General features: G+C 39.7%; 4 protein-coding genes across 11 annotated transcripts; 3 read left to right on the top strand and 1 right to left on the bottom strand.

The window, feature by feature from the left end:
• Positions 1-6,733: 6,733 nt before the first annotated feature.
• Positions 6,734-9,359, bottom strand: LOC108713623 (RAC family serine/threonine-protein kinase homolog). The gene is made up of 3 exons (XM_018257161.2): positions 8,575-9,359; positions 7,893-8,016; positions 6,734-7,227 (listed from the first exon to the last, which is right to left on the bottom strand). The coding sequence occupies exons 1-3, from the start codon at positions 8,646-8,648 to the stop codon at positions 7,057-7,059; spliced, it is 369 nt and encodes a 122-aa protein (XP_018112650.1). The 5' UTR covers positions 8,649-9,359; the 3' UTR covers positions 6,734-7,056.
• Positions 9,360-14,075: 4,716 nt separating this feature from the next.
• On the top strand, positions 14,076-55,978 carry LOC108713934 (uncharacterized protein C11orf24). 5 transcript variants are annotated; one of them, XM_018257673.2, is made up of 4 exons: positions 14,076-14,426; positions 39,984-40,219; positions 50,390-50,506; positions 53,755-55,978. In XM_018257673.2, exons 2-4 carry the CDS (start codon positions 40,063-40,065, stop codon positions 55,116-55,118), a joined length of 1,638 nt encoding a protein of 545 aa, XP_018113162.1. In that variant the 5' UTR covers positions 14,076-14,426; positions 39,984-40,062; the 3' UTR covers positions 55,119-55,978. The 5 variants fall into 5 exon arrangements, with proteins under 5 accessions (XP_018113162.1, XP_018113163.1, XP_018113166.1 ...); XM_018257674.2 differs by having other exon boundaries at positions 14,076-14,467; XM_018257677.2 differs by lacking the exon at positions 14,076-14,426 and adding an exon at positions 14,707-15,040.
• A 55,873-nt stretch (positions 55,979-111,851) lies between these two features.
• Positions 111,852-229,103, top strand: lrp5.L (LDL receptor related protein 5 L homeolog). Of its 3 annotated transcripts, NM_001085694.1 has the most exon segments (28): positions 111,888-112,062; positions 144,942-145,335; positions 146,690-146,844; positions 146,846-146,850; positions 146,853-146,887; positions 150,569-150,765; positions 152,403-152,414; position 152,417; positions 152,420-152,421; positions 152,424-152,534; positions 164,229-164,625; positions 168,613-168,784; positions 182,094-182,310; positions 183,940-184,229; positions 187,168-187,394; positions 190,178-190,362; positions 193,338-193,661; positions 195,175-195,377; positions 202,811-203,022; positions 209,096-209,286; positions 212,697-212,906; positions 216,668-216,793; positions 217,922-218,158; positions 219,191-219,301; positions 219,797-220,027; positions 221,631-221,770; positions 223,588-223,685; positions 227,718-229,103. In NM_001085694.1, coding segments are annotated over 28 exon segments (4,803 nt in total). In that variant the 5' UTR covers positions 111,888-112,004; the 3' UTR covers positions 227,980-229,103.
• Positions 229,104-265,141: 36,038 nt separating this feature from the next.
• gal.1.L (galanin/GMAP prepropeptide L homeolog) lies at positions 265,142-279,909 on the top strand. Of its 2 annotated transcripts, XM_018257160.2 has the most exons (7): positions 265,142-265,424; positions 269,670-269,750; positions 271,654-271,708; positions 273,284-273,349; positions 275,602-275,685; positions 277,687-277,764; positions 279,730-279,909. In XM_018257160.2, exons 1-7 carry the CDS (start codon positions 265,341-265,343, stop codon positions 279,786-279,788), a joined length of 507 nt encoding a protein of 168 aa, XP_018112649.2. In that variant the 5' UTR covers positions 265,142-265,340; the 3' UTR covers positions 279,789-279,909. The 2 variants fall into 2 exon arrangements, with proteins under 2 accessions (XP_018112649.2, XP_041445951.1); XM_041590017.1 differs by lacking the exon at positions 273,284-273,349 and having other exon boundaries at positions 265,238-265,424.
• Positions 279,910-288,358: the final 8,449 nt, after the last annotated feature.

The raw sequence follows: 288,358 nt of genomic DNA, 5'->3' as shown, positions 1-288,358 counted from the left end.
TGACTGGTGGAATGATTGGTTCCTGTCTCTCAGGGTCACGGTCCACCGGAGTGAAGCTACGAGACAAGGCGTCGGCCTTCAGATTTTTGGAACCTGGGCGATAAGTCAAAACAAAGTTAAATCGGGAAAAGAAAAGGGCCCACCTGGCTTGTCTGGGATTTAGCCTCTTGAGGGACTGTATGAACTCCAGATTTTTGTGATCAGTGAAAATCTGGACAGGAATTTCAGAACCCTCCAGGAGGTGACGCCATTCTTCAAGGGCAAGCTTGACTGCCAGGAGTTCTCGATTTCCGACATCATAGTTCTGCTCTGCGGATGAGAACTTCTTGGAGAAAAACGCACAGGGGTGCAATTTTCCATCAGAGGAGTGTCTCTGAGACAGGATAGCTCCGGCTCCGACTTCAGAAGCATCAACTTCGATGCAGAAGGGTAGTGCAGGATTGGGATGTCGAAGAACAGGAGCAGACGTGAAGGCCTCTTTCAAGGACTGAAAGGCTTCTATGGCAGATGGAGGCCACAGGCTGGGTTTACCCCCTTTTCGGATGAGGGCCAGGATAGGTGCAATGCGGGAAGAGAACCCCCGGATGAACTGTCGATAATAATTAGCAAATCCGATGAATCTCTGGATTGCTTTGGTACTCAGTGGGAGAGGCCACTCCTGGATGGCCGACACTTTCACGGGGTCCATCTCAAATCCCTCTGGAGAGATAATGTATCCTAGGAAGGGGATCTTGGATACCTCGAAAACACACTTCTCCAACTTGGCGAAGAGAGAGTTCTTCCTCAGACGAGAGAGTACCTCCTTCACCTGGGAGCGATGACTTTCAAGGTCCTTGGAAAAGATCAGGATGTCGTCCAAGTATACGACTACGAACCTTCCTAGGAGATCTCGGAACACATCATTCACAAACTCCTGGAAGACGGCAGGGGCATTGCATAGGCCGAAGGGCATAACGAGATATTCATAGTGCCCATCCCGAGTGTTGAATGCCGTCTTCCATTCGTCACCCTCCCGGATGCGAATGAGGTTGTAGGCCCCCCGGAGATCCAACTTGGAGAAAATCTTTGCCCCTTTCAGCTGGTCAAAGAGCTCGGAAATCAGGGGCAGAGGGTATCTGTTTTTCACGGTGATCTTATTCAGACCCCGATAGTCTATACAAGGCCGAAGGCCTCCGTCCTTCTTCTCCACGAAGAAGAACCCAGCCCCTGCAGGAGAGGTAGAAGGGCGGATAAACCCCCGCTGGAGATTTTCTTGGATGTACTCCTTCATAGCGGTAGTCTCTGCAGGAGAGAGAGGGTAGGTGCGCCCTCTGGGGGGCATAGCTCCAGGCAGGAGTTCAACCGGACAGTCGTAGGAGCGATGTGGGGGAAGGAACTCTGCAGACTTTTTACAAAATACATCGGAAAATCCCTTGTAAGTGGAGGGCAAAGTCTTTAATTCCGCAGAGGAGACATTCACCTTCTCGAGGGGTTTTGGCGGAAGGCAATGTTGCAGGCAAAATGAACTCCAACGAGAGATCTGCCCAGTGGACCAGTCTATGGTGGGGTTATGCAGACGTAACCATGGAAGACCCAATATCACTGGAGTAGAAGGACAGGGGATGATGAAGAATGAAAGTTTTTCTTGATGCAGCGCCCCAACTTGTACAGATAGTTCCGCCGTGAACTTTGTGACGAATTCAAACTCCAGGGGTTTGTCATCTATGGCAGTAATTCGCAGGGGAGAAGACAATGGAAGCAGAGGAATCTTCATGCGTTCGGCAAAAAAGGCATCCATGAAATTGCCATCCGCTCCGGAGTCGAGGAAGGCCCTTTCGAAGATAGACTTACTTGCCAGGTGAATCTGCAAAGGAAGAAGAAGCCTGCGTGAATTTTCTTGATACTTCTCCAGAGAACCTCGAGTGATGCCCCCTACATGAGAAACCTGAGACATACCTCGGGGTACAAAACTCTTGGCTTTGGCAGGACAGGCGTTGGCAAAATGGGAATGCCCACCACAGTATAAACAGAGACCTGCCATACGTCTTCGGAGTCTTTCCTGCTCGGAGAGGCGAGTCTTTCCTACTTGCATGGGTTCCTCCAAGGGAGACGTCGACACATGGGTCACAGGAACAGCGGGTGTTTGCAGAATCGGCCTTTGAAAGCGAGGGGCCAACATGGGAGAAAATCGTCTACTGCGCTCTCTCTCCACCTGGTGCTCTCTGAGACGAGTGTCCGCCTTAATGGATAGAGCGATCAACCCTTCCAGGGTGTCAGGAGTCTCTCTGGAGACGAGATCATCTTTGATGCGGATGGATAGGCCTTGGTAGTATACGGCCTTGTAAGCGTCATCACACCAGGAAGTCTCCGCCATCAGTGTTCGGAAGTCTATAGCATACTCATTGACACTGCGGCTTCCTTGCCGGAGCTGCAAGAGACGGGCAGGGGCGTTCGTAACCCGACCTGGAGCATCAAAAACTATACGAAAAGCCTGGAGAAAGTCTTTAACATCAAAAGTCAGCGGGGAATTCTTCTCCCAAAGAGACGTGGCCCACTCTAGTGGCTTGCCTTCCAATCGAGACATCACATACCCCACCTTGGAACGCTCGCTAGGAAACTGTGTGGGTTGGAACTCAAATTGAATTTGGCATTGCGTGGCAAATCCCCTGCAGGCTTGTGGGTCCCCACTGAAACGAGGGGGAGGTGGAATGCGAGGCTCACCTGTCGGGTAGCTTGTGTTCGTGGGGGCTGCCGCCATGGGGGGGTCCCCAGTAGGTGGAGCAGTGGAGGACGCAGAAGGCACTTGAGCCAGCAGGACATCGAGTGCTTGCCCAATGCGAACCTGCTGGTTTTCGTAGTCCTCCATGCGGGATGCCAGTCCGCGGAGCGCTCGTCCGACATGAGGTGTGGCTTCCTCAGAAGGATCCATGGCCCAAGTATAATGTCAAGGAGCCGGGAGCTCCCTCCAGGGAGGTTGTCAGGATCAAGGAGGAAGCCCTCTTGAGGGAACAAGGTCACGGTGTCCAAAGGGTTAAACGAAGAATAGTCAGGATCAGGCAAGAGTTCACAGGCAGGCAGAATACAACAAGGTCCAAAGTCCAGGCAAAGGGGTCAGGAAACAGATCAGGAACAAGGTTTGGCAATAAGGTACACAGGAAACCCAGGATACACTTTAGGGAAGGTAATCCTATACTTGGGCGCCATTCTGGCGTCTAAACAGGCTTTTTATTTGAATTTGGCGCCTTAGTGACGTCATTGACGTCCTTGCGCCGACGTCGGCGCACTGACGTCATCGCGCCGGCGCCGCTTACCCACGTGGCGGCCATGGGCGCCGCCATCTTGGGAGCGACGCCGGCAGGAGAGGACGCGCCGCCCGGAGCTCTTGGACCTGCTCCGGGCGGCGCTCGTGACAAGTATGACTGCCCTATTGATCTGCTTCCTGGATCATCTCCCCCTCGAGGCAGAACCTTTCCCCTTTCATTGCCTGAGGCCCAGGCAATGAGAGAGTATATTCAAGAGAACCTTGCTAGAGGGTTTATTAGGCCTTCCAGTTCCCCTGCGGGGGCGGGGTTTTTCTTTGTAGGCAAGAAAGACGGTGGTTTACGCCCCTGTATTGATTATAGGGGCTTGAACAAGATCACTGTGAAAAACCGCTATCCCTTACCCCTTATCTCTGAATTGTTTGACCAGGTCAAGGATGCTAAAATTTTCTCCAAATTAGACCTGAGGGGAGCTTACAATCTCATACGGATCAGGGAGGGGGATGAGTGGAAAACTGCTTTCAATACCAGGGATGGCCACTATGAGTACCTCGTAATGCCCTTTGGTCTATGTAACGCCCCAGCAGTGTTTCAGGAATTTGTCAATGACATCTTCCGGGACCTGTTGGGGGTATATGTTGTGGTTTACCTTGACGACATACTTATTTTTTCTGCAAACCTTTGCGAACATCGCATTCATGTCTGTGAGGTATTACGTAGGTTAAGGGTGAATTGTCTGTATGCTAAGTTAGAGAAATGCACATTCGAGGTAACCTCTGTCCAATTTCTGGGGTTCAACATTTCTTTTAAGGGTCTTGAGATGGATCCGGGCAAGGTGAGAGCTGTCCTGGATTGGACTCAACCCCTTTTACTGCGTGCAACCCAGAGATTCTTGGGGTTTGCAAATTATTACAGGCAATTCATCAAAAACTTTTCTGTCATAGTGGCGCCCATCACTAATTTAACCAAAAAAGGTGCTGATCCCAGCATGTGGCCCCCTGAAGCTATTCAAGCTTTTGAAACCCTCAAGAGGGAATTCAGTTCCGCCCCAATTCTACGCCATCCTGATACTGCTTTACCTTTCATTGTGGAGGTAGATGCTTCTGAGGTAGGAGCAGGGGCGGTTCTTTCCCAAAGGCACCCGACTACTGCATCCCTGTGCGTTCTTCTCTAGAAAAGTTCCTGCCCGCTGAGATAAACTATGATATAGGGAATCGTGAATTGTTGGCAGTCAAGTGGGCCTTTGAGGAATGGCGGCACCTACTGGAAGGGGCTAAACACCAGATTACGGTCTATACTGACCATAAGAATTTGCTCTATATTGAGTCAGCTAAGAGACTAAACCCTAGACAGGCTAGGTGGGCTCTGTTCTTCACCAGGTTTAATTTTTTCTTGACCTTTAGACCTGGTACAAAGAACATCAAGGCAGATGCTCTCTCTAGGAGCTTCGACTCAATCTGTTCTGACTCAGATGTTAATCCTTCTATAATCCCAGGTGAATGTATTGTAGCCACATTGGAATCTGACCTCTCTTCCTTATTGTCCTCTGTTCAAACTGATGCTCCTTCCAACACTCCTGAGGGGAGGCTTTTTGTTCCTGAAAATCTCAGAGAACAGGTGTTAAGAGAGGTTCATGATTCCAAAATGGCAGGACACCCCGGTGTAAGTAAAACTACATCTTTGTTGTCCAGAAGTGTGTGGTGGCCAACTTTCAAGCAAGATGTAAAATCGTTTGTAGACTCTTGCCCTGTTTGCCAACGCTCTAAATCTTCTAAAAAATTGTCCCAGGGATTACTCATTCCCCTGCCTATTCCTGAGAGACCGTGGACCCATCTTTCGATGGATTTTATAGTGGACTTACCATCGTCCCAGGGGAAAACAGTAATTTGGGTGGTCGTGGACAGATTTAGCAAAATGGGTCATTTTGTCGCACTTCCACATCTTCCTTCCGCTAAAACTTTATCTGAGCTTTTTATTCAGCACATATTCAAGTTACATGGTTTTCCTGTTAATATCGTTTCTGACAGAGGGGTTCAGTTTGTCTCCAAGTTTTGGCGAGCATTTTGTTCTTTAGTGGGGATTAATCTTTCTTTTTCTACTGCTTATCACCCACAAACCAACGGGCAAACTGAAAGGGTAAATCAGACTCTAGAACAATTCCTAAGGTGTTATGCGTCTGAGAATCAGTCTTCTTGGGCAGAATTGTTACCCTGGGCAGAATTTGCCTACAATAATGCTTCTCACTCCTCCACTGGGGAGTCTCCGTTTTTTGTTGTTAATGGGTTGCACCCCAAGGCATTTTCTTTTTCAGGGTCTGGTTCCTCTGTTCCATCTGCCAACTCCTCTGTCGAACAGTTTTCTAAAGTTTGGTTACAAGTTCACAACTCTCTTAAGACGGCTACATCCTCTGAGAAGAGGGCTGCCGATAGGAAACGCAGGGAGGCACCCCAATATAAGGTGGGAGACTTGGTGTGGCTCTCCACCAAGAACATTAAATTGAAAGTTCCTTCCCTAAAATTGGGTCCCCGTTTCATTGGTCCATATCCCATCACTTCTGTTATCAACCCTTCTTCTGTTCGTCTTAAGTTACCTGTTAATTTCAAAATTTCTGATTCCTTTCATGTTTCGCTACTAAACCTGCTTCTAACACCCGCCTTGGTTCTGTTCCCCCTCCAGTGCAAGTTTACGGTCAGCCTGAATTTGAGATCCAGGAGTTCCTTGTTTCCCGTTTGGTACGTAACAAACTCCAGTACCTCACTAGATGGAAGGGATTCGGTCCTGAGGAGAACTCCTGGGTCTCAGTTGATGACATCAAGGCTGACCGCCTCAGGAAGCAATTTCACATTAAGTTTCCTGGGAAGCCTGGGGGTCCAGTGGCCCCCCCTAGAGAGGGGGGTAATGTAATAGTACCTGGGTTGCGGCGGCGTGGACGGCCGCCACGCCGCCGCGCTCCTTCTCCGTCGGCTTCCGGGTCCTAGTGCGCGCGCGGCGCGCATGCGCATTATTTAAAGGCGCGAAATTCAAACAGTATTTAAACCCTTTCATTGTTACTGCTGGTTGCCCGTGATAGGATTTATCCTGTGGTTTTGCCTGAAGCCTTGTGCTGTTTGTCCGTGTATATTCTGCTTGTTATCCGGTTTTGACCCCAGCTTGTTTCCTGACTACGCTCCCATCTGAATCCTGACCTGTGCCTGTTACCCGACTACTCTATTGCCTGTACCCCTTCTGCTTGATACCCGATTTTGACCCTTGCCTGCCTGACGATCCTTGCTATCTGCCTGCCTCGACCCAGCCTGTCTGACGATCCTCTCTGCCTCATCCTTGCCTGTAACCGTGATCCTCGGCCCAAAAGACTCTAGATCCTTGCCGTGCCCCATTGCCTGCCAGAACTCTAGCCTTGCCCACTCATAAGTCCAGGTGGCACCCGAGTAGGCGGAGGGCCTTCCCGAAGCCCAAAAGTGGTCACACATACTGGTGAAGAGAGCTCTGACCACGGTGCTTGGCTCTAGTTCTGGTATTGGGTGCCGGCCGTGACATGGGGTGGGGAGTTAATGATTCAAATAATTTAAATCTAGGTGGCTTTTATACAGTAAAGAATAGGAAAACTGTTGCTTTGTATGTCAGCAATGAGAACTTCTGTATGTGGAGGATAGTATAGCTCAGATTATGGGCCTGAACCCCATTGCCTGTTGGCAAACAAGGCTCATTCATTTTTTATATGTTAGATTCTGTCCTCTTTTTAGAGACTGTGCTTTTTGTGTTACTGTATCTGTTAATTTCCTGTACATGCTGATACTCATCTCCTGTAGCAGATTTTTCAGATCGCGCTGATATCCTCAGGAATGGAAGGCTGCTGAAAGATCACTGATCGGAAGTATGTCAGTGGCAAGTCTTCATTGAATGGAGCTCTTCCGGTGGCCATTTCGAATAGAATAATGGCAAAAGCCCACCAATCCACTTCTGCACCATATCCTCTCATCAGATGAATCTAGAAAATTAAAAACATCTTTTGTTAGATAATTAAATTTCTTAAAGAAGCATTCCTGGAATAAGTTTGTACACCATTCTTTCATAATTCTTAATAACAGAGGCTTGCAACATTAGAACTTGTGTTAGACTAGGCTAACTATATATAAATAGACTAAGGGGCCGATTCATGAAGCTCGAGTGAAGGATTCGAAGTAAAAAAACTTCGAATTTCGAAGTGTTTTTTGGGCTACTTTGACCATCGAATGGGCTACTTCGACCTTCGACTACGACTACGAATCGAAGGATTCGAACTAAAAATCGTTCGACTATTCGACCATTCGATAGTCGAAGTACTGCCTCTTTAAAAAAAACTTCGACCCCCTACTTCGGCAGCTAAAAGCTACCGAAGTCAATGTTAGCCTTTGGGGAAGGTCCCCATAGGCTTGCCTACGTTTTTTTGATCGAAGGATATTCCTTCGATCGTTGTATTAAAATCCTTCGAATCGTTCGATCGCAGCATTTGCGCTAAATCCTTCGACTTCGATTTCGAAGTCGAAGGATTTTAGTTCCTAGTCGAATATCGAGGGTTAATTAACCCTCGATATTCGACTCTTGATGAATCGGCCCCTATATGTACATGAAACAATAAAAAAATCCTTATTTAGAAATGTAAATGTTTCTCACCTCTGAGGTCCGTGCTATTTCATAGATCTTATTGTTGCTGAACATCCCTTCTGCAACTAGGACAAAATCTGCAATTTTTATATGTCCTTCGAAGTTAAGCAAGATATTAGGTGGTTTTAGATCACTGTAATAAAAGGAAGAGTAAGAAAAGTCAAGACATGGGTCAAAGCTATAATAATTATAATAATAAAAGTAATGGAAAAATAGTGAGGGATTAGGGCTGAAAATGAAACTATTGTAATTACCAGTGAACAATACCACATGAATGCAGATACTGTAGACCGATGATCATTTTTGCAGAATAGAATCTTTTGAAAAAAAGAATAATAATACTAATCTCCTTAGCTAGGAACCTCCCGTTATATTGTCTTTAGATTTTAAAACCTAGGGAAAGGTATGATAAAACCACTAACAGAAAATCCCGTCACAAAAGACCACCCTTGGTTTTATAAACGCCCCATTGTACATGCATTTGTTATCTTACTATCATGGATTCTAGAACAATGTATGAATAAATAGTTAACATTCATGTCACGTCACCAAGATCAACTTATTTGCGTGTATATATATATATATATATATATATATATATAATATATATATATATATATATATATATATATATACAGTATATAAAAAGGAATAAAATGAAATTCCATATAGCTCTTGAGATGTTACTTACTTTATGCGATCCATGTCCAAGCAACCTTTCTCATCCATAAGCTGTTCCAAGGTTCCTCCTCTTATGAATTCCATTATAAGCAGGGGCGATCCGTGGGCTGCTGCCACCTGAGGCAGCAACCCCGATGCCGCCCCCTCTCCTGCTCCACGCTTAAAAGTTTATCGTTGTAGCAGGTCAAAAGGGGCTGCATTGCTAGCGCAAGAGCGCGTACTGCGCTTTCTGCACTAGCAGAGCCAAATTTCCGGTTTAAAAAACGGAAATTCGGCTCTTAAAGTTATGGCTTTTTGCTGCCCCTTGTAACTGGCCGTTCACTGCTGCCTGTAGTCTTGAAGTTGTGCCTTCTTTTCCTACCCTTTGCATATGCACACAAGGAATGAGTCATCTGAGCAACTCCCATTATGTATTTCCCAAGGATCTCCTACACCCCTGAGGGTTGGTGTGAAAGACATAGGGGTTTATGTGTGTGTGTGTGTGTGGGGGGTTAATTACAACCTTCAGTTAGCAAATGGGATAAAGGGCCAGATAAGACACTATCATGTGGCACTTAAAAAGTTTTAGGGCAATGGCACACAGTACATTTTTCACCCAAGCTTAATCTGCTCCAATGCAGGCAATAAAACTTAACTTAGAAAATACCTTTGGAGTAGTGTCAGTGTGACTCATCAGTAGTAAAACATTTTAATTGGGTATATGCTAAAAATGCAGAAGATCTGCTTTCTACTACAGCTGGAATTAATGACACTTGTGGAGTTCCAAAATGGTGACACAGTGTTCAGCAGACACTACCCTAGGCTGCGTTTTTAAAGAAGAGGAGCAGATTGTACCTCGGGTGAGTTTTTATGGTAGAGGAGAACCAGACCTGGCTAAGGTGTAAGAGACTTCAATCATCGGGGTGCCCAACAACCAGGCACATCAGTGATTTAAACTATTCTTCTCCCTATGTGGAGCACAGCAGTGGGAAAAGATTCCCTCCTTAGAATCACTAAAATTCACAAATGCAAAATCTATAATCAGTCAACACTATTTTGTCGCCTTCCACTGTGAGTTCCTAGCCATATATAGGTGATTTCAATTTCGCATATACTTTTAAGAAAAAAGAATAATATTCTTTCTTATGTAAAGTAAGTAGCAGCTTCTAAAGTAAAGCCAACAGTAAAAGATACTATATAGCATTATTGGCTCTTTATTGTACCTGGGTTTGGAAAGCTCCATATCCATGGCAGAGAAAGGGACAATCTTCGGTGATCCTGAGAGTGTGTGCCTCTGCCATGTTGTTGTCTCTATTCCTCGCCTTCTGAATCACTTTGATTGCCACTTGATCGCTGCATTTGTTAAGTGATGCCAGCATCACCCATAAAATAAACAACAGCAGCATTTTCGTTAAATATACACTGACCAAATATTCTAATACAACTACACATTAATTACACATTACATTGAATTTAAAGTTATAAGTAATTGCTGTTAAAGAGGTTGTTCACCTTTGCGTTAACTTTTAATATGATATATTTTCGGAGAAAACTTGCAATTGGTTTTCCTTTTATATTATTTGTGGTATGCAGTGAAATTCTGACAGCTGCAGATAGGAAACTTTAGACGGTCCCTAACTGCTCTGCAGGGAAATGATCATACTTTCAAACAGCAGAGGGAGGCCCCACCACCATACTTCCCTAACCTCAAGCACCTTTGTTTGTTTCCCTATAAAGCAGCCAGCGACTTTGTAGAGATTTGTATCCGCAGACCCAGTGCAGTCTGCATATTCTGATTATTAATCCGTCTTGCTGTATTTGCTTCTATGGCTGATATTATTTGACTTGTGCTGTTTTGATAATTTATGACGATCCCTAAGCTTAACCTCCCAACTGAAGCCCAGACCACACTAAGCATGTGCGTGGTCCTGCAAAGATGTTTAACAAAATTACAAGATGACAGCCCCATGCGGCCAACTTTAAAAACACAAATCATTTTTTAATTAGGCTTCTGGTTCAGTAAGTATGTTTAGTATACAAAATACAGCAGTTTTAGCATTATTCTATTTTAGACTTTAGTTCCCCTTTAAAGTAAAAAGGAGATTTTATTTTATTTGAACACAAATTTCTGGGCCAGCTCCAAATCCTTCTTGAAAGTGTTATTAATGAAGATTTCACTCATTCATTCCTCTTGACTACTTTGCTTCTCAAGCAGTGAATAGCAAGCCTGTAAATCCTGGAATTAATTTGAATTTTACTCGTCCTTTGCTATTAAAGGTAGTCTCTAAACTACAGTGGCTTCATAATACTGTTTCTCCGGCCACTTCTTGAAGTCACTTCTGTCTTCACAATTGTATAGAGCAGCATAGTGCCTCCGTAGGTAGCACTTCTGCCTTGCGGCATGGTGTCCTGAGTTTGAATGCCGCTTGGGCACTGTCTGCAAGGAGTTTGTATGTTCTTTCCATGTGTTTGTGGGTCTCCTCACACCACAACCGATAAACAGAAACATATCCCTTTTTGCATGGCTGAAATGATTGACAGATTATGCCCCCTCCCAAACATTTCATGACAGTCACAGTGGTGCCCCCCAAGGAATAATTTCATAACAGACACAGCTGCACCCCTATATCACTTCTTGGCCTTTCTTCTAGTTATGTGTGGGTCGACAAAAATTCAACCTGCACCTAACCGAAAGTCAGCCAGCAGGGCAGGTGTCTGGCCTGGGCCCCCCATTACTACTTTCTTCTCCTGTTGGGCACCCCTAGGCCCACCGCTGCTCGACGCTCCCCCCCCCCTTCATTTGTGCAATTGTGCAAATTTTCATCATCAGGTCCAGAGCACTGGGAATTGGTGTGTGGGAAATTTAAAAAGTAATCATGTCTCCTGCCCCTCCCCAGTGCTTCAGAACCAATGTGGATGAAGCTGGGTGGCACGTTGCTGCTAAAATCCTGATGCTCTAGGCCCGGGCCTTTGTGGCCTTCCCACAAATCCAGGTCTGACTGTGACAGGTCTTTACTAGTTTACCCCATTTTCAACATGAGTTGTGCCCAACAAACATTTTGCCTGTTACAGTTAAAAAATATCTTTAGCAGAGCTGTCAACTTTTAAAATCTGGTCATAGGGGAACCTACGGCTCACAACCTCTCTTGAAGCCAGATATCGCTCTGCTGACATCACTGAAATGTTCTGAGCATGCAGGCCCGGATTTGTGGCGAGGCCACAAAGGCCCGGGCCTAGGGCGGCACATTTGTAGGGGCAGCATGCCGCCCAGCTGCATTGATGCACCTCACTGGGAGAAGCAGAGCTGGGAGCGGAAGAGATGGAAGGGGTGCAAGACGCAGCTGGCCTCGGGGCGCAGAGTTTAGAAATCCGGCGATGTGAGCATGCGCACCTCAGATTTTTGCCGCAAATTTTCCAAAATCATGAAAAACTGGCAGAAATCTGCTAATGCCTAAGAGACGGGAGATCAGGGGACTGAAACCTGGGGGATGAAGTACAAAATCTGGTAACTCAGAAAAAATAGGGGCGCTGACAGCTCTGCTATGGTTTTTGTTATTTCTTGATCTTAGCAGGGCAAACAGGGAAACTGAAGCTTCTCCATGTTTGGTTCTTGTGAAGTAGATAAGTAAACTTTATAATGGACTCCAGCTAACTAACTATTCACAACAAAGCGGGAAGAGAGAGGGTTACATACTGGTAGTCTGCTTATCTACCTAAAGGACCCAAAATGGGGGCAGATTTACTAAATCGCTGTCGAAAATTTGCCAGAAATCCAATCTGCAGGGACCTAGCCAATTTACTAACAGGCGTATTGGACAATTTGCTAGAGAAAGACACCGTCACTAGCTCAGTTTCGCAACCTTTCGCCAGGCGCATTTTTCTCAGACAAGCAATCACAAATTCACTAAAATGCGAATTTTACAGAACATTACCTCTTTCGCCAGAGTTCCTTCACCACCTTAGATCTGGTGAACTGATAAGATGAAGCTACATCCTCCTCAATCTTATGTTAGTGACATTATATTCTGTATGCCAAAGTGTAATAAACATTATAAAAAACGCTGGCGTTTTTTCATATTTTAAAGCGGGATTGTCCTTTTAACCCTTGGAGGGGCATGCCACATTTGTTTTAGGATGGGCTCGTGTCTAAGGCATTAGAGGATCTCTTTTGTCTTTATTTTGCTTCCTTGTACCCACCCTATTCAAATTGACCTGTGTACTAAATTGTGCAAGTGTAATAACGAAATTTGCTTGGCAGAAAAGAATATTATTGAAAGTTCGCTATGAAATGCTTGCACAAATTAACGCTAGCGAAACTGCCGAGATGCAACTTTGCATTTAATGAATTAGAGTAGTGGTAGCAAATTTGCGTGTGGCGCGAAGACGGGCGAAGCCTTTGCTGGCAAAAATTTAGTGATTTTGATCCATGGAGCAGTTTCAGTTTTCCCTACTGTCCCGTTTATATCAAAATATAACAAAAACCATATATTGTTCTTGATTAGAACATAAAGCAAAAGATATGTTTAGCACAAGCCCTATTTATTAAACTCATGTTGACTAAAGCTGGCCATAGACGCAAAGATCTGATCGTACGAATCGAGGATTCGTTCGATTTTTGGGCCGTGTGGAGAGTCCCGACATTTTTCGTCCGGCGGAGATCGGTCATTTGGTCGATCGGACAGGTTAAAAGATTTCTGTCGGCTGCGGTGATATCTCTGCGTGTATTGCCGATCGTACGATTTTCAGAGGGAGACTGTTACTAGCTTTGGTCGGACATAACTTTTGTACGATTGCTGTCAGGGGCAGAACATCGGCTGATCTGTTCTTTTGTACTTTATTTGATCTGAATGGTTAGTGGCAGGTCGGGAGATGGGAAAGTCCGATCGTACGATGATTCATACGATCGGATCTTTTCGTCTATGGCCAGCTTAAGGCAGGTATACTGCCCCTTTAATAAAGACTCTGGACAGAGACCGTCTGCTGACTGAGGAACATTGATTTACAGGTTATCTCAGCATGCACACCAAAAGAGCTGCTTATAAATCTAAGGGCAGGGACACACAGGCAGATTCTGGGAGATTTAGTCGCCTGGCGACTAATCGTTTCTTCTGCGGGGCGACAATCTGCCCGAACTGCCTTCCCCCTGCTATAATGAGAAAACGCCAGCACCAATGCACTCACATCGATTTGATTTCCGAAGTCGCCCGAAGTTGCCTCACCAGGAAACTTCATGCGACTTTGGAAATCGAAGTGCCGCGAGTGCATTGGCGCTGGCGTTTTCTCATGTATTTTCGGTAAATCCTCGTTTACATTTTCATCACCGGCCCTACGCAATTATAATAAAAAAATCCCTTTTAATCTGTACACCCCAGAGCTAAAGAGGATAAACTCTATTCTATTTACAATTGCCCCCCTTCGTACAACGTCACGTCCTTTGAACCGCCCCCGTAACATCATGTAACTTCACTGAAGGAATGGGGAAGTAGGCGTGGCTTTCAGAGCGTAGGCGGCCTTTGGAATCACAGCCTTTCTCCCACTGTTGAAGCATGTGCCAATGGAATAGTACACATCAGTGAATGTTTGTGCTGAGGTTTGGCTTTGCCACACAGCATTGCTTAGACTCTGAGGAGGGAGGGAGGGAGGACTGAGACATGAGGGGGGAGTTCTGAACATGATATGTGGCCAGAGCTGGTGTGTGAGTGAAATAACAGGCACGTCTGCATTCCCCTTCCTTAGGGAGAGCACATACAGGAGAGAGATTTCTCCTGAGGATGTCCTAAAATGCTTCCCGTAGATCCTTGCTTCTTACCATGTGACTTGTAGACTCTTTATGCACCTGGCTGGTCAGGGTTTCCAGCTCTCTCCTGATCGTGGCAGCGCAGGGTGAGTCTGCCTTTCATTGCAATACATTATGTTGCTGTCAGGTAAGCTGTAACTGTGTGTGGCTTTACTTCCTGTCAGTTTTGCTTGTAACTTGTCATTAATGTAGTGTGTTTTATTCATTGTCATTCTGCTATGGATACACATTGCTGAGTTTATAGTCTAACTGCTGGCTGCATAGGAATAATCATGAGTACGTCTGGGATGTAGTAGTATAAATCCCTTTCGGGTAGGTGCCCTCATGTAGTTTCCTTAAATTCTCTTGTCTTATCCAAAAGAGCTGCTTATAAAGCCAACACTCAAATAATGTATTTTCCTTAAAATCCTCGTTTACATTTGCATCACCTACGCAATTATAATAAAGAATCCTTTTCAACCCGTACGCCCCCGAGCCAACGAGGAAAACCTCTATTCTATTTACAAATTGCCGCCGCAGACTCTGTCCGAGCCCTTCGTACAACATCACATCCTTCGCACCGCCCCTCTCGTAACATCATGTAACTTGACTGAAGGAATGGGGAAGTAGGCGTGGCTTTCAGAGAGTAGGCGTCCATTGGAATCACAGCCCTTCTCCCACCGTGGAAGCGTGTGGTGACGTTGCATGTGCCAATGGAAAGGTACACAGTATCAGTAAGTGAGCGTTTGTGCTGAGGTTTGGCTTTGCCACACAGCATTGCTTAGACTCTGATCCTTGCTTCTTACCATGTGACTAGTTGACACTTTATGTACTGTGCTGTTCAGGGTTTCCTGCTTTCTCCTAAACGTGGCGGCACAGGGTGAGTCTGCCTTTCATTGCAATGCATTATGTTACTGTCACTTAGGTGGGATGTAACTGTGTGTGGTTTTACTTCCTGAAGCAGATTCTGATTGTAAATTGTCCTATCATAATCTAGTATGTTTTATTCATTGTCGTTCTGCTATACATTGGTGAGTTTATATTCAAATTGCTGGCTAGATAGGAATAATCATGTGTACTTCTGGGATGTAGTTCAGCCAGTATAAATCCTTGTCAGGTAGGTGCCCTCATGTAGTTTCCTGGAACCCTCTTATGTGTTTATATTGTAGGGTGCAGTTCATTTTCAGACAGCATATGTGGCTCCAGGAACACTTACCTCCCTCTGGCTCAGTTGGTACTATGTTCCATTTTATAGCCAGACCTTTATTGCCCTAGAGACATGGCAGTGTGTGAAAGTATTCAGCTGCCTTATTTTGTCTTCTTAGTCAGCATTCAGCCATCCATCATGTGAATTTCAGTTGCTTTCCATTTTCTTTGGGATTATTGTAATCTGATCAATTGCTGTGCGGCTTTCTTTGTAAAGTGGGATACAAAATGAAAAACAAACTAGCAAAAATAAAACCACTATTACATTTTGAGTTTTACATGCGCTGATAATATTTCTAGTCTTTTTTTTTTTTTTCCACTGGCAGATGGGGAGTCATTAAATACTTTGTGAGTTACGAGTTATATGCAATTTGAGCAAAGCAATACGTTTTGTGTATTTTTCTGTTACTTGCATTTATTACCTGACCTATGCAATCTTGGGCCCTAGTCACAGCCCTACTCGTTTCTCTTTTCCCCATGTCCAACAATTGAATCCCACATGTTCCAGGGAATATTTTAGGCTAGGGCCAGACGACTGCAGATCATGTCCTGCTTTTCTCCACAGGCCCCCAACTTCTCGTCCACTCTTGCTCTACCTGCACCCAGAAGCATTGTTTATGCTCAGGTGCAGGCTGACACAATGGATTTCGGCACCGATAAGCAACATTTTGCATTTTGTGCCGTAATTCGCCCACAGTTAGAAAGACAAGGGGATCAGCAGAGCAGTGAATTCTCCACCTGTGGAAAATCTGCAATGTTATCTTCCCATACAAGGTGCAAGTGTGCCCCTAGGTGCAGGTCTGGACTGCGATTGAAAATAAGCCTGGACATTTCACACTGTGCCTCCACAAGCCCATTAAGTATGACTGTCTATGACATCATGCAGTAAAAATCCTTCCAAGTGTGCAGAACAGGCAAGTGAGGGACATGCAGGGTCAGACTGCACTGGTGGGACATTGGGGAAAAAACCTGGTGAGCCACAGCGGCCCAGACCTTCTTCCTGCATAAAGCCATTGGCACAAAATTCCTCCCTCCCTCCCTGGCCCCCTGTGTGGCCACAAGAGGAAGAAGGTATGTGCTGGGGGCCAGAGGGGGTTGCGGCTTAGGCAGGGGGTCCCAGGCCCCCCAGTCCAACACTGGGAACATGTGAGTTTAGAAAAGGCACCATCGCCAACATAGACATTTTCATTAAACTATTTATTTTCTATTAATGTGCCCAATGCTTCTGCCTAGCCCTAGTTGTTGCGCATGATTACATTCCCCCTAATTACTTATTTCTTAAGAAATATTCCCTTGATATAGAAATCAGTGCAAATAATATATTGACTTGAAACTTGAATATTCAATATTTATTAAGCACACAAAAAATCTGAATTGAAAACTTCCAAAACATCTAAAAGTTTGTGAGTTAATTTACAAGTTAATAGGAGTTGACCTAGCCAAAATTGAAGCAGTTTTTAAATGAGGTTTTGAAATTTTGAAAATAATGAGCAGAATATGAATTTGATGTACAGGTATGGGATCTGTTATCCGGAAACCCATTATCCAGAAAACTCAGAATTACGGAAAGGCTCTCTCCCATAGACTCCATTTTATTCAAATAATCAAATTTCTAAAAACAATTTCCTTTTTCTGTGTAATAATAAAACAGTAGCTTGTACTTGGTCCCAACTAAGATATAATTAATCCTTAATAGAAGCTAAACCAGCCTATTGGGTTTATTTAATGTTTACATGATTTTCTAGCAGACTTAAGGTATGAAGATCCAAATTACATAAAGATCCATTATCCGGAAAGCCCCAGGTCCCGAGCATTCTGGGTAACAGGTCCCATACCTGTATTTGATTATTTTTTTATTCAATCATGTTTTTTAGATTTTTTTTTTATATATAAGCCAGTATTTGAGTTTAGCCATATTATGTGTTTCTTCAAATGAATAAAAACCCTCAAATCGACAAATTTATATTTTTAATGAATAGTTCTCTATTTGTGGGCTTCTAGCTGCTAGCATTTCAGAGGTTGAAAATTCAATTCACATGAGTTTTTAAGGTTAAGGGCAGAGACAGACGAGAAGATTCGGGGAGATTAGTTGCCCGTCTTCTTCTGGGAAACTAATCTCCCAGAATTGCCTCCCCACTGGCTAAAATCTAAATCGCCGGTGGGATGGCACTCAAAGCGATTCGTTTTCCGAAGTTGCCTCACGAGGAAACTTCGGGTGACTTCGGTAAAAGAAACGCTCCGAGTGCCATATGGTTGACGATTTTAGCGGTTGGGGAGGCAGTTCGGGGAGATTAGTTGCCGAAGAAGAGGTGATTTGTTGCCGGGCAATTAAATCTCCCCAAATCTTCTCGTCTGTCTCTGCCCATAAACAGAAAACCTTGTTGAAAACTCCCATCAGAGAGTTTATAGAAACATTGAATTGGCCTCAAGACTTAATTGTTGTTGGCTTTTTTAAAGTCCCATGTCCTGTGTGAAGTCCTGTTAATATACAGTAGCTTATTGAGAACTTCCCCCCATATGTTAAAGCTAGTTTGTTACTGGCTTTTTACCACCGGTTATTTACATTATCGGTGATGAGAAAGCATTTGGAGGAGATTAGTCACTTGCAGAATTTTTATTGTGGCCGACTAATCTCCTCATGGGCCATTGCACTTTGTGACTCTCATTTGTCACTATTATTCACTTGCGCAATGCCTTTGCTTGTTATAATCAAGGAATTAAGAGCAAGACATGTTTTAAAGTAATGATAACAAGAAGTGCATACAAACCTAAAGGTTTAGATCTGCAAATTAATTGTTCAAGTCAACAGAGGGTCAGCCAAACATGGAGATATCTGTGAAAGGAATGCTGTAGAGGTGGCAAAACTATGCAGCATACCAACAGGGCTGTGGTCGATGGGAAAGGCAGGGGCCAGTGCAATAAAAGAATTGACAGTAAGAACAGGCACATCAGGTATGAGAAAGTGCCATGGAGAGTGATAAGCAAACAACAAAGTCAATACTGTATAGTTAAAATCAAAACTGCAGTGAGTTTCTCATGTATGACGAGAGTTCCCTAATAGTTATGTCAAGTGTATTCATTGGCCTTTGGATCCTTGCCATTTTTAGTTGTGGAGAGCTTCATTATTATATCCTTTGAGGTCATTATCGGGGATGTAGGTATGTAGAAGATGATTCAGCAACCTTAAAGGGATACTGTCATGGGAAAAACATTTTTTTTCAAAATGAATCAGTTAATAGTGCTGCTCCAGCAGAATTCTGCACTGAAATCCATTTCTCAAAAGAACAAACAGATTTTTTTATATTCAATTTTGAAATCTGACATGGGGCTAGACATTTTGTCAATTTCCCAGCTGTCCCAAGTCATGTGACTTGTGCTCTGATAAACTTCAATCACTCTTTACTGCTGTACTGCAAGTTGGAGTGATATCACCCCCCTCCCTTTTTCCCCCCAGCAGCCAAACAAAAGAACAATGGGAAGGGAACCAGATAGCAGCTCCCTAACACAAGATAACAGCTGCCTAGTAGATATAAGAACAACACTCAATAGTAAAAACCCATGTCCCACTGAGACACATTCAGTTACATTGAGAATAAAAAACGTCAGCCTGCCAGAAAGCATTTCTCTCCTAAAGTGCAGGCACAAGTCACATGACCAGGGGTAGCTGGGAAATTGACAAAATGTCTAGCCCCATGTCAGATTTCAAAATTGAATATAAAAAAATCTGTTTGCTATTTTGAGAAATGGATTTCAGTGCAGAATTCTGCTGGAGTAACACTATTAACTGATGCGTTTTGAAAAAAACATGTTTTCCGATGACAGGATCCCTTTAACATTCACACAAACAGCAATAGCTAAGTCTGCATGGGGCCCAGGTCAAAGTAGGCAGCACAGAGCAAAGTCCAGATAATAAGGAGAAGGACAGGAGTCATGCCACAGTTGCCAGCCTCTGTTTATAGGTCAAAAAATAAACAAACTGCGAAGAGACTTATGGCAATCCCTGCTGTTTTATGCCAGGAATGCCCTCCGCATCAAATGGATGTCCAATACAAATTTTCCGGCCAGCCTGACTGACAAGCCGACCAATATCCAGATCTTTTGCCGATATCAGCTTGTCTCCACCATACATGCGCTGAATATTGTATGAAAATTTACTCCGTTTGATATTATCGGTGAGTCTATGGCCACCTTTAGTCAGCAAAAGCCTGTCTGTTAATACAGCTGACATACCTGTCCCTATAAATATGACAACATTTGTTAGGAATGGACATAGGCCATTTCGTTATAGGCTGTGAAAGTACCATGGGTTCAATTATACCTCTGTCCTCAGGCTTTTATTTCTAATGGTATTATGTAGACTTGGTCTGTAACTGCAATTGCCTTGCGATAACAGTTGACTGCACTTACATTGTGTAGATGCTGTTCTCCCTCCCTCCCCCTTTTTTCTTTTGTACCCCCTCCAACCTAAGTTGAAAGTAAAATAAATACTGTTAAAAAAACAGCAAGTGTCTGGCAAACATTTTGGACCACGAAGATTGCATAAGTACACAGTGTGCACCAATCTGGCTGAAGTGTAGGGTATCCTCGTCCGAGAATTATCCAAAAGTACCGTAAACATAACACCCTCACCCTCATTTGCATCAAATAACCATTAAAGGAGAAGGAAAGGGTAAATCACTGGGGGTGCCAAATGTTATTACATCCCTCCCCACCCCTCCATGAGTATAATCACTTCCCTGAAACTCCAGGCTGCCTCCTGTTAGCAGTAAACTGTACTGGTATTTCTGATTGAGCACCATGGAGCAATTGTCTTCATCTGCTTCTTTCTGCACATGTGTAGGCCCTGGCTGATGGTGACTTCACCTTTTTTCTCCTTTAATGCAGGGCAACAACACTGCACAAGTGCCAGCGTGCTCTCAAACTTTTTTAATAACCACTTAATAGCTAGTAAGATTACATGCATTTTTTGTGACACTCATTGATGATAAAGAGTACAGACATAACCATGGAGACTGACCAATTACAATGATAAAGTGACGATCATAGTGACATGCTACGTTACGTGATCACACTGCAATTAGTTTTCATAGCACTCCCCATTCCCCAAAACATCATGATCTCTTGTAGTAGCATATTTGCATTGCTAATGGCACACTCAGTGATTCTGCTAGGGCTGCCACTTCACCCCTTTTAAACCGAACTCATATGGAATACACAGCCTGCATGGCTAATTAGCAATTCATTTAGATGCAAGGCTGCACATAAATCGGTTCAGTCTGCATCATGCATCTAAATGAATTGCTAATTAGCAATGCAGACTGAGTATTCCGTATTTGTTCGGTTTTAAAGGGGTGAGGTGGCAACCCTAGATTCTCCACTAGTGTTTTTTTGCTAGTGGGGAAACAGATCGGCAACCTAGCATAACGTATCCATCCCATGAGTGTAGTGACCCCAATTAAACCTGTCACTGCACTCACGATGTGGATTTCATTCTGGGGTGTTCTTGGGCCAGCACAAATACTTTTCTAGCAGGTCTTTGTCTGGTGGCAGACATGACTCTCCATACAGTGCTTCCTTAATGCAAGGCCAGTGCTCCTCAGTCCTCTGAATGTCTACTCTCTTCCCATTTATATACTTCTAACCAGGTCTGGACTGGGAGTTAAAATAGGCCCTGGCATTTCATTTACACAGAGGCCCAATCAGCTCCCCAGCAGCCCACTAAATAGTGAGTGTCTATGGCATCTTACAGCAGTCTGGGCCTGTTCTACCTGCCCCCCACTTTCTTGATGTCTGCAATGGGTTGTGTAAATTTATATAAGGAGGTTCTGAGAGGGATGGTTAGGGTCAGTCGACCTGCACCCACTACACTGGACCCCTCAGCAAACATGGGATCTGCTTCCTCTGTGGTTCTGCCCCTGTTAGTGGGGACAAAGGAAGTCTCACATACCTCCCTACTGTCCCATTTTTAGAGGGACAGTCCCTCTTTTGACAGCTCAACCTGCAGTCCCTCATTTGTACTGGAAAGTCGCGTTTTTCTCTGCACTGAACAGCCAGAAAAAGAAACAAAGTTTCCAACTTAGTTGGCTTTTGGCAGAGAGCCCAGAACAGCCACAACAGAAGATAAGATACATTTGTAACAATTCAAATGTATCTAGATAAGCAAATAAGTAATTGTAACAATATAAGATAACAGGTCCCTTGGAAAAAGTTAGACTCACAGCTTAAAGGGCAATTCACGTTCATTAGCAAACCTGTAATAACTGAAAAAAACACAAAATATGTTCAAACTTTTAATTTCTTGCGAAATTTTGTAAAATGAACATGGTAATTAGGGGGTGTGACCACAAAATGGGCGGGGTCAAAAATGTGCAACACTACACGCGGCAACTTTTTTGTCCCTCTTTTTATTTCCAAAATGTTGGGAGGTGTGGGCTCATGTTACACCAGGCATTTTCTCCTATGGCGGACATGATCAGTGCTCATTCCATTGACCCACCTTTTAGTAGTGATTTATAAATGTCCCATAGACTCCATTTTATACAAATTATCCAAATTTTTTTTAAATGATTCCCTTTTTCTCTGTAATAATTAAACATGAAATGAATTGAACTTCCACTTCCCCCACTGTCTCCCTCCCCTGCCATTCCTACCATCTACCATCATCTGCCCATCCTTCCCACATATTCTCTCCCCCCTTCGTCCTCTGTTACTCCCTCTAGCTACCCCCTTTCTCACACATTGTGATACTTTGTTGATATTACATAATAAATGCCTATGTTTTTCTTTATTACTGACTTTCTGCTGATATTTTGACTAGGGATGCACCGAATTCAGGATTTTTTTCAGGATTTCTGCAGAATTTGGCTGAATATCCAAATGCCTGACCGAACTGAATCCGAATCCAAAAAATCACATTACTTTTCGTCACACAAACATGAAAGGGAAATATGTTTTACCCACACGCTATTCACGTGGTTCTGTAACCCCCGCTCGTTTCCCTTATTTACATATGCAAATTAGGGTTTCGATTTGGTTTGGTATTCTGCCAAATCTTTCACGAAGGATTCGGCCGAATTTTAAAATAGTGTATTTGGTGCATCTCTAATTGTGACTCTTGAGGTTTGTTTTGTTTTTTTGTTTTTTTTTTTAATCAAAGTTATGATTAATAGCTGTTTTACCATTTACCTTTTTAATAAAAATATATTAAAAATATGGAATGTCAAGTAAACCACATTTGGTGGTCTTCTCTGTTGTTCTTTGTTTTCCAGAGCTAGCACCCATGGTTTAAAATGCACTAGTTTTAAAGGCTGACGTTATTTTATGGCATCTCTGAACAGATTGTGTAAATATTGTAAATTGTCCTTCCCCATTCCTGGCTTTTTTATTTTGTGCAGCTATTGACTTAGCAAGCCTCCAGCTGCCCTAAAGGATGTAAGTACATGTCTTACCCAGTGTACTGTGGATTAAACCTTTTATTCTGGTTATCAACAAGAACATTGCCTTTTGCTATTGTCATGTCAGTCATAGCCATGCATGATAATGTTTTTAAAGGGGATCCGTCACTATTATAGAAAAAGAGTAAACTGCATTGGCCATTTCTTAAAAAGTAGGTGTTATTTTTCCTTATCATTTTTAAATATTTAAATTTATTAGTGTGCCTCCTCAACCTAACATTCTTATCCTACTGCAAACAACAGTCGTGGAACTTGTCAGTAGTGCATAGCAAATTGGTGATTCATGCTGGAATTAGCCAGTTAGACCGCACAGACACTTTCAGTGATTCATAGCATAAGTGTGATGGTGGCAGCAAGGAAAAACGTAGGATTGAATTGCTCAATGAATGAATAAATGTAAGAAAAAATAAAAACTTTAGTGAAACTGATTTAGCATCCACTATAGATTAGTGAATTTTTATAATAATGATGGTTGACTTTAAGCTATTAGACTGAGGGACGAAGCCTAGGGCATTTGATTTTATGCCTTGGGGGATGTGGGTTAGGATTGCTATGTATTTTACCTGCCTGAACATTAAAAATTGTTTGGTGCCAATTTTATTACTAAGGAACAAAGCTAAAAATATACAAAGGCTGGTATTTTTATTCAGGAAAGGTTGCAACTCTATTGGTCTACAAATTGGCCCTGCAAATTTCATGTTACTTTAGAACATTAGACAAATAAAGACAGAAATTTGTTTAGAGCAACAGCTTTACCTTTAAATTTGCAACTTTGCAAATACATTTTTGTAATTTTTGAAGAAAGGTTTATCTGAATCTAAGATTTATGGATTTCTGATTATTGTTTAGCAGCATATTAAGTTATGGGGGATTTCTAAACTATGACTTGGTGCCTTTTTGATTTTTTAGAGTGTACAGCCTAGAACTGCATAATCTGTTATCCACATTAATCCCCCTAGTCATCCTTAATTAAGGCGCACAACTCATTTCCAGTATAGTTGATTATTAGCTTGTTAATTTTTCCCAGTTGCCCAACTTTGCTTTTATAGAGATGTTGAACCACATTTGCTTCTATGATGACCATTTATCCAATGTTATCAAATTAATCTGCAAAATGGAATCTTCCTGCATGGAACGTTTGCACAAATTATTGTCTTCAGCAAAAATTTAGACAGTCCTTACAATGCAAGCTTTGTGATCCTTTATGAACATATTAGAAAGCGAAGGAACAAACTCTTCTAGTATTACTGGTACCACTAAAAAAGGTTCCATTTATTATCATTCTTTGTAATCTATCTTTCAACCAGTTCTATCCATGTACAAATAATTTGTTGAAGGCCAACATTCCTTAAGTTAAAGATCAGTGGTGGTGATGAACTTCAATAAAGCTCAATGAATTGCTGCAAAATTTGTGCTGTTTAAGAAACAGCACAAATTTTGCAGCAACTCATTGCGCTTTATTGAAGTTCATCACCACCACTGATCTTTAATACTTGGCTTCATTGGACGGAAGCATTCGTGATTGAACTGACTGAATCCTTCTTCCTCTTGTATTGGAATTCCTTAAGTTAACATCCACTGCTACCCAACGTCCAGGTCTGTTAATAAATGTTAAATGAAAGCCTTTGATTAGGTCTTTGGGCCACTTACAAATCCTGCTTCAGGGGCAGCAATGAATTGTTTGTCAGAAATCTGTGACCCTCACCATAAGTCTTTTGCACCTTGGAGGGTGTGTGTGGTCATATCCGTTGCCCTCACTTGTTTCTTCTGGAGTGAAGGTGCAAAATCAATTCAAAAACAATCCTTGAATCACAAAGTGACTTCTATGCATAATCTGAACTTCCAGGTTTAAAGCTTAAGAACCTCCTACCCAATGTTATCACAGCCATATTAAATATCAAATTCCTTTTTCCCAATTTCACTCCTACATGAAAGGGCAGTAATATCTCATTTTAACTCTTTGGTGTAGCCTAACTACTTTGTCCAACAGAGCATTAAGTGACTGATCGAAAACAAATATGCTTCCACGAAGTAGTGATGTAAATATTAACTTTTCCCACAAAGGCCTTGTTTTTCAAATGAACATAGTTGGAATCCATGGTTATCACTTTTTCTAAGACTAGTGCCACACAGGGGCTGAAATACGCAGGACAAAAATCAACCCTAAGCAGGCATTACCCTCCTCTTCTGCCTGCACCAGGAACCGTTGTGTCTGCTAGGGGTTTGGCTTGAGAATGCAAAATCAGCTGCATGTGCTCATACCCGAGCCGACACAAGGGTTCCTGATGCATGCAGGAGAGGAGGGTAATATCCACGTAGGGGCTGATTGTTGCCATGCGTATTTCAGCAGGCCTATTTCAGTTCCCGTGTGGCACTAGCTTAAAGGTAAAGAGAGGATATTTAAGGATATTCATTTCATTTCAGAAATAAACAGACAAATACCGATTTCCATTCCTGTTAAATTTTAAAAAGTACATTCTAGAAAGTTGCTTATGAATTATTTTTTTTTTCATTCCATTATATTTTCGGGGTTAAAATGATCAAGCGTTTTTTAGCTGGAGTGCCAAAATGTACAGACAAAACTTATTTCCAATATGCAGCATGTCACAATTCTAGGGCATCTACACTTTGAGATTGGGGACAGCTGTTTTTACAAGAAGCTTATACAGAACAGGTTAGACCAGAGCAGATAATGTCAAGCTCAGGGCCACTCCTGCCATGAGTCAAGTTGAGAGCTTTGCCTTAGGCGGCAGTGTGTAGCAAGTTACCAGCGGTGGCAAAATAACAAAATTTTATGAGAATGCAACTGTACTAATGCTGGCAGTGAGTTTTGGCTCTATGTACTAGTGATGCAGCCTGCCTCTCCCCATCAGAAAGTGGCAAAAAAAGCAAGAGACATGCAGATGCTATTAGTAGAAATTAAATTTACTAATAACATTAAAGGAGAACTCAACCCTATACATGAATATGGCTAAAATGCCATATTCTACATACTGAATTTATGGCACCAGCTTTAAGTTTCAGCTTCTCAATAGTAGCAATGATCCAGGACTTGACACTCACATGCTCAGTGGCCTTTGAGCAGCTGTTGAGAAGCTAAGCTTAGGGGTCATTGCAAAATATAAAGCAGAAAGTGAGGTTGGCCTGTAATGTAAGCTTAAGCTACAAGGCTGATTATTAAATTTTGATGCTAGTTGCACTGGTTTCTGTGCTGCAATGTATTAATTACTAATATAGTAATTGCTAATTGCCTTATATTGTGACATTTGTATTCTATATGTACTGTATATTGTGAGTGGGTCCCTAAGCTTACTAAGTTACAGCAGCACAGAGCATGTGAGTGAATCAGCAGAAAAGAAGATGGGGAGCTACTTGGATATATTCAAAGGCACATATTGTTACTTCTAAAGGGATGTGGTTGCCTTGGGCTGGTACAGAAGCTCAGAACATAATGTACAACATTTCTTCTCTACTTCTTTAATTAAGCTTAAGTTCTCCTTTAAACCTTTCGCTGATATCCACAAAAGCTTTTTACAAATACATTCAATTTAGGGTCTTACAAAGATGTACATATAAATTATATTAAGGATCTTCTGAATAATTTCATTCCCAATATGCATAAGACTATGCAGCATTTGGAGACCCCAAAATGTAAATAATGTATACAAGTGTTTATGAATGATACTTTGGTGCCTGCAAACACAACTACACTGCTCTTATTTATAGCTTTGCCTTAACAGTAAGGTGCCCCACAGGTATCAATGACCGATATCCTACAGAATTATAAATTATGCTTTTGTAGACAGTGCTAGGAAGCACTCTCAGAATTACCCGCAGTGCTAGGAAGCAGCAAGCTTTGAAGAAACCAGGTAGATTTTGGTATTTTTTGTCCCATATTATACACTGTTCTGTGGCATAGAATACTTGGGGCCATATTTATGTATAGACACCCATGGGTCTGTGTCAAGGACAGTAGCTTTAGATAGCTTCGGGTGCCTATATATTAGATTGTGGTTTTTTTATGTATAAGAAAAAGAAAAACTCTCCCCAGCCACTGCTGGCGTCTTCCATTGTAAATCTGGTGGCGGAACTAGGGAAGTGACAGCATTTCCACAATTTGGGGGCACACCTAGGGTAGCACCAGACCTAAATACAGAGCTGAGAATACTATACCTGATTCACTAAACAAGCTGTGCAATAAACTGCAAAGATGGCATTGTACATATTTGACATCTCCATGCAGATTGTTTTTAATAATAACCGTTCTCACTGTTCTGTTTTGAATGTACTTTTATTAAATTGGCTGGCACAAAAAATGTAACAACAAAACATATAGGCGATTTACAGAGAACTGATTTATATTTTCTGGTGTCAGCGGCATCATAACTTGGCTGGTATGTTACATTTCTGCCTCAAGCCACTCCTTGTCCTCATCCCTTGCTACAGTTTTTTGTGTTGTTTAAAGGGATAATTCTCCTTCCAAACACAATATATTTTTCATTTCATATGTTTTCAAAGAGCATGCCAGAAATAATGAGTTTTTTTCTAACATTTAAGTTTACAGTTTTCTTTTCCATCATCGTGTATTTTCCAGTAGCAGTTCAGTAAGCCAAGCGTTTAGTTTACATCCGTTGATACATTTCTCAGCAGCACGAAAGGGGTGGTTCACCTTTAAATTAACTTTTAACATATTATAGAATGGCTAATTCTAAGCATCTTTTTATTTGGTCTTCATTATTTATTTTGTGTAGTTTTTTTTTAATTATTTGTCTTCATCTTCTGACTCTTTCCAGCTTTCAAATGGTGGTCACTGACCCAATCTAAAAAAACAAATGCTCTGTAAGGCTACACATTTATTTTTATTGCTACTTTCTATTACTCTTCTTTCTATTCAGGCCATCTCCTTTAAATATCACAGTCTCTTATTCATATCACTGCATGGTTGCTAGGGTAATTTGTACCCCAGCAACCAGATTTCTGAAATTGCAACCTGGAGAGCTGCTGAATAAAAATTTAAATAACTCAAAACCCACAAATAATAAAAAATAAAAACAAATTGTTAATATCACTCTCTACATTATACTAAAAGTTAACTGAAAGGCAAACAACTCCTTTAAAGAATGTCAGCAACTATTGTATCAATTGTAGCAGTTGATTCTAACAGTTTTATTAGAGCAAAGTACATGGAGAATTCTCAGTAGAGCCTGAAGCATCTGTATTGTCTTAAAGGACAAGTAAAGGGATAATTCTCCTTCCAAACACAATATATTTTTCATTTCATATGTTTTCAAAGAGCATGCCAGAAATAATGAGTGTTTTTCCAACATTTAAGTATACAGTTTTCTTTTCCATCATCATGTATTTTCCAGTAGCAGTTCAGTAAGCCAAGCGTTTAGTTTACATCCGTTGATACATTTGTCAGCAGCACAAAAGGGGTGGTTCACCTTTAAATTAACTTTTAGCATATTATAGAATGGCTTATTCTAAGCATCTTTTCATTTGGTCTTCATTATTTATTTTGTGTAGTTTTTTTTTAATTACTTCTTCATCTTCATCTTCTGACTCTTTCCAGCTTTCAAATGGGGGTTTGGACCCAATCTAAAAAACAAATGCTCTGTAAGGCTACACATTTATTTTTATTGCTACTTTCTATTACTCTTCTTTCTACAGTATTGAGGCCATTAAATATCACAGTCTCTTATTCATATCACTGCATGGTTGCTAGGGTAATTTGTACCCCAGCAACCGGATTGCTGAAATTGCAACCTGGAGAGCTGCTGAATAAAAATTTAAATAACTCAAAACCCACAAATATTAAAAAATAAAAACAAATTGTTAATATCACTCTCTACATTATACTAAAAGTTAACTGAAAGGCAAAAAACTCCTTTAAAGAATGTCAGCAACTATTGTATCAATTGTAGCAGTTGATTCTAACAGTTTTATTAGTAAAGTACATGGAGAATTCTCAGTAGAGCCTGAAGCATATGTATTGTCTTAAAGGACAAGTACAGTTAAATTACAATCACCCTATACATAACGGGTTTCTATGCATGCTCCAATAATAACACTGCAAAGTACAACTTCATCTTTATTTCTCTGTTCGGCATTCTCCTTGATTGATTGTGTATGGAGTAAGGTGACGGTACTCTACTTCCTTCCACCAACCTTGGGCAATGAATGTGTGCAATTCTTCCAGCCCAGCAGTTACATGTACAGTGTCCTTTGCTGAGAATTCCATATCTACTAGGAAACAATTAGGGGTCTATTTACCATGCAAATCAATGTAAAAAGTGGAGTGAAACATTATCGGTGTGTTACTCACAGCAATCAAATCTTTGCTTTTGTTTTCTAACTGTTGAAATCTAATTGCTGATTGGTTGCTCTTGGCAACATCATCAGTTCACCAGAGTCCTGCAGCTGGTCGGGTACCCGCGGGTTACCCACAAAAACCTGTGCTACCCTGCGGGTTGCGGGTAGAAGTTCCGGGTGTGGGTATAGACACGGGTTGGCGGTTCTGCGGGTCGCAGGTCGGGCAGCGGATCTTCTCAATAGTGATTTTTACTCTTTTTTTTTTTTTCTGATCACGCCTACTTCTGATGATATCACTTCCAGTTTACAATGACAGCACTTCCTGATTCTTGATGGTCAGCGGGTCACGGATGCGGATAAGGTACTTGCGGGTCGGGTAGCGGGTCCAAGTGGGTAAGAATGCGGGTCCGGGCTGCAGGTTGCGGGTACGGGTCGGGTACGGATTTTGCCTCAGATGGGGAAAAATTCCTTCCTGACTCCAAAATGGCAATCGGACTAGTCCCTGGATCAACTTGTACTATGAGCTATCTCCCATAACCCTGTATTCCCTCACTTGCTAACAAGCAATCCAACCCCTTCTTAAAGCTATCTAATGTATCAGCCTGTACAACTGATTCAGGGAGAGAATTCCACATCTTCACAGCTCTCACTGTAAAAAACCCCTTCCGAATATTTAGGCGGAACCTCTTTTCTTCTAATCGGAATGGGTGCCCTTGTGTCAGCTGGAAAGAGCTACTGATAAATAAAGCATTAGATCCCCTTATATATTTATACATAGTTATCATATCACCCCTTAAGCGCCTCTTCTCCAGCATGAACATCCCCAATTGGGCCAGTCTTTCCTCATAGCTAAGATTTTTACAATCTTAGTTGCCCTTCTCTGTACCCTCTCTAATACAATAATATCCTGTTTGAGTGATGAAGACCAAAACTGTACGGCATATTCTAGATGGGGCCTTTAAAGTGGAAGAATGACCCCCTCCTCCCGTGACTCTATGCCCCTTTTAATATAGCTCAGGACTTTATTTGCCCTTGATGCTGCTGACTGGCATTGCTTGCTATAGCCAAGTTTATCATCTACAAGGACTCCAAGGTCCTTTTCCATAATGGATTTGCCTAGTGCAGTCCCATTAAGGGTATAAGTGGCTTGGATATTCTTACATCCCAGGTGCATGACTTTACATTTATCAACATTGAATCTCATTTGCCACTTAGCTGCCCAGATTGACAGTTTGTCAATATCGTGTTGCAAGGATGCCACATCCTGGATGGAATTAATTGGGCTGGATAGTTTTGTGTCATCTGCAAACACTGATACATTACTTACAATACCCTCCCCTAAGTCATTAATGAACAAGTTAAATAAAAGCCCTGAGGGACCCCACTAAGAACCTTACTCCAAATAGAGAATGTACCATTAACAACCACCCTCTGTACCCAATCCTGTAGCCAGTTTCCTATCCATGTGCAAATGACTTCATTAAGCCCAACAGACCTTAGTTTAGAAAACAGTCGTTTGTGGGGCACAGTATCAAACGCTTTGGCAAAATCCAAATAGTTCACATCTACTCCCCCCCCACTGTCCAGCATCTTACTTACCTCATCATAAAAAGCAATCAGATTTGCCTGACATGATCTATCCTTCATAAAGCCATGCTGATTGCTGCTCATAATGCCATTGACAAGGATAACATTTTGAATGGGATCCCTTAACAAGCCTTCAAATAATTTGCCCACCATAGATGTCAAATTTACTGGCCTATAATTGCCAGGCTGAGATCGTAATCCCTTTTTAAATATTGGAATAACATCATCTTTTCTCCCATCCATAGGCACCATACCAGATGAAAGTGAATCTGAGAAAATCAGAAATAGGGGCTGGTCTAAAACTGTTACTCTATTTAAAAGGAGTGTTCTCTCCTAGCAACTGGTAATTTTCCTATAAACTTTTATTCTTCTAATACTACAGGCATTGGTATACTTATAAAACCATAATGCTTGTATAGTGACATGGTTCTCCACGGTTAGACATTTTTCTCTTTGTGACAAGACAAACACACGGATAATTCCATGTCCCAACTACACGTTGCATTTTTCCATTCCCTGCCACCCCATTTCTTTAGTTTCTGTGCAAAAGGCAGGTAATCCATTTTAACACTAAAGTTTAACAGTTTCTTGAGAATGTTTGGTGCCACAGCAGTCATGCATTTCTCTACAAATGGACGTTACTTTTCTAGCAATATATCATATATGGGATCATTGCGAGAATCAACTCATAATTGGGCAAGTTGCTTCAAAAAAGAAACATGGTAGGACTTCTCAGACCCTTGTATTATTATATAACTTGCAGTGGCATAACTAATAGGCTTTAATTCCTCTGCAAAAAATATCTATGGAGGTACCCAACACCGCGATTCCTACGTGAACATTTTTTATATTGCACAGCCTATCTATTTACCCAGTTTATATTTTTTCCAATGAACAATTCCTTTAACAAATAGAGGAAGCAGACCCCCGCGGTCCGGGCCCCTATATGATCAATCCTCACATCAGTGGTACAGTAATAGGTGTCATTTTATGACCCACATACCTACACCCAATGCATTGAGTGATGAAATTGGAAACAATTATAGGACTAGACTAATGGGCAGATTTACTAAAGGGCGAAGTGACACTGGCGAAGATTCATCAGCGTTACCGTTTTCATGGACTTCGCCGATTTACTAACGGGCGCTAGCGTCCCTTCGCTAGCGAAGGAGATAGATAATAGCGGGGATTCGAACTCTATCGAATTTTCACTCTGGCAAATGGACGTTACTCCGCTAATTCACTAAGATGTGGATTTTACTGAACGTTTCCTCTTTCGCCAGACTTGCCTTCGCTAGCTCAGACCAGTCGAAGTGCACTGGAGTGCATAGATCTTCCTCATTCTTCTGTTACTTACATCATATTTCTGTGGAAAAAGTTTGTAAGTCCAAAAAACTCTGGCGTCTATTCTTTTTTTCAGGGTGATAGGCTGCAAAAGTCCTTAATTTTTTTTTGGGGTAACTGGGTTCCCCCATAACATATGGAATATTAACTATACAGTGGGCTCATGTGTAGGGCATTATAACAACTTTATTTTCTTTATTAAGGTTCCCTGGACTTGTGTAATGTAATGTATTTGCTGCAACATATACGTCCATTCAACTTTAAATTTCCTGCCATATGCAAATTCGCCAGAGCGGAGACCACTAACGAAGTTGCGATAGGCAGAATTGAACGCTAGCGCATCTTCGCTTTGATATACTCGCATTGCCAAAGTAACGCTAGCGAAAATTTGCCAGCGTTCATCGCCCTGGACGCAACTTAGCATTTTAGTAAATTAGCGTTGTCTGATCGAATTTTCGCCTGGCGAAGTGTTGCGATGGGTGCGAAGCCGTCGCTGGCGAATTTTCGATCATTAGTAAATTTACCCCCATGTGCAGTTGAATAAAAACTGTCAATATTCAGCTCCACAATTAATGGTATTTTAGCCCTGTCCATTATAACAGGTTAATTGTGTATCTCAATTATTTCAGTTAGAGTTACAGGCCCTTGTGCAAAATGCGTTGGAGCCTCCTAACGTGTGCAGGTTTAAAAACTTCTGTTCTTTCAAGGTAAGTGACAACAAAGGCATATTACATGCATCCTCCCCAGTTTCTGATTTGGATCACCATACCATGGGGTATATTTATCAAATTCAAAATTCAAATTCAAATTTATTTGTCACATACACAACATACAAAGTACGACATGTAGTGAAATGCTTGTTGCTGTGCAAAGTCAAATGGCGTGAAGTTAGAGGTTGCCACAGTCCTCTAGAGTGAAATTCCGCCACTCTCCATTCATTTCTGTCGGATTTTTAAGAAGGTATTTATTAATGGGTAAAACTGAAAGTGAAAGTTCATCCTTTGATAAATACGCCTTTCTAAAGCCCATAGAAATGAATGGAGAATGGCGGAATTTCACTCTAGAGGACTGTGGCAACCTCTAACTTCACTCTTTGATAAATATACCCCCTTAAATCTGCCAAATCATTTAAACATTAAAACAATCCAATAGGATTGATTTGCGACCAGTATGGATTCATGCAGCTTAGTTAAGATTAGGTAGGCACAAGGTACAACATTTTTTTTTAAATTTATATTGTTTGCTTAACAGGGCCCATGGGCATGGCCTTGCCATAATTCGGAACTTTTTGGGTAACAGGTTTCTATAAAATTATCCCATACCTGCCATACATACGGTCATGGCTGTTTATGTCCTCATGCAATGTTAAAGACTGAACAAAGCTACAGGTTGAAAGCAAACTAAGCAGACATTTCATGCTTTTGATCTGTTACACGAGTCTGTCATTTCAGTTTAGTTTCATTTACAGGTGTTTGTGTGATACATAATGACAACAGGTATGGGATCTGTTATCTGGAAACCTGTTATTCCTAAAGCTCCGAATTATGGAAAGGCCATCTCCCATAGACTCCATGTTATCCAAATAACCCAAATTTTAAAAAATTATTTCCTTCTTCTCTGTAATAATAAAACAGTAGCTTGTACTTGATCCAAACTAAGATAAAATTAATCCTTATTGGAAGCAAAACCAGCCTATTGGGTTTATTTAATGTTTACACGATTTTCTATTAGACTTGAGGTATGAAGATCCAAATTATAGGAAAACTATTATCTGGAAAACCCCAGGTCCCGGGCATTCTGGATAACCGGTTCCATACCTGTATTACATTTGCTGGGTTTTATTAAAGATATTATTCTACCATACTCCTGAATTAAACTGTTGTGTAGCAGTAATATTCCCTGTGTATACCCTTCTCTTCTAAAATCGAATCTGTCCTATTCCAATAAGAACTCATAAAAAAGATCACTAGAGATTTTGCTCAAGACAAAATTGAAAGTGTACCATGAAGCTTGAAAAATATATAAAGGGGAAGTTTACCTTTTAGTTTTTAAGTGTAAAATCTACAAAATATGGTTAATGAAGTGTTGGACAGGATTTTTTTTTTTTTTAAATGGATAATTTCAATAAAATGGAGTTTATGGGAGACAGACTTTGCATAATTCTGAGCTTTCTGAATAAGGGGATTCCGAGTAACAGATCCCATACATGTATGAACATTTTATACGTAAAAAGCATAAGGGAGAATTGCTGTGGGAATTACAGCGGGGAATTGAAAGAGCATTTTAGTAGTTAGTTGTTACTTTTTAGTGGAAGACCCAAAACAACTTTTGCATTACCTTCAGTAAATTACAGCTACAAGCAGTGACTATTTGGCAGCAGTCATCCATACAGTATATATGTGCATCCAAAGTAGAAAAGACATTTTTGCTTTGGCTGTTTTAAGTAAAATAATCCACAAGGTGTCACTGTGTAAAAAAAAAAAACTGAGTGTGGGCTAAGTAAAAGGTGCAAGCAAGATTTGCAATGTGCCACAGTGGTGGGCAGTGCCCAAAAAGTGCAGCTTACCACACAAGTGTGATTATCTTCTCAACAAAGCTACTGTTAAGCATGATGGGTAAATGGTCTGCTGCAGTCTGGACAATAAATGGAGATTGTACTAGTTTTAATGAATACAGGCCTTTGCACTTTGTTTTCAAGTGTCATATTTACAAGAAAAATATTTTAATATACTGTGGCAATGGGGTTCCAGGACAGGTGTCCTGTGGCTTGATGTGACTACCTGGAGTTTAGTGTCAGGGTCAGCTTAGAGTAGACACAATTGGATTGGCACTAAAATGAGAAGAAAAGGAGGATGTGCATGAGGGTCTGGGTCAAGGTAGGAAAAGCCAAAAGTTGTTCCACTGGTTGGTTAAAAGGGTAGTTCACCTTGTAAGTTATGTATACTACATTATACATATTACATGTATATATTACATATATTCGTATGGCATAGAATGTCCTGTTCTTATCTTACCTTTTCATTTTGTCTCAATTTTTGAATTATTTGCCTTCCTCTTCTAGGTCACTGACCCCAGCAGCCAAAATAACAGCTCTGTAAGGTTACATTTTTTTGTTATTGCCACATTTTATAACTGATCTTACGGTTCAGGCCCTCTCCCATACATTTTCCAATCAAACCACTGCCACTGAAATTCCAAACTGGAAAGCTGCTGATCAAAAAGTTGAATAATTCAAATTGCATTACATCAGTGACCCCCAACCTGTGGCTTTTGAGCAGCATGTTGCTTGACTGTTGCTCCCAGTGGCTTTAAAGCTTATTTTTGAATTCCTGGTTTGGAGGCAAGTTTTGGTTGTATAAAACCAGATTTACTGCCATACAGAACCTCCTGTTGGCTTCCACTCCACATAGGGGCTACCTTGGGTCCAAGATTCTCATCACCTACCAGTGATCCCCAAACAGTAGCTTGTAAGCAACATGTTGCTCTACGACCCCTTGGAAGTTGCTCCCTCAAAGCAGGTGCTTCCCTTTTTGAATGCAGGCTTGGAAGCAAGTTTTAGGCAGCGCCAATTCTGGGGCTGCTGCCGCCCCCTCTCCCGGTCGGCAGCATCGCTAGTGCAATTGGAGCCGAATTTGGCTCTTAAAGTTACAAGAGGAGGCTTTGCCGCCCCTTCCAACTGGGCGCTCGCTGCCGCCTGAGGCAAGAATCTCACCTTGCCTCATGACAGGAGCCTGTAGGCTACCAGTCCACATAGGATCTACCATCAGCCCTCATTTGGCACACCAGGACTTGTGCAATACTTGTGTTGCTATCTAACTCTTTTTACAATTGAATGTAGCTCATGGGTAAAAAAGGTTGGGGAGCCCTGCTCTACATCATACTACAAGTTCATTTAAAGGTAAATTACCCTGTATGGGCAGACAGCTAGAAAATGTTAGGAATCTTAAATTAGGTATAAAACTACCTAAAGACTTAGATTAGCAGAGGCCATTGAGTTAGACAAAGGGGTTGCAAAGGGCCATCTTTCTTTCTCCGCAAAACACTTTGCACCCCTGGGATTTGCATATACAGTAGTATAGTTAGGCACAACTATTTCCTCCTCCAGTATGGAGTGCCAAGTTGTACCTGGCGAAGATTTTTGTACTCACTGGTGCTACTTGGGCCTGCAGGTGCTACTGCATTGTAGGCACACGTGTTTAGTGCCTTCAGTGCCTAGTCATGTACCCATTGCTAGCACCTAGCCTTAAATGAATGGCTAGGGATACAAATTTAATGTTTTATCTGCATTCTTCATATATGCCAGAGGAGGGCAGCATATGCAATAAATAATTCAGTCAAGACCTGGCATAAGATTCAAGAATCTACAGGAATCCTGCTGCAGAATGCTGGGTTTGCCGTTAAAAACTTAGATACATGGGTTAATATCTCCAGAAAGAAAGGATGCCGTAATAGTTACCTAGTCACCTTGATTTCTTCATATCAGTAACTACTGCCTATCTTTCCTGCTATGCATCGTTAAAGGGGTACGGCACCCCTCTAACTGTGTACATTACTCAATTAACATCTACTTTAATGTAGACAGTAGTCTTCGTTATTTATTTTATGTGCATTTTGAATTGTTTTTTGCTCTCCACCATTCTTGCATCAATATCAGACTGCTGTCTAGTTGCTATTGATTGCCTGAAAACAGTCTATTGGAACCAATTTGGGGTGGAGCAGGGCAGATCTCTGGATGCCACCTGACCAGTATTTTGCTGCCCTTGGCTGTAAAAATGATGATTGATGCCAATGGTAATAATAGGGCAGAAGAAAGATCTAATTAGAGAAAGGTCTATATTTTTTATCAAGAAAAGGTGGCAGCCCTAATAGATCGGAGGACAGGTTTTTTTTTTTAACATCTATTGAAAATCTACAAATATAATTTAATTTGGAAACAAATTTATACAAGAGAGACATAAATAGCTATGAATGACACGTTTATTTTTCTGTGTAAGAACTAAAGTCCATTGTATTCTAAAGAGCTAATATGTTACCTGCTATGTAACCTGCACTTTTTTTGTCCTGTTTAGCTGGAATAGCTGCCAAAATGACTGCCAAAATGGCTACATAGTAGTTGGTTTATATATGATTTATTGGTGTTTCCAAAGCAAATTTCAATGTTTACCAGTGCAGGCTAGCAGCACATTATATTATATATTACATTATATTTTTGATGTTACTTGTCCTCTAAATATATATCTTTCTATTCACCCAGGGTAGATTACTTTTCTGGTCATTATGGAGCACATTAATATCACTAAATTCTAAGGTTATTATTTTTCTGATCAAGGTTTTTTTGGGCAAAAAAGCTTGAATTTTTAGACTGAAAAATAACTCTAATTGTTTGAGATTTATTATACCCGTGGCTGCTATAAAAAGTACAAATCCGCCATTTAAAACCTGTCGAGGTCATGTAGAAGTCAATTACGAATGTCCCTTTTATAATTTGAAGATATCCTGATCTGCGCTGGCTTTCGTCCTATAATCCTAAAAAATTAGCTTTTCGGGCGATAACCCGTGTTTTGAGTGTTTTGACTTGATTTTCGAGTTATTTTATTGATAGATACAATAAAATCGTGGATGGGAATTTGGTTGAGCTTGGTTTAATAAAAAAAAAAAAAAATGAGAAAAATTTGAGTTTTCATAAATAACCCCCTAAGAGTGATCTGGTAGTGTTCTGAACCATGTTACCTCACAAAAATCAAACTTTAATTAAAATGTGCTCTTAAATCCTATTTCTCAGTTCTAAGAGCTGAATCTTTGTTATTGTTCAACGCTGACAGCAATGGTAATTCAAAGGTTCAATGTGCATGTATTCAGTAATATATTATTAAATGTAATCACTGGAACTAGTTATTTACTAGTGCAGATTTTTCACTTATATAATGTAATTGCTAGCCTGCTCTGTGATTATATATTTACCTTTGCAGTCTTAGAGGGAACAACAAAAGTCAAACTGTTAATGACTCGCATTTGTGCATAAAGACTATTTAAGGAAAATAAGCTTGAAAAGAATCTTTTACCATTTGCCCTACTTTACGTTTTGGCAGCTCTTGAGCGAATCACTCTAGGGGCTATTAAACTTTGGATGACTGGCAGCTTTGACTCTGTGTTCAATTATATATTATTTTGTAATAATATAATAATATATTAGCCCCCTCATGTTTTCCAGTAGCAGCAAAACATTCTCTTTTTAATACTTTATACACTGACCAGCAGCTTTAGCCGATACATCTTCTCTTCTACTGATTTATAGCACATGCTCTGGGCTGCTGTCAGTGACCTGAGCTTAGGGACTGACTAACATAAATGCCATTATACAATGCTGATTAGTTATTAATTCAGATTCTCATTACATGGCAGATTGGGAACCAGTGCTCCAGAATATAATAATAATTTCTAGCCACATTAGGATTTTTTTCTCTTCTAATTACTTTGTGGGACGACGACAAAATGCTCCCTACGGGTTTTACTAAACTACTCACTGCTCAGGGACAATCTGGATTTTTTTTGTATTATTTTATTGGCTGAATTTGATACTTTTACAGGTATTTAATCTAGGGTCAGACGGGCCAGAAATCAGCTTGCTGAAAACCGCAGGCTGAATCTTTTTGTCTGCTTCCATCTGGAAGCCTTGTGTGAACCTGGGGTTTTCTGGTTAAGGGGTCTTTTCATAATTTGGATCTTCATACTTTATGGGGCAGATTTATCAAGGGTCAAATAGTCAATTCGAATTTTCAAGTTTAAAAATTCACACATTCTAATTTTAATCCCCCTATTCAAATGTAAATTGAATGTGAGATTTATCACACCTCAACTATGTACACAGTCCTAATTAGAATATCCGCCACCTAAAACCTGCCGAGTTCTTGTACAAGTCAATGGCAGAGGTCAGTTGATCTGTTGGGAGATGTTAATAGCCTTCCTAACATTAAATTTTTTTGGGGGAGAAAAATTTGATTCAAAATGAATCGAATATGATTCTGATTTTTCGGGCCGGAACCATTCAAACAAATTAGTCATTCTAATTTTTTCTTAAATAACCTCCATGAATTAGAAATTTGACAAATTTGATAAATGGGCCTCTGTCTGCTAAAAAAATCATTTAAGCATTAAATAAACCAAATAGAATTGTTTTGCCTCCAGTAATTAATAAGTACAGTATAGCTTAGCTGGGATCAAGTACAAGGTACTGTTTTATTATTTCAGAGAAAAAGGAAATTGTAAAAATTTGAATTATTTGAATAAAATGGAGTCAAAGGTAGAAGTTCTTCCCATAATTCCGAGCTTTCTAGATAACTAGTTACTGGATAATGGATCCCATACCTGTAGTTGCCACAAAAAAAAAAACCTTAAGGGCATAGACACACGTGGAGATTCGAGGAGATTAGTCACCTGGCCGCAACAAATCTCCCTGAACTGACTTCCCACCGGCTACATGAGAAACTTCGGGCAGCTTCGGAAAACTAAGCGCTCCGAGTGCCCTCCTGCCGGCGATTTCGATTCTAGCCAGCAGGAAGGCAGTTTGGGGAGATTAGTCGCCCGAAAAAGAGCTAATTTGTCGTTGGGTGATTAAATCTCCCCGAATCTCCACGTGTGTCTCTGCCCTAACAGTAATGCCAAAGTGTGTGTTGTGTCAGCAGTAACTAGTATGTTCTAGTAAAATAGTACCAACTGCTGGTTTCTCTGCTATTAAAATACAACCTTCTTCTGTTTTTATAGGAACAACATGCTTTAGTTGGGTTGATCACAAAAGAGAAGAAATTGTCTTGAACCACACAAAGCCAAAATCTGCCCCAAAATGGGGAGGACTGGTTTATTGATATGGTCAGTAATACTATGCATATCTGTGGAAAAAATAGAGGCTTCAACAGAAAATGGCTTCTCGTTTTTAAAGGTTGGTGCAATCAGTAACGAGTCACAATGCAGGAGGGAGTGCAAACTTGCCAAGCTCTCAGGTAAGCATGCAACGTACCAGATCTGATGCGTGGAGTTTTCACTTGATGGCTCTCAAAGGGGTTATACAATTTCCAACAACTTTTTTTTCCAATTCAGTTGTTTTAGGGATAAACCGAATCCAGGATTAGGTTTGGGATTCGGCCGAATCCTTCTGCCCGGCAAATGCAAATTAGGGGCGGGGAGGGAGATCGCCTTACTTTTTGTCATAAAACAAAGAAGTAAAAAATTATTTCCCCTTCCCACCCATACTTTGCATATGCAAATTAGGATTTGGTTCGGTATTCGGCCAAACCTTTTTGGGTTCGGCCAAATCCAAAATAGTGGATTCAGTGCATCCCTAGTTGTTTTCATACTGTTCACCAGAAATAAAGACTTTTTCCAATTACTTTCTATTATCTACTGTATTTGTGACAGTGTTTCCAATATTGAAGATTAAAGTTTAATTTTTCATCTTCATATGTTTCTGATGCAGCTCAGGAAGGGGGGTCACCAACTCTATAAAGGAACAGTTCAGTGTGAAAATAAAAACTGGGTAAATAGGCTGTGCAATATAAAAAAAAATTCTAATATAGTTAGTTAGCCAAAAATGTAATGTATAAAGGCTGGAGTGACTGGATGTGTAACATAATAGCCAGAACACTACTTCCTGCTTTTCAGCTCTATAACTCTGAGTTAGTCAGTGACTTGAAGGGGGGCCACATGGTACATTTCTGTTCAGTGAGTTTGCAATTGATCCTCAGCATTCAGCTCCGATTCAAAAGCAACAGATATGACCCATGTGCCCCCCCCCCACCTCAAATCTCTGATTGGTTACTGCCTGGAAACCAGGGTAACCTTTTAGTGTAAACCAAGGGAGCTGAAAAGCAGGAAGTAGTGTTCTGGCTATTATGTTACACATCTAGTCACTCCAGCCTTTATACATTACATTTTTGCTTAACTAACTATATTACAATTTTTTTTATTTTGCACAGCCTATCTAATTATCCAGTTTTTATTTTTACACTGAACAATTCCTTTAAATGATATATTAGTTGATACATTTCTTATCTTTGTTCCTGCTGAGCAGAATCCCTGAGTTTCATTACGGACTTGAAGTTATAATTGATATTAGTGATGTGCGGGACTCGTGGGTCGGGTGGTTCGGGCCGGCTCCTGCACAAAATCTTCTTACACTGCCGGGTTCCGGACCCTAAATTTGTAGACTTGCCCATTCCGTGACGTTGGGGTGGGCGCAGGTCTTTAAATAGAGGGGGAGCTGCAGGGCGGTTTAGGGTCCGGTGCGGGTCGAGAATTTTTCTACCCGCACACCACTAATAGATTATAGTTGTTAATATTCCAGAGATGCTCCTAAGAAATGTATCAACTAAAATAGCAAATTGTAACAGTTCAGAATCTGCACCTGAATTACTGAGCTGCCAGACTGAAACACCAGAGACAGGAACTTTAAACATTAAAAAAATGTGAAGCAATTGAGTCTTTATTCCTGGTGTTTGGATGGTGAACAACCCCTTTAATAGCGTTATATGTATACAGAGTTAGATAACAATGTGTCAGCCATGTAGATATGACACAAAAGTACTTTTATTATAGGGATGAGCAAAGCTTTTACGAATCTGAATCCTTTTTGCATATTCACATTTTTTATTATCTTTGAACAGGAGCTAAACACATTTTCCAGAGCTATAAAGTCACATGACTTTAAGGATTCAAATTCTGCTAATTGCCTTGCACTCAGACCCAGGTTTTTGCAAAGGCCACAAAAGCCTGGGCCTAGGGCGGCAGAATTTTAGGGGGCTGCATGCAGGGCCGCCATCAGGGGGGGACAGGGGGGACAAGCGTACCGGGCCCGGGCATGAAGGGGGGCCCGGCAGCGCTGCATTTTTTTGAAGATCCGGGCCCCCCTTACGAGCGCCCGAGCCGTACGTCTTGCCTCTTCAGTGCCGAATGCGGAAGTGCCGAAAAGCCGAAGCCAATGCGACGAAAAGACCCGAAGTCACGGAAAAAGCCGAAGTCCCGAAGTCACGAAAACAGCCGAAGCCGAAGTCCTGAAGCAGCGCAAAGACCCGAAGTCACGAAAACAGCCGAAGTCCTGAAGCGGTGAAAAGACCCGAAGTCACGAAAGGAGGCGAAGTTGAAGTACTGAAGCCATGAGTTCAATTCTACTGAACACCAATTTGTGTTTTTTTTTTTTTTTAATCCCCTGGCCACCAATGTATTATTTTAATATTCTATAGGCCCCTGCCACCAATCTTTTTTTTAAAACTTTTGTTTTGGGGCCCCAATTTTTTTTTAACTCGTAAGGGGCCCCTTGCCACCATTGTTTTTTTTTTGGGTTTTTTTTTTTTTAAAAAAAATTAATTTTCTTTTTGGTGGCCCCAAATTTTTTTAACTTGTAAGGGGGCCCCTGCCACCAGTTTTTTTTTTTTTTTTTCAAAAAAAAATTATTTTTTTTTTAAAAAATTTTTTGGGGCCCCAATTTGTTTTTAACTTGTAAGGGGGCCCCTGCCACCATTTTTTTTTTTTTCTCCAAATTTTTTTTTTGGGGCCCCAATTTGTTTTTAACTTATAAGGGGGCCCCTGCCGCCAATGTTTTTTTTTTTTTTCAAAAAAAAATTAATTTTTTTTCAAATTTTTTTTTTGGGGCCCCAATTTGTTTTTAACTTAGAAGGGGGCCCCTGCCACCAATGTTTGTTTATTTTTTAGTTTTTTTTACATTTTTTTTTGTTGGGGCCCCAAGTTTTTTTTAACAGGGGGCCCCTGCCACCAATGTTTTTAAAAAAAAAAAATTTTAATTTTTTTTTTTTGGGGCCCCAATTTTTTTATAAGGGGGCCCTGACCATCAATAGCTTTTTACAACTTGTGTGGGGGGGGGGTTACTTTTTTAGCGCTGATGTCTGTGTGGTCTTTTAACTGCGATGTGGGCGGGATATGGGGCGGAGCTTGGTCGTCAGTGTGGGCGGGGCCCAGGGGGCCCCAAAAATTTTGTTGTACGGGGCCCCGTGATTTCTAATGGCGGCCCTGGCTGCATGGTTCCGCATTGGTTCATAAGCACTGGGGATTTGCCGGAGATACAGTAGTTTTTAAAATTTCCTGTTCACCAATCCCCAGTACTCCAGACCCAATGCTGAAAATTTGCGCATGTACACAAAGGAAGAGGAGGGGAAGGGGGCAATGAACGGCAGAGGGCCTAGGGGCGCCTGCTATGTAAATTGACTCCCAGGTCAAGTGACCATTGCTCAAAAACAGTGGCTGATACATTTTTCAGCTACATTTGAAAGTAAAAGTTTGGGCACGCTTTGCCATGTTTGGTTCATTTTGTAGGTGAAAAGTAGGAAACAACTACTGCACAGATCATTGTGTTGAAATCAACATATTTGCAAATGCTTTTTATTTTGCAAACAAAGAAAATAGTAATTGTGATGTGCAAAAAGTATGTAATTTGGTTAGGGTGCCCAAACTGTATAGTTGCCTAACCCATGAGAGCATCTGGGGTGCAAGCAGGTCCCATAAGTATGTATAGTGAGTGTTTTCTCTTTAGAAAAACTCTTAGGCTCCCAGTGTGCCCTTTCCCTAAGGATCTACCTGAATCCTGCAAAACTGCCATGATCCTAAGCCAAATTCTGAATTTCATGAAACCCTATAATTTACCCACATATTAATATTAGTATTATATTAATATTACTGTCTTCATGCTACTGCCCCTATATACTAATAAATGATTACAGTCTTTATGCTACTGCCCCTTTTAAGGAATGTGTACAGCACACATCATGTTTGTTTATTTTTAATTATTTTATCTCACTACTGTATGTACATTTGCCCAGTGTCTTGTTCCCACGCTCCTAAGTCCTCAGAACTGTTTTTTTTTCTCTTGAGGATCTGTGTGTTTTATGTAAATTTGTTGGCAACTGGTGTTTTAAACTTTACTGATTTAAGATGGCCATAGACATGCGGATTTTAGCCTTATATCCAGCGAACGATCATATGGCAAAGCTTCTGATCTGCAACTAAACATTCAGATTAAATAAAGTAGTAAAACAACAAGTCAGGCGATGTTCTGGCCATGAATTGCCAGACAGTAATGATATGAAAGTTATGTCCAACAAATACTAGTGACAGTCACCTACTGATATCATGCAGAGATATTATCGTTAGACGTCAGAAATCTTCTAAACTGTCCAATCGATTAAATGACCAATGTGGGTACAATCAACACATGGTCTGAAATCGCACAAAACAAATTTCCCAAGTCACCCATGGCAGACAATTCACCAACATGGGTTAATCCCGCCTATCAGGTCACTGGACAGGAAAGTGTTAACGATCGGTTTAAATACCTTGCTCCTCCCAGCAATACTCGTCTTTTTTTCCTGTCCAGGTCACGACAGGCTGCTACAAGCTGTTACAGGCTGCTACAGATTGCTAAAGGCTGCTAAAAGCTTACCATACCAGGGTGGGTCTCTCTCTCTCTCCCCTCTGATGCCTCCAAGTGCACCCTATATGGGTTGTGGTGAGAAGAACCCGTTGGGCAGGGTTGGGTGCTGGAGCTGCTGTAGGAATTCCCTCCTAGGGTAGAGAGGAGGATGAAGCAGTCCAGAGGATCAGCCGTTTCATGTGGATTCGAGGCTGTGTAAATTGTTTGTTCCATGTGGAGAGCACACGCGCCAATACTGACGCGGACGCGCGTCGAGTGCGGACGCGGAAGCGCGTGGAAGACGCGCGCCTGAGTTGACGAACGGAGTGACGTGCGCCGGAAGTGACGCACGCGGAAGACGCGCGCCCGGAAGTGGACGCGCGCCGGGATTGGCGCACACGAAGGACGCGCGACCGGTCTGACGCGCGGGAAAACGGCGTCAGGAAGTGACGCAATAAGAAGACGCTGGCAGTATGTGCAAGGCTGGCGTTTTGGCTGGATGTGATAGTACACTTCGCTGGAAGTTGGGGAGCGTTTGTTCACTCGGCTACAGATTGTTACTATGGATCAGCCTGGCTCTGGAAAAGGATCTCAGCCCAAAGGTCCTAGGTAAGCTGGCTGTGGTTATATGGATGTAATGAGAGAGAACGATAACTAGTGGCTGATGGTTGTCTTTTCCATTTTCAGCCTACATGTGTCAACTGAATTGCAGAAAGGGGAGCCTACTCTTTCAAGGAAAGCGGCTTCAGCTACGGACCCAGTAGCGTCTGCAGACCCTCAGCCTTCAGGAGCCCCACAATTGGATGCTCTGGTCTCCATCATCAAGCAAGCTGTGGTACAAGGCATGCAAGAGGCTACTGCTTCTACCTCTGGGGTACAGAGGAAAGCTAAGAGGGTCAGAGATTTGCCATATGGGTCTCTATCGGATGTGTCAGATGAAGAATTGTATTCTCCTGGGGAGGCACATTCTGAACTCTCAGAGGAAGGAGAAGTGTTTTCTGAGGAAGAGATTGCATTTGATCCTACAGCGATAGAGAATCTGGTAAAGGCAGTAAGGAAGACGCTATGTCTTTCGGAAGAGCTACCTAAGTCTAGTTCAGCAGATAAGTTCTTCCCATCGGTCAGGAAAAGACAGGTGACTTTCCCGGTGCATGATTCAATTAAGGAAATCATCAGCTCTGAATGGAAGAGAACAGAGAAAAAGTTTGTTATCCAGGGGAAGTTTGCAAAAAAGTATCCGGTGGAGGAGTTTTTCCTCTAAGTTGTGGGACAATCCGCCTAAAGTCGATGCTGCAGTGGTAAGGTTGGCAAGAAAGACGACGCTGCCAGTGGATGATGCAGCAGCTTTCCGTGATCCAATGGAGAAACGGATCGAAACTAATCTCAAGAAGACGTTTATAGCGGCAGGAGCAACTTGTAGACCGGCAGTAGCTATGACCTCCACATCAAGAGCTATGAAGGTGTGGTTAAATAACCTGGAAGATGCTATTTCTTCTAATGTCAAAAGATCAGGGTTACGTGAAATGTTGTCTGAATTGAAGCTAGCGGTGGATTTCATGACAGATACCTCTCTAGATCTGGTACATCTAGCTTCAAGAACTATGGCACTTTCGGTGTCCTCAAGAAGAGCTTTGTGGCTGAAGCCGTGGCTGGCGGATTCAGCCTCTAAGGTGAACTTATGTCAGTTGCCATTTGAGGGGGAGATGCTCTTCGGTGAGAAACTCGATTCCATCATTAAGAAGGCTTCCGGGGGCAAGAGTGTATTTTTGCCGCAGGAAAAGAGATTCAGCTCAAGCCATACAGAGAAGAAGCAATGAGATCAGGCCGGCTCAGACCAGCAGAGTGGGGGCACGTCTAACATCCTTTTATGCGGTCTGGGCCTCAAAAATCAGAGACCAATGGGTCCTGAGGGTGATTCAGGAAGGATATCGGTTGGAATTCCACAGGGTGCCGTCTTGCAATGTGTTCAAGATGTCTTCAGTCCCGCAGGTACCAGGTTCGGACCAAGTGTTACAGGATCAACTCCTGAACTCAGGGGCAGTGGAATGGGTTCCGAAGTCCCAACAGGGCTTAGGTTTCTATTCGAAGCTCTTTCTAGTCCGGAAGGCCTCGGGGGCATTCAGACCGGTACTGGATTTACGCCCTCTGAATCAGTTTGTCAACTGCAGGCGCTTCAAAATGGAATCACTGACGTCCATCCTACAAGCAGTTCCGCCACAGTCATGGCTAATAAATCTGGACTTGAAGGACGCATATTTCCATGTACCAGTGCACAAGACACACTGGAAGTATCTTCGGTTTGCCTTCAAAGGTCAACATGTCCAGTTTACCTGCCTTCCCTTTGGCCTCTCAACGTCCCCAAGAACATTCACGAAGGTCCTGGTCACGGTCGTGGCTTTTCTGAGAGTAGAAGGTGTGCCTATATTTCATTACCTGGACGACATTCTGTTGGTGGCTTCATCAAGAGAAGAAGCTCTGAAATTCAGGGACAGAACAATCCTGGTACTCCAACAGTTCGGTTGGGTAATAAATTGGGAGAAGAGCAACCTACTCCCGTCACAAAGGATGGTCTTCTTGGGTGCACACCTGGATACGCAGGAAGGAATAGTTTCACTTCCTCAAGAAAAGATACAGCATATATTGAGACAAATAAGACAGTTCAAAGAACAACAAAGAGTCTCAGTAAGGTCATGCATGTCGGTCCTAGGTCTCATGGCATCTACGATCCAGATGGTGAAGTGGGCCAGGTGGCACATGAGGCCTCTCCAACGATTCTTCCTGAGGGAAAATGCTTCAAGACAGTTGAAACTAAATTCACGGATTGTAGTTTCAGAGGACGCCAAAGACAGTTTAAATTGGTGGCTGGTTGTAGGAAACTTGACTCAGGGGATGGTTCTTGCAAAACCCCCGTATGTGGTAATCACGACAGACGCTTCAGAGAGAGGCTGGGGTGCAGTACTGGAAGGCTGCAGTGTTCAAGGTCATTGGAACATGCAGGGTGTCTCCTCAAACATTCTGGAACTACGGGCCGTGAAAGAGGCGTTGCTGGCCTTTTCAGGAAAAATTCTACATGCCTGGGTAAAGATTCAGTCGGACAATGTTACAACGGTATCTTATGTGCAGAAGCAAGGTGGCACCAGAAGCGCCCGACTGCTAAAAGAACTGGCCCCAATAATGACGTGGGCAGAGGAAAATCTAGAAGGGCTGACAGCCTTACATATTCCAGGCAGTCAGAATACGGAGGCAGACTTTCTCAGTCGCAACACCTTGCAACCAGGAGAATGGAGTTTATGTCTGCTAACCTTTCAAGGCGTAGTACAAAGGTTCGGAAGGCCAGAATTCGATCTTATGGCCACAGACAAAAACCACAAGTGCAGCAGGTTCTTCTCCAGGGCACCATGTCCTCTGGCAGAAGCAGTGGATGCACTTCTCCAGGATTGGAGCAGGATATTTGATTGTCTTTCCGCCCTTTCCAATGATTTGGAGGGTGTTGAAAAAGGTGGATGTCGAAAAAGCCTTAGTCATAGCCATAATTCCGTATTGGCCGAGACGCCCTTGGTTTCCGCTCCTGCAGAGTTTGGCAGTAGAGCCACCTCTGAGACTGCCTCTTCAGCCGGATTTGTTATCCCAGGGCCCAGTGGTCTACGAGGGAGTGGATTCCCTGTCACTGACGGCATGGAAATTGAAAGGCAGAGGCTAGCAGAATATGGTTTCCAGGACGATCTGGTGAATTTCTTATTGAAGGCTCGGAGGGCTTCTACCTCGGCTCAGTATTACAGGGTCTGGAAGTGCTTCGCAGAATTTGCAGTACAACACAAGTTTGACCCAAAAGATCCTACTGTCCAACAGGTGGTTCAGTTCCTGTTTGTGGGTTTCCAGAGAAAACTTAGCACAAGCACTCTGCAAGGTCAAGTCTCCGCATTATCTGCGTTGTGTGGCCATTCCTGGGCAGAGGAGCCTCTGGTTAACCGGTTCTTCAACGCAATGAGAAGAGTGTGCCCTTACAAGAAATCCAGAGTTCCACCTTGGGACCTTACGATTGTCTTACGAGCCTTAATGTCTTCGCCTTTTGAGCCTTTGAGGGAGGCCTCGGACTGGCATGCGACGTTGAAAGTCCTGTTCCTGGTCGCTATTACCTCAGCTTGCAGGGTTGGAGAGATTTCTGCTTTGTCAGCAAAAGAGCCAGACACAGTTGTCTATCCGGACAAAGTGATTATGAGACCATCTTTCGAGTTTCTTCCAAAAGTAATCTCCCAATTTCATGCCGATTTGGAAGTTACACTACCTTCCTTCTGCCCTTCTCCAAAGTCTGACAAGGAGCGAGAATGGCATACTTTGGACCTGGTGAGGACCGTTTCGCATTATCTGACGCGAACGAAGGATTGGCGAAAATCTGACAGGTTATTCCTGATTCCGAGGGGCCCTAGAAAGGGTTTGGCGCCAGCTAAGTCTACGATTGGCCGCTGGATTGTCTCCTGCATTGCTCTAGCTTATCGGTTGACAGGCAATGAGATTCCTAAGGACCTGAGGGCTCATTCTACAAGAGCCATGGCTACTTCCTGGGCGGCGGAAGCCAGGGCCCCGCCAGACCTCATCTGTAAGGCTGCTAGGTGGACGTCTTCCTGTACCTTCATTCGTCATTATAGACTGAATGTGATGTTGTCTCAAGATGCAAAGTTTGGAAGAAAGATTTTGCAATCTGTTGTTCATGCTAAATAAAAGTTTTTTTTTTTGTTGATCAATAGTGGTCCCTCCCTTCTTAAAGCTTGGGGAAATCCCATGTTGGTGAATTGTCTGCCATGGGTGACTTGGGAAATATAGAAATTTTTTCATACTCACCGTAATTTCTATTTCCAAGTCACTTCCATGGCAGCATTCACCAACTTCCCTCCCTTCTTCTGGAGCTTGTTACTAGACGAGTATTGCTGGGAGGAGCAAGGTATTTAAACCGATCGTTAACACTTTCCTGTCCAGTGACCTGATAGGCGGGATTAACCCATGTTGGTGAATGCTGCCATGGAAGTGACTTGGAAATAGAAATTACGGTGAGTATGAAAAAATTTCTATATTTTCATGCAACTTTATCTTTGCGGATATGGCCAGCCCTATTGTTTTAACCCACTTGTATTTTAATATAATATCTGCTTTTCTTATAGGGCACCTATCAGACCTAAGTAGGGGCTAATAGGACCTCCACTCCAGTTTCTGAAATCAATAGTATTTTGTCAAGAACCCCCCCCCCCTCACAAGCACTATGCGACTCCTGCCAAGTTTGGGCACATACAGACCAAATATGAATAATTTAATCAGAATATTTATTGACTCATCTATGAAACATAGTGGTACTTCTTGAGTGTATTCCCTAGCAATAGACAAAGCTAGATTTTTCAAAAAAAATGGTTATAATGAGAACTGAGGCTCTTACTCGTTATGCGTATGCCCCTACAAGGTGCGGGCGGGCATGATTGGGCACACATGTCATAATGGGTGAGTGCCCCTGCTCACTCATGTGCATGCATGTTTTGTAGATCAGTCGGCATACCCCAATTGATATACATAACTGATCTAGAGTAGTGTTGTGTGATCTGCAAGTCACTTCTCTACACCATCATCTGTCTCCTGATGTTTTTATCATCTATGTTTTTCAGTGTTCTGTGTATAATATGTGCCCTTTAAATTCTCTGTTTTAAAGTTCATGTTTCTTTGTGTGTTTATTTATAATAATAGCTAACTTTTTTTTTTCTTTTTATTTAAGGAGAACTTCCCTGTAACTGGTCTGTACTGGTACACAACCAATGTGTCTTTCTGCATTGCTATAATCTGAAGCTTTGTCGTAAGGCTGGATCAAGCCAAATATTACAGAGGTTGTTCGGTAAGCATCACATTATAATTAAAGGTGGCTATTACCCAGAATTAAAAAAAAAACAACAACTCTTGTTGTTACTTGTTTTGTTTATATTGTCCAGGACACTTGATCTACCTTATTATGTGGCTTTTCCGGTACTTGCAATCTATGGACTATACTCTGTTTCCTTTATATTAAAAGTAGAAGTATAAATACAATTTAAAAAACACTGAGAAACATTAGGTAACCTTTGTTATCATAAAACTTGATATACTTTTGCTGTGCCCTAAACAACTAAACGTGCTTAGCCCACACGATGTGCTGTGTCCCTGCCTATATCATTACAGAGGAGAAATTGCTGAGGAGTTACCTGCTGGTTGCAGTGGAGGCTGTTAGTCTCGTCTCTGCTCCTCTAAATGAATAGATGTGGCGCGTGGCAACTAATTATTCTTTCAGTACTTCAAGTTGAAGCCAACTAGTAATTTTTTTTTTTTTCGTTTTGGAAATGTAATTGCACCATCCAATTCTTGTTTATGAAAACCAGTTGTGTATAGCCTATCTGTTTAATTAGAGGGATTGTATGTATATATTTATTTATATAGCACTACTTATGTACGCAGTGCTGTATAGCAGAACCCTAATGAGTAGAACAACTAGTGGTTATTACAATAATAATAATAATAATAATAACAAATACAAAGTACACTTACATTAAAGATTGAGCTAAGTGTCAGACAAGAAGAAGGATATCCCTGTTCCATAGGGCTTACAATCTAAGTGAGTTGGTAGCTCACAGACACAAATAGGAGGATATTAAGTCCTACAGGTTTCAGTAGTTGACACTTCAATGTAAGTGCCAGTTCAGATGTTATGTGAGTGATATAAGAGGTAGTGTTTAAGCTTATATCTGAAGAGAATGAGACCGGATTCTCTCTGGGGAAATTCAGGGATGGAATTTTTAATGTAAATCACAGCAAGACCAAAAACTTAGGGTGGGAAACAGAAGTAATGGTGGAGGGGTGTGACCAATTGGTTTTTGTGAGAGGCATGAAGTAGTCGGCCAGGAAAGTATGGAGACCTGAGAAGAGATCAGTGGCATAACTACTACTGACCAAGCCGGGTGCAGAATGTGTACTCAGGCCCCCTCCAGAAGGGTGGGCAATCTTCTTTTGACGCACAGTCCTCACACATTACCCCTTGATGAGATGCCATTGTGTCTCCTGTGGGCTCCAAGAGGGTGTGGGCTAGGGTGCAGTCACACCACCCCACACCGCTGGTTTTTGTGCCACTGGATGAAGTGAGGTGCAGATGAATGAATGGCTTTAGAGGCTATGAGGAGAAATTTGTAAATTATTCTGTTATATGGGAAGCCATGATAAGGACTTCAGCAGTGAAGGGGCCTGTACTCTTATGGATGAGAGAAGGAGAATTCAACAGCTGTCCCTCTCTCTCACACAAGAAACAGCTAAGATGCTCATGCATGCTCTCATTCTAACCAGTCTGGACTGCTGTAACCTTCTACTATCAGCCTCCCCCCCCCCAACTCACAACTATCCACACTACAGTTTGTATCAAATACTGGTGGCAGAATTCACCAGTATTTGAAAATGTAAATAATTTGCATATATCGTAGGAGACTGGTGTCAGTACTCGCATAACATCCAATGAAAAAATCCCAGCTTGCAGGCAAGGGTCTTCCGGTCTAGCACCTGTACCTGCACAGGTGAATACAAGAGGGTAGAGCACTCCTAACTATTTGCTATTAAGTACTCGCATAACAGGCTTCACACATTCTTTGCTTGATAAGAGGGTTTAAAATTGATTATAAAATAAATTATAACAGCCTATCTGGGAAACCAGGGACTAGGCAGAATCACTTTGCATAACCCACCAATTATCTTTTGTTAAAGGGATTATATTCACGGTTCACCCAACTCACCATGTGTCCATGGCAAAACTATAAAATACAATAAAAAAAACACTCTCCAACTGTATGACATTGTATGTGTCAACGGATCTTGGGTTATTCCGGTGCTGTACCTACAGGAATGATAAATACAATAGAAATAAATCTTGCTCAAGTCTTGCATTCTTCAGCATTTATTTCTATACTTTGGAGTAGAGACAGTGTTGTAATCGGGGCCCAGCAGAGAACCTCGCCCAAACACATAAGCGCACTTGTTGTGTGACCACCACCCACCCCCTGCTTTCTACAGATCTGCAAGGCTGTCTCAAAAAATGCAATGCTCTTTCTGCAACTGGTTTAGATCCTTTGACACATCCTTTAACCATAACTAACCAGACATACTAGTAATATCACGGCAGAAGATGAATATATTAGCGCTAGACATGCCACACATATTACTGCTTGGGATCTTGAGTTACTCCAGTGCTGTACCTACAGGAATGATAAATACAATAGAAATGAATCTTGCTCAAGTCTTGCATTCTTCAGCATTTATTTCTATACTTTAGAGTACAGACTTGCACCATAAATACTCCCCTATAATTTATGTTTATGAATATTTCTCTTTGGGAGGAACCTGGAGGAAAGGAAGCGCTCTTAACAAAGTGTGGACAAAATGTTGGACCATAAAGGGAGCTTAAACCCAAGATGTCTGAATACCAGACTTCTAATCTGTACAGAGTAAGAAAGTAGATAATGTGCAAAATGGACCATAGCAAAAAAAACAAACTTTTCTTTAATAAGTAGGTGTATGGGTGGCAATTGCACATTTAAAGGGGCAATATACCTCCTTGTTCAACATGAGTTCAATATGTGGTGCTTGTGCTGAACTTGCTTTTTTGGTAATTACAAAGAATCTATGGTGTTATTTTTTGAGCCATACATGGTAAACAGTTAAATTGGAAACTACCTTGTGTTGGATCCTTGTGAGGTAGATAATTTGATCACTAGTGTTCAACATTTTCCATTCTCCCTATCTGTGACTGTTTTATAAGAAGGAAGAATAATTTTGCGTACCAGTGATGTGTACAAAAAAACATGGATTTTTATGATTAAAACGGTATTCAGAAACTGTTATTTTTATCTTAGTTGGGCTCAAGTACAAGGTAATGTTTTATTATCACAGAGAAAAAGGAAATCATTTTTAAATATCTGAATTATTTTGTTAAAGTGGAGTCTATAGTTGATAGCCAGCTTTCTGGACAATGGGTTTCCATACCTGTGCATTCATTTACTTTTCATGTAATTAAATACATGACCATAACCATTCAGTCAAAGTTGATTGTATTTTCTGTTGACCTTTTGTTAGACAAAAAACCCCATATGGAAAGAAGAAAAAGAAATGATCGAAAATCTGTTGCCTATAGGAACACTGCATATAAATTAAAACGATCCCTAGCAAGGAGATTTGTTAAACAGAGTCGGGCTGTCAAAAGGCAATCAGTTTCAGATGAAACCGTTGACACACACAATACAACTTCTACCAGCACAGAGGGTTCTCTGACCGCTACAGCAACTGGCCTTACAACAACTGCAAAGCCATCAACTACCACATCCATTTTAATAACAACTGCTATAAAGCCATCAACTTCCACATCCATTTTGACAACTGCTACAAAGCCATCAACTTCCACATCCATTTTGACAACTACTACAAAGCCATCAGCCACCACAACTACAAAGGCTTCGACCACCAAATCGGCTGAGACAACAACAACGTTGTCAACCAGCACTTCTGCTATTACAGCAACCACCAGCGAACCAGCCACTCCAACAACAATACTTAACCCTACATTCAACACAAAACGTCATGTAGACATAGTAACAAACACAACAGCTGTTTCAAAAACCCAAGTTGCAACTGAAATGGCAGAACAATTACATCCATTATCCACCATAAAGCAAATAGGAACAGTAAGCACTATGTCAAAAACATTTCCAACAAATGTAATAAGCTTAACTACCAAAACGTTATCATTTGAACAGGAAACTTCTAAGCAAACAATCAATTTTACCTTAACCACCAAATCTACAACCACAAAAGCCACAACCTTGCAGCCAACCTTAGAAATAGACTTGTTGACTACCACAATGTCCGAGGTTGCACCAACTACCTCCTTTCAAGCTACAACCATGATAACCACTGCAATAACCACATTATCAACCACCGCAGTGCCAACTTCATTGTCTGCCACAGTGCCAACACCATCCACTGAAGTGCCAACAGCAGCATTGACCACCGCTGTGCCAACAACCGCATCAACCACCACAGTGCCAACAACATCATTGACCACCATAATGTCAACAAATGTAGTTCCTGATATTTTGTCATTAATGACAAGTGCCACACAGTCCCCAGACAAGATAACTATGCCAACACCCAAGCAAACTGCATTTCCCTCTACTGTTTCCAACATTGGTTCAACTGTTGGATTATCAGCAGAAGTTACAAGCCAAAATAAAGATGATGGGGGTGTATATGATGTCTCGGAGGAGGTAACAAAGCAAGTCCAGAATACTAGTTTTTTGTTAGCAGTGCTTTTGTTGGGGAACTTATTGTTCGTAGCTATTATAGTTGTGTTTTCTCTTCAGGCTTATGAGAGCTATAAAAAGAAAGACTATACTCAAGTAGATTACTTAATTAACGGAATGTATGCAGATTCAGAAATATGAAGCCAATATGCGAACTTATTTTCATCATTTCATGGGCATAAGCAATTTATTTACTGTTTACTTTATTTACTACTAGCAAAGCTACATCAAGTCTTAACATCCAAAGTGAACAAACTACAACTCTAATTGAATTCTTGGCTGCTAAATGGTAAGAACTAAATGGTTTCATAGGGTGGATAGAAGTAGTGTGTACCTGAGCTGCCTAAATGTGCTAAATTCTGAAAGTAAACAGTAACTTTCTGAGGTTTTCATTGCAGAATTTATATTAAAACACATTCCATGGCAATGAAAAGTGTGACTCTTCTAACAAAAACTTACAGTTTGTACAGATCTAAGCAGACCTTAACTGACTTGTGGTGCTCCTCAACAGAGTTCATCCTGGGCTTGCATTTCATGGACCTCTATACATTGAATAACATTCAATAAACTTGCACATCAAAGCCTTCTAGTTTCACAGATCATATGGTACATGTGTGCAATCACGAGCCTGATCTATTGTTATAGTCTCCACCCTTTGTTTTTCCAGTGTATTTCAAAATGGTTGTAAAACTTATAAGCTTCCATCTTGGATGGGAACCTTTTGTTTGATTTTGCAATCAGTCATTATAAGGAAGAGCATACTTAACCCATATATGCTTTGCTTATGGGGAAACCCCAGCACATAATTTTGGGAAGAGGTTTTACATTTTGTGTAATGTTCTTTTGATGAATTACAGGTTTTATACATATGAAGTGCTTCCAAATTGCGTGTTGTGCAGCCGAGATAGTTGTGCACACTGCGATTTTCCCTTCAGCAAGATGAGTGAATAACATGTTATCCTAATTATACGTAAATATAAATATATTTTGTTACACATCAAGTTTACGTTTGTTCTTTTTTATGTGTATGTACTTAATAATGCTAAAATCTGTTCTCCTTGTTCCCCTGTTTCAGCTGCTAGCGACAATCATTAGCTAAAGCTTGTTTAAATAGACTGGAGTCTGGAGGAATAAGGGTGATGACAGCCTCAATGGATAGACACCACAAATGGAGTCTGACTTGAAGGTTTCACTTATTTACAGTGGAAATATAAAGCAAACACAAAACTAGAATTGGACACTTTACCCCTGTTCTCCATTTTTTATGGTCAGGTCAACTGCTGAAATGGAGATTTTTTTTTAAAGAGGAAGTTGAAAGAAAATTATATATTGATTTAATTTAAAAAGAAATTTCCTGGTGTGCATCAGCATTTTGCTATATAGTGTATTTCTCCTGCTTTGCACCCAGGTGTATGTCTACATAAGTTTCTGCCTAAGCCATTTGATACAGATAGATAGATAGAGACAGAGAGACAGATATAGGTACAGGACAGGTTATTTTCTGGCATTTTTAAGCCATGACAAGTAGCTGCTACTAGTAGCCCTGTGTGTCTTCACCCTCAAGGTGGCCATACAGTGGCAGATTTGGTCACTTTATACCAAGTAGGTAGCACATCTGCAAGTGTGTTGGGCACTCCCGACGGGCCTACCTGACTAATATCTGCCCAAAAATCTGCCAAATATGGTATGATAATCAGCCTGATATTGTACACCTTAAGGTGGGCTTATCAGTGAAAGATTTGATCATTTGGCAACATCACCAATTGAGTGGATCTTTACATGTATGACCAGTTTAACCATTTAGGTGTTTTACCAGCAGCCTGCTACAATAAAGCCTTTTCCAGAAGTGACATCCAATATTCCAAGTTTGTTGCCAGTTTAACCATATACTGACATATTTAAGCTGAAGAAGATCAGTTTTGAAGAATACCATTGTATACTTCAGAGATTATCTGTTATCTGTGGTGTATCATGTGCCTTTTTACCTTTTCACCAGCTTTGAATTTTTATTCAATCAAAAAAAACTTAGAAAAGTGCTGGGGAAGGTCCCCATAGGCTAACATTGCAGCTCGGTAGGTTTAAAGTGGCGAAGTATGAAGTCGAAGTATTTCGATTATCGAATGGTCGAATAGTCAAAGATTTTTACTTCGAATAGTTCAAATCATTAGATTCGATCGAATTCGACCAATTCGATGGTCGAAGTACCCAAAAAAAATACTTCGAAATTCTAATTTTTTTCATTCGAATTTTTCACTCGAACATAGTAAATCTGCCCCTAAGTGTTAATTGTGGTATATATACTCGATACAGAGTTTTGTGTGAGCAGGGAGAGTAAAGGGGAAGATAAAAGAAAAGAGGATATCCGAATGTTGATGAGGGGAACAACATTAAAAAAAGTGTAGGTAAGTGTTGTAAGAGAGCTTAGTTCAGTTTTAGACTGGCCTCTATTTCTGACTTTTTTTTTCAGACTCGCTTTTATCTGGTATGGTACCTCTGGATTGGAGGAAAGCTGATGTAATTCCTATATTTAAAAATCGATTATGATCTCAGCCTGGCAATTATAGGCCAGTAAGTTTGATATCACTGGTGGGCAAATATTTGAAGACTTGTTGAGGGATCACATTCACTTGTCCTAGTGAATGACATTATGAGCAGCAATCAGCATGGCTTAATGAAGGATAGGTCATGTCAGGCAAATTTGATCTATCCTTGCAGCAGTATCTTGACAAACTGGCAATCTGGGCAGCTAAGTGGCAGATGAGATTCAATGCTGATAAATGTAAAGTCATGCACCTGGGATGTAAAAATATCCAAGCCACTTATACCCTTAATGGGACTGCACTAGGCAAATTTATAATGGAAAAGGACCTTGGAGTCTTGTAGATAATAAACTTGGCTGTAGCAAACAATGCCAGGCAGCAAACAAGGCATTGAGCTGGATTAAAAGGGGGTATATTTTTCCACTGTACAGAGAGCTGGTAAGGCCTCATCTAGAATATATAATACAGTTTTGGTCTCCAGTGCTCAAACAGGACATTATTGAGAGGATCCAGAGAAAGGCAACTAAGCTGGTAAAAGGTACGTAAATTTTCAGTTATAAGGAAAGACTGGCCAAGCTGGGGTTGTTCATGCTGGAGAAGAGGTGCTTAAAGGTGTTGTTCACCTTTGAGAGAAATGTATTTATAATGTAGAGAGTAATATTCTGAGCCAATTTGCAGTTGGTTTCATTTATTCATTCATTATTATTATTATTGGTTTTTGAGTTAATTCACTTTTTATTCAGCAGCTCTCCAGTTTGCAATTTTAGCAATCTGGTTGCTAGGGTCCAAATTACACTAGCAAGCATGCATTAATTGGATTATGAATGGTAGAGGATTTGAATAGAAAGAGGAGTAATACAAAGTAGCAATAACAGTAAATGTGTAGCCTTACAGAGCATTTGTTTTTTAGATGGGGTCAGTGAACCCCATTTGAAAGCTGGAAAGAGTAAAAAAAAAAGGCAAATAATTAAAAACCTATAAAACCTATAAAAAAAGAAATAATGAAGACCAATTGTAAAAATTTCTTAGTCTTGCCCATTCTATAACATACTAAAAGTTAACTCAAAGGTGAACCACCCCTTTAAGGGGAACTATGTATAAATATATAAGGGGATTGTACAATATTGTAATTGTAATGCTTTATTTACCAGTAGGTCCTTCCAGCTGACAAGATGGCACCCATTCCGACTAGAAGAAAGGAGGTTCTGGCTAAATATTTGGAAGGGTTTTTTTTTTTTTATAATGAGAGCTGTGAAGATGTGGAATGCTCTCCCTGAATCAGTTGTACTGGCTGATACATTAAATAGCTTTAAAAAAGGGATGGATGCCTTTTTAGCTAATGAGGGAATACAGGGTTATAGAAGATAACTCATAGTACTAGTTAATCCAGGGACTAGTCCAATTGAAATTTTGAAGTCAGGAAGGATTTTTTTTCCCCCTATGAGGCAAATTGGAGAGGCTTCATGGGGTTTTTGCCTTTTTCTGGATCAATTAGCAGTTAGGCAGGTTTTATATAGACTTAAAAGGTTGAACTTGACGGACATGTGTCTTTTTTCAACTTAACTTACTATGTATGTTGCAATGTATGAGTTAAGGTTAATATAGGGCTGTCACTAACCTCTGCTTTATTCATGTAATAAACTGTACATACCATTTTATTTTCATCTTAAAAACAGGATGCAGGATTATCTTTGTGTATGAATAAACACAACTTCCTTTCAGATAATTCTCATAAAACAAATGTAATTACATAGTTCACACGGCAGTGAATGGGGGCTCTCCTGGAGGAACGGGCATTGCTTTCAAGATCTAAATTGCTTGTATGGTCTGGGTGTGCCTCGGATATATAAAACATAGATCTATCAGTAAGAGTGAGTTAAGCAAATCCAGTTTATGTTACACTAAAAAAATAGAGCTCAAGGCCTTAAAAAAAAGTACCTTTTAACCCTTTCCTTGTCAAAGCCAAAAAAAATTAATGGGACAAAATAAACTTTCAACTTTTTTCACTTGTAACATATTCTTGACTGATTTATGCCAAGTGACATTTGGGACCATCATTTTGGCCCCATACACAGACCAAGATGCCAACATGTATTATACAGCCTAACAATGAATACTTCTTTGTACAAAGGCTGGCATCTTGAAGGAAGAGAGTTACAAGGGGCCTTCAATGTGTATTGCATTATGTATGCATTGAAAGCCTGTAATTAAATGTTCACAGCTTTTCCCTAATGCCTGGCTAAAATTGTTAAAATGTCTTGGGTCACTGCAGCGTAGCCAGAGCAGGACATTTCAGATGCATTTGTATCACCATGTGCCATACACACATTTTGAGGTCAGTAATAACACAACTTAATAAAGCAGAACAAATTTCTGCAGTAATGTTTGCAACCATCTTTAAATATACAGATACGTTTTCTGGAATTCCGTTATTGCTAAAAATGATTTACTTTTTCTTTGTAATAATAAAACAGTACTTGTACTTGATCCAAACTAAGATATAATTAATCCTTATTGGAAGCAAAACCAGCCTATTGGGTTTATTTAGGAGCATATTTATCAAGGGTCGAATTTTGAATTTGAAAAACTTCGAAATTCGAATTCAAAAAGACCAATCGAAATAAAATAAATACATTTTTTTATAGGGCGAATAGGTCCATATTTGGCCGAATTAGAATCATACGAATCAAAGTAATATCGCATTTGATCGAATTTGAATCAAAGTTTTTCCCAAAAAAAACTTTGAAGTCCACCAATTGACTCCAAATATGTTTTATAAGGTCCCCCCCATAGGCTAAAACAGCAATTCTGCAGATTTTAGATAGCGAATGGTCAAAGTCAAATTTTTAAAGAGACAATACATGATAAATTTCGATACTCAAATTCTGGATAACAGATTGGGGCTGGGGTCCGTTCTACATTTTCAGCCCAGGTAGGTTTAGTTTTGTGTAGTGATGGGCGAATTCTCGCGATTCGTGAAACTGCTGCGAAAATTCGCAGTCCTAAAAAAAACAATGGACGCTGGCGTCCATTTTTGGACGCGGGCATCCGTTTTTTGGACGCCGTCGCATTTTTCCCGGCGAATGTGCGCCGACATCCAAAAACGGACGCTGTAAAAAACGACATGCCAGCCCCATTTTGTGAATTTTTCACCATTTCGCGAATTTCGCTGCAAATTTGCCCATCACTTGTTTTGTGTGATGAATTCAAATACAAACTAAAAGCCATTTCAGTTTATTCTCTTGCACTTTTATAGTCTTTCTACTATGCATAGCTCTTTTGCATGGGGTAACATATCCTCCTGGGGCTAATATGCACAAAGCCCATTGTATTGTATTGGTGGTTCAAATAAGGTAATCTACACAAAGTTTATCGCACTGCATTGGTGGTCTGTGTCGGGCTAATATACATTGTATTGCTTTGTTTGGAGTTAAATTACTTACCTGTTTCTTGTGCTGCATTGTATAGGAGTATACTGTAATTAGTTCAAATCACAACTAATGCCCTCAGTCAACGCTGTCCAACTTCTGTGGTACCTAGGGCGAAATTTTTCTGGCCTACAAGGTGGATGGCCGATAATGAAAGCCAGTGTTAGCCACTCCCTGTTTTTAAACCACACCCATGTTACTATAATTACTTTTAAGACCATATCCACATTAATGGTAGTAGCACACCATCAAATCAAATGGTTGGTGCTAACTGCAGGGATATCACTCTTCACTCATATGTGAAACAATATTGTCATATTAAGACATACCCTTAAATCCATATGCCTCCTCCTCCCATGTGGATAAGACAGTACCCCCCCCCCCCCCCCGCACATGATTAAACACATCGGGGACCCTAACAATTATTTCCAAATGCTAACAACCAAGTTCACCTTTCCCATGCATTGGATGGCACACACAGGGAGCATAGGGCAGGTAGAGTATGGCACACACAAGGAGCATAGGGCAGGTAGAGTATGGTACACACACGGAGCATAGGGCAGGCAGTGTATGGCACACACAGGGAGCATAGGGCAGGCAGAGTATGGCAAACACACGGAGCATAGGGCAGGCAGAGTACGGCACACACAGGGAGCATAGGACAGGCATAATATGGAACGCCCAAAGAGCATAGGGCAGGCAGAGTATGGCACAGAAAGGCAGAGTAGGACAGAGTAAGACACACACAGGGAGCATAGGGCAGGCAGAGTATGGCACACACAGGGAGCATAGGGCAGGCAGAGTATGGCACACACAAGGAACATAGGGCAGGCAGAATAGAGCTCGATGAATCGTTAATACTGTGCTACATACAGTAGTCTGTATGAGGTGTGAACACGTAAACAATGTGTGCAGTTTCAGTCTGGCTTTGAGGTGTTTACACTCCAGGGCTTTAGGGGTGTGAACAATAGAGGTGTTACAAGTGTGAACAATGCAGGGGGGATTACAAGTGTGAACAATGCAAGATCTTATTCTCTGAATTTGAGGGGCTAGTTAATCTTAGTAGTGATACATTTTATTTCTTACACAAGGTAAGCAGGCAGGCTTTCATGTGGGGGCCACACAAGTGAGGGACATGGCCAGATGTGGCCTAGTTGGACAGCACTGCCCCCAGTAACTCCTCCTCCAGCCCCTAAACAGTATATTTAAATAGCTGGTACCACAACAAGCAGAGCCACAGCAGAGGGTCCTGGTATCTGTCTGCATGCTGCTTAAATAATTTGGGTTTATAATACCAAAATAACCCAAATTATAAGATGCCTGCTCTAACACTGCTACCATGGAAGATCTATTACATTGGAGATTAAAATGTGCCTTTTTCAAAACAGCAAACTATGCCCAAATTACTCATGCAAAAGCTTCCTAAGGTTGTCTCTTCCTTTTACTGTCCCTCATATGTTCATTCCTGTGCCTAACTACATATTCTACTTATACATTGTGCAACTTCATTCAACACTTTTCTTCTCTAGTTTCAATACATGGAAGCACAGCCATGTGAAATTCTCTCTTCACATTCTCTCTCCCTCTTTAACTGGTCCCTGCCCCATACATACTTGCTTTATGTACTTGCTTTCACTCTCATTATTCTAACTGTTTCTTCAGACCCTTTCTCTCCTTAGCCCTTCTATATTTATTCCGATTCTCACTCTTCCCTCTCCCTATCTTCCCATCCTTTGCCCTTATTAGCATCTGCTTTCTGACTTTATTCGCTTTCTGAAGTTCACACAATCCCATGTGTACTCCTCTGATCTTGGTCAGTGACTTCAACTTTAAAATTCCACTAATACCACTAACAAAATGCACCCTTACAATTTCAATGTGCTGGCAATCAAAACTCCCTGCGCTGGCTGGACTCACAAATAAATCCCATACAACTAAGTTCATCCACTATTAATTTCTGCTTATGTCTTCCCACTCAAAGGTCAAGGAAGATTACTGCAGTGTTCTCATAAACACTAATAAGCAATAATGGTCTGATCCATGATGCCTGTTCTCTGTTCATTCAACTTTCTACATTCTCTATAGATCTTTGTACACTTCTATAAGCAAATGAATCCTCACCCTACAAATAGAAACAATGTGATCCTTCCTTTCTGCCTTGATTCTTTTGATCCTGTGTGGCTGCTCTTGTCACCTCCAAAGACAATCTGATACCCCTACGCCTTTACCCTCTTTTTTAATTGAACACTGTGCTGCTAAACTTACTTCAGCACTTACCAAAATATTTACTCCTTCCTGGTCTAGGGAATGCCCCCCTTTCATTCCAAAAAGGCCTTTTCAATCTTATTTTTCAAAATACTGTCTCTCCAAGAACAGTCCCATCTCCCTTCTACCATTAGCCTCTAAAATTGTAAATTGTGTGCGCTCTCATATCCCGTATCTTCTTCACATTGATATTCTATTGGACCATATGCAATCTGGCTTATGACCTGCAAATTCTAGTGACACAACCTTGTTTGTTACACATGATCTTCAGTTCAAGTTCATGTTATTTTTTCTAATCCTCCTAGACCTATTATCTGTTTAATACCATTGGCCACTCACTTGTCATTACCTTGGTCACCATATTCAAGTCAAATCCTGTTTTTGTCTGTACTTGGTCACCTGTTTATCTCGCCAATACAGAGCTCATTTACCAAACCAGGGCAAGAGCACATCAATTTGTTGTTATTTCTGACAGTACTACTTGTCCCAGCATGGAGTGGTTTTTCTTTTGCTGCTGCTGCTCCCTGCCATACAAGGAAGGCAATGTGCAGAAAGGGTGCACATTTTAATTTATTTTCAATGGTGTATCTACTTGGGAAGCAGTGTCTATGACTGCACCCGGGTCTGCCCCCTCAGTAGGTCACGTCAACTGCACCCACCCATCAGAGTAATCGCTTGTGCAGGAAGGCCTGAAGGTAAGTGTAAGTGAGTGACACATCTTCTGGCGGGGAGTCAGACTGTGGGGGACCCAGATCCAGTTCTTGAATCAGGCCCCATGGTCCCCTAGTTACGCCACTGGTTATACTGAACCCCAGCCTCCACCTAATAGTACCAGTATTCTTTCTCTTTCCCCTAGATTTTATTTCCTCCCCACTCATCACGTCTCTCCCTCATCTGTGCTCTTCTTTTGTTTGGGAGGTGTTTTATTGCAGAATGGCTAGAGGTGTATAATTAAGTGCATGTAGCATAGAGGAGCCAGGGTTTTTGATAATGAGCAGTCTCACGTTTATGAGCATGTTTGGTGCACTCAGTGATTTATATCAATTTTTTTGCATTCCATAATTAATCCCAAACAAGGTGGCCATGTGCCATGATAAAAGGAAATGTTGGCACCACAAAATAGTCCCCGGAGGAAATGACTAATTGAATAACTACACGATTAATAGTCAGTGTTTTTATTAAAATTAGTGTGTAGATGGCCACCCAGTTGTATCAAAAGATTTTCATACTTGTTCCCATCCCTATGTTATATCCACAGGTTTCGAATGTCTGTGATTGGATTTGAGGTTACAATGATTTCTTTCAAAAATTCTGTTTTTCCCAGTCACAGTCTTTATGTGTCACACTTATAAAAATTCACCTCGTGTTTGCAGATCCCCACATGTCCCCCTGAACTTAATCTTTTGCATTTTCAATACTCATTCCAACAAGCAGATCTCAGCCACATGAGCGTGCGTAGCCCTAATGGTGATATCTTCATCCACTGTCTGCAAGAAAGCGATCTGTCAATTTATTAGAGCTCGTTTGTGATATGCAGCACCCTGCGCTACAATGAGAATGATATGGACCATGCTTCCACTTTAAGCCATTAACAATACATATCTTGGGGTTCAATGGGCCTCCTAACTCTTCTGTTCCAGTACCACTTCACTGACCAAGTCATGATGGGTTCCACCACAGGTGGTATGACTTAGTGTTGCATAGACAAACAGACAGATAGATGGATTGTTTTGTTACTTTTTACAGTTCTTACAAGCAGGCATCAAACACAGACTGGCTGTAGATTCTGGCAAATACCAGAGGGGCTGCTGTAAGATGCCATAGACAGTCTCTATTTAGTGGTCTGATGGGGGGCTTTTTGGGTTACTTGTACTTGAATTCCAGTCTGGACCTGGCAGGCAGTAGCATATGCTATTTACCCAGGTTTACATGTGTGCAGTGGTTCAGCGTTGGCACATGCATGCGGGGGTGGGGCGCAGAGGTGTTGAAATCGGGAGGGTGCCCCCGGGGACTGCTAGGAAGGTCTGTAGTGTTGCACCCCCAAATGCTCCAGTCCGACCCTGTGTGTCTGTCCTATCTCCGATGACTTCATACATGGGGGGTTCAGGCTATGCTATATAAGAGATCACAGCATGACAATTTGGGGCAGCTCTGAGTTGTGAGAGGGTGAGTTAGGGTTGGGGTGTGCATGTGTGCACATAGGTGGTCTGTCTATCGGCCATTGGCTGCAGTCCCAGAGTGACCCATAATACTGAACAATTCCCAGAGATGCAATTGCCCATTCATCAGTTCTGGATACTATAGGTCAGTGATCCCCAACCAGTAGCTCACAAGCAACATGTTGCTCTCCAACCCCTTGGATGTTACTCCCAGTGGCCTCAAAGCAGGTGATTATTTTTGAATTCCTGGCTTGGAGGCAAGTTTTCAGTGTCGGACTGGCCCACAGGAATACCAGGAAAACTGTCAGTGGGCCCTCCTGCTTCAAAACATTTGGCCTATTTCATGGCCATTCCTTATTTCTATGAGAAAGAGACTAAATAGATTGAATAATAGATTATAATATGTAATGAAAAGAGACTAACAGAATAGAGGTTGAGTGAGATATTAGTACTGAGAGTGGGCACCTGATCTAAGATTTTTGGGTGGGCCCCTGGTGTCCCAGTCCGACACTGCAAGTTTTATTGCATTAAAACTAGGTGTACTGCCAAACAGAGTCTCAATGTAGGTTGACAATCCACATAGGGGCTACTAAATGGCCAATCACAGCCCTTATTTAGCACTCCAGGAACATTTGTCATGCTTGTGTTACTCCCCAAATCATTTTACTTCTGAATGCTGCTCACGGGTTGTAAAGGTTGGGGATCCCTGCTATAGGTAATGCAGTGGTACCTATTTGACCAGTGTTCTACCCTGTCTTTATTTACCAAAATTATTAGATATAAACAAATAAAAATAATGTTTCCTTCTGTTTAAAAAGTTACTAATTTTTAGATATCAAAAATTCCCTGGCCTCCCCCCTTGCCATCCTAAGTATAACCTGTTACACCAAATTAGTCTGCCTCCCTTTTCTACCCTGCACCTAATCCTATATATCAAATGTAAAGATAGGCCAAGGCCAGTCTCTGATAAATGGCCCAATGGCACGAAACATGTTAGGAGGGAGGAATCATAAACCATTAATTTTATGGTTTACTTTTTATTAAATGACTGTTTACATTGCAAGTAATTAACTCTCCCATTTAAAATTTTATTCTTGAACCAACAAATGTATTTTTTTAGATGTAATATTGGTGTGGAGGCAGCCATTTCAGTGCATATTCACAGCCCCCTCCCACCGCATGGTCCTAGCGATAAGTGATTACTGTGCACAATACCTCCTCCTCGCGAATGCGCTCTCGAGCTCCAAAGCACTGGGGAGCTTTGAGTCCCCAGTGCTCCTCAGGATGTGGCTGGATGGCATGCTGTCCCTAAAATTTTGCTGTCCTAAGCCCAGGCCTCTGTGGCCTCGCCACAAATTCGGGCCTGGAGATAGGGGGTGATATCAATCCAACTTGCAGTGTAGCAGTAAAGAGTGACTGAAGTTTAATAGAACTAAAGTCACATGGTTTGGGAGCACTTGGGAAATGGATATCATGTCTATCCCCGTGCCAAATGTAAAAATTAAATACAAAAAATCAGTTTTCTCTTTTAAAAAATGGATTTCAGTGCAAAATTCTGCTGGAGCAGCACTATTAAAAGGGCTGTTCACCTTCCAAACACTTTTTTCAGTTCAGTTATTTTCAGATTGTTCCCCAGAAATAAAGACTCAATTACTTTCCATAACTAATTTTTAACTGTTTTTCCAAAATCTAAGTTTAAAGTTGAATGTCCCTGTCTGTGGTGTTTCAGTCTGGCAGCTCAGTAATTCAGGTGCAGATTCTAAACTGTTACAATTTTGCAACATTTAGTTGATCCATTTCTCAGCAGCGTCTCTGGTGTATTGGCAACTTTGTTGTATCAATTCTATCAAATCAATTGTTGTATCAATTCTATCAAATCAATGATATCAAGTCTATCAGCTGCCTGTAATGAAACCCAGAGATTCTGCTCAGCAGGGACAAAGATAAGAAATGCATCAACTAAATTTATCAATTTAGAACCGTTTACAGGGTCGGCGACCCCCCTCCCAGAGCTGCTGTAGAAGGTGATAAATGACACTCTATACTTTACTATTTGGAAAAACGGTGACACATAGAATATAGAAAGTCATTGGAAAAAGTCATTATTTCTGGTGATCTATCTGAAAACAACTAGTTGTTTGAAGGTGAACAACCTCTTTAACTGATGCATTTTGAAAAAAATATGTTTTCCCATGACAGGATCCCTTTAAGTATTTTTAAGTATTTCTTATTAAAGAATTAGTAACCTCATAAAATTAAAGTATTTTGAAGTAGTGAAAATAAAATGTACTGTTTTCCGATCTGTACTGGTAAAACTGATCTGTTTGCTTCAGTAACACTACTATAGTATATATAAATATTATATTTTAATTACTTTAAACACAAAATTTTTTGTGTTACTGTTCCATAAAGCATTGTGTATTTTCATATTTCCACCTTACAAATAAACACGAGATTTATTAACCAGGGTCAGAACTAGGGGTCTGCTATAGAGGGACGTGCCTAGGGCACAATAGTGTTGGGGCACTTGGCATGTACCACTTCTGCCTGCGCTCCCCTAGTTCAGGATCACAAATGGCGCCAGTTTTAATAGCTCCCCGGGCCCTCTGAGTCTTCCAACTGGCTCTCCTCGCACACGGGAGGGCGAGCGCACCTGCTGCCTGGGGCACCAAGTTAACTTTGCCTGGCACTGTTATTACCAGACCAGGAGGACTAGGAGATAATGAACAGAAAAGGTACTTACTCCAGTCCCAGTGTCAGACTGGGAGCTGCCACCTCATAGGTCCACCACCCCAGTCAGGTCAGGGCCAGGGATGATATTACAAATTTATCAGCAATGTAGCTTCTGTTAAATTTGTAATGTCCGATTGTTCAGACACTGAAGCCAAGAAGAAAGGTTGACCACCATCGTGTGGAGCCCCACCCATTTCATATGACATACCCATCATGGTCTTGACCCTACTTTCCTATGTCATTGGACTTTGAGGCGTGACTCCTGCTGCACCCTCCTACCCTATGTGTATCTCCTCCCACCACTCTACCTTTACCCTGCAACTGCCTACCTGAGGCCGCCGCAGCCTAATCACCAGGCAGGGCAGGCAGTGGGTCTGGAGCAGAGGAACCCACGAGGGATGGGGCACACAGGGTCTTTAAAGATAAAGGTTAGAGTAAAATTTACTAACTTTATACGTAAATACTGTATGTATATCAGCGGGGGGGTAATTTAAAACTGTACTTTAAAAATGCATACCAGAACTGTTCCAGACCCAATTGGGGCTACATTTGCAGCACACACAAATAACAGAGGAATTCATAATAGTTTTTTTTCAGTTGCTTACTGGTGTTAAGCCAAGTTATAGTGGCACTCAAGGCATCGTGTACAACCATCCTGCCTCCGTACCCTGTATTTTATTATTAACATGTATTTATAGAGCCAGGGGCATAACTACAGAGGAAGCCGACCCTAATTGATATACAATTTCAATATGTCTTGGTAAAATAGGTCAACTTACCAATGGTTTGGGGCCCTAAATTAAATTTGCTGTGGGGCCTGGTAACATCTCATTACGCCACTGTATAGAGCGCCAACATATTGAGCAGCACTTACTTGTACACCCACTGGTCGCTCAATGGCACACACCTTGACTCTCTTGCCTAGTACCCTTCCGGATTCTACCTCACTGTCCCCAACCCATTCTGGCTGACGTAAAGCCTGCAGGACAGGCAGGTTCAGACCAACTTCCGCACAATGTTTGTGGGCCGCAGAAGGGTACAGTGCCCCGTATCCGATTCCATACTATTAAACGAACACAGTGTGCCATGCCCCTTCTGTGACATCAGAACAGGCCGGGGCAGGTCTATATCTATAGGGAAATGCACTGGGTAAGGGTCAGGTACGGGTGCTCCAGAGTAGAGTTAGGGTCAGGTGTGGGTCTTGCACAACATTCTATTCACATACGCTGATTGGTTTAGAGAGGGGTACCACCACCCACCCAGTAGGACAGAGGGTTTCTTTAAGTCCTTTGTAGGAAGGCCTAATAAAGCTAAGCTGTTACCTTTCTGTATGGGTTTATCAAATATCCTATGCATCATCTTAAAAACATATTCCCAATATGCAATTGCCACTGGACATGTCCACGAGGTGAGTAGGAAGTCTCCAACCTCTACACAGCCCCAGAAGCAAGGGATGGAAGGGTATATTTTATGCTTCCTTTCTGGAGTGATATACCATCTTGTTATCAGTGGCATGGGGTGCAATCACACCCGGGGCCCGCTCCCTGCCTGTTATCACTTTTTATAAGTTGAATTTTTGATAGCCATGTTAGGTGATATCCTTAATATAGGCCATTTAACAAAGGTCGAGTTTGTGAGGATTTTTCTACCTCGAATAAACTCATAACTCGAATGTTTACTTATTTATGAAAAACCTGAATGTAAAAATCACTGTAAAAAAAACCGAAAATCATGAAGGCAAAAAACATCTTCAAATGGATAAAGGGACCTCTGCCATTAACTTCTACATGACCTTGACAGGTTTTAGCTGGAGTATTTTCGGATTCTGGCTTTTAGCATCTTCGGGGCATAATAAAGCTCTAAAAATTCAAGTTTTTTTTAGTGAAACCACCCTAAAAAAACGTAAGATTTCCTCGTCTGGCATATTCCAAGCAAATTCCATGATTTGCCTTCTTTTTCTTATGCTTTTCAGCAATGATCATCACTGACCCCAACAAAAAACAAATTTATTGTCATTCTTACTTTTTATTAATCATCTTTCCATTCAGGCCCTCTCCTATTCATATTCCTGTCTTTTATTCAAATCAGTGTATAGTTGCTAGGGCAACTTGGACCCAAACAACTAGCTTGCTAAAACTGCAAACCAGAGAGCTGCTGCATAAAAAACGAAATAGTTAAAAAACCACAAATAATTTGGCCCACCCTAGGCCACAGGGACCTGGCGCCTGCCCATCCACCGTCGCAAGTGCGCCACAGCTCCCCTTTCCCCCACCCCTGCACACAAGAGCATGTGCCAGGACCTGCCGAAGCATTGGGGATGGTGCATGCCCCTAAAGTCTTGTCGCCCTAGGCCTAGGCTTTTGAGGCCGGCAAATATTAAAAAAATATCAGTCTCTACATCATACTTAAAATCAACTCAAAGGTGAACTTTAATGTTTAAATTAATTTTAAGTAGACTTAGGGGTTGATTTACTAAAACCCAAATGTATCTTTATTTATATTATTTATATTTTTTTCTGAAAACAAAGTGAACCTAACTCCCTTCCACGAATTTAACTAATTTTTCAATAATTTTACTCAAAAAAATTGAAGCAACAAAAGTCACTACTAAATCAAATGTCACTTTATATCGTACAATTGACGCTCCCAGGCCTGGATTTGTATAAAAGCCTCATCACAATTGCTTCAGAAGCACTGGGGACATGCGGGAGATTTGCATGCTCTTGAAATATCCTGGGCACCGATCCCCATGCTCCAGACACAATGAGATAAGACTTGCGCATGTGCGTGCACAAATGAAATGGGCAGACGGGATGGGGAAAATTGGGTAGTGAGTGGTCCTGGCCTAGGGGTGCCCTATGTATAAATCCAGCCCTGGTCTTTCTGAAAATTAGATTTTATCGAATTCTGAAAATAACTCAACTTTTCCAGATTATCGGACGAAACCCCAGAGTTTTTAGGATTATTCAGAGCACATCACGTTGTCAGGAAACAACTTCAGGTACATCTGCCATTGACTTCTACATAACCTCAACATGTTTGAGATGGAGTATGTTAGATTTGGATTTTTAGCAGCTTTGGGTTATGATAAATTTGAGTTAATACATTTACAGAAAGCTGCTGTGTAGCCATGGGGGCAGCCATTCAAAGGAGAAAGGTTCAGGTTACATAGCAGATAGCATATTAGCTATCGGGGAGCAGAGAGAAGCAGGCAAGACTGGACTAGCTTGAGGGCCAGGACTCCGGGTATGCAGGTGAGAGGGTAAGTGCCCATCGTCTCCCCCCCCAGCTTTGCCCCTAGGTATGTGTCTCTTCTGCTTACCCCTAGTTCTGGCCCTGATTTTAATTACTTTAAAATACTTAATTTTTTTGGATTTGCTGTTACTTTAAACCTATTGTGTTGCTAGCAGTCTGTGAATAGACTTGACAACCCTTGATTATCTCCTTAATTAGAAATATGTGTTTTCCAGAAAATGCATTATCACCGCACTGGACAATTCCCATTTCTTTTGCATGGCTTCTCGAAGTAATCAAAGCAGATCAAAAGAAATCACGTGTTAGCTCTGCTTAGTTCTTGCTGTAATAATTGCCACCTAAAGAATAGTGATCCTAAACGGACTGAATGGGTATACTGTATTCTAGTTATTAGAAATATTCAGCTTTAATTCATAAACAAAGCAGTCGTCTTTGAAACAAAGGGAAACTATGCGACTTGTACCCTGCAGTTCTGATAGAAAGCCATGTAACATTGTCAGGAGTGTCTCACAGCCCCTGGCTTCTAGTGCTAACAGAACGTACCATTCTACAAATGTATCTCAAGCTCATTTTATCTGTATGAAGCTTTGCATCCATTCCAGACTCCCTCTGGCTTGTGACTTTCTTAGAATTACCTTTTCTACAAAGAATGCATGCCAGGAAACTTTAGGTGACCATACCTGGGCCATTAAAAGCTGCTGCATCAGTAGCTTATTGACCTGTGTATGGGGCCCACACTTGGGCCTATCCGTCTGATATCTGGCCAGAAATTGGACAAGTACAGTATCTCTCTGACAGATTTTATTTAACCATCTGACAAGGGCCGCAATGTCATTTTGGTCTGTAGGCCCCTCCATATCATATGATCGTTGAGCGCCGAGATCAATGATTTGATCAGCCAGATTTGGTCCAGTGTGTGGGTGGCCAAACTGGATCCAGGTCTGCTTGGAAAACTTGCCAAACAAACAGACCTTCCAGTGTATGGCCAGCTTTATAGCTTTATGCATCAGGGGTTAATGGGGTAACTATATAAATATATATGTTATAATTGGATCTATCATCCATAAGGTGGCAAGAATCCTATTAAAATAAACACATTGAGGCTTGTTTACTTCTGCAAGCGCAGTTGCATTTGCGCAAATTTCCCTGCAATCAGTTGAATGTAAAAAAACATTACAGGTACTTGCTCAAAATGTACTCCTTGCACTTCCATAATGCTGCACTTGCAGCTGCCTTCCTTCCGAATCAAGCATTGCTTTGCCTACTGACGCAGAGAAATCTTGGAGTTACTCCAGGGCAGGCCGGTCAGGTGCCCTAGGCAAGAACGCGCGCATGAGAAGCAGAAGCGCAATTACGCTAAAAATCGCAACAGCAGTCGGGGAGAGAGGGGATCTGACATGGGGTAGGACAGAGAAGGTACGTGCCTGGCACCCCCCCAGCTCTGCACCTAGGGACGTGCCTACTCTGCCTACCCCTTGTTCCGGCCTTGCTCCAGGGTATACTGTATATACAAACACACACACCCTTGCATGTACTAAACTGGATATTAATATCACAATAGCCTTGGATATTATACCTGTCCAAAAAGTCATCCAAGCCACAAATACAGGCATTAGTACAATCTGCTGTCACAACATCACCCAACAGGGTATTCCACACCCCCACTACCCTCATTGTTATGAACCATTTTTACAGCTTGAAGTGAAAGTTTTGCTCCTCAGGTATAAAGGGGTGTTCTCTGGTTCTTTGATCTTTTTATATGTGAAAAAAGATCTGTCTACAATGTTCTTTAATATACTTGAAAAGAGTAATCATGCCCACATTTATGGAAAGTACACCAAGACCCAGGTCTAGGGGGGGCAGGATTTTAGGGGGTGGCATGCTGCCCAACCACACCCACATTGGTTCAAAAACACTGGAGATGAGCCAGAGATACAATAGTTTTTTTAGTGTCTGTTTTAATTTCCAGTGCTCCGGTCCAGCTATGTTAATCCGGCCCGGATCATGTCCCATTGCAAGTGTTTTTTTTCCAGAGAAAAAAACCCCTACATGGACCGTCTACCCTCATAGCCTAATTGTTCCATCCCCCTTACCAGTTTAGAAGCATGTCTCTGCATTGTTTAAGGTTCATTAAAGGGGACCCATCACCCAAAAAAAATATTCAAAATCCAATGTTATCACATTAGTCAAGTAAAATGAACTTTAATTACACTATATAAATTATTTTAATCTTGTTTCCTTCAGTCCTGGAATTCATAATTACAGCAAGTAGGTAGGAGACATTTTGTGGAGACTGTTATTAAGTCAAGTCTTGTATCATCTCAGAATCTTGTTTGTGCACCAGAATGGGGGACCTGATGTCCATTTCCATGCCCTGGCTACACAATTAAAGGGTTAACAGAACAGGGGAATGTGGGGAGTGCTGAATGGAAAGTGAAAGTAATTGTCTGCCCCACCTCTATGGCTAAGGCATACAGGGACAGACAATATTTGATTGACAGCTGAGATTTTTTAACGAGCTTACAACAGCTATGAATGCTTTAATAAAAAATAGAAATTGGATTTCATGTTTAATTTGAAAAGGACTTTTATTATACAGATTTTTGTGTCTGGGTGTCAGGTCCACTTTAATATCCTTCTTAAAGACTGGTGCCCATAACAGCACGGCAAACTCAAGGGGAGGCCTTACCAGGGACCTATAAAGAGGTATAATTAAGTTTCATCCCTCAAGGTAATGTCCTTTTTCATGCAAGATAGCACTTTATTTGCTTTAGACACAGTTTGTTATCCACAAAAATCCCCAAATCCTTCTCAATTACTTAACTTTGTTAACATGCCAAGCCATCCAAAGCTGTATAATAAATACAGAGTAATAAGCATTCAATGCTTTTCACAGAATCAGTCAAGTGAAACTACATATTTCAGTACCTTCATGGTTGCATCACGATACATCCAATGATGTGGCACTAGTAATTAGTACTAGTTGTTAAGTGTTAAATGAACAAATTTAATGAAGACTCGGGAAGAAAAAAAATGCATTCCTTACACTAGTGCTACTTTAAAGAGCATTGAATACACAACATTATGTGTTCTCTTTCTGGGTTAGTCATATGAGCACCTGAAATAACACACAGGACTGTAAAGATCAAGGGACGTGTATGCAATGGTACTGCCAGGCGCCACCGGATATGAACAGTTTTAAAATGCACTACTCCAAGTTTCTGTAGAGCCCACAGAGACTAATAAGTCTATTTTTATTATATCTTTGCATTTCAGTTGCTATGATTAGCATTAGCTATAGAACCCAGCAGTAGTAGAACCCAATTGTGCTAAACATCTAAGTATCCAACTGGCTGTGATGTGGGGGCTCATATGTAATCCAAATACTGGTCCTGTGGAGTAATATGTCTCAAATGGAACAGTGAACTGTATAATGGTCCTTAAAGTGCCAATATTAGGGTTGATTCTTTGGTGTGAACTGATGATTAGTGCTACTATATAAGATAATCAGGCTTCCCATGAGATAAGGCATTGAGCCAGGAGCAACCTTTACAACTGTAATATTTCTGGGGCCAGGGTTGGACTGGACCAGTGGGACAGCGGTGGGCCCCCGGTCTGGGGCTTTAGAAAAGACTAGAGTGCTGTCCTCTTTATAGTTTTCTCTCTTGCTAAAATAACGTTTCAGCAACTGCAGTCCCAATGGCAGCCATCACTTTTCTTTGATGTAGCAATATTGTAAGCAGGAAAGAACCATACAGCCAAAACAGAATAAGATGACATACACTAGCATACACTGAATGGACCCAATTTTAAAAAGTAAACATGTCATTGACTTGTTTCAAGTGTCCAGCAATTTGTATGGAGGGGTAACAAATGGGAAATAAAATGGCAAAAGATGAAAAGAATCATCTTATCAGAGGGATCATATAATAAACTCTAATGTTTTGTTTAGCAGTAGGTCCTTCCAGCTGACACATGGGCACCCATTCTGATTAGAAGAAGTAAGGTTCCGTTGAAATATTTGCAAAGGATGTTTTACAGCGAGAACTGTGAAGTTGTGAAATATTCTGTTCTGTCTTGCATAAAAAAGGGCATTAACTCAAGGGATGAAAACATAATTATGCCTCTTTATAGGTCCCTGGTAAGGCCTCATCTGGAGTATGCAGTGCAGTTTTGGACTCCAGTCCTTAAGAGGGATATAAATGAGCTGGAGAGAGTGCAGAGACTATGTGCAACTAAACTGGTTAGAGGGATGGAAGACTTAAATTATGAGGGTAGACTGTCAAGGTTGAGGTTGTTTTCTCTGGAAAAAAGGCACTTGCGAGGGGACATGATTACACTTTACAAGTACATTAGAGAACATTATAGACAAATATCAGGGGACCTTTTTACCCATAAAGAGGATCACCGTACCAGAGGCCACCCCTTTAGACTAGAAGAAAAGAACTTTCATTTGAAGCAACGTAGGGGGTTCTTCACAGTCAGGACAGTGAGGTTGTGGAATGCACTGCCAGGTGATGTTGTGATGGCTGATTCAGTTAATGCCTTTAAGAGTGGCTTGGATGATTTTTTGGACAGACATAATATCAAAGGCTATTGTGATACTAAACTCTATAGTTAGTATAGGTATGGGTATATAGAATTTATGTGAAAGTATGGAGGGGTGTGTATGGATGCTGGGTTTTTATTTGGAGGGGTTGAACTTGATGGACTTTGTCTTTTTTCAACCCGATTTAACTATGTAACTCTCCCTGAATCAGTCATATGGGCTGATACACGAGATAGCTTTAAGAGGTGTTGGACTGGTTTTTAGCAAGTGAGGGAATACAGGGTTATGGAAGATAGCTCATAATACAAGTTGATCCAGGGACTAGTCCAATTGCCATCTTGGAGTCAGGAAGGATTTTTTTCCCCCTCTGAGGCAAATTGGAGAGGCTTCAAATGTTTTTTGTTTTTGCCTTCCTCTGGATGAACTAGCAGTAAAGCTTCCCATAGACGCAACGATTCTTCTTGCCGAACAACTGATTTTAGCGAAGTCCGACCAATCCTTGAAATTATCGTGCGGTTAGTGGGATTCGAACGATCGAACATCTTACGATTTTTCGGCCGACATCTGTCAGGACATTGATCGGCCAGGTCAAAAAATCTTTGTCAGTCCCAGTGCAATCTATTTATGTTAGCAGGGCCAAGCAGGCAGCTCCCCTTTGTTTTCGTGGCAAATTGGTCTTTTTAGTTGATGGACAATTCATACGATCGTTCCGAGAAAATCGTGGTCTCACGATGAGGATCGGATCTTTTAAAAATCTCAACATCTATGGCAAGCTTTAGGCAGGAGATAAAAGGTTGAACTTAATGGACATGTGTCTTTATTTTACCTAACTTACTATGTTACTTACTATGTTACTATGGTATCTCTATTTGCCTTTTAAATGCTACTCCGGTTGTTGCACCTATAGGGCAATGGGACATTGGAAAGTTTGTTGCCTAAGGAGGCATTTTCGCATGATAATGGTAGTCAACAGTTTTACAGGTGGCAATTTTGGTTAACAGTTGACACCAATACAAAGGTATTTTTAGATGTTTTGTTACCCATGCTGGAGACACTTTTGCAACATTATAAAATGAGTGCCTCTCTGCTGATTTTTCATCAGTGGCACTAAATAAAAAAATATCCTATACATTCAAATTTTCTGGGTTTTTTAATGTTTTTATCTGATCCTTAGCTCTATTTAAAAGTATTTTTCAATGAATGCATTATACTGTATATATAATGAAACACACACGTTTAGGTTAAGTGTTTGTTAAATTAACATTTGCAGAGTATGATCATTAAACTCTCCAAATACCTGCCTTTGTATTTCTCCCCAGGAGCAATTATTTTATTATTAACCTAGCTGTCGGCATCAACTATGATCCTCTGCAAATGTTTGCTAAAGGAGTTAATGCAAAGTCTCTTCATGATTTGTGAAGATAATACACAAAACTCGTGATATATCTGACAGTTACCTAAGTGACTTAACCATGTGATGCCTTCTGAGGGTGAAGATTATTTTTAATTACTAGATCTGCCTGTACAGTGCAACATGGTTTAAATGGGACAGTGCCTTCAGGAGGTTCCTATTTACAAAATTTCACAGTAATGTATCTTAAAATCCATTGGGATTCTCCTCCATATGTTAGGGCCTTGGTCAAACATTTTGAAGGACTAACATTTAAATGTGTCTTATGTGGAAGGTCATTAGTTGACAGGACACACAAAACACATTCTATACCATTTTTTCCATTACTCATACATCAGTCCCGGCCATGCCTCAGAGATGTCAAATCCTCACTCCCAATGTCATGATGCACCCCTCCAAGAGTCTCCTGCATCTGGCCAGAGGAACAGACAACTTTAGAAAAGAAGATTTTGACTGAAATTCATGGTTGAGTAGAGATAGGACATGGTATGTATATTATATAGTTAATAAAGCACAACCTATTGTATAAGGATATTATAAGTCACCATGAGTTCCATGACCATATAAAAGCATGAAGCTAAAGGCCAAGTGATTTTATAAAGGTCATGGAACTCCAAGTTGACATCTGTTTTATAACAGGGGGTACTTTATTTATTTTTATATACAAGTAACAGAAAGGACATCACTAAGCGCTTATTACAACTGATGATATCACTAAGCACAATTTATAAGGATATTATTTAAAGGATATTCATGGCTCTTGAGTATTATATTGATTCTAATCTCTTATGTGATACCCAGTGCACTTTTTCACTGAAAACTGCATCGATCTGCTTCTTTGATCTTCCCTTTGTCCCTGGACCAATGCACATGTGCAGTAGAATGAAATGCAGGGTTTTTGCTTCTATGTTTGGCTTTTTACTCTACTGCTTATGTTCACCTGGGCAGTGTCAAAATGGGGTGCCTGGGGCCCACCAGGAAACCTCATCTCAAGGGGCCCCTGGTACAAAATAGCACCCACAAATAAATATCCAAACAAAAACAAATTCCAAACTGGAGAGTTGAAAAAGCTAAATAATAGAAAAAAAAATTGAAGACCAATTGCAAAATGTTTCAGAATATAATTTCTACATCATTGTAGTTAATCTTAAAATGAACAATCTTTAATGTGTATCAGCCATCACAACATTACCTGGCAGGGAATTCCACAGCTTCAACTTTTTGTTATTGAAGTGAAATGGGTCAGATTCAATTATCACAACAGTGAAACTTAATTTTAAGAGGTAAAAAAATCTTTCAGCAAATGTTGAGTGATATGTTAGAAAAGCCTGCTGTAATAATTTATTGTCTATGTATCTCCACACTAGTAACATATTGGACACTGTATTTTTTTTTTTTAATATAAAAATACATATAAAAAAATAAGACAAGGTCCATTTTCTTTTTAGAATAAAACAAAAACTTGACGGATTCAATTAGTGTCAGTACCTGATGCTGCAGCAGTGGAGGATTCAGCACAGCCAGTAATTGCCAACACAAGCTTCTATGCTCTGTAGTAACTACTAGCAGTAGCAGGCCCAGACTGGCAATCTCTAGCAAATGCCAGAAGGACTGCTATAAGGTGCCATAGAAACTTAGTATTAAGTGGGCTGGTGGGGCTGTTTGGGCCTCTGTGTGGGCTGAAATGCCAGGGCCTATTTTCATTCTCAGTCCAGACCTGAGCAGTAGTTAAATTGGTTTCTTCTCACAGTCCCTTGTTACCACTTTCCAAAGCCGCTGAGTTACTGCTGCCTGCACATTCACATTAATTGTTCTTTGGTAGGCTGAGAGGACATCGCGTCACGCAGGGAGGGGTTACGTGTAGACAGCTGACGCAGTACACGCTGGCACCGCACACCATAGGGTTGCCACTTGGCCGGTATTTTACCGGCCTAGCCTGTAAAAATGATAGTTGATCCCAACGTTATAAATAGGAAAAAAAGATAAATATATAGGAAGGCCGTAGTGATGTGCGGGTCATCGTTTTCCTGACCCGCACCCGACCATAACCCGCCTGCTCCAACCCACACCCACGCCTCCGGGGTCCTTTTATAGACCCGTGCCGTCCCGCCCCACTGATGACATCACAATAACGTCACAAAAGGGGCAGGGTGAGCAGACGCAAGACTATAAAACTGGAACCCCCAACATTTGCCGACATTTGAAGGTGGCGCTTGCACCCGCCCACCACCCGCGAGGAGCAGTGCGAGGTCGACCCGAACCCGCCCGACTTGCTGGTTTGTGCCCAAAAGAATATAATTATATTACAAACATGCTATCAACAAAATGAAAACTCAGTTTCACAAAACTGACAAAATATCAATTCTCTGAATGAATACTGTTAGTCCCATTACTGAACCAATAAGAACAAAGCTTATTAACCTATAAGAAACAAAATGAAAAGTTGCCTAAGGCATTAGATACTATGTGACCTGCTATACTATGTAACTTTACACATAACTTGCTTTTGTTACATGGATGTTATACATTTGTGAGACAGATCTGCTTGTTAAGATTTAAAGAATGAAATTTGTAATGTAATGACATCCTTTTGTGCACAAACCAGATTTTGTTCTCATTCTTTAATAGAAACATGTATATATTTTTTATCAGTGTATATGGTCACAATACTTATGTACCTTAAATGACATTCATTCTGTTTATGATGCTCTATAGACTAGCTAGTTCCTCATGTGAGTAAGCTACATAAGATATAGCCACAGCATCATCAAGCAAAAAGTATAGCACTTACATATTTTTTACATATTTAGACCTATCAATATTTGATCTTCATTTAAAAAGTATATCAAAATAAAGGTATTTAAACAAAAATACAAGGAAAAACATAATTGTAATCATTTATTCCATTATTCATTCTTTATGTGGAAAAGGTAAGTGCACACTTGAATTGAATCCCTAGTATTATCCCTTTAACAGAAACAACCTCAAAAAAGGCAATTTTTAATGAATCACTTATCAGTCTCTGAAATTGACTGGGAGACATTTTTTCCCCACTCCTTTGTGCAGAGTTTCATCAGCTGTATAATGAGGGGTATTTTACATGCGAAGCTCTTTCAAATCCCCTTACATCGTCCTCAATGAGATTTAGATCTGGGCCTTCCAGAATCCTCCATAGATTTTTCCAATCATTCCTTAGTGGATTTACTGAAATGTTTAGAATTCATGTTGCAGGGTCCATTTTTGATTGCACTTGAGTCTTCTGACAGATGGTCTCACATTTAACTCAATGAAGAGTTTATAGTGGATTCATTGTTAACTGTCGGGCCCTGATTCGGCACAGCCAAACCATACAATTTCCACCACAATGCTTTACAGTTGGCATTATGTTCATCTGGTAAAAATTTGTTTTTGGTTTTTACCAATCATGTCTGGTTCTGTCACAATATAAATCTTTGCCTTGTCTGTCCAGAGCACCTTTTTACAGACGTCCTGATTTTTGCCTAGGTGTTCATAGGTTTTGCCCTCATGCTCTTTGTAGACAGGAAAAGGTTTCCTCCTGGCACACCTGTAGATCTATATTGTGCTGCCTTTTTCTAATGGAAGCTCTTTGACATCAATAGTGGACTTACCTGTAGGTCTCATGATGGAATTCTGGTACTTCTTTTAGCACTTTGAGATCTGCTCTTGGGTTGAATGTACTAGGAGGGTCTGTCTGGGCACTTGCAGGTGATTTTTGAACATTTTCATGCTGTAGAATCTTTTGAAATTCGTTCCCAAACTCAAAACATCTACAGCCTTCTTTCAAAATGCCTAGACCTAGGCTATCTAGGTATGGTGATACCCCATACTTCATCAACAAAGAGCAAACTACATGCCACAATGTCACAATCGGTGAGCCAAAACCTAGAACAATTGCCAATATCCCGGTCGCAGCTCATACTCAGGGCCGCCATTAGAAATCACGGGGCCCCGTACAACAAAATTTTTGGGGCCCCCTGGGCCCCGCCCACACTGACGACCAAGCTCCGCCCCATATCCCGCCCACATCGCAGTTAAAAGACCACACAGACATCAGCGCTAAACAAGTTACCCCCCCCCCACACAAGTTGTAAAAAGCTATTGATGGTCAGGGCCCCCTTATAAAAAAAATTGGGGCCCCAAAAAAAAAAATTTAAATTTTTTTTTTTTAAAAACATTGGTGGCAGGGGCCCCCTGTTAAAAAAAACTTGGGGCCCCAACAAAAAAATGTAAAAAAAACTAAAAAATAAACAAACATTGGTGGCAGGGGCCCCCTTCTAAGTTAAAAACAAATTGGGGCCCCAAAAAAAAATTTGAAAAAAAATTAAATTTTTTTGAAAAAAAAAAAAACATTGGCGGCAGGGGCCCCCTTATAAGTTAAAAACAAATTGGGGCCCCAAAAAAAAATTTGGAGAAAAAAAATTTTTTTGAAAAAAAAAAAATGGTGGCAGGGGCCCCCTTACAAGTTAAAAACAAATTGGGGCCCCAAAAAAAATAAAAAAAAAAAAAAAATTTTTTTTGAAAAAAAAAAAAAACTGGTGGCAGGGGCCCCCTTACAAGTTAAAAAAATTTGGGGCCACCAAAAAGAAAATTAATTTTTTTTTAAAAAAAAAAAACCCAAAAAAAAACAATGGTGGCAAGGGGCCCCTTACGAGTTAAAAAAAAAATTGGGGCCCCAAAAACAAAAGTTTTAAAAAAAAGATTGGTGGCAGGGGCCTATAGAATATTAAAATAATACATTGGTGGCCAGGGGATTAAAAAAAAACAAAACACAAACTGGTGTTCAGTAGAATTGAACTCATGGCTTCAGTACTTCAACTTCGCCTCCTTTCGTGACTTCGGGTCTTTTCACCGCTTCAGGACTTCGGCTTCGGCTGTTTTCGTGACTTCGGGTCTTTGCGCTGCTTCAGGACTTCGGCTGTTTTCGTGACTTCGGGTCTTTTCGGCGCTTCGTGACTTCGGGACTTCGGCTTTTTCCGTGACTTCGGGTCTTTTCGTCGCATCGGCTTCGGCTTTTCGGCACTTCCGCATTCGGCACTGAAGAGGCAAGACGTACGGCTCGGGCGCTCGTAAGGGGGGCCCGGATCTTCAAAAAAATGCAGCGCTGCCGGGCCCCCCTTCATGCCCGGGCCCGGTACGCTTGTCCCCCCTGTCCCCCCCTGATGGCGGCCCTGCTCATACTTCTACCTATAAAAGCCACCTTTGGGTTTAGGTAGAGCCCTCTGCTACTCGGGTGCTTAAAGTGAGAGGATCAAGGCAAAGGTTCTGAGTAAGCAAGCAAGGGAACCAGATCCTATAATGAGGACTGAGGTAGCTTATAAGAGTCAGAGTCAGGCAGGCCAGGTCGAAACCAATCAGTAACACGGTACACAGATGAAAAGTCAAGCAGGAAAAGAAAGTCGGTCCAGGAGTTTAAAGGATACAGGCAGGGGTCAGAATCAGTTTAGCAGAATAGAAGCACTCCCAGGAACTATACTAGATAGACCTATAAAAGGCGTAGAAGGAACTGAGAGGAAGGAATTTATAGGCTGCAATATTAGAAATATAGAACAGGTGTGGGTTAATAGAAACCACCTATAGCCATGATTCCTGCCTGAAAAACTAAGGATATTACTGAAGTGAACCAGAAGCCTAACAGACTGCTCAAGTAGGTGACTGCACAGAAAGCATTGAGTTCTCAGTTCTAATCCAGACAGGATGTTACGTTACAATTCTGAGATTTGTATAAAACAGGTTGCATTAAGATTCTAGTGTGCTTTCTATTATTAGGTATTTGAACTAGTTATAATGTAGGGGAGTACTGACTTTTTCCCACATGGAAAAGTTGCATTAATGTTTATTTAAATTAAATAATGCAGTACAAAATGTAAATGGCTCATGATTTTTGTTATATTGCATTATTACTTTATCAATATTGCCATGGGGTTCACTAATATTTTTACACTACTGTAACTACTAAATAATGGATACTTACTCCATAATGGAGTTAAGAGTGAGTATTAAGCACTTCCCATGCTGTGTTCCCTGTTCATGTTGTGCTACTTATAAATATTATGCTATAAATGCTGCTGCCAATCCAAATAACATAAAAGATCAAAGCAAAATAAAATTAATTTATAAGGTTTTCAAAGTCACCAAAGATTTGCCACACAAAAAAGCCATTCTATAAGTACACAAACATCAATACCTATTTAATCTGGCAGCACATGTTGCTTTGTTGGCTTTACTGCCAGAGGTAATTAAGTCACTCTTTGGAAGTGGCCCGAAAGGCTAATGCTCTCAGTATACTGGTATTTTGCTTTCCTGATGGGAATCAGTGAAGGGCATGTGAATAAATAAATGATTACTTAAAGAAGAGCATGCCTATTTATAAGAACTTTTGGTTTTAACTATATAAATATATTGTAGTTTTCAATTTTGGGGTTATTGTTTCATTGCATAAAGTGCAAATATTTGTTTATTCGTCGTGGATACAAATAATTTTCTTAGTTAGTGATTTGGGTTGTTGAAAGAAGGAGAGGCATCATCACTGCGGTGCACCAGTTTGTTAGGTACCCACCATTGATGATTAAGCTCAGACCCCAGGCTGGTGCTCCTGTTTGCAGAAAACTGGACTAGACTTGGGGTACTACTGTACAGCTCCACAATGCTCTCTATGGACCTGGGCCATGTGCACTTGTGTAGCTGCTTTTAAATTCTATGTTTTTCACTCTTCTGCACATGGACATAGCTTACATACAGTAGACCAATGGATAAAACCCCAGGCCAGTGCACTTTTCAGCAAGCAGGAGCACTGGCCTGGGGTCTCAGGTTCAGGGCTTCCATCAGGGGGGCACACGGAGTACAGCTGTACCAGGCTCGGTGGTTTTTAAGCATAAAGGGGGGCCCGGCCATGGAAGCAGCACCAAAATCCTCTGAATGCATTTGGAAGTCGATGAATGTTGCCGAAAGTCGACCAAAGAAGCTGAACACCAATGTTGTTTTTAAACCTCAGGCCACCAATATTTTTTTAAACTTTTATGGGGTGACATTGGCCACCAATGTTTTTAAAGAACTTTTATAGGGGACCCTGGCCACCAATGTTTTTCTTTAACATTTGGAGGGGCCCTGGGGCCCTGGCCACAAATAATTTTTTATAACTTGTGGGGGTTATTTTTACTTTTTTAGTGCTAATGTCTGCGTTGCCTTTTTACTGTTATGTGCAGTGGTGTAACTAGATGATAATGGGCCCCACAGCCCCCAACATATCCAGAGGTTGACCTGTTCTATGAATATATATTGAAATTGCTCATTAACTATGGCCTCACGGGACCCCTGTGCCTTCTGGCCCCCCTTGAAACTGCAGGGTCTGCTTCCTCTGTAGTTACACCCTGGTGGTGTGGGCAGGACCTGGGATGAGGCTTGTGGCTGGGGCAAGTGGGGACCAGGGGGTCCTGAAAATTTTGACGTAAGGGGCCTCGTTATTTCTGATGGTGGCCCTGCTCAGGTTAGTGATTATAAGCATTAGGGAGTGTCTAACAAATATGCACCCCTAATGATTATGACTTTAACCCTGCACACAAAAATGAAATGTATTGTGGAGTGTGCTTTGTGTATCCAGTTACAGTGATACGTGTAAGAGTAAGATAATGGCTAAAAGCTTTGTTGTGACAACTATGCAGTCTCATTCCATTCTCAAGAAGACGCACTTTTATCATTTTTTACATAACTGGCCCCTAAGAACTTGCCCTGAAGAATCCTGTACAAATGAATAAACAATTGTGAAATTTCCCTCTGGGGAATAGCATTGTATTTCTATTTAGGCCCCTCCGACCTGTGCCTAAGACAGCAACTTCAGGGGTTTTGGCCCTCGGGTGCCTATATAGGAAAAAAATGCTGAGTGGGGTAAAATTCTCTTTTCCAGTTGACTTTCTGCTCATGCGTTGATCAGAATATGCCCCTGCTGGGAAACATTGGCAAACCTTATATTCACTAGTTTGATAAATATAACTCAGAGTGGGAATGAGCGAACTTGTGCCGTTTCACTTTGTGAAAAATATGCGCAACTGCAAAAATTCACAAAATGCATTAATCAATGGACATTTTTTCGCTGTGACCACATTGGAGTCTATAAGCATTTTTTCGAGGCGACAGCCGGAGAAACATTTCACTCCTCATACAGGCAATAAATTGCTGACAATATGTTCTCAAAAACTGAAAGTATCACAAATGTTTTGTACTGTGTTCAAGGCTACAGTATATTCTGCCTAATAAAGTTCATTTTCAAGCAATGACTTAAAGGATACGCAGCAGACAGGTAGGTGTGAGCCAGGAAAGGAGACATAGGAAGTTAGTGATTTCAGTTGCATTACAAACTGTGCATTGGCCCAGAAGTTATCTGCCAAGTTAATACTTATAGCATCATGTCATGTAATGTGTATGACCAGCGGTGTTTTCAAGTGCTTCATTGTTATGGCTATTTCTGCACCATACAGACTGCTGGTTCCTGGGGCTTCCTGACAAAAAAGTTAAGCAATAACAATAAATAATTAAATAATATGTATGTGCTCTTTCTTTATATATTTGTATTGCCAGGTTATTTGGGAAATACGATGGTGTGCACTAGCTTAACCTATTCAGTCATACAAATATAATTAAAAGTTAACATAACAGGAAAAAAATCAAGTAAAAAAAGTTAGAACTGCACTAATATTTTGAACTTTTATTTAATAAAGGACATCCTGACAGCCTCCCTACAAGTTGCTATCAGAATGTTCTAGTCATATAAATTCCTCCTGCCCTTAAACTTGAGCATCATTTAGACACGCAAGTTAGGGAGCCATCCACATCCAGGCCCCTTTACTTACTGCCTGCCCTAAATCAGGGTTGACTTGGGCAAAAAGCTAGACTACCCCTGCTGCAAGGGCAAAGTGAATGAGCATGAAGTGCTGCACTTTTGCGCCTCTTAGTGTTCCTACACTTATGTCAACAGCAGTAATAAGTGATCCCCCAGTGACTTCATAGAATCTGGACTAATCAATTATAAATGCACAAGAGCTCAACCAGTAATAGATCACAGAAGTAGAACACCTGCACATATATGTATTTGTGGCGTTGTATGCTGGTGATGTAACGTAACCCTCTTCCAGGCATGGGTGCAGGATGTGTACTGTGCACCCCTCTCCAGACACGAGGTTTCCTTATCGCGTTTGCTGTGGAGCGGTCTCCGGTGGATTTACACCACTGGTAATTCCATTGTGTATTGACGATCAGTCCAGCTACATTTTAAATTGCTTTTCTGATTGGCCTTTTTTCCACAAAAGTTTACTAAAAAAACGAGAAAAAACAAAAATGCAAAAACAGCACATGTACAGACCTACGCAAGGGATCCATGGGAACTAAAATGTAAGGTGGCAACACAGTGTTCCTGGCAAAGAACCCCAAGCCCAGGGGGGAAAAAAATTGGGGATTTGGGAACCCCATCAATAAATTAGCCTTTCCTTGTCCTTTGAAATATAATCCATTTAATACTTTCTATGTACCTTAATTTCCATTTGATACCTTGAATACTAGGAACTCAAGTTATCCAAATATGAAAATCTCCTGTGTGCCCAGTCTGCAGTGTTTGGGTGTCTGTAGGAATGAATGTAAGAGATAGTACAGATGTGGCTGGGCAGCATGCCACCCCCTGGGCCACCATCAGTGGTAGTTGTGCCAGGCCCAGGCCAAAAGGGGGGGCTGGTGGTGCTGCCCTATTTGAATTAGCTGCCCCCCCTTGACAGTGCTGAAGTGAAGTGCCGAAGTCCCAAACTGCCCAAGAGCCGAAGTGCTGAAGTCCAGAAGCGCTGACGTTTGGGCTGGCCACCAGTGAAGTTTTTTTTAACCTTTGTGGGGGGGCCCCTGACCACCAATTGTTTTTTTACTTGTATGTGGGGCTTTTCTGTGTGTGGGGTCTCTAGGGTGGGGGCCTGTGGTGGTGGTCGGGCCCAGAAATATTTTTTTCGTACAGGGCCCGTGATTTCTGGCCACCCATCGATGTGCCATGGACCTTTGTGGACTTTCCACAAATCTGGGTCTGTTTAGAAGTATGCCTTACTCTAGAAACATGATAACAGTTGTGCAGAGGCAGAAATAAACAAAAAATAAAGATAAACTGCAATGGTGTCCTTACTGCACTGAATTTAATCAAGACAGCTTTCCACGTGTTGGCAAGGCAAGCATTTGATTTTATTTAAACATTTAACATGCTATCTATGGAATTATTCTTTCAGTTGGTCTCTTTTATTTTCTAAGGTTTTCCAATTATTAGCTTTCCTCTTCTTTTCATATTGTTGCCTATTTGCTGGGGTAATTAAGCCTGTGGACAAAACTGTAAATTGGGTAGCAGGTCACAGTTTGACAGACCTGGGATAGGTGTTGGTCTACCCAGGACATGCCTGTCTCTATTTTGGAGTTCCAGTTTACATCCAAAGTTGACTATATTTGCATGGCATGGAGGGAATCTGGTAAAAGCATTCCCTTGCTGCAAGTTCTAAATGCTGAAACAGGGCACCAAAAGCAGCAAACTGCTTCAGGTAAATTTAAGAGCTGAATTTGCATTTTTCAACCTGGAAATTTTTCTCTGCACTAGCGACGGGACCCCTCATATCTGCACTTGCTTTCGGTATCTTCATCATTTACTTTATTGTTTCCTTTATTTTGGTAGATACCAGCATCATAATAACTTTAGATGCACTGTGGGAATATATGTTGCTTTGGAACTGTCGGCTGAGTTACTTTCTTAGGAAATCGCTTTAGATTGTAAAAAATAATTAAGGCTGCCCGAAGCTGTAATATTTGCATCAACTTTCACTGATCTCGAAAAAACAGGTCTGTGAGAATTATAACTACACAGAAATGTACTTGCTTAAATGTTCTCTTTCTCTATGCACAATGCTTGGCAAGAAGAAGCTTTCCTGAGGCATTCAGTTAAACCTGGCACAAGGAAATGCATTCAGTTTATTTAGAAATGCATGTCTGGGATATCAAACTGGTAGAACCGGTGTCTGTACTATGTAGGCAATAGATCTCATATATGAAAAGATGCCTTTGAGTCTTAAAAACCTGTAATTTCACTGAAATGCAGCATTAGCAAAGTAGAAAAAGGTTGCCTTAAAGAAAAGTGTTTTGTTACATTACAGGTAAATTACCTGCTTATTATTTCTGCATGGATGAGCTTCTTGGCTGTCATTCATGAGAATTATAACTTTAAGTCTATCTTGGCCTTCTGATAGTATATTATTGTAAGGCTCAGGAGCTTCGGCATGCGCTAGGGGGGTGATAACGGATCACTAGTACATAGAGCACAATTGCACTCTCTGCATTAGAAGAGCTGAAATTCCAATGTAAAAATCGGAATTTGGGCTCTTCATTTAACCACTATCACCCTATGCAGTGGCATAACTATAGAGAAAGCAGACCCGCGTTCACGGGAGCCTGGGGAGCAGAGGGGCTCTTCCTCTAGAGCAGTGATCCCCCAACCAGTAGCTTGCTCACAAACCCCTTGGATGTTATATTTCTGGATTGAATACAAGCTTTAATTGCATAAAAACCACATGAACTGCCAAACAGAGCCTCCTGTAGGTTGTCAGTCCACATAGGGGCTGCCAAATAGCCAATTACAGCACTTATTTTGCACCACCCAGGAACATTTTTCATGCTTTTGTTGCTTCCCAAATCTTTTTACATCTCAAAAAAAAGGTTGGGGCCCCCTGCATTATATATTAAAATCCCCCCCTACTTTTTCTTTAAATTGTACACTGGCCCGGTGCAAGAATGCGGTGGGTTGTGGCAAGGGAGGGAGGATTGTAGCAAGAGAGGGGTTGCAGACAGGAGCATTTATGCACTCTGGCCCATCCAAAGATTACTTTTTGGCGGGCGGGCCCGGTGCGCTCTTGTTACGCCACTGACCCTATTTTGCCTAATTCGAATGAAGAAGAAAGCATTTAAAAACTATAATTCAGACTAAGTGGAAACATTCTCATAATGCCCTGTCTGGTATGATACCAGTAATTAGAGGAAAGCTGATATAATTCCAATTCTTTAGTTCAGTTTTAACTAATCTGCTTATTCTAATTTTCAAAGACTTGCTTTTATTTGGTTTGTTCCAATATAAAGGAGGCAAACTGATTCCATTGCTTTAAAGTCATTACAATCTGAAACTGGCTGTAATAAACTGTCAATTTAACAATACTGTTTTCATATTAAAATGCTCTTATGCATTATTCTGTCCACACCTGAGGGATAAATCCTCCAGTTTATACTTCTGGGTGATCAAAGGGCATTCCTTGATATTAGAAGAAAGAAACTTTCATTTCAAGGTGCAAACGGTGTGTATTTTACAGTGAATGATATGGAATTCCTTTCATACACAGCATTTTTCTATAAGGCTAAATAGGTCTTAATCATACTTACTGCATTCAATTTTGTCAAACTGATGAAGTGCCTTACCCCAGAGCAGGACCGGACTGGGATTCAAAATAGGCCTTGGCATTCCTAGTACAAAGAGGCCCAAACATCCCCCACCAGCCCACTTAATAGTCACTTTCTATGGCATCTTACAGCAGCCCCTCTGGCATTTGCCAGAACCCACAGATTGCCAGTCTGGGCCTGCCCCAGAGACAGAATATAACTGGAGACACGAAGAGGCCATTGATTAAGCTTAAAGGTGGGATGCTCAAGAATTATGTTAAAAAGTGCTGCCTTCCTGAAGCTGACTGGATAATTCTGTCTGCCTCTTGAGAATCACTCAGTATCTCTCTTGGTATAGGCAGGGCCGCCACTGGTATATGGTCTCTCTTGGTATAGGCAGGGCCACCATGGCCCGGATATGAAGGGGGGCCCAGCAGTGATGCAGTTTTGAGAGAGCTAGGTCCCCCTTGAGAGCGCCCGAGCAGTGGGGCCATTTTTCAAGTCCCGAACAGCGAAATGCATAAGTGCCGAAAAGCCGAACAGCCGAAGGACCCAAAGTCACAAAAACAGCCGAAGCCGAAGTCTCAAAGCGGTGAGAAGACCCGAAGTCAAGAAAACAGCCGAAATGTAAGTCCTGAAGCGGCGAAAAGACCCGAAGTCACGAAAGGAGGCGAAGCTGAAGTTGAGTTGAGTTCAATTCTACTGAACACCGAATTGTGTTTTTTGTTTTTTAATCCCCTGGCCACCAATGTATTATTTTAATATTCTATAGGCCCCTGCCACCAATGTATTATTTTAATATTCTATAGGCCCCTGCCACCAATGTTTTTTTAAAAATTATTTTTTGGGGCCCCAATTTTTTTTAACTTGTAAGGGGGCCCCTGCCACCAATGTTTTTTTTGAAAAAAACTTTTTTGGGGCCCCAATTTTTTTAACTTGTAAGGGGGACCCTGGCGCCAATGTTTTTTTTTAAAAAAAAATTTTTTTGTTGTACGAGGCCCCGTGTTTTCTAATGGCGTCCCTGGGTATAGGTATGGGGTTAAAGCTTAGGGACAAATATATGCCTCGGAAGTCTTTTTCACACTTCACGCAACTTCATCAGAAGTTAATTCGCAGCAAATACGCATATTTATCAAAATGTGAAATTTTGTCTCAGCAGATGGAATTGCTGTAAGTGGCCACTTAATATTAAAAATGTCCAAGGAAGCAAAATCATCATCATCATCATTTATTTATATAGCGCCGACAAGATACAGTGCTTTGATAAAGACAAAAGAGAATGTCATAGACATGAGCATACCCTAAAACAAATGTGGCATGAGCTTCAAATGGTAAAAAAAAGTTTAAAAAACATATATGTAACAACATAAAAACTTTTAAAACATAATCCCACATTAAAATGTGAAAAAATCCAGTGGTTTGCATTTTTTAATGACTTTGTGGCATACAGTGATATCATACAGGATATGATGTCACTGACATAAACATAATATTGTTGTTGTAGCTTCATCTTAACAGCCAGGCAAAAAGGCTAACATCTTGGAAAGTTTGCACTTTGATAACGATCGTTCGTCTGAGTGAAAATTTGCCTGGCAAAATGGCGCAAAACTCCTCTATCCCTGAGCATTTTTTTTTTTCATTAGAAAAGCCCACCTCTCCCTTTGTAAATTTGCCCTTTAGTCTATGTTGGACCCAAACAGTGGGATAATATTTTAAAAAATAGCTGGGTGTACTTGGTTTTCTATCAAAAGCTTTAAGGAATTGTTCAGTATAAAAAAAAAATATTTTGCACAGCCTATCTATTCATCCAGTTTTTATTTTTACACTGAATCGTTCCTTAAATTAAATAATAATGAGTTTGCCGAACAACAGGACAACAGATCTACAATTAACAGTATTGCCCCTGTACACATAATGCATAATATATAAAAAGTGTATCTTACCACTGTGATTTAGACAGACTGTCCCTTATTTACCATGCACGGACAAGACTTATTGCTTCAAATTCATTAAAGGGATACTGTCATGGGAAAACGTTTTTTTTTACAAAATGCATCTGTTAATAGTGCTGCTCCAAAAGAACTTTACATTGAAATACATTTTTCAAAAGAGCAAACAGATTTTTTGTTTATTTAATTTTGAAATCTGACATGGGGCTAGATATTTTGTTAGCATCCTAGGTGCCCCCAGTCATGTGACTTGTGCTCTAATAAACTTCAGTCACTCCTTACTGCTGTACTGCAAGTTAGAGTGACATCATCCCCTCTCTCCCCCTCCCAGCAGTCCGGCTAATCTGAGTCGCAACTCCTTCAGTTACACTGAGTAGGAGAAACAATAGCCTACCTGAATGTAGTTCCAGAGTGAAGTGTTGGCTCTTTCTGAAAGCATATGAGCAGACAAAATGACCTGAGATGGCTGCCTACACACCTGCAACTAAAAAAATACAATTATTGGTTCAAGAACAATAATTTTAAATAGCAAATGAATTCCATGCAAATTCATAGTGTAATTTAGTAATAAAAACGATACCATAAAAATCCCTTTAATATTGCACAGTAAAGCAGGAGGGAGGGGCAACCTCTGTAACACATCACTCTGTGTGTATTGAAAGTTTTACTTTTAATAAATATACTTAACTTGTCTTTCATGTGATAACAATGCTTGATTATGTCATTATTCCTTATCATGTGTTTCCCATTCTATTCAGTTCAGTTTCTTGACTGTCACTGAGATTGTTTGAACAAACAACATAATAAAATTAAGTTGATAATTATATTATACAATTAAAGGAGATGGAAATGTTTAAACCAAGTAAGCTTTATCAGAAAGGTCTATATGAATACACCAGTAAACCCTCAAAGTAATGCTACTCAGATTCCTCTGTCAAAAGAAACACAGCATTTCTTTCCTTCTATTGTGTACACATGGGCTTCTGTATCAGACTTCCTTCATTCAGCTTAAACCTCCAGGGCACGGGCTTGAGCATGCTCAGTTTACTCCTCTCTCCCTTCCTCCTCCCCTCCCTGCTGTTATCTGAGCCCAGAGCTATGAATGAGCAGGGAGAGACTCAAGCAGGAAGTGATATCACACCAAGCTAATATGGCAGCTGCTGTCCATACCATAGAATGGTATGGTAAAGCATTCTACAGAATAAACATACTGTTCTAGCTTGCACTATTGTAGCTAATCTTCCGGCAATAATCTGCCTCTGTAGTTTTCCTTCTTCTTTAAAGACACACAAAAACAGAGCTGGCACTTTATCCATACCGTCAAGTATTACACACTATTTCAGACAAATTATATTGTGATTCTATAATGACATTAAAAAGAGCACAGTTGTATGTCTTTAGGTATTTTATATTTCTCTCTGATGACTCTATAGGGCAGGAGACAATGTATGCTTATTGCTACCTGTACAGAGACATATATATATATATATATATATATATATATATATATATATATATATATATATATATATATATATATATATATATATATATATATATATATATATATATATATATATATATTCTCAGCCTGCAGAAAAGCATCTGGAACCACTACATTGGCCAAGGTAGAAGGGCGATGAGAATCAGCCTCATTCAGTGTCGGACTGGGACACCAGGGGCCCACCCAAAAACCTCAGACCAGTGGCCCACCAAAAAACCTTAGACCAGGGGCCACTTTTAGTACTATTATTCTTCATCTCCTCAATCAACCTCTATTCTCCTAGTCTGTTTTCTTTACATACTATAATCAATTATTCCATCTATTTAGCCTCTTTGTTCTCATAGAAATAGGGAATGGCCATGAAATAGGCCAAAAATTTAACAGCATGAGGGCCCACTGACACCTGGGCCCACCGTGAGTTTTCCTGGTATCCCGGTGGGCCACTCCGACACTGGCCTCATTTATTGTTAGCCTTAAATATGAGAGATAGAAACTCATTATCCAGAAGAACCCATCTATGAAAAACATATCTTAAAAGGGTTGTAAGGAAAGTAAAATTGCAATTTACTTGAATTTCTATTCCTAACTGTCTAGATAAAATGTAATATAATTTTTATCTTTATTTTTCAGCCATACTGACAGCAGGAGGGAAGGTGCAGCTTCCTAAGACTCCCTCTTACTTGCAGTTGGGTCCTGGCAATGTGAGAGAAGAGCACTCTTAGCCCTTAAACTTCAGTTGTGCTGACAACCCTTTTCATTTATATACCCTCCCAAACAGGTGTATAAAGTTCACAAAAATATCATGTACTGTTGCTCTGCACTGGTAAAACGAGCCTATAGTATCCTCCTTCATAGATGCATTTGATTATTTTCAGTGCTTGTATTTTTAGGAGTCGGTACATTTTTTGCGATTCCAAAATTGCCTTTGACTCAGACTCCACAGCTCTGATTTGAACAGTGTATCCAAAACATTTTGGTGCACGTTGATACTGCAAATAAAATACAGCTTCACCCTACTTCGTTCTGACAGTTTCAATTAAATGCTGACGAGAAAAGGTAAAGAACAAGCTGTTTTGTGATGATGACAAAGGAACACTTGGGGACATTTGGAATGGCAAGTGACTGTGCTCAGCAGGCAAACATTTATCACATGTATTAAAATTGATATCTTGGAACTGCTACTACTGAGAACAGAGAACATTGTCCGAGGAACAAGGGGAGGGTGTCACTTGGCACCACTGTTGCAAATGAAAGCTTGTTGATTTTAGCCTTTATTTGTAAAATATTATGTTGTTTTTTTGTTTTCACTTTCTTAGTAAACACAATTGGATAAATGCTTTTAATCCAGCATTACAAAAGGTAATAGACTGAGGTACAGGTATGGAACCTGTTATCCAGAATGCTCAATTCCTGGGGTTCTCTGGATAAGGGAGTCGTTCCATAATTTGTATCTCCATTCCTTAAGTATATTAAAAAGTAAACTACACATTAAATAAAACCAATGAGATGGTTTTACCTCCAGTAAGAATTAATTATATCTTATTTGGGATCAAGCTCATTTATTATTACAGAGAAAAAGGAAATCATTTTGAAAAATACAAATTGTTTGTTTAAAATTGAGTCTATTGGAGCTGACCTTCCCGTAATTCAGATCTTTGTGCATAATGGGTTTCCAGATAACAGATCCCATATATGTTTTACATATAAGAGATATTTATTAGATCATGTTTGACCACTTGTTTGTTGTATAATGAATATTGATATAATGAGATTTCTATATTTTACAATGGGTTCTTATATCATTTAGCCTAGCCTGTTCTATAGATATAAAGCATAATAAATAAATAGGTTAAAAGTGATGGGGAGAGTTTGTTAATGACAAACCGTGTGGCTGTATATGTTTAATTCTACACTTCAGATTTGGAGGTGATTGGGAGCATGCCTTTTTCTATCGCCAATGATGCCAAAGGACATCAGCAAATGCAAATTGCATATGCATGTAGAGTAGTAACAAAGAAGAAACTGTCTAACCGCTACTTTAAAAAAAATAATAAAAAAGATTTTAACTTGTTTAAAATGGATTACACTGAAATAATCAGAAAGTGCTGGACTTCTGTAAACTGTGTAAATAAATATTATTGGTCCTGTGTTTATAGGGGAAAGGGATTACGTATTGGGTAAGTGAAACACAATTAATGGATTTTGGTACAAGTCAGGAGAAACTTTAATTTTAACTTTAACTTTAAATAGGTAGGCTTAATTAATCCAAACGTCACACACACACATATATATATATATATATATATAAATATATATATATATATATATATATATATATATATATATATATATATATATATATATATATAGTCAACTACAAGAGGTCCTCTGCACTCAACCCATTATCAATATATTTAAGACAGAGACATTTTGTGCATACTGCTACTAAAAAATGCCTTACCCTTTAAACAACACAGGGATTGTTTGTCCATATATTGCAATATATTTAAGCTGGCCAACTACGTCAAAGTCATCCCATATCTGGCCAGTCCTACGCTTAATTTTCATCTGATTCATTAAGAATTCAATTGCTTATACATTTTACAAAGGGACTAAGTTTTACCTGCAACTTACTAGCTGCTTTCAAAGTAAAACTCCCAAACTTGGCTGCCCTTTTATTAGACACCAGTGGGATCACCTGACTATAGCTGGGAGGGGTGGGAGCTACAACATAGAGCTGGTCACTGCTCCTGTATAACTATAACAAACAAGGGAAAGTTGTGCTCACCACTATTTTTTAAAACCATTAGGCGGGGGTGCAATGAGGGTGTGACCACAAAATACATATAGTCAACTACAAGAGGTCCTCTGCACTCAACCCATTATCAATATATTTAAGACAGAGACATTTTGTGCATACTGCTACTAAAAAATGCCTTACCCTTTAAACAACACAGGGATTGTTTGTCCATATATTGCAATATATTTAAGCTGGCCAACTACGTCAAAGTCATCCCATATCTGGCCAGTCCTACGCTTAATTTTCATCTGATTCATTAAGAATTCAATTGCTTATACATTTTACAAAGGGACTAAGTTTTACCTGCAACTTACTAGCTGCTTTCAAAGTAAAACTCCCAAACTTGGCTGCCCTTTTATTAGACACCAGTGGGATCACCTGACTATAGCTGGGAGGGGTGGGAGCTACAACATAGAGCTGGTCACTGCTCCTGTATAACTATAACAAACAAGGGAAAGTTGTGCTCACCACTATTTTTTAAAACCATTAGGCGGGGGTGCAATGAGGGTGTGACCACAAAATACATATAGTCAACTACAAGAGGTCCTCTGCACTCAACCCATTATCAATATATTTAAGACAGAGACATATGGACAAACAATCCCTGTGTTGTTTAAAGGGTAAGGCATTTTTTAGTAGCAGTATGCACAAAATGTCTCTGTCTTAAATATATTGATAATGGGTTGAGTGCAGAGGACCTCTTGTAGTTGACTATATGTATTTTGTGGTCACACCCTCATTGCACCCCCGCCTAATGGTTTTAAAAAATAGTGGTGAGCACAACTTTCCCTTGTTTGTTATAGTTATACAGGAGCAGTGACCAGCTCTATGTTGTAGCTCCCACCCCTCCCAGCTATAGTCAGGTGATCCCACTGGTGTCTAATAAAAGGGCAGCCAAGTTTGGGAGTTTTACTTTGAAAGCAGCTAGTAAGTTGCAGGTAAAACTTAGTCCCTTTGTAAAATGTATAAGCAATTGAATTCTTAATGAATCAGATGAAAATTAAGCGTAGGACTGGCCAGATATGGGATGACTTTGACGTAGTTGGCCAGCTTAAATATATTGCAATATATGGACAAACAATCCCTGTGTTGTTTAAAGGGTAAGGCATTTTTTAGTAGCAGTATGCACAAAATGTCTCTGTCTTAAATATATTGATAATGGGTTGAGTGCAGAGGACCTATTGTAGTTGACTATATGTATTTTGTGGTCACACCCTCATTGCACCCCCGCCTAATGGTTTTAAAAAATAGTGGTGAGCACAACTTTCCCTTGTTTGTTATAGTTATACAGGAGCAGTGACCAGCTCTATGTTGTAGCTCCCACCCCTCCCAGCTATAGTCAGGTGATCCCACTGGTGTCTAATAAAAGGGCAGCCAAGTTTGGGAGTTTTACTTTGAAAGCAGCTAGTAAGTTGCAGGTAAAACTTAGTCCCTTTGTAAAATGTATAAGCAATTGAATTCTTAATGAATCAGATGAAAATTAAGCGTAGGACTGGCCAGATATGGGATGACTTTGACGTAGTTGGCCATCTTAAATATATTGCAATATATGGACAAACAATCCCTGTGTTGTTTAAAGGGTAAGGCATTTTTTAGTAGCAGTATGCACAAAATGTCTCTGTCTTAAATATATTGATAATGGGTTGAGTGCAGAGGACCTCTTGTAGTTGACTATATGTATTTTGTGGTCACACCCTCATTGCACCCCCGCCTAATGGTTTTAAAAAATAGTGGTGAGCACAACTTTCCCTTGTTTGTTATAGTTATACAGGAGCAGTGACCAGCTCTATGTTGTAGCTCCCACCCCTCCCAGCTATAGTCAGGTGATCCCACTGGTGTCTAATAAAAGGGCAGCCAAGTTTGGGAGTTTTACTTTGAAAGCAGCTAGTAAGTTGCAGGTAAAACTTAGTCCCTTTGTAAAATGTATAAGCAATTGAATTCTTAATGAATCAGATGAAAATTAAGCGTAGGACTGGCCAGATATGGGATGACTTTGACGTAGTTGGCCAGCTTAAATATATTGCAATATATGGACAAACAATCCCTGTGTTGTTTAAAGGGTAAGGCATTTTTTAGTAGCAGTATGCACAAAATGTCTCTGTCTTAAATATATTGATAATGGGTTGAGTGCAGAGGACCTCTTGTAGTTGACTATATGTATTTTGTGGTCACACCCTCATTGCACCCCCGCCTAATGGTTTTAAAAAATAGTGGTGAGCACAACTTTCCCTTGTTTGTTATAGTTATACAGGAGCAGTGACCAGCTCTATGTTGTAGCTCCCACCCCTCCCAGCTATAGTCAGGTGATCCCACTGGTGTCTAATAAAAGGGCAGCCAAGTTTGGGAGTTTTACTTTGAAAGCAGCTAGTAAGTTGCAGGTAAAACTTAGTCCCTTTGTAAAATGTATAAGCAATTGAATTCTTAATGAATCAGATGAAAATTAAGCGTAGGACTGGCCAGATATGGGATGACTTTGACGTAGTTGGCCAGCTTAAATATATTGCAATATATGGACAAACAATCCCTGTGTTGTTTAAAGGGTAAGGCATTTTTTAGTAGCAGTATGCACAAAATGTCTCTGTCTTAAATATATTGATAATGGGTTGAGTGCAGAGGACCTCTTGTAGTTGACTATATGTATTTTGTGGTCACACCCTCATTGCACCCCCGCCTAATGGTTTTAAAAAATAGTGGTGAGCACAACTTTCCCTTGTTTGTTATATATATATATATATATATATATATATATATATATATATATATACACACACAGTATATATAGTTGTCTGAAGAAGCCACACTCAGGTCTTAGCATGAATAAAGAGAAATGTTATTGTGGACATATTGATTATATGTTTTAAAAGGGCAATAAAGGGAATTTGATATTATATATATATATATATATATATATATATATATATATATATATATATATATATATATATATATATATATATATATATATATATATATAAAGCAAAAAATATATACACAATTCAAGCAAAAATGTGTTTATTGAGTCATCACTCGTGAAACCAACGTTTCGGCATGCATTGGAGTGCTGGTCCATATTTGAATTGTGTATATATATATATAGATAGATAGATAGATAGATATAGATATATATATATATTTGCAAGAAGAGCGACACTCACAGGATTTTCTTTGCAGGCAAAAATGTTTTTATTCCACTCAACGTTTCGATCCCCCACAGGGATCTTCATCAGGAGATTACAAACAAACAACCAGAGACCCATTCCCATCCCAGAATTTAAACCCACTGGCCGTTTTTTGGCGCCCAAATTTGTTGCTAAGCAACCATCGTATACAGTGACAAAGTGTAGGGATCAGTGTTATAAAGTGTTGGAAGAGGGAAAGTGTCAGGACTCACCAGTATAATCCAGTCGTAGAAGGAGCTGGAGCAGAAGATAATGAACCCACAAGCGCCTCACACAACCGCTACCCACCTGGAGTGGAACAGGGAGCAGGGTTGTGGAGAGTAGCCAGTGAGACGATAAGCGAAGTACAAGGGATTAGGCAAAGTCGTAGTCAGGAGGTCCGAGGTCAAAAGGCAGGCAGCAAGATTCGTAAACGATGAGACAGGCAAGAAGGTCGAGACAGGCGGCAGTAAGTCGATAATCAGGAATCCAAAAGTTCAAGACGCTAGGGTTTCAGTTCGAACAACCTAATAACCAGGCAATGCATCTTAGTCTGGTTTGGGTTTAAATACAGATACTTTGGCGCCAAACTGGCGTCCCTACGCTGAAGTCGCGGAACTGACGCCAGCACGTCCATCACAGGCGTTTCCGCCTAAGTCCTTGCGCCCGCGACCGTCGCCGGCGCCTCCGCGACCGTCGCCGGCGCCTCCGCGACCGTCGCCGGCGCCTCCGCGCCCGCGACAGTCGCCAGCGTCCCGCGTCAGGCGCCGACGCGCATTAACGCGCCTGCGCCGAACAGGACGCATTCGTACGTTCTCACATTGCCCCCCCATCAAGGAGCGGCCTCAGGACGCGACCACCAGAAGGCTTACCAGGGTAAGTTCCATGGAATTTCTCCAGCAACTCCGGAGCGTGGATGTTAGACGCTGGTTCCCAGGAATTCTCTTCCGGACCGTAACCCTTCCATCTTACCAGGTACAGGAGCCGTTTGCCTCTTAACCTGGAATCCAGGATCTCTTCAACCTCAAATTCCTCTTGACCGTCGACCACCACAGGTAGCGGAGGAGGAGCCGAACGCCCAGGAAATCGGAACGTTGAGGCCGGTTTCAGAAGAGCAGCATGAAACACTGGATGGATGTGCCAGGACGCTGGAAGTTTAAGCTGGAAAGCCACAGGATTGACTTGACGAATAATAGGAAAGGGACCCAAAAAACGTTGACCCAACTTCCTACTGGGACAAGAAAGCTTAAGGTTAACAGTTGACAACCAAACACAGTCACCCACCTTAAACTCTGGGTCACCTCTCCGTCTCCGATCGGCATAAATCTTGAAATTTTGTTGGGCCCTCTTCATGTTTTCCTGAAGTTTTTGAAAATTATTGGATAAGAAAGTTAATCGGTCCTTGACAGCAGGAACTAAAATGTCAGAAACAATGGCAGAGGGAAAAGTTACTGGATGAAGACCATAGTTTGCAAAGAAAGGGGACTGATTGATTAAGGAATGGTGGGAATTATTATAAGCAAACTCTGCTAGAGGAAGAAGATTCACCCAGTCATCTTGGAGGTATGAAGAATAACATCTCAGATATTGCTCGAGAGTCTGGTTAGTTCATTCGGTCTGGCCATTGGACTGAGGGTGAAAGGCAGAAGAAAGGGACACCGAAATCTTGAGTGCTCGACACAACGATCTCCAAAACTGTGATGTGAATTGCGGCCCCCGATCCGACACCACCTCATCCGGAAGACCATGAAGTCTTACTACTTCCTTAATGAAGGTATCAGCAGTCTCAGAGGCAGAAGGGAGTCTAGGTAAAGACTTAAAATGAGCCATCTTGGTTAAACGGTCCACAAAAACAACAATGGTGGAACAATCACAGGACAATGGCAAATCGGAAATAAAGTCCATAGAAACTGATCCCCAAGGACGGGAAGGCACAGGCAGAGGTTGCAAAAGACCAATAGGCCGAGAATGAGAGTCCTTGGATCTAGAGCAAATTTCACAAGATGCAACAAATTTAAAACAATCTTTAGTCATCCCAGGCCACCAAAATAATCTCTTAGCCAAGATAATGGTTTTCTTGATACCTGGATGACCCGCCAATTTGGAATCATGTACACTCTTAAGGACCTCTAAACGCATTTGTTCAGGAACAAAAATTTTACCTTGATGAAGAAGAAGACCCTCCTTGAAGACTAATGATGGTTCAGAGATATTTATGGAAGCGTCTTTAATTCCATCTACCAGGGTAGACTGTAGCAGGAGGAAATTATTAGAGTTTAAAATCGTCTCAGGAGCCAAAGGAATCTCGTCTTCAGAAGAAATCATTCGGGATAAAGCATCTGCTTTAACATTCTTAGACCCAGGTCGATATGTGAGATGAAAATTGAATCTCATGAAAAATAAAGCCCACCTTGCTTGTCTAGGTCTCAACCTCTTGGCCGAACGTAAATACTCCAGATTCCTATGATCCGTGAAGATGAGAATAGTATGTTTAGACCCTTCAAGGAGATACCTCCACTCTTCAAGTGCTAACTTAATAGCAAGTAATTCGCGGTCGGCAACATCATAATTACATTCGCTCTTGGCCAACTTACAAGAAAAAAAAGCAACAGGATGAAGATCCTCCTGAATTCCATTTCTTTGCGACAACACAGCACCCACCGCAAGTTCTGAAGCGTCAACCTCCAAGATGAAAGGAAGGGAAACGTCTGGATGGTGAAGAATTGGGCCTGAAGTGAAGAGTGCCTTCAGTTTCTCAAAATCCACCTGAGCCTGTGGTGACCAGCAAAACTTTTGATTATTGCGAGTCAACTCAGTAATCGGAAGAATGACTTGGGAAAAATTCTTTATAAATTTTCTATAAAAATTTGCAAAACCAATAAAACGTTGAACCGCTTTTTTGGAAGATGGAATTGGCCAATCAAGAATTGCAGAGATCTTCTTGGAGTCCATCTGAAATCCCTGAGGAGAAATGGAAAAACCTAAAAAGTCCACAGATGTTTGTTCAAAGACACATTTCTCGACCTTAGTATAAAGCTGATGAATGCGCAGACGAGCCAAAACCCTCTTTAAATGTGATCTGTGTTCTTCCAAAGAATTAGAAAAAACAAGGATATCATCCAAATAAATGATGACGAATATATCAAGAAAGTCTCTGAATACATCATTAACGAAATGTTGAAACGTTGCAGGGGCGTTGCAGAGACCAAAGGGCATGACCAGGTATTCAAAATGCCCGTAACGAGTACGAAAAGCCGTCTTCCATTCATCGCCTTCTCTTATTCTGACGAGATTGTATGCGCCGCGGAGATCCAGTTTAGAAAAGATCTTAGCTTCCGCCAAGCGTTGAAAAAGTTCAGGAATAAGAGGAAGTGGGTAACGATTTTTGACAGTAATCTTGTTCAGGTCCCGGTAGTCAATGCACGGCCTTAATGAATGATCCTTCTTTTCGACAAAGAAGATCCCGGCTCCTGCTGGAGAAGAAGACTGTCTAATGAACCCTTTGGCCAGATTCTCATCTAAATAAGAACGAAGTTCCGACAGTTCAGACTCGGATAAAGGATAAACTCGTCCAAAAGGAATCTGAGCCCCTGGAAGAAGGTTAATAGGGCAGTCGTAAATACGATGAGGAGGTAACTTGTCCGCCCCTTTTTTATTGAAAACGTCCGTAAATTCCCAGTAAGCTTGAGGAAGAAGATTATGAATTTCAGAGGCAGGAGATAACGAACAAACTCTATTTGAAGAAGAAATACATTGAGAGGAACAAAAATTTGAAAGAAAGTTCACTTCACCGGTAGCCCAGTTGATGGATGGGTTGTGTTTCTGCAACCATGGTAACCCCAGGATGACGGGAAATAAAGGAGAGGAAACCACATCGAAGTTCATGACTTCAGCATGCCCTTTATTTAATACAACAAAAAGTGAGACAGTCTCTTGCACCACAGGGCCTGAGGTAATCAGAGAACCATCTGCCACACGGAGGGCTATGGGGTTCTTCTTAGACTGGAGTGGAATCTGGAACTGCAGTGCCACTTTATTATCCAAGAAACACCCGCTGGCCCCAGAATCAAGAATTGCTTGAAGCTCTACCCGCTTGTCTCCCCACTGCAAAGATAAAGAGACAGTCAGAAGAGGCACGGGAACATGGCAACCGGAAAAGTCTCTTTCTAACAACCTCTTACCCGTTGGACGGATCGGACAACCCCGAAGCAAATGGCCACAATAAAGGCAGAGGTTGAGTCTGCGACGTCTGATCCGTTCCTCTGGAGTTAATGCAGATCTAATGGCTCCAATCTGCATAGGCTCTGGAGCTGCGCTGAAGACGGGCGGAGGGACAGCTGGAGGAAAAGTGGAAGGCATTCGAATAGGAGGTGGAGCGGTTGGTAACATCCACGACTGAGGTGGAAGGCCTGCTCTCTCTGCCTGTTCTTCCTCTCTGCGTTCTCTGAGTCTCCGATCCAGCTGGATGGAAAGAGAGATGAGATCCTCCAAACTGTCAGGAATGCCAGTACGGGCTAATTCATTCTTTAATTCAGAAGAAAGTCCGAAACGATATTGATTTTTAAGTGCTGCCGGGTTCCATTCCGTGTCATCTGCCCATTGCCGGAATTCCAGGGTGTAGTCTTCCGCTGGGCGGCTACCTTGCTTCAGGGCACGCAGGGAGGCTTCAGCAGTAGTGGCTCTGTGAGGATCGTCAAAAAGAACTGCCATAGCATCGAAGAAGGAGTCCACTGTGGCCAATACAGGACTGTGACGATCCATAAGACGAAAGGCCCACGTCTGTGGCTCTCCTGTAAGAAACGAGATGATCACCCCGACCCGGGTCTGCTCATTAGGATAGGTGTGCGGTTTGAGCGAAAACAGCAGTTTGCAATTGCTCCTGAAGTTCCAAAACATCTTTCGGTCGCCAGCAAATTTTTCCGGAAAGGCCACCTTAGGTTCCGAAATTTCAGAAGTGATCACCTGAACTTCCGTTGGAGCAGGAGGAGTTGCAGCGGCCGTGGAAGGGAGAACAGCTGGTGGATGGGTCCTAATGTGCTCCTGTAGCTGAGTATAACCACTTTGCAGCTCCCGGACAGCTTGCGTTAGGGATGACAGCTGTTGAGTCAGGACAGCAAACGGGGACGCCCCTTCAGCTGGATCCATCTGGCCTGGTTATACTGTCAGGACTCACCAGTATAATCCAGTCGTAGAAGGAGCTGGAGCAGAAGATAATGAACCCACAAGCGCCTCACACAACCGCTACCCACCTGGAGTGGAACAGGGAGCAGGGTTGTGGAGAGTAGCCAGTGAGACGATAAGCGAAGTACAAGGGATTAGGCAAAGTCGTAGTCAGGAGGTCCGAGGTCAAAAGGCAGGCAGCAAGATTCGTAAACGATGAGACAGGCAAGAAGGTCGAGACAGGCGGCAGTAATCAAATCCGGGTACAGGCAAGGGTCGATAATCAGGAATCCAAAAGTTCAAGACGCTGGGGTTTCAGTTCAAACAACCTAATAACCAGGCAATGCATCTTAGTCTGGTTTGGGTTTAAATACAGATACTTTGGCGCCAAACTGGCGTCCCTACGCTGACGTCGCGGAACTGACGCCAGCACGTCCATCACAGGCGTTTCCGCCTACGTCCTTGCGCCCACGACCGTCGCCGGCGCCTCCGCGCCTGCGACCGCCGCCTCCGCGCCCGCGACCGCCGCCGGCGTCTGGCGCTGACGCGCATTAACGCGCCCGCGCCTGCGCCGAACAGGACGCATGCGTACGTTCTCACAGGAAAGTAGTGTGGAGCATCGAGTGTGCTGATGTAGTACAGCAGTGCAGATGGAGAAAGTAGGAAACGGCTTAAGAAAGTAGCGAAAAAGAAAGTTGCCTCCGTGTCAGAATAAAGCTATTATCCTGGATCTAAGCCGCAAGCCAATCGGAGTCACCGCAGAAGCTGCAATGTCGAATCGGAGGACAGTCTAGAGGTACGCCAATCGAATAGCAAGTAAGGGTTACCGGGGCAACCAAGTAACGTTGTCGCAGGCTGACTTGACAAGTAAATCCATGTCGGCTGAGAGCATTTGATCAGCGCATAGTCAGAGTGTGGCGCTAAGATCTCCCAGCTTCTGGGGTTGCCGCAGCAGCATCGACGGGGGCCTTAAGACTGCCATATTTATGGCTAGTCGGTAACCCCTGCGCACTCAAAGGCATTTCATGTAATACTTATAGGCGGGCAAAGTCAGCCTGTCCGACCTTAAATGAACAAAGGGTACTTCCGCCACTACCCACATAGCACTGTATTATGGACATACGAACCGCAACAGGCATCTATCCAATAGCTCATGACATGTGCGGGGCAGAGTGTGAAAAGAGAAAAAAGAGGAGGAGAGGAGGTTAAAAACAATAAGAATCTCACAGAAGCAGCATGAAAGATATGGGGATCAAGGACACTAATATTATAATTATATATAATATGGCAAAATCTACTAAGTGGCCATAGGTCCCCTAAACGCCACCATCCACGGTTTTAAAAGTAAAATCATGACATTAGATATTTGTAGCCAAAACACAAAAAAGCAAAAACAAACACAAACAAGCATCAAGAATCTAGGGGTCTTGGTGCAATTAATAATTATATTGAAAAAGAAAAAGACATAGTCCATGTGGTGCTTAAATGAAGCACCCAGAGGTAGTGTTTCATTAAGTCCTCGAGGGGTGACAGTATCCAGTCGGTGTATCCATCTTGCTTCCCTCCTAAGGAGAACCTGGTCTCTGTTGCCACCACGTGACAAAGGTGGCTGAAAGTCTATTGCCATACAGCGGAAGGTAGGCAAACTATGTCCCATTTGGAGAAAATGTCTTGCCACCGGTTGTTTGGCAGAATTTTCTTTAATGGCTTTACTAATAGCCTTACAGAGCATTTGTGCTTAGATGGGGTCAGTGACCCTCATTTGAAAATTGGAAAGAGTCAGAAAAAAAGGCAATGAAAAATATACTATAAATAATGAAGACCAATTGTAAAGTTGCCTAGAACTGGCCACTCTATAAAATACTAAAAGTTAACTTAAGGGTGAACCACCCCTTCAATGCTCCATAAATAGCTAAAGAAGAACAAAATAACAAAATACTGATTGACATATGAATACCAACACTAATATGACTTTCAGGCAGCAGCACTCGAGTCGGGGTTAAACGCTTAACACTACGGTTTCCTTTTAAAATCCACAGGCGACTTTTACGGAAAGGGATGAAACGAGATGCTTAATTTTAACCGCCAAATTGTGAGTGCGATATTTTACTGAGTTTTTTAAAATTATTAAAAGGTTTTACACTATATTGTGTTCCACATTAATCTGCAGCAAGGATTCCGGAGGTGGAGTCAAATTGGATTTATATTTCATTGTTACATGCTGATTACCATTTGAAATGTTTGTAAGTACCCACCTACCACCAGCACGGGGTGTATGATTATAAGTTAGAAACACGGCATTGTGCAGTATATAAGTGGGTGAAGGTGTTGGACTACAACTCTAAGAATTACTACAGTATAAGTTTTTCCTCTGCTACATTACAAATTCTCCCTAGCTTTTTAGCGCTGACCTCTACAGTATGTTGATATTTGGTTGAACATTATGCTCGAGGAGAAGGAGTATTCTGGTAGGATTAACCCTTTCCCTGCCGTTTTGTCCTAGATGTGAACATCTACTGCCAAGCAGTTTTTAGACATTTTGTACTCTTTCACTTTAAGGGCCTTTCCTGGGGCGGTCTTTTAGATTACCCAGGAAAACAATATATTGTTTTTTTCAGGACAACCTGAACTTTCAAAATATGCAAGAATTTTGGTGTAATTTTACTTCTGTAGAAAAAAATATAGGCTTCTAAATGTCTAATAAAATGAAAAAAATCATGTTTCACAAAGAACAATCACATATATCAGAAACATCATTTATTTTATGTACGAAAACACAGCTTATTTGGAAAGGTCTATGGGGTAAATTTATCAAAGAGTGAAGTTCCGCCACTAGAGTGAAATTCCGCAGCTCTCAATTAATTTCTATGGGATTTTGAAAGGCGTATTTATCAATGGGTGAAAGTCAAAGTCCACCCTTTGATAAATATGCCTATAAAAATCCCATAGAAATGAATGGAGAGTGGCGGAATTTCACTCTAGTGGCGGAACTTCACTCTAGTGGCGGAACTTCACTATTAACGTCACTCTTTGATAAATATACCCCTATGTCTCCTTAATGCGGCAATACCAAATATATATAGTTTTATGGAGATTTCTCACTTGTATAGATCAAAATCTACAAGCAGTACACTAACAAATTTCCAAAGTACCGCTCGCCAACAGCATACTTCACATTTCAAGGCCAAAAATTCCACTAACAGTAGGTTTACCCTAGAAAACTACCCATTATTAGAAAGAACAGATTCTGGTGAATCAAAAATGGGTAAATATATCTATGTACTCCAAACTACCAAGTTTCAATTGTTTCCTAAAGTTATAATGTTTTAAAGAAATTGGTGAATTTTTTGAAAAATGACCTCAAAGCTTCCACTCTACAGCATCATATCTCCCATACATCATTGGGTATCAATATAAATCACCCCAAATATTAAAAGCCTTGGGTCCCCTGAACAGTTTGATGCCCAATATGTATAGGTTTACCCAAGCACATGGCATATAGGGGGCCCCAAATGGAAGACCCCATATGGTCTGTCATTTCAGGTGCTGCAAAATCAACACATTTACATCTTTTGAGGGGGGGCGGGGGCAAAGGTAGAAAAAGTATGTTTACCCCAGAAAACATATTTTCGAAAAGTACACATTCCCCTGAATCCAAATTGGGTATGCATGTCTTTCTACTCCAAAGCACCAAGCCACAAACCTTTCCTAAATTTGGCAATTTTGGCGACATTTCCAAAAATCACCTCAAAACTTCCAACCTGCAGCATCGTATGTCCCACATACATTTAGGTATCAAGATAAATCACCCCAAATATGAAAGCCTGGGATCCTCTGAACAGGTTGATGCCCAATATGTATAGGTGTACCTAATCACGTGGCATATAGGGGCCCCAAAATAAAGACCCCCATATGGTCTGTCATTTCAGGTGCTGCAAAATCAACACATTTACATCATTTTGGGGGACGGCAAAGATAGAAAAAAGTATGTTCACCCCAGGAAACCATATATTTTCAGAAAGTACACATTCCCTCGAATCCAAATTCGTTATGCATGTCTTTCTACTCCAAAGCACCAAGCTACAAAACTTTCTAAGTTTCGCAATTTTAGGGACATTTTCAAAAATCACCTCAAAACTTCCACCCTGCTGCATCGTATGTCCCACGTACCATTGAGAATAAAAATAAATCACCCCAAATATGAAAGCCTTGCGTCCTCTGAACAGTTATGTATAGGTGTACCTAAGCACGTGGCATATAAGGACCCTAAAATGAAGACCCCCCCCATATGGTCTGTCATTTCAACCTGCAGCATCGTATTTCCCACATACTTTTAGGTATCAAGAGAAATCACCCCAAATATGAAATCCAAGGGTCCTCTGAACAGTTTGATGCCAATTATGTATCGGTGTACCCAAGCACGTGGTATATAGGGGCCCCAAAAGGAAGACCCCCATATGGTCTGTCATTTCAGATACTGCAGATACTATTTTCAGAAAGTACACATTCCTGTGAATCTAAATTGGGTATGCATGTCTTTCTACTCCAAAGTACCAAGCATCAAACCATTCCTAAATTTGGCAATAAAAGCAACCATTTTTACATTTCTGAAAATCGCCTAAAAATTGGCAATTGGCCGCATTTATCTCACCCAATTTCTTACATACAATTGTAAAACACCATAAATACTGATGCCAAGGGTCTACTGAACAGTTTGATGCCCAATATGCATTGATATACGAAGGCAGCTGGCATGTGCGGACCCCAAATGTAAATAGTGCATATGAGTTTTCTCTGCTGCCAATTCGCCTTCTGTGAACATAGACCCTTGACTTCATATTATGTGCCAAAGACCCCCCAGAACCATATATTTTTGGAAAGTACACATTCTGACGAATCCAACAAAGATAAAGACGTCTTTCTACACCAAACTACCAAACTGCAAAGCTTTTCTTTTTTACAACATTTCTGAAAATCGCCTAAAAATGTTGCAGTTTGCCGCATTTATCTCACACAATGTTTTACATACGTAAGAAAAATCACCCTAAATATGGACGTCAGAGGTCTACTAAATAGTTTGATGCCCAATATGCATAGATTTACCAAAGTATGTGGTATGTACGGACCCCAAATGAAAAACGTGCATATGAATTTTCATGCCGACCAACTCAGCTGCTGAAAAGAGAGCCCTGACTGTGCGCTATGTGTGGTAAGACCCCCAAACTGTAAAAAAATCTATATTTTTGGAAAGTACATATTCTGACGGATCAAACAAAGTAAAATATATCTTTCTATACCAAAGCACCAAACAGCAAAACTATACTAAAGATACATAAGCAGAACAGAATATTCAATAAAAAAATCACAGAAAATGCGACAGCAGCAAATAAATATAATTACGCAGGTGTATAAACTTGCAAAGGTGTGTGTATATATGTTAATATTGGTGTGGGTATATTGGTGTACAAATATACAAATATAGTGGGGGAAAGAAGTGAGAAATTGAAAAAAGTAAAAAAAGACAAGTTTGATAAAAACAAAGTGCCTTAAAGTAAATTTTGTACCTGGGGATAGGAATAGGAGCAAATTCACTAAGATTCGTAGTTGCGCCAGCGTCCGCTTCGATTTTCCGCACTTCGCCAGGCGTATTTTCACCAGCGCTACGCAAATTCACTAAAATCCGAAGTTGCACTCAGGGGAAGCGTAAGGTTTGCACTAGCGTTAATTCGCCAAGCAAAGCAAAGTTACGCTAGCGATGCTTAATTTGCATACGGCGCCAAATTGAAGTTACAATGGAGGTATATGTAGCAGCACTACACAAGCCTGGGAAACCTTCAAAACAGCAAATAAAACTTTTATTTTGCCCTACACATGTGCCCACTGTATAGTTAAGGTGCCATGAGTTAGGAAAAGTATGGGGGAAGGATGGTAGCCCCAAAATTTTTTCGATCTTTTTCAGCCTATCATCCATAAAAAAAGAAAAAACGCCAGCGTTTAACATTTTAAACTTTTTTTGAAGCAATCCCTATCTACTCTATTGCACTTCGCCTGGTCTGAGGTGGCGAAGGAAGTCTGGCGTAAAAGGTAGCGTTCAGAATAATTTGTGCGTCAGTGAATTTGCGTAGTTACATCCATTGCGCAAATTCGCCAGGCGTAAGGGTGCGAAGTAACACTAGCGAATTTACACCAGCCTCCGTTAGTGAATCAGCAAATTAACGAAAATGCGCTACGCTAGCGCATTCACCCTAGCGTTAGGCGCTTCGTCGTTTAGTGAATTTGCCCCAAAGTCTCTCCCTCTCGAACACAACTGGAGGTCCGCAGCAGGAAGGCTCCCAGGCAGATCAGCACCAGCAGAGAAGAAGGGGGGCAATGCTGGGAGGCAGGATATTTTACCCCAGAAGCAGCCACATGTCAGCTGATGTTGGCGCTGCTTGGGGTTACGTGTGGGAGTGATCGTGTAGCCAGCAGGCAACTGAGGAACTGAGGACCCGGAGCTCGTTGCCTAAGGGGTTGGCAAGTGATCTGCGGCAGCGCAAGCCGCAGATCACAGAAGAAATGCAAATTGGCCTGAAACCCGACACGGTAAGTGTGTGGGCAGTCGGCGCATCTTGGGGACGGGTGGGGGGTCGATCGGTGGGGCCAGCAGGGGATCGAGGACCCGGTGCTCGTTGCCTAGGGGGTTGCCAAGTGATCTGCGGCTGTTTCCCTGCATTGCGAGCTACAGATCACACAAGAAACCAGGAAATGTCAAACAACGTACAAGATACGTTTGCCAGTCTGAGCCCTTGCCTGCCAGAACGTACAGCGGACGTGCTTGGCAGGCAAAGGGTTAAAGGGAAAACTCCTGAGACTTTGGACATTATTGCTATTTAGCATTTCTTTGTCTACTCTATGGCACGGTCACACAGGCTTCTTTCATTGGACCCACCAGGCCTGGACTGTTCTGGCAAATGCCAGAGGTGCTGCTATAAGGTCCCATAGAAAGTCAGTATTTAGGGCTGCTGGGGGCTGTTTGTGCCTCTGTGTGGACTGATTGGGCCTCTGTGTACCTGAAATGCCAGGGCCTATTTTAATTCTCAGTCCGGACCTGGTACCCGCTACCAGAACATTGGCAGTTCCACTTGTGCCACTGGATCACTAACAAAGGCCTCAGCCAATAGCAACAACGTGACACAGTTACAATCACTGACTCTCATTCAGGAATCAGTACCCGCATAGGGTTGGGCAGGGAGGAGCTTGACGTCACATACTTCGCCATCCCGGGCTCTACTTTCCCAAAGAGTTTGAGCGGGGGGAGGGGCTACGACGAGACGGGGCGGGTCAGTAGTGTCGGTCTTGGGCTGAGCAGTGGAATGTGGGAGGAGTGAGAAAGGAAAAAAGGCAGCCGCCAGCAGGGGGCATGGCTTGGCGGAAAGACAGACAAGTTTTGCTATTTTAAGGCAATACGGGGCGTGGCTAGGATGATGAAGTGGGCGTGATTATGGAGGGTAAGGGGTAAGGTGTGCGAAGGGAGGGGCGTGCCATTTATGTGTTGGTGGAGTTGTTGGAGTAGGAGGAGAGGGAGAAGGCGGGACGAAAGAGGAGAGGGGTACGAGGCCATGGGAGCAGCCTGAAAGAGTCCTGGTTGCGGACGAAGGGGTCGGTAGGGGAAAGCGCAGCCTGGAGTAAGATGGGGATTCTCCCGAAAGTCGCGCTGTTGTTTTGCTACTGTTTGGTGTCTGCTTGGGGTGAGTGACCGCTACTGAGCTGTGCATGTGTCCTGGGCTGGGGGAGTTCGGCAGCTGCTCTGCATGAGCGGAGGGGGAGGTCAGTAATACAGGGCCATAAAAAGTAAACTATTTCTGTGCAGAGCCCGTGGCTGCAAACACGCATTTCCCTACCACTCTAGTGGGCACTTCTACTGAACCATTATCTCCCCCCCCCCCAATTTATGTAACATACAGGCTTCCAAAGTAACCCCTGCAGCTCTGACCCCACAACAACACAGACTACCATCAGTGGATCTGTCTGCAGAGCTGTCACTTTGTCTGTCCTACACGCCCTCAGCCTCTTGCACTTTCCCTGTTTTAAAAAGTTTAAAAGTCTTTTTTCTTTATTGTTTTGGAGCCCTGTCTTTATATTGAGGTGAACACATATTTGATGTCCTTCAATCTGTCTGGTACAACAATTGTATACTTGTTATATGTTCAGGGGGGTCCTGATCAAATGATTCAACTTAAAGGGGAATTTACACGATCCGATGATTAAAGGGACCCCCTTACATTTGATGCATATTCACAATGATTGCTGCCTTCATTATTGTTTCTGCTGAGAGGGATGGCTTGTTTTTGTTTAGGGAAATTAAACAGGTTTGGCTGTTAGAGGTTTGTTATGGTTTGGTCTCCAGATGCCTTTGCTAAATTGTGCCTTTAGGTGTCTGTTGCACCTTCAGTGATTGCAGGGAATGGAGCATTCTATACAGAATTCCCAGTTATGAATATTGTATTTTCTAGATTTGTCTTTTTTTAGTGCCATTATGGCATGTTCAACTATATGCAGAGCTGGAGATGCAGAACTGAGACCAACTGCTAGATATTCTTGAATAGTATCCTCCCTGAACATAAGTCACCCCTTTCCCCTGACTATGTACTCATGAAGATGTCTCTGTTTATATATGTCAAGTCCAAAAAATATATATTCCAAAACATTCTATTTAAAGTTAAAAAATCAGCCTTAATTTAACATAAATATTATTAAAAAGAGTAGGCATACAGACCAATTGATGTTCAGCCTTACGCGTTTCGTACCCACCGGTACTTATTCATAGGCACGTATTCATAGTGCCTATGAATAAGTACCGGTGGTTGCGTATGGCAGAACATCAATTAGTCTGTATGCCTACTCTTTTTAATACTTATGTTCAATAAAGGCTGATTTTTTAACTTTATATAGAATGTTTTGGAATATTTTTCCATATATGTGATATATGTGCCTTTTGAACTGGGGGCTATATTTGGACAGGCCTTATAGACTGCAGCAGTTGGTCAGCATTATCAATTTTGGTCTATATATATATATATATATATATATATATATATATATATATATATATATATATATATATATATATATATATATATATATATATATATATATACTGGAGTTCGCTCCCTGGCAGGTTATAGGCATGGGTTCATCTTCATTACTGTGTTTGTATGCAGCAAGGAAAAGTGACGGCACACACAAACGCTTGTGAAGCTATCACTTTTTCTGGTCGTATATATCATGTGCTTCAATTTGAAGAGGTTGTTCACCTTCCAACACTTTTTTCAGTTCAGTAAACTGTCCTAAATCGATACATTTAGTTGTGCTGGTTCCCTGAGTTTCATTGCAAACTGCTGTTAGAATTGATACAATAGTTGCTTATACTCCAAAGAAGCTGAGAAATGTATCAGCTTAGGGTAGAACTACAAGGTCGATTTCCATGCGTTTTCATTGGATCTGACGCAATGCGACAAAACGCAGGCGTCAAGTCGGATGCAACGGAAAATAAGATAAGAAATACTGCGACAAGATCCGACATTTGTATTTCTTACCTTATTTTACGCCACATTCGATTGACGAATGCTTTTTGGCGCAGCACGTCGGATCTGCCGAAACGCACCAAGGTCGCCCATGTTGTTCTACCTGTAATGTTGCAAAATTGTAGCAGTTTAGAGTCCGCACCTGAATTACTGAGCTGCCAGACTCAAACGCCAGAGACAGGGACTTTAAACGTAGATTTTGAAAAAATGGTAGAAATTAAAAAATGGAAAGTCATTGAAAAAAATCTTTATTTCTGGTGAACAATCTCAAAACAATTGAACTGGAAAAAGTGTTTGAAAGGTGAACAACCCATTTAAGCACACTTTAGCTAACATCATGTAATGTTTATCTAATTTAACATTTAAATCATGTAGATCTTGCTTTACCTGGCTTCCTAAAATACAAAGTGTACTGTGGGCTCTGAAAAACTGTCCCATTATCTTGGAATAATAAATTATGATTATATTTATAGCAATAAATCTGCTTTGGAAATAAAAGAACACACACACTTCTGCATGTGTATTTGCTATTTAAGCATTATTAGAGTAATAGAAAGGATGCTAAAAAACCATGCCAGAAGTTGTATGCTTCAGTCAATAATCATGTGAATATGCAAATAATATTGTATACTTGGGTATAGGTTTGTGCCTTTCCATCTACAAATATAGAGATCCTCTCGGTGCCAGTGAAAAACACTGATTTTAAAAGTTTATATATTGTGATGAACAGCTGGATCTACTGTACTATCCAAGCATGTTAGTTATTAAGGTATGGTGCAAAACATGGGGGTCCCTGGCAATGCAATGAATCGGAGGCCCCTGAAGGGTGGGAAAATAGCGCAAGTCAGGAATGTCCAGCTTGTGGCTCTTCAGCTGTTGTCCGTCTGCAGCTCCCCAACAGCTTTTTGGGTTTTGGAGGGATGGTGAGAGTTTTACAGATTAATAACATCTGGAAAGCTGCAGGTTGAACACCCTTTATGTATCAAATGAACATATTTCATAGTTCTTACAAAATATTATATGTTTTTTTATATGTTTATGTACTTTAGAATACCCCAAGATAAAACACTTAACGCTGTTCTACTTTTTGAGCTCACTCAAGCCGTTGGAATAAAAGAGAGCTACCAGCAAAAATATTTTCATATATCTTGATATGTATAGTCTTTAAAAAATCCTAAATATTAGCAAAAGTGTAACTTTTTGCTCTAGTGGAGTTCGTAGTGCAGTTATTAACCTATAGGTACGTGTTATAAGGAAACTGCATAATATTTTGCTTAGGAATGTATCTGGGAAAGTTCATCCTTATAAACTTTATTTTTGTCAAAAATAAACCAGAAGTAATTATTATTTTAACAACTTTCTTTTTTTTAATAATTTTATTTTCTAAAATATACATTTAAAATGAATTTTTAGTTCCTTTATCCTGTAGTGACTTAGTTAGCCTGAACAATTTAATACAATAGTTGATGCATTTCTCAGCCGTACCTTTAGCTACTACTGAACATGCTCTGTGAGTTTTACTAAACATTTGTTTCTGGGTGATTTCTGATATGATGACACATGTATGAATATTTGTAGTAATTATCAAAACTATGTCACCATATAATGAAATGTATAAAAGCAAACTTCCCCCCCCCCCCCAACTATTTGCTGGTAGAAATCATTGCTTCAGGCCTGGGGCTCCAACTGCAGCATAGGAAGAAGCATACTAGCATCTGGGAAACTTGGTTAGCTTCAGAAATTGACAGATTGATTAAAACTCCTTGCTTCCTGTTTGGGGGGAAAAATCCTTAAAACATGATAAAATCCTTAAAAGCTCATTCACGGACTAAAGGATTATGTGCCATAATCTATATCTGTCACAGTAGTTGCTGTGTGTATGCATGTGTGTTTATGCAGAATCAGTTTGAAATATTCCAGGAGCGTATACAGTTTATAAGAATTGGTACGTTTCCTATATGAAGTATGTTAAAATCCTTATATATAACAATGTAAAAACAAAAAGTATACAAATTTTATAAATAAATGTGTAGACATGGTACTCATTCTGTTCTGAATGCTTGACTATGCTCTGGGATGTACTGAAGTACAGTGCAAAAGCTAAGGCCATATCAAATGTTCAAATCAAATGTTAAGGCCATATCAAATCTGCTATACACTCCCCACAGTCAATAGGTACAGAAAATATTTTTTTAGGGTTACAAAGTAACATAAGGCATTCCAGTTCAGTATACATACACAAGCAGATTTAGGGTCAGGGCACATGCTCAGATTCGGGGAGATTAATCTGAGCGACCAAGCTCCCCAAAATGCCTCGCCGGTGGGATGGCACTCGGAGCGCTTCGTTTTCCAAAGTTGCATCAGGAGGAAACTTCGGGCCACTTCGGAAAATGAAGCGCTCCGAGTGCCATCCTACCGGGCGACTAATCTCCCCGAATCTGAGCATGTGCCCTGACCCTTAAGATGCAGATTTGACTCCTTTAGACCAAGTCAGCAGCTTATCTGCTGCTACCTGACCGATATCTGGCCAAAAATCAGCCAGAAATCAATCAGGCAGGTTTTACTCTGGTCACATGGCATGCTTGACCTAGTTTCAAGCCCCGCTCCAAGTTGATTTTGTTTGGAATAAAGGTGGCTATTTATTACAAGAACCGTTTGAATGGCAAGACTGCCAAATGAGCGGATCTTTCCCCCCCTGATATGCCCACCAAAGGCCCTAGTACTGTCAGATCAAGGACCACATTAGCTCGTAGATGCGGTCCTTGCTCGGACAACCTATCAGACCACAGGGAGGACGAATTACGAATCGTATTTAATGCATGGCAATTACATTCGACTTGTAGGATGCTTCCAATACCATTCTAAAAAATCACCTGTGTAGTTTAGCACTAAAGGAAGCCCGTTTATTTCCATTTATGCAAATGCTAAAGGAGAGGGGAAAGTCTCAACGATTTGGCACCCTCTAGTGATTGTAATTACTTACCTGATACTGCACCAACCTAGGCTTCTTTTTAGCGACCACCACTGAGCAAGCTTCTTCTCTACACATGCGCAATTCAGTGAAAAAGACTTCCTTTTTGTTAAGGGTGGTGGCAGACCAGAGATTAGTTGGCCCATCGTCAAATTTTCTCTACTGTGGGCGACTAATCTCCCTAAAATGCCTTCTCGCCTTCGGAAAATGACGTGCTACGTATGCCATCCAGCCATCGATTTGCATTCTTGGTGAGAAGGCATTGGGGTAAATTAGTCGCCCGCAGTAGAGTACATTTGTCGCTGGGCAACTAATCTCCCTTTCTGCCACCACTCTTAAGGTCGGCTTTCACTATACTGCTCGTGTGCACCTACACAAAGGAAGAAGAAGCAGGAAGATGTACCTCTCATAGTTGTATATATTCTGCAGCACATCCATTATTTGTCACACAATTTTGTGATGTGGCATTTAGAAAACTTTTGACCTTGACCTACGCAAACCGAAATTATTGGACCTGAATCCACTATGTCGTTATATGGGTAGAGTTGGAGGTGACTGATATCATCAGGGGGTAGGAAGTCACAACAAGAAAGTTGAGGAGCAGTTGCAGAGGCTAAAGGTGGCCATACACGGATAGATCCGCTCGTTTGGCGATGTCGCCAAACGAGCGGATCTCCCTCCGATATGCCCACCTTGAGGTGGGCAATATCGGGCTGATCCGAACGTGGGCCCTAGGGCCCAACGATCGGATCCTAGCGTTCGCCAAACGGGCGGTCGGATCGCGGGACCGCATCAACTAACAGATGCGGCCGCGATCCGACGGGATTTTTAATCCCATCCGATCGAGATCTGGCCGACTTTCGGCCAGATCTCGATCGGGGAAGCCCGTCGGGGGCCCCCATACACGGGCCAATAAGCTGCCGACACGGTCTGTCGGCAGCTTTTATCGGCCCGTGTATGGCCACCTTAAGGGGACAGGTCCAGTAGTACCACTGTGCGTACCCACCGGAAGTGATATGTACAAAATCTTCTGGTCACAGGCAGGTCCAAGTTGAGCTCTTCTCCTGCGCTCCCCACCCGCGACCTAGCACTGCCGGCTTCCGACCCCTAATTGTATAGACTTGTGCCCACCCCTTTCCTGATGTCACTGCAGGGTGGCGCGTGTCTATAAATAGAGGGGAAATGGAGGGCGGGGGTGGGTTGGGAGAGGGCGGGGGTGGGTTGGGAGAGGGCGGGTTAGGGTCAGGTGTGGCTTGAGAATTTCACGACCCACACACCACTACCCACTGGGCTTTCAGTTTTAAAATTTCCCGGTTCAGGGAAGCTCTATTCATTTAACTTATGTTCAAAAAGGGGGGGGTGCACAAATCCTTTACATCTGTAACAAGATATTTTAAAAAAATTGTCACCATTTCTGCATCCCTGATTTTCATTGTCTCACATGTAAACATTCTGCAGACACATAGGCTATATTTTCCAAATCAGGGAAATATAATAATAATATAATAATAATCATGGAAAATTAAAATGGCAACTTTCCAGTATACCTTAAATATTTCCAGTAGCTTTTTAAAAAAAAAAAAAAAAGTCATTTGTAAACATAATTGCAAATAAATAAAGTATTGTGTTCACCTTTTCTGTTCCCTGACTCTTGAGACAACGTCTCTCTTCAGGTCTGTTAATCAACTGCCCTTGCTACCTTGTTTCAGGAGTCAGAGGCAGGAGTGCAGATAAATATAAACAGTCGGTAAAAATTGCATCTAAAAATAATTGTAATATCCATTGACAGTGTAATGTATATTGAAACATTGCGTAGAATTGCATTTTCTTTCATTATGCAAAAAAAAAAAAACCTGTTTTGAATAGAGGACCACTTTTTAACAGAGATAATAAACTTTGTATATATAAGACTTTCCCTTCACACAGCTACGTCTGTGTTTTTAAGTAAGAAAGAGTTTGTTATACAGGGGTTTAACTGGAAAGAGTACATTTGATTAACTACTTTTTCCTCCTATAATTGCTTTGAAGTTTCATGAAGCTGAAAAATGAAAGCTTCATTTACACTTCTTGTTCAATAAAAGAAACAACAAAAATAGATTTCATAGGGCCAATTGAGCTTGAACTGAACATATTTTCTGCCTATTCCATGTTGACCAAGGGAGTCTCACAAACATAGCAGATAATGATTTTATATTTTGGTGCAGGGGGTAGTTTTTGCGCTGTGCAAAACCTTTTCATTCCCCATCTCGCCCACCCACATTGGGAGAGGGGGCTTAGCCCCCGAGTCCTGACGTGTCTGAATTATGAAACCTCTTTAATATTTCTGATGAATGCCATTTGTAAGAACAGTATGTGTAAATGGCAGTAGAGATCAGAAAGAAGGGCTTAAAAACTGCAACCAACCATTCCAACTCCAACCTTCAGATGACCATTAACTTGATCAACCATTAAAGGTTGATCCCTGATCACTCATAGCTCTGGGCTCAGATTACAGCAGGGAGGGGAGGAGTCAGGGGGAGTGGAGAAACTGAGCATGCTCAAGCCTGTGCTCTGGTGGTTTAAGATGAAAGAAGGAAGTCTGATACAGAAGTCCATGTGTACACAATAGAAGAAAAGAAATGTGGTGTTTCTCTGGACAGAGGACTCAGAACAGCAATACTTTGAGGGTTTACTGGTGTGTATATATAGACCTTTCTGTTAAAGCTTACTTTGGTTTAGCCTTTCCTTCTCCTTTGATGAATAATAAAACGTGAAAATTTTATAATGCACAAGTCTGAAGGATTAATTGATCATCCTAAAAATGTATATATCTCCATGTAAACACTTTTGATAAGTGCCCAGTGATTTTTTGTATACATTTGGCTTTTCCTCGATTAAAGGGGAATAAGTTATGCTCCAGAGAAGTTCACACAAAATCATCATAACTGCCTTATAACCGCACGTTATGGAAGACCTTTATGTTTATTTTTACAATAATTATTTATCATGCATAATTAGGTTCTACTTTCCCTTAAAATGCTTCTGTTTTAGCTGAAGGGTTAAGTGAGGATGGCTTGGCATTACCCATGGGAATCTGTTGTCAGAAAGACAAGGAGATTCCCTTTCTTAAAAATTAAGTTCAGTTTAGATGACAAACAATAGCTGTCTACATCAGCTCCCTAGCCATGTGAGAAGAGCAGGCCAAAATAAACTCTAAAGCAGACTTAGTGGGGGAGGGAAGTCAGTTTCTTAATTCCTTTTGGAGGCAGTGAATATAAAGCAAAGCGAGTATATTAAATATGAGCCATGAACAAAGACAAATCATTGGAATTTTTTTTTAATCTTTTTGGAATTGATGTACTTTTTCCTTATTTTGGGTTAGGAAACGTATTGTTTTGGAATAAAAGCAAGTTTTTGTATTTGGCTCGTTATACTGCATCTTTCTGCTTGTGCCTTGAATTGGAAACTGTCTCTCAATGTCTGATTCCTTACTTGCACTTTTTACTTGTGTTGAAGGTGGTATTTGTGAGTTACTTGCTCAGCTTCCTTCCATCGGTATTTTGCTAAATATGTAAGCAATGCATTGCAAAAAAAAAAAAAAAAAAAAAAAAAAAACAATCCTTTTCCATAGAATTAATAAGGTCCATATTATTGCAAAAGACAGATACAACAAAGAGGGCAACTCTTTGTTGTATCTGTCTTTTGCTTGCGGCTTGTAGGAGTCCATTGTAGAGGGTGTTTATTTGTGCACTGGTAATCTATTAGCTACCTTCTCCTCCTCACTTAATTGCACACAAGAACAACAAGGTTGGGAAATATCTGTCCTATTTAGCTCATGAAATAACACAAAAGCATAGATTTTTCTCAATTAAAACAATAGCAAAAAAAAAATCGGCACAACTCCTTTTGAAATAAAGCGTACTTTCAACAATTTTGTTGCCTTTGGGCCTTGTATAAACTACAGGTTTTTGTACCTATATATCTGGAATAGACTTTAAAGTCTATTATTTTACAGAAGTTTTCTTTGGAACTCCTCTGTCCAAACATCCAGATACACTTTATGGCCAGAGGTATCCAATAATCTGGTGTTACCTTCCTGAAAATGCAAATACTGCCATGCGTGACGTATGTTGGCTTGCAAGCGCCCCATGGAAATTGCGATACTACGTATTCCATTATTTTCAGTTGGGCTTAATTTTTGCTTATTTGCTCTTTACTACATGGTTTAAAAACGCCCCATATGAGCTCGCCCTTAATGGAACTCCGGGAATCTGTTCTGCAGGGCTGAAATGTACAATGTATCAATTTAGAATAGTTTACAGAGTCTGCGACCCCGTCCCAGAGCTGTTTAGAATGACATAAGGTGAAAAATGAAAACTTAAATATTAGTAAACGGTCACAAATAGAAAATAGAAAGCAATTGAACTACCTGAAACCAACTGAACTGAAAAAAATGTGTTGGATGGTGAACAACCCCTTTAAACATACAGCACATCTCCACTTAACTTTTGTATTTATTGTGTGGCAAATAAGTTGATTCATTCTATGCTGCCTTGAACTGAATATTTAAATTATATGTACTGTCTCCAGGTGCTAATTTTAATTAGAACTTGCTGTGAAATGGATTATATAAGCAGTCATTTAGTAAATGAAAGGGTTTAGTGTAGGTAGTGCCTTGATTTACAAAGTGATTAGCATTTTCTTTTTCATTTTTATTACACATGCTCTCTCTTTGTGAATGGAGTCAAAGGTATATGTATTTCCAAATAAAAATATAAAGAATTTTAGGGCATATTTCTTTTGTTTTGGGCAGTCATTCAAGTTCTAGGCAGGAGACCCTTGCCCCCCCCCCCGCATCGCTAGTACAAAAAGAGGAATTGTGATCATTTCGCTCATAGTCCCTGAATTCAATTATTGAAAGGTGCTAAGATAGACCATAACATTAATCTAAAATTCGTTTAGATATGCTGGCTTTTTTAGTTGCGTTACAGCCTTTTGGTTCCTCAGGAGCTGCATTTCATGATTTTTAGGTTTTGTTTTAAGTGTGTACTTTACTAGCCAATAAAAAGTTTAGGGTAATATTACACTGGCAGATACTGTTGGGCCAAAGTTACACCTTGCCGTGGCATTTGCTGCTCCAGTGAGGAGTGCTTTTACTATTGCAGGGGGAATGACAGAACAAGAATCACAGAAAACTGTTAACTCTGAATTCTTGGGTAATTCGGTGGAGCATAACCCTTAAAATGTATTTATTTCAATCAACCCTATGTGTGGTAACTAGGTGATTTGGTGGAAGCAAGTAATCTGCACAACAATTGGTTCACGTTCTCCAATGGAGACTTTTCACTGGTACACCAATAAAGGAGCAAACTGGAACAACACCACAAAATGATTCCAATTAAAATGCCTTTATGGCAAACTTAGTGCATTACAGCAGTGTTTCAGGCCATAAGGCCCTTTATTAAGCTTGATAAAGGCCTGCGTGGCATGAAACTTTGTTGTAATGCCCTAAGTGTGATTTCTTATATACTTATATTTTTTAATATATGTATTTCTCTTTTGGATACATCTTCTTCAAGTTATTTGGCTGAGGACCCCCATGAAAACAGGTGCATAGCGCCTAAATCTTTGGCCACACCCCCTGTAAAAGATCATTTAGCAGTTGGATAGGTTTTGCTAGAAGAAAACGTTGAACATGATGGATTTTGCTAAATAGCAGGGATGTAACTATAGAGGAAACAATCCCTGCAACTTCTGGAAGGCCAGGAATTATATGGGGCCCAATGAAACGTTGATAAGCTGCAGTAATATATGTTTATGGAAAATGTCTTGTTCCACCTTTTTGAAGAGGACTCTGTGATCTTGCTGGGGGCCCCAGCCCTAGTCATTCCACTGCTGTTCATGGTGATGGCTGATATAATGCGATACATAGATCTCAATATAAACAGTTGATGTTAACTCTGTAATAAGTAGTTTATATAAATAGTTTAATCAATTTGCTTACCAATATGTTATGCAGATCATTAGGATTCATTGGAAATTTTCCTATGTTTAAACCCTGCCCCTGTGAAGCTGCTAAGCTTTTCTGTTGTTTCATACACAATGTTTCTATGTCTGTTACATAAGTTTATGCTTTTGTAAGTTCGTGCTACACAGACAACAGTCCCTCCTGTACTCCACTAATAGGTGCCCCTTTTCATATCTATGGGTTAGTGATGTGTGGGTTTTTTCTAGACCCAACCCTAACCCGCCCACCCGCATCAGACTTCTGGATTCCTTTTATAGGCCCACGTCGACCCACCGATGATGTCAAGGGGCGGGTCGAGCAGGCACGCAGCTATAAAGCTGGAAATCAGGAGTCGGCATTTGAAGGTGGCCACCTGCAAAGAGGAGTGTGAGGTTGACCCGAACCCGCCCAACCCGCGGCAATCGGGCTGGGCCGCACATCACTACTAGGGGTGTTCAATAGGTCTGGGTACCTCAGCTATTATATATAAATGTTAATTTTTTTTCATGTACTCAACCCTGCTCAGTAGCATATTAAGTCGTTTGAAAGGATGTTGGCCTGTTCAGAAACAAGTATTCCTTAAAAAATATATGACTAAAGCCTGTTTGTACTCACGGATCTGCCAAACAGACTATAGTGTTTTGTCATATTTCCTAATGTCTGCTTAGAATTTCTGAAGAAGGCTACCTTTTCAATTGTGCAGTTTACTTTATGGTACAAGTTCAGGCAGAAAAACCTTTACCGGGGATGCTGATTGCATGTCTTGTACAATTACACTGAAGCATGTCAAGGACTGATTTCAATGAAAGGCCTATTTGTCTGCTGGTTTTATACACTGATTTCATATGCAATGATGTGTACGATTTGCTGTGTATGGGTAGCTGATGGTATAGTAATTGAATTATCTCCTGTATATCACGTGACTTTTTGTTAAAAAAAACCCCAAAAACATATAATCATCTCACATTAGGGCTTTCAACTCCATTCAATGGGTGCCAGGAATGAAGGAAAAGCCACAAATATTACTAGTCGCATGGAAATCGATTTCAAATTGCATTCCCTGTAACATTTATATCATCTGGGATATGATTTCTTGCCTAACTAGTCTGATCCGACTAAAATATTTACAGGTGTTCATGGAACCAGGTGATTGCATATGAAATGCATTCAGGAGGATGCACTGAATAGCACTAGGAATGTCAATGTGCTGAACACTATAAAGAGCAAAGCAGAATCTGGAGATTTCTGCTTTGATTTATTTTTCCAGACTGCCTGACTTAGACTCTGCTTAGGTCTCTGCCATGTATTTTAAAACTCCTAGACTTCATGCAAGAGACCAGCCTAACAGTTGGAACTTACCCCACATTTCCTGTGTTATGATTGCTAAATCTTTGGCAGTTTAGTAGCAACCAAATGCTTTAATCTAACGCTAATGAAGATTGCAATGGTATAAATCAAACCCTTTAATAACAAGAACATGTAGGTATGTATTCAAGATATCTGAGAAGTTTACAGAAACCTTACAAGGACGCTAAAATGTACACATTTGTAAACACATTGCCATGCAAACATATAACATCTGTATACCCAATGACCTCATGGAAAAAGTAGAGTATTGTATTTTGAAGACTATTTTTTTTTTACTTTAACCCTTTGGTAAGTTTGTTGTGTGCCCGCAGAGACACACTCACATCTGAAAAACTGTTAAATCCATGTAAAGTGCATAGAGGATCACCCTCAATTAGTTTACATCAATAATAATTAGGGGGTTTAAACAAGCTGAGGGCAGAGATTTGCAGAGATTTATTCGCCCAGCCACAAATCGCCTCTTCTTCGGGGCGACTAATCTCCCTGAACTACCTCCCGCTGGCTAGAATCGAAATCGCCGGCTGGATGGCACTTGGAGCGCTTTGTTTTCCGAAGTCGCCCAAAAGATTCCTTGTGAGGCAACTTCGGAAAACAAATTGCACCGATTGCCATCCCGCCGTCGATTTACATACTAGCTGGCAGGAGGTAGTTCGGGGAGATCAGTCACCCCGAATCTGAGCGTTTGTCTCTGCCCTCAGCTTGTTCAAATCCCATAATTATTATTGATGTAAACTAATTGAGGGTGATCCTCTATGCACTTTTGCAATTTACATGGATCTAACTGTTTTTGAGATGTTAGCACTTTTAGACTGCTGATTCCATGTTTTCAGCTAAACTGATCTCAGCAACCCTATTCCTGACTATACAGGAAGTGTCTAGAAAAGGGAAACACATTTAGGGTTGCTGACAATGACCTTGAAAAAGATTGCTTTTTCCCCCCACTATTGAGCAATTCATTATGTAGAAATCAGTGGTTGCATTTTCTCTTACGAAATCACATTTTTCCTGATAATTTGTCCACTTGTTTATTTGTTGAAGAGTGCATGACTTCTTCCACCCATGTGCAACTAAATGTATCTTTTTCTTAAGAATGAAGATGTTTGAATCATCAAAATTGTATATCCCTTACTTTCCCTTCTGCTGCAATTAGCCTAATATCTACACAGTCCTATGCACAAAGCTGTTTTAGGGGCAATTTTAATCTTTTCGTTGAACTGCCTGACCATTTCCCTGTTTATGTGGATGCTCAGGGCACATCTGATGTTATTGCATTTGAACTGATTTCACAGTGAAGGCATTTTATGTCAGCAGAGTTGTCCAGTGCTTCTACATAATACACCAAATGAGTGCAGGTTGGCTGTTTTCATTTGGCCACATATCTATTCGGCAGGTTTGCAAGGACACATTGGGGAGCATTGACACGGTCTTCTCCATATGAATACTGGGACAAATGATTGGATATAGCTGGCCATAGATGTTTTTAAAGATCCGATCCTCATCGTGAGACCACGATTTTCTCAGAACAATTTACCATCAACTAAAAGACCAATTTGCCAGGAAAACAAAGGGGAGCTGCCTGCTTGGCCCTGCAAACATAGATTGCACTGGGACCGACAAAGATTTTTTAACCTGGCCGATCAATTTCCTGACAGATGTCGGCCGAAAACCGTAAGATGTACGATCGTTCGAATCCCACTAACCACACGATAATTTTAAAGGATTGGTCGGACTTCCTTAAAATTGGTCGTTTCGCAAGAAGAATCATCGCGTCTATGGGGAGCTTTAGTCTGATTAAGTCCTAGGCGGCCAAATCTGGCAAAAGATCCAACCTCCCAAATGGAAGGTAAAGAATCCCAATAAGATCCATTCAACACATTATTTTAGTTTTGATGTTTTCAGATAGTTCTCCAGAAATAAAGACTTTTCAAAATTCTATTTTTCTAATATTGAAGTATAAACTTAAAAATGTTAACCCATTTTAAGTAATTTTAAAACAACTCTGTGAGGGGAGGGGGTCGTCGACTCAGTAAATGTTCTAATTGATACATTAGTTGATACATTTCTTATCTTTGTCCCTGCTGAGAATCCCTGAGAGTGAGAGGCGGCTGTTAGAATTGAGACAATTGTTGCTAATATTCCACAGATGCTGCTCAGAAATGTATCCATTCATGAAGCAAATTGTAACAGTTCAGAATCTGCGCCTAGATGACTGAGCTGCCAGACTGAAACACCAGAGACATGAACATTATAGGTCAAACTTCAATTTTGTAAAAAATAAAAGATGGAAAGCAATTGATAATTGGTGAACAATCTGAAAATGACTGAACTAAAAAAAAAAAAAGTGTTTGGAAAGTAAACAACCTATTTAATGACCAGTATGGGCAGCTTCATTTAATTCCCATGCAAATGAAAAGTTGCCTAAAACATTAAACTTTATTATTGCCTAGACAATTGTTTTTCCAACTGTGAGGCCAGAGTCACTTTTGACACTTTCTTGCACATATGGAGAGGTATGACTTGAACTCAGGCTCCAATGTTATGACAGCAGTCCATGTTATGTATAAAGTGCCAAAAAACTGCATTTAGGCTATTCTGCTATTTTTTATGCATGTGGAAGCAGTTTTAAAATATTTATTGTATTATTCATTGTCAAATCAGTAGTAATTTTTCATTTGGGTGAATTTTGCTTATGATAAGCAAATAGTGAGGTTTTGCTGGAGAACCAGTATAATTTGTTGTATGTTTATTTTTACAAAACCTGAGAGCTTAACCTGAACGATGTTCCCAGTAACGGATATACTGATACTTGCCATTTGCTGCAGATTTACAGAACGGTCAATGTGGCTCGCAGAACTGTTAATGAGCCATCTGGTTGTGCCCTGCAGGCCTCCCACACCAGCAGAAAGTAGTATTTTCCTGGGCCGAGTGGCCACTGACTCGACGGAGAGCAAAGTTGCTTATTTGAAGACAATTTGAATTTTGTGTGTGGTTAAAAAGATGTAATATTACATACAGTGGAATTTTACATACCCTGATTTTAAGTTTCCCCTCGTTGTACACCGTTTTTTGTGGTCCCACTAATATATATATATATATATATATATATATATATATATAAAGATAATCAGGAAGCCGGCACAGCACGTCAAAAAGTCATCGCTGCCTGGGTGCAATATGCCCAAAAAATTAAGTAGAGAAGTGAAGAAGCTCGCACTCACAGGACTTATCAAAATCAAAAATGGTGTTTATTTCGATATAAGTAACTAACGTTTCGGCTTGCACTCAAGCCTTTCTCTATATATATATATATATATATATATATATATATATATATATATATATATATATATATATATATATATATATATATATATATATATATATATATAATGCATTCCCTCATTTTACAGTTATCTCGATTATATACCCTTTTTTCCTGGTCCCCTGAAAAACATAAAACGTGGGTTCTACTGTACAATATTCGTCCTTTTGAAATCCTTCCTTGTTTTAGGCTCTTGTGTTGCACTGGTTAACAATTAAAGAGGGTAAAATTCTCCCGCTCGCTTATGACGCATGTTCTAAAACAAAAAAAAAATACCGCAGGGAAGGTTTTTTTTTGTAAGATTTTTGTGATGGGCAGTTTGTTGCCACACCATGCCTGTCTCCATTTAATGTTACAAACTAATAAACATAGTGGCACCACTGATTCCTGCTGTATTTTTAGACAATGTGGTATCCTGTTTTACTCTCTGACATACAGACTTTGCACAGATGTTTTCTTTTAATAGATCTACTTGTTAATGGAACGCAGATATTATAGTTAGGCCCCTACAGGCACAATTTCTTGCAAATGTTCGTGTGTAGCAGAAGTTGGAAAGTTAATATGTGACCTTTATGTGGCTAGTACTGGCTAATTTCACTTTGTTTAATCTTCTGCTCCTCTTGTTGTATACAGTGTAGCAGTTGTGTGTATTTTTTATGTGTAGAAGTCATCTGTATTTCTAAACATGCAGATTTTATGTGTTATTATTTATGTGATGTTGTTTGTGTTGAGCGGATATATTAACAACTTTGCTATGAAATACTTTCCTTATGTGCTGTGCCCATGCCTTGCCCAAGCTCTCGTGAGCTTTACTTTCCCAGAACTACAGCAGGACTGAACTTTACTTCCATTATTCTTCCAGTAACACTCTTGTTGCCTATCTATTACGGTAACATGCTTATTTGTTATCCTATGATTAGGAAATGGGTGTTCATGGCATTTTAGAGTTGGGCTCCATGACCTCTGCCGAATGCAGTAAAACTTTTTCTTTCAATAGAAATTATTATTAAAGTATTGGTTTTTCAATGCCATACTGCAGTCATGGAAAGCAACTGGATGCAGTATGCAAATTCCAATGCCCAGAATTTCTCAGAGAAATGGGTGAAGGCAACGGGAAGGTGTCATGACCCTCTCAGATATATTAAAGGAGAATTAAACCCTAAAAAATATGACTAGAAATGCCACATTTTATATACTAAACTTAATGCACCAGCCAGTGTCAGACTGGACCCACTGGAAAACCCGAGATAATGGCCCACCCACCATCTAAGGGCCCCCTGCAACACCACCCAATGCCAACTACCCTCAAGTGCTGATGGTTTTCGCTGCATAATATCGCTCACGGAATTCCGCCCCTGCATTCTTCCAGTGATTTAAATAGCTTGCACATGTGCCCTGAACATGGGGCCCAACAGGACTTTGGGCCACCAGGTTTTCTCCAGGGTTCCTGGCAGGTCAGTCTGAGCTGGCACCATCTTTAGGTTCAGGGCACACGCTCAGATTCGAGGAGATTAGTCGCCCAGCGACAAATCTCCTGTTTTTCCAGGCGACTAATCTCCCCGAACTGCCTCCCGCCGGTTAGAATGTAAATCGTTGGAGGGATGGCACTCTGAGCACTTTGTTTTCCAAAGCCGCCAGTTCGGACAAATGGGCGACTAAGAATCTCCCCGAATGTCTTGACCCTAAAGCTTCAGCATCTCTATAACAGTAACAATCCAGGCTTCAGAGGAGCTCACCACCTTGGATTTTGTTAGGAGTGTCAGTGACACTGCACATGCTTTGGGCAGCTGCTGAAAAGCTAAGCTTAGGAGTAGGGATGAGCGAATTTTTTTGCCTTGTTTCGCCGAAAAAATTACGCCCATAGACTTGTATGGCATTGTGCGTCAAAATAAAAAGCCACGCGTCAAAAAAATTTTTGACGCCCATAGACTTTAATGGGCGTCGGCGACATTTCGCAGGCGGCGAATTTTTGGCGAAACGAACCGGGTCAAATTCGCCCATTCCTACTTAGGAGTCATAGTAAAGCATCAAGCAAAGCACAGAAGCTGATAACTACAGGGCTGATTATTAAGTTCTGATACAAATTGCACTGGTTTCAGGGGTGCTATGTAATAATAATGTGCATTCATTTCTAATCAGCCTTGTATTGTAATGCATATTCTATATATGCAGTATATTGTGACAAATGAGCAGCACAGAGCATGGGATGTGAATCAGCAGAAAATATGTTCAGCTTTTGTCTCCCTTAAAATTGAAATAATCTGATAATTTTCTGCTAGTGCCACCGGTGATGCTGCTTTCACTAAAACCAAAAGTTTTTTTAATCATTATGATTATAAGCATTCGTGCAGATATGGCACACAGGCCTGATTATTTGCAGAAATGGTGGCCATCTATGATTCAAGCAGGAATTGTGCCAGTTTGGCCTCACTGTTGACCGCAAACTGCAGCTATTCCCAGTGTGCCGCTATCTTACTAAAAGCAGGTTACTTCCAGAATAAGAAACACTTGAGAAAATTAGGGATTTAAAACATGGTAAATTCAGGTGCATTAACACAGATGTGATTCATGAGATTATAATGCAGTTAACATTCCATTGGCATTATGGTTAAATATGCGAATCCTGAGAGCTATGCAACTGTGCCTGGAAATAGTTGTGATTTTTGAGAGGCATTAATATGTAAATAGTGGTAAAGATCTGCTAAATATTCTAGTCTTTCATTAGGGATAGCGGTAAGGGTGATGTGCAACCATGGTCCTGAAAATGTACTGTACGCCCATATTTTGTAAAAGCTCACACTCTTGCTCACAAGCAGGTGTTATCTGTTCAGAATATCAGAGTTGAACGATGTTTTGGTTACAGGAATAAACCTCTCATTGTGTAATAAATGCAGTTTGTGAAGTGGAGCTAAGAAAACACGGCGGTTCCCTGAACTGTGGGAAACAATCGTAACCCTGTATTCAGCAAGATGATGGGCATATAATGTGTGGTGCGTGGCAAAACAAAATAAAAAAAATAAATAAATAAAAAAAACTGTAAAAAAGAATAAAGAAGTGAATAAATGTTCTAAATGACCCTTCAGGCATTTCAGGGCAGGAGGGCAAGTTTTCAAGTCAAACCTTCATTTGATACATAAGCATTTTTTGTGGCCACTTCTATGTACTGTACATTCCTATTTGGATTTAAATTAATCTTTACAGTAATATTCCAAGTATATGCTCCAAACTGGAATTCACATGTTCATTAGTGATAAAGTAATGAGCAGATGATTCAGTGAAATGTGCACGCCTGTGTGCCGAAACACTCTTATCCAGTATTTATTTTTCCATATCCTAGCCATAGGTAAGAAAAGAGACCACTGGAAAACAGCAGCTGTGAACATTTACACCTCCCCTACCCCCCAAACTCTAAGTTGATCATAAAATCATGTTGCATAAAAAAAAACAGACAAACTCACTAATTGCATAATAGCCTCAGAAATGTGGCAGGAAATATACTGTTAGTGGTATTCTGATTAGTTTGGAATTTGAGCAGTTCAGTACTGCAAGATAGGCACTTGTCCCAGGCACCACTGCAGGGGATACTCTGTTTAGAACATACCTCCCAACTGTCCCGTTTTCTGCAGGACAGTTCTGTTTTGACAGCTTAACCCACAGTCCCAGGGTTTCTTACTGAAATGTCCCAGCTTTCTCTTTGATCTTCTGCACTGACCCGACAAAAACTTAATTAAAATAAGAAGCTTTTCGGCAGAGAGCTCAGAATAGTCAGCAGCTGCACTTGGATACTTTTGTAACAATTTAAGATAAGCAAAGAAACCATTGTAACGATTTTAGATAAGCAGGTCCCTTTGGGAGAACTGCAACTAGCAGCTTAAAGGGAATTCCCTTAGCAAAACTGTTAACAGATAGAAAATTGCACTAAAACTCCCAGAAATGTGTTCAAACTTTCATAACTTGTCAAATTTTGTAAAATGGACATGGTAATTAGAGGTTACGGGCAGAAAATGGGCGTGGCCAAAATAAATTGACACACCCCACGCGACATATTGTTTTGTCCCTTTTTTTCTAGTAGAAGGAACAGAGAGAAGAGCAGATGCTCTCCTAAAAGAGAAGTTTACCTTCACTTAAGTACAGATACAGTATGGGACCTGTTAACCAGAATGCTTGGGACCTGGCGTTTTCTGGATAATGGATCTTTTCGTAATTAGGATCTTGACACCTTAAGTCTTCTAGAAAATCATGTAAACATTAAATAAACCCAATAGTCTAGATTTGCTTCTAATAAGGATTAATTCTATCTTAGTTTGGATCAAGTACAAGGTACAAGTATGGGACCTATTATCCAGAATGCTCCAGACCTGGGGTTTTCTGGATAACAGATCTTTCCATAATTTGGATCTTCATACATTGTCTGCAAAAAAATAATGAAAACATAAAATTAACCCAATAGGCTTGTTTAGCCTCCAATAAGGATCAACTATATTGTATGGATTATATTAACAAAATGCTGATTTGTATTGCATTGATTCTATTTTCTGCCAAATCAATTTTGCAGATGAGCAAGAAAGATGCAACTTATAACTTATTATAAAAACCGATCCACATTGCAAAAATACTTATTTTGGAAAGTACCATATACAGTATCTATAAAAGATCATAATTTAGATTTTTTTTTTACCAGCAATACAATGGTATCCACAGCGTAACAGCAGGCTAACAATTTTGTAAAAGGGAACAGTGTCTCTGCTGGCACCAATGTGCCATTAATGTTGCAAGTAGGGATGCACCGATTTGATTCGGGCTTTTTCAGCAGGATTCGGCCGAATCCTTCTGCCTGGCCAAACCGAAATCCTAATTTGTATATGCAAATTAGGGCCGGGGAGGGAAAAATGCTTTCCCCTTCCCACCCCTAATTTGTATATGCAAATTAGGATTCGGTTCGGTATTCGGCCGAATTTTTCTTGAAGGATTCGGGTGTTCGGCCGAAACCAAAATAGTGGATTTGGCACATCTCTAGTTGCAAGTCTGTTTCAGTTATTGGTGCAAACTGCTATGGGAACCCCGGATCTAATGGCATTCTGAGAGTGGCAGTGATTGCGTTTGTTGCCTAGTGTCCTTGCATGAATTTCATCACAGGCTTATTGGTACTTGTCACCATTGAGGTGCTTAAACAGCAGTAAGGATCGTTGTGCACTCAGCTTCCGTTCTATTATTTTGAACTTCCATTCATAAAGAAGCAAACTTATTGTTATGATCGTTCCCTTTTATAGTTGAAAGGAGTATGTGAGGAAGAATGTTAAAACTGTGACTTTACTACATGCCTTTTCATATAAAAAGTAGACCTTTCAGTGGATAATATGTTGCTTAGTAAGAAATAAAACTATGTTGAAAGGAGTGGTTCTATAACTTTTAGTTATAGACTGGTCAATTCTAAGCAACTTTTCAGATTGGCTTTCATTATTCCTTTTTTTTTTATAGTTTTTGAATTATTTGCCTTCTTCTTCTGGCTTCTTTTCAACATTCAAATGGGGGTCACTGACCCCATTTAAAAAACAAATGCTCTTTAAGGGTGGTGACATACGCTAAGTTTCTGGGGAGAATTGTCGCCCAGCATCAAATCAGCCCTTCCTAGGGCGACTAATCTGCAATAAATGCCTTTCTGCCGGCTAGAATGTAAATCACCGGCGAGATGGCACTTGACGTGCTTCGTTTTCCGAAGTCACCCAAAGTTTCCTTGTAAGGCATTTAGAGGAGATTAGTCGCCCGAAGAAGAGGTGATTTGTCGCTGGGCAACTAATCTCCCCAGAATCTTAGCCTGTGTCACCACCCTTAGGCTACAAATGTATTGTTATTGCTACTTTTCATTACTTCGCTTTCTATTCAGGTCCCTATTTATAGTTCAGTCTCTTATTGAAATCAATACATGGTTGCTAGGGTACTTTGGACCCTAGTAACCAGATTGCTGAAATTGCAAACTGGAGTGCTGCTAAATAAAAATGTAACTAAAAAAATAAGACCCAATTACAAATGGTCTCAGAATATCACTCTCTGCATCATCATTATATTTTATTGTATTTTAAAATATTTAAGTTTCAACAATATATTTCTTGTTTAAAAGAAAACACACAAGTTAAAGGGGTTGTTCACCTTTATCTCCAGTTTGCAACTTCATCAATCTGGTTGCTGGGGTCCAAATTACCCTAACAACCATCCATTGATTTCAATGAGAGACTGGAATATGAATAGGAGAGGGCCTAAATAGAAAGATCAATAATCAAAAGTAACTAATAATAAATGTGTAGCCTACAGAGAATTTTTTTTAAGATGGATCAGTGACCCTCATCTGAAACCTGGAGAGAGTCAGAAGAAGATGGCAAATAATTCAAAAACTATAATAAAATAAAAAATGAAGGCCAGTTGAAAAGTTACTAAGAATTTGCCATTCTATAACATACTAAAAGTTAACTGAAGGGTGAAATAATGGCAAATAAATTCCTGTTTCAAGGAATAAAACACAACACCTTTTTATACATGTGTATTAAAGGGGATTTTCAACACTTTGATTCAGTTTGTGTTTTCAGATTCAGTTCACCAGCGGACCACTCTAATTGGGGAATGTAATAAAGTCGCAAAGAGCAAAACAATTTGCACCAATAAGAATAAAAATCCACATCTTGCAATATAGTATTGTTCCTTAAACTGTTATTACATTGCGAATTTTAATTGCGCACTCTTAAGAAGTGCTCAAAGGTGTCGTAATCTTTTGGAGCAAACATAACGACTTTTTCAGTAAGAAGTTTTATTTCATTGGCTGCGCATTGGCGCAAACTATAGAATTGTAGCGGAAGTGGTCGCTAAGCAGTTTCCGGGTTTGCAAAAGCTAAGAGTTTTTAATTGTTTTTAAAGGGATCCTGTCATTGGAAAACATGTTTTTTTCAAAACACATCAGTTAATAGTGCTACTCCAGCAGAATTATGCACTGAAATCCATTTCTCAAAAGAGCAAACAGATTTTTTTATATTCAATTTTATTTTGAAATCTGACATTTTGTCAATTTCCTAGCTGCCCCCAGTCATGTGACTTGTGCCTGCAGAGAAATTCTTTCTGGCAGGCTGCTGTTTTTCCTTCTCAATGTAACTGAATGTGTTACATGGGTTTTTACTATTGAGTGTTGTTCTACCAGGCAGCTGTTATCTCGTTTTAGGGAGCTGTTATCTGGTTACCTTCCCATTGTTATTTTGTTTGGCTGCTGTGGGGGAAAAGGGAGGGGGTGATATCACTCTAAAGCTGGCCATAGATGCAAAGATCCGATCGTACTTTCCCATCTCCCGACCCGCCACTAACCATTCAGATCAAAGTCTTACCAGTCAGATTAGTTAAAGAACAGATCAGCAATGTTCTGCCCCTGACAGCAATCGTACGATATCTATGTCCAACCAAAGCTATTGACAGTCTCCCACTGAAAATCATACGATCGGCAATACACGCAGAGATATTATCGGCAGCCGACAGAAATTTTCTAACCTGTCCGATCGACCAAACGACCGATCTCCACCGGACGAAAAATGTCAGGACTCTCCACACACGGTTCGAAAATCGAGGATTCGTACGATCAGATCTTTGCGTCTATGGCCAGCTTAACTTGCAGTAAAGAGTGACTGAAGTTTATCAGAGCACAAGTCACATGACTTGGGGCAGCTGGGAAATTCACAATATGTCTAGCCCCATGTCAGATTTCAAAATTGAATGTAACAAAATCTGTTTTGCTCTTTTGAGAAATGGATTTCAGTGCAGAATTCTGTTGGAGCAGCACTATTAACTGATTAATTTTGAAAAAAAATTTTTTTCCCATGACGGTATCCTTTTAAGGACATTACCCTTGCGCCATTCCAAATGTTATTAGATGGTGGTGATAGATTAAGAAGTGGTTGAAAGGGTTATAATTTGATAAGGTTATCACTTGGTGATAGGACAATAATTCTCGATAACTGACACTTTACCACCTGAACTGGTCCACTGGATTTGGGGGGGGGGAGAATCCAATCTCGTCAGCTATTATAGGCTAGAATCTCAAAATAAATTGATTCTTTTATACAAGGAAGTCAGTGGAGTACTTACTCTGGCTGGGGTCAATAGAAAAAATCTTTTAGGGTCTCGTATTGCCCACAGGCTTCTCTGTATGGTCAGCTCTGTCTAGAGTATTCAAAAACATTGAAATACAGTATACTGTAATTCCTGTAGCAAAATGTTATTATTCCTTTTCTTTTATAACGAACCACATGGTGAACCAGATAAATAGCTACTATATTTGTACAGCATTGAAACCGATATGCTGAGTGGCCCCTGAGTTATGAGATATTAAGCATTCAGCAGTTATAGGCTTGGGACCTACCATGGACTCTAAAATATTTACTCAAGTAAGTCTTTCATTTGAAACACTTAAAAAATAACAGCTGGGCCCCAATTTTGTATCTTAATGTGGTAATTCTGTCTCTTTCATAATCTTTCTCCGTAATCCAAGAAGCTGGACATTACTACATTCAGATATGCAGCTGAGAGAAAGGGGCGAGGAAAGACTGCCACAGAAAGACTGATTCCTTATGCTTGCTTTATGAATTATTTTTTGACTTGCAGAATGAATTAAAAATGGATCGATAGCTTCAAATGTAAATCGTATGCTAATTTAGAGGGCAGTCGCATTTTTCATCTACAAGCAGGAATGTAGTGAAGGAAAGTGAAGCTCCGTTTTGAAATAAAGTCCATATACAGTTGTGTGTTGTAATATATAAGCTTCACTTAACTATATAGCTTTATGTGCAGTTTCTGTTCGTTTGCTGCAGCAATGTTAAACATGAATACAATAAAGAGGGTTGTGCTAAACATATTTTTTTCCCCTGTTGTCTTAATCAAGAAAATGTATGTTTTTTGTTCTTTCATGAGCTAACTGGGCAAATTAAAATTGAAGCTACCGCAGGGGCCCTTGCACACCCCATCTAGGGCCCCTGCCCGATCACCCACCGCCAGCTCCTCCTCCCACGCGCACACAGTCCTTATTCTTACTTTTGCATAATGGGGTAGGGCTGGATCGCATCTGCATCAGGGTAGGCAGGACAGCAGGTGACAGACAGGGAAGGGCAGAATTGGTCTGGGTCTGCAGGGCCCATGAAAGCCAGAACCCACCGTTTCTCCCCCCCCCCCAGTATCCCACCAGCCCAGTCTGACCCTGGTTCTGATGAGCTGTAAAATATACAAAGCTCAGTAACTCTAGTTAAACTCTGCTTATTAAGAAATGTATAAAACTCGTAGGGTTAATGCTGAGAATTATTTCTGATAAAAATGTCTTGATATTTTTATGGCTTTGACATGCATAATGGTGTTTACGTATATATAATATTTTTCAGTGATAACCCCAATTGTTGTTCAATAAATGTTAATGTGTTGGTATAATGATAATATTTAGGGATGACTTTATTATTCTTTATAAATGAAAGTTTTTTTCATAGCTTCTGTAAACAAGTAACTGGCCAACCCTTGAACATAAGCTTCCCTATCACCAGTGTTGGACTGGGATGCCAGGGGCCCACATAAAACCTTAGGCTGAGGGCCCACTTTCCAAACTATTATTCCTCCTCTCCTCACTCAACCTCTTTATTCTCCTAGTAGTCTTTAATCTCTACATACTATACTCAATTTTTATCATTATTAAGACCCATAAAGAAATAGGGAATGACTATGAAATAGGCCAAATGATTAGAAGCAAGGGGCCCACAGGGAGTTTTCCTGGTATCCTGATGGGCCAGTCCGACACTGCCTATCTCCTTCCAAAGCCCTTGGTTTCTCTTACTTACCCCTGTGCCATGAAAACCTTGTCTCAGATGAAGGTTCCCCACCTCTCTGTGCTAGCTATGCGCCCCCAGACCCCCTTCTGCTAGGTAATTGCACTAGAATAGGGAGCACATCGTGAAAGCTGCCTAAAACAATTTGTAAAAAAGTGTGGCCCAAAGTGTCATTGTAGGAGTGGCCAGCAGAACAGGCTGTACGTTAATAGTTAATAAATGGCCCAATCCATAGCAAGGAAACACTACATTATACACAATGTACCATAAAACTAAGGGTATAGTTTTTTTAGATTCAGTTATAAAGTTACTATGTTTAGGTAGCAGTGTACTACTCGCGTCTTCTTCCTTTCACTCCACTGTAAACCATTTCTTTTGTATATATCACATACAGTAAGGTGGCTTGCCTGGCCTGACGTATTTATTTTTGCTAAAGTATCTTAGTGAGTCTGGTAAATCCATGCGTTGCATTAAAATGTACTAGGGCTTACTGTAAAGTAGGCAGACACAGGACTGTACTGCTCATAAATCCCATAAATGGGGAAACTAGACTGGACCCTCTTAACCAGCCACTCACAATTTACGGCAGTCTCTGAAACTACAGACAGTCTCTTTATACACAGTCCCTGTACATATGGCTGGAAAAGCACTGCTTCTTAGCTGCTCAGATATACTTTTATCCCCAGTAATGTCTTTAATAGTTTCAATATACAATAACCACAAAGCACAGTGATTATTTTGGCTAAAATGGTCCTCTTATAACGTTGGGTCTGTACTAATTTGCCCCAGAAGCTGTGCACCTCCATGACCACTCCGGCTGTCAAAACAGAATGTTCTCAGCTATGTAGTAGAACAAGAGAAGTTAGGGTGAGGCTGGAGCTGAAAAGCCTGATCGTGAAAGCCTTTTAAAACAAATGGTATTCACTGCTATTAAAACCAGTGGTTCTGTATGCATTGCTAGCTACAGGGCGGAAGGGGCAGGTGGGTTGCTAAGTGTTAAGGATAGTGAGGACAAATTAGGGTTGCCAAATGTACTCGTTACATTTATCTGTGTGCTGTGGGGGCTGTAAAGTGGTCAGGGGCAAGTGGGGAGCTGAATGTTAAAGGAATTGTTCAGTGTAAAAATAAAAACTGGGTAAATTGGCTGTGCAAAATAATAATAAAAATAATAAAAAATGTTTCTTATTTAGTTAGCCAAAAATGTAATGTATAAAGGCTGGAGTGACTCGATGTGTAACATAACAGCCAGAACACTACTTCCTGCTTTTCAGCTCTCTTGGTTTCCACTGATTACCAGGCAGTAACCAATCAGTGACTGGGGGGGGGGGGAAGTACATGGATCATAACTGTTAACATAAGCACATACCTCCCCAACTGTCCCCCGTTTTTCACTGGGCAATCCCGATATTAACAGTTCATCCGCAGTCCTGGGTTTGTTCCTGAAATGTCCCGACTTTCTCTTTGATCTCCTGCACAGAGCAGCCAATAAAAGATACAATGTTTCAACATAATTGACTTTTGACAGAGAGACGGAATACATGGCAGGTGCAATTAGATACCTTTTTACAATTTAAGATATGCAAACAAACAGCAATTTAAGATAAGCAAGTCTCTTGGGAAACTGTGACTTGCAGCTTAAAGGGCAAAACTGTAAAAACCACAGAAATAAGTTCAAACTTTCATAACCTTGTAAAATGAACACGGTAATTAGTGGGTCACAAAAATGGGCATGTTAAAATAAAATTTCGCTGTACTCGGAGTGGCAAATCTTTCTGTCCCTCTTTTTATTTCCAAAGTGTTGGGAGGTATGAAAGCATCAATTGCAAACTCACTGAACAGTTATGTCCTATGTGGCCCCCCCTTAAAGTCCCTGACTAACTCAGAGTTAGAGAGCTGAAAAGCAGGAAGTAGTGTTCTGACTATTATGTTAGACATCCATTCACTCCAGCCTTTATACATTAAATTTTTGCCTAACTAACTATTTATTTTTTATTTTGCATAGCCTGTCTATTTACAGAGTTTTTATTTGTACACTGAACTGTTCCTTCTTGAAGAGTGGGTACAGGCTAGAGTTGCCACCATTTTTGGCAAAACCGTGGTGGGGTGGAAGTGGAGGAATCTGAGGCAGAAGTTGGAATAGTTCAGAGAAGGATGCGGAATTACAACGTACATTGCCATTAAATTAGGAAGACTCTCCACAGCTGGTAATATAGCAACTAGGTTAGTCATATAGTGACCAGGCATGACTAACGTAAATTTTTCCAGTAAACTTATGGACATTCACGAGAATTGCAGGAAAATCCAGGACCCTTGGTGTTTATTGTTTATACACTTTCCCAACCGCAGAAACCCCTCTCTACACTTTTGCTATAGATCCAGTTCAGGTACAAAGGCTGACACACCATATAGAGTTAACTGTGCTAATGATTTCACCATTTCCATTTATTTATTTCTTTTTGGTTTGTTTTAATTCTCTTTGAAAGCTGAGTCTTTTCACATCCGCTAGCCAATAACATAACCTTTTTAGCCTTATTAAAGGGACCACTTCAGAATCGTCAGATTAAACTCGTATAGATTTATATTGCTACTACTCTGTGATTTGTTGATTGAACCCTTTGTTTTTGTTATACTATTCTCTTCTTTTGGCCCCACAATTTGGTTAGAAACAGGCCATACTTTCTCTTTCCTTTCTTTTCCTTTGTACATCAGATACTTACAAAGCTACTGTCATCGTTTGATGTCTATCCTATACATGTTGAAAAAATAAATAAAAATCATTGAAAATAAATAATGGCCAGGTAGCACCCCTGATTTACTGTTAGGAGTTTGAGCAACAAATGAACTCCGTTAATCTATATTCATGTTTTGTTGGTCTCTACCTGCTAGGTAGTTATAGTTACATGGAATTATAGATCCTGGAAAGAATGTGACTTTGCATACTTTCTTTTTAATTAAAATGCACAAATATGCGCAGAATTCAGCTTGAAACTATGTTTATTATTGTTTATGTCACTACTCAAAGCTGATCGGGATAAAGAAAATGATTTAATGCTTCCAGAGTTGTCAAAGGCTGCTGGTTGTCGTTTGTATTTTAGCAATAGTCCTGGAAATACATGAAAAATATGTATATATGCTCATCTTGAACAGTGTTGCTCATAAGCGACTGCTTTGGGAAGGAGTGGTGTTAGCTGGGACAGCCCTGTTCTGTGGCTTTGAAGAATATCATATACCCCAGCAGAATAACAGGCAAGCATTCAAGTGCAATGTGCTGTTAACGTCTTTGTGTGATGTTCATGGCAAGGTGAATGGCAATATAAAAAGCCACCTGATCTCACAGGAAGCTGCTGAACAATAAATGAAGTATGCCAAACATTCCCTGTATCCCTTCGACTCCTTGAAACCTTTCCTTGTGATCCCATTTAATCTTCGGGTAACAGAGATCATTGTTTTGAAAGTGTGTTAAGAATTTTCTCGTGCAAGTATAGATTAATGATGCGGTATGTTTGCTAAGGTAGACCTATACAGGAGTGGATTGTTGCTACAAGGAATGTAAAGAAACTATGACATGCTCTCATGCATGATGGATCCAGATGTTTGGACTGCTTAGTAAGAAACATTTTGCAACTACCTTCCTGGTGTGTGACTGTTTGCTTTGATCAGCCTTTGTTTTCTTGGCATTGTGGATCAAGAAGGCTCTGCCAATGGCTTCTGATCAAAGGATGGTTATTGGCTTTTCAATCTGTATTCTCACCAATTACGCTTAGGCTATTGTTGTGTTAATGCCGCTACATATTGTAAGGGATTTTGCTGGCGGTGGGTGAAACGTTCTGCTGGACAACTGCTGCATCTGATAAACCATGTGATTCCTCCTTTTTGTCCAGCTTTTGTATCGTCTATGTTTTCCTGGGCAAAATGTTGTCTAGTACTCCAATTAGGAAGTATAGAGCAAACCTGCTTTTGATATCACACTTTGTACCATCCAACAACAGTTGTTTTCATGGAAAAAAAAGTATGAGAATGATCAGGACACCTGAGCCAAAAATCGGTAACTAACAGACATGTCCATTGAAAAGTTTGCATTACAGACAATTACAGAACTACAGAAATTGAAGGGATCTGGAATGACCCTAGATTGTTTTACCTTTAACCCTTTCAACACTAGTCTCTTTGATCTTGCTATGTTATATTTTGCCAGACAAAAATATATTGCAGCATAGATCAAAGGGGAACCTGAAACAAGGGGTCCTGCTGGCCTGGTGACTGAGGATGGTGCAGTAGATTTTAGTCTTTTTCTGACAAGTTTGAGTATAAGGGGCAGTTTACTTTGAAATCAGCTTTTCACAGGGGGTTATTTATTAAAACCTGAATGTTAAAACCTTGAAAATTTTAGGTTTTTTTCACTAGAGAACTGATTTTTAGAGGAAAAAAACCTAAAATTTTTCGAGATTCAGTATACTAAAGAAATACTGCAAAAAGGCCTGAATCCGTAAATCCGCCATCTCAGACCTGTCGAGATCCTGTATAAGTCAATGGGAGATGCACCTATCTCGATTTTTGAAGTTTTCGCGGTCTTTACTAGGTTTAGACATAAAAAAATCTGACACTTTTTCGGGTTTACGCTCGATTTTATTGATTAAATTTTGATTTTTTATTAATAAATAAGCCAAATTCAGGCATGAGAGTTTGGTTGTGGTTTGCTTTTTAATAAAATATAAGATAAATTAAAATTTTAGAAAATAACCCCCATAAGGGGCAGTTTATCAAACTGTGAGTTTAGAACTTAAATAAAAACTCACCCATGTTCTATTGATTCCTTTAGGGTTTTTAGAACCGTTTTTATCAAATGGCGAGTTCTGACTTTCATCATTTGATGAATACAATTCTAAAATCCCTCAGGAATGAATAGAACATGGGTGAGTTTTTATTTATTAAGCTCTAAACTCGCATTTTGATAAATGTATCTTAAATATTCTCAAGTTTATGACTTAAAGGGCAAGCCAACCCCAAAATAAAAATTTGCCTTACAGAAAGTCTGCCTTGTCTTACATTGTATCAACAGTCTTAAGCCCTGACACACATGCGTTTTTTCTGGCGTGGTTCGTGCTGCGGGTTTAAAATTTTTTTTAAAAAAAATTACTCTCTAATTATGCACACGCGTTTGGCCCAGCATGGCCATCTACACACACAGCTAAGGCCTATTTCAGGAAAAAAAACTTGTTTCCGTCATCAAGTGTGCAGGCTCTGCTGGTGGGAAACACATTTTCTGTGAACCGTACCCTTTAATACATAATAACTAAAAAAATGTACTGATGTGTGAAACTGCCCCATTTATCTTCATTGAAAAATTTGCAACATTGTGACATTTTTCTGAAATTGAGACAAATGCAGTCCATAGGAGATTCTAATAATGTTGTTGGCATTTTCTTCTGCCATTTTTATCAGGCACAGAAACTAAGAAGCCTTTTTTAGTGAAACAAAATGCACAGCAAAAATTCCACTGTTTAAACAAAGTGCACACCACTTACAAAACACAAATTTTACAAATCTGTTTCAGGCAAAAATATTTGGTCACCCCCTAAAAATATACAAATAACTTTAATATAAGTATAATTTTTAATTATAGAAAATATGAGTAGAATGATGTTTCGTTTCATTATGAATAGAAGTTTTGGGTTTTGATTCATTTAACCTGCTTGTATGGTTTTGGAGTGCGGTGGTAACCAGAGCACCCAGAGGAATCCCAAGCAAGCCCAGGAAGAACATACAGACTCCGCTTTAGCAGAAGTCACAGCAACAGATTGTACATTTAAATTTGGGTTGCACTGATTTATTACTGTATTATTTTATTGATTACTGCTTATTTATACTGATGTGAAGAATAAGTAGAAGTAAGTTGAGCAGTTTGTCCTTTAATACTACTGTAGGTGCAAGTGAATTTCATTTTTTTGTATGCTTTTATTAACAGGTGTATATGATTATATTCTATATTTTTGTATGACCTGTGAAAAAGGAGCCACTGCTATTAGGGTCTGGTCACACGGGCAGATTCAGGGAGATTAGTCGCCAGGCGACAAATCTCCTCTTCTTCGTGGCGATTTATCTCCCCGATCTGCCTTCCCCTGCCTTCCACCGGCTAAAATGTAAATCGCCTGGGGGCAGGCACACGGAGCGCTTTGTTTCCAAAATCGCCCGAAATCAGAAACCGAAGCGTTCCGTGTGTCTTCCCTAGGGGATTTACATTTCAGCCGGGGAAGGTAGATCGGGGAGATTAGTTGCTGTGAAGAAGAGGTTTGTCATCTGGTGATTTATCTCCCCTAATCTGCACGTGTTGCCAGACCCTTAGGGTAAGGGCACTCGTGAGGAAACTTCAGGCGACTTCAGAAATCGAAGCGTTCCGTGTGCCTGCCCCCAGACGATTTACATTTTAACCGGCGGAAGGCAGGAGAAGGCAGATCAGGGAGATTAGTCGCCGCAAAGATAAGGAGATTTTTCGCCTGGATCTCCCCGATTCTGCCTTTGTGGCCAGACCCTTAAAGTGAGGCAGGGAAGGTCTTGCAATTAACATGACATTTCCTGACAACTTAATAAAATGTAAAACACCTCTGACTTGTTTGATGGCTTGAGGCACTGTCTCTTCTATTACAAAGACTACGCAGATGATCTTCCTAAAGTAGGTTATCATTGTTGACGGAGGAGTATCATGCACACGTTTATGAGGAAAAAATTCTTATATGAATGCTGTGGTATTTTTTTAGCCTTTGGTTAAAATGCCCAAACATCACATGCTTAAAACACTGTTTAGTTCATATAGGCTACATGATGGCTAAATGGGTAATTAACACCCGTGTTTAATGTAAATGAAATGGACTAATAACATCACTACAATTCACCCTTCAGCTGATGTCCGTCCAATGTACTGGGCTCAGAAAAAAAAGAGGACAGCGGATATGGCTGGTAACATCACTGAAGTAGAGTTGCAATATGTGTGGTGACACCACACAAGGGTGAAAAATATGCTATTCAAGCTGCTGCATTATTTTTGTGCTTTCAAAATCCATATGCATGAGTTAAGTGGGTTATTTATTAAGGTTTGTGTTGTGTTTTCCACAAAATTCAAGTTTTCAAGTAGTTTTTTATCAATATTTATTATACCCCGACCCTGGAAATAGCTTGAATCCAAAAATACACCATCTAAAACCTGTCCAGGACTAGAAGGGGGTAGAGCAGACGCACACCCATGGCAACCCCTAGAGATAACAGCCTGGTGCTCAGTAGTAGAGGATACGGCAACCTCAGGATTAGGCAATGGAACAAAGATAGCGGCACACATTCTTAAATAAGATACCATTCGAGTTGTGAGTTCATTCTAGGTATAAAAAAAACTCTTACATAAAACCTTTGATAAATAACCCCCTAAATTTATAGGTGAAGCATGAGACTCAATAAGCCTGTCTTCTCCCACTGTGAGACCTACAATGTCCACACTATAGAAAAGGGTTAAAAGCATTAATTTCTTATTGGGGAAAAACAGATTGTTCTAAATGTATTTTTTTTCTGCAGGGTCTCCTTTATTGCTTTTTGCCAACCGAAGGGATGTCCGATTGGTTGATGCTGGTGCAGCAAAACTAGAGTCTGTTGTTGTGGTGAGCAGCTTGGAAGATGCAGCTGCTGTTGACTTTCTCTATTCACAAGGTGTTATTTATTGGACGGATGTAAGCGAAGAGTCCATTAAACAAACATTGTTTAACCAGAGTTCTAACTCACAAACTGTAGTAATCCCGGGCTTGGTCTCCCCTGATGGCCTCGCTGTTGACTGGGTTGGCAAGAAACTTTATTGGACAGACTCCGAAACCAACCGGATAGAAGTTGCAAACCTCAATGGAACATACAGAAAAGTCCTCTTCTGGCAAGATCTGGATCAGCCGAGGGCGATCGCTCTCGATCCTGCTCATGGGTACATTTTGGTTTAATTTCTATATTTCATTTTGAGTTTATCTAAAATCTTCTTCACTAAAATGCTTTTGTTCTTTGTATTTATCATAAGAGATCACAGCTATTCCACCACTATAGCATTATGGCGCATTTGATGTTGCACATAAATTGACAGATATGCCAGGACAAGTGCAGTATGTATATTCTGTTGGTAATGTGTGGACATCTGTGAATTTATTTTCTATTTTCATTTGAATTATTTTAGTTTGCTGTCTAGTCATTGCCTAGACCCCTACACATACCTGGGTACTTAAAATACTTAGATCAGTGATCAGTTTAAAGGAACATTAAAAAATAAGTGTTTTAAAGTAATACAAATATAATGAAGTGTTGCCCTGCACTGGTAAAACTGCTGTGCTTGCTTTAGAAACACTACTATTGTTTAAATAAATAAGATGCTGTGTATCAATGGAGGCCGCAATTCAAAGGAAAAAGGGCTCAGGTTACACAGCAAATAGCAAATAAGAGAGAGAGAGAGAGAAAAGAAGAAAAAAAAAAGTAATAAAAGTCGATAATGGAAACACTATTTGCAATGGCTTATGCCTTTGCTCGAAATTTAATATTGCTTTTGCTAACCCGGAAACTGTTTAGTGACCTCTTCCTACTGTGGAAGGAAGTTTACAAATTTTATAGTTTGCACCAATGCGCAGTGAAATAAAACTTCTTACTGAAAATGTTATGTTTTTCCAAAAGATTACAACACCTTCAAGCTCTTCTTTTAAAATTTGTTTTGTTTGCGGGAAGATTATTACATTGCGAAATGCAAATTGTTTTTCTATTTGCGACTTTATTACATTCCCCCTCAAAAAATTTTAAGTAGGGGACACCTGCGACCTACCTGTTGTGTTGCCCATTGTCCCCCTGTCCCCAATATTGGTAACCTTTCCACAAGTCCAGGTCTTTCTTTAGATGCCACTGTATTTTAAATTTCTCTGGTTTGCCATATGAACACTAGTGATTTGCAGGCCGGCCCGATACCTGCGGGATCCGTGGGTTCGAGCCAACCTTAGCACTCCATTGGCAGGTTTGGGTCGAGCTCTTTTGCCTGCTCTCCTCGCCCACAACATTACACTGCTGGCTTCTTGCTTCTGGTTTTATAGACGCGTGCTCACCCACCCCTATTGTGATGTCATTGATAGGGTGGGTCGTTGATGGCCTATGAATCGTGGGGAGGAGGCAGGTGTGGCGGGCTCGGGTTGGGTGCTGGTCGAGAAAATACATTACTAGAACATTGTGCTATGAAATGCCTATCTCGTCTAAATTCCAACCGGTATTGGTGACTTGTAATTCACCCCTTTCTGCTTTATTTTTTACAGATACATGTACTGGACAGATTGGGGTGAAACCCCCCGGATAGAAAGAGCTGGAATGGATGGCAGCACACGCAAAGTCATAGTTGACACCGATATTTATTGGCCCAATGGACTGACAATTGATTTAGACGAGCAAAAGCTTTACTGGGCAGATGCAAAGCTTAGTTTTATTCACAAAGCTAATTTGGATGGCTCATTTAGGTAATTTATTCATTATTTATTGCTGTGTCTTTTATGAAATTTTTCACAAATTGTTGTTTCCTATTTTATATTTGTTATTGATCCCTATGTGGCCATAGCCCTCCAAAAAGGTCTTATTTCTTTTATAAGAGAACAAAGTTTTGCAACCTTATGTGTAATCTTATATTTAAGCAATCAATTAAGCAAACAGCAGATTTCTAGGTTTTCCTAGCGTGACCTACATCCCCATCCCTGAAAGTACTTAGCCAAAAACACGATTTATACGAAATGCATCAGTTAATAGTGCTCCTTCAGCACAATTCTGCCCTTGACTTAAAATGCATTTTTCAAAAGAGCAAACAGATTTTGTTATATTTAATTCTGAAATCTGTGATTGGGCTAGACATGTTGTAAGTTTTGTAGGTGCCCTCAGCCTTGTGACTTGTCCTCTGATAAACTTCAGTCACACTTTACTGGCTGCATTGCAAGTTGAATAACCCCCTTGAATTGGTAACAGCTCCCTGACACCTGCATTGCAAAAATGCTCTCATGCAGATATGAGAATAGCACTCAATAGAAAAACCCAAACCCGACTGCAGCTCCTTACTTTGAGTAGTAAAAACAGTAGCTGAAAGCATTTCCATTGTCTCTTTCTGAAAGCACAGGATCAGACACAATGAACTAAAATAGGACAATACGAGAACTAAAAAAAAAGAAATTGATATCCGCATACCTCCCAACATTTTGGAAATAAAAAGAGGGACAAAAAAGATGGCGTGCGTAGCGCAGAATTTTTTTTAGACCATGCCCATTTTTGTGGCCATACCCCCTAATTACATTTTCATTTTCCTAAATTTGGCAGGTTACGAAACAAACATATATCTGTGTTTTTTTTTTCAGTTATTAGTTTTGCTAATGAAGGTGAATTGCCCTTTAAGCTGTGAGTCTAACTTTACCCAATGGACCGTTATCTTATAATGTTACAATTACTTATTTGCTTATCTCGAAATTGTAACAAAAGTATCTTATCTGCAGCTGTAGCTATTCTGTGCTCGCTGACAAAAGCTAATTAAGTTAGAAACTTTGTTTCTTTTTCTGGCAGTTCAGTGCAGAGAAAAATGAGGGACTGCAGGTTGAGCTGTCAAAAGAGGGACTGTCCCTCTAAAAATGGGGCCAGTTGGGAGGTATGGATATAGTACATTTATTGGTTCAAGAATAAAATTTTAAATGGCAGAATGAATTATTTACAATTTACACAATGTAATTAAGTAACAAAAACGATACCATAAAAATAACATAAGAATCCCTTTCAATTGCAGATAATACCATGAGATTATATTGCTTTATTGGTTTAGAATTACATACAGGGTTGGACTGGGCTGGCAGGACACGGAGGAAAAAACCCAGCTGGCCCTGGCCCAGTCAGACCTGCTCCTTGCTGGCCCCTAGCACGGCCGCAGGAAGAAAAAGTTCCATGCGGGGGCAGGAAGTGGCAAAAGTCAGGGGCGTAACTATAGAGGAAGCAGACCCTGCGGCTGCAGGGGGGCCCAGGAGGTATAGGGGCCCCACGAGGCCCTAATTCATATACAATTTCAATAAATATTGGAGAAACAAGTCAACCTCTAAACATTTTGGGGGCCTGAAAAATAATTTGCTGTGGGGCCCAGTAATATCTAGTTACGCCACTGGCAAAAGTGGCTTGCGGCGCTGAGGGTTGCTGTATTGAGTCCAACAGAAAACAGTACTCTGCACAAGACAGCTTTATTATAAACCAGATCGACAGGTTAAACAACTGTAAGATGAGTTCTAAGCATCCTCCGCATTTACAATATTTATTATAATACACAAGTGTCCATATTAATTGTGATTTAAGTGATATCTCTAAGCACCATTCATAATTGATAACATCAATAACCACCATTTATGCATAATATATTTGCAGATTATTCATGTCTCATTTTAAAAGACTATATTTCATGGCAAATGTAAGGCTTGTGTTTGATATGTACTGTATAATATATATATATGTGTGTGTGCTTGTTTATGTAGTCTATTACACCCTTGCTCTTATGGTTAAAAAAGCAAACTGTTCTGTATTAGCCAAGTTCTGACTTTTTCCCAGGGATCCTCATAGGAATGTTTAGATTGCTAATGTGTGGAATTTCACAGAACCCTTTTTTTCTGGTAATTTCTGAAAGCATTGCTTAGCTATCAGTAAACACAGTCAAAACACACTTCTATATAGGAAGAACCTTCTGGTGTTTAAAAAATTCTAGACAGTATTCAAATCCATGGTTGAAATAATCATTCATTGTTATGCCTTGCCTTCTAATTAACGGAGAACAAAAGATTCATAAAGACATGGCGGTGCAGTTTGCATCACAATTTAATAAGCAGGCCTGCTTGATGATTTTCAACGCCCCCTAAGCTTAGCTTCCCTACAGCTGTTATATAATAAACAATGTTTATTATAAAAAATATAAATTTTATATTCATTTCTAGGTTTTAGATCACCTTTAAAGCCAAATCCAAATCCTGCAAAAAAAAGACAGAATCCCGAACCGAATTCTGGATTCGGTGCATTCCTAAAAAAGACAAACTGGTTTTATGATTTCTGGTAAATAACTGAAAATTGAAGTATAACCAAAGAATCCACAGTGACCGCTTGTGTCATTTAGTCTTTTTAACCCTATCCCCACTTTAGACACCATGTATTGCACCATCAATACAAGGTGAACATTTTCTTATGGTGCTTCCCATTGTGATAATGAGGGGATCTGCACCAATGCTCAGCAAATAGAATGCTTTTACTAGTAGTGGTAATGGAAAAAAAAAATCTTTATATGACTTTACCTTAGGGCAGTGGCACATGGGAGTGATTTGAAGTGTTTTGCCCCCTACAGTGCAATCACCACTTGCTTGCTTTTAATGCAATTGCCTGGAAGCAACAGTTACCTGACACGCCATTGAACTTAAACAAATCGGTGGTATTTTGTTTATGCAAGTCAAGATGTTTACAGACATTAGAGCTGATAAGCACATTAAAAACAGGATTTAGGCTTAGGCTAGGGATTTAGCATTTATTCGCCTAACTATGCGTATTTGCGGCAGATCCAACACATGGGTTCTGGGTGCGAATGAAGGAAGAGGATACTGGTCTTGTTACAGGCTGAAATCAGCCTGTGGATTTCAGATGCTGTTTTTGCCCCGTCTAGCCCTAGCCTCATGGTATACTTGTATTCCCAGCAGTCTGAGAGTTTTAGACTAAGGCCACACAGGACTGAAAAATTCCCGCTGAAAATATGCAGACTGAGAATCAGCCCCTACTCTGGCATTAGCCTCCTGTCCTGCCTGCACTCAGAATAATTGTGCCAGCCTAGGTGCAGGCACATGAGGTAGAATTTGGCAAAGAAACGCAGGACGTATTCGAAATCTGCTGCGTGTATATCTGCAGGCCATCTGCCCAGGCGCATTCCCTGTGTGAAGCCTTTTCTGTGGCTCCTGACCTCTCATCGGTGGCCGGAATAAATAAATCTGATCTTTTATTTTAGTGTGTGTAGCATTATTGGAATTTGAAATTCAAGTGTGGACACAGATTTCTATTGGGACTGTGACCTGTCATTTGCTGCTTGTCAGGGGCCTAATTTGCTGTTATTGTACATACTGGCCTTTAACATTTTCGTCTTTATTTGCAATCTGTAGGCAAAAGGTAGTTGAAGGAAGCCTTACACATCCATTTGCTCTGACGCTGACAGGAGAAACCTTGTATTGGACGGACTGGCAGACAAGATCAATTCATGCCTGCAACAAACGCACAGGGGAGAAAAGGCGAGAAATTCTTAGTTCCCTCTACTCTCCTATGGACATTCAAGTGTATAGTAAAGAGAGGCAGCCATCGTGTAAGTATTTGTATCAATCCTTTTAATTATCACCGTTATCAGTTAACTTATGAGTACATCGTTATTATCTAGAATTATATACATTTACAGCAGACCCTATCTGTTAATTGTGGAACAAAGTCAATGCAGCAGTTAAACAGAATGACTGACTGTCTTGAGCAGAACTGTCCTGCTCAAGTCCCTCCAAGGGATTTTTTCCCTTCTTTGTGCCCAAGGGATCCATAGATGTCTGTTTCAGAATATAATTTTAATATAATTCATCCATGACATTAGTCTGAATTGTTCTGGTAAGTAAAGGAGAACTGTTGTTACCATAAAAAACCTCCATAAACTGCAGTGGTTTCTAGTTATTCTTTTTCACAAATATATATTTTTTTCTTAGATTTTATATAAAGATAAATGGTGAATTAGCCAGTAATTCATTGCAAATTGGTGTTTCTTGCTACAATTAGCCTATGAGAGGAGAAGAAATTTGTCAGTGACTGACAACATTGGCGTATTGGTTGCAGCCGGGGAGAAAAAAAAAAAGTTAGGTCGTGGAACTAACATCTAAAACTTTAAATATATAAACCGCTATAATAGAACACTGTGAAATGCATTTATTAAACTACTGGGTTTTTTTATAATCGTGATGCAGAAGACACCATATTTGGTTGAGGCTTGTAAATAATAGGTTGAATAAATTAAAATTAAATTCCAGTCAGCTTTTATAATATTTAGCAAATAATCTTCCATAAATCAGAGAAGACAATGAAGGTTAATGAAAAGATTTAAAGATGACATTCCAAGACCATTTTTTGTTGTCTACTATTCTATGTTATGTTTTTTTAATCCTTTTAATGTCTATTTCTGGAGCTTTCCAAGTTGATAAATAAACTACTACTTGCATTATTGATCAACTAAAGAAGGAGGATTGCTGGCTCCAGTGTGTCCTGGTCATTAAATGGTACTGCTGTAGATTCCCTGGAGTCTGTGTCACACTCCCGAAGTACATATATCATAGAGAAGAAAGGAATAAACAGCTTCAGGCAGTACTTAATAAACTGCAAGTGTTCATTTATTAGCAGTGTGCAACACTACATGTTTCGGGTACAAACCCTTTTTCAAGTGTGCACTTGAAAAAGGGTTTGTACCCGAAACATGTAGTGTTGCACACTGCTAATAAATGAACACTTGCAGTTTATTAAGTACTGCCTGAAGCTGTTTATTCCTTTCTTCTCTATTATTGATCAACTATTCCAGTGGTCTTCAGTTGAATTGTTGTTTTGGGGTGTTTGGAAGCCTGTATGAAAGGTGATTTTATGAGGCTACATAATGCCCCCATGTGCGAAAATGTAGTTCATGGACAGTGAACTTCCTTGGAGTGAAGACTGCTTAATATGTATGTGCTCCAGTACTTTGCATTTGGGGGGCACATATGCATTGCACTCCAAATTTGAAAGTTGACGCTATTGGAATCAGGAAGGGAAGTCAATCTTGTGGGGAGTACCTTAAATTATAACCCTATAATCCCACCTGTGAAATAAAACATATTACATATATAACATAACATTTTGATTGTTAGTTATTCTTTAAAAGCTCTACAATTAAATTCATATATATACCATTAATCCACTAATTCAAATTCTTTCTTTCAGACCCTACACCATGTGATGAATCTAATGGTGGTTGTTCTCACCTTTGTCTTTTGTCCCCAAGAGAGCCCTTTTATAGCTGTACATGTCCTACAGGAGTTCAACTGACAGAGGATGGCAAAACTTGCAAAACAGGTACTAACAATTTGTTTTTAAGATGATATATCTTCTTGCTCCTGCTTGCTAGTGAAAGGCTTGATTTACTCTTTGGTGCCAGACTCATTAGGCCTTGCACTGTACAGGCAAAAAACATTTCTACTCTTCCTTCTACTATTGAAAGCTCTATTTTCTCCTGGCCCCACACTTTTAACATTTTTCACAGAGTTTCATCAGTGTACTGTATATGAACTCCAGTGAGTGTTTGGGTACACCTACATAACATATTTGCTGATCAACCACTTGTGCAATTTGTATGACTTAGTACTGGCTGTACTGAAGAATCTAATAGCAGGCTTATTGTCTTCCCACGTGTTTCCTTGTTATAAGCTAAGGAGTCCAACAGTCCATTGCAAATCTTGACCCCAAATACTTTAAAACTTTATATCAAGGAGATTTTCACACACCAGGAAGGTTGTAGGAGCATTTCTGTAAGTTGTGGGTAGAATTCAGGGAACAGTAAGCATTTTATTGAAGGTAAATTCTGTAAGCAAAGTTTGTAAGCAACGTCAGACACAGGAAAATTAACTGTGCGTTAAATACTATTTTTCTATTTCCACTAAAAAAATAAAATAGAATACCATTTTAAGATTTTATCCCATCAAATCTTGCTCAAGTACAGCTGTTACTATGTAAAATGCTACATTAACAGGAGTTTTTATTTCTCATGATATAGTCTCCCAGAACTCTGTATACTATGTTAAAATTGCCTGCTTACTGCATTTACTTTGAAAACACAATCCTCTTTACTTATTTAACAAAGGAGTTAATGATCTTTTACAAAAGCAGGCAGCAATAAAGGACCCTAAAGAACCTTCCTTTCCACAGAAGGCTTTTAAGGTCATAGGAAGGCGAAAACCCCATTAATAAGCTGTCTGCGAGTTGTAAACATTTGCTTTAGAAACCATCCTGCTAGTTTCCATGCCTGCCCCATCAGAACTCTTTCATTATGGGCATGGGCAACTCATTTACAAATGAACGAGCCTATTGTGGGACGGGAAAGGTTTTCAACCATTTGTCAGTCTGTATAATTGCTCTGCTTTTAACTTTCTCCCTTGTCTGTGACTGCCCTCTTAGAATTTATGGGCACAGAAGAGCTTGTCAGAGTGGCAATGGTCTTTGTGTCTTGTACAATTTATGCATACCTTTGTGGTTTTGCCTTCTTTGCTTCCAACTTCTAAAATGGTAAAAGGAATGACATTTTGAAATTAGCCTTTCTGTAATGTTCAGCATGTGCTTTTTTTCATGGCCTGATATTATTTTTTGATTAGCCCTGCAGAACATTATAGGTCTCTCTGTATTAATATATTCAGCCAAACACTTGTATAAACACATTCCCTTATATAAGGGTATTAAAGCCCTTTCTTATATACTGTATATTTATTGTACTAGATAACAAGTAGCTTGAACAACAACTTCTGACAAGCTGAAGCAGGCAGAGGTCTAGGCAGAAAGTAGACAGCAGTGGGGTCAGGCTTAGAGATGATTTTGAGTGCACACTTAAGATTTATTTATCTTAGTTATTGTATAAAGCTTTTCCCTCTTGTATTGCTTGTTGTACCCATAGAATAGGTGAACATGCAGATTGTCTCTGTTTAAAAAATGGGGTTTATCACACTAGTGTGGTAAAGTTACCTCCCTTGCTCTGTTTACATGTCCTAAGGGTTACACATGTGTCTCTGCCATGTTATCCCTGCTCTTGACAAGTTTCCTAGCCCATTGGCTGCCTTAACCATATGTAGTTCCAGTATGGGGTGCTGTAGGTAGGAAGGATAGGATCCAGGAAGCAAGTAAGTGTGTCAAGCTGTAGGTTGTGGGTGCAGACAGCAATTTAGGCCAGGTCTGGGTGCTGTCCGTGTCTGACATTTTAAAATCTGCCTGATAGTTGACCCTTGGGAAGGTATGCCACATATCTGAGTCTGGATGGACTGAGTATGAGCCTGTGTATGGCCTCTAAAACTGTTAATTAAACTGATCCTCTGCAAATGTGTGAGCCCATTGAATAAGACTTCAACTCTCCTCACCACATTTCACTTGCCAAAGAAAAAAAGATCAGGCCATTAAAGACACAATTCACTGCATGTAACTGGCTTCTCTGTGAAATATAGGTATGGTAACTTTTATATGGCATGCTTGAGACCTTGTGTCCTTCTGTAAATTGGATCACCATATGCTATAGCTTGGGGCCAGAACTAGAGGTAGACAGAAGAGGCACCTGCCTAGGATAGGGGGCAATGGCCAGGTACCTGTTAAAGGGTCCTCAGCCTACACCTAGTTTGTGTCCGCTTGACCCTTCCCTCTCCTCTGCTGCTCTGCTCTCCCCTTCCCTCCGACGCTCACCCCTGTGTCACCATGGCCCCCCGTGTGTGGCACATGCATGCACACACCTGCACACACACGGGTGGGGAGAGGTGGCTGGCCTAAAGCACTCTGTCAGCACTCTTGGCCCTACTATAGATGCAATAAAAGATCTAGACCCCCCCCCCCCCAAAAAAATCAAGAGGAATAGCAAACCAGTGAAATGAAAAATTGCTTGTTTAACTATGACTCTATGAAAAATGATTGCCGTATTTTGTAGGTTTCTGGAAAATAGATCCCATACCTAAATTATCCTAACTGCACGGTCTGCAATTCCATGTATCCAATCCTGTTATTCAGAAATTTACTGTTCTGCAATCTATGTACATGGAATCTTATTTTACATGTCCTGAAAATTGGATAATAAAAAAACAAAAAAATCTTTGGAATTAATTCATATACACTGTAAACATTCCCAGTTTAGCTATATTTTTTCTTTTTCCAGACATACAGAATCTCACCAAAACATGCCACTTCCAAAAGTAACATTTAAAATCAAGCTTTCCTTAACCCAGTCAACCACAAAAATGCAGATAGACTGACATTATTTAACAATTCTTAACAGTTGCAATTTCCTTCTCAGTGGTCTTCCTACTACCAGGCTCTCCTTTTTATATAGCCCATAACATCTTAAAAAGTAATCCCTTTGACCAAACAAAAGTCAACTATTCTCATTTCATATTTATTTGCTGTCATAAATATTCCTCGAACTAGGCTGAATACAGATATACAAAGACACTGGGGCTCATTTATAACATTTGAGCAGAATGATTTGCACAGTGAACATATTTGTCCTGTGCGCGTTTGGATTTATAAAGCTGGGCACCATTGGTGTATTTAATGCACAAACATTAATTGCACATTTTTATTTGTGGTGTGATTGTCCTTGAGCTTTTTAAATAAGGCATAATCACAAATTGCAAATGTATATGTGCACACTGCGTTTGAGTTATGCCACAACCTTGGTGATGGAAAAACAACAACCATGTACAGTTGCCGCACTCATGCATCTTATCTGCAAGCTAGTTGCGAATAATTATGTGCAATTTGCATTTCACTGTGGTTCACAAAAAAAGGAAAGGGGAAAAACATAGGCAAACCGACTATATGATAAATATGCTGTAGAAACTTTATAAACTAACCTCACTATTCTAACTAGGTGAATGCAAGATGTCAGACATGTCTGATTGTAGAGATTAAAAGAGTTGCAGTGGGCTGTCTATGGTACTTGTGATGTGCAGGTCAGCCCAGGTGCAGGGTTATATTTAGGTCCAATGACACTTTAGGCCTTACAGCGCTCCACAATTTACAGAATGACATCATGAACACGCTGCGAGTGATGTAATCTCCACAAAAATGTCACTTCCGGTGTTTACCACAATGGGCCTTGTATCCCTCACCCCCTGTCGCCAGATTTAAGTGGTAAGTCTATGCAACATCTGGGATGGGGGTTGTTATTTTATTTTGAAAAAATATTTCAGATATATAGGCACCTGATGACTCCCCCCAAAAGCTGCTGCCCTTGGGATGCCTATGTCCAGAACCCGCAAAACCAATTTGCATGGGCCAAATCCCCCCACCACCTTGCAGCTCCCATGATCTCATTTTGCCATGCCAAGTCCTACAAGGTATGGGACACTGCTTGTTTATATACTAGCTCTCACCCCACACCACTTCTTTTCAATAAACTCCAAAAGGGGTGGAGTAGACGCGAGTGTATAAATACGCAGTCCTGGACGAGCGCAGGTTGAATTGTAGCATGTTATGGTCCGATGCAGGTCAAATATTTTTCCACCAGCACATCACTATATGGCACACAAGGTACAGCACCCTTATAAGGTGCACCCTTTTAGCTTCAACATACACACCCATTACTTTATAAGTTATCCCTGAGGAGCAAGAATAAGGTGCCTGTGGGTGCAGGGCATAATGGGAGCCTTTTTTTTTTCCTTACCACCTGTTCAAGACAGGCATTAATAGCAAAAAATCTTATTGGATCTTATGGGTTATTGCATCTGGGCAAACTCTGTGCCATTTAGTAAATACAGGGTATCTCTTTGTAGTACACTGAAAAATACTTGACTTGTTTTTTGGTTTTTGGTATAATTATTTTTGAGGGATGATTATGCTGTTTTATATGGCCATTTAATGACAATTTTGTACTTTAAAATGCATTGTATTTTCATTTTGTTTTTAGAATGTGGTTTTCATTTCAGCAGAGAGTGCAAATGTTTTACACAAAGAATGCAGGGAGTGCTTGTTCCTTTAGTTGAAATAATATACTGTTTTAATGTACTGCACTTGGAAAAATAAGTCCAATCTGCACTGCAGGTGTGTGTATGTTTGTACTGTGTGTGAGGGGAATGATAATCGTGAAATACTTTGCCTTGGTTTGAATAACCCCATCATTTGAGTAATTATACTGACTGGCCTAAGCTCGCTGTCACCAGGGATTCCTACAAATTTCCATCACAAATATTCTTCTACAACTAAATTAAATACAGGTATGGGACCGGTTATCCAGAATGCTCGGGACCTGGAGTTTTCCAGATTATGGATCTTTCCATAATTTAGATTTTTATACCTTATACTAGAAAATCATGTAAACATTAAATATGTTTACATAAAAGGTTTTGCTTCCAATAAGGATTAATTTTATCTTAGTTTGGGTCAAGTACAATGTACTGTTTTATTATTACTGAGAAAAAGGAAATTATTTTTTAAAATGTGGATTATTATTATTATTATTATTATTATTATTATTATTATAAAATGGAGTTTATGGTCATTTATAGGCATTTATAGGCATACAGTTATATAAAATGAACAGGCTATACCATTTAATCCTTCATTTGTATAAGGCGAAAAAGGGCTGAAACTAGGAATAGACAGAAAACATGCCTAGAGCCCAACAGTTAAGAATGTACCTCTTCTGCCTGCCTACCCTGATTTCTTTGATCGGCTCCTCCCCAGCCCGGCATTTCGCTGCCGCCTCTCGCTCCTCAGAGGCTAATCAAAAACATTTACTGTGGTGTGGGGTAAGGGTGAGGAGCAGGAGGAAGGGGTGACAAGTTGGCCCGGGGAGAGGGGGGGTGGTGGTGGTGGTGATGAACACTGGGTCCTGCCTTTGGAGCAGTCGACTTTTGACCTATTTTTTTGACTAGAAAACATGAAAGGGTTGCCTTTTTAATAAGTTATTGACAATAGAATTCTAAAGCAATTTGCAATTGGTCTTTATTTTGTATTTGTGACGTTTTTTTTTTTTGTTTGTTTGTTTTGTTGTATGGCTTTCAGGCTTAAAATTAAAAGTTTTGCTATGAGTCTGTTGGCCTAGAAACTGTAAATAAATTCTAAAATCAAAATTTATATGTAGCAGAGAGTCTGAAAAACAGCTAAATTAGATAAGAATGAATAACTGGTTGTCTGGGACACTGACACTCACAACCACACAGACAACATTTTCAGTTTCAGTCTAGAAAGCAGCAGAATAGGAAGGCCAATATGTGAAAAGTTGCATAGAATAAGTTTGTGGATAACATTAAAATTCATGTCAAGGTGACCTCTCCCCTTAATATTTCTGTTGTCAAGTTCATGGTACAGAGAAATCATTGCAGGATTACACAATCTCTGTGCCAGTGGTGTGGGATATAAAGGAAGGGCTGCCCTTCTCATTGGACATTGGGGGTGGGCAAGCTAAATCGTAACACCTGCTGTCTGCACAGAGGGGTGCATTGTGTTCTATTCTTCTTTTAAGTCATGAATTGAGGGGATTTAATTTCACTGCCAGTGCTTAATTTGCCTTTTTCATTTTAAGGGCATTGCCTGGGGTGAACTTTCCATTACTGTGTGTGTGTATAAGAGAGAGATAGAAAAGCAGGTACAGTATTTAAACATAGATACGATAGCTGCTAGCTAAATAAATAAAAACTAGTATAAATAGGTAGACCGGTAGATAGTTGGGAAGACTCTAAGAGCAGAGACACGCTGGTGGGATGGCACTTGGATTGCTACAGGTTTCCGAAGTTGCCCAGAGTTTCCTTGTGAGGCAACTTCTGACGACTTCGGAAAACGAAGTGTTCCGAGTGCCATCCCGCCGGTGATTTACCTTCAAGCCGGTGGGAAGGCGGTTCGGGGAGATTAGTTGCCCGAAGAAGAAGCGATTTGTTGTTGGGCGACTAATCTCCCGAAATAGCAGCGTGTGTCTCTGCCCTAAAGAGTATAATAAATCTCTAAATGCTCTGAGACAAAGCAAAGTTAGACAATAACTGGGGCTGCTGGGGAGTTAGCTTTTTGGCCGGGATGTAGGAAGTAAGCTTGTAGAGTTTAAGGAGGTTATATATCAAAGCTAAAAAGCTCAAATAGCTCGAATTGATCAAGAAAAAAAACAAAAATCATGAAGGCTAAAAACATCTTCAGATGGTTCAAAGGACCTCTGCCATTGACTTCTACATGACCTTGACAAGTTGTACCTGGAGTATTTGCGGATTCGAGCTAATTCGAGTTTTCTTTTAACCTTGAAAAAATTGGAGTTTTTACTAGGGATGCATCGAATCCACTATTTTAAATTAAACCGAATCCTTTGCGAAAGATTCAGCCAATAACTGAACCGAAATTAGGGATGGGAAGGGGAATACATTTTTTACTTCCTTGTTTTGTAACAAAAAGTCACGCAATTTCCCTCATCGTCCCTAATTTGCATATGCAGATTCGGTTGGGCCAGGCAGAAGGATTCGGCTGAATCCGAATCTTGCTGAAAAAGGCAGAATCCTGGCCGAATTCTGAACCCAATCCTAAATTAGGTGCCTCCCTAGTTTTTACTGAAACTACCCTTGGCACTTCAACGCAGGCACAGTTGGATCATTCTTCCAGTTCATAGCAATTGCACATGTGCTGAAAGTGCCATGAATTGCCAAAGGGAAGGAAGCCAACCCGAAGAAGACTGAAGATCCGGAAGATGGTGCCCATGAGCTCTGCTACGATATGTGAGCAATGTATTCAGGACACTTTCAAGGGTAACAAACTATGTGGGGGAAACTATCTAGGGTAGTAGTTGGGGGCTTTTCATATTGGGGGGTGGGATTAGTTCTCCTTTAAATTCCTACCACTTCAGTTGAACTAAAGAAGCAGCTCAGATGAGTGGTGAGTTGTGTTTTTTGGTTAAAAAAAAGACTCAAATTTTTTGAGATTTAGTATACCTGACCCTGGAAATAGCTCAAATCTGAAAATACATGATTTAAAACCTGTCAGGATCATGTTGGAGTCATCGCAAAGGTCTCTTGAACCATTTGTTAATAGCCTGCATGATTTTCGAGTATTTTTCCATGGGTTTTGCCTGATAACTCAAATGATTTGAGCTCTTCCAGTTTTTTTCCACCGATAACTTGATCAATTCAGTTTTCGGGTTTTCCATTCAAGTCTTTTCTTAAATAAGAAACCATTTAAGTTGTGAGTTAATTTGAGGTATAAAAAAAACTCTAACATTCAACCTTTGAGCCCCCTTAATTTCCAGTTGCCTTTGACTTAATTCTACTAGGTACTGTATATATCATGACCTGGATAAATGAGAATCTTCACAGACACTTGACTAACATCATAAAAAATGATTTGGAAATATTTCTTAAGGTGACAGGTCACCTTTTATGAATGCAACTTTAGAAATTGGCCCTGAATATTTTGTGTGCCTTTTGTTTTTTTCCCCTTTTGTTCTTTTCTTTGATATTTTGCCGAATAAAGCAATTGTAATCATCTGCCAATGTATTTAAAACCAAGGAGTATTTTCCCATTACTCTCTCTTTTTCTAGAAGCAGGGAAAGCATTTTTGTAAATGTTGCCTTTGATCGACCGTTTGCTGCTTGACAAACAATTAATCCTCACACTTCCCCCATTATGTTTGATGTCTTGTATCATAAATACTGCTTCAATAAGTTCTATATATTCAATTTATTCTTTCCTTAGATTTGACAATTTAATCAAACAAATTCCTTTTTTTAAAAAAATAAATAAAATATTTTACCGTAAAACATAAATGTAGGCCAGAAATTCTTCACATTATGTTTTGGTGTTCCTATATTATCACAATGAAACCATAGTCTTTTAGCAGTGAATATCTCTGCCCCCAGTAGATCCCAATCTTCTTTTCTGCTGATGATGCACATGCTCTGTGTTGCTGTCACTTAACTGAGTGTATGGATAAACTCACATTGTACTGTACAGGTATAGGACCTGTTATCCAGAAAACTTGGGACAGGGGGTTTTCTGAATAAAGATTCCGTAATTTGGAGCGCCATTCCTTGGGTTGTTCGTCTTTGAATAAAATTTTAATGTGATCTAGAGAGTGAGAGTCTGAGACGATTTGCTATCTGTTTTTTTTTTTTTTTTTTTTTTTTAATTATCTTTTTATTCAGCACCTCTCTAGTTTGCAATTTGACCCCCATTTGAAAGCTGGGAAGAGTCAGAAGAAGACTTAAAACAAACTATAAAAAAAGAAAAGGCCAATTGAAAAGTTGCTTGGAATTAGCCATTTTATAACCTACCGAGAGTTAAATCAAAGGAGAGCCACCCCTTTAAGTCTGCTAAAAAATAATTTAAGGATTAATTAAACCCAATAGGATTGTTTTGCTCCCAATAAGGATTAATTATATTTTAGTTGGGATAAAGTAGAAGGTATTGATTTCTCATTACAGAGAAAAAAATGGAGTCTTTAGGAGATGGCCTTCCCATAATCTGAGATTTCTGGATAACGGGTTACCAAACAACAGATCCCATACATATATAAAATGGAAATTTACTCCGGAACCAATGCATTCTGGCATGGGCATTTAATAATTGGTCCTATAACAGCCTCTATGATAGATTAAACTAGATTAATCTTATTTTCTGGTATTTGTTTTAGGGTTTCACTTCTTTAAAGCATATTATACTGTGACTAGCGGGGGCTATTTATATCTCCATGGTGGGTATCATCCATTCCTAAGGGCATTTTAACCTTACTATTTCTTGTATCCTTGACTTTTGTTGGGAGAGAAAGAGAAGTGCTTGAAAGTATTGGGATTTCAAGGCAGTCCTAGACCAAACTGTTATTGAATTTATTGGCCCTTTGCAGGGAGGCTCGACAGAACTGAGTTACAGGGAACCCCCTTATTCCTACTTTTTTCCTGTTATGCCAATTCTGATATATGATATTTAATCTGCGGGCAGCAGGTAATTTATATAAGGGGCAACATTACACTGTGGCTGCTTAGCTGGAAAGCTCACACCAACTCCAGTCTTTTTAAAACATTGCTATTATTCTTCAGATGCATTCCACTAGTGCTCTCCAATGCAGAATATGTCATTTGTTGATCAATATCCACCTCGGGGGGGGGGAATAAAATTCACTTTTCTTTTTGCTTATGAAATATCTAAAGCCACTATATGACTTTCCAAATGCCATTGTGTCCACTAAGAGTTTTAACATATTTTCCTTGTACAGTGATATAATGTCTAGACACAACCTCCCCCTCTCCTGAGATATGGAAGTGGCAAGAGTATTATTTTCATTATGTTGCTTAAATACGACAAGTTGTTGAAAGAGAGAGATTTTTTTTTCTAGTTAAATAATTTTCTTACATAGCTGTATCGGCTGTAACTTGTAATGCTATTAATGAATAAGCTCTGTATTGTTTTAAGTAATGAGAACAGGAGTACAGCCCCTTTATTATGTCATTAATGTTGGCATGAGACCATAATATTTCATCATTGCTTTAAATAGTTTTGTGCGCCTACTGTAAATGTGTATATTAACATTAGCATTGCATCACCAACAAGACATTACCCTCACCTAAAAGTCCAGAAACATCAGGAAATGAGAGTAAATTTTCTTATAAATTTGGCTCAGTTCCTAGACAACATATTTAAAAAGAAAATACTTCTTCTGGTAGGACTTTTGGGGGAAGTTAATGAATATGTATTATCTGAATCTGTTCTAAACATAATTGCAAACACACTGCAACAATTACTCACATACAACGTAGTTAGGTAATTCTTCAAGTATCTGAACTTGGCCTGCTATCGGTTCTTCTGCTGTTTGTCACCTGCCCTGGGCCTGACTTCTGACTGGACCTGATTTTACACTCCTTTGCCTTCCCTAGTCTGTTCCCTGATGTAGGGTTAGACCTCGAAATGTGCTGACACTGAAAGCCTGGGCCCTAAAATGATATCGGTGAACTAGTGATGTCCAGGTTGACCTGAAATCCGTAGTGACCCATGGGTCAGACTGGGGAAGTACAATTCTCCACCTCTCCTGAAGATTCCCTGTCTTGGAAACAGAGCCACACACAGATGTAGCATATGGAGGGAGAAGACGTGGCTACTTTTTGGGCGAGGGTCCTACAATGGCAACATTTGCGGGTTAAGGTTGGCTGCAGATTAGGGTCCGGTGCAGGTTGATTTTTATTCTGACCCTATCACCGTTAGGGACAGATTTATTAAAATATAAGATTAAAGTGCTTTACAAAAAAACTCACACTCTTTCTATGCATTCCGATGGTATTTTTAGAAGTGTATTTATCAAATGGTAAACTCAAACTTTCACCCATTGATAACCATTTCTAAAAATCCCATAGGTGGCTGAGTTCTGTTGTAAACCCTAATCTTACATTTTGATAAATTTCCCCTGTAATATCTGTGCCTATTGCTAAAGGAAGTATTTGGACAATTGGGGTTTTCTCTTATGGTTCTACTGGACTGCCATTACAATTAGCTTGGGCCAGAATGGCTCAGTTTCAAGTAAACACAATATTAAAAGACTTTTTTCCAGTAGGGAAGTTAATACATACAGTATGTATTATCTGAAGCTCCACTGACCACAATAGACCATATAAGGATCATATTAGATAACATATAAACGATGACTCAACACTGTAAAGAATAAATATAAATATTGCCAGATGGATAATCACAATAATAATAAGATGGATACATTTTCATTTCCGCGATAGTTCCCCTTTAATTCTTTCTGTGTTTAGTCCTTTAGGGAATTTGTGGGGCAAGACAGGTGGATTACTCATTGGTATTGTTATTATAGTAATTACAACCTATTTAAGAAATGTCACCTTGGCTAACTATACATACTACAACTATCAAACATTGATCAGAAAATCTCAATCACTGTAGTACCATTTATACATTAATAGTATGTTGGTTACATTTGCTAGTGCTTATGCCATGCGAGAAGTTAACAGAAGAAAGCAAAAGATTTAGGTGAACTAGGTTAAAGTAGCCAAAATTCTCTCTGCTGTAAGCAAGCCTATTTATTTGCAATCTTCTCTGTCTTAGGTGCTGATGATGTCTTGCTGCTTGCACGGAGAACTGACCTTCGAAGGATCTCACTAGACATGCCAGATTTTACAGACATTGTCCTGCAAATTGATGACATCAGGCACGCGATTGCCATTGATTATGACCCAGTTGAAGGATATATCTATTGGACTGATGATGAAGTTAAGGCTATCCGCCGTGCATATCTGGATGGATCAGGAGTCGAAACCCTGGTTACAACTGAAATACAGCACCCTGACGGCATAGCGGTTGACTGGGTGGCTCGTAACCTTTATTGGACTGACACCGGGACAGATCGTATAGAGGTTACTCTGCTGAATGGCACTTCAAGGAAAATTTTAATATCTGAAAACCTGGATGAACCGAGAGCTATTGTTTTAAACCCATTAACTGGGTATGTATAATAGTTTTAGTTTGAGCCACTATAATGTTTCTTACATTTCAAGCAGACAGACTTTTCCAAAGTCGCCTAAAGTTGCTGACTTCGAGTGCCATCCCGCCGGTGAAATTACTTTGTTTTTATTGTGATTAAGATACTAATATCAAATTTGTTTATCAAGCCATTTGAATAGTGAATTAAGGCCATACACAAAAATCAGCTTGTTTGGTGAAGTTGCCTGAACTTTTGGCCAGATATCTTTGGGTGAGGCAGTCATGAAGGGCAATACACGGGCAGATAAGTTGCTGGTTCAGTCTGAAGGGGCCAAATTGTCAGGTTAAAGCAGGGCTGCAACTAGGAGTAGAGAGGAGACATGTGCCTAGGGTGGAAAGTTGAGGGGGCACCAGGCACATACCTCTTTTATCTGGCTGCCCCTAGTCCGTAGCCCTCCTGGAGAGGATTTTCTAACATCTAGTTCACTGTCACGTCGCCCCCCCCCCCCCACCTGATGTCACTGTGGGAACGTGTCGGGATTATGAGTGGGAATTGCCTTGGGCATGCTGGCCATGGGTTAAAGGTAGATGTTCACTTTTTGCAAATCAATTTCCATTCTAAAGTAAATGGAAACTATACCTTTTTTCCTACCAGATTATATATAGAAAGGTGTTTGCAAAAGGTGAACATACCCTATAAATTTGCCTGTGTATGTCCAGCTTTACAGAACACTTCATTGCATGAAAATATTGGGCATCAAAAGAAGTGATGTCAGTACAGTCACATCAGATGTATCAGTGCAATAGAATTCATCCTAAATTTCAGTACCAGTAGTGGTATGAAGAGGATTTATTCTCCTTATCCTACTACTTGAATGACTACTAAAGCAGATATCCAACTTTAAGAACAGAGTTTTTTTGCACGTTCGTTGCATAAGCAGCACAATCCCTTATGTAAAAGTATGGTGTGCTGGGTATTATGCAATTAATTTTTTACATATGTTTTTATATATAAACTTTATGCACAACTGTTTCTGCAGATTATATTTCCCCCACTCTTGTATGAGTGCTCCATGGCATTTTTTTTACTAGTCCAGTATCATTGTGTATTTTTTTAGGTCTTAGGGTCCTTCACTATTTGTGTTTTTGGCGGCAAGGCGGTGGACCAGGCAGCGTGTGTAAAGGCTTTAATATCATCATCATTTATTTATTTAGATAGTTATGTAGTGCTTTACATTAGATATCCTGGAAGCCCAACCTGAAAGTCATTTATAGTGATATATGGGGTAAAATAGCTACCAAAAATTATAACCAATGGATAAATACACGTATAGGATCTGCTATCAGGGAAACCTGTTATTGAAAAAGCTCAGAACTACAGGAAGGCAGTCTCTCATAGACTCCATTTTTTCCAAATAATTAACATTTCTAAAAATGATTTCCTTTTTCCTCTATAATAATAATAAACCAGTACCTTATACTTGATCCCAACTAAGATATAATTAATCCTTACTGGAGGCAAATCAGTCCTATTGGGTTTATTGTTAATTTTAAATTTTGACTTACGGTATCAAGTTACAAATCTGGAAAACCCCAGATCCTGAGCATTCTGGTTAACAGGTCTCATACCTGTAGTTTCTGTTGCCCTACATATTCTTGAAACCATTGCAGAGTTTGTCATTGTTTTGGGCAGGACCAAATGATGGACCATAAGATGAGGGGGGTGGAAGAGACTTAAATCTTAAAATAGTAAGTCTAGAATTTTACAATTAAACATATGTTTATAATGGCTCAGGCCCCTGTTTATTACAGAGATTTGGACAATGTTTTGGGACTGTACCCAAAAATTATTGATTAAGAAAGCCAAATGAATTCCACAGTAGTTCTTTACTCTAGCTTTCTCTAAGAATTCTTTAAGGCCCCGGACACACATGCAGATCTTTACTGCGTTTTCGGCACATTCCGCTACGTGGTTTTTAAAAAAGAGCCGACCGCCGTGTAAAAATGCTTAGCAGTTTCAAGCTCAGACAATGGTATATGATGCTAGCGTATTCACGCAGCGGTCAGCTTTTTTTCAAAACCGCAGCGAAAATCCGCATGTGTGTCTGGGGCATTAAGTTGATATTGAGCTCCGTGGGCATCAATAAAATTCTCAGCATTGCCCTTTGATCCCAGAGACCTGGGGAGATAAGTACATTTTCACTCAAAAACACGGATTACTGCATCTTTGAATAACCTGCTGGTCCAGATGTTTCCATTTTCAGTTAATTTGGGGCTTTTCCAAGCAAATTTGACACCCACTGAACTAGCTATATATCAAAAAACCTAATTCCATGTGCCATTGTTTTAACAGTTCCTAGTGCAAGATGTCAGTTTATATCTAATTAGAGCTTGTTTAATGGAAATGGGAGCATTTTAAATTGGTGTTTATTCTGTGATTATGTTTATTTATTCTTGAACATACTTCCTGGCATGATTCATCAGTGTTGCATGCTTTGCTGCACCACTTGATTTACTGGATTTCTAGCAACTTTGTGTGTTGAAAGTTCATGGTCCATAAACCGCAGCGGTTACGTTTTTTTAGTTTTTGTCTCATGTGGCTGCAAATCTGCATAACAGATCATGCAACCAGTGATGGACTGGGGTACCTGGGGCTCACTACAGAACTGGACCCCAAGTTCCCCCCCCCCACAAATACACACACCAGGTGCCCATAAATGAAAACTATTTTCATATAATCAGCTCAGTGCCTGGAACAGGGCCCTCAATATACCCATGGACCAGTCTGACCCTGTATGCAACATGACATCTTTCTCAATTGGAGTCTATTTTTAAAAATTTGAGATTTAAGTGTAAAAACCACTAATACAAAACTTTGCCAGGCAAAGTTGTCAAGGTCTTATAGAAGTTGGTTGGATATGCGCTGATCAATTCGGAGGTTTTCAGATTTTTTTTTGCTAGGAATTTTCTGAATAACTCGAATTTTTAGAGGAAAAGTGAAAGATACAACAATTAGTTGCCAAATGCAATACATCAGCATGTGAGTGGTAGCAACATCTTAAATGGGGCTTGCTTTCAATTTCAGTTTTTGCCCCATAGAGAGAGATAGATAGATTTATCCAGTGCAGATCATGATGTCAAGAAACAACTTCAAGGACATCTGCCATTGACTTCGACATGACTTTGACAGGTTTGAGATGGAGTATTCTCGGATTTGGATTTTTAGCAGCTTTGGGGTATAATAAATCTCTATAAATCTCTAAAAAAAAAATCCAGGATTTTTTTTCCTTGGAAAAATTCAAGTTTTCTCCTTTAAAAAATCAACCAGATGAATTTGAGGTTTAATAAATGGGCCCCTTAGTTTATGAGTTTATTTGTGGTTTTAAAATCCTCTAAAACCACCAAAATCCAACCTTTGATAAATAGGGTTCCATTTTAATTTTCTGTATGTTATAGTAGAATGCCCTATGCTTTTGACATTTAGATTTTTTGTTTGTTTTGTGCCTTTATTATGCATCAGATATCGGCTATCCTCCAGCCAAAACTCCAGTTCCCACAATGCCTTTCATGCTTCTTTTTTACCTCCTTCTCAGTAGGCTTGGGCGAATTTCACCCATTTCATTTTGCCAAAAATTCGCCGCCGGCAAAATGTCGCCGACACCCATTAAACTCTATGGGCGTCAAAAAAAATTTGAAGCGTGGTGAATTTATGCCATATAAGTGTATGGGCATCATTTCCGTGGCGAAACAAGCCAAAAAAAATTGTCCATCCCTAATTCTCAGGTCTATTAGTTACACAGGCAGTAATTGGAGTGTTGGAGGAGAGCTAAATAATAATATCATATTTGCAGGTTTTTCATTTAAAATGTGTATTAAAGCTGAAGAGCATGTCCCTAAAACATGTATGTGTTTTTCTTGTGGGTAAAGTGTGCTGCCGTTAAGCATTGCTCCTGATGAGTTTTATGTGGTGTATTGTTCTAAATCAGAGTGTTTTTGTATTTTTTCATAGGTATATGTATTGGACAGATTGGGGAGAAAATCCAAAAATTGAGTCTGCTTATCTGGATGGGTCAGAACGGCTGGTTCTTGTTAATTCATCATTGGGATGGCCCAATGGATTAGCACTGGATCTTCAAGATGGCAAACTTTACTGGGGAGATGCTAAGACAGACAAAATAGAGGTAAGTGAAATTGCTTGTATTAATATCCCACTGGGGCAGAGATTGATATTAATGAAGAGCACTCTAACATATCAATATGCTATAAATACATAACAATAATATTTTGGGACAAGATGTAAACACCAACAAGACAACCAGAGAAACCATTTAGCAGCCATAGGTTTTGAAAAATAGAAAAGGTATTGTATTGAAATACATTAAAATGTAGCAGCATATAAAGTGAAAGTAACCCCTCCCCCCCCCCCCCCCCCCCCGTTCAGCAAGTTCAATGACTAGCGCTAAAGCCAAACACACTTTTTACAGCAGGGATGTTCTTGTCGCTTAAATTTTTCCCATTGACTTCAATGGGTTACACCTTAAATATAAACGTATACAATCAGGCAGAGTAAAAGAAAATACACGTCTTTATAAATTTGCCATTCATTTACACCACTTTCTGGTGTAAATAATTTGACACACTTAAATAGACCCATTCAAATGAAGCTACTCCATATTTAATCCCTGAGAGGTAGATACAGTGAAGTGTTAAATTACATACCCTGATTTTAAAGGAGAACCAAACCCTTGCTTATAAAAACCCCTACCCTACATAGACCCCCCCTTCCTGCTCCCCACAGCCGAGGTGGTACCTTTGGTAAATGCCCCTAAATCTTTACTTACCCCTCAATGCAGATTCAGGGCATAGGAGTTCACTTAAAGAGGCATATTGCACCCTAGAGGGCTCATTTAAGAAGCAGGGGCAATGTGCAAAATGTCCATACAATCTGCCATGTAGTTACCCACAATGCAATGTTGTTTTCCAGAATTCCAGAGTAACTGCATATACCTGCAGAATAGCACACAGGAGGTGTAGGTTTTGTCCTGAGCTAATATATAAGGCTTCGGTCATTTGGGTTTATCAAGTGTTCCGTGAAGTCTTGGTAATTGTGTATAATCAACATTAATAATCAACATTAATTACTATTAATTATAATTACTAATTCCTATGTAACAACCAATTTCTCAATTGCCCTCTTTGTATTAGAGTATTGACCTTATCTGCTGCATGTGTGGGTCCTACAAAAGTAATAATTCTTTTCTCTGTGGGGCCCCCTTGAAATCCTGGTGCCTGAGTGCAGTCACAGTCCTTGTTCATCCTGTAGCTGCAACCCTTATATTGATACAACTCACCTGGTCTGCGCAGTTAAGCATGGCTATGGTCCTGGCATTTCATGGTGTATGAACAAAAAATATTTATTAAATTAAATGTTATTTTAATAACCTTTTAATAACAATTTTAAACAATATTGCAATATTACATTTTTAACAGTATTGATGCTTTCACCAAGCCATTTCCTTTGATGCTAGCGAACCAGGGCAAATACCCTTTCTGCCCTTCCCTAAAATGGTTCTTCTTGTTTGTTAGCATTGTTCTATCACACGTCCATTTCCATCGCTCGTGATTGATGGAGCATTTAAGGATACATTTAAAGGAGGCATCTCTTTGTAGCTGTAATCTCTCTCGTTTCTTTTCCTCTGCCTGATACAACCCACGTGTTTTATTATGGAATCTATAATCTATAACTATATTTCAGTCTGCATTTCTGTGTTTCCCTTCATTTCTCGACTTGCTGTTTATTAAAACGTTATTAGCCAAGTAAATAAACCAGGAGACCATAACAGTAATTAAATATATTTGAGTAGAAGTGGAAGTCAGTGTATATGTGTGGAAGACTTCGTGTGGAGAAACCAGCGGTTATTCTTACTCCCAGACAGAAAACCTTCCCATCTGCAGTGTTAAACTGGAACACAAAGGGCCCAGTCACTGCATATGCCGTCTATGGGCCATTTGGCAAAACTTGTCAAACGTTTGCGTGACAGAAGCCTATAGGGCTTTCTTCTGCAAATTTGGCACCCTGTGGCAACATTGTTCCCTGCTTCTAAATGCTTGTTTGTCTCTTTGGCAGGCAGTTGGAAAAATGAGCCCATTTCTTCAACATATGGTTTTACACTTTGTGAGGGAAGATTTATAGACCCATACCTTAACTGGCAGAGATTCATATGCACTCGAGCTCCATGTGTGAGAAATACGGAGGAAAATCAGACATAGGATCAAGTTTACGCTGTGAGACACTTTCATAGGCAAACTGTAGATTAGTGAGGATTACATGAATCCAGCTGAGAGAGAAGCAAAAGAAGTAGCGATACCCACGTGCAGAATGCCCTTACCCCTGCTGGATTTGGTCTTTTGTGCTTACAGTATTCTCTTTTGTGCCTACCTTCCAATGTGAATATGTTTAACATATTTTTTACATTTGTCATCTATTTGACTCATTTTTATTTATAAACCACATTTCCTACAAATATTTATAGATCATAACTAAAACAGAGACTACAGAAATGACCGATCATTACAATTTACGATTACCTGTCTTTATTTTTCAAACACTACATTATTTAATTTATAGTATATCCGGGAAAGAAAGGTGTGATGTGTTTTCTGGCTTTTTCATAAATATACTGTATATATAAATAGGGAAACATTGGATTCATGTAGCCATTATTACAATAATATCTACGGCAGAAAATGTGTTTTCACGCCACAGCTTACCATGATTGACCTAGTTGTATCTAGGAGTGCAGTTTGGCTTTCTCTGCAGATGTTACTCTAACTGACCTTAATACTCACTGCCATACCCTATAACCAGCGCCAGAACTAGGGGTAGGCAGAAGAGGCACCTGCCTAGGGCGCAACGATGTGGGGGCACTGAGATGGTACCAGTTCCCCTCCCCTATGCTGCTCTGCTCTCCCCTCCTCCACTCACCCCTGTGTCACTGTGCCCCCCATGTGATATCATGGTGTATGCACGTGAACACATACACGGGGTGGGGGGGGGACTGAAGTTCCCAGCGCTTTGCATAGGGCACCCGGTCAGCTTGGCCTGGTCCTGCTTATAACAAGGATTAGACTGGGCCGGCAGGGCACCATGAAAAAAGGCCATCAATGGAATAAAAAATGTTCCATATATGCCCTGCTAAAAATTGTGTCCAAAAGTTTGAGTAGGAGAGTGCAGTTGTGCCAAAGTTCCCTTGATAAAGGAATATTCAATATGTGTCACCATTTAACGCAGATAGTTTGAGTTTGTGCTCATAGGCCAATACGGGACCATTTTGCAACTGTAATATGTTCCTGGGTAGGTTGTTTTGCTGTACTCTGCTGTATTGTGTTCAGCGTTTAATCAGATTTGATGGATAATTAACAATTTAATAGTTGAAAGTTTGCTGTAAACTTTCAATAGACATGAGTTCTATACTATAAGCAGCCAACAATACTGCCATGTGTTTCGTACACTTTCCCGAGCTGGCAGAAAATCACATTCAGTGCAGGAATCTTGTGTACGTCTCGCAGACTTCCTCTGCAAACAGTGCCAAATTCAAAGTAAATAATTCCCTAATTTCATTATGAGGTTCCCTACTGTGGGAAAATCGAGCTTATTGCAGTCTTGAATCAGCCCCTGCCTTTTACTTTACAAAAAAAAAAAGCATAATGGAGACCCAACAAGAATTCATTAACACCCCCTCTCTGCTGCCATCTGTACACTTCACTAGCAAAAATCCAGCTTGGGTTTGACAAGCACTTTCTTTTGCTATTCAAAACAACTCTTCAAAGCCCTATCCCTTAAATAGCTTTCAGCCTTATTCCTCCCTTTTTTTAAAGTTGCCCTACTTTAGAGCTTGTGCTATCTGGTTAAAACAGGGTTAAATTACGCCCACCTTTCCTACGCCCCCATACTCCACTGAGCTAATAACAGTGGCACCCTTAATCCCTTTTGGAGCAGCACTTTGGAGAGAAAAGCAATTGAATAAATGGTTTACACTAACAAAGCAACCATTAGAGAAAGGAACAAGAAATGGTTTACTTTTTTTGATCACCTATTGTTACCCCCTTGTACATCAAAAATAATTCAGTTTCTAGATATTGATTTAGAATATAGATATGATTAACGTTAAGCTTTTTATAAACTGATTTGTGACTAGTTTTATATAGGTTAATAGTCTGTACTAAGTTATGTAATGTGCATGGGTATAGTTTCCCTTTAACTGAAGGCTCTCCTGCTGTAATTGTGTGATTTTCCAAAGCTCTGGATGCTAGTCCATTTGGGAACCAAAACAAAAGTAATCATGAGCCTGATACATTTTAATTGATGATGGTCTGTGTATTTTCAATAGGAAATTAAAATTACCAGTTATTATTAATTTAACCTGATCTTTTACCTGGTATATATAAGTACAGCTATAGGATCTTTTATTCGGAATGCTCGGGACCTGTGGTTTTCCATATTCTTCCATATGGGGATCACCATACCTTTAAACAGAAATTCCTCCACCCAGTGGCGGAACTACCGGGGGAGCAGGGGTGCGAGCGGGCCAGGGCCCGCATCCCCTCCGGGCCCCCCCCCTGGCAGTCCGTTCGCCGCTGTGAATGCTGGCATATGTGGCTGTACAGAGGGGGGCGGGGCCCAGCTGCGCGTCATGCACCAGGGCCCGCCCCCCTCTTGGATCGCCACTGCCTCCACCCTTTTTGACATAAGTTCATTCAATTGGGCTTATGTAGAAAAGGTGCATAAACACAACCCCTTAAGCTTACACTGTAATGTAACCCCCCTCCCTCACTTTGTTCCACTGTGAAATGATGGATTCTGAGTTTTGATGTCTCTCTCTGCTTTCCATAGTTGATGGTGCACAAATTCTCTGCAAAGCAGAAGGACTTCAAGTCCCAGAATCCATCATTTTACAATGGAACAATGTAAGGGTATTGCAAAAGGATTGTGTGTCTACTTTTGGGAAATTTCTCCTATGAGTATCAGTCTTTTCTTTCAATTTGCCTGGAATCCGGAATGTTTGTGTAGAAAAATAAAAACACATTTGCATTTATTGGCGCAAGTTCAGCTTCATGCAGATTAGTTGCGATCAAGTACAAGGTACTGTTTTTTTTTTTTTATTAAAGAGAAAAAGGAAATCATTTTTATAAATTGAATTATTTGCTTAAAAGGGTGTTTCAAACACTTTTTTCCCCCCAGTTTTGTTATTTTGTTCCCCAGAAGTAAAGACTTTTTTCAGTTGCTTTCCATGTTTTATCAATGGCAGTTCAGTGATCCAGGTGCAGAACTGTTACAATTTGCTACATTAGTTGATTCATTGCTTGGCTGCATCTCTGGAGTATTAGCAACTATTGTATCAATTATAACAGCTACTTTTATTGTTATTGCTACTTTTTATTACTTCCATTCAGACTCCTCACCTATTCATATTTCAGTCTCGTATTCAAATCAATACATGGTTGCTAGGGTAATTTGGACCCTAGCAACCAGTTTGCTGAAACTGCAAACTGGAGAGCTGCTGAATAAAAAGCTTAATAACTCAAACCACAAATAATAATAAATATTAATATACATTTATAATATATAAGAGAAATAAACAGCTGTTTTAACATGTAGTGTCCAGTGAATACTTATACTTGCATTGTTTGCTCCCATACACCTGTTGACAGCAGTATTTATTGGGGGGGGCAATGCACACAGGGTACCAGACTGTGGCATAAAATGCTGGGGACACACTGTATCTGTCATGAAATGCAGGTGCCGAAATGTGTTATAAATAGATATAACATGGGCCAGGATCGGTACTTGAAGGGAGCAGAGCCATGACATAATGGATAGGGCTATAAAGCAAACAGGGCAGGGTCCTGACAGCAGTGCCAAATTGAAAAGAAAATTTAGTGAGTATGGTAGATGGTTATGGGATAGTTGGATAGCTGGAATAGGGAGCCAGAGGTGTGCTAGGGAAAGACTTGGGGTGGAGGACTAGTCAATTCATATATGACTAAATAAATGTAAATTTGTGATACTGGCCTTGGCCGGTATTTTACCAGCTTGGCCAGTATAAGATCTTCCAGGCGGCAACTCTAGGCGTGAAATGAGTGGGGCACAGTGTGTCTGTCATTCAATTCAGGGGCAACTAGTGCTTTTTTCCCCATGTTATCATTCCAACTGTGAATAAAGAGCAGGTTTATGTTAAATGGGTTTGATATTTGGGGTGTGGCTGGAAAGTGTGTGTGGTCAAAACTTGTGCAGTGAGCTATTGTGTCCCTCTTTGCATTTTTAACATGTTGGGCAGTATGCCTTAGTATTCTATAGGAATGAGCCCTCTATTGACAAGCCACATGTAGACTTAAAAACACCATATTTTCCAGTCGCCAGTGTGCTATTGCAACCTTATTGCTACCAATGACTAAATGGGCAACTATATTAACTATATTAACTATATAAGGAATTTGGATTCTTCTGATTGGGTGTGTATGCTAGCAGGCTGGATACCATCATGCTCTTGTGTGACTTGTTTAATTAATGTTGTGCTGCTGCTACATAACCTTGGTCACAGGTAGTAAGGAACATAAGGACAATGGGAATATGAGAAACTTTCCACCTGTGCGAATTCAACTCGGTTGCTTATTTTCATATGAACTTGCGCAGAGATGTAGTCTCCAAGCTACAACTTCACTTATGTTTGGGGGCTGGAATGGCGAAGGAAAAACAAATTAATATCCCCATTTATATGATGAAATTCTGCCTTTTAACTTGGGGGGGGGGGTGGCCACAAATGTTTTTTTTGTTTTTTTAACTGGGGGAGGCCCTGGCCATCAAGGGTTTTTTTTTCTACTTGTACCGGTTCCTAGCCACCAATGTGGTTTTTTTTTTGGGGAGTTTTTTAACTTGTAGGTGGTTCATGCCACCAATGTGGTTTTTTTCTGTTTTTTGGGAAAACAGGAAAATTTTGGGGAAAATGTTTTGGGAAAATGTTGTTGTATGGGGCTCCACAAATTCTGATGGTGTCCCTGAATACACCCCATAAGTTCCCTTCTGCAAAGAGCAATATTAACCTAGTCTCACTTATTCTTTTTATATATTTTTTTCAGGATTATTTTTCATCTTTTTTTAGCCCCTTTCTTTTAAGGACGAATTTCTTAGTCCTGATACATATTATTTTCATTAGAGAATTTTGTTTGCTCAAGTTCTTTAGGATTCCAAAGAAGTTCTACAGATGTCCAGGTTGATCAACTAAAAATTGCTTGTGTTTCAAAAAGGTTTCATCCCCAGGAAATCAGATACTGACCTGGAGAACATTAGCGCCATGGTTCCTTTTACAGAAATGGAATCATAAATTGAAATCATAGGCAGAACTATGGGGGGGCCAGGGCCCCCCTCAAAACATAACCATGAGTAAAATGACACTGATATTCAGGTACAGTCAGAAAACTGAACAGACTGTCCTGAACAGAATGTATAGATTTCCTAGGTCAATGAAAGACCCTCAGGATCCTCGGGAACAAGAGCACAAAATGTGGAAAAACAGGCTTAGCATTTCGTGCACAGATTTTGTGGAAAAATTTGTCTGGCAGTGAAAGGATTAAGACAAGATGGTGCTTTAAAATGTTGTTGACTTCCTCTTGCGTTCAAAGCATGTTTAACTATTTCCATTCATGGGTTTTAATCAGTTTCAGCGCTGTGCTGCTAGAGTACACATATTAAATATCCAATAGTGGAATCTGGCGGCTCTCTGACTGTCAGTCTCTGCACTGCAGTTTTTGGTGCTTACACGCAAGCATGCCTCCTGACGGCAGCTTTTCCAGGGGTGGGTGGGTGGGTAAGGGAGAACTAAACAATACCAGCTGCTTTTATTCAAAACCTCTTGCGCCATATTAGCATCAAAGGGTATTACTCAATCTTTAGTCAAAGCACATTTCAAACAGTAAATGCCCTGTTGTTAATAGCTCTCACTTTGCTCTTGCTAAAGCCAGTTTTAAACATGAAAACAAAACCTCTCATAAAAGGAGTTTGACTGCATATTTTAGCTACCTCCTGCCTGCATTCTGAGCTGAAGCCACCCTTTCAGTAGCAATCATGTTATGGGAACCTTGCTGAAAATCCTTACTCTGTTTTTGATGGATAAATATGAATTATAACCAACCTCACAAAGGAGGTTTGTAGGTTTGCCAACTGATAGATACTGGTTTGTGTAGGCAGAAGGGCATTTTCCCATTCAGTGCTACATTAGCAGGGTCATTCTGGGAAGTTCATCTTTAAATGATCGATTAGTAAAATGCAGGCAGTGACATAGTTGTACAATGTGCAATTGGTCTATGTTTTTTTGTTTATTGTGTTTTTTTTTTTAATTAAGTCATGGACTTGTTAGTCAGAATGCTCAGGACCTGGCGTTTTTACAATGTACTGTTTTATTACAGAGAAAAAGGAAATCATCTTTAAAAATGCAAAGTATTTTGATAAATGGAGTCTATGGGACACAACCTTCCTGGAATTCTGAGCTTTCTGGATAATGGGCTTCTTATCTTATTCTTCTAAACCTTTTATTGTCATATATACCCCCTAGTGATAGATGGAAACTGTAGCCTGTTGTTTCCCAGTAGTAGGAACAGTGAGGCATTGGCTGCTCATAGCCAAGTAATTAACTTACCTTCTACTCTAGGATTACTGATTTAGGATTAATTAGTGGTAAGCCTAGCTAGATTCATAGCAGCAAAACATAGGTAATGAGTAGCCATGGTACTACCAAGGACTACAGTGGAGCTACTAGTACCTAATGTAGTGGTGACCACATGCAAGGATCTTTAGCCTCAGGAGTTTTGCTGGAAAAACAGAAGATGGTTCCCCCATGTTAGCACAAACCTAACCCTAACTCCTGACCATTTAAAACCAGCTCAACACAGTTATTATATTATAAATATAATATTGCCTCTGTCTCCTTTAGATTTGATGGGAAACACTTGTACTTGGGCGTTCTGAGTTGTGGTTTATTCCACTTGCGTTTTATTGCGTTTAGTTAGACGCAGCATGCTGCATTTCCTAGCTCCTGACTCGCGTTCAGCTATAACAGAGGAATATGTTTGGAACAAAAAGAATGGCACTTAGTTGCGTCAAAAAGTGTTTAAAGGCAACATATGCATTCTTTCGTGCTCAGCATGTGTTTAAAAAACGCCAATGTGTAAGATCCCTAAAAGTGTCTCTGATATCACTCAACAATGTGGTTGCAGGCAAGTACCTACCAAAAGTGGTATATTTAACTACATTCACTTGCATGCTTATTCCAGCCTAAGATGATTGGACTTTTAAAATGTTGCAGCTATTACACATTATATTTTCTGTTCGCATTGAACATGTTGTTTATGGTGAGCCGAGTGCTTGAATATTGAATAGGCCTATGCTGCTATCGCATGCTTAATTAAGAAGACTTTAGGCATACATGAGCTTTAAGAAGCTCATGTATTAAAGAAGTCAAGAATCAACCCAGTCTTGTAGGCAATAATAAACAATATATGTGTGTTCGCTTTCACTCTGGGTTAAAAAATGACCATTATCTTTACAAATGGCCCCTTTATTGGAGCTCCCCATGAATCTGCAATGATCCTTGTCTCAAATGAGAGGTGTGCGTGTGATAGCCAATCACAGCCCTGCAGTCACACACCTAAAGACAGACTTCAAGGGATACTGTCATGGAAAAACATGTTTTTTTTTCCCCAAAACGCATCAGTTAATAGTGCTGCTCCAGCAGAATTCTGCTCTGAAATCCAATTATCAAAAGAGCAAACAGATTTTTTTATATTCAATTTTGAAATCTGACATGGGGCAAGACATTTTCTCAGTTGGCCAGCTGCCCCAGTCATGTGACTTGTGCCTGCACTTTAGGATGGAACTACTTTCCGGCAGGCTGTTATTTCTCCTTCTTTACTTAATGTAACTGATCAGTCTCAGTGGGACTTGGCTTTTACTATTAATTGCTGTTCTTAGAGCTTCCAAGCAGCTGTTATCTTGTGTTAGGGAGCTTCTATCTCTTTACCTTCCCATTGTTCTGTTGTTAGGCTGCTGGGGGGGGGGGTAGATATCACTCCAATTTGCAGTACAGCAGTAAAGAGTGATTGAAGTTTATCACATGATTGGGGGCAGCTGGGAAATTGACAATATGTCTAGCCCCATGTCAGATTTCAAAATTGAATATAACAAAATCACTTTGCTCTTTTGAAAAAAAAACATGTTTTCCCATGACAGTATCCCTTTAAGTTCCCTATTGGGTCCACCTCGCTGCTGATTGGTTCCTATCCTACAGTGCAGTGTGCTAAGTGCTGCCAGCTTCCCTGCACAACCTGGGAAAGGAGGGAGCAGAAAGTGGAACAGATGGGCAGGACTAGTAGGGTTCTGGGAGAAACTTTCAAGAAATCTTATATTAGCAGAATATCATTGTTGCAAATAATTTTTTTCCCCTCCCAAATATTACAGATCCAAATGTATTCAGAGTATTTCTGAGCTATTTTATCGCTGTGTTGTGCCATCCACTTTGCTTTCTCACATATGGAAAGCATTGTATACCAGATTTTCCAGCAGCTGTGTCAGCTGCCATGAACCACAGCGTTACTGTACGGCAGGAAAAAATATCTAATACTGGTTTTGCTGCAATTATGTAAATTAAACCACAAACATAACCACCCTCTCAGTGAGGGAGATATCTGTAGAAGATTCCCTAATTCTCACATTTTGTATAAGCAGTTAGTTTTGCAGTTTCCAAGTCCCTGCCACAGCACATCTGATTGGCCACCTTACTTGTTAGTTATTTGGCCAATAGCGAGGGAGGGTCTTGAAAACTGAATTGAATTGCACAGCCCTCCTTATCACTGTGTGTAGGGTTGCCACCTTTTCTGGAAAAAAATACCGGCCTGTGTGCTATAGGATAATAAAAAAAGTATCTCTGCTAAATCATGATAACCCTGGGAATAGCTGCTTTAGTTTAGGCTCGGGCCAGATGTTAGCTGAATCCTAATCCATGTTTGTGTCCGAAAGCCTTATGTTTGCTCCGGTGCGAACACACTCTTTGGATATTCTGTAGCGAAATGCAAGAATTAGCATTTTGCACCAAAATGCTCCATGCCTGCAGAAGGGGAGCAATCCGGCAGTGGATTCTCTGCCTGTGCAGACTGAATGCTGTTAGAGGCTCTCTAATGTCTTTTTCCAGCAAGTCCCTAAAAAATTAGTTGCCAGCCAACTAGTCAGTCAGCACTTAACAGTAAAAATGTAATTTCCTCCTGTGAAAATATAGAAATATATAGATTTAGAAATGGTTCTGTGCTGTTGGTGAGTTTTAAAAACTATGACCTCCCCTGGTGCGAGGTGCCATGCATTCGCTATGCCTCTCTAAGTATGGACTGCATTGCACTGTTATTAAATGCAAGGTACCGGTATATCCACTTTGTTACATTTAAAAGGTATTGCAGTCACCCTTGCCTGTTTATGAAAGCATTACTTCACACGGCTGCTTTTCTCTAGGGCAGCCGCATTGACTTTTAGGAAACTAAGCCAGCCCAAAACAGTCAGACCTCAATTAAAATAATTCTGTCTTAGGTCACTATATTTCTATTTAATTAAAAACAATTTAGATACTTAAATTAATAGGAAATGCGTGTGTGTGTTTTCCACACCAAAACCTTCTTTGTTAATGTGCCCCTTTAATTTCTTTATTGGGACAGTTATGGATTCTGTACAAGAAGTTACCAGACTAATAAACAGCCCAAGTCTTCAGCAGGGAAATATAAAAGAGACACGCAATGCTTCAATTAGACCTAGAGAAAAAAAAACATTTGGTGCAAAGCTTGGCATGTTTGCAGCTGCTAAGAATTTGAAATACCAATTATGGTTCATATAATAACAATACAATTTATCAGGACAGTTAGGAATGGCGCTCGCATGTGACTTTTGAATATCAAAATATCTTCTGATGAAAACAGAATAAATGAAAGCAAACATCTGGCTGGTTGCTGCGAGTTACAGACCTGGACTAAGCTTTGCACCTGTTCATAAATAACCCCCTTAAGGAGGTTTCTGTAAGCTGCCCACAGGCATTTGGGCTGTGGTATGTCGCTGCTCTCTATGACAGTGGGGAAGTACAAATTACACTTTACATTGCACTATATTCAGTGTCGGACTGGGACACCAGGGGCCCACCCAAAAACCTCAGACCAGGGGCCCACCATAAAACCTTAGACCAGGGGCCACTATTAGTACTATTATTCTTCATCTCCTCAATCAACCTCTATTCTCCTAGTCTGTTTTCTTTACATACTATAATCAGTTATTCCATCTATTTAGCCTCTTTGTTCTCATAGAAAAAGGGAATGGCCATGAAATAGCCCAACAATTTAGCAGCATGAGGGCCCACTGACACCTTGGCCCACCAGGAATTTTCCTGGTATCCTGGTGGGCCACTCCGACACTGACTATATTTGATCTATTCATATTATCTATATTTTTATTATCCTACTTGTTGCTCATTTTCTGCTGTTTACAAGACAAATTGGTAAATGGGATCTCCACTCAAATAAGGACATGATTTTTATTGAGAGCTGAATGTATCTTTCCTTTACTGTTTTCATTGTTTCTTGCACAAGCAATGCAGAGTGAATCGGCTCTCCTTGATCTGCAGTAACCGTGATATCCGCAAGATATTCCCCTTCTTCCTAGGTGTGTTTTCATAGAAAATGCAATGCACTGTGCGAATTGTAGACTTCTCTGGAGGACAGCTGACTACCAATACAATGATATGAGTAATCAGGGAAAGAAGAGGAGAGAGACAGACATTGCTTTCAATTCCAATTACATTTAGGGTTAAAATTGTTTTAAATATGTAGTTAATGAAAAGTGGCAGGTTCTTAAGCTCTATGAAAATGTTTGTGGCTGTAACTTTTAGGCTAGTTGTCACATTGAGCTCAGCATCTGTGTCTGAAACTACTTTACAGATTTCGGGGTTTCTCTGATCTACCCAAGAAGGACCAATGTTTTTTCCTTTTTGTCCCCTGTATTGGCATGTGTTTTAAGGGTTTCTCTGTGTAAAGTGTAAATTTAAGGGGTACCGTAGTACACTTGTAAATGACCTTTTAGTATGATGTAGACAATTTGCAATTGTTCTTTCATATTATATATATTTTTATATTATTTAGCTGTTTATTCATGAGCTCTCCAATTTAAATATACAGCGGCTATCTGCAAGGTTAACGTTCCCCTTTAACCACATATCGGAGCTCACTATTTTCAGATGTCTTTAACTTGGCTATTTGCATGAGACGGACGAGATCAAGATTAAATGTTGTTTTTCATTGAGTAAAGAGTGAATTATTTTTCATGTGCACAAACATCTAACCGGCTAAAACTTCTTATTCTGAAATGTTATATTTTCCATTTCATCATTAGATGTATTTTTCTCTTTACTGAAGGTTATCAGTGTTGATGGAAGCAATCGGAAAACTCTCTTGGAAGACAAACTTCCACATATATTTGGCTTTACGTTGCTGGGAGATTACATCTACTGGACAGACTGGCAAAGGCGAAGCATTGAAAGAGTTCACAAAGTCAGAGCAAGTCGAGAAATTATTATAGACCAGCTCCCAGATCTAATGGGTCTGAAAGCTGCAAGTGTCTCTAATACATTTGGTATGTATTGTTAGCTATAAACTATGGATGCTTATCGTGTACAAGTAGTGCATAATGTAAGATGAACAGTATAAGACTTTAAATAGAAAGAGAAGCAGTAGAAAATAAACAAGTATTGCAATTATACTAAAGCCGCCCAATCAGTTGTATTTTAATTTCTGGGTGTCGGTCACAACCAGCATTTTTCAGTTGCAGGCTCGAAAGAGGCCCAGTAGGAAAACAATTAAAAAGAGACCAAGTTAGAACACTGTTAGAAAAAGGCCCGACGGGAAGCCTGTTAGAAAGAGGCCCGACGGGAAGCCTGTTAGAAAGAGGCCCGACGGAAACCCTGTTAGAAAGCGGCCCGACGGAAACCCTGTTAGAAAGAGGCCAGATGGGAAGCCTGTTAGAAAGAGGTCCAACGGGAATCCTGTTAGAAAGAGGCCCGACGGGAATCCTGTTAGAAAGAGGCCCGACGGGAAGCCTGTTAGAAAGAGGCCCAACGGGAAGCCTGTTAGAAAGAGGCCCGACGGAAACCCTGTTAGAAAGAGGCCCGACGGGAAGCCTGTTAGAAAGAGGCCCGACGGGAATCCTGTTAGAAAGAGGCCCGACGGGAAGCCTGTTAGAAAGAGGCCCAACGGGAAGCCTGTTAGAAAGAGGCCCGACGGAAACCCTGTTAGAAAGAGGCCCGACGGGAAGCCTGTTAGAAAGAGGCCCGACGGGAAGCCTGTTAGAAAGAGGCCCGACGGAAACCCTGTTAGAAAGCGGCCCGACGGAAACCCTGTTAGAAAGAGGCCAGATGGGAAGCCTGTTAGAAAGAGGCTGACGCGAAGCCTGTTAGAAAGAGGCCCGACGCGAAGCCTGTTAGAAAGAGGCCCGACGCGAAGCCTGTTAGAAAGAGGCCCGACGCGAAGCCTGTTAGAAAGAGGCCCGACGCGAAGCCTGTTAGAAAGAGGCCCGACGCGAAGCCTGTTAGAAAGAGGCCCGACGCGAAGCCTGTTAGAAAGAGGCCCGACGGGAAGCCTGTTAGAAAGAGGCCCGACGGGAAGCCTGTTAGAAAGAGGCCCGACGGGAAGCCTGTTAGAAAGAGGCCCGACGGGAAGCCTGTTAGAAAGAGGCCCGACGGGAAGCCTGTTAGAAAGAGGCCCGACGGGAAGCCTGTTAGAAAGAGGCCCGACGGGAAGCCTGTTAGAAAGCGGCCCGACGGGAAGCCTGTTAGAAAGAGGCCCGACGGGAAGCCTGTTAGAAAGAGGCCCGACGGGAAGCCTGTTAGAAAGAGGCCCGACGGGAAGCCTGTTAGAAAGAGGCCCGACGGGAAGCCTGTTAGAAAGAGGCCCGACGGGAAAACTATTGATTACAGTAAGTCCATTTATAACATACCAAAAGTGAAAGTTGAACTTCCCATTCAAACAAATGGCTTTGTACATTATTCAGTGACATGAAGTAATGGTATGAATATTTGTCCAATTCCCACCATTCTTACACACTAATGCGACTCATAAAGGCTAATTAAGCAGACATAATTGCAGATACCAGAGCTATGACATTGTATGTTGTTTGATGCTGCCTTTGAAACCAATTCTTTTGTCTTCTGGCCCAAAATTCTCTCTCCCTCGACTGTTTGTGTAACATTTTCTTGTTTATTTATAGGTACCAATCCATGCGCTGACAATAATGGAGGCTGCAGCCACTTATGCTTCTTTTCTCCCCGGGGAGTCCGATGTTCCTGCCCCATAGGACTGGAGTTACTTAGTGACATGAGGACTTGCATTATTCCTGAAGCCTTCTTAGTTTTTACCAGTAGAGCAACTATCCATAGGATTTCCTTAGAAACAAACAACAATGATGTGGCAATTCCTCTCACTGGAGTCAAAGAGGCATCTGCTCTCGATTTTGACGTATCTGATAACAGACTTTACTGGACTGATATCACCTTGAAGGTACAACTGCAATTTTGCTTAATTGGCCTTATAATAAAATATATATTAAACTGTTATATCCAAGGTTGAGAGCGGAGCTTATCTTTTCATCTCTGCACTGTGGATGAACTCCAGAAAGATAGCCTCATCTTGGTTTTTGGAACCTTCCTCCTTCTGACATTGTCTCTGACATCAGCTAAGGGAGCTGGCAGGCATCTTCAAGTCTTAAGTTTTATACAGTAAATGCTGCAGGAAAGTCTCTAGTGTGCATGATGCCTTGTGAATGCCAGGATTCATGAGCTGTGTGTACAATACTAATTAAACTAATTATAATTATTTAATTAATATACTAATTAAAAATATCTATTTAAAGGGGACCTGTATGTTTCCCAGAAAGTGGGCTTTAATTATATGGCTGCTGTACCAGCCTTGAAAGTCTCATGAGAGTGCAGAAAACCTTCTCCAGACTGGTCTTCGAAAGCTCCATATGTAGGTGTGATTTTGGCCAAGCCCTTTGTAGTGACAGACGGGTCTCATTTAACAGAGAAAAAAAAGTCACATCTGAAGGTCTAGGAACTAATGTGGGGCACATGTATTCACTTTCACTGGGTTGATGTGCCTTCGTGCTAATACAGCTGTCATAGGACAATGGCTCACATTTTCTAGTACTTATAATTCTTTTCATCCTTCTGAATAGATTTGCTATTTTCCTCTCTTTTAGATAATATTGATTTATTATTCAGCAAATTCTTTGGGAATCTGAAGCAATGAATCAGCTTCAGGTCTTGTTTTTCACTCCTTAGTTTCCAGACTACCTTCTGGATGAACGTGTTATAAGGAAACTTTAGAATTTCCAGAACAGGGCATAGAGCTTTTCAAGTCAATGGATAAAAAGACCAGTCTTACTGCCAACTAAAGACTGAAAATCCAGTGATAACACTGACCTCTTTTTTTCCCCCATCCCTCCCTTATTAGTCTAAACCAGGGGTCCTCAGCCATTATTTTCCATGATACACATTGAAATGTAAAAAAAAAGTTGGAGACCAACACAGGCTTGCAAAAAGTTCCTGGGGGAGTTGGCTATGAGTAGCACCTATGTGGACTGGCTGCCTACAGGAGCAGTATATGTAGTTTTCATGCAACTAAAGCTTGCCTTCAAGCCAGGAATTCAAAAATAAGCACCTGCTTTGAGGCCAGTGGGAACAACATCCAAGGGGTTCGGAGAGCAGCATGTTTATGTCATGAGCCACGGGTTGGGGATCACCGATCTAAATGATAGACACTGAGGATTCAGACTGCAGCTTGGTATCTCATCCTTTCCATCCATGTAGATTTTAAAACCTTTAAGCAATGCTGGTCATGGGTGTGTTGAATGGTTTTGTGTTTACAGCCTACAGGTGTAGGAATGTATAACCTTAACAAAATACTAGACATGATGAGAGGTAAATTAAAACAATCTTCTCTTGGTGCACAGTTGCTTCTTATTGTGTGAACCACAAATACATACAACTTGCATGCACAAAACACAAATACTTTCATAGCAATCAACTGTTTGTTCTGCAACTCTGGGATAACTCCCATCAACTCCCATGAACTCCAAATTCAACCAATCGAGAAAAAAAAAAATCAAACTTCCGAAAACTCAAATTGAATCTGATTCGATTTTTTGGTCGGAAAAACTCCAAATTGATCCCAGGACGTCTCCCATTGACTAAAACAGCAATTTGGCAGGTTTTAGGTGGCAAATAGTTGAATTAGAGTTCTTAAAGGGTCAGTGTATGATAAATTTTAAAAATTTAATTAAAAAAAAAAATTTTGAACAATTCCCTAGTCGAATCTGACCATTTTGGTCATAAAAAATGAAAGAATTCAGATTCGAAATTCGAATTTTCAATTCAACCCTTTATAAATCTGCCTCTTAGATTTAGGCCTAAGGAGTCATGGATGAAGAATGGATGAAGAAAGTAAAGGGCATAGACAAAACATAAGAATTAAAGCTGTGAATAACAATGAAATTAAATCCATAATAAAGGATAAAGACCGACTGGAAAGTTGTTTAGAATAGGTTCATCTAAAAGGTAATGTGAACGTCCCCTTAAACCATAATAATATTGTTTCACTTCTGACATCTGAGCTAGTTTTAAAGCTCTAAACTTGTGGTCTGGGAGACTTCCAAAGACATTCCTAAAATCTAGATAACCTACATCCATCCTGAACAATAAATATATAGTGTCATTAAACTCAACTAAACTAGTCTGGCAATAAATCAATTCTGTTTGGAACCATTCTATTTTTCCGATAATTTTTCAAAGGGGGAACGTTTGGCGCAGGAATCCTTATCAAATCAAAATATATCCAATAACAAAATATCTGTGTGTTCATATTTCTGGTATTGACATATTTATTCCTTTGGATGAAATGTAAAATAAAACAATATCCAGTTGGCTTAAAGGGCAAAAAAATTGCCTAATAAAAGAAAACACAATTCTAAGCAACTTTACAATATGCATTGATTACAAACTTATTATGGATTTTAAGTTAATTGTATATGTATTGCTACCGGAAACCATGTTTGTCTGTCCTTGTCTGTTCTCTGTCCTGGTGACTGAGACTGTGGAAACAATGTAAGACAAGGCAGCTGATGAGCAGACCTGTCTTTGCTGACTTTTGCAACATTGTTTAAAAAGTAACCAGAAGTTAAGCAAATGCTGCTTTCAATAGCAATAGTTTTTACAGATAACGTTAAAACTGAACAGTTTTAATTAATTTATAGTGGAAAGTTGCCTAGAATTATGTTTTCTTTTAGTAGGCAGATTTTTATTTTGTGGTTGACTTTCCCTTTAATTATGAAAAACCGTAGAATTTTGTTGCATGTACAGACTATAGTTGGTCAAAATAATGTCTGTTTTGTAGCTATAATTTCCACTTTCTAATAATCATATCCATTTTGGTTTTGCAGACAATTAGTAGGGCATTTATGAATGGAAGCTCCGTAGAACATGTTATTGAGTTTGGCCTGGATTACCCAGAAGGTATGGCAGTTGATTGGATGGGCAAGAACCTTTATTGGTCAGATACTGGAACAAATCGTATTGAAGTTTCACGACTGGATGGACTGTATCGTCAAGTTTTGGTTTGGAAAGATTTGGATAACCCTAGATCCCTGGCTTTGGATCCAGCAAAGGGGTAAGCAAACAAAAACAAAATCCTGCCTCCAAAAACTCTACTTGACTGTATATTTAATATAGGTTTGCAGACTATAAAACACCAGATGATCTCACACATGGTACTGCTATAAAGCACACAATATATTCGTGGTCTCTAATCTGTGCGGCTGACCTTCTCAAGTAATTGGATGCAAGTACAGGTATTGAACCTGTTATCCAGAAAGCTCTGGACCTAGGGCTTTCCGTATAAGGGGGATTTTCTATAATTTGGATCACCATACCATAAGTCTTCAAAAAATAATGTAAATCTTAAAGCCAATAGGAGTGTTTTGCCACATAATTGGGATCATGTATTGGTATGGGATCTAATATCTAGAAACCCATTATCCAGAAAGCTATGAATTACAGAAAGGCCATCGCCCATAGACTCCATTTATCCAAATTATCCACATTTTTAAAATTGATTTTCTTTTTCTTTGTAATACTAAAGCCGTACCTTGTGCTTGAGCCAAACTAAGATATAATTAATCCTTATTAGAAACAAAACCAGCCTATTTGATTTATTTAATGTTTACATGAGAGATCTGTTGTCTGGAAAGCAGGGGCCTCTAACCTTTTTTTTTTTTTTTACCTATGAGCCACATTCAAAAAAAAAAAAAAAAAAGTTGGCACTTGATATATATCTTGGGTCAAGGTGGTGGTAAATGTAAGATTTTCTCATTTGGGTCTGGACCAACATTAACCACATGGAATTGTATGTCATCAGTCTCTGACAGCTTAATGAGTTTTAAACTAGGCACAGGAGGAGGTATATTATGCTGCATTGCTTGCAGTGCAGGTAAAGGATCCGTATAGAACGTTATCCGGAAAGCTCCGAATTACAGAAAGGCCATCTCCCATAGAATTATTCCCTTTTTCTCTTTTTATAATAAAACAGTACCTTGTACTTGATACAAACTAAGATATAATTCATCCTTCCTTGGAAGCCTATTGGGTTTATTCAATGTTTACATGATTTTCTAGTAGACTTATGAAAGATCTGTTAGCCGGAAGACTCCAGGTCCCATACCTGTACCTTGAGAAACTGGTCATCTCTCCTTGCTCTCTCAGCTTCCTGATGCTTAAATTGATCCTTATGTTGCTGCTTCTCTTTCCCATTCAATCACTTTCTTGCTCGCAATAAAATCTCTCCTCCTCCAGTCTGTGCTGGTCACTTAGATCTTGGCACTTTACCAACCAGACTAAAAGATCCTCAATATTTTTAGAAGTGGTCTCCATCTCCATTGAAATGTTATCACCTTCATCATATATGGCGCCCTACTCTGGAGGCTCCTCTCGGATCAAAGGTTCACGCTGCTTTGGCCTGGCTACTGCTATCTTGGCTAATCATATAATCCAAGTTTTCAGCTATAGGCTGGCTTTTAATTTGAGACCTTGTTAATACAGCAGAAACGTTACTCTCCCTGCCCAGTATATCACTGAACCAAATGTATCTTGCCCCAAAATAACAGGGTATGGTAAGTTAGGTACTATGCCCATTTCAAATGGCTCTTGGCGCCAAGTTAAAGTACAATAGACGTAGCACCAAATACATTACACTACACAAGCCTGGGAAAGCTTTATAAAATAAAATAGAGTTGTTATTTTGCCCTACACATGTGCCTAGTGTATAGTTTAGGTGCCATATGTTAGGAAATGTAAGGGGGAAGGACGGTGCCCCCCAAAAAATGTACGATATTTGTCAGCCTATCACCTTTAAAAAAGTAAAAGATGCCAGCGTTTTTTGGGTCTTCGAAAAAATTTCAACTTTTTTTTAAGCAAGCCCTATCTACTCTATTGCACTTCGCCTGGTCTGAGGTGGTGAAGGAAAGTCTGGTGCAAGAGGTATTGTTCAGTAAAATGCGCAAGTGAGGGAATTATCGTAGTTACGTCCCTTCGCCTTAGCGCAACTTTGCCTGGCGTATGGGTGCGAAGTAGCGCTGGATAAGGTCCACTTCACTAGCGAATTTACGCCAGCACCCGTTAGTAAATCAGCAAAGTAATGAAATGAGGTCACACTGGCGAATTTGCGTGTATGGGAGATGGTCATTGTGTGATTCTGAGCTTTTGGGATTACTGGTTTCCAGGTAACTGTAATAGATGCCCTTGAAAGTAGTTGCTTTACCTGAACTCACAGAATATTCAGATCTGCAGCTAGCACACAAAGAGCTAAATTACATGTAAAGCTTTTTTACGTTTTTGACAAAACTCATGCCATCATCGAGAGGCACGGCAGGGAGATTCTTAGAATTTTCTTTCAGCATCACGCAACCATGATTTGCTGTCAATGCCGTGTGAATATCAGATTCTGAGCTGCTAGAAGTTAAATTGTACCTGTCGCCTAGTTAAATATCTTGTTGATAAATTACCAACATAAGGGCTAAATTAACAGCAGTGGTTTTTCTTCCAATAAGGATTAATTATATCTTACTTTGGATCAAGTACAAGGTTCTGTTTTATTATTACAGAGATAAAGAAAATCATTTTTATAAATTTGAAATATTTGAATAAAATGATTCAAAGGGAGGCAGCCTTTCTGTAATTCTGAGCTTTCCAGATAATAGGTCACATACCTGTATAAGGGTAATCCAACAATCTTGCACATTTTACAATAATGAAGATCTGCTATTTTTTCTCAACAAACCTGAATCCCCACTATTTTGGTTCCCTATGTTAGGACCTTTGGCATGTTTCATTATCATTTCTTTCTTTATGAATAATGTTTTAATATGCATGTGGATTTGGGGCATTTATCTTTTCTAGATACATGTACTGGACAGAATGGGGAGGAAAACCAAGAATAGTAAGAGCCTACATGGATGGGACCAACAACATCATTTTGGTTGATAAAGTGGGTCGAGCCAATGACTTAACCATTGACTATGCTGATCAAAGGCTGTATTGGACTGACCTGGATACAAATATGATTGAATCTTCAAACATGCTAGGTAAGCTTTGCAAGCTGTTGACATAAACAGCTACAACAGAGAAGCCGAAAACAGATATGAAGGCTGTATTTTTATATATAAATTTTCTCCCACGTACATAACAGGATTTCAAGAATGCCGCCAAGCAACTTTCAGTGATAATTTAAGTTTAAACTGTCACAAAAATGAACTTGAAACAATGAAGTTTTTTGGCATAACATTTAGCTGCGGTTGAGATGCTCCTTCGTGCTAGTAGCCATGTGACTTTCAAGAAGAGGGAATACATGTGTTTTTTGCATATCCATCCCCATCCACAATAAATAGTTGCAATAAAGAAAACTACAGAAGGAAAGAAAGTAAATCTTGAAAAGCTGTAAAGCACATACACAATAAATAGTTGCAATAAAGAATCCTACAGAAGGAAACAGAATCTTGAAAAAAACTGTAAAGCAGACTGGGGGTGGTGGGTCGGAGTGGAATACCAGCTGTTGTCTTGTAGAGTTTTCTAATTCCAGGTTTCAACGGCTGCCTGAGAATATTATGACTTCATACATCTTAAATTCATTCTTTAAAAATAACTGCGTTTGTAACCCTTCCCCTGCCAGTGGGACCTACAGTGTGTTTTATATAGCGAGGATCCCAGTAAAATCTGTGTTTAATTTGTGTATTTTTGTGGAATAAAGTGCCTGCTCTACATTGTGAGATCCTTTGCACGATCTACCAACCAGCAGTGTTCATGGATTAGGTTATGAACTAAATGTGGCCGGATTTTAATTTAAATGTAATTGCAGCCTTTTGGCCAGTTTAGTTTGCATTGGACATGACTTGTGTTGTACTTGTACTAATCATTTAAGTTGAATTTAAAAAAAAAAACAAACCCTGGTCAAATGTCAAAGACAACTGATAGGCTGGAAATGCTGAGCCTAAATGGTCATAAACCAAACTTGGGTCCCTGTGTGACTTGAGGTGGGTGAAATGTTTTCCTGCAGCTCAATTTAATATTAAATGGCATAAATTATAGTAAACAAGATCTTGGGCCACAAAGCTGATTCTGAGATTTATTCTAGATTCTTAATTACTATTGCCAATGTTGTCTTCCAGACAAAAGGTGAAATTCACTTGGGAATTCTCAGCCTCCCCATTTGGTCCTTGGCCAAATGGATCTGTTTCGAGAGGATGTATGTGGAATAAAAACACTCTGCTGCAGCCTACAGTTACAAACATCCCCAAACACCATCCACAGGCTTTCCTTCCAAAACATACTTAAGGCAACCCATCCTAATAGTGTATTGCTGTGGCAGTTGTTGCGTCTCCTCACCAGGCTGCTCTTTTTCTTTAAAGCTCCTGTGTATCCATGGGGGCAGCCATTCAAGCTGAATATGGCAAGAAGGGAAAAATATATTAAAAAAAGTAGGGAAAAGAGACACAACAGACACGCTGTATACATTACAATGTGTTTAATTCTTACACAGGAAGATAAGCAGGAGGCAAATGCGATTCATGGCTCCAGAATTAAGACTGAAAACGTTTATCATATAAAATTCATATAAAAGTAACTAAAAAAAAGTTAATAATCCTTAAACCCTCAAGTGAAAAGTAAATGGTTATAAAGCTGATTACAATATGTAATTTTTGAAATATTTCAGATAAGACTTGGGGCGATCCCTCTTTTTTGCAACCATCAAAAATATGCTATTTGCCCATTTATTAAAGCTGCTTTTGTTTCAGAGGCGATTCTAGGACATAAGCCGCCCTGAGGTTGCTCCTGTGATGCTACCCCCCCCTCCAGCGCTTACCTTTCTTTTTTTTTTTCAACTGTGTTTTTATTTAAGTTCACAGAATCAGAAACCAATAAATCGGTACATAACCAGTTTCAGAAAAATACAGTGTGGTCATACATTATGTATATGGTTATGCATCGACAATATCCACAATAAACAAAGATTAAACAGAAAAAAACAACTTAAGAAAGAAAACGCAAATTACGTGGTACTGAGCAGTGCACCTCGTCTGAGGGTAATAGGCTAATTTTTTCTCATAGTATTATAACCATAGGAAGATCCTTATTGCGTTCCAGTGTTAAGATTCTATCCGTTCCTTCACTCTCATGAGAGGGAGAGGTGCCCAATAGCCCCAACACCTAGAGGGGGGGGGGGATTATGGGAAGATTGTAGTGTCTAAACACTCAATGTCCATCTTGGTTTCTATACTTCCCGGTACAATAAGAGTTCCACATAAACCAGTCTTCTTCTGTAGCTAATGGAGTGTGGGCTTACCTTTCTTGTGCCGGAGTGGGGTCCACGGATTGTTATCACTAGCAGTGATGTGCGGCTCAGGTAAAACTGCTAGTGATGCCAATCCGTGGACCCCACTCCGGCACAAGAAAGGTAAGCGCTGGGGGCAGTATCGCAGGAGCAACCTCAGGGCGGCTTATGTCCTAGAATCACATCTGAAACTAAATCTGCTTTAATAAAAGGGCAAATAGCGTATTTTTTATAACCGGAAATTTGGCTTTTAAAGTTCCCAAGAGTTGCTTTTTGCTGACCGTGGTAACTACTGAGGCATGTTTTTCAACTCACCTCATTGCAGCAGCACGCCCTTCTTGACTTTATTATGGTACGCAAGTTGTTGTTAGGATAGAAAATGGTTATAAAAACAAAATGCATAACTAGTTGTAAGGAACGTTTTTTTCACAGAGCTGATTTTCAGATTTAATTCAGACCTGCTGTTAAGAAGGTTTAAATCCTGAACACCCCAAAAGCAAGTCCTACTACTCTTAAAGCAAAAAGATCAACACAATTATTGGTGTGGCACCATGATATAAAAAAACACTTCAGATACTTAGCTCTGTGTTGCTTTAGAAACAGATAATTACCTGCCTTTACATAAGCAACTTTAACAACAATCTATACACATTTATAACCTTAATGACTCATTTTATATTGTTTCTGTTTGATGCTTATCATTTGTTTACCTGTCAATGTTTTGTTTCCCAGGAGCGGAAAGAGAGATCATTGCAGATGACCTGCCTCATCCCTTTGGACTAACTCAGTACAGTGACTATATCTACTGGACAGACTGGAACCTCCACAGCATAGAAAGAGCAGACAAATTAAATGGCAATAACCGCACTTTAATACAAGACCACCTAGATTTTGTGATGGATATCTTGGTCTTTCACTCTTCCAGGCAGGATGGTTTAAATGACTGCATGCAGAATAGCGGACACTGCAGTCAGCTCTGCTTGGCTGTGCCAAAGGGATCCAAATGTAGTTGCTCCTCTCATTATACACTAGCCTCAAACAACCGGGATTGCAGCCGTAAGTTCAAACTGCACATTAATTTCACTTGCAGGTTAAAAGAGCATTTGCTGATGTTGCACTGAAAGTAGCCTACAAGTTTAGATGATGTTTTAGGAATTATTGTATGTTTGTGCAGTATAGGAGCTACAATCTGCCAACCCTTTTAATGGTTGCCCAGTGCCTTGCAAATGTATTTTCACCTCAATCATTTCTCTTATTTTACTGAATAAATAAGCTGTTACAAAATTATTGTTCTTTTTTCAAGACAGTGAAACCTCAAATAATTTTTTTTATTTGACATTGTTTTCAGGAGTTCAGGTCAATTTTTCTAGACTAAGTTAGCTTGTACACGTTTTCAAATAGTGCCACTTATTCTCAGTTGGATATACCAAGAAGCCCAATTACTGCTAATGAAAATGCTTTTATATGTTCTTTTTGAATGACAACTTTGATGAGGGTTGAGGACTTTTGACAATAGTATTGGCCAGTGATCTGGTTAACCCAGAACTACAGTGAATTATAGTGGTGAGGCTGCTTTTCAACGGCATGGTCTGGGCATCTTGTTAAATATAAGAAAGGTTGTACAAAATACATGTAAGTACTACAAATGAACCTGTTTTAGTATGCTAGGCTTATCTTTCAGCAGGATAATGATCCCAAGCACAAGACCAGTGTAATAATGAAATGACTCAAAAAGAGCAAAAAGAACAAAAATGGCCCAGTAAAACCCCTGATCTCACAAAAAATACCCAAAAAATCTATTCACACTAATACTAGTTAATGATCAAAATGAAATGAATTATACTGTACATATACGTACAAAAACTGCAGGGCTAGATATAGAACTTTTAAAAATTGCCCATGCCCAAAAAGCAAGAAATGTGCTTCTACCCATCCTACGTTAAAGAACCCAGAGCGATCAATTGTGAAATAGCAAGCAGGTAACATGAATGTTATGGGGCAACCTAAAATTGCCCTCAGCAGTATCAAGATTGCCACTATACAATATAAAAGGTGTGGCTGTATAGTATGTACCATAACTATATGGCCAAGCAGGACATGGATCCAGTATGTAGTCTTACTGCGTGCCCTCTAAATCCCAGCTGAGAATCTGTGGCATTGTTTGAAAACAGTGGAGCACAAACATCATCTGAATAATATGAACACCTTGGAGCAAATCTGTCAGGAAGAATGGGCTAAAAATAGTTTTTGTGCAGGAGCATTTCATCTGGTTAACTTTGCAAAGTTGGGAAAGTTGCAAAAAGTTAATAAAGGCAATGTAAAAAAAAAAATCAGAACCGTATTTAAAATCTAAATCTGCACATCATTTTCCCAAGTGAAAGAAAAATAATAGCGAGAACATGTCTTTAAGTTTTTTATGTGCTTGAATCTCCCTCTGCTTAGCTTGCCCCTTGCTTCTGCCTCAATATTAGATAAGGTTGAATATAATGTCTAACAGTTTTAATCAAATGTGTTCTCTAATGTTGTGCTGTAGCTGGAATGATGGGTTTTTGTATTTCTTTTCATTCAGCACCTTCCAACTTTCTGCTGTTCAGTCAGAAAACTGCCATTAATCGAATGCTATTAGATGAGCAGCAGAGTCCAGATATAACTCTTCCAATCCATGGGCTGAGAAATGTCAAGGCAATTAGCTATGACCCTGCGGATGGGCTTATCTACTGGGTGGATGGAAGGCAGAACAACATCAAGAGATCAAAGGATGATGGGACACAGGCAAGCTTTTTATCTCTATGTGTACTGAGAACAACTACTACAAGTAGTATTGGAAATTAACTTTTGAACACTAAAGCAGGTGTTGGCATGGCCATTTAATTGTGGCTCTGCAGTGCTGCCCAAAAACCCAAAGGTTGGGATACAAAATGCATTATTCTACTATTTTCTCCATGATAGTGCAGTGGTCTGGCCGATAAAAGCTGTCGGCAGATTATTGGCCCATGTGTGTAGCCACCTGACCGCCATCCCTGATCGATATCTGGCTGAAAGTCAGCAGATGCCGATCGGGCAGGGTAGGGTCGTGCATCTGTTCGTTGATGCGGTCCCGCGATCCAACTGCCCGTCTTGCCTTCATTCTGTTCCGATCGTTGGGTCCTAGGCCCTCAATGTGGGCATATCGGGGAGCCAAAGAGTGGATCTCACTTTGTATGGCCACCTTTACTCACTGTTTGGTGTAGCAGGAATACAGACCATAATTTCAACAGTTAATACAGTTCTAATATAGATCTGTTGTTTATAGTAAAGAACGGTAATTATGAGGTGAGTAAAATAAAATGCGTTTTAGTTGCAACCAGTATAATGCTTGGGACCAGGGGTTTTCCAGATAATGGATCTTTCCATAATTTAGATCTTAATACCTCAAGTCGACTACAAAATCTGGTTTTGCTTCCAATAAGGATTCATTGTATCTTGGTTTGGATCAAGTAGAAGGTACTGTTTTATTATTACAGACAAAAAGAAAGTAATTTTGAAAAAAATGGAGTCTATGGGAGACGGCCTTTCTGTAATTCGGAACTTTCTGGATATGGGTTTCTGGATAACGGATCCCATACCTGTGTGTATTAGCATGAGTTTACTGGCATAGGGTCTGTGCTACAGTTGTTGGCAACCTAGTATTATCCTGGTCACAAGTGGACAAAATGAGAGATGAATGAGCTGCATGAACATGGCAGTAGCATTTTTATTCTATGTCAGAGGTATACACTTGTGTTCTGTGTTTATGCCCGTTTATTGTACAGCCCTGCCAAATATGCTGGCGTAATATTATTATCATCATATTTGTAGTCAAGTTGTATCCTAGGTAGATACATAACATAAATATCTGGTGACATCATACGCAAAGCATAGAAAATGGGTGTTCTGGCGGTTGGAAACATAGATAGAGATTGTTTGGAAGGGTAGTGTAGTATATTTTTACTTTTGTGGTTCCAGTAAACAAGTACTGTAAAACTGGAGGCCTGTGGGTTAGATTATTATGCTTTTAGCATGCCCAAGGTCCCCACAGATCTCTTTTTATGACATGATCGTGTTATAATAATCCAGTCCCAAAACATATGAATAGAGGATAAATGGGCCACGGCATAGGAAACATTGGACAGCAATTATTCATGTAGAAATAGCAGAGAAGCAAATGTGAAATATCAGAGAAGTGGTATAAAAGATACAAGTACAACAGGAAGATGTTTTTTTTTGCCAAGTACCGAGCTTTTGTTTGTACTACATAAACGCTGCTCTGGAAATTGATCCACTTGTGTGTATTAAGCCATGCACCCCCTTTCCAATCTATCACAGATTTTTCTTAATCCCTTCTCTTTACTAAGCATGAGATGTCTGCAATGTAAGGGGCATTTTGACTTGCTTATACTAATGGTGCTGATCAGAGTGTAAACTGATCCAAATGAAACCATCATTTTGGTTTTTTTTTTTGCTTGGAGGCCAATGGGAGCAATAGCCAAGGGGTTGGTGAGCAACATGTTGTTCATGAGCCACTGGTTGGGGCCACTACTTTAAACAATGATCTGAACACAGAGTAATATTGGAATGAAAAAAAAGGTGCTGTAACAGTGATACTTTTATTTCCTAAGCAAATGGTAACCATTGTAAATTTTAGAATGTTACACTACTTATTCAAGCTTGTTGTAAAACAAAATAACTGCAGTGTCCTGAAAAATCCTCTTTGTTATCCAATAAGGGTATCACTCTTTCGTCATATTTATTTTATATTTTAAAAAGGGTTATTTTAGAACATTTTGCCTAGTTAAAGAGGTGGTTCACCTTTAGGTCAACTTTTAGTATGTTCTAGACTGGCTAATTCTAAGTAACATTTCCATTGGTCTTTTTTTATTATAGTTTTTTTTTAATTATTTGCCCACTTCCTCTGATTGTTTCCAGCTTTCAAATGGGGGGGTCACTGACCCCGTATAAAAACAAATGCTCTGTACAGGTATGTCCAGAAACCTGCAATACAGAAGTGCAGAATGAAAGTGAAAGTAACTGCCTGCCCTGCCTCTATGCCTCAGACATAGAGACGGGACATTTGATTGACATCTGAGCTTTTTAAATTTGTTCATAACAGGTATGGATGTTTTAATAAAAGAAAGAATTTGGCTTTCATGTTTAACTTAACAATGACTTTTATTATACAGCTTTTCATGTCTGGGTTAAAGGTCCCCTTTAAATGATTTTTAGCAGACTTTAAGGCATGGAGATCCATATTACGGAAAGATACATTATCCAGAAAACCACAGGTCCCAAGCATTCTGGATAACCGGTCCCATACCTGTTTAGTTATTGCTACTTTTTATTACTCGTCTTTCTATTCAGGCAACCAAATTGCTGAAATAGCAAACTGGAGAGCTGCTGAATAAAAAGCCAAAATACTCAAAAACGACAAATAATGAAAAATGAAAACCAATTACAAATAGTCTCATAATATAACACTCTACGTATTAAACTCAGTTTGAAGGCGAACATCATATAATTCCTGTACTTAAGTAAACCGATGAGGTGAGAGTCTAAATATCACATCCATTTTCAAGCAAGGAAGCTCTAAAATCTAGACCTTCTAGTTGTACAGGTATGGGACCTGTTATCCAGAATGCTCGGGACCTGGGGGTTTCCGGATAACGGATCTTTCCGTAATTTGGGTCTTCATGCCTTAAGTCTACTAGAAATTAATTTAAACATTAAATAAACCCAATAGGCTGGTTTTGCTTAAAATAAGGATTAATTATATCTTAGTTTGGATCAAATACAAGCTACTGTTTTATTATTACAGAGAAAAAGGAAATAATTTTTAAAAATTTGGATTATTTGGATAAAATGGAGTCTATGGGAGACATCCATTCCGTAATTCGGAGCTTTCTGGATATGGGGTTTACGGATAAGGGATCCTTTACTGTATTCGCATACCTCCCAACTGCTCACTTTTGGCAGCTCAACCCGCAGTCCTTCGTACTGGAAAGTGCCGATTTTCTCTGCACTGAAGAGCTGAAAAAAGATACGTGTTTCTAACTTAATTGGCTTTTGGCAGAGAGCCCAGAATAGCTACAAGGTGCAGATAAGATACTTTTGTAACAATTTTGAGATAAGCAAATAAGTAATTGTAACAATATAAGGTAACAGTTCCCTTGGGAGACATTAGACTCACAGCTTAAAGGGCAGTTCACCTTCATTAGCAAAACTGTAATAACTGGAAAAAAAACCGCAGAAATATGTTTAAACTTTCATAACCTGAAAATTTTTGTAAGATGAACATAGTAATTAGGGGGTGTGGTCACAAAATGGGCATGGGCAAAAATTCCCCGCGCTAGGCGCCGCAACTTTTTTGCCCCTCTTTTTATTTCCAAAATGTTGATAGGGTATGTTGTTGATAGGGTATGCATATGCCTGCAAGCAAGTGGAAGCTGCAGTTTGCAATGCAGATCAATGGATAGGATCTGCTTCTCTCAGCCTGCCCCAGCCTACATTACACACTGATTTAATAATCACTCTCAAAACCAGTTTATTTTGTTGACATTAAAGGAACAGTAACATCAAAAAATGAAAGTGTTTTAAAGTACTAAAAATATAATGCAATGTTGCCCTGCACTGGTAAAACTGATGTGTTTGCTTCAGAAACACTACTATTTTATATATAAATAATCTGCTGTGTAGCAATGGGGGCAGCTATTCAAAGAAGAAAAGGTTTAAATTACACAGCAAATAAACTCTGTAGAACATAATGGTGTTATCCACTATTTAACCTGTGCCATATAGCCTTTTTTCAATTTCCACCATTGCTACTCAGCAGCTTGTTTATATGAACTATAGTAGTGTTTCTGAAGCAAACGCATCCGTTTTACCAGTGCAGTAGTGATGTGTGGGCCAAGCCGATACCCGCGGGTTTACCGACCTCACATTGCTCCTCGCGGGTGGCAAATGCCGACTTCCGGTTTTATAGTGTCCCATCTGCTCGCCCCTTTTGTGACATCATTGTGACATCATTGTGACGTCATCGGCGAGGCAGGTCAGCGCGGGTCTATAAAAGGAACCCAGGAAGTGCGGGCGGAGCGGGTTGGAGCAGGGCGGATTGGAGCAGGGTCGGGTGCGGGTCAGGAAAACCCTGACCCGCACATCACTACAGTGCAGGGCAACAGTACATGATATTTTCATTACTTTAAAACACTTTCATTTCTTTGCTCCTTTAACCGGAAGTCTGTCAAACAACTGTTATGGGTAGAGTTTTTAAACTTTGTAGGCAGCCTTTGAAATGTTTGCATTCCTGAATCTTTTATATTGAGTTGAGTTCATAGGTGAGACAGTAGCCATATTTTATTATCTTGACCCTTTGGTTCCGTATATTGCCAGAGTGTTTTCTAGCTTTCTTTATTTTGATTTTCCACCCTTGAAAGGTATAGCCATACGCTAGCCATACCACTGGGGGAATATCAAAGGCTACTCCCATGTGGAGGTATTTTGGCGAGTATTGAAGCTATTAGCTTTGCATGCTTGATGTTTCACACGCTCTAAAAACGAACATGCCATCATTAGAATAGTATTGCAATTGAAATGAATCTGGCTTGAAAGGATGCCAGATTTTATATGTATAAGCCAGAGAACAGATGGGTCTCTTGAGATGGATTGAGGAGAGATAGGAGGTAACCTGTATTCTGTAACACCAGCTATAACTTCCTCATTCTTTTTCATCTCTCTGGGCAACCGCATACAAAGAGTATAATAATACAGACTCACAGCTGTCAGTAACTTATTTAGGAAGATATACAGACCTCTAGTTAGAATTCTAAGCAAAGCTTAAGAAGAAATACTTAGCAATATCTACAAATAATTTTTTTTGTTTATGTAGCCCTTACTGAATCCAGGCAATTACCATACAACACTAGTCAGTAATCAATTCAAATCTCTTTATATACAGAATATTAATAATTTGTTTGGGGTGGTTCACCTTTAAAGTGATCCTGATACCAGAAAATAGTCCTTTTTTATATACATCATAATATTATCCTTGAATGATATTTATAATTTTGCCATAAAAGTATTTGCCTGATGCTTTTACATACCTTTCTTACCCCCATGTTCCTCTATGAGGGGGCTGCCATATTTGTGCAGCATTAGTCGGTTAGCATTAGAAACTCTGACAGACTGAGATGGGACAGTCAGGTTTAGGAACTTCAAGTAATAATTACTTACAAAAGCAGAACAATCGGCAAAAAACGATAGACGTGACCTATATGTAACTTTTAATGTAGATTAATATTTTGAAAAGAACATTTTTAGTGTCAGTATCACTTTAAGTTAACTTTTAGAGCCATATTTATCAAAGTTTGGATTTGTGTAATTTTAGAGTTTTTTCAAGAGGTTTTGTACAAATTTTCTGCAAATTGTCTTAGAATATTATTCTCTATACTATACTCAGGGGCTGATTTATCAAAAATCGAGTTGGATTTTCTCATGATTTGAGAAAAAACAGTGAAAAAACACATTTACTTGAGAATATTCTTTGTAACCTGAATAGTCGTCATTTATTAAAGAATAAAACCACGAAAAGTAGCCAGGAAAAACTTGGCAAATAAAAGTTGGAGAGGTTGTATAGAAGTCAATGGGAATATTATCTGACAACTTTATTTTCCCAGTTTATTAAAAAAAATTTACATTTTCAGCCTCATTGAAAATAAATGGGACAATGAGATTCTCATGGACATGCAGATTTTTTTGCATGAAATATTTTGTTGCATTTTTTTCTTAAATAAGCTAGCATTCGAGAAAAAAATGCACACGATTTGTCTGTTTTTTTTCACGAACTCGGATTTTGATAAATCTGCCCCTAAAGGTTAACTCAAAAGTGAACAACCCCTTTAAACCTTTATTATGCCCTGAAGCTGCAAAAAGCTCAAATCTGAAAATACTCCAGCTAAAACCTGTCGAGGTCAATGGCAGAGGACCCTTGAACCATTTAAAGATGTTTTTAGCCTTCATAATATTGCGTTTTTTTCCAGTGGTTGGCGCTCGAAAACTCTATAAATTGGAGCTATTCAAGCTTTTCAAAGTGGAAGAATTTGAGTATGAGTTTTTTTTTCCCCGATTGCATTCATTCAAGTTTTTTTACATTCAAGTTTTTTCATAAATAAGCAAACATTTGAGTTGTGAGTTTATTGGTGGTATAAAAATCCTCTCAAACTTGACCTTTGAGAAATAATAAGACCCTAAGAGGTTGATTTGTTAAAGTGGACCTGTCACCCAGACACAAAAAATCTGTATAATAAAAGTCCTTTTCAAATTAAACATGAAATCTAATTTCTATTTTTTATTAAAGTATTTATAGCTGTTGGAAGCTCATATAAAAATCTCAGCTGTCAATCAAAAATTGTCTGCCCCTCGAGACGGGCAGACAATTACTTTCACTTTCCATTCAGCACTTCCTAGATGTCACTGCTCTCCACACATTCCCCCGTTCTCTTCAACGTTTAATTGTGTAGCCAGGGCATGGGGATGGACATCAGGTCCCCCATTCTGGTGCACAAACAAGATTCTGAGATGATGCAAGGCTTGTCTTAATAACAGTGTCCACAAAATGGCTCCTGCCTCCTTGCTATAATTATGAATTCCCAGATTGAAGGAAACACGATTCAAATAATTTATATTGTGTAATTAAAGTTCATTTTGCTTGACTAATGTGATAAAATAGGACTTTGAATAATTTTTGGAGTTGGATTGCAGGGCAAATTTTGCTGCAAGATCTAGATAGGAGGTAGGCTTTAATTATAGTCTCACAGCCTACTGGTGAATGATATGTCATGCTTAATACATTTTGGGGTTGATATTAGTTTTCTTTCCCTCAGAGGTAAGGAGTACTAACTTCCAGCCGCCCGTACAAGCAATAAAGCAGAGCTTGCAGAGACACTGTTGTTAAAGTGCTCAGGATAAATTAAGCATGTCTTGTTGCTTATCATCCCATTTATTTGCCATAATATTTATCATGTCATGGTCTATTCCAGGATTAAATTCACTCTACTATTTTAACATCCACCATCCAAATGAATGCAAAAAGTAGAAAAAATAGTATTATAGTAAGATCTTTATCCTTTAAAAAAAAAATTTTAATCTGCTTTAACAATTCTTGCCCTTAAATGTGTTTATTTTTCCCTCCCAACCAGTCGTTTGTGGTGGTCTCTACTCCAAATCAAAGCCAAACTCAAGAAAAGCAGCCTCATGACTTGAGTATTGATATCTACAGCCGCACATTGTACTGGACTTGTGAAGGCACAAACACCATCAACGCAAATAAACTTAATGGAGAGTCTTTAGGAGTTGTTCTTCGAGGAGAAAATGACAAGCCTAGAGCCATAGCTGTGAATGCAGAACGAGGGTAAGTTATACCATTTACAGTTGCATAAATGAAATACTTATTACCATTAAGTATAGTTTAGAAATGAAAAATCATTTCCAACATCATTCAGAATGTAGTCATGGATGGCCATATTGCAGTCACATACCAAGGAAAGATTTCATATGTGTACTGCATAATACCAGAAGTATTCTGATCAGTATTTAATATCGGTCAAATTGGCTGGCAATATCTGCCTGAATGTACACAGTTTAAAGCTAGTCATGCAGTCATACCCAGGCCCGGATTTGTGGAAAGGCCACCTAAGGGTGGCAGGATTGTAGGGGGGCGGCATGCTGCCCAACCACACCCACATTGGTCCAAAAACACTGGAATGTGCTGGATTTTTAGACTCATTTTTAACCTTCCCATGCACCAATCCCCATTGATGAAAATTTGCACGAATAAAGGGAAGGCGACAGGGGCGACGAACGGCAGTGGGCCATTATGTAAATCTGGCCCTGGTCATACCAGCATGTTGGTAGCTTGTAATAGGCCAAAATGGTAGCTTAGCTAATGAATATCAGATTGATAAACTGGCAATTATTTCCATACATGGCAGCTTAAAGTTTTTTTCCAGATATTTCACAAGAAATAAAGACTTTTATTACGTCCACATTTCTATGTGTGACTGGTTTTCTAACATTGAAATTGAAAGTTTCATTTTTCACCTTAAAATTAAAGTTTCTCTCCGAAGGAGCAAGGGGGGGGGGGTTACCAAATCTGTAAACTATTCTAATTTCCTACATTAGTTGATACATTTCTTATATTTAGACATACTAAGCCCAATCCCTGCATTTCATTAAAAACAGTTCCTATAATTAAACGGGAAACCAGTTTTTTTCAAAATACATCAGTTAATAGTACTACTTCTGCAGAATTCTACACTGAAATCCATTTTTCAGAAGAGCATTTTTTATATTTAATTTTAAAATCTGACACGGGGCTAGACATGTTGTTAGTTTCCCTGGTGCCATCGGTTATCTGACTTGTGTTCTGATAAACTTCAGTCACTCTTTACTGCTGCACTGCAAGTTAGAGTGATATCACCTTTCACTTTCCCCAGTAGCCCTTTAGTAGGACAATGAGACAGTGACCAAATAACCGTTCCCTGGTAGATATGAGTATAGCACTTGCCCTTTTGGCCAGATGGGGCTGAAATCAGCCTGCGCGAACAGTGCCGGAGCTGACTCAAGGCTTCCGGACATAAGCATACAAGATTCGAATAGAGGTCGGGGACTGAAATGATTTCTGCCCCGTCTGACCCTAGCCTAAAAGTAAAAATCCCTCTGCAACTCCTCCAGTTACATTGAGTAGGAGACACAATAGCTTATCTGAAAGCAGTTCCATTGTGCAGCGCTGACTCTTTCTGAAAGCACAAGATCAGGCAAAATTACCTGAGATGGCTGCCTACACACTAATATTACAACTAAAAAAAATACACTTGTTGGGTCAGGAAAAAAAATTCCTATGGTAGAGTGAATTATTTGTAAACAGTTATTTAGCAATAAAAATGACACCATCAAATCATGACAGAATCCCTTTAATACAATAGTTGCTAATACTCTACAGCTGCTGCTGAGAAATGTACCAATAAATGTAGCAAATTGTAACAGTTCAGAATCTGCACCTGGATTACTGAGCTGCCAGAAACACCAGAGACAGGAACTCTAATAAACTTCATTTTTGGAAAAATAAAACATGGAAGGCAATTGATAAAAGACGTTTTAATCCTATTGAACAACCTGAAAACTACTAAACTGAAAAAAGTGTTTTGAGGGTGAACAACCCCTATAAGAGTTTCTCTCTCAAAAAATACAATGATAGCAAGGTGGCTGATGGAGTTTAGCAAATGGGGAAGATAATTTGTATTATTATTATTGTAAACAGTCGGTTAAACATTTTTGTGCCATAGATAATTAAATGAATCAAATAAAATGAAAACATCATGCTGCCTGGCTTCCTTACTTTCTTTCATCTAACATCCCATCCATCATATTAGGCGACTTTAATATACCCTTTAACAACATTAACAACTCTTCTGTCTCTAAACTTCTTTCACTAACCTCCTCCCTAGGCTTATCTTTGTGCTCAGACTCCCCCTCTCACTCCAATGGTAATGCTCTGGATCTCATATTTACCAGACTCTGTTCAACCACCAATTTTACTAACTCACCATTTTCCCTCTCTGATCACAATATGCTCACATTTCAACTCTCACTAACTCCCACCTCACCACCTGCTATTCCCCAAACACATACCGTGACTTGTAAGCTGTAGATGTGTCACATCTCTCTTCTTCGTTTGACTCTCTTCACTCTAATATCTCAGCCATCTCATGTCCTAATGTGGCTACCTCTGTCTACTATAGTACTCTCACCACTGCCCTAAATGAGCTTGCTCCTATAAAAACTAAACGTTCTAAACCCAAACCACTTCAACCTTGGCATACTGCTCATACAAAAGCGCTCCAAAGACATTCACGTGCACTTGAGTGTCGCTGGCACAAATCCCGTTCAGAATCAGACTTTTGGAGCTACAAATCTGCCCTGCGCTCCTATAACACCAGCCTCTTCCAAGCCAAACAAACATACTTTACTTCACTCATTAACTCCCTTTCTAAAAAACCAGCACAACTTTTCTCCACCTTTAACTCTCCTTTCCCCTTCTCCACCCCCTCCATGCACATCTGTCTCTGCTCAAGATATTGCTGAGCACTTCAAAAACAAAATTGACACTATCAGAAGGGACATTACACTACTCAACCCCCCTAGACTTCCACCACAATCCATCCACACTCCCCAGTCTCTCCTGTGCTCCTTCACCCCTCTTCTCACCTTACCACCTGCCCGCTTGATCCAATTCCCTCAAAACTTCTCTGCAATACCAATCCTTGTCTAATCAAAGCCTTAACTCACCTATTTAATCTTTCACTCTCAACTGGACTGTTTCCTTCTCAACTAAAACATGCTCGTCACCCCCATTCTAAAAAAACCCTCTCTTGATCCCTCCAATCTTGACAACCTCCATCCTATCTCTCTGCTACCTTTTATCTCTAAACTACTTGAGCGCCTATTCTACAACCGACTAACCTCATTCCTCTCTGGCAATAACCTGCTGGACCCCCTACAATCTGGTTTTAAGCCACAACACTCCACAGAAACTGCCCTGACTCGACTACTGTAACTAATGACCTTTTAACCGCTAAAGCCAACAAACCTATCTCACTTCTAATACTGCTTGATCTCTCAGCCGCATTTGACACTGTAGATCACCCTCTCCTCCTCCAGTCCCTCCATTCGCTTGGCCTTCGTGACACAGCCCTGTCCTGGTTCTCTTCTTACATCACCAATCGTTCCTTCAGTGTCTCCTACAATGGAGTAGCATCTTTTCCTCTACCTCTTTCTGTTGGAGTTCCTCAAGGCTCTGTCCTGGGACCATTACTATTCTCCCTCTATACTTCCTCCCTCTGCAAATTAATCAACTCGTATGGTTTCCACTACCACCTCTATGCTGATAATACTCAGATCTATCTCTCATCTCCTGATCTCAACCCAGAACTCCTAACTCGCGTCTCCTCCTGCCTGTCCGCTATCTCTACCTGGATGTCGCAACGCTACCTTAAATTAAACCTCTCTAAAACTGAAATGGTTCTCTTTCCTCCAACTAACACCAGCAACATCCCGGAAGTATCCATCATAGTTAACAATTCCACTATCACCCCCTCTCCCCTCCACTATCACCCCCTCTCCCCAGGCCCGGTGCCTTGGGGTTATGCTAGATTCTGCCCTGTCATTCACTCCTCATATCCAGTCACTTTTGAAATCATGTCCCTTCCACCTAAGGAACATATCCAAAATACGATCATTTATCACCAAAGATGCTGCCAAAATTCTTATTCACTCTCTCATCATATCGCGTCTAGACAACTGTAACTCTCTTTTAATTGGCCTTCCCCTCCAGAGACTGTCACCTCTCCAGTCCATAATGAACACTGCTGTGAGGCTCATATACCTCAGCAACCGCTCCTCCTCTGCCACGCCATTTTGTCAATCCCTGCACTTGAAAGGGATATTACCTTTCAGAATCAAATTCAAATTAATGACACGGACTTTCAAAGCACTTCATAACTCTGCCCCACCCTACATCTCTGAACTCATCTCTATATACTCATTCAACTGCTTACTACGCTCCTCTACTGACCTACTACTCAACTCTTTTCTCATTACCTCTTCACATGCTCGCATTCAAGACTTTGCAAGGGCTGCACCCCTCCTCTGGAACTCTCTCCCACGGTCTGTCCGACTTTCTCCCCACCTTTCTGCTTTCAAGAAATCTCTGAAAACGCACTTCTTTCGAGAAGCCTACCCTCACTCTGCTTAACTACCAAACGCAACACCACATACAATACCACATTTCTCACCCACTTAATTCAATCTTGCCCACTCCCACACCTTGTGTATTACTCCCTTCCCTTTAGACTGTATGCCTATGCATAGGGCCTTCCTCACCTTTTTGTACCTGTATTGATTGTGATATAATATAATTATAAGCATTTAGTGCCCTGTAGCTTCAAAACAAAAATACAAATTCTTTCCCCACCTATATGTAGACAGACCTTGAGTGTTCCTGCCCATGTGACCATTCATAGAATGTCATTTATGTGGGTTTTTTCCCCACTCTGCCTGTCAAGGTTTGGATGAAAGTATGGAATTTTCATTAATTCCCTGAACAGAAATAAACATGCAGACAAAATGAAAACCATGTGTTGGCCAGCTGGTTAGGGGCTTGAGATGGGCTACATTTTTCTGGCCATATGTAAAACAAATGATGATGTTTGCTATTTTAACTGGATTTATCGCTTTGACACAAAAAAAAAATTCTAAAAGCAAATATAAATTGTGAGCTAATTATTTCACTTAATAGAATATAATTATACACAATGTGTGTATTAAAGCTTTTAGTAAAATATTGTTATAGTTAACTGGGAACAGCCTTGGAGAAAAAAAAAAGTTCTTGCACATTTCGCCTAGGGTTCCTATGCCCATGGCTCAGCAGACTGTATCAATAATGATAACCATACTGTCCCTCAGACTGATCTGGGGACAGTATGAAGCAGTTCAAAAATCTAAACCTATTAATTGACAGGAATATCGCTATCAAATTAGTGAAGCATTAAAAAAAACTACTGCTAGGTGTATGCAGTTGACAGTTAAATGGGGACTTTGTCCATAGGGGATACAAATCTTCAGAAAAGATTTAAGTAAATCTTGAATCGGCAAAATGCTCTCCTGAAATTTTTAAAGGGATTTTATCACAAGAAAACATGTTTTTTCAAAAGGCATCTGTTAATGCTGCTGGAACAGAATTCTACACTGAAATCTGTTTTTGAAAAGAGAAAACAGGTTTTTTTTTATATTTAACTTTGAAATTTGACAAGAGAATTAGACATGTTCTTATTCTTCCTATGCTCTGATACTTCGGTCACTCTTTATTGCTACATAGTTGGAATTATATCACCCCCTCTCACTCCAGCAGCCGAACAACTAGGGATGGGCAAATTTTTTCGCCTTGTCTCGCCTCGAAAATGACGCCAATAGACTTGTATAGCGTTGTGCGTCAAAAAAAACGCTTGTCAAAAACATTTCGCCGCACAACAAAAAAATTTTTGTCGCCCATAGACTTTAATGTCGACAAATTTTATACCGAAACATCACTACACATCCCTACTAACAACAGAACAGTGGGAAGGTAACAGGATAACAACTCTTGACACCTGCATTGCTAGGTGTAGGAAAAAAAGTAAAAATCCAAGTCCCACTGTGACTCCTTCAGTTACATTGAGTAGGAGAAATAATAGCTTATTTGGAAGTTCATAGGCAGCTTTCTATGCAAGCTGGCCTGGGCTGAGCTTCCCTCAACACAGCTAGAGTGATTTACAAAGGCAACCTCATACTATTATAATACCTTGGGGGGAAAGCATTTAAATTGTTTTATAAATATACATGAATGAAAGTCATCATGTTGATTTGACTAGTATTTTGAATATTTACAGGTACATGTATTTTACAAACATGCAAGAGCGATCCCCAAAGATTGAGAGGGCAGCATTCGATGGGACAGAGCGTGAAGTACTGTTTTCTACAGGTCTGATACGACCGGTTGCTTTGGTTGTTGACAACAAACTAGGCAAACTTTTCTGGGTTGATGCCGACTTAAAAAGAATTGAAAGCAGCGATCTGTCTGGTAAGTGAAACGTTTACTTGGGAAGTCTTGCCCTGAGCCAGATACCATCCACAAAGCAGTACAGATGGAGCAGGCTTAAACAAAAAACTGAGGTTTCTTTGTCAATATATGTTTTGTTTTTCAACATCAAGCACATTACAGCCACTACTTTGCCTTGATGCTATAAGTGATCTTCTAAAGCTCCCTGAATTTACCCAACACTGTATGCAGTTCAAAACTGTTAGTAACATTTTTAAGGAGACACCTACAGCAGTCATGGTGGTTCATCTTCCCTCATCTTCCCTCATACCATCAATGAGATTATTCTTGTAACTGTAATATTCTTGTAACTGATTTTTAACTTACTGTAAATAATCTCTGGTTCTGGCTGGTTGAAGTTACCATACTTTGAGATTACCTGGCAGCACCAACAGGGAGAGGTATGCTGAGCATTGCTTTTAATGAATCCATTTCAGTAAGATTGCACACTGCAAAGGAGCAAGGAAGGCCTGATTATGTTTTTAGGGTATTTTTATTTATTTATTTACAGTTTATAACATATGTATGTAATTTTAGGAAATATGTGGACAATTTTAAACAGTGAAAAAACAAACCTATTCTGCAATACATTGTAGACTTGTGCGTTTACATCCTTTTGTGGAGCCAAGTAACCCTAGATCCAACACATATATTATTTGGGTGCATTAGTGGGGCAAAGTGGCTGTGTGCACTTCTGGATATACTGATGATCTTATATGCCAGCCTTGGCTTTCATTTTCACACACACATTTTGCCCAGGCAGCCACAAAAAAGTGGGAAGAACACTGAACAAATTATATATTTTTTAAAAATCAATTTTTAATGGCAGCCCAACTGATGAATAGTCACTATTGAAGGAGCAAGGGAAAAGATCTGTGCTGACCATAAATAGCTAGTTGTATTCCAGGGACACACCACAGGCTGTTGAGATGAGGATCTAAGAATATAATTATTCATGTTGCTTTTTCTGAGTCAAGATCAGAAAATTAAAACAAATTTAGTGACAGAAATGCAGTTTCTCATATTACTTACAGCACAATAGACCACATAACAAATGAATACAACCCAATTGCAGCAAGGCAGTTTATTTTTTCTGCTCTTAACTATTATGTCTAATGCAATAAATCAGGGGACATAGTCAAATACCATTTGTATCCATCTTGTTCAGGGACAGGATTGAAATCATCATAGCATCCAAGCCCAGCATCTAGCCCATGGTTCCCCAGTTGCCCAGCCTTCTGAATATGAATCCAAATGAGCCTGAATATCATATACTTCATGCCCTTGTAGCTTCAGCCTTTGACAATGTTCTAAGATCCAGCCCTTCCTCACTAAGCACCTGCCTTAATTTATTGTGTGCATGGACCATCCACTATTTAAATAAGTGGAAACATTCTCTTAGCAATGCTGGCCAGTCCCATATTTTACATAGAACTAAGACCAGCAACCTTCTGTGCTATGTTATTGTAAACTGGAGCTGCCAAATAGTCCGTAAATTAGTTGTGGTGTTTGAACAGCTTTAAAGCTCAGTCCAATCAATATGTTAGAGTAGGCTTGGTGATTGTTATAGTTCCTTACATAAATACAAATACGCAGTCAGTAGTCTTGACCACAAATTGACAATTAACATCAGTATGATACACAAGAAATACCTTGAGTTGCAGTAAGTGCCTGATATTGTTCTACATCTGTCCGTTAAATACAAATATATAAACAATCATGTATTTGTGTTTTTTAATGCCATCTGCTGGAAAGAATTGTAAAAACAGACACCTTTATTGCTTAGCTCACTGTGATGCATGACAATCCGGATTATTATTGTTTACAGCCAGCACACACACTAATGGGACTTTATAAAAGAACATCAAACAACACAGACCTGGTCTCAATGTAAAGGCTTTAACCAGACCACAAATTATGCAAGGATGAACTGGTCTATCAAGGCCTGGTATTTATAAACCTTTTAAATTGCTGCTGAAATTCACTTTAAGTGCTGCCAATGCAAATATTTAATATGGCAATAGACATGCCTTGTGACACAGGCTGTGCAAGTACCCTACAGCGCATTAAATGTTATCACTAGGATCCTTCTGTTACTATTTTGCTTGTACCACAGGTTTAAAACAGGTTTTAGTGTTAAGGTCCCTTTTAGAAGACCTAAAGCCTAATACATAAACCAATAATATGCTTTAAAATGCTGTACAAGCCAATAGGGGCAGCGGTCCTATAACCTGTGCAAGGCAAATGAGCTCTTTGCCCTGGACCTCCTGCTACCATAAAGTGGCCCTACCATTATTGGCAAAATCCAGCTACACTGCACATGCTCAGTCTGCTCTGTTAAGGGTTATCAAAATGTTAGCGGAAAGGCATAGTGGAATTCCTTGTACTCATGGTCCATTTTCTAGCTTCTACAAATCTGCGAAGACATTAGTAAAGCGTTTTAGAAGTAAAATTCATGCTGCTATTATGCCTTGTTGCTGAGATACAGGCTCGCTTTTGACTTTTCTATAGCTTTGGACCAGGCCCAGTGCTTTAATTGGTGTGAAAAAAGTGGTTGGATGCTATGTACACCGTGCATAGCATAGCATGCCAACAAGAAGCCACACCTACATACACAAAGCCATTTTTCTATTTCCATTTTGGCCATTTCCATCTTTTGAACAGTTTGATGCCCAGTATGCATAGATTTAGCAAAATTGTGGCCTATTGGGTCCCTAAAATGGAACAATGCTTCTGCAAACAAGCCCCCTGCCTGCATATTTTGTTTCATAACCCAGCCTATCCTATCTCTGTGTGGTTGCACCTCGACACATAACTTGAGAAAAAGTTAAGCTGTAGGAAATTAGAAAATGCCAGGGATGCAGGTTATTTATTTTAAAGCATGCATAAGTGAAGAGGAGCAAAAAAGAAACAGAAAAGTGGAGGCAATGACCAGACCAAAAGAGAAATGTATTATCCAGCGTTTTCCATTGATGGAAATTGGAACCACCATCATTTGTACTATATAAAGACAATTATCAAATGTCCACCCTGGTGACTAAGGGAGACCTCGCCTGTTATTTACCCCACCCAGCAAACCTCATCCTCCACACAACATTCAGCTGACACCTGTATTATTCCCATGCTTTTGTTTTCACTAGCTGTGATTTGGGCACTTTATATTATAGGGGGTTGGGAAGGAAGGGATGCTGATTATACTTACAAAAGTTACAGCAAAAGAACAAATCAAACTAAGTAAAAAAGATTGCTTACTAGATGGTCTAATCAATCAAGTAAACAAAATGAAGCCTTGTGAGAAGTGCCCTTTGAGGATTGATTCATAGTTGGAATGACAAGTGTTCTGTTTAGTAGGCATCAGTGCACTGTAAGGAATGTTCCGTTTTCATTTTCAGGAGCCAATCGTGTAACGCTAGAAGACTCTAACATCCTTCAGCCGATGGGGCTTACAATTCTTGGGGATTACCTGTATTGGATCGATAAGCAGCAGCAAATGATTGAGAGGGTGGAGAAAACAAATGGAATTAGAAGAACGAAAATTCAAGGTCGCATTGCTCACCCCACTGGTATTCATGCAGTGGAGAGTGTCGACATGAACGAGTTCTGTAAGTTCAAAATATTCCAGGCATTTGGACATATTTCCTACAAACTATTTTACTTTATGTATTATTAAAGAATCATTCACTCTTGACAATTACTTGTGATAACATGTACAGGTATGGGATCCATTATCCAGAATCACGATTTTCAGAAAGCTCCGAATTGCAGAAGGAGTCTATGGGAGACAGTCTATTTTATCCAAATAACCCAAATTTTTAAAAATGAATTCCTTTTTCTCTGTAATTATAAAACAACATCTTGTACTTGATGCAAACGAAGATATACTTAATCCGTACTAAAAGCAAAACCAGCCTATGGATTTATTTAATGTTATTTTCTAGTACACTTAAAGGGATTCTGTTTTGACTTTTATGATGTAGTTTTTTTTTTTTAAGTTGTAATATCAGTGTGTAGGCAGCCATCTTGCCTGGTCATATGCTTTCAGAAAGAGCCAACACTTTAGGATGGAACTGCTTTCTAGCAGTCTGTTGTTTCTCCTACTCAATGTAACTGAATGTGTCGCAGTGGGACCTGGATTTTACTATTCATATGAATTCTAATTAAAGTTCATATAGTTCTCACTTAGTCTATTAACTATTACAAGAATCTTGTTTAGGTTAAAAACTAAATCTTACCATGTCATTTGGTTTGCTATTACTTTTACTTCGGGAAAACAAATATTTTAGCTCTGTACTGCTGCACTACAAGTTGGAGTGATCACGCACACACACCCCTTCCCCCCCCAGCAGCCTATCAACAGAACAGGAAGGTAACAAGATGATAACTTCCTGACACCTATATTGTTAGGTGTAGATATGAAAATTGCACTTAATAATAAAAATCCAAGTCTCACCACAACTCACCCAGTTAAACAGGGTAGAAAAAACAATAGCTTATCTGAAAGCGGTTCCATTGTGAAGTGCTGTCTTTTTTTATGAAAGCACAGGAACAGGCACAAAGACCTGACATGGCTGCCTACACACCACACCACACATCACATGCTGAGCACACAGGCCTTTATTATAAACATGTTTTTATAGACTGTGGTCATATTTTTCAGCTGTGTACAATAGGCACCCTGGCAGTAGCAGACGAATATGGGGAGAAAGAATTGCTCCTCTTCAGTCTGCAAAGTGCTCAGTTAGAGAAAAATTGCACTATACCCAAGTACATTTTTGGATTATGAATTAACTACTTGACCTTTCTGAGCATATGTATAATTGTCAGCATTGTGTTGCTCAGTTTTGAGCAATCTGGGATTTGTGCTAGCTGGGATTAAGGAATGGCTGAAATCTTTCATTTTTTCTGCTAAGACTGTCAAGCAAATAGGTCATTAATCTCTGAAAACATTCTCACAGTCTTTGGAATAATGTTGTTTTATTAATACGGAATGTGTACTTTTAGCCAATAAATGTCTACTTTGAAGGCAAAGCCTGTTAACTCTTCATTTACTGTAGGGATGCAACGAATCCACTATTTTGGATTCGGCCGAACCCCTGAATCCTTTGTGAAAGATTCGGCCGAATAACAAACCGAATCCTAATTTGCATATGCAAATTAGGGGTGGGAAGGGGAAAACATTTTTTACTTCCTTGTTTTGTGACAAAGTCATGCGATTTTCTCTCCCGCCTCTAATTTGCATATGCAAATTAGGATTTGGATTCGGTTCGTCCAGGCAGAAGGATTCGGCCGAATCTGAATCCTGCTGAAAAAAGCAGAATCCTAAACCGAATCCTGGATTCGGTGCATCCCTAATTTACTGGCAAGCCTATAGTTCACTTTGTGGTTTTTGTGCTCAAATAATGGGCATCTTCAACCAGAAAAGATCTCAGCAGTACAGCTGGAGGTGTTTTTTTGGTTTGGTCTGCTTTGTAAACACAAAACTATACATGCAGCATTTATAGTCACCCATTGTATTCAGTGGGGAATTGAAATTGTCCGATCAAAGGTCTATACCCTTTGACCAGTGAGATACTATAATCACATGTGCAGAAGCACTCCAATAAAAAGAAAATGCCAGAAGTGGTACATACACAGTAACAACGTTTTATGCCCTTATCAGCTATTTATCAACCCAGTGGGATTCTGTAGGTCAGTGCCCCCTCCCCCTTGTGTGGACCCCCAACATGAAAGTCAGTGGCTGTGACTGCTTACTTTGTGTAAGATATCTGTGAAGGTTCTCATACATCCAGGTCATGTTATATCTATAGTTATAAGTTGAATCAACTGGAGAGCTATATTTCTCTTTTTCCTTGAAGATTTTTCGCTAGTCATCCAACTGGCTTTCTAAATTCAGAATAAACTGTACAAAAATATGTTATATACCTGGCTGGAATCTTCCTCCAATCAGCATAATCTGTTTAATAAATGCAGCATGGGGTCAGAGACTTCATGAAGGTAACGTATTTATTGTATTAGCATGATTGGTGTTAATAAACTGTCCAGGGAGAGGTGCTAAAACACCCGTATCACCTTTACTAAACAGATTATACTGATTGGAGTAAGAATTCTGGGTATATAACCACAAATATTTCTGTACAGGACATTATAAATTGAGAAAGCCAATTGGATGACGAATGAAATGTCTTCAAAGAAAAAGAATATACAAGTCCATTTGACTTGACTTATTACTATAGATATACAGTACTTTGTGCACTCTTTAAAAAGTATTATTACTGAGATTAACTCTCCCTTACATTGTTCACACTTCAGATTCAAACTCCTTCATTGTTCACACATGTAAAACCCTGCATTGTTTACATCTCACATAGTGCCACATGTAGATGATTTGTGCCTGCAGAGAAGAGCATTGCGAAGGAGGATTATTTGCAGGCCAAGATCTACTACATGTGGCATTAGTCTAAGCATCTACATTGTTCATCTGTTTACATGTCTCTACTCTGCGTACCCTATGCTGCCTGTATATGCCATACTCTGCCTGTGTGTGCCATGCTCTGCCTGACCTATCTTTTGTTTTTGCTGTTCCACCACCATTAATCTGGATATGGTCTTAAATGTTCTTGTGATACCATGGGTGTGGTTTACATTGGGTGTGTGCTTAAAACTGTGAGAGGTTGGACAGCTCTGCTGTAGGTCAAGATTAAAAGAATGGAGGGAGTGGCGAAACTCCCCTTAACTGACCAGCATGAAGTCAAAACTTCATTAGCTGTTGTTTTTCCCCAGATATTTACTCCCTGGTCTCTATAGACTCCTTGTAAACCCTTTTAAATATCTTTACACCATTACTGTTTTCCCAATCTCTTTTGTCTCCTTTCCCCATCCTCTGGCTACATTACCCCTCATGGTCAATGGTCATAGCCTTCCTCTATGAAACCTTCCATGCTCATCCTCCACTGCTCCCGAAATGTGAGCAAACACCTTATATTTGCAGTTTTGCCCCTTTTTCTACGTGTGCAATCAATAGGGCTTGTGCTGAGCAAACGTTTTACCTATTATTTTAATCATCAACTAAATAGGGCAAATATGGAGACTAAAGCTTCTCTATGTTTTCCCTTGCAAAAAAGCAGAAGTCCATTTTTTACCTTCCAAGGGCCAAACATGGAGTAGCTTCAGCTTCATAAATAACAAAAGCCATAGATTTTTCGTGATTGAAACAATAGGCAAAATGTATATATTATGCCCCTTAGTACCCCAGGGCAGTGTCCCAGAAATCAAACAGACAAACTAATATCTTAAATCATGCTTTCGCAAAGATTGTATAAATATATATAACTGTTGTAATATACATGTATATTTTTTTTTGCAGTTGCTCACCCATGTCTTAATAACAATGGAGGTTGCTCTCACATCTGCATTACCAAAGGAGATGGTACCCCTAGATGTTCTTGTCCAGTTCATCTGGTCTTACTACAAGACCTGTTAACATGTGGAGGTAGGCTATTCGCTTTCTTTTCAGTGTTTGGTTCAGTTTTCCAAATTTTTGCAGTTTTGATTGTGCAGTTTTGATTGTTACAGCTAGGTGCTTTTGGATTTCCTTGTGTTCTGTCTCTTTGGCCCTTTGATTTAAGAGAGATCATATGCAGTTTTGCTGCATGCTTGGAATGCAAGGGATCTGGATATCTGTCACCTCTGGGTCAACAAATGACCTAATCCACACACAAGGGAGTGGCATCAGCAGATAAAGTGACGCCCATCCAAGCCTCACAATGGAATGTTGCCCTGCATATTGAATGTGGAATTTTCGAGCAGTGGTTTTACTCTATGTTCAAACTATATTTCTAAGAAAAATATACGCTGGGATACGATGTTACTTTTGTAATAACAATGAAGAATATAAAATAAATGGTACTAGTACCCTGTATAGGCAAAATGCAATAAAATGTAAAGGGGGTTGGGCTTACTCCTCTGATTTTTGATGGTTTTAAGTGAAAACGGGTGGGATCACCTGGGTTTGTGCTTAACATGTTACCAACAGAGACACCTATGATTAAGTATGGGAGGGTATGAAACGCGTAAGGTTGGCCTTGTAGGGGTCAGTATGTATCATTTTAAATGTGATTTGTACTACATTTTAAATTTTTAACTAAGAATTGAGCCTTGGGACATATATCTTGGATACATATATTTATAGTACATTGTGGGTGTATTTTTCTATAATTTGCTTCCTGGCATCTCTTCCTCCCCTCTAACACCATTTATAGAGAAGCTTTAAAAATGTGACATCTAAATCCTTGTCTGAATAATCTAAAATTGAAAAGTGCCTCCTCCTTTAACCTTAACCCTTCTATGCTGCACCTACTCTTTTATTATTTGTTTCCCACCTTTACTCTCTGCACTCCACATTTGTTTAAACAGTCAGCAACATAATATTTAGACAACGTGCAATATCATGGCAAATGTGAAGAATCTCTTCTTCACTGCACAAACTGATTAATCCACAGTGAGGGGGAAAAATATGGAGCAATGACTCCAAACTTCATTTAATTGACTTGCCAGTTGTTTCTCTCCCATGCAGATGATAATGTTGTATTTGCCCTAAAATGTATCACACCTTCTCTAGAGCCACCCACTTGCTCCCCAGAGCAGTTCACTTGTGCAACAGGGGACATTGACTGCATTCCCATGAACTGGCGTTGTGATGGCTTCTCAGAGTGTGATGACCATAGTGATGAAGAAAACTGTCCTGTGTGTTCAAGCAACCAGTTCCAGTGTGGGAAGGGTCAGTGCATTGATGCCCGTCAGAAATGCAATGGAGAGTTTGATTGCCAGGATAAGTCGGATGAATTGGACTGTGACTGTAAGTAGGACTTTGGGATATTGCCGTAGCCAGTCTTTTAATGTTATATCTGCTTTGCCATTGTCTTTTTATAGTTTATATCTTACATTTTATTTGATCTATAGAACAGAGTCCTGTATTGATTTTTTTAGTAGTAGTAGAACTACTACATTGTAATGATTATTAAAGTTGGGCAGCTCTTATAAAAGGGGTAGTTTACCTTTCTGTTAACTTTTTAATGCAGTATAAAGCAACTCTTCAATTGGTCTTATTTCTTTAATATTGTATCATTTTTAAATTCGCTCTCAGAAGTTCTTCTGACTTTTTTTTCAACTTTCAAATGGAGGTCGCTGACCCCAATATTCAAAAACAATTGCTCTTTGAGTCTACGATTTTATGGTTATTCTTTTTATTACTTATCATTCTATCCAAGCTCTCTACTATTCATCTTCCAGTCTCTTATTGCTACAGCAACCCTAGCAACGTGATAGCTGCTGAACAAAAGAGCTAAATAATTAAAGAACCATAAAAAGACCAATTGCAAATGGTTTTAGAATATCACGGCCTACATCAAATTTAAAGATGAACTTACCCAATTAAGAAAAGTTTTTAATCTCTGTGGGCCTACTGCTTCAGATATTATTTCTGTGTTATGGGTCTGGCCATACGGGCAGATTCGGAGAGATTAGTCAACAAATCTCTCTGCGGCGACTAATCTCCCCGATCTGCCTTCCGTCGGCTTGAGTGTAAAATGCACTAAAGGCCTGGGTCACTCAGATGAGCTCAGTTTCATAAACTGTACCTGGGTAAAAGCTGCCAGGATTGTTTAATATGAGGTGCCCAGGTAGTAAACATTGCTGGCAGCTTTTACAACCTTAAAAGCATATACAATAATTATTTTACAGCATTTAATTTCTCTGAATACTTAAGGGCATCCATAGTTCCCTTTTAAAAGCTTGACCAATTATTCAGAGTAAATTGCAGTTTAATGGTCTGCTTGTGATGATTTATTGTTTTCTGTCACACTCCTGACTGTTACTATCACCATTGCAGCTATCTGCCTTCCTGATCAGTTCCGTTGTGCCAGCGGTCAGTGTATAATGACGAGTCAGCAGTGCGACACCTTCCCCGACTGCAGCGATAGCTCTGATGAGCTGATTTGTGGTAAGTACGCTCCATGTTTGACCTGCTGTAAAATGTTTCAATTGATGCATATGAGTTTTCAAAAGCAATATTCCAAAGAAAATAGCCAGTCGGTGCAAATGAAAGACCTAAAAATATATACATCAAATAAATTGCCAATATTTTATTATGAATGTAAGCAGTTTTATGCAAAGATCCATGAAAAGCCCAGGCCGAAAATAATGGGAACACTGTGTCAAACTAAATTATTAAATATAAAAGAGTTTGTTTTGGAAAACCAGACACTTGTAGGCTTGGAAAGGTATCGAAAGACTAGTTTATTTTTCCAGAACTTTACTTTTCACAGGTGGACTTTACCTGGGTCATTCAGCAATATGTTTCTGTAAAGTATCTAATTGTGTCTTCCCTGCCTGACGACTTATATGTTGTTCATTCCCAGGTAGACCGTATATTTAATATGTGAGATTTTTAGCATCTTTTTAAACTAAAAAATTGCTTTTTCTTATCAATTTACAGACAAGCCTCCTCCAGAGAAAACGCCATCTCACAGCAGTGCCATAGGGCCAGTTATTGGCATCATTCTGTCTGTCTTTGTCATGGGTGGCCTGTATTTTGTATGCCAGCGAGTGGTATGTCACAGGTATACAGGGCCAAATGGACCTTTTCCTCACGAGTACATAAGTGGAACTCCACATGTCCCTCTCAACTTTATAACTACAAGAAGCTCACAGCCTAACACTTACACTGGTAAGCACAGAGGTTTTGCATATCTGTAAATATATACTGTATTATGAAGCCTGTTTCTTTCAATACTGATTCCACTACCGTTATTTGACTGCATATATGGGGTGGAAACAGCAGTTTCTCTGTCTGTGTGTTTGCCTCCAGAGTCACATATAAATGGAATACCCTCTAGGACCAAAAACTAGTTGGTAAAACTGTATATGTGACGTTGCTGGAATCCTTTTGACAATCTTTGACCTCTAATATGGACCGTATTCTACACCCCTAATTTTAAAATATAGATATATGGTTAAGTCCGCTATATAGGGGCCAAGATTTTTCGGCATCCAATTAATCGGCCTGGAGCTCAAAGGATGAATACCATATGCAGGGTAATATGCCACATGGCCCCCTTTGTAATCTTCGGATCATTCAGGCAGACTATTTTTGCAAAAGGGGTTACAATATTTTCTATACATAAATATTGGATGGAACATTGCTCTTTTATGCTTGAAAATTAAATTAGATATTCGTTAAAACATCTGTATCACTACTGTAAATAGTATATGAAATACTTTGTATGTCACCAGCCTGATACTTTGGTGTAAATAGAAAGACAAAATTTGGTTGGAGTCCCGCAATATTTCCTTGTATCCAATCATCACCGTCGCAAAGAAAGTCCTAGTAGGGACTAGATTCCCTAAACCCAAAATGTCTTATCTTCCCATGTTGCTATTATTGCATTTCTCAAGCTAAGCTTGTTGTGCATGAATGCTGCCCCTTGATTGTCAGTTGGAATACTTTTCTTTCTGCTCTTTGTCTATTAAGCAGGAAGTGCTGGGAATCTGACCTGTTCCCTTGGGAGAGATATAGAGGCAGGAGTTCAATTACAGCTCAGACGCTGATTTATTTTATCGTTTTCTATAGTTTGTGGTAAACAATCAAGTCTTGTGCATATGGTTTGCAAAGGGAGCTGCTTATGCAGCTCTTAAAGAATCTATCATGGCAGCTGGAGAGTAGAAATGTAGGATCAGCTGAAACCTTATCCTATAAAATTGGAATGGAGTCACGGGATTACTTTGTTATAAATGCATCCTCGGTCCTGTTACACATGAACTCTTTCACAAATACTGACACATCTTTTCCTATTGAATTATATTGTTTCCATCACGAGTTAATGCCTTTCCTGATAGATGCAGCGCTTGTGAAGGGTCAGACTGGCGACTAAAAGATCTCATTCATTCCATGTTAAATTCTCACTAGGATTAAGGCCTAATTAAGGGCTCATTCAGCTGAGATGATAATCTTTTCATCTTTTCCATATAAATGATGTTTCCTGAAGCTGTTCTGTAACCCCAATACGTTTGTTCATTCATCCTGTTTTTTACCATGGAGTTAATTATATGGAATTTAATTTGCACCAACAGCTCTCGGATAAATTGCCTTAAATCTTTCCATCTCTAGTCTGAAAGTTTTTTTTTGTTTTTTTTTTTACTTAATGAGAATTACACCCGTTTCCTGGTTACCTTACATTTTAGTATACAGTACTAAATTTATAAATTTGCAAAATATATGAACAGAATAGTAGTGTATATATAGAAGTATATTTCCCTTTGTCTTTGCTCAGGTATTTCCTATGGCAAGCCAATGATTGGCTCAATGAGCATCATGGGAGGCAGCAGCGGAGCCCCACTTTATGATAGGAACCACGTGACAGGAGCCTCATCTAGCAGCTCTTCCAGCACTAAGGCCACACTATACCCTCAAGTAAGTCGTTAGGCAAGTTGTTCTCTTAACTTGACTGACAAATACTTTTATTTTATGGAAATATAATCAGTTTCAGTACATGAATAAGTACGCTATGTTTAACACATGTAGAAGTGGGAGGGGCTAGGACTAACAAGCAATGGTGGCAATAAAAGTAGAAGTTCTGAACTTGAGCAATGTGTTTTGTTTAAAGGAGAAGGAAAGCTACAGAGGCATTTTATTGCCAATAGATTAGCTGCAATAGTACAAGCTAGAATTCTATATTTATTCTGTAAAATGTTTTACCATACCTAAGTAAAAAGCTCTAGAAACTCTGTTTGTTTAGAATAGGAGCTGCAGTATTAATGTGGTGTGACATCACTTCCTGCCTGAGTCTCTCCCTGCTCTGGGCTCAGATTACAGTAGAGAAGGGAGGGGTGGGGGGAGAGGAGCAAACTGAGCATGCTCTTGCCCAGGGCAATGAGGTTTAAGCTGAAGGCAGGAAGTCTGATACAGAAACCCATGTTTAGACAATAGAAGGAAAGAAATGCAGTATTTCTTTTGACAGGGGACTCAGAGCAACATTACTTTGGGGGTTTACTGGTATATTTAGATGGACCTTTCTGATAAGGCTTACTTAGTTTTAACCTTTCCTTCTCCTTTAATGTGGTTTCTGTTTATAAAGGCAAGTTGTTTAAATTTCACTTTCAATGGTAATGATAATTCCAGGGAATATCTACTATGCCCATTCTGTTCCTTATTCCCCCTCCTCCGTTTACAAGCAGTTTCAACACACTTTTAAATGAAAACGTAGGAGAAACCAGATCTTCAGTTCAGTTCTGACTAATATGTTTCAATAGAGGGGAAAAAAAAGTTGCTGGAATGCTATGGATGAAGGATTTTACTTTTACGACACTTTCTTAACAACATTGACAAGCATTTCATAATCCCTATTTCAATGGCTTTATGAACAGGCAGTTTCTATTCCGACCCAAAAGAATGATTGTTAGAGTGGTAAACAATATACTATATTTCTTTTTAATAAAGCTCTGTGTTAATAATGTGCCATACTGTATGTAGCTAGAATGGGTGCAATATTATAAAGGCAGATATGGTGCTGAAAGGGAGCATTTTAACATTACTCCTAAAGTTGTCTTTGTGTCAAAATATTTCAGATTTCGTTCATTTTAATCAGGTGGTAGATTTTTATATTTCCCTCGAAAAATAGTTCTTTAAACTTTAAAAAAGGAGATAAACTGCTCAAAAACCTACACAGTCCTGCACATTTAAAGGGAAAAGAAACCCTATTTTTATGGTTACATATTCCCATACAGAAACCTACTAGTCCTGCATATTTAAAGGGAAAAGGTGGGCATTCCCTAATATAAATGTACATGCAAAGTACCCACATTCATGAATAATGTGTGCATTAAATAGAGTCATGAAATGGGTAGTTCACCTGAAAATTAACATTATACTCACTGATATTTTCAGTATTATTCTAAGACAATGTGTAATTAGACTAAAATGATGTTTTTTTTTTGTTTGTTTGTTTTTTAAATTTTATTATGACTTACATCTGGCAGTTTGAGCTTAATTATCCTGGTGATCAGGCAGCAGTTTGGAAGATGAATAGGAAAGGGTGTGGAAAATAAATAAATAAAAGGATGGGGGGCTGTATTAGAGTTAGCAACATCATGCTTAGGAGTTAATAAAAAAAATGCATTCATCGTGTTCAATGCTTGACTAATGCAATTCCTATTTCACTTTGACTAGGTGGTTTATGGTAAATAAAATGTGTGATTGTCAAGTATATCACTTCTTGCTTTTCTTTATAGATATTGAATCCACCTCCATCACCAGCAACAGATCGTTCTTTATACAACACAGAAGTATTTTACTCCTCAAACAGTCCATCTACCACTAGATCGTACAGGTAAGGCTTTTCTATTACACTCATCAGTTAAAGGGGATATTCACCTTTTCCAAAGTAGTAGGATTTTGCAAAAGAAACTTTTCCAAATAGGATCAGTTAGCAAAAATTTATAGTTTCCATTTTTTGCAGAATTTTGATTTACCCAATCTCAGTGTAATCTCTGTTGCTGAGATCAGCAGCGGGTACAAAACTTCTGTGAGCACTGCCATGGCTTTTTTTTTTTTTTTTTTTTTTTTAAATTTTTAATTTATAACCCCCCTAACCATGTCACCCCTAAGCATGCTGTTAGTGTCCTAATAACACCACAATGCCACTAGTCCATGGGCTTGGGCCACATATCTAACATTGGCACCTACAGAGCTTAGGCCTCCGCTTCCCACTAGGGGATGGAATACTGCCATGGCTTTAAGGGCAGAGCCACACGCGGAGAATTCAGGGAGATTTAGTTGCCCAGCAACAAATCGCCTCTTCTTCGGGCGACTAATCTCCTGAATTGCCTCCCTGTCGTCCGAAGTTTCATCAGAAAACAAAGCGCTCCGAGTACCATCCTGTCGGCGATTTAGTTTCTAGCCGGCAGGGAGGCAGTTCAGGGAGATTAGTCGCCTGAAGTAAAGGCAATTTGTTTTTTGTGGCTAGAATCTAAATTGCCAGCAGGATGGCACTCACAGCACTTTGTTTTCCGAAGTTACCTCATGAGGAAACTTTGGGCGACTTCGGAAAATGAAGTGCTCCGAGTGCCATCCCAGCGGTGATTTAGATTCTACCCGCAGGGAGGCAGTTCAGGGAGATTAGTCGCCCGAAGAAGAGGTGATTAGTAGCCAGGCGACTAATCTCCCCGAATCTCCAGTGAATTATTTATTATAGTCACTTTCAGCACGATGTTATGGTGTAACCAGCCTTCCACAGGCGCATATACAAATGGTAATAGCTTACAAATATTTAAATCCTTACTAGCATCAACAAGTAGCAGCAGCTCCATACTGTGGCCAGGTACATAACCCTATAAACATCAAAGTTGTCCAATTTGCAAACAGCTGTCTAACCTTAAATCACAGGTAAAATTTGGTCCATACCACTTGTGTGCCAGGGTGCATCTACATATATAAACCAAATAATGGACCAGACCCTGCAGTTGTTTTTAAACTGCAACTCTCATTATTATGGGACTAGTTTCACAACATGTTTTGAGTACATGTGTAACTAGTCCCCAAATAAAGGAAGTTGTAGTTTAAAAAGCACTGCAGAGTCTGGTCCATTATTTGGTTTATATACAGTATGTAAATCAAAAAAGTATTGCTACCTAGTAGCCTACTACAAATTGGCACCATTACAAAAGTGTATCCGGAACCAGACTTGTCTGTACATTTGTCTCATATTATAAAGTACAAAGTCTGAACATTAAAGCACAGTATAGTCCATGTCCCTATAGGGGGGTTACTATTGCATCCCCCTTAATGATTGTGTTACACTGTCCGGAACCACAAGGTTCCATGTTTTGGAGAGTCTTGCATGTTTCTCCCGGGTCAAATTTTATCTGCCAAATTTATACTTCTTTTGTGGGAAAACTGTTGGGGCGTTAAAAGACTTTTCCCATTACATGAGCTTTCTGCAAGATTGACCAATGATTAAACACCATTTTTTTTTTACTTTAAGGGGTGGTTCACCTTTGAAATAACTTTTAGTATGATGTCAAGAGGGATATTCTGAGACAATTTGCAATTGTGGTTTTTTGGCTTTTTATTCAGCAGCTCTCCAGTTATTCAGCAGATCTCCAGTTTGCAATCTTAGCGATGTGGTTGCTATGGTTTAAATTACCCGAGCAACCATGCACTGATTTGAACAAGAGACTGAAATATGAATAGCAGTGGGCCTGAATAGAAAGATGAGTAATAAAAATTAGGTATAACAATACATTTGTAGCCTTACAGAGCATTTGCTTTATAGAAGGGGTCAGCGACGCCCATTTGAAAGCTGCAAAGAGTCAGAAGAAAAAGACAAATAATTATAAAAATAAAAAAAATAAAAAAAAAATAAAATTGAAGATTTGCATAGAATTGGTCATTCAACAACATACGAAAAGTTACCTTAAAGGTGAACCACTCCTTTAAAAGCCCATATTGACTAACGAGGGATTCTCTGCTCTGTTTTTTTCTTTCTAGTAGAAGTGTTTTTTAGCAATTCCCTCCAGTCGATTTGCAAGATCTCATGTCCTTCACAATGAGAGATAATCATACCCTTTTTTTTATACAGATTTCTTTTTATCTTTTATTGTATTACAAACCCACAGAAAGAAATAGTATTTTAGGACCAGAAAGCTTCAACACTTCCAGTACAATAAGGGGCATCCCTAAGGGACTTACAGTGGGTGAGAAGGATAACTTCCTATGATGCTTGGTATTTACAAAGCAGCAACATTCTGATAAAGAAATTTGTGTAAAAAGGACACAAGATGAGATCTTACAGAGTGACAGGAGGGAGTTGCTATACTAGAAAAAAAAATCCCTTTTTTAGCCAATATAGACCTAAGTAAAAACTGGAAAAAATGGTGATGCATCATTGGTCAGCCTTGCAGAAAGATCCTGTAATAGGAAAAGTCTGTCCCACCATTATTTTCTCAAAAAAAGAGGTAGGAATGTGGCAGATAAAATGGTGAACCATGCAAGACTATAAGATTTTTAGGCCCTCCAAAACATGGAACATTCCCTTGTTTGGGTCGCGGACAGTGTAACTCAATTATGAATGGGGATGGAATAGCAACATTTCTGCTGGAATTAAATGTGGTATCACCTTTGGAATGCATGCAAAGAGGCTTCTGGTGGTTTGTGTTGACCCAAAACTAAATTAAAGCACTTTGTGTTTGTCAAGTTTACATTTATAATTTGGTAATTTCCAATATTATCATAAACTTCTGTGCACCCTAATGTTTATTTATGAAGGCCCACCAAACTGTGCACTTTTCAAAGTATGGCTTGCAATGCCCCCTTGCTTGTCTATCCATCAGGGAAAAGAGGTAACATCTTCCTTGACCTGCTTGAAACATGCAGTTCATTAAATCTTAATCCTGTAGTTTTACTAAACCCTAATAAAATGGTATTCAACTATGCAAACTGATCATTAAAGCTTGAAGCAGTTCATACAGGGAATGTAATAGCAGGTGTAAATAGAAACCAATCAGCATGTAGCATTCTGTTTATGTACTACTGCACCATTATATTGAAGTCTAATAAATAGTAGTGTACTATAGATGTTAATACACCCAATTCCAAGTGCTAAGGGGCATATTTATTAACATTGGAGACAACCCTCACCAGTGATGTGGTCCATTGCAACCAATCCGCAATTAGGTTTGAACAGTCACCTACAAGTTAGAAAACAAAAGCAATGCCATTCCCCCTCGCTCCCCAGTGCTTACTGTACTTGCACAGGAACGGGTTCAGGTGCGCATCACTAATGCAGAGAGCGCAATCTGCACTAGTATTAGTTGTTTAATAACTGGAAATTAGTCTCTTTAGGGCTATTCCACACGGGGAGATTGCCTTGCGTTTGCGGTCGCGGCGACAAAGCGCCGCGCCAGTCGCCGCGACCGGCGCAGGCGACAGTTTTGTATGGGCGCCTATGTAAAAACGCCTGTGCTAACCACACCAGGCGATGCGCTTTTCAACAGTCGCCTGAAAAAGCCTGGCGAGGCATTTTCAGGCGACTGTTGAAAAGCGCATCGCCTCGTGTGGTTAGCACAGGCGTTTTTACATAGGCGCCCATACAAAACTGTCGCCTGCGCCGGTCGCGGCGACTGGCGCGGCGCTTTGTCGCCGCGACCGCAAACGCAAGGCAATCTCCCCGTGTGGAATAGCCCTAAAAGTTACCAGGAGCAGCTTTTTGCAGCCCCTGGTAACATTCTCAACTCGCCTCATGGCAGCAGCACCCCTGTCACTTTAATGCTCAGAGAGAGAGTTTTCACTTAAAAGTGGTTGGTCAGTGGTCTCTTTCTCTCTTGTTAACTAAATGACTAAAAATATTATGCTTCTCTTTCAGACCCTACCTTATAAGAGGGATTGCTCCTCCAACAACACCCTGCAGTACGGATGTCTGTGACAGTGACTACACCACAAGCAGATGGAAAGCCAATAAATACTATATGGATCTAAACTCTGACTCCGACCCTTACCCTCCTCCACCTACCCCACGGAGTCAATATATGTCAGCCGAGGAAAGCTGCCCGCCTTCCCCTACCACAGAGCGGAGTTACTTCCATCTCTACCCCCCACCACCCTCTCCATGCACAGACTCTTCATGACCCCCACGAAAATGGAACTTGTGTCCCTCCAGTGTAAATAATCTTAAATAAGAACAAATATATAAATATATATATATTTTAATGATTTTAAAGATAAATAGAATTTTTTTTTATAAAAGAGAAAATAATCGGAAAAAAAAATGTGAATACAATGGGTTTGGGAAGGGGCTGTGAAATTGTACAGTAAAAAATATTTATAATTTTGCTTTTCTTTTAATTTAAGTACAGCATGCCATGTTTCTAATGGAAACTAAAATGTTAAGTTTGTATTTACGGCAGACAAAAGACTCTGGACCCTTTTTCTGAATAATGATAAGCTGTGAGGTTGATGTTTTAGCATTTTTATTGTATTCGTTCTAGTGCCCATGAGTTCTGTTTGGTGGTTATATGTCAAGGGGCCCCAATCCACTTTTATTCACAGGAATAAATGCCCTACCTAGAATAACCATGACACAAATACGGAAGTAAAATGGATATAAATTCTAATGACAGCTGCATTAAGGGGCTGACAAGTTTGCCCAGGAGCAGTAACCCCTAGCAACCTGGTGATGCATTGCTCTGAGTTACTGCTCCTGGACAAACTTAGTGTCTTTTATAACATAACCCCTTTGACTTTTATTGTGCACTAATGTATTATTTATTTAACAAAGCAACCAAACATCAAGTTAGAAAACCCGATTGTTAAAGAACATGACGCCTCTCTTTAGTAGGGGAGAAGAGATAAAATGGCCAGGGCCAAATGTAATGCAGGTAAGTGAGGCCACAGTATTGGAGAAAGGACTTTATGGGTCGGGAACATTCGTTTTACTTGCCTCATTTAGAAGACAATATTTTTAATGTAATTTTGTATGTAAACAGTGAGGTGCGTCAGAACATCCAATAATATTACCAGTACACATACCTGTTTAGCGGTAAGTCTGCCTTCTCTTAAAGGTTTTTTTTTTTTGCTCTGCCTTTTTCCTCCCAGCAGCCTGTTTGAACGATACAACAAATGTGCACGTTTTTTTAATGCATGTTAATATCATGAATGGGTTTTACAAAAATATAACCCTGCTTTCTCCCCTTATCAGAATATGAAGTAATTCAATGTCTGCAAAAATGCACCATAAAGTTATATTCTCGTTTGTATTGTCTCATTTCATAATTGGGTCCTTTTCATCCCACTTAATGTAAAGTTACAAAGCTGAAATCTCAAGAGGTATGAAGGGCACAATGCAATTTTAGCCACAAATGGTTAAATAAATAGTGTAATTCATTTTTTTTAGACGCATGCAACAAAAATTGTTGTTGTTCAAAAAATTGTTGTTGCTTGCAGGTAAGAGAGTGACTGACTGAGTGGGGGGTATTCTTTTCAGCAGAGGTGGGCCAAGCCAACCGGGTGCCCTAGACAACCTGGCCAGCCACCAGGGCCGGAACGGGGTAGGCAGAGAAGGCGCCCGCCTAGGGTGCAATGATGATGGGGGCGCACTTTTAAGGGGCTTTTGTTTTCTTTTTTTCAACCATAGTTTGCTTGGCCTTTAATAGTTTAACAATTTTATAAACCGCTTATTCCAACCCCCTCTTGCCCGTGATTTGTACTGCGGGCACTCCCTACCTCCCTCTTGGCTGCTGCTGGCACATATACATATTTGGGGGCAATATGATGGATTTTTGGCTCCTGCTGGCATAGGTACAAATGGGGGTAATATGATAGGTGCTGGAACAGGTATACAGATGTTTGGGGCATTATGATGGATTTATGGCTTCTGTTGGCACAGGTACAAATTAGTGGCAATATGATGCATTTTTTTGGCTGCCGCTGGCATAATTACAGACTGGGGATAACACTATCATGTATGTTTTGTCTTATGCTGGCACAGGTACAGATTGGGGGCAATCTGAGGGATTGACTGCCGTTGGCAAGGTACAAATAGGGGTAATATGATAGGTGCTGGCACAGGTACATGTAGCAACATAATGGCTACTGGCACAGGTACAGGGGGCAATATGAATGGTAAGGTGGGAAAAAACAGGTAAGGAAAAGTTTACCTGTACAAGGCAAGCGGTGTCTAAGAGAAATATATGTGATATCATTATTGTCCAGGTGGTGGTGATAAAGAGACTTGTATCTTCAAGTGAATCTAAACCCTAGTGATACAATACCAACAGAGGCAGAAACACACTGCTTATACACTGACATATGCTTATATTCACAGGCAATAAGTGATAATAAGAACAAAATATTACTGCATAAAGCCCTAAGGGACCTGATTTTGCAGCACATTTGCAGTTGTGCCTCACCTGGCCTGACTTTTGCATCAGATTGCAAGCAGCAGGTATATTGCTTCTCAGCACCTTATACCCTCTCACCCTGTACATTCTGAATGATTCCTAATATTGGGATCTTCCATGTGGAGCAATATGCTTCCCACCCCTTATGTATGCAGCATTTCCAGACACAATGAAGTAATGCATACAGTGTGGTCTCTATTCTAGGTATGAAAGAAGTTTCCCCTCTACAGAAATTTTCTTGGGGCCCAGGGTATTTTGCAATATTATCTTTGTACTTTGATCCTTTCTTAGATGAGCCCAAAAATGGCTCTCAGAAAGATGTTCTGCAGCTTTATTCAGTTATATAAACATGTTTAACAGAGTAGGAAAAAAATTACACTTTCATGTTATAATAATTCCATTTATAAAGCAATAACCAACAACTGTTTTTGTTTCCCTCCTTTCTGCGTAATTGAGGGTGTTTATTTAGAGATAAACACCCTCAATTGATTGATTTTTTTCATTGCCTGTCTTTGTGACAAATTGACTCTAAACTGCTTCAATAACAGCTCGATTGTGCATAAAGTTTATTATATTCAATGCTTTGTCAAAAAAACATATTAAATCTCTGCTTCCGGATGTACACTGTAGAATGGTGAAAGGGCGATTCTGCAAAATCCGAGGTGCCGTACCACATCTTTGCCTAGACTGCTGAACTGGAAGCTAGTTCTTGCTGCTGTACTGAGGATTTTAAAGACCTCTGCAGGATCTTACTTCTGTGCTGCAAGCAGGGAAGGAATATCCGCAGCTTAATTTACTTCTGTGAGTGCTGCGAGTGGAGAAGGAATGTCCGCAGCGGTAATTTACTGGGTCCTCTGTGTTACATTTATGGCTGATCTGCGTGCTACCTTTACAGTTCGCAGCACTGAACGAGCTAAAGCAAGCTTAGGAATAACCGCTGCGGGCATTCCTTCTCCACTCGCAGCACTCACAGAAGTAAATTACACAACGGACATTCCTTTCCTGCTTGCAACACAGAAGTAAAGCTGACCATAGATGTAAAGATTTTTAAAACATTCGATCGTCAGCGTGAGACCACGATTATCTCGGAACGATCGTACGAATTGACCATCAACTATAAAGACCATTTCAGGTGATATTGCCAGGAAAACACAGGGTAGCTGCCTGCTTGTCCCTGCAGACATAGATAGATTGCACTGGGACCGATAACATTTTTTTTAACCTGGACGATCAATTTTATGACAGATGTCGGCCGAAAAAATTGTAAGATGTGTGATCGTTCAAATCCCACTATCCGCACGATACTTTCAAAGGATTGGTCGGACTTCGCTTAAGTCAGTCGTTCGGCAAGAGAAATCTTTGCGTCTATGGGGATCTTTAGTCCTGCAGAGGTCTTTAAAATCCTCAGCACAGCAGCAAGAACTAGCTTCCGGTTCAGCAGTCTAGTCAGAGATGTGGAGCGCCGCCCCTCGGATTTTGCAGAATCGCCCTTTCACCATTCTACAGTGTACATCCAGAAGCAGAGATTTAATATGTTTTTTGGACAAAGCATTGAATATAATAAACTTTATGCTCAATAGAGCTTTTATTGAAGCAGTTTAGAGTGGATTTGTCACACTTTTTTTAGTGTTACTGTTCCTTTAAGAACCATGACGTTGCCAAATGAAAGTACTTTTTAATGTCACAGTTTGCTTTTTTTGTAGTTAAAAAAATATAAATCGTTAATATTTCTGAATTTAAAAAATTAAAAAAAATTCAAGACAAGCCATAGGCACTGCACTCTGCATGATAATTAAAGAAGTTTAAAGAAGTATGGTAAAAATGCTGCCATAAGGTTTGGTTTGTGTACCAGCCCAAGGCAACCACAGCCTTTAGAAGACAAGATCTATGCCCCAGTAGCTCCCCATCTTCTTTTCTGCTGATTTACAGCAAATGCTCTGCGCTGTTGTCAATTGCCTGAGCGTAACAATATACTTTATTAATTTAAAAAGAGAAAAGAAAAGTAAAACCCCGTATGTGTTTATATTCTAGAATCACTTAAGAGTTTACACTGCTGCCAATAATTAACTAAAAACCTCTAAAGTGCCTGTGCTTATCTATATGAAGATCACCAAAGTGCTATGTGCTAAATTATATTATACGGTCAAATTAATAAAACTACAATTCATTAAACATTCTAATACATCAATTTTAATTAATAGTGATACTTAATAGTGCACTTTAGAGGTTTTTAGTTAATTATTGGCAGCAGTGTAAACTCTTTTTAAGTGATTCTAGAATATAAAGACATACGGGGTTTTACTTTTCTTTTCTCTTTTTAAATTAATAAAATATGTCCAATTGGTGATTGTACCCCGCTGTGTCCTTTCAAGGTGATAAATTGCTGAGAATATACAACCTTTTGATAATCGTAACAATATACTGTTAATTTACAGCATAAAAGGCATGACACAAGGCTTAGTAATTAATTCAGGTTCTCATTGTATGGCAACTCCAAAACCAATGCAATTTGCATCAGAATTGAAGGATCAGTCCTGTAGCATCAGTTTATATGGCATGCAAACCTCAGTAGGTCGTTTGCCTTGTTCATGAGAGCTTACATAAGAGAGGAAGTGAGACATATGGCAAAGGTGAAAGTGTGGGTGTAGCCCTCCTGTTGGTTAGTAGAGTGATGAGAAGTACAGAGTAAGAGATGAATACCAATACTTAGTGGATATGTGAGCAGAAATTATGGAGGGGCTTGGTCGGTAGTCAAGTTACTATGGACTAGAATGAAAAGGTGAGTTTTAAGTTTTGAAAGCCTGGAGGCTCTGAGTGTGTCTAATGGAACAAGGTGGAGAATTCCAGAGGCAGGGTGCAGCACCTGGAATGTCCTCGATACGGACATGAGTGTCCAAGTGAGTTGAAGAGATGAAGGTTGTGTGCAGACCAAAAGGTTATGTACTTGACCATTTGTGATGACCCTTCAGTTTAAGCTTTTCAACAGTTGCCCAGAGCACGCCAAGCATGAGCAGGGTCACTGACATTCTTAAAATCCAAAATGGGAAGTTCCATTCCGGAGCTTCGAAGGACTGAATCATTATTGTTGTTATAGAAATGCTTTAGGTTGAAGCTGTAAGTTTAGTTCATAAAATACAGCATTTATAGCTATGTTGTTATTTAGGGTTTTGTTATATATATATATATATATATATATATATAACATATGAACCCTACCACAGATCCTATGCGATAGATACAAATAAATTGGATACTGCCTCTGTTTGCAGCAAAAAAAACATGGGGTAATTAAAAAAAAAACAATTGGTTTGGTGTAGAAGGAAGGTACATATTAAGGAACTACAGCATTGGACTGGTCCACAGGGATACGAGAAAAAACTACTGGAACCCAGGTGTTAGCGAGACCTCCTCCTTCTAATAATTTGGGAAGACCATGAAATAGTCCATTGTAAAGACAAATGACTAGGAGAATAAAGAGGATGAGGGAGGAGAGAATGAAAATAGTTGGAGTGGACACATGGCATCCCAGTCCGACACAGAGAAAACATGATTCTTCCGTTTAGAACCTTCTCGAATGCCCATGGGCAAAGTTTGTCACCAAAAGGGATTAATATTTACAGATCCTTAATTGTTTCAAATAATCCATTTCATTATCAGACAGAGGTCATTGAACTAATACTAGTATTGGTGACCTCTAATGCTCAGCATTAATTACAGCAGCAGCCCTGTCATTAATAAGGTCAATGTCAGGGAAACGGATTGTACATTAAGTCAGGATATGACTATACTTAAATAATCCAATAAGTCATTTCTAAAACATTTGACTCTGATAATGTAATAAACAGCAGTGGGTGTTTTTTACCCCTAAAGAGCAGAAGTCTGATGAAAAGTAGATGCAGGGAAAATGACTTCTCCTTACAGCATGAAACAAACCGCATTGGTGTCATTCTGTCCTTGTCATTAGTTTGAATCATCCGAAGTGCAGCTCTCGGCCTATTCTAATCATTTCATTGCAGGGGAATTGAGGTTTTATTACAATGGAAATGATTGCTGTAATCATTCGGAGTTAAAGTAGGCCTCGGCTAGAAGCATTTTGCTTGGCACAGATTTCAATTCCAACAGAGATTTCAACCATGTGAGTAGAATTTTTGGTGGACTTGAATTAAAAAACAAAATCATTAAAAAAAAACCATAAACCCTTTGAAAGTTATTAATAAGTTGATTAGGATTCAGCTAAAATAATGATCTGTAATCCCAAACCATATCACCTGGCATCTCTTTCTGTAAGCAGAGAATAAAAGCAAATATGCAGTTCCCTAATGCCAGATTTGGGTGCCAGTGCCCTAAAGACAAACAATAGATCATAGGCACAACCTTCTAGTAGATGGCTAATTCTAATAGAACTGTCTCTGTTACTGACTGGTGCACCTGTTTCCATAGGCTGAGGTATAAAAAGGGATGTTTCCTTTAAAGGAGAAGGAAAGCTACAGAGGCATTTTATTGCCAATAGATTAGCTGCAATAGTGTAAGATAGAATGCTATATTTATTCTGTAGAATGTTTTACAATACCTGAGTAAAAAGCTCTAGAAACTCTCTGTTTGTTTAGGATAGGAGCTGCAGTCTTAACATGGTGTGACATCACTTCCTGCCTAAATCTCTCTCTGCTCTGGGCTCAGATTACAGTAGAGAAGGGAGGGGGGGAAGAGGAGCAAACTGAGCATGCTCTTGCCCAGGGCAATGAGGTTTAAGCTGAAGGCAGAAAGTCTGATATAGAAGCCCATGTGTACACAATAGATGGAAAGAAGTGCTGTGTTTCTTTTGACAGGGGACTCAGAGCAGCACTACTTTGGGGGTTTACTGGTATATTTAGATGGACCTTTCTGATAAGGCTTACTTAGTTTTAACCTTTCCTTCTCCTTTAATAGTACAGGTATGGGATCTGTTAACCAAAAACCAATTATCCAGAAAGGATGGATGTCTTCCATGGACTCCATTTTATCCAAATAATCCACATTTGTAAAAATGATTTCCTTTTTCTCTGTAATAATAAAACAGTAGATTGTACTTGATCCAAACTAAGATATAATTAATCCTTATTAGAAGCAAACCCAGCCTATTGGGGTTATTTAATTTTTACATGATTTTCTAGTAGACAAGGTATGAAGATCAAAATTACAGAAATATCTGTAGTCTGGAAAACCCCAGGTCCCAAGCATTCTAGATAACAGGTCCCATATTTGTAGTTTCCGTTAAAGTGTATGTGGAAAAAAAAAATAATTGTAGCTTGTGATAGAACACCATTTTCTACATATGAAGCTTTGAGTACAGATAAAAAAGGTCATTTATGGATGCAGCCACAAGTACGGTTGCTCTAAAATGAAAAGATTGTTAAACATGTTGTCAATGCCAAGTGCTATTGTGTCCGTCATGCTGAATCATGCACAAATACACATTTCTACAAGGGAACCATGGAGCCGCCACCCTAAATATACTACATTTTGCTGCAGTTTAGCTCTATTGTTTTTCAGTCTACTACACATTTTCTAGTATTTATGAGAATGCTGCCGGCTGTAATTTGTGCAGTTCCTACGGAAACAGATTTACTATGCAGCATAGTGACATGTTGGTCCTAAAGACACTTTACAAAAATCTATGGATTAAAGCAGTCTGGGCCAAATCGAGGGGAACTGGTGCACAAGGTCGCCTCCACCACCCAGTGTAGCTTGAGTGCTTGAGAACCAAACCAATTCATTTTTGCAGCCTATTATTATTACATATTAATAAAGCTCCAACATATATTTTGCATCACTTCACAATACATGGGTATATTCATTAAACATACAAAGCAGTCAATATGCCTACTACTTTCATAGCTAGAAGTAGTAGACCCCCTACCCCAAAACTAACCTCTAGTTCCAGCTATGAAAAGCAGTAAATATAATCCTCTCTTCTTTAAAGTTATACTGACACTAATAACTACTCTTCAGAATATTAATGTAAATGAACTTGTTGATTGTTTTGTGGATGTCTGCTTTTTAACAAGTTTTTACTTGTAGTTCCGAAACCTGACTTTCCCTTCTCAACTCCTCATTCTAATGCTAACAGAATACTGCTGGCAGCCCACCCTCATAGAGGAACATAGGGAATCAGATACAATATGTACTGTAAAAACATCTGGCAAATTATCTCTCTCTCTCTCTCTTTCTCCGGTTATTGCACTTACTTAGGGGTAAGAGAGAGCCTGTGGAGGCTATGCGCTACCAAGCCATAGATGCATTCGACATAGAGCACTGGTCCCCAACCAGTAGCTCGTGAGCAACATGTTGCTCACCAACCCCCTAGTTGTTGCTCCCAGTGGCTGGGAGGCAAGTTTTGGTTGTATAAAAACCAGGTGTACTGCCAAACAGAGTCTCCTGTAGGCTGCCAATCCACATAGGGGCTACCAAATTGCCAATCACAGCCCTTATTTGTCACCCCAGAGACTTTTTCATGCTAGTGTTGCTTCATAGCTCTTTTTATATCTGAATGTTGCTCAGGGGTAAAAAACGTTGGGGATCCCTGACATAGAGTAAACATAATCCAATTGTTCCAGTACTCCGGGACAATTCTGTAACTTCTCGGCCTATAAATAAAGGATCTGTTCACCTATATGCCAGAACAAAACAAATAAGACTTCTGGTCTGCGTCTTTTCTCTTGCATGCAATCTTCCTGCAGTTGACATCCCTTCTTGTACTTATAGACGACCCTAACACCCTCAAGGAATAAGCCAGACTATCTTCCTTACTGAATGGACAGATGCCAGCTTTCAGGTTAAGAGAGCACTGAAAGATTGGTGGGAGATTATCAATACAGATGCCAACTTACCTTTTTTTGGCAAAAAACAACCTTTAACAGCAAATAGAAGAGGGACTCTTATAAGAGGGGTACTTGGCTTGACAGACCCTTGGAACCGGGATGTTACAAATGTACAAATTATCTTATGTGTGGGGGCATGTCACAAGGCACCTACTTCACACACCCGAGAACGGAGGAGAAATACAAAATTCAGCACAGAGTTACCTGTATGACTGATCACGTTGTGTATATGGCTTGGTGCCCATGTGGGCATAGATTCAAGAGACAGCTCAAATTGCGTGATTATTACAAGGATAAGGAATCTGTCCAACCCACACCATTTAAGAGTAAGAGCAACTTTGACCCCCAGAATACAGCTCCCTCCATTTCCACCCAGTTACTTGCTAATGATTCTAGGGTTATACAACAGAACAAGGCCAAGAGCTATTCAACTTTGAGCCCCAGAATACAGCTCCCTCCATTTCCACCCAGTTACTTGCTAATGATTCTAGGGATATACACCAGAACAAGGCCAAGAGCTATTCAAACCTCTCTGCAATTGAGAGAGAAGCAATCAACACTCTAAGCAGACAATACACTGATAATAAGACAAGCAGATAAAGGCGGTGCAATAGTCTGATTGGACAAAGACTATTATGCTGTGTAGTCATGGGGGCAGCCATAGTAGATAACACACCATTGAAATAGAGTTTAAAGTAATGACCCTGGTCCAACTTATTGGAATTCAAACCCTTCGATTGTAATTGTCGTCTGACACACGTCCATACATAAATTACTTGATAAAACTTTAGAAAATAGGAACCCCGCCTATATTAAATTACCACTTAATACCGGATACTTATTCAGCAGATATGTCTCAATTATTCTCTGTTTACTGTGCAAGGTAAATCATTAATCTTTTCTTAAAAGTAATAAATATCACTTTAAAATTTTCACCTTGACAAAGCTTTGATGCGAAACGCGCATCAGTGAACTCCTCCTTTTTATAACAGAATTGACCTTGCTTTATGCTTAATAGATGGAGGCTTGCCCCACAAGCACCAGCATTTCTAGAACGTTCGTGTACAGAAGGGATGGAGGGTGCAGCACTTAACCACCATTATCCTGAAAGCTTTCAAGATCTGAGACCAATCTTTCTGCCTTTTAACTATCATGTCAATCCCAAACAATTAAATGCTTTGGATTCATTAATTCTCCAGAAGTATTTATGGACCTCAAAGTGCAATAGAGTGTATGAATCTGAATGACAACAATGAGAGTGACTGATGGAAGGTGTGTGTATATACTATTGGCTTTTATTCCTGTGGGTCACCTTTAAAGGGATACTGTCTTGGGAAAAAACATTTTTTTCAAAATGAATCAGTTAATAGTGCTGCTCCAGCAGAATTCTGCACTGAAATCCATTTCTCAAAAGAGCAAACAGATTTTTTTATATTCAATTTTGAAATCTGACATGGGGCTAGACATATTGGCAATTTCCCAGCTGCCCCAAGTCATGTGACTTGTGCTCTGATAAACTTCAATCGCTCTTTACTGCTGTACTGCAAGTTGGAGTGATATCACCCCCTCCCTTTCCCCCCCCCAGCAGCCAAACAAAAGAACAATGGGAAGGTAACCAGATAGCAACTCCCTAACACAAGATAACAACTGCCTGGTAGATCTAAGAACAGCACTCAATAGTAAAAACTGAGACACATTCAGTTATATTGAGAAGGAAAAACAGCAGCCTGCCAGAAAGCATTTCTCTCCTAAAGTGCAGGCACAAGTCACATGACCTGGGGCAGCTGGAAAATTGACAAAATGTTTAGCCCCATGTCAGATTTCAAAACTGAATATAAAAAAATCTGTTTGCGAAAATGGATTGAGAATGGATTTCAGTGCAGAATTCTGCTGGAGCAGCACTATTAACTGATGTGTTTTGAAAAAACATGTTTTCTGATGACAGTATCCCACTTTTAATATGTTATAAAATGGCCAATTCTAAGCAACTTCAATCAGACTTCATTTAAACATCTAAAAAACAAATGCTCTGTAAGGCTACGGTAATTTGGAACCTAGCAACCAGGTTGCTGAAATTGCAAACTGGAGAACTACTAAATAAAAAGCAAAATAACTCAAAAACCACAAAAAAATGAAAACTAACTGCAAAATGTCTCAGAATATCACTCTCTACGTCATACCAAAAGTTAATTTAAAGGGAACAACCACTTTAAGGATTCCACCATCAGTTTGTTTCAATCTGTCTACTGCAAGTTACAAAAAAAACAAGGATACTTCCTAAGGGCAGTGACGGACGGGGAGATTTGTCACCCGTTTCCTTCAGAGGCAACTTCAGTCGACTTTGCAATATGTTGGTTTCACTGCCAGCGATTTCAGTTATTTCCAGTGGATAAGCATTTTCGGAAGAAGTCGAGCATAAATAATCATGGGTGACAAATCTCCCTGTTGGCCACTGCCCTAAATCCTGTGGCCATAATGTTTTTTTTTTTTTTTTTACAAGACTGTAAAAGAATACTTTATCTGCACTGTAGGATGTAATACTTGTCGAGAAAATGTACCACCCCATGTATTTTTTTTTGTTCATTGTTGAAACTGACTAATGCTGGATTTGTAGATTTGGTGAATGCATCACTTTTAGGCTATGATGTAATTGCTGAAAATTGAAGTTTAATTAACTAAAATGGGCAATTTATGGCTCCGGTTTTACAAAAGCTTTTTCAGCTTAAAGCCATTATTTTGTGCAAATGTTGACCATTACTGACTTTTTTTTATTTATTTTGTTTACCATGACTACAATATTTTTATCTAAACTGCACAAAAGGCAATATATTTCCATTATGCAATTATGTAAATAAGGTTCAGTGCTAGGGCACAATATTCAGCTCATGGCTCATAGATGATAATAATGTCTAAATGGTTTCTTCCCTGGATATATTTATCTAAATTATTTCATGCTTTTGGTTTAGTTTGTCAGGGTATTTTAAGGATTAGGTAGATTAAAGAAAACACAGAGGGCCAAGTGTCATCTCATATTTCTTTAAATACCAGTGTGATTGAATTGTTCCCCTTATTGAAATATCACTTGGTGCACACAAAGTAGGTGGCTGGTTATATGTTTTTGTGTAAATGCAGCTTCATATCATGGATTTTATGATGACTCTTTGCATAGCTTATGTACCTGAGGAGCAGTATAATGTAAAGACTTTTGGAGAACAATAGAAAATATACAATATGATGCTCAAGACTAGGGAGCTGATTTATTGTTGATTATTATGCAAGATCAATTCATAATGATCAATAGCAAACGTTATCAATATTCCTGGAAGGAGCATTCACTCCTCCAGGTGATTGGATTCAACAATAACAATACTGATGAAATCCGTAGATTGTGAGACTTTTGCACACACTTAAAAGGAAATAATGCCCTGGTGCCAACAGAATAAGTATATATAAATTAGAAGAAAAGAGAGCTGTTGCACTTTAGGGGCTTTATGAAAAAGTAAAAGGTATTTTATTTAGATCAACGTTTCGACCCTCACTGGGGTCTTTTTCATAAAGCCCCTAGAGTGCAACAGCTCTCTTTTTTCTAATTTATATATATATTTGAAGTTAACAATGGCCATAACCCTAGGCCAGCTGCTCAGTTTAGATTCTGAGTAGTGAATACGGGTCAGCAAAAAGTCTGAAAAACCTGCATCCAACCTACCATGCCATCATTATTTATATACCCTGAATTCAAACCACCCCATCTCTGACATTACCAGGCTGTATTGTAGGCCCGTGACCTCAGATTAATGAGATGTGAGGCCTCTAGGCTAGAGTCCTGCACTGGGTTGGGTACCAGCGGAATACTCTTAAAGTATTCTGGTTTTGTGCAAAAAGTCCCTGATTCCCTGGCCGTGCAGGCAGTCCGCAGGCTTCATCCCTGTCACCCTCCCCTGTGGTTCCAGCAGCTTTCTTCCCTTTATGTGCAGTTTCAGCATCGGGATCACAGCACTTCCGATCCAAAGTGACATCACACCTGATTCGCATGTACCCTGGATGGAGGGTAAGTTGGGTATTGGGAGGTGGGTAGTGGATTAGTGGGGAAGTTTGTGGATTGCGGGTCACTAGTTGCAGATATGGGTCAGGTACGGATCTAACAAAATGGATCTGTGCAGGTCTCTACTCTAGGCTACACTTTGCACCCCCTTCCCCCCTAGCAAAGTGCTATCCTGGTCTGGAACTATAAGTTAAATATGGAGTGGACCTCTACAGCCTCTAAAGCCACTTTTTATAGTGCAGGCAGGCAGGGGTGGATTAATGCACAGACAGTGAAGGTCTCACTCTGTCCTTTTTTATTTGCACCGAGCAATTATTAGGGCGCAATTATTATTTGTATTATTATTTGTATTTGCTCTTCTTTTATATTGTTTTATTTTCATATGTGCTGTACAGGACCTGGGTCCAGTTGGGTACCTCTTTGGTGGGAAAACCCAACGCGGCTTAGAGAGCCGGGGCGCACACACACCATAAACTAAAGGAGCCTGCAAGTTGTTGCCTTGCTTCTTGTTTCCCTAATCTTCCCCCAAGATTAGGCAAACAAGAAGTAAGCAGGTACCGACCGTGCACTTTTCAGTGAATAGCAGTGTGGTTCATGTATTAAGGGGAAAGAAGCTACTCTTGAATAAACTGCAAGTAAATAACATTAAGGAGCATCAGGGGATCAAATACTCTGGCTTCTTGCAGAATTAACCTTAGTACTACTCAAAAGGAAGGCCATATTCTTAGCATTGAGGCCAGAGTATAATTGTGATAAAAGTGATAACATCTAGTCATGATTCTGGTGAAAAACAGCAAGTTAGTAAATAAGTGAATTAATTAAAAGTCTTAACTGAAACCCTGAAGTACAGAATCATTTCAGTTCCATGAAGTGCCATGGGTTAAGACAGATTTCCTTCTTTTTATGATTTGTTCAATACCAGCCTATTTTAGTCTCAGACCTGAATTCATCATTTTCAGTTAGATGATGACCAAATAAGTGTTGTGTTATAGAGCAACAGAACCTCTGGGCTAATACATTAAGTATAGTAAAGAAAATACAGGGAAGTGAATCTTTAAAATAAACACAAGTACAGCTTATTGCTCGATGACAACTAAGTTGTGCTCTCCTATTATATTCTTCACTGTGATGTACCCACAACCACACATGATTTTAAATACTGTTTATGTGCACTGAGTCTAGTAGTCAGGATGAGCCCAACGTGTACCGTGTGACTCTATTAATGGATGTTAGGAGTATGATGAAAACCAGGAGTTAAGGATACTGTAAATAATGAAATGGTTTACTGAACAAAATAAATAAATAAAGATAAACAGCAGAAAGCAGAATAAATAGCGCACTGAGCTGCAATTCCATATAACTGGCTAGAAGTAAGAGCAGGTAGCAAAGAGCTGGTCAAAAGAACAATGTCAGACCTGGAAAATCAAAGCTTTCCGGATGAGAACTGTTATGGAATGAATGCACACACTGCAGCACAGAGACTCAGGACTATACAATAAAAGGAGGCTCAATAATCCATCCACCCACATTTTAATGTTATGGGTGGCCAGCTATTTTGCCCAGGGGGTGGGGTTTATAAAAATAATTTGTGGGGGCGGAGAGTCCTGAGCACCCAAAGTTACTGAAAAGCACCTAGAGTAGGAGGTAAACCTCCTGTCCTCACTCCCACGTGACCACCCAACTGCCTGCCCAATGCAGCCACAACAACCTGCCATCCACTTGCTACTCCAACCCCTATACTTGCCCATTAGCACCCATCCCCCACTCCTGCTCCAGTACTTACTCAACTGACCTTGGACACTTGAATTATGTTATGAAGGAGGGTTTTTTGGGAATTGCACCCCCCACACACACACACTGTTGAACCCTAAGCAGCTGCCTCTTCTGCCTTACCCTAGTTCCTGCACAGAGTCTCATATTGCTAAGACAGGAGAAGCACCAGTAGTCACCACAAAGTTGCCAGTTCTAAATAATGCATGGCCTTAAACCAGCAGGAAAAGCTTAATTTACTGGGTGCTGCCTCCAGTGATTTTAATCACTTACCTGATACCCCAGGCCAGTGCTTCTATCAGTCCAGGGTAGTTTTCAGCAAGCACCATGGAACAATCCTCTGCTTCTACTTCTTTCTTCAATGGTCCATAGCCAATGTATGTGTAGTAGATGGAAAGTTTGGCTTTTTACTCTACTGCAAATCATTCTGGACCTGCACACCCTACACACTGGACGAAAAAGAGACACAGGAGGAGGCCCGGCGCCTCCCAACAGTAACTCTAGCTTGACAAAGGGGTCTGCCCAAAACATCGCACTGCACTCCCAGGCCCGGATTTGTGGAAAGGCCATCTAGGCCGGCAGGATTTTAGGGGGTGGCATGCTGCCCAACCACACCCACATTGGTTCAAAAACACTGGGGATGTGTTGGATATACAATCGTTTTTTAAATTCCCATGCGCCAACCCCCATTGTTCTGGTCCAGATGATGAAAATTTGCATGAATAAAGTGGAGGAGACAGGGAAGACGAACGGCAGTGGGCCTAGGGGCACCCACTACGTAAATCTGGCCCTGTGCACTCCACAAAAAACACTTGAGGTGTTTCAGCAGACCTGTTTTCTACTATACATGTGCTCCCAGTGCAAAGAAGCAAAAAGATCATCCTCTGATGTTTGCTAAAATGTTTTCCAGACTGGTGCAATTTTTTGCTGGTAGAAGTACCAGTCTGGTTATCAGGTAAGTCCTTACATTCACGGAGATGTGGAAAATCCCATTGATTTAAGCCTTTCTTCTCCTTTAACTTAGCAATGTTTCTGACTAAAGTCAGAATAAATTTACTGTTATAAAAAATTGAGATTATTACATTCCTGCAGGGCCAGGGTAGAACAGTGAAAAAAACACATTTCTGGTAAAGGTATTTGACCTGTAATTTACAATGCTGAGATTTTTTCAGATAAGGGATCTTTCAGTCATTTGTATTTTCATACCTTAAATCTACTAGAAAATTATTTAAACATTAAATAAACCCAGTTGGCTGCTTTTGCTTCCAACAAGGATTAATTATATCTTAGTTTGGATCAAGTACAAGGTACTGTTTTATTATTACAGAAAAAAATAAAATAATTTTTAAAAATGTGGATTATCTGGATAAAATTTAGTCTATGGGAGATGTCCATCCTGTAATTTGAGGCTTTCTGTATTTAAGTAGCTACAGTAGAACCCTGATTTTATGGTTTCCCGAAATTCACAGATTTTTCACAGTCTCACACTGGCAATTTGTGTTTTTTCAGTTTGTACATTTTCCCCAAATTTATACCAAGTTTACACAGCCCCCTAGCAAGTATAAATCAGAGTTTTACTGTATTTCTATATCCTTTAGAACACAAATGTAGAAAATATTTGGTGTGCACAATTTTAAAGTCCAAAACATCATGTATGCCATGAATTGTGGAATAACCTCTAAACTAAAGGTGACCTTGCCAGGGTCAAAGCTCTTAATAATGCTCCACAGGCCAGACAAATGATTCCATGGAAATCAGAAGGACAGTACAGCTACATATAAGAGATAATTGAATCATTAGAGTGGGTAAATAAAGCAGGAAAGAAAAACATAATTAAAGGCTATATACATTATTACTAGATAGCAAGAGATCTAAATTACTCTGACAAACTCATTTTGTTCAAAAGCAATACCTTACCTCAACTCACTTGTTTCTTTGTAAGGAAAACAGTTTTGTTTTTTATAAGGATTGATTCATAATGATTTGGGGATTAATAATTCTAAATAACATATTAATATTTATTAAATGAACACAAACAAAAACATATAAAATCAGAGTTGCCTTGTATTGGATTTGGCAGCAGTTTAGCTGGTTGGGGAACTGAGTGTACTGGATATTGACACCGATCAATTTTTAGTACACTGATCCAACTGGCCTATCCAAAATATCAGCCAATTGGATTGATTCCTAAAAATTCCTTACCATATTCAATGTCTGAGAATCAGTCCCTGGATTGACTGTGAAGCCCAGTGTTTTATTTTGTGTATTAGGACTTTAACCCCTCTTTTTCAACATGAGCTCAATGAATAGGACTTCTTTATAAATTAAAAGAATAGGCAAATAAATATATATATATATATATATATATATATATATATATATATATATATATATATATATATATATATATATATATATATATATATATATATATATATATATATATATATATATATATATATGATTTATGGCAGCACCTACCAACTTAGAAAAGTATGTATGTTTACCACTGAAGAGTACTAGGTCCAGGATAACCATACCTCTACAGAAGGCACAATTGACAATACTTAGTATAGCCAGTATAATGGCTACATACCAATGGTAGAAGGTGCAAAATGGTCAGCACTGGATGAAAAAACAAAAACTTTATTTAGGGAACTTTGCAAATTGTATCTATTAAATTATCTTAATTTATCCAAAATGATGAACTCACAATGCTAGCTGAAGCAGAGGATGGCATTAACTTGTACCAACTGCAAAACACTGGGCTATGTTAACCTAAAGTGCTAACCAAAAGGACACTAGAACCAGAAGATATCTAACAGAGGTGGAAAGATACCAGTTTCATCACTTCCTCAATGTTACCATAATCTGAGGTCTAGAATCAGCTACCTATCTGATATGCCAAAACAAGCCATGCAGCTAGTGATTTTCTGGCTGTCCCAACACCCACAGATTTGGGCTGACTTCAACAAGAGATTTGAGTTGAGCTCTTTCTTCTGTTCTTCCTTCTGCTCTCCCCACCTGCCATCTTACACTGCCAGCTTCTGCCTCTGGCAACCTCTATTTATAGGCGTGTGCCTTTCCTGCCGACCCCCTTTCATGATGTCAGAAATGGGTGGGTCTGGTGCATGTCTTTAAATAGAGGGTACTTGTTGGGTTGCAAGCGGGCAGGGTGCTATCTACGTCCTATATACCATATAAACAGACCCAAACTAACAGACCCAAAAACAAAGCTGCTTCTAGACATTGAGCAGAAACCTGACCCCAGTCCCCACCCATGTCACTCCATTTTGTTCACAATTATCTAAGGTTGCAGCATGAACCACAAGACTACTATTCAGAGCACCACCAATCAGCTGGCGTCAACCATGCAATGTATAACCCAGCAAATACACCTGCAATGCTTACATGAGACAGGCTGAATAACAAGCAAGCAGTGGATTTAAATAAAATTGCAGATCTGCTCTCTCCAGCATGGAAACCGCTCAAACAGATGCAACAGAATAAACAGGCAAACTATGGTCAATTTAACCCACTAGGACCTAATTGGAAACTATACCCCCTGAACATAGCAGGTCTCTTCTGTGCGTCTTTACCCTAAGGACACCTACATGTTGGGTTTCTTCCCCTTTCCTCCTCTCACAGTTACAACTTGTAACATTTCCTGTCGGGTGAACAGTAAATGAGCACAAAAAAATTCACAAGAAAAATGGTTTAAGCAAATGATGTGAAAGGGAAACATCTACTCATATATACATATACACACACCCCAGTAAGCTTCGTTGTTAGGGCACTTACGCCTGCTGCTATTGATGGGCGAATCGGACTGTTTCGCTCCACTGAAAATTTGTGAAATGCCGAAAATTTTCAGAATTTGCAATGAAGTCTATGCGTGACAATTTTGGTAAAACATTTCACTCATCACTACCTGCTGCAGTTAACCATTGTATAAGCATTCATCCTGAATAATTGAATACATCCATTTGTATGCTCTTTATTTGACTGTAGACAGCCTAACCATATTAGAGCAACAGAGAAATGGAACCCATATACAGGGCATAGAGCTAGAACATGCTAAACAATACAGCAGATACTGAGATACTGCTTTCTAGGAGGGAGCAGGGCCGCTTCTGCCATGAGGCAAGGCGAGACCCTCTCCTCAGGCGGCAGCGAGCGGCCAGTTAAAAGGGGCGGCAAAAAGCCGAGTTTTGAATAGAGAAAAACGTATTCCTGGCTATATAGTCATACAAACAATGAAATACAGTCTTTGCTCTGTTAAGGGCAGATACACACATGGAAATTCGGGGGGATTTAGTTGCCCGGCGACAAATGTCCCTGAACCGCCTTCATGCCGCCTAAAATCTATATCGGCAGCGGGATGGCACTCGGGAGCGTTTTGTTTTCCGAAGTAAACTTCGGACAACAAACCGCTCAGAGTTCCATCCCACCAGAGATATAGATTCTAGCCAGCGGGAAGGCAGTTCGGGGACATTAGTCGCCTGAAGAAGAGGCGATTTGTCGCCAGGCACATCTCCACGTGTCTTTCTGCCCTTACTAAGCAATACCTAATCATTTGGCTGAAATATGTAATAAGACGTTCAGTTGTATTAAATATGGATAAAACCAAGGTACAGAATCACAGAAAAATGTAAAGAATAATTTAGTTTAGCTGCTGCTTAGAGCAAGAATATATCAGAGCCTAGCAGCCTGCCAGTCCAGTGACTTACATCCATTAGGGTTACTGGTTTCAGGTGAGCAATTAGAACACTGTAAAACAGAGTAGGAACACATACCTTAAATGCTGCTCATTATTCCAGGCTGTAATCAGGCTGCTAAAAAGTTTCCATATTGCAGGACACCAGGTTCATATTCTTCCACCTGGAGCAACATTCTGGGCTGCTGAGATAGAAAGTGGACGGGACTCACTTAATTTACTATCAATGGAGCTGCCCAACCAGAGGAATCCCCTCATTACACTCAGCTGGTGTCTTCACAGGCAGGTAACCAAAACCAACTGTTAAGGTAACTGAAGGATATACAGCATTTCAAATTAAAATGGAATCATGTGCTTTTATCCTTTGAGTACTTGAAGAATAAGTTGCTTTAAAGGGGGTTGTTCGCCTTTGAGATAACTTTTACTATGGTGTAGACTAGAGAATGATATTCTGAGAAAATTTGCAATTGGTTTTCATGTTTTATTATTTGTGGTTTTTGAGTTATTTAGCTTTTTATTCAGCAGCTCTCCAGTTTGCCATTTCACCAGTCTGGTTGCTAGGGTCTAACCTAGCAACAGTGCATTGATTTGAATAAGAGACTGGAATATGAATAGGAGAGGGCCTGAATAGAAATAATAAATAAATAAATAAAATAGCCATAACAACACATCTGTAGCCTTACAGAGCTTTTGTTTTTAGATGGGGTCAGTGACTCCCATTTGAAAACTGGAAAGAGTAAGAGGAAAATGGCAAATAATTTAAAAACTATAGAAAAATAAAATAATGAAGACCAATTGAAAAGTTTCTTAAAATGGCTATTCTGTAACATTTTTCCTGTTCTCCTGAAAAATGTAAAATAGGGGTTCTACTGTAGACAGTAGAAGCGGCTAGCCATGAACCATTCCTTCATTCAGAGAAACATATATCCCCTACAAAACATTTAGTAATCTTAGGCCCCTTACTAACTAACTAATTCACTAACAGGCACAATTCTCTAGTAAAAGAGACCGTCGATATTGTTCGTTCCTAAAAGGTCGTTACCCCATAATTCAGTAAAGTGCAGATTTTACTAGGGATGCACTGAATCCCGGATTCGATTCGGCGCTGCTGAGAAATGTAGCAAATTGTAGCAGTTCAGAATCTGCACCTGTATCACTGAGCTGCCAGACTGAAACACCAGAGACAGGAACTTTAAACTTCAATTTTGGAGAAAAAATTAAAAAAAAGGACAGCAATTCAAAAAAGTAGATCTTTTGGACAAAGGTTTCGGGACTGAGTCCCTAAAGATTTCATTGCTCCATGATTTTAGAACATGTTTATACTATCCTTTCAGCGTTGAGAAATATGTTGGCGCTATAGAAATACATGTTAATAATAATAATAATAATAATAATAATAAATCCTTGGCTTTTGTGCACTTTATATTAAAGAAACAAGGAACTCTTAAAGAGTTAACCCAAGCAGGTATGTGATCTAAAGAACTACAACTATTGTCCTAACACAGGGTTCCCCAACCTATTTCATCCGTGAACCACACTCAAATGTAAAAAGGCATCCACAGTGACAAGCATGAAAAATGTCACTGTGGATGCCAAAAAAGGGCTGTGATTGGCTACTGGTAGCCCCTATGTGGACTGGCAGCCTACAAGAGCCTCTGTTTGGCAGTACACCTGGTTGTTATGCAACCAAAACTTGCCCCAAGCCTGGAATTCAAAAATCAGCACCTGCTTTCAGGACACTTGTTGCTCGCAAACTACTTGTTGGGGATCACTGGCCTAACACTTAGGCTGCCTACCGGAAACCTCAGCACCCATGTTTTAATGAAACAGTCTTCAACATGTTGTTACCATATCCTCCTCATGGATTGCCTGCAAATTTCCTGTTTCTTTCCTTGCTATTAAAAGTTATCCTTAAAATAAACAAACATTTCTATACACCATATTGATGGCAGCCCAGTGGTGCCAGGAGCTAAGCACAACAGCCCACATTGCTTACAAAGAACAGGGCTAAGTGCTCCAGGTGTCCACCATCCAGATAATTCCCCTTGTTGAGAAAGGATAGTGTTAATCAAGTCTGAGGTAGTAGTTTTCAGGCTTATTGGGTTAACTTAGTCTAATAGTTTGGGGCAAATTAATCCCCATACTGAAAAAAATACATGTGAATTATTTTATCAGCATAAATCCTATAGAAAAGTTGGCCAAGTGTGCTGTGGTTGCGTATGTATAGGGAGAAAACGGAAGTCCTAAAATTATAAAACAATTCATCAAAAAATCTCTGAAAAATATTATCTGTATTGCCTCACAGAGATCTGTTTGCATAGACCTTTCTATAATTGATTTAGATATGTAATGAGTTAAGTGAATCACACATTATATAATTGCATTCCCTCAAAGCAAATGTAATCAGCAAGTTCTGAATCAGCACCAAGTAGTTGACTTTTTTTTTACAGGAATATTTTTTTTTAACTGGCAGACTTTCATTTGTAATCAGCTTTAATAAAACATTATATAAATGATCCAGAAAATGAGAGGCACAAATTCCACTATCTATGATTCATTGAAACATTTTATGATATGAATGTAGAGTGAAACATTTTAAAGTAAAATATGATAATTTACTTCACTGTCACTTAACGGTACCTGTTTAACTTCTCCTAAGTTGACCCCAATGTTGTACCCTGGTCATATGCCTCTTCTGTCTACCCCTAGTCCCAGTTCTTTTCATACCATTTACCAGCTTAGTAGTATTTCTTTGGGACTTCTCCTCACACAAAACTATTTAATTTTAATACTAATGCTTTGAAAAGTTGAACTCAACTCTTTTCAATAAAAGTTCATTAGGAGGAAGGAGCACTCAGCTATAACACCCTGTTGTGGGTAAGACCATGAGAAAAAGAGGAGCCTTACATTAATTTTAACGCAATGTAAGTCTGTGGGGGACTTGCCAAATTGATAGAAATCCTTTAAAAAACACTGAGCACAAGGTTGGACCAATTGCTAAATATATTTGTTGCCGTTTATTGTCCAAATCAGTTTCAGATCATTGCCTCTCCTCTCCTTTCCTGTGTAAGCTTCTTGGCCATGTCTACCTGCCACCTATGAACAAACAGTGGAAAGTTCAGGAAACTGAATTGGTACCTACTACCACCACTATGCATCTGTGTGTAGGTTTCTATAAAAATGATTGGACAGAGATTGCTGTACTTTTCCCCCAGATGCTATACCTAATATGAACATACAGTGCAGGTTCAGAACTAGGTTATGTTCTGATACAACAATAAAGCAAACAAGCATTTTGCCCATGGCCGGTTTGGGCTCCCCCAAAATTTACAACCCTATCAGTTGTAAAACCTATAACCAACCTGAAAAGTTAAGGAAAAGGGCAGGAATTAAGCCATAATTAACCAATTTCTTAATTTTCAAAAACTGTCCACTGGGCAAAGTGGAAAACAAAGAGAAAATCGGTGAAGGCTCTCCTGAATACAACATTGCATACAGTCCATATAAGCCCACTCCTCACTTTTGCGCTCATTATTTTCTAAATCCCATAAATTTCAGAAAAGTGCAAAAACAAATGAAATAGATATATAAAAATGTCCAGGGTTTAATGTCCCTTTGTCTCTCCCTGCATTTTTTTTTCCCCATCTTGACATTCTATTCTCGTTCTGTATCTATTTTATCCTTTGTGCTGTTACACTTTCATATTTTCTCCATCATTCCTCCCCTTTTATTCCCCATTACTTACCTACCCTCAACATTTATTCCTTTGTGTTATTCCTTAATCATTCCTTAATCATCTCATACTTCTGACCTGCTCCCGGTCAAGATCACTGCTAACCTTACTGTAAAGAACCTCTCTGGATATTTCTGTTATTTACAGCACACCTTAGAAAAGTCCCATACAAAATTTTAGTGTAAAATCTATTTTAAATTTAATGAAATAAAATAAAGATCATTACATTCAATGTCCCATGGCTAGTGATAGGGATCCAAATATGCTGGTTTAAGGGGGTTGTTTGCCTTTAACTTTTAGTATAATGCAAAAAGTGATATTCTGAGACAAATTGCAATTGGTTTTTAATTTTTTATTATTTCTCATTAAGGAGTTATTTAGCTGTTTATTCAGCAGCTCTCCAATTTGCAATTTCAGTAATCTAGTTGCTAGGGTCCAAATTCCCCTAGCAATAATGCATTGATTTGAATGAGAGACTGGAATATGAATAGGAGAGGGCCTGAATACAGAAACAATTAATAAAAAGCAGCAAAATAATACATTTGTAGCTTTACAGAGGTATTTTTTAAGATGGGTCAGTTAGCCCCATTTGAAAGAGTCAGGAGAAAAAGACAAATTAAAAAAATTATATTAAAAAAAAAAAATCATGAAGACCAAGTGTAAAGTTGCTTAGAATTGGTCTTTCTATAACACAATAAAAGTTAATGAAAGGTGAACCTCCCCTTTAAAATCTTTTGACATGATCAAATTATTGCTTCACTGATATAAAATTTTAGAGAATTGATGACAAAAGTATATAAATTTACCTTTGTAGAGGCCAAATTATATAATCAGCATCTGAATCACATCAACAAAGAAGAACAATTATAATTACTGTCAGGGTAACTGTAAATATGAGAGAAAGCAGGGCCCAGACATAGCAGGAATATTGAGGTAAACAGAAGAAGCAGCTTCTCAGAAGACTATAATCGATTCTTTTCAGAAGCAACCTGAGCTGAAATGCTTGTTGAGTAATGATGGATATTATAGAATTACAATAATATACAATTAAAATAAATGAACAACAAGTTTATAAAATAATTCACAGCATCTTGAGCGATGTCAGAAATCAGTGTTGTGCCATATTGCAGAGGCAATGTACCTGTAGCATTTTGTTTTTTTCAAAAGGACATGTTCCTATATAACACCTGGTTACATTAGAATTTACAAAATCGACTATATATGTGTATAGTATTGGCTGTATGCGAACGGAAAGCAATATAGCAACGGGGTGCGAAACAGGGTCCCTGTGTTTACAAGTGTACCCATTGACCCTATTTGACAAATTATTCATGGGCTGGCATTTTATTGCTTACCATCTACTATGGGGGTGCCATCCTAATGCTATAGCCTAGGGGCTTAGTGTGATCTAGCTTATTTTAAATCATTATTTCTATTTTCTTTTAAAGTTCATGTAAAGGCAAAAAACAAAATCCCATTTTTACTTTCTTTAATGAAAAAGAAATGTATCTCCAATGTACTTTAATTAGAAAATGTGAAGAAACCTGACTGTATGCAGTGAAATCCTCCATTTACTGCTGTGGATAGGAATTGTCAGACGGTCCCTTACTGCTCTGCAGGGAAACAATCATACTTATAAACAGCAGGGGGAGCCCCTGCCTTACTTCCCAGCCAGAAGTAAACTCAAGCAGCTTTGTTTGTTTCCTTGTAGAGCAGTCTGCGACTGTGTAGAGATTTATATTGGTTTTTATTTTTGCCTTTACATCCCCTTTACTGTTTCCAACTCCAGCTGCAGGGACAGAAACCACAGAGCCAGATTAAAACAGATAAAATGGGATTCTATTTGAAGGATTATTTTGCTGCAGCCACTGGTTCTGCAGAGTTGGAGAAAGTTTATATTAAACAGTACAAAAACTATAAAATCCACATTAGATTACATGACAACACGGGACCCAGTGCAGTCTGTATATTCTGATTCTATTTTAGACTTTAGTTCCCCTTAAATGTGTATTTTTATTTACATTGCTGGGCCTGGTCTGGTGCACCTGCTGGGAGATGAAGGGAGGCACCTGAACCCTGCTTATCCCTACTCTCTATGAATTCTTTGGAAAACACCATTTCTAGCTGGTAAGTGCTTCAAGGTACAGAAATGGGTTGACCCATTTTGCATGTGTGCCCATACTGTATTTTCTTTGTTGAGACGATTAAAATTTTGGTACAGGTTTGGGGTCCGTTATCCAGAAAACCCATTATCCAGAATGCTCTGAATTACTTGAAGACAAGTTTCCCACAGACTCCATTGTAATCAAATAATCCACGTGTCAAAAATAATTTCCTTTTTTCTGTAATAATAAAACAGTACCTTGTACCTGATCCAAACTAAGATATAATTAATCCTTACTAGAAGCAACATCCGCCTAGTGAGTTTTTTTAACGTTTAAATGATTTTCAGTAAATTTAAGGAATGAAGACCCAAGTTACAGAAAGATCCATTATCTGGAAAACACCAGGTTCTGAGCATTCTGGATAACAGGTCCCATACACGTAGAGGGAAAGAATCTTGGTTTCTGTAAAAACTCAATTTCCTTTAGGGATATACTGTAGTCAAAAGTGTTAGCATTTATAAATATTCCAGCACAGATTACAAAGGCAGATAATGAAAGTTTACATACAGTAAGAGTAGTGTGTGAAGCCTAGGGCACCCAGTATGAAATAGCTGACAACATCTTACAGATTGGAACCACCTCTTGATTTCAGTGTCGGACTGGCCCGGCGGGATACCGGGAAAATACCCGGTGGGCCCCGACCCTAGTGGGCCCCCGCCGGGCCAGACCCCCTCTCCCAAACAGTTTTTTTTAAAAAAAATAAACAAAATTTCGGCGGATCGCAGCGCCGTGCGCATGCGCGCCTTTTACGCATGCGCGTCTAGCGCCATTTACGCATGCGTGCCTAGCTCCGTTTGCGCATGCGCGATGCGCCGCCTGGGCAATTATGCCGAGCGGCGATTCGCCTAGGTAGCGGGGGTAAGAGGGGGGCCCTGGACACCAGTCCCGGTGGGCCCCGGGCACCCCAGTCCGACCCTGCTTGATTTTAACACTTGTGACATAATATGTCACCTTGTTTTGGAACTCAGAACTCTCTGTACTGGCACAGAAACCCACAGTGCCCTTTAAACATCAGGAAGAACATGGGCACAGCTGGAAATTCTCTCATATTTTGCCACCCATTAAGACTAAAGGAACAGCAATTTAATTTGAAGCAACGTAGGGGGTTCTTCACAGTCAGGACAGTGAGGTTGCGGAATGCACTGCCGGGTGATGTTGTGATGGCTGATTCTGTTAATGCCTTTAAGAGGGGCTTGTATTTCTTGGACAAGCATCATATTCAAGTCTATATATGTGATACTAAATGATACGCAATATGTTGGCGCTATATAAATACATGTTAATAATTAATATAGATATTGGTATATATAGTTTATGTGAGTGTGTGGAGGGGTCGATGTGAGTGTGTGTGTTGAACTAGATGGACTTTGGTCTTTTTTCAACTCAACTGAACGATGTAACTATATATTTAGTTAATTATATGTTCAGACTAGCTAAAGTGTATTATGAATATTATCTAATTTCAGTTCCAATTTTTTTCTAATCGATTAAAGCTACAAACACCATATAAGCCTAAATCTGAAACTCGTATTCAAGGGGAACTAAAGTATAAAATATAATGATGCAAGAAATGCTGTATTTTGTATACTAAACAAAAACATGAACTTACTGCATCAGAAGCCCAATTAAACAAATGAATTATGTTTTCAAAATTGGCCGCAGGGGGCTGTCATCTTGTAACTTTGTTAAACATCTTTGCAAGACCAAGACCTTGCACATGCTCAGTGTGGTCTGAGGTTCAGTTGGAAGGTTAAGGATCATCATAAATAATCAAAACAGCACAAGTCAAATAATATCTTCCAGAAGCCGATACAGCAAGACTGATTAATAATCAGAATATGTAGACTGCACTGGGTCTGCGGGTACAAATCTCTACACAGTCACCGGCTGCTTTATAGGGAAATAAACAAAGCTGCTCGAGGTCAGGGAAGTAAGGTGGGGGCCATTTGAAAGTATGATAGTTTTATTGCAGAGCAGTTAGGGACTGTCTGAAGTTTCCTATCCACAGCTGTCAGAGCAAGTAAAACAAAGGGGGAATTTCATTGCATACAGTCAGGTTTCTTATAAAAACGGTATGCATTTTTTAATTTAAGTATATTGGAGATAGATTTCTTTTTCATTAAAGAAAGTAAAAATTAGATTTTATTTTTTTGCCTTTACATTCCCTTTAAAGGACTTTTCAAAATCACATTCAGTGTAATTGTAATAACATAACAGCTAAAAAGTACATGATTGGTCATTTATTACAGGATATACAGTATTCAGAATGAATAGCATTGCCAGGAAACCAGTTGTGGCTTAATTGTGTCAGCATGCTATATTAGGCTTAATCATACAACCTATTAACTAATATACAGTAACTAAATTAAGAGGATAATGAAGGAAAATGTAACTGGATAGCTCCTTAGATAAAACTGTGCAGCAAATTCACATCAGAGACTGATAGCAGTGCAGGTATGGGACTTACTATACATTGGTTTATAGGTATGGGTTTTAAGACATTTTTAGAACATAGTGTGTAAAATCTAATAAAAATCTCAAGCCTTTGCTTGTAAATGGACGCTGCAGGTCAGTGACATTTGTCTGGGTCTGGTAATAGGAATAACAGGTTATGATTTGATGTCTGGGCTTCTTAATGGCACTCCCACGTGTGAAAATCTGGACACCATTTTATGTCTTTATTCTCAATCTTTTGTTCGCCTTTTCCAAGAACATTAAGATATTGGTACACTTTTCTAATGTTTTTCTTGTTATATCAGATCAATATTTCATTTTTTAAAATTATTTATTTCAGAATTGTATTGGTTTCACATCAAACCAACCAGCAGAAATACCTGTGGCACACTATCTGTTGTTCTGTATCACCTGCCTGCATCCTCTAAAAATCAGATCTGGACTTTATGACTTCCCACCTATATTTGCCATTGACACCTCACATTAACATTGTTTTTTAAATCAAAAGTCCTTTTTAATGTTTCATTGATCTTTGTACTATATTGATCTTTGCTTTAATAACAAACAAATGTTTTTAGGCATAGATGATACACTCATGGCCCTGAGTAAATGAGTAAATTGGCTTTTCACTCAACTAACTTTCAAATTCCTAATAAATAAACATAAATAACGAGTACCAAACTGCATATTCTTAACATCAACAACCTACAGTCTATGCCATCCCCATATGGAAAACACAGCCACAAGTGAGGTCACGCTAAAATTCTGTGCATATTGATGCCATTCATTAATGGTACTTGCACTTAAACATCTAGCTGCGTTTAGCACAATGCCTGATGCTTTGTATACAAGTGCATCTATTGATGCTGAGGATTCCTATATTTGGAAGTAACTACAGGTATGGGACCTTTTATCCATAAGGCTTGTAATCTGGGATTTTCCAGATAAGGGATCGTTCCATAATTCAGATCCCCATACTTTAGGTCTACAAAAAAATATTTGAACATTAAATAAGAGTCCCATTTATCAAAGGTCACATTTCGAATTCATATGAATTTTTTTTAACTCTAATTAATTAGAATATAATTCAAATTCAATTGGAAGGTTATTTGATGAAAAAATCGAATATCTAAAACTCAAACTAATATTACTGACCCGAAAACTTGAATTGAATTCAAATCGAATTTGAATAAACTCGAATCAAATTTTTTCTCTGAATGTCATGAAGGCTATAAACATCTTCAAATGGGTTACTGGACCTCTCCCATTGTCTTATACATGAACTCAGCAGGCTTTAGGTGGCGAATTCGAATTGTTCCAATTGTCAAGGTTTGATAAATTCTCGAATTTGAATTCAAATTCGAATCGACTTTGGATTATTCACAATTCAAATTCGAGAGTGTTGACACAAAAAAATGAATGGGAGGTGGGCTTCCCGTAATTCTGAGCCTTCTGGATAATTGGTGTCCAGATAACAAATTCTATATCTGTACAGGTTCCCGCATTAGGTTACATCAATAAATGCAACAGAGTTGCCCCAAAATAATCACACTTTGAGGGAATTTCAACACAGCGTGCCAAAAGTAAAAAAAATCCCCAGAGTCACTTTTGACTACAATTTGCCAATTCAGAAAAATGCATAATCTGTTTAATGCAAATTGGCTCAATGACAACTGAAATTGTAGTATGGCCACACCTTGCAATTTGCACACTGCACTGCATTTATAAATTACCCTCGTTACCTACACAGGTAAGAATGAGTCCATGGGTCGCCATATTGCTTTCAAAATGTTTTTTCTATCACTGAAACGTTCAGAATTTTTTGCTTTAAATTTCCCTATGTGGAAGAAGACAGAATTGGATTTTCATGTGCTTTTTAGCACCACTAGGCAGAGGGGTTTATGTAGAAGTAGAATAAACTCACCAATGGGTCCTTCTAAAAATAATAATTATTATGGGCTATTATCCACAATTTTCCAGTGTGCCTGAATTTCTGTTTTGAAGTTTCAAAATACAAAAGCATTTCTAATGAACATTCATTTTTTCAAAACACAATTAGATATCTAGATTGCCGTTTCTCCATAAAACATTGAGGCTAAACTAATTTTTCTGCTTGCATCTCCTTAGTTCTAACAGTGCCAGGCAAACAAACAAGTAAATTGCAGCTAATTATTCTGCAGAAAACTATCCCAGATGCAGCAGTAGAAAATGAGGGCTCTGTTTTCTTTCCCATCAGACATGTACGATGGGACTGTTCATTGAGTTTCTATTTCAGTTTTCAAGAGTCTTGGGTAAATGGGTTTTATGAAATTTTCTTGCAAAGTGAGATTGTGGCGTATAAAATTGAATTTAAACTACATAACAATTTCTGCAAAGAATTTCAGAGTACACCGTGATAAGATTTCGGCAGACAATATATGCAATTTTATACAAGCTTATACAATTATATAGAAACTAAAATGCAAGCAATTTTCTTTATAAAATGGGAACGGTAATCTATATTATTGTGTGCATTATCATGGGGACATAACCAGTGATGCCATGGTATATCCTATATTCTAAAAGTCAAAGTTTTTAAACCAAGTTCTGAAGAGGAAAACCACATTCAAACAAGCGACCCACATCCAAGTCAACCTATATGTTCAACATATAAAAAGGAGTATATAGAGTTAATGTTGTGCAGTTTAGCTCCGGAAGACATGATGGTGGCAGATTTACTAAAGGGCGAATTGTCTCCAGGGACCGCTTCGCATCCATCGCAACACGGCAGAAACAAATGTGATCAGACTACACCAATTCACTAAAATTAGTTTTGACGTGATCGCCGAACGCTGGTGACTTTTCGTTAGCATTACTTCGGCAATGTGAGCATTTTATAGTGAAGATGCGAAACTTCGCTAGGGGACTTGTGCTCAGGTCAATTTGCATAGGGCGGGAAATTAAAAGTTTTATGCACGTCTTCAAGAGTCTTTATGTTAAATGTTGGTGCATTATCTTGCAAATTACACTTTTTAAAACACATGTCCAGGGAACCTTGATAAAGACAATAGAGTTATTGTCCAACACATGTGCTAACTGTAAAATTAATGTTCCATATGTTAGCAAATGTAAGGGGAAAACCGGTCACCCAAAAAAAGTTTAAGTTTTAGGCAATAAGGCTGAAAAAAGGAAAAGACACCAGCGTTTTTTGGACTTTGATGCATTTTCGGGTCACAAAATATAATGTAAGTGACAGATGATTGAGGAAGATCTATCTACTTTAATGCACTTCGTCTGGTTTGAGGTGGCAAAGGCAATTCTGGCGAAAAAGCTAACGTTCAGTAAAATCTGCACTAAGTGAATCTGCGGAGTAATGACCGTTTGCCATGGTGATAGAGTGTGAATGACCGCTAGCACCAGTCTCTTTTGCTAGGGAATTGGCGCCTGCGCAGGTTAGTAAATCGGTGATGTCCCTGCGGGCGGTAATGCTAGTGAATTGTCGATAGCATTAGCCACTTCGCCCTGTAGTAAATCTGCCCCATACTTTCTATTAGGAGGGAAGTCATAGAGGAACTTATAAGGGGTTATTTACTATTTGCAAGCAACAACCATTCTACACCTAATACTGCCCTGAGACAGCCTAGCCAATGCTGTGCCCCCCAAAATTAATTTCTTATGACCACAGTGGGTTAAGGGTGAGGGGGCATTACTAGGGGACAATACATATGATGCCATGATATTGTACTATATTAAAGTTAATATAGTACAATATCATCGCTAGCAAAAATTTGCCAAAAATCCAATCTGCATGGAAATTGACAATTTACTAACTGGCGTAGAGGACAATTCGCTAGAGAAAGAGTATTAAATAGATACTGACACCAGAAATTAAACTCTTTTTTTTTTACATCTATTATAATATCGCCTTTGAAATCTATTTATAACTTTGCAATAAAGTATTTGCACAATGCTTTTACATCAACTGTCTGGTATCCCATGTTCCTGTATGGGACAGTCAGTTTGGCAAAACATTCAGGTTTAGAAACTTCAACTAACAATAACTTACAAAAACAAACGTCTCAGCAACAAACGATCAACATGACCTATAGGTAACTTTTAGGGGCAGATTTATCAAGGGTCAAATTTGAAGTAGAAAATACTTCGAAATTCGACCATCGAATTGAAATACATCGAATTGAAAGTATTTTTCAGCAAAATTGACAATACTGCGGTCAAAGGAACATCGTTTGATCTCACAATTAAATCCTTTGAATCGAACAATTAGAAGGATTTCAGCGATCGATCAAAGGATTTTCTTTCGACCTCTAAAGACTTAGAAAAATGTTGTAGAATGTCCCCATAGGCAAACATAGGACTTCGGCATGTTTAATATGGCGAAGTATTGAAGTCGAAGTTTTTTAAAGAGACAGTACTTCGATTTATGAAGTCGTAGGATTTTACTTTGAATCGAAGTCTAATTCAAAGTCGTAGTATACTATTTGATGGTCGAAGTAGCCTATTCGATGGTCGAAGTATCCAAAAAATTATTTCGAAATTCTGCGTTTTTTTCTTCACAAATTCACTTCGACCCTTAGTAAATCTGCCCCTTAATGTATATTTTAAAATTTACTTTTTTAGTGTCAGCATCACTTTAAGGCAGGGCCAGGGCACCAAATGCTAGTGCCCCCCTTCCCCACATCACATGGCCTATACCCCCTACTCAACTTGTGCATCCAGATTGCCGATTGAGATGGGCCGAAACTAGGGGAAGGCAAGCAGACGAGGTATATGTCTGGAATCCCCCTCCCCCTGTTGCATGTGTAATGTAGTATAAAATCAAAATTTAAAAAAACACACATTTTTCAGAATTTATTATACCCCGAGGATGGAAAAAGTCTAAATCCGAAAATCCGGCATCTCAGACCTGCCAAGGTTGCATATAAATCAATGGGAGAAGTCCCAAAGATTTTTTAATCTGCGCTGGGTTTCTGGTGGAAATTCCGAAAAAATAGTATTTTTCATGATTTTTTCCCACTAACAAAATTTTCGGGAAATTGTATTAATAAATAAGAGATAAAAACATGTGCGGATTTGGTCGGAGTTTTTTTCAGAAAATATTGAATATTTCGGAATTTGATAAATGGGCCTCTAGGTGTAACCAGCAAAGAGGCAAGAAGTCAGAGAGAAAGGTATGTATTTATTAATGCCTCTAAAATTTACATAAACAGATGTAAAACAGCTAATGCATAATAACACTACAAATAGTCAACAAAGGGTGCAGTACAAAACTACAAAGTAATGAGCATTAATAAACTTATATAATAGGCTCATTGTGGAAATAAGACTGCTGCTGAATGCAAGACCGCTCATTTAAATATTTACTAATGACACAATATAATATGTATTATACTATTAATATGTATTATACTATTCACACTGTGACCTTGCAACGTGCTTCATTACACAGTGACATAAGCTCTCTCTATCCCCATCATTAAAAACACATTTGTAATGGTACATTCGTACAAATACACAATGAATTTCCCTGTTACAATTTGGCATCCATTTGCCGCCTGATAAATACATGAGTGATGGCTGTATTGAATATTTCTCTTATCTGACTTCAAAACATTCTGCGCCTTGATTTTCAGTGGACAAAAAAATTGGACATTAACCATATTTATAAAAGCATTATTATTTCTCATGTTCTGAAAATGTCCTTTGGTTAGTCAAGCTTATGGACTCAGCAGATATAAAACAGAATTTAGTAAATGTCTCAGACAGAAGTAATGAAAACAACAAAATAATATAATCCTGCAGAAATGGTTCTAACTTTTCTGATTTTCTGAAAATCTAATTTTGTGATTCATTTAAATACCTGTCTCTTAAGTATGTCATTTTTTAAAAACCGTATTCCTTCTTCAAGAAATAAGCTTTAAAACTTTTATTTTTAGCTGGATTAAGACTAAATGGGGTCCCAGGAAATGTAGTGCTTTTAGACTCCCCACCTTGGCCCCCATTTTAAAATAAACAGAAGGGTAGAAACAATAATATGCTTTGCAAAAAAATGTTTGATCCTGCCTACTTTATGACCACACCCTGACATACCATGCTCATTTTACGATAACAGATTCTTTCCTATGTTTGTAATGGTGGCATCAGAAGCACAAAGTGCACCAGAAGACTAACAGAGTGACCCCTACCATTTCATGACATATTGTGGCCCAAACCATTCCATGCCAGTAAGATCACTACAAAAATGAATGGGTTGAAAGCATGATTGAAAAGACAAATTAATTACTACAGCCCAGTTCTAAAACTTGCTAAAAAGCTGCTATTCCATTGCAATTCATCATAATGTAGTTTAAAAAGTACTTCTAAATAAAATTCTTAACTTGCTAAACATGTCCCTTACATTTATTTTGCAGCCAGAGATGCTCAGAGGTTGAAAAGATAACAGTACTCAGCTCAACTATAGCCTATGGTTGGCAAATATTGTGGTCCACGGACTGTCATAAACACACATTAGTAGCCTGGAAGGAGCAGGACTGTGGTCAGGCCACAGACAAAGTTGTAGGCAAGAGCAGTGAGATAGTACTAGAATGTGATGCTGCTTTAATTGCTCTTCCCAAAGAATTCCCAAGCATTTTTATTTGCTAGGTGGCCTGCCCCCACCCCTCCCCTTCGTCATATGCATGAGCATGCATCGTTGCAACAATGATGACGTGGCACCAATCTAGGAACAGCCCAGCAGTGCAAGTAATGTGATGGAAACAATTGGATGTGTGATCCAATTGCATCACATTCACTCCTGAATTTGACATTTTTGCAGCCAAGACCAGGCCCCTAAAACTAGTTGGGGCTCTAGGCAAGTTTGTTGATAACAGAGGAAAAAGTAACAAGTGCCACAGTGCTAGATTGAGAGTGGAAACTGGCAATGTGCAGTAGGAAGTGAAATCAAGGCCTTCTGAGACTCTAGCCTGAGCGCCATATTACCAGTGATGTACGGGTTGAGCTGAAACCCGTGGTGACCCATGAGTTGATCAAAGGTTGGGCAGGTGCGGCTTAAAATTTTGGCCATCCATTGCAGGTTAGGGTTGGGTGCTGGTCAGACTGGGAAAATACCTTACTTCTCTGGACCTGATAAATCGGTGTCTTAGAATCAGAGGTACGCACAGAAACAGAGTAAAGGGCGAGATGCTGCGGGTACAGGTCAGGTCCTATAAGGGCACAATTTTGCAGGTTAGGGTTGGGTGCAAGTTGACATTTTTTATGACCTACACATTACTAATCTGTGCTATATTTTGTTTCTTGCCCAATTGCTAACTACTGGGCTCTGAAGTAAGCAGCACAAACTGTTTCTGCACCCACAGGTCGGCTACAAATATAAATCAGTTTTAGGGGTATGACACCTCCAATAAAGGAAAACTTGCAAGCCCATTGTAAACTGACAGTCATGTCAGGGGTGTGCTTTGAGCATTTGCATTGAACAGAAGTTTAAATAAATAGAAAGTTTACTACTTTTATAAAAACACATTCAACCCTCTTTAGCTACAACAAACACTGAAATTCAGAAGACTGAAACAATATGTATCTATAATGGTGTAATATCAATATCCATATGATGTATCTAAAATTACCGTCAATGATTGTGGAAGCTATACTGCAAGCATGTGCTCTACCTCTTCTTGTTTTTAAATTTAAAAAAAAGGTTACAACTTTCCTATATACAGTAATTAAAATGTTTTTCATGTTATTTTGTAAACGTATTTGTGAATGAAAGCAGATTCTGTTTCTTCCAAGTGCCTCCTCTGATTTCCATGATTAGTTTCCAATATCAGACTGGGCCAGTGGGACATTGGGGCAAAAGGTGTTGGGCCCGGCCCTTGTGGGGCTAGCTGCATGCATGGTACTGGGGTGGGGAAATTGGTTTGCTTTGGGGGTGCTGGGACATCTGGGCTGGGGTGGGGGTCTCCAGTCTGGCACTGCCGGTTAAGACTCCAATTCCCACAATCATGTTGATAAAAGAAAAGGAAAATAACAGAGGCATGGAAGGAATTATGGGAACCAAAGTCTTGGTTATGTGAGTGCATTGAATAAAACACAGGCACTTTCTAAGCTATGTTTGGTTCCATTAAATGGTGAGGCACTATGGTAAGAACAAAATACTCTAAAAGCCACAAGAAGGAAATAAAAGAGCTACTCTTCCTCTGCAACCATATGTCATTGAGTACAGTTACATGAATTCTCCTCATTATCTCTGCACCCTCATCCGTTTCCAAATTAACGTATAGCTCCATTCCCATCTTTATTTTCCTACTTAAAGAAAATGGTGATGTCATAAAAGCACATAATGATCATAACTGCCACCCACATCCTGTGTTTCAAGGAATTACTCTAGGGTCATGTTTAATAAATTAAATGCTATTTGCAGGATGACCAGAATGTTGGTTAATAACTGTTATTTCTGTTGGGTACAAGAAAATCAATGACTTCCATCTACTTACTAGGTTATCACTTTTAATGATAATCACAAAAAGTAGCTAGGAATGAAAAAGGAAGATTTTGACAGTTTATACAATGAAATTTATGTTGGGTTTACTAAGCTGAAACTAAGCATGTCATGTTATTTTATTTTGGGTTTATTTGGGCTTTATATACTATCAAAGTGAGAATAAAATACATTGATATTTAAGATAAATACAAGGAGTAAGTTGAATATTACTTATGGGGTGCTAAGCGGATGGATGTTTAGCTTTCTGAATGTAATAATGTTTATATGCCCAGATGAATCCTCTGCATGAACTACGCTGCCAGATCTTGGCAATATATATCTCTCTCTAATTAACTCTGTGCCCTTTACCTAACATGATTTAGAGGTGGCATATTAACTTTTTTTCATAGCCCATAAAAAGATTTACATGACAATAAGGGGACATTGGAAAATATTCCCATTTATTAGAATCAACGCATGCCATTTATTAGAATCTTGCCAAAGAAAAGACGAAGCAGAGGGTAGAGACTCCGAGAATTGGTACACAGTGTCCATCTATGCCATAATCACAGGTAATTGTCAGTGCTGTTATCTATCTTTTGCCTTCACATTGCTTTAAAGTACCTTTAATTGAATTGCTGTAATTTCTGCCCTCCCTTAATGCAGTGACTTGTGGAGTGGAAATGATTCAGTGACGTCTGAGTCCCTCACATGCACCCCCCAGAGAGAGGGGGACAAGTCCATGGCTGCCTGATGCTGACCATAAATACAGGACCCCTGGCAGGCTCAGCACCCCAGGGAGATTGGCAAGTCATGCAATGCAGTGATATTTCTGCTGTATGAGGGTGTTGGATCACTGAGCAGTTCTACTCCTCCTGTATGTCACCTGGGAGCACTTGTTGCGCTCTCCTGCCACAACGAAAAGGAGGAAACTACAAGCAAATCTCATCAAAGCCTCTCAAGGTTCAGATTTATTTTTTTATTATTTCGTTCTTATTGGTTAAAGTTTCTTTCAGCAATGTTCCTTTCTTCCGTCAGCCTTCCTTCTATAACACATATACTTTCTGCATCTCTTTCTTTTAATATTTGCCTTTGTTTTAGCTTTACTAAAATAAATCAGGCTGCTGCTTTAAAAAAATATTTCCTGTGCAATAATACCCAGTTATTTACTGTCAGTACTAGCTAATTCAGATAAATATAGATATACAGTAATTTCTTGGTAAAAGCAGGCTCAGGCTCCCCTTTTGTAAAGGATCAGTGTTTAATTTTAAAGATCATTACTCGTCTGTGTTTTAGTATTGTTTATTTTGTACCATTCTTTTGTGTTCAGTTTTCTACTATGTTATTTCATCCTGATGATCCCAACACAATGTGGGTCTCAACAGAAGAAAAAGGGGGCTGATTTATGGACTATGGTAACTTATAATCAATTTGTTTTGTGCAGCCAACTAAAAATTAGAAAATGTAGGGAAAAGCCTGATTGAACAGTATTGTTCAATTTAGACCCAGGTTCTGTAAGGAATATTAATTGAAGAGTTCATTTATTTACAAAGGTCACTATGGCAGGAGCAAAGTTAAATTAAAGCAGAAGAGCTTGCGTTCACATTGATTTTCCACTTAATTTTTCTATAAATGATCCATGAATCATAGTGGCATATATTTTTTTCTACACACGATTTGTATTGTTACATGAAGGTACTGCCATACTGCCTGCTTTATGTAAAAGGAAATCTTTACACATTGAACTTGACACATCTACACCCTTATTAATAGTCTAGCGCTATGAATATAGCTACTGGTACTAGCAGCAATGTATCTTTAAAATACATTAATGGTGTGGGCAGGGGGACCAAACAATGCAACATATAATACTTGCATAACTTTTCAATGTGTTTTAAGTTATTTTCAATGTACTTGCTCAAAGCAGCATTTTCTTATCCCTTTCTGTTCTCTGATCCTGACTTAAAACAATATAGCAGATGCCAGGTGTCCTCCTGCATAATATATCAAATCATTTTCAGATGATCCTGCATGTACAGTTGCTTTATATTCATTTCCCTAGAATGCCAGATAATCAGATACCATACATCACTTCTACCTAATGGCTGATATTTAGCAAATAAGGTTTAAAAGATCAATGGCATAAGCTTTTGTCATTATCTCTGTGGTGCAGAACGTGGGGGTTACTTGATCCCTTTCTCCCTTCCTGGTGTCTTTGGTCCCTGACATTTTGGGGATGGGATGTTCTTTTATTTGGTGCCTCATTGTCCAAGAGCAGTTTTGAGCCAATAAAAGTTAAGAATTTTACACTTAGAACATTGAAGGAATTATAAAAATACCATTTGGATTTGCAATAAAATTGTCCAATTTACATTCATTGAACAAGAAATATTTTATCGGACAATAATGTTACATTTTGTTCCATATAAAATGTCCACCTAGCTGTTCTGAACAGTAATAACATAAGCAATACTTAAAATGTATTATTTTATTAAATAAACCAAGTTCAGGAAATTCTTTGCATGAGCTGGTGCTAATTTAATAAGGATAATAAGAAGAGCCAGGCCATGAAAAAGGGATGTTTTGATAAGAACTCATAATCATAATCATTTATATGACTTAGGTTATACAATATATAAATATGGAGTATGGAGAGGATCATTTAGATTCAAGTGATTGTCCAATCATTATATTTTATTAAATGTTCAGCCATCAGTCTTTCTCATCTAACCATTTTTTGTTCACCTTCATCTTCATTCTGCCTTTTTGTTTTTTTTCTTTTTCTTCCCATCACTATAATTCTTTCTCCCTTTTTTTCATTCTTCTCTTTTCTCCTACAACATTTTTTTCAATCCTACTATCTGCTCTAATTCATAGATAACAGTTGTCCAGTTCCTTTAAAAGATAATAAACTTTGGGTGTTGTTTGTGATTAGATTATGGTAAATCTGGAGAGTTTCCTATGGGTCATGTCACACTTTTTATTTTATATATATATATATATATATATATATATATATATATATATATATATATATATATATATATATATATATATATATATATATATATATATATATATATATATATATATATATATATATATAGACATTCCTATACTCAAAGCAAGATAAACACCCTGCACACTACAGGTATGGACCTGTTATCTAGAATGGTCAGGAATTGGGCCATAATTTGGCTCTCCATTCCTTATGTCTGCTAAAAAAATCATTTCAGCATTAAATAAGCACAATAGGATTATGTTTCCTCCCATAAGGTTTAATTATATCTTAGTTTGGATTAAGTATAAGGCACTGTTTTATTATTACAGAGTAAAAGGAAATCATTTTTAAACATTTTTATTACTTGATTAAAAGGGAGTACATGGGAAATGACTATCCCGTAATTCAGAGCTTTCTGGATAACACGTTTCCAGATACCTGTACATAGCACTTATATGTGCGTATAAATAATCCACTTGTAATTGAAAATAGATTTTTTTGTACATTATTACAGTATATTCAGCCAGCTTAGTTCATAGCAAAATGATTGACAGCACCCGCCTCTATTGCAAAAGATTATATTAAATAGTGCAAAAAAAATACATCACCATTCACGTACTGTACACATTTATTGCAATGTTTAGAGTCTGAAAAGACTCTCTTTCTCAAGCCATGTGAACAATGGTTCAAAACTATCCCCCTCTTCTAAATGGTTCCAAACTAGCAAGAGTCTGAATAGCTTTTTAATATATACAGTATAATATATTTTTAACTATCTAGTATCTATCTATCTATCTATCTATCTAGTATCTGTTTATCTACATAAATATAAAGAACAAACTGTAGACCTTAAGAATACTGTAGACTTGGAAATTAATGGTTTAGTTGCATATCTCTGCACTCTTTCAAGTTTATTAATAAACTTCATAAGGACTTCATAAGGCCTTACCAGGGAATGACACAGCCTAGAGATGCTTTGCTGGCATGGAACTTAAAATATTCCTTATCTTAGTTAGCAACCATCTGTGTGGTACTGTATCATATGCTTTAAATGAGAACTAAACCCTAAAACTGAATACGGGTAAAAATGTCATATTTTATATACTGAACTTATTGAAACAGACTAAAGGTTCAGCATGACTGTAGTAGTAATGACTCGGGTGTTCAAATTTGCCATAGGAGTTTTCCATCTTGTATTTTGCTAGGAGTGTCTGTGACACGCACATTCTCAGTGAGCTTTGAGTAGCTGTTTAAATGCTAAGCTTAGGGGTCATCTCAAATCATCAAGCCAAAAAATGTGGTTATGTGCTGGTTATATAAATAGATGTTACAGCAGCACAGGGCATGTGAGTGAATCAGCAAAAAAGAAGATGGGGAGCTATAGGGGCATCTTTGGAGGCACAGATCTTTACTGCTAAAGGGACGTGGTTGCCTTGGGCTGGTACAAAAGCCCAAAATATAATGTACAATATTTATGCCCTGCTTCTATAATTAAGCTTACGTTCCCCTTTAAGTAGATCACATCCAATTTCATCCCAATGTCCAGGTTTCTGCTTACCTCCTTATAGAAGGCAAGGCACACATTTATCTGGATTGTCATTTGCAATTTATCCAAGTATCTTTTCCCTTATTACCCCTTCCAAAAGCTTTCCTACTATCCTACTAAACTAAGAGGCCTATAGTTTTTAGGATGAGAATGAAATCTTTTTTTTGAATAATGGAACCACATTATCAATTTCACCAATTTCTTCAATTTCCTCAATCAAACAGCCACGGAGCTTATTCATTATCTCCTATATACCGGTATAACCTGAGCGTTTTCTCCTTTGAATGGCTGTCCCCCAAGGCAACAGAGCAGCTTATTTATATACTACTAAATAACTATAGTAGTGTTTCTGAAGCAAACACACCAGTTACCAGTGCAGGCCAACAGTACATTATATTTAAACTACTTTAATACACATTTATTTATTTGTGTTATTGTTCTTTTGAAAAGGAAACCTTCATTAAAGGGTTTCCCTTTTCTATAAACAGATGAAAAATAACAGTTTATAATATATGCTTTATCCCTGTTCTTATCATCTAGTGATACCAAGGGCTTTACTCCATCTTGCTTCATTTTTTTTTCTTGATATACTTAACAGTAAAGTATGTTTTTTAATAGAATATGTCAAATTGAATAAATGATCTTAATATTTTTTTTTCAGATGCACAAGTGCAACTGTCTGCTACTGGTATCTCTAGTCCTGTGTGCTACAATCTCACAGACATTCGGACTAGTTTTAACAGTAAGTCCAACTTGTGATGTGCTGTATGCATTTTCCTCTGTCTTCTCACTGTATTTCTTCCTCTTGAGTATGGTGTAGCTTAACTCATGGGAGTTTATTTCAGATATTTATACTATAGCCCCCAAAAATCCCAAAGCCCCATTTGATAAGCATGTCACTTAAAGTTAATGGGCCCACAGCAAAATCTTTTGAATGAGTTCTCATCCTTAAAACTTGCATAAGCGAGGACCTACATAAGGTGACTGATAATTCTGGGCTCCCAAATAGCTGCTAGGTCTGCTATCCTTATTATTGTGCCCTGCCTTTGAAATTAAAGCTGGTCACACACAGAAGTATTAACTAATGATCAGTTTGCCTGTATGCAATAAGGCTACAGACAAGCAGTTGGAGGAAGTTACTGGATGTGCAATCCCTTATTTGTACACTGCAGTTTAGCTGACTGGAGAGCTGCTAAAAACATTGGTATAAAAAAGAGAGGCAAAAGACCATGAGGCTCAGTAGGACTAATGGTCCATGATGGTTAGAATCTGACAAATATACAAGTTCATATATGTGTACATATAAGACACCTTTTGCAACATTTTATGGCCCCTAAGGGCTTTACATACATGTATTTAGCAAGGGAAAAAAGGGGAAAGTTGTGCTCACCACTAAACGTTAAAACATTAGGTAGGGGTTAAATGAGGTTTTGACCATAAAATCCAATCAGACAAAGACAAGAGGTCCTCTGCACTCAACCCATAATCAATATGCTAAAGCCACTATGGGTCTGATTTACTAATGATTTTTTTAGGATGCAGTCACCGGCGGGAAACTAATCTCCCCGAAAAATGCCTTCCCATCGGCAAGAATGTAAATCGTTGCTTTGGTTTTCCAAAGTCTCCTGAATTTTTTCATGAATTTGTGGTTTTCCTATTTTTTTTTAATGTGTTATTTACTAAATGTAAAAAAAAACCCTCTTTTTTTATTAAGATCTTTTAATAAATTTCATGACATTAGTGGTTTTAGAGAAAGTGAGTTCAGTCGTGGTTTCAAAAACCTCTAAAACCACTAAAATTCATAGGTCTCCACGACATTTTTTCCATTAAGTCATTAAGCTACTAAAAATGCCCTCCTCTTTAAACAAAATATAATTTAGAATTGTTATCTCATGCAGTGGCTTATTTGTGTGTTCTGTCCCACACAAACACATGAGGACTGTACAGGTATGGGATCCGTTATCAGAAACCCGTTATCCAAAAAGCTCTGGATTACAGGAACTCCATCTACCATAGACTCCATTCAATTTTTTTCTCTGTAATAATTAAACAGTTCCTTGTACTTGATCCAAACTAAGATATAATTAATCCTTACTGGAGGCAAAACCAGCCTATTGGGTTTATTAAATGTTTAAATGATTTTCTAGTAGACTTAAGGTATGAAGATCCAAATCACAGAAAGATCTGGAAAGCTCAAGGTCCCGAGCATTCTGGATAACAAGCCTCATACCTGTACTGACAGGAGCACACTAACATGTGCAACACAGATTAAACTCTGCATGTTGTGTTTCATAAGCATTCTGCATTTCGGTGAACTCCTATAGGTACAGTTCACATACAGAAGAACAGGGTAGCTCCTATGTTCCTGTGTGGCGAAACAACAAAAAAACCACTGCATGAGAAAACAATTAGAAACACCCATGTGTAAGGGTACTTACGAAGAGTCCAATGTCTATTGGAAGTGTGAATGGACTTTTCTGTGCAATTAAATATTTATGCATTTTCTTTGTGTGCCTAGAACATACAGCGGTTTATATTATAACGTATGATACAAACATTATATATTTTTTATTTGTTCCTTTTTACTATATGTGTAGCATAATACCAAAGTATTTGTTTTAAGATTTCACTTTCATGTTTAACAGGGAAAAGAAAAACGCGGCTGGACGCTCAACAGTGCAGGATACCTTCTAGGGCCACGTAAGTGCTTAAAACCTAAATACTCCACTGTATGTTTCAATGTGAAAGTCACAGTTTTCTCCTAAACTACAGGAGATGTATTTGTGTCACCAGGAAATTTATTGGGATGAATTTTATTTTGCTTGGTAACTAATAGCAAAGAAACACTAAGCTTAGATTGGCTCAGCCTGTGTCTGTGCTTTAGTGTATATGTGTAAGTGAAATTAGAATGTAAGTTCCTCTGGCCCAGAAACTCATGAACAAAATTACATTTGTGTGTGTGTGTGTGCTGTCCGATATGCTGGTGTGCCCGGACTGGCAATCTGTGGGTTCTGGCAAATGCCAGAGGGGCTGCTATAAGGTCCCATAGAAAGTCAGTATTTAGTGGGCTGGTGGGAGCTTTTTGAGCCTCTGTGTGGGCTGATTGGGCTTCTGAGGACCTGAAATGCCAGAGCCTATTTTAATTCTCAGTCCGGACTATATATATATACAGTAAATAATTTAGGGTTCCAACAAGGAGTAGCTTCAATAGCCCTGACTTTAGCTCAAGGAATAACAAAAAACATAGATTTTTTTTTGTGATCAAAACAATTAACAAAAAGTCTGTTCGGCACAAACCCTACTCATTGCGCCAATGTTACACAATAGGGTATACTGTCACTTTAAAGGTCAGATTTTTTAAGGTTCGATTTTTTTTTCTCAAAATTTTTTATATCCTGGCCCAGAAATAGCTTGAATCTTAAAATACACCATCTAAACCTGTCAAGATCATGTAGGAGTCAATGGCAGAGGTCCCTTGAACCATTTGAAGATGTTGCATGATGTTCGATTTTTTTTCAGAGGGGTTTGCCTGAAAACTCTAATGATTTGAGCGATTTGAGTTTCTTCCCTTGGAAAATTGGATTAATTCCAGTTTCCGTGTTTCGGGATTCGACCTTGCAGAATCTGGTTTTTCCCATTCAAAGTTTTTTCTTAAATAAGACACCATTCGAGGTTTGAGTTCATTCAAATTCATTCAAGGCATGAAAAACTCTTATGGGGGAATGTAATAAAAGTCGCTAATGGAAAAACTATTCGCAATGCGAAAAGTTATGCCTTTGCGCGAACAAATTTTGCTTTGTGCGAATTTAATATAGCTTTTGCGAGCCCGGAAACTGTTTAGCGACCACTTCCGACAGTGAAAGACCGTTTGCGAATTTTATAGTTTGCGCCAATGCGCAGTCAATGTAATAAAACTTCTTACTGAAAAAGTCGTTATGTTTGCTCCAAAAGATTACGACACCTTCAAGCACTTCTTATGAGTGCGCAATTAAAATTCGCAATGCGCAATTAAAATTCGCAATGCTCAATTAAAATTCGCAATGCAGTAACAGTTTAAGGAACAATATTACATTGCGAGATGTGGATTTTTAGTCTTATTGGTGCGAATTGTTTTGCTCTTTGCGACTTTTATTACATTCCCCTGTTAATCACTTGACCTATGATAAATAAACCCCTAAGTGTCATTTAGATTTCCTAAATTGCTCTTATCTAAACAGAGCATTGCCATTTGCCAGTTTGGTTAGACTGGCTAATAGAGCTCGTGCTTTGTTTCAGGTCGAATTGAGCAGATTTCACTGATTAAGGATATTCCAATGGGGAGAGAAGAATCACCAGGGGAATGTAAGTAGGTTAGTCTAGCTGAGGCATTTAAACATCACATTTATATATTTTAAGATATTGCAACCTACAATGGTATTGCTGATAATAAACCTATTTAAAAAAATTCTGATAAGGTAGCCATGTAGATCAGTTTTTTATTTTTAAATGTTGGGTTCAGTTACCCCTATTTTTAGAGCTGTAAATAGGCAGGAGAGAAAGGAATAGGACTTTCTATAAAATACTAAAATCTCAAGTAAAGGCAAATAACTCCATTGGACAGAATTGTCTCAGTGCAGTACTCCTCAGCATATTATACTTGGGGAAGACTGATCAGGTAATTGCTGTCTGGTTGCTTTATGTAATTGCACAGAGATAATTTTGCCAAATGAGAGTAATTGAGGCTCATGTAAAGGAATACATTATATCATTACAGATGTGGGTATTTATGTGATGACAGTATCCCTTTTAATCGAAATTAAGAGGAGTATGGAAGATCCTTGTCTTTTCCCAGCTGTCCACTATGACTTAGGCTAAGAGATCAAGAGGAATTCATTACAGAGGGGGGTTTAATCATGACTGTTAATTTGATTATCTGCCTTCTCCTTTTCCCACAAGAAAGCTGGGAAAGTACTTTCCGTTTTATTGTTCTTTGCAAAAAATTAACAAAACCTGTAGATACTGTGACGGGCAATCGCCAAAATGAAAATTAAATAAGAACCTCATCTCATGTGGGACTTTCTTAATATAATCAATTGAAAATTCTGTACCATTTCTGAATATTGGTGATAGTTGCTTTTTATCTAAAATAATACACAGAAAGAATATTCGCCACCATCTTATAAACTAAAGTCCCATTGAACACTAGTGTATATTGTATCTTTAAAAGGCTTGTGTTAAATACTATAATGCTTGTGCTTAGTGCATTGGAATACATATGCTAGTCAACATTTAGGATGTACATATACAGGTTAACGAGAAGGGGTATTGCCAGTAGCATAACAAGATATAACTGGTCTTCACAGAAAACTATTTTTCAACAAAATGTCTAGAGGTTGAACAGTTTTACCAATATTTATTAGAATTGTATAAGAATGAGGGCCTCCTGGGGCCCTATACCTTCTGGGCCCTCCTGCAGCCACAGGGTCTGCTTAATCTGTAGTTATACCCCTGGCTATTGCTACTAATGATATAACTATAGTTTTTCATTACTCATCAGTCATCGTTAACATGCCATACCCCAGTGACATTAGACTGTGTCCCATGTGTCACTAGGACATGGCCCTGCCAGATTTCTATAAGGAGATCAGTGGATAATCAGGGGTACCAGGGGCCAGTGGAGTAACTAGATATTACTGGGCCCCACAGCAAATTATTTTTCAGGCCCCCAAATTGTTTAGAGGTTTTACCAATATTTATTAAAACTGTATATAAATTAGGGTCTCATGGGCCCCTATACTTCCTGGGTCCCCCTGCAGCCACAGGGCCTGCTTCCTCTATAGTTATGCCCTGCCAGGGGCCCACCAGAAAACATTAGCCCCCAGGCCCACTCTCCAAACTATTTTTACTCCTCTCATCACCCGGGCACTTTATTTTCCTAGTCTCTTTTGTTTACATATTATACTCTATCCTTTCATCTATTTATTCCCTTTGTTGCCATACAAAAATAAGTAATGCCATGAAATAGGCCAAATGGTTAGGAATAGGGCTCACTGAGAGTTTTCCTGGTAATCTAATGGGCCACTCCGACATTGATAATAGTAAAGGAGGACTGTGGATGGAAGTAAGGAGAATAGAAACTTCAGGGCAAAACTGTATAGGAAGCAGACTCTACTGTACTCTACTGTACAGTCACTGGGGGTCCCAAGCTGTGGGGTCTGCTATAGCTCAAGAGATATATCCCCTCTGCCAGGAGCCCAGGACTTCAGATGGCACTGAATGATGTGCCCATTAATAATAAGTCAGATCAGGAGGCCAAGATTTGGCTCTGGGACTAATTATTCCACTGGGCATTGCATGAATTAAACAGTATAATCTGTTTAGTGTAAGAGTGTAGTGTAACTGGCACATGGCAGCGCTGCCATATATGTACCCTTCTGACTTTCACAGCTAACTTGCATTTTTTTTAGTAGGTACAAATATGTTTCTCCAACATCATAAAGTGACTTGGTATGAAACAGGCAAATGTTAGACTGTAATAACCTGCAATAAAACTGAAACATTGCCTCAGAAAAAAAACAAATGAATTGAATGTGCGTTATCAATTTGCTCCCCAGATGCAGTAGATAATCATAGATCTTTCAGTGACAAGCATGGAGCTGGAAAGCGGGATCTGCTTACAGAAGAGGACACAAAGTCAGGTGAGATGATTCTACACACACTGAGAAACATCTTTATGTTTATTAAAATAGGGGTTGAATAATGGGTTCTGATAGGCATCACTTTCTCCTTTGATAATAATGGAAAAATGATAGTGGCAGTTCACCTTATACAGAGAGTCAAGAATCTCACGTGTCAAATTCAGTTGATAATTATAGTATTTAAGATTTAAAAATATAGTAGATAAAACTTTCCCCCACATACGCTATTATTTTATTGTGTCTCTCACAGCTATTGTATTTATGTACTCCTGCCTTGCTGCTGCAGCCTCAATTCTCCCCTTTCCATGGATACAGATGAAGCAAACTTTATTAAGCATTGGCTCAGCTGGCTTATCGTGACCCACCATGACACTGCTTTGATATATATAATCATTCTACTTTTTTCCACTGACATGTGTGATGGTGCATGTTGTACCATGTTTAACAAATGTGCAAAAGCACTAAGGAGCAGCATAAACATGCCTTTTACTGCTCGCTCATAGAGCACTGTATTGGTGTGTGCAAGGGAGCCTTGTACTTATCTCTTGCTATAAAGCAGGTGGTATGTAGAATGCTGTTTTATGACAATTCTTCTATGTGCAAAGTGCAATAAATATGGTGGTTTGCACCAGTTTTTGTTCTTTGCCCCCTGCTCTGTATTTAATAAATGACTTCCTATGTTTGTCAATGAATTTGCCCACACAATGCTCATACGCTGATATTATTGTACCAAAAGCGATCACTCAAAATAGGAAACCGGACTTGATGAAGACTTCAACCAGCAGACATGGGATCAACAACTAACATGGAAAAGGACAGTATTTCTAAATTAGTCAGGTTAATTCTCCCTATGGGAATCTAACCACTGACCTTGAGCTTCTCTGTAGCCACAGAGCATTTTCTTTTTTATTTGCTTGTTCTTACAATTCTTTTTATTGGTTTAGCGGTGCCATGTCCATTGCCCACCAGCTGATGTATTTATGGCTAAACAAAGCAGGAGTGGAACCCAGCTACACTCCATTACATGCTCAAATAGCTTTGATGTCATTTTTGCAAGATCACAGGTTCATTTTAAATGAGTGTAAGGGAACTGTCTGAAACAATATATTATTGGTGTTTAAATATAAATGCTTCACTTAAGACTGCAGCTGTGCTAAGCTGAAAATGCAGAATGTCTGTTTTGAACCTTTTGTGGTTACCTAAGGAGATTATGTACAGGGCTGGAACTAGGGGTAGGCAGAAGAGTCATGTGCCTAGAGCACAAAAGTAAAGGTGCGCCAAGCAAGTGGCTCCCTGGCTGCCCCTGGTTCCTGAAGAGTTTGGCCACACAGAACTTCTGCCTCCCCCTCCTGCCTCGTGTTACCATGAGAGTAAGTGCGTATTGACGTGTAGGTGAGAGTGCTGTGCCTTGGGTGCACCAATGACTTGGCCCAGTCCTAGATAGTTTCTAATAGTTTTTTTAATGCAAGTGTATAACTTTATGTATGTGGTATATATTTACTATATATATTTTTACAAATTATATCATACTTATTAATAGAGTTGCCAGAGTCTCTAGCTGGTAAAACATTAGGTAGAGCAGCTAAATACCAGAAATTTAGTTGCTGATAAATTTGTAATTGGCCATCCTTTCCTGCTCTCCCTAAAGTGTTTCAGCACCAAACCCTGCCTTTTAAACCCTCTATCCCCTCTCCCAAAACTTACATGCTACTGCTATCCACCCATTCCCACCATTTGACACCACAGATCCACCCATTTCCCACCCTGTGACATCACAGGCCTGCCCATTTTCTGCCCCCCTGACATCACATCAATTGGTACCTCCACCTGTAGGTGAAAGGGGGCAACCCTAGTTATTTAATGCTTATTTTAGGGATCTTTTGCCTACAAGTTATTCCATCTGTTTCTTCTACTTCTCTATATTTTTCCTGAGGTATTACTGCAGACCAATACAAAGCAAGTGATATAAAGACTAACACTGCTTATTTCTGTGATCCCTAGGCAACTTTATAAGAACCCTGACTGATGAAAATGTTATCCGCACATTGATTGAGTTTCTGACTTACCTACATCTGAAAGGTGAGAACAAGTTCAATTATATCAGGACTATTTTTTTCTCTGTTTACTGGTCAATTAGTACATTTTCCTTTTTTTGACATTTGTTACATGTACAGTGATAGTTTCATTAGCCACCAACCACTAGGCCACATTGTATAGCAAAGAGCCTTTGCTTATTGGGAGGAGGCTATAAATGTGAGTATTCCTCATGGTAAACACACAGCGGCAGATTTATAAAAATGTAAGATTAGAGTTTGCCACTTTCTATTCAATCTTATGTGATTTTTAGAAGTGTATTTATCAAAGTATGAGAGTTCATAAATAGAGCAGAGTTGTGTAAGATTTAGGCCTATGGTAGGGGTTTTGATTGTCATAAGAGTCACCTGATGGCTTGAAAAGGGGCTAGGAAAATTGGCATACATGGCTTGGAGCCCTATGCCCAACAAAACACACAAATAAACCACTTTTCTGATGTGAGCTTGTGCTGCAAACTATGTTTCAGACTTTGGATGGTGTGCTGTGCAAGTGATACATGCAAGGGATACATGCACATCTGCCCCTTCAAAGAGTTGTAGATATTAATTCTAAATACATTTGAACTACAGTCACCTATGAGAGTTGCAAACTCGAATACTGCCTGGGGGTCCCCTGAGGTGACAGCTGCGGTCAGCCCTGGACCCCCATTCCGACCGTGGAAACATCTCCAGTAAGGAATGGGAAGGCCTGCCGCCCACCCACAACCCACTATAGGGGTTCATTTCTATGTTTGCCACCTTCACTGGCAGCAAAAAAGCAGAAAATGATGACGATGTTTGGGGGCAGGCTGGTGATGTTGGTTGAGGAACAGTGATGTCAGGGGATGGGTCAGTGATGTTCAGGGGCAGGCCATTTCTATTGTCATGGGGCTATTATTATTGGATGGAATTCTGTTCTGGCTTTATAAACCCTAAAAACAACACTGGAACTCGGCTCTCTAGTTCAAAACTAGACAGGTGGCAACCCTAGCAATTTGCCCACCCCTAGTGACTACCTGGAACAAGGTTCAGGATTAGACATACATTTCCCAATACCATTGAACCAAACACATTTTGTACAGTTTATGCTATGTGTATGGCTGTTTATCATGGAAGCAGGAAGAAGAGTCTGCACTGTCTGTGCCATGTAACGGAACCAAATGTATCCCGTTTGGTCTGGGCATACAGTCTATTTGTTAAATTCAGTATCCCAGTGATATGCTTGAAGTGTCCTCAGGTTTGCCTTAAATCATTTGGCTGCTGTGCGGGATAACGCAAATAAATGTAATTTCATATTTCTGTAACAGAAGAGTTTCTGATCTTGACACATTGATTTAAATGTTACATTGCCATCCGGTGTCCATTAGAGGGAACACATGTGTCAGGGGATAAAAGAGAAGAAGACTGAGAGATCAGTAAAATATTCATATGGCACCAGTGAATAACATAGTGCTTTACATTACTTTATAACAAACAGTAGTCTTTACAATAAGGAATGCAGAATAAAAATGACATGACTTTACTGCCATTTTATTGGGTGACAATAACAAATGTAGTGCTACTTACAGCATTTTCCATACATGTAAATGAGATGAGACCCAGTAGTTTGATCAAAACTCTAGTCTGCCATAGCCAGTTATAGAGATGCTAAATAGCGACTTCAGTTAGTGCACTATGGCAAATGGTTGGCATATTTTTTCCCTTGATGAAGACTTGACGGTCGAAACACGTAAGGCTTATTATGAAATTTTGTATTCAATAAAACCTTAATTTTTTTCATATACAGTGTGAGTGTGCTATCCACTTCTATTCTTGTGCATGTCAGCAATATGTCTGAATCAGCTTTTAGAACAAAAAAATGTTTAGAAGAAATAACTATAAAAGTACAAAAGGCAACTAAGGTCCTTACTTGAAGGGACCGGCTTCTGTTACCATACACCTAATGTTAATATATTTAATTCCTATTTTACAGATTCTGGAGTACTGGACAATTTAAATACACCCATGTCATCAGAAGAAACGAATCAGTAACAAATTTGTAATTGATTGTATAGCAATGAAATTTTCAGTATGAACATAATTATCCAAAATGTTTATTACTTTCATGTAATGTTCATAATGTTGCACTTATAAATATATACCTATGATAAAACTGTGCATTTTTGCTTTAGGTAAGCTATACAATAAATTATTGCAGCTGCCGTTTGATGGGTTTTTCCCCCATCCCCAGTAAGCGCATTCATTAATATTAGCAGCTCCTGGTTAAAGGGTATATGCAGCAAAATGATTTCATTTTTGCATGATGAAAGAAAATACAATAAGAAATCTTCCAGTATACACTGAATCCAAATTTTCAGTACTTATGGGTACATTTAATTGCCATTAAAAGCAGTAAAATTCTGTCCCTTTCTATTTTCTGTTGACACTGCGCACTGCTTTGAGCCCTGGATTTTTGAGTTGACACAAGATGCAGATGCAGAGCAATTTACAAGTGTACAAGTGTTCCTTAAATGTGTATTAAGGGACGCACATTTGCTCCCTTTGGTGCTCAAGCACTTCCATCCTAGAGTAAAGTTAAAGGCCCCTCGTCTATTTAAATTATTCTGGTTTTAAAAGGCTTCTTGGGTAAGTGCTGTTCAGATACTAGCTACAGACTAACCACTCTATGGCAGCTTTGGCAGCACAAACAATTTAGGTACATGAGGCAAACTCCCTGCTCTCAATCGCCTCCCTCTCCCCACTCATCGCCATGGAGCTCCACTAAATTCCCCTGCTCCCTCAGCCAAAGTTACAGAATGGGTAGAACAAAGAAGGCAGAAGAGGTAAGTGACTAGCGCCCACCATTGTACCCTAGGCACATAACTCTTCTGCTTCCCCCTAGTTCTGGCCCTGATCCATGGTTGCTATTTCCCACATTTTTGCTATTTATAATGATGAGAGCACAAACAGTGACCAAAGCTCCACCTCATTTGTTTTGATTTTATATTTGGTAAATATAAAATCAAATAAATAACTATATAATATATAGTATATATTTATCTATCTATATATATACAGTGTCGGACTGGGACACCAGGGGCCCACCCAAACACCTTAGACCAGGGGCCCACCAAAAAAACATAGATTAGGGGCCCACTCTCAGTACTATTATTCTTCTTCTCCTTACTCAACCTCTGTTCTCCTAGTCTCTATTCTTTACATACTATAATCTATTATTCCATCTATTTAGCCTCTTTGTTCTCAAAGAAATAGGGAATGGCCATGAAATAGGCCAAATTTTTAGCAGCACAAGGGCCCACAGACACCTTGGCCCACCGGGAGTTTTCCTGGTATCCAGGTGGGCCAGTCCGACACTGTGTATATATGTATATATATATATATATATATATATATATATATATATATATATATATATATATATATATATATATATATATATATATATATATATATATATATATAATATATATATATATATAATTCAATAAAGAAACTATAACCTGGTATTCACCCACAGAGTTGAATTTCAGGTTATAGGTTATTTATTGAAAATGGAAAGCTTTGTTGATGGCAGCTGGGACATATTTTCACCCGCACTGAGGCTAAGGTCAGATGAGTTGTTTTTTCCTCATTTAATCAAATGAAAAATATTCAATCCACTGCCTTCCTCTTCCTAAACGTGTGAGGGCACAGGATCAGCGCATCAGCACATATACTGCTGGTTTCAGCATTAAAATGCGTAGCATTTCGGCATCAAAATCCAATGTGTGTGTGAATCTCCTTCAGTAAAACATTTGAATTGCCAGATAATGTAGTAGAAGGCAATGTCTGATGCTTGAAATGTGTTTTATCACCGGAGAGTCAAGCTGACACCAGTTCAAAGGTATTTCTAGATGGGTCCTCATCCTTGCTAGAGTGCAACTAAATATCCCATTGGCTATAGCCCTAAAACTGACACACAATGTATTAGCTCAGCTGAGCTGGTTGCTGTGCAGCCATGCAGTGCACCTATGAACTAATTACAAACCAGCATATCACTAGGAAGACTGAAGACTTACAGGCTTTATTGTAACCCTTGCAGTGCCAGACCTGTTTTATATTTTATTTGCATTAAAGGAAACCTGTCACCCAGACATAAAAAGCTGTCCAATAAAAGTCCTTGTCAAATTAAACATAAAACCAAAATTATTTTTCTCATTAAAAGACCCATAACTGTTCTAAACTCATTTAAAAGTCTCAGCTGTCAATCATATATTGCCTGCCACTCCTCTATGCCTTAGGAGGAGGAGCAAGCAATTACTTTCACTTTCCATTCTGCATACCATAGATATCACTGCACTTCCCACATTCCCCTCACTTCTCACCATCTATATGTGTAGTCAGTGCATGGGCGTGAGCATCAGGTGCCCCATTCTGGAGCATAAACAAGGTTTTGACTTGGTCGAAGGCTTGCCTTTAAGGGGTTGTTCACATTTACATTAACTTTTAATATGATGTAAAGAGTGATATTATGAGACAATTAGCAATTGGTTTTCTTTTTTTATTATTTGTTGTTTTTGAGTTATTTAGCTTTTTAATCAACAACTCTCCAGTTTTCAATTCCAGCCATCTGGTTGCTAGGGCCATATTACCATAGCAACCATGCATTGATTTGAATAAGAGACTGGAATATGAATAGGAGAGGCCTAAATAGAAAAATGAGTAATAAAAAGTAGCAATAACAATAAATTTGTAGCCTTACAGAAGGCAAATAATTCAAAAGCTATAAAAAAAAGAAATACTGAAGATCAGTTAAAAATTTCCTTAGAATCAACCATTCTATAAAATACTAAAAGTTAATTTTAAGGAGAACCACCCCTTTAATAAGTGTCCCCAAAATGGTGCCTGGTTGTGAATCCCAAGACTAAAAAAAACCAAGATTTAAGTAACTTTTATTGTGTAAGTGAAGTTTATTTTGCTTGACTAACATCATAAAAAGGATTTGGAAATATTTCTTAAGGTGATAGGTCTCCTTTAAATGCCTGCCAATTTTTTTGTTTTTCTCTTTCAGTTCGGGGGGGGGGGAATCCTTTATAGAAATCCACAAAAAAAAACTTATAGTATACATTATTGTAGGCAAATAATTTGGAAAGCCCCTTGTCTCCTTTAGAGCATTTGCTGAACACAATTGCTGAATTTACCATTTATTGTACATAAATTAATCTCTTAAAATTACCAGGAGTAGCTTTTTTGCTGCCGCTGGTAACTTGTGGAGCAGTGCCACATTAGGCAAGAAACACCAGTGAAATTAATATGGAATTGATAATAATCTATAATCCATTGAGAGAATAAGGGTTACTCAGGGTCAGACTGGACCGGCGGGACACTTAGAAAAAACCCAGTGGGCCCCGCCGGTCCGGATCCACACCGTGGTTTTCTTCTTGCCGCAACCAACCGGTCATGGCAAAAAAGTAGTGCGAGCACTGACGCATGCTAACGTGCGCTAATGCACATGCACAAGTGGAGTTGCCGGATGGGAAGCCCTGAGGCAGCAGCCCCATTGCCCAATTAGGGGTCCTCCTGAGGCCGTATTTCAGGGCTCATGTTAACAAGGTCTCTTGACTACGTCCTTCATCCTTTACAGGGGAATTCCTAGGAAACAGTTCCTCCCATTTATATGCCAGGGATCCTCTGATTATAGTGGAGGCATTTTACCACTCACACTATTTAATTTCCCTACAGGTAGGGGCATATTTATTATGCTATGTAAAACAAAAGTCATACGGTGTAAAAAGCTGTGTAAGACAATCATGGTGTGTGTAATTTTACATGCCAGGTTTGCCGCAGTTATTTTTTTCTATGTACAACCCAACGGCAGAGTATAAATAATCCAAGGAGTTCAGTTAAAATCACATGTGATTTACCTATTGAAAAACATTTTCTCTAAGTACGAACTAGTCAAAAATCATTTCTGATTTAAAAGCACTAATGAAATTTAGCCCCGATGTGTGTAAATCAGCCTCAATGTCTCCTCATGGGCTTAATACATTTTTAATAATACCACCCCATTCTTTATATTGTATGGTCTTTAAATTACATGTAGGTGATTAGTTATCCGAAATGCTTGGGAACTGGGGGTTTCTGGGTAAGGGTTGTTTTCTGTAATTTGGATCACCAAACCTAAAGTCTATAAAAATCATTTAAACAGTTTTGCCACCAATGTGGATTCATAAAGCTTAGTTACCATCAAGGCAAAGGTACTGTTTTATGATAATACAGAGAAAAGGTGAGTCATTTTAAAATTTAAATTTTAATCATTATTAATAAAATTGACTCTGTGGGAGATGGCCTTCTGGTGATTTGGAGACTTCTGGACAATGGGATTCTGGATAAGGGGACCTTATTTTCCATGTAGGCATTCATGGTCCTGTGCCTAGGGCAGCAGTTTTAAGGGATTCCCCCCTCAAACGCCTATATGGTAAATATATTTTTGCGGAAAAAAAACAAATACCTCTTCCTCTGCCACTCGATATATTCCTACGAAATCTGGCAGCAGAGGTGGAGAGTAGGGGGGTATCAGGTGCGGATCACGACTTGTGATATCACAAGCGTGCATGGTATTTTGTGACATCACTTTGGCCTATGTCCTTTGCATATGTGCAGATGGTGCGGAGAGGTCTGGTGCCTAGAGCGGCACCGGATCCGAATACAGCCCTGCCCCCACTCAGTTAGCTTTCCAGTTCTGCTTCATTCATGTTTGAGTAAAAATCATGTCTGGTTGCATGGGAGTGACTAACCCCAGTAACCAAGCAACAAATACAAATTTATTGCTTATCTTCCTACTCAAACCATCTCCCATTCATTTTCCATTCTGGTTTAGCCAGCTGCTGCCTGGTTGGTAAGGTGGCTTAACTTTTGAAAAAATAGAGACTAATTACAAACTTACCTAGAATACTACTGTGTACACTAACACCAAAAATTAATTTTAAGACGAATTACCCCACCAGCCCACACTAGCTCCCTGCCCTTGCTGCTCTCGACCACCCTCTCCAGGCCCTGCTCGTGGCAAGTGAAGGTACATGCATATGCAAAAAAAAAAAAGGAAGGGGGTTGCGGTTGCAGCAGGGGTTCAGAGGGGGCTTTGCGGCAGGGGCCCTGAGACAGCAGCCCCGGTAGGCCTCGGGCCCCCTAGTCCGACCCTGGGTGGCATCCTATGTTCCCTGCTGAGTTTGGTTACAATTTGAGGGCTCATGTCCGTCTACAAGTGTCCCTGTTTCCCAGTAGTCAGTTGCACAAAGCACCACTTTCATGATACTTTCTTCACAATACGTGGCTTGCACTTTCATATAATGCTGCTCAGTGTTGTTCAGTCCTTTCTGCCTTAGTTTCTGAATTTCTGAGCATTGCCTATGGATGTAGGGAAACCCTGGAGCTACCACCATCTCCAGACCAGGCAGTAGCTCCATGGTTCCATCAGTGCCCTGTTTTAAAAAAGAATAGGGCGCACTCATCACCGAACAAAGAAAATGATGCTAGACAGACTACAAAAATATTTGGCACAACTGTATGTGATTTGTGACAAGCACAAACACAATTTCGTTCATTTTGGCGAATTGGACGCAATTGCTGTAGGCGCAGAGCAATCGCATCAAGAGCATCGCCCCTTTGCAACCATAACAATGCCAGAATGGTGATTGTACTTAAAATTGCTCACTGTACTTGCAGATATACATGTGCCCTAATGTGTATTAATTATCTGGCACCACTGGCTTCTGTTGTATGACATATCTGACTGTGATTGGCTATAGCTTTTTTTATACTGTCTATAAAGTTTTAGTATTAAATGGCTTTGAGGGCACCATAAACTATATATATATATATATATATAAATATATATATATATATATATATATATATATATATATATATATATATATATATATATATATATATATATATATACACACATGCATACATATATTTAATGTGTATATACAGGGCATGGGTAATGGTAAAGGATGGGTAATGAATGATTTAAGGATGCAAAGATGCATTTATAGTAAGTGTCAGTACCTAATGTAGCCAGAAGATGGCCCTTTAGTACAATCTGAATAGTGAAGGGAATCTAAGCGTCAGAATATGTTCTGAATCCCATCTGGTAACTAAATTCTGTTTAACATGCACAGTCCGTTCCTAGGGACTGTCATATACCCATTGATAGCAGGCTCAGGAGCAACTCAGGGCTGATTTTTTTAGCAAGTGAGCAAATACAGGGATATGGAAGATAGCTCGTAGTACAAAGTTGATCCAGGCACTGGTCCGATTGCCATCTTGGACCATCTAACTAGCTGTTAGGCAGGTTATATAAAGAAATAAAAGGTTGAACTTATTGGACGTGTGTCTAACTTACTACGTATGTTATAATGTTAATTTCAAATGTACTTTGCCACCTTGAGTACTAACATAAATTCAATCTGATCGTGGATGTGCTGGCAATCCTTAGTCACCTATATGAACAATGTATGACTTATATTAGTCATGTTTTGTATCTCACCCTCTCCCCAAGTATAATGTTGATATCATGAATATATAATTATAAATTATGTTATGTGTTAATGACAATAAAATTGGCATCAGAACATGCCATTCCTTCATTTTATTTCTTTTTATAGTGTTTAAAGTATTTGCATCCTTGTTCGGACTCTTTCCAGCTTTTTAAAAAACAAATGCTATGTAAGGCTACAATTTTATAGTCATTGCTACTTTTTATTACTCATGTTTCTATTCAGGCCCTCTCATATTCATATACCATTCTTTTGTTCAAATCAATGCATGGTTGCCAGGGTAATTTAGAACCTAGCAACCAGATTGCTGACATTGCAAACTGGAGAACTGTTGAATAATAAGCTAAAAACAGTAACTCAAAAACCACAAATAACAAAACATTAAAACCAATTGCAAACTATCTCAGAATATTACTCTCGACATCATACTAAAAAGTTAGTTAAAAGATGACCAACCGGGGCGTGGCTTGCAGCTCAATGTGAAGGGACGTGTGCAGGAGTGCTCCTCTCTCCGGGCCATAATTATTCTGATTTAAGACCCTGAAAAACTCCTCAAGATGGCCTCAGACGAGCTAGACTGGCTACAGCTACCGCAAAGAGTCCTAATGGGGCAGAACAAGGTTCAGAAAAGAGCCTCAACATCAGTGAACAGGCTGGACAGGTTTGCCCGGGAGGAGAAGCAAAATGGCGCTCAAAGATCACCCAGCAGGTCTCCCTCTCCTCCCCCACCGCAACAAGCGCCTGAACCTACACAATGCAAGAAATCCTGCAGGAAATAAGAGATTCCAAAGCCACCTGCACCAGTCTCATCAGTACCAAAACTGACGAAATTAAGTTGGACCTCTCCATTATAAAGCAGGACCTGCAGCGGCTAAGAGAGAGAACTACTGAGGTGGAGCAAAGAGTGAGTACTCTGGAGGATACCTGCGCAACTCTCCCTGACCGCGTGGCAGAAGTGCACAGAATGGCTGTAGGTGGCTTTGCGAAAATGGACGACTTAGAAAACCGTCTCAGGCGAAACAATTTGCGCTTTGTGGGTTTTCCAGAGAAGGCGGAGGGGGAGCAAACCGAGCAATTTATCGAGGAATGGCTGGCGAGCAATTTTGGCAGGGCGAATGTATCCTCCTCTTTTGTGATCGAAAGGGCGCACCGGATTCCAACCAGGCCCAATCCACCAGGGGCCCCACCGCGGCCTTTAATTGCCAGATTATTGAACGCCCGGGACCGTGATAACAAGAAAGAAGCCCTGCAATTCCAAGCGATGACGATCTCCATATATGCAGACTACTCCGCAGAAGTCCAACGCCAGTGAGCGAAATTCATTGAAGTGAAGGAGGCTTAGAGCAGCGAAAATCGTCTACGCCATGCTGTATCCCGCGCGGCTGCGGGTTCTGTTGAATGGTGACTCGCACTTCTTCACTCTGCCACAAGAAGCCAGCAAGTGGCTCGATGCCCAGTACAGGTACTGTTCAGATAACCCCTTTTTGTTATGTTCCTTGGCTATTTCGCCCAACGCCATTAGACGCAACGAATGTTTCCCAATTCCCTAGCTTTTTTATGCGCCGGTTTGCGCAATACCAGCACCCCAGATTTGGTTACACATAGTGGTCCAATTATGTACATTATCCCCGTTGCGGATGTGAACTGTACTGTGCCACTGTTTCTACATGGGACTGGGCATTACGGGAAGGCCCTTGGACAGTAAGGATGTTACAATTGCTGTAAGGGGAAAAATGATAAGGCAACTCAGCCTGTTCCCTTTTTTTTTTTTTTGCCATTTCACCGGATCTTCTCGGGGCTATAAAGAATTGTTGCCTCATAGTCGGCTTACTAATCTCACCAACCGTACCACCACCGAACCCAGGCTGTCTTGTGGATCTAGCTAAATGTCCCGGAGAGGGGGAGTCGCAGTGTGTTTTGTTTTTTGCTCTGACTGCCCCCAGGTTAACCACTTGACTGTACGTTCACGGTCTGAAGGTTAGACCAGGCCTAAGGGCCACCCCAGTTTACAACATGTGTTTTGTTTCGGGACTAATTCTGCCCCCCAACAGGGGAAGG

The sequence above is a fragment of the Xenopus laevis genome, chromosome 4L (genome assembly GCF_017654675.1).
Source record: "Xenopus laevis strain J_2021 chromosome 4L, Xenopus_laevis_v10.1, whole genome shotgun sequence".
In the NCBI taxonomy this organism is placed as follows: domain Eukaryota; kingdom Metazoa; phylum Chordata; class Amphibia; order Anura; family Pipidae; genus Xenopus; species Xenopus laevis.
Note: the sequence above shows the minus strand (reverse complement) of the source record. Positions and strands in the feature narration are given on the sequence as shown.

Coding starts and splice junctions, on each gene's coding strand:
- gal.1.L (XM_018257160.2), top strand. CDS start 265,341: ATGTCACCTGGGAGCACTTGTTGCGCTCTCCTGCCACAACGAAAAGGA. Junction 273,350..275,601: donor AGAAGAATCACCAGGGGAAT/GTAAGTAGGTTA, acceptor TTTGCTCCCCAG/ATGCAGTAGATAATCATAGA. Junction 277,765..279,729: donor GACTTACCTACATCTGAAAG/GTGAGAACAAGT, acceptor CCTATTTTACAG/ATTCTGGAGTACTGGACAAT.
- lrp5.L (XM_041589121.1), top strand. CDS start 112,005: ATGGGGATTCTCCCGAAAGTCGCGCTGTTGTTTTGCTACTGTTTGGTG. Junction 190,363..193,337: donor TGAATCTTCAAACATGCTAG/GTAAGCTTTGCA, acceptor TTTGTTTCCCAG/GAGCGGAAAGAGAGATCATT. Junction 221,771..223,587: donor AGGCCACACTATACCCTCAA/GTAAGTCGTTAG, acceptor TTTTCTTTATAG/ATATTGAATCCACCTCCATC.
- LOC108713934 (XM_018257673.2), top strand. CDS start 40,063: ATGGGGAGGACTGGTTTATTGATATGGTCAGTAATACTATGCATATCT. Junction 40,220..50,389: donor CAAACTTGCCAAGCTCTCAG/GTAAGCATGCAA, acceptor TTTTTATTTAAG/GAGAACTTCCCTGTAACTGG. Junction 50,507..53,754: donor AATATTACAGAGGTTGTTCG/GTAAGCATCACA, acceptor ACCTTTTGTTAG/ACAAAAAACCCCATATGGAA.
- LOC108713623 (XM_018257161.2), bottom strand. CDS start 8,648: ATGGAATTCATAAGAGGAGGAACCTTGGAACAGCTTATGGATGAGAAA. Junction 8,017..8,574: donor TTGGACATGGATCGCATAAA/GTAAGTAACATC, acceptor CTTTTATTACAG/TGATCTAAAACCACCTAATA. Junction 7,228..7,892: donor AAATAGCACGGACCTCAGAG/GTGAGAAACATT, acceptor TTAATTTTCTAG/ATTCATCTGATGAGAGGATA.